Source organism: Opisthocomus hoazin, chromosome 5, assembly GCF_030867145.1.
Source record: "Opisthocomus hoazin isolate bOpiHoa1 chromosome 5, bOpiHoa1.hap1, whole genome shotgun sequence".
Classification (NCBI taxonomy): Eukaryota; Metazoa; Chordata; class Aves; order Opisthocomiformes; family Opisthocomidae; genus Opisthocomus; species Opisthocomus hoazin.
The window spans coordinates 70787451-71075808 of NC_134418.1; the positions used below are offsets into that span (position 1 = coordinate 70787451).

General features: G+C 38.8%; 1 protein-coding gene across 1 annotated transcript; it reads left to right on the forward strand.

The window, feature by feature from the left end:
• Positions 1-38788: 38788 nt before the first annotated feature.
• TLL1 (tolloid like 1) lies at positions 38789-180595 on the forward strand. Its single transcript, XM_075421672.1, has 22 exons — positions 38789-39730; positions 40404-40633; positions 102126-102236; positions 106282-106362; positions 108609-108761; positions 110812-110929; positions 121742-121920; positions 123729-123834; positions 126565-126689; positions 133787-133902; positions 141557-141659; positions 142977-143093; positions 144136-144281; positions 150263-150458; positions 151895-152020; positions 155075-155235; positions 158015-158195; positions 164812-164937; positions 166344-166471; positions 170907-171120; positions 176473-176723; positions 178618-180595. Exons 1-22 carry the CDS (start codon positions 39630-39632, stop codon positions 178750-178752), a joined length of 3204 nt encoding a protein of 1067 aa, XP_075277787.1. The 5' UTR covers positions 38789-39629; the 3' UTR covers positions 178753-180595.
• Positions 180596-288358: the final 107763 nt, after the last annotated feature.

Sequence of the window (288358 nt, forward strand, 5' to 3'; positions counted from 1 at the left end):
CGTTTGCACAATTGTTTAAATGGAAAATAGTAGGACAGGGACTTCTGTATTCCTACTTTGTCTGAGTGCAATGTAGCAGACGAAGTAAGAGTGTACTGGGTGACTACCTGACTCTCTGTGGAGACAAAAAGTAATCTCTGGACCAGTTACAGATTATAGGCCATGAACTACTGAGCAAAGGATGTGTTTGAGCAGTTCATTTCAGCTAAGATTTAAAATTTCTATCAACCCATTTCAGCTAACTGTTCACTGCCTAATATTTGTGGTCGGTGACCAGATGACTGAAGAAGGGAAATCAGAGGTTTGAGAAAGCCCTAATGAACATTCGTAGGCGTGAGCCTTTGTACAAGTACTCATGAGACTTCTTGTTTTCCACAAGCATTTTGGCTAAAAAAATATTCACATGTTTTCTGAAAATAAATATGAAAGGTCATAAATACCACTGAGGTGAATTCATGTTTTTTAGTGTAATACGTATCTCTGAGTACTTGCTTTGCAGTATTCACCCATGTCTGAAGAGTAACAAGGGAGCTCTTGGAATTCAAATGTTCTTTACCAGCAGGAAAACTAGCAACAAAATATATCTGTCGTAGAAGGGCCTCTAGATCTGAATCTGCCACGTATGCAAAAACACAGAAGACAGTAAAACCACTGAAGTACAATTTCACTGTGCCTGGGAAAGGTTGAAGTAAAACAACATTAAAAGTAAATCACATCTAAACTGCGCAAAAAACACTGTATATACTGCTAAATGCTACTGAGGGACTGGATGTGCTGCAGCTGCAGCTGTTGATTTGCGATACTAGGCCATGCAAATATTCTTCTAGGGATAAATACACTATAGTAACTAAAATATAACTGATCTTTGAAAAGTATGCTATAGTACAGCTATCATTTGTATGCAGCAGAAGTCTCGACCCTGCAAGGAAAATCATTAGAGAGGGATTCTACACCTGATGATGCTGATGTATGTGATCTTAGAAAATTATCTTCAAAAACATTAAGTTTAATGGAATTGTTGCTGCTGACAAGTTCCTACTTGTATTTTAAATGATTCATCACAGTGCTGTAAGCAGAGCAGACAAATAGGAGCTCTGGGGCCTTCCTGGACATCATTGATTGAACATCCAGTTTTTCTTCAGCCTGCAGGATATATTGTGCAGACTGCTGAGCTGCTTCTAGAAATTAAATTAAATGGGAATTTTAGAAACTCTTTAGTTTTCATAATCAACTTACATTTCAGAAGAAGCTGTTAATACATTTATGTATCATCATATAATGACTTCTGAGTCTTCTTTTTTCTCTTTTTCAAAGAAAAAATAAAATGTAGCAATTATTCAAAAGAACTGACTTGGTTTACGGTGGTGCAGAATGCCTGTAGCTCCTGTATCATTAATAAACGAAAAGTTCATAAGGTTCTTTATAAACCCTTGTTGTGAGAGCACAGTAAGTTAAAGTTTGTAGAAAAAATTTGACCCGATGTACAAAATTGGGAATTCCATAGCATTATGGGAGATTAAGGATGCTATGCACAGAAATTATTATTCTTAGAAAAAGTCAGTTGTTGAATTTTTCAGAAGCTGACATAATATGGCATTCTTTCAGCTGCAGTAATATACTGGCCATAGATGAATTTTCTGAATCTCTCCTTAAAATTTACATTGAGTTGGAAAAAGTGAAAATTAAAAGCATCAGGGTGACATGGAGAAAACGATTTACACCTTGTGTTGAGAGAAGAATAAAACAACAGTTTCTCTTTCACATTCTTACCAGTTTTTGTTACTCTACTCATGGCCTGGGACATGCTTATTTAAACAGCCTTTTAACACTACTTAGTGTGTCCTTCAACACATGCGCTATTGATGTAAAAAGCTCATAGTTTTAGAAAAATTTTATTAAGATTCATAGCCTTTGAACTTTGTATTGTTATCTGCCAAAACAAAATGACAATCAAATAATTCTCCCCCTCCTCTTTTTTTTCTGTCCTTCCACTTTTTTTTCAACTTCCTTGCTTTTTATTATTACTGTTAGTCTGAAATGACTTTATCACAGTGGAACATAAACAAGAGATTAGGTATCTCATCTGGATTAGCTTCACAGCCTCTCTCCTTTTCACCCCCAAAAGCTCAATGACCTGCTAAAATACCGTATCAGCTGAGTTTTCTTTGGCCAGCTTAGTTCACTTGACATGACACTAGCAAGATCAAACTACAGCAGACTGTCAGCATAAGGGATATCCTTTGAAAAACAGAAGTTTTTCTTCTTTACAGTCAGACTTTTTTCCTAACTCTTTTCTCCTTTGTATTTTGGATTCCTCTTCCCATCTTCACAGAAAGAAGAAAAGACTTTATGTATCTACAGTTGCCCTCACAGTGTCGCTCTATAATACAGCAGTTATATATTGAACACCTCAGCAGAAATGACAAAGCTATTTCAAAGATAAAAAGTAGGTAGTAGTTTTTGCTGTGTTTAAAAATTCAGATCTCAAAATTGAGAAAATCATGCTTTTCAGTTTGAAGCATGTTTAAGTAACTGAAAGTTAACTCCCCAAAATAATGCTAGTTTCAAATTCTGATATTAACATCGGCTTTCTCTTAATTTCATTATAGAAATGAGTAACCAATTAATTTTGCAATATTACAGTGCTAACAAAACTAGATAAAAATGTGTGCATGGAAAAGCTTTTCTCAGTGGAAGACAAGACTGCTCTTTACTGTGGGAAAGCCTGTAGTTATACAACATGTGTCTGTCTTTACAGGTACTTTCAGACAAAAGCATTTGCACGATTAATAATTGCATTTGTTGTGATAATGACAAGCACAGTAAAGTTCTGTCCCTCCATCGAGGACACCAGCTTTCCCCCTTATAAACATGTGTCTAAATATTCTGTTTAGTCCTGAGGGAATCATGAATTCTGAACAGAGTATGGCTTTCCAGTTAATTAATTTATTCTGCTGGTGCAACTGCACTGATATCAAAGGATTTTAAGGAAGAGCTTAGCTTATGGAACCTGAACTGTGATGAAGATTTGCAAATCTCTTCCACAAATCTTGAGAGGTATTCTATTATGACCTGGTTGTCTTTTATTTTTCTTTAATTAATCTGGAAATGGAACTGTGTTGTTACAAGCCATATGACTTGAGACTCCATGGTGGTAAGATATGAGACTTGCTGAAATGAAGATAGCGCTACAGTCCAGAAATTCAGGGTTAGAAGAATCAAAATCAGAAACAGAGGTTGAATGGCTTTTGCTGCTTTAGACAATACACATAGATTTCATGCAGCTGCATAGATTGGGTGGGAATTACTAAAAATGGAATTTTTTGATTTGAGCTTTCCTGGATGAACACAGAAACCCACTTCTGTTTAGTGCTATTTTCATTGTTATTCTGCAAGATACACTATCTTTTTCTGTACGCTTTGCAATATACAGGAGAATGAGTTGGATACAAAAGGAAGATCTATAAATAAACATGTACCCTGACAAGCTCAGCAGGGTGTCAAAGAATATGTTGACCCACTAATAAGCGAGGGGTATGAATTTTATAGTTGTGATATCTATGAAATCTCTTCAGTGAACTGTGTATGACACTATCATGTAACCGTCATAAAATATTCAAGTTCTAGCCTTTGGAAATGTTACAGTTTACTGAAAATTAGTTTAAAAATAGCTGTTATTTTGCATTAGCAGATAGCAAGATAGCTGGAAACAATATTGCTATAAAAGAAATTTTAATCATAGAAACACAATACAAAGAGCTGTAATATATAAATATAGGAAAATATGTCTATACTAGCTGAATATATGTCATATGTCTATGCAATTCCAAGGGCACTGCTATATGATCCCAATTTTTGCTTATAGGGGACTATTTTTTTGTTTGTGATGACATTTTCAACAGATATTATCAGCCCTTAAGCATGAGGATTGGTGACCATGGGTTTATATACCATGGCACATAAAATTTCAGCGAGTTGCATTCAGTGAACAATCTCCTACTTCTGCATGCTTTCTGCAACACTGTTGTAACAGGCACTTCACGACAAGTCCATATGCCAGTGAGGAAGAAAAAAACTGGGCAAAAGCTGATAGTTACCGAGCCTGCCAATAAACCAGTTAACGAAGGCTACTGCCTGAAGCCACAGCATCAACAGGCAGACAGCAGCAGTTGTCTTGCAATATGCCTTGGGCTCAGCCACTTGTTCTAGCTCCTGATCCTTCATCTGTAGCTCCACTTTTAGGGTGCATTATTTCCATCCAGCTCCTGTTGTGGACCACCTAGGCCGGCTTTGCCTCAGGCCCATGCATGCTTTCTCAGCGATTCCCGCTTCTGTGCCGATTTTCCCCCTTGCCCGCTGTGGGGATCATGCTCTTGGCTTGCTCCTCTGGGGCACATGGACTTCATCCCTTAACCTCTGACAGTACCCTTGTCTTACCTTCTCACTCTGGCACTCCACCTCGGATTTCTGTGAGTACAGTGCCCGACTCTTGAGTTACCTAGAATCCAGTCCACGCTTAGCTGCTAGGTCTACCTGCCTACAGGTTGCTGTAAAAAGCCCTGTCCTCTCAGCAGATGCCAAAACCAGTCTTGAGCTCACTCCTCAGTGGCTCACTCTCACAACAGAAGAAGCTTTTATACAGGAAATTAATGTACGATGGGAGCCACACAGACCTACTTAGCATTTATTTTTCTTAAATAAAACACAAAAATAAAATTGCTCTGTTCTTTTTTTTCATCAAAGTTGGTGCACAGCCTGACCACAGAAAGGAGCTGGAACTAGACGTTCCACTTTACTCAGCATAAAGGTTCCCAACGTTGCCCAGGCAGACAGAATATGTGCTTCTCTGCACAATATGTGTCTTTGTCAGCAGGAATTTCCAACATTTTAATAGCAATTTAAAATGCATTTTCATGTTCTATTTGTTGCCAAAACTTGTATTAGAGATGTTTGTTTTCTTTCATGCAGACTCCAGACACATCTTTCTCTGTTTGAGATAACCAATACTGGGTGTGAACTGCTAACGTATAATGATGAGTTGCATTTTGCTAGCACTATCATTATAGCTAATCCAATAAACACCAAAGTGGCTTGATTTGATAGCAATATGCTACATACACAGAAAACAACACTTTAAAGGAATAATATGTTTTAAAGTGATTCTGTCTATTCAGTGTATCCTCTGAAGAGGCAGCAGACTGAACCAACGGCAGTTACCATAACATACCTCTCAGTTTTAACTTCTTAACTTTTAACATTTTTTTTAATTTTTAACCTCTGTAAACTTACTGCAAAGCGCAGAGCAGCACGATCACCTGTGTACAACTTTCATAGCTTCGCAGACTGAGTGACTGGTAATAGGAATAGAAAATCTCCCTCTCATAGGCTACTCCTTCTTAATCTGATCCTGGAAATGAAGCTATTGCTTTAAGGCTGTTAACCTACCTTTCCTCAAGAAAAGAAGAAAAACTCTGCTATGAATCACCAGCTGTGATGTGATAGTCACATATATCTTTCAGCTAGACAAGAGGTGAAGAGGACAATTTTTTTACTTGTTCATCTCGGAAACTTCGTAGTAAGCCGAAAATAGAAGCGCACATTCTTTCCTCTTGCCCATATTACAGCATGAAGTCCTGGCATAAGGTGGCCAGCAGCTGTATCCTAGACCAACCCAATTAAAGTTATATTTTAGAGTCTTTAGGAAGAGAAATATAGAGTAGTTTAGATTTGGGGAGAATTTTTTCACTAAATTGCTCTTGGCTAGTAAAGGCTAAAGATTACACCATAGATAATCACAAAAACATACGTAAATTTCGCTTACATTTTTGATAAACCCTTAGATTTGGCCTAAGATCTAAGCGTTTCAAGACATTTTTGATTACAGATACTGCAGACAGGTGATCAGATACTCAACACGTTTGCCAAAGTGACAATGCATCCCATAAGCTGCATATGTTTTGAGATGGAAGCATCTATGGAAGAGTGATCCTCTTTCACAGAAATAAAAAGAATAAAATCTTCACTTCTGGGGAGAAATGTGAACAGTGAGAAAAACTAACAGAGGCATACACTTGGTTAGGGGCGTTGATCTAATAGGAGTTCTCAAATACCTGGAGCTGCAGCTACTCATGAGCATAAATGCAAAATACAATCTCTGTTGTGCACACACAATGCTCTGTTCTCAATTAAAACTTGAACAGAGCTGAGATTTCACCCTCACTTGACAGGAGAAGATAGTACAGCTTAAAATTTCTACAGCTTAAAACCCGCAGACACTCTCCAATAGTCAGGGAATAAACACAGTGTTACACATGAAAACAAAATATGGCAGAGAAAGAAAATCAAGTATTTTCTTTGTCTTTGACTTCTGTGGAACTGAGTGTTTAAAATAAGCTTCCTTACTGTCATTCTTAGAAGACAAGGAGGAGGAGCAGGAGTAAAGGAAGAGCATGTCACATGGTTACTAATGGCCTTCTACTTACAAATTACAGCCAGGGCCCCACGTGGTTTGTTGGCTAGGCTATCCACCGTGGTGCCTACAGGCGATCAGCTTATCTCCTTCTCCCTCTTTCAGCCCAGTCTGTTATGGTTACAGAAAACAATGCTGAAGACACATTTTCTAAAAATATAATTCAATTACAAAGGCAGATGGTTTCACGTGTTCTGCTCAGCCACTGCTATCTTGATACATTTTCTTTATTCCCTATTCAATGAATGGAACTAAACCAGACGTACAAAAGGAGTAGCTTCCTGGACTACAGTTTTCCCAGGCTCTGATGAAGCTTCTTATTTTCCAAAAATACCTCACAGATGAGCAGATTCTGAGGCCTTTTAATTAATAGTACATATCTAATAAAGTCTGATTTTATTGAATTCAGTAAGTTGATAAAGGAGAGGAAGATAATGCCTTTTGAAGCAAAAGTACTTATAATGAACACTGGAAAGTCTGGAAATATCATACTTATTGAACTTGAAATAGTCAGTATGACATGGAGATGTTTTGCATATTACTGATTTAATGCAGTTTTCTCTTATTTTAAAGTTCTCAAATTGAATATGCAAGTGGTGCTATATCTGTAAAAACTGTATAAGAAAGAGAAACATTTCTGGTGTAGAGTGACTTTTAAAATGACTATAGACCTTTTACTCATACAGTCATAAGGATAAGATCACAGTTTGTACAGTAATTTAACAATAGTTTTAATTACAGTCACTGGGTGGTGGAGAGCCTTCTGTCTGATCCATTTTTCCCTTGAGCATAGCATGGTGTCAGCTGTGCGACTGTTTAAAACTGGTTGCTTAAGCTGAATGCATTTCGCTTTTCTTCCTTGTAATTCTTGAACAGGCCTCTGAGAAAAACTTTCCAGTTACCAGAGGAATAATTTTACTTACACCATACTACCAGATCTAATCCTGAAGTAGTTCATTTGCCTATTCTGCCTTGAAGAAGCCGGTGGGGATAACAATGGGTTGTAAAAAGACAATTTCCTGCCCGCGGTGCCGCGGGCTGCCTGGCTCTGGTCTCCAACGCAGGGCTGTACCGTCGCAGCCCTAGCACATCCCCTCCCTAGGCAAGGCGGTGGAGATCATTATGTTAAAGAGCTGTAAGAATATTTACAGTTGTATTTACTAAACAGGTTTTCTAGTAAAATCTTTGCCGCGTTTAGAAAAGAAGGAAAGGGTAGTCAAGGTTCATTTATCTACAAGGAGTGCCCGAGGACTGGAGAAAGGCCAATGTCACTCCAATCTTCAAAAAGGGCAAGAAGGAGGACCCAGGGAACTACAGGCCGGTCAGCCTCACCTCCATCCCGGAAAAGGTGATGGAGCAGCTTATTCTGGAGGCCACCATCAAGCAAGTGGAAGAAAAGAAGGTTATCAGGAGTAGTCAGCATGGATTCACCAAGGGGAAATCATGCCTGACCAATCTAATAGCTTTCTACGATGACATGACTGGCTGGGTAGACGAAGGGAGAGCCGTGGATGTTGTCTACCCTGACTTCCGCAAGGCTTTCGGCACAGTCTCCCATGATATCCTCCTAGGGAAGCTCAGGAAGTGTGGGCTGGATGAGTGGTCAGTGAAGTGGATTGAGAACTGGCTGAATGGCAGAACTCAGAGGGTTGTCATCAGCAGCACTGAGTCTAGTTGAGGCTGGTAACTAGTGGTGTCCCTCAGGGGTCAGTACTGGGGCCAGTCTTGTTTAACTTCTTCATCAATGACCTGGATGAAGAGTTGGAATGTACCCTCAGCAAGTTTGCTGATGACACCAAACTGGGAGGTGTGGTAGACACACCGGAAGGCTGTGCTGCCATTCAGCGTGACCTGGATAGGCTGGAAAGCTGGGCAGAGAGGAACCTGATGAGGTTCAACAAAGGCAAATGCAGAGTCCTGCACCTGGGGAGGAACAACCCCATGCATCAGTACAGGCTTGGGGTGGATCTGCTGGAGAGCAGCTGTGCGGAGAGGGACCTGGGTGTCCTTGTGGACGACAGGTTAACCATGAGCCAGCAGTGTGCCCTGGCTGCCAAGAAAGCCAATGGGATCCTGGGGTGCATCAAGAAGAGTGTGGCCAGCAGGACGAGGGAGGTTCTCCTTCCCCTCTACACTGACCTAGTGAGGCCTCATCTGGAGTACTGTGTCCAGTTCTGGGCTCCCCAGTTCAAGAAAGATGAAGAGCTACTGGAGAGAGTCCAGCGGAGGGCTACAAGGATGGTGAGGGGACTGGAGCATCTCCCCTATGAGGAAAGGCTGAGGGAGCTGGGCTTGTTCAGCCTGAAGAAGAGAAGGCTGCCAGGGGACCTTATAAATGCTTATAAATATCTGAAGGGTGGGTGTCAGGAGGATGGGGCCAAGCTCTTTTCAGTGGTTCCCAGTGACAAGCCAAGGGGCAATGGGCACAAACTGAAGCACAGGAAGTTCCACCTGAACATGAGGAAGAATTTCTGCCCTCTGAGGGTGACGGAGCACTGGAACAGGCTGCCCAGGGAGGTTGTGGAGTCTCCTTCTCTGGAGATATTCAAGACCCGCCTGGACAAGGTCCTGTGCAGTCTGCTGTAGGTGACCCTGCTTCAGCAGGGGGGTTGGACTAGATGACCCACAGAGGTCTCTTCCAACCCCTACCATTCTGTGATTCTGTGATTCTGTGAGTGTATATTACCTGCAGACAGGATCCTGTGCTGGGTACATTTCTGATCGTAAGGGAAAAGCCAATGAGGACCAATACTGTAGTTGTGAGGGAGCTGAAGATTCACTCTTGCCTTCAGTTCTGCATCATTTTATGTGACCTTTTCCTCTGTATTACAGAGTCTTTATAATTAGAGACGATTTCTTAATGCTTAAGACAAGTGGGAAAATAATATTCAGAGGAAGAAACAAGTATGTCTTAAGGCTCTTCTCTGCGGGAAGTAGGAAAAGACAGAATCAGGATATGGACATGTCCAACAAGATCTGTGCATACAGGGCTAAAAATGAAGAAATATTACAAAATATTGGTATGGGATTATAATGAGCTGCCTGGCTGTTTTCAGACAACATATATATAAATTTTGAAAGGAGCGATTTTCTGCTTATGACTTACTTTCTTTTTTCTTCAATATCATGCCACCTAATAGATCTATAAGATATACCTCCGTGCATTGCCTTTTTAAAATTACACAAGGGGAAATGATCTTGCCAATATGTTTTCAGTCTGTAAGTATTAGTGCCCTCGCTGAAAGCATGGCTAGGCTCATTGTGGTCAGCCTTGTGGCCGGCCTTCTTTCTCTTTCTTCCCCCATTTCCTTTCTATTGTGGAAGAATACAATAGAAGCTTCACAAAGAGGAAAATACTTGTAGTACTTAGGGTGGACCAAGCACTAATTCAAGACCAAAGAGGACATTCATACAAATAGCAAGATATAAAAATTATGCTCTTAACTAAAAATATCTTTGCTTGCCCTAGATGTACCATGCAGCAATAGTCTATGCTAATTCTTTTTCCCAAGTTAAATTATTCATTATAAGTGATCACAGATATTCTAAAAAATATTTGAAAAAATAACGATGTGGCAGGCTGCTGTTTATACCATCTCATCATCTACCTTTCTCTCCCTTTTTTTTCACTCTAATCACAGGTTGCACCCAGACACCAAACAGTGGAAAGCGTTCACCCAGAAGCAACAATGGAAGATGGTGGGGTGAAAGCCTCATTTTCTCAGCAGATTTGTGAACTGTTTTTCAAATGCCTTTGCTCAATCTGATCAAGGTGTTTGGGTTATGTGGAAACACTGCAGTTGTCTAGAGGTAGATAACTGCAACAGCTGGCTAAGATATTTTGCTAAACTACTCGCTGTTTTCAAGGTATTTAATTTCAAATTATTCAGGGCATCTCTGTGCTCCACTGCAGAAAACAGCAGGTACAGAAACATACTAATCAACTAGAATTATTTTGCTGATTCTAAGGTATGCATGAGTATTGAACCCTTTGATAAGGGGGTCTTTCACAAACCTCTTCTGAGACAAGCTTTGGATTTTGGTACTAAGGTGACATACTCAGACTTTTTTCCTTACATATAAGTGTGTGTGTTAGCCTCTAATGAAGTGTGAAATCTCACTGACTGTATAAGAAAGTCATGAGGAATCCATCATATGTAACAAAGACAGGGCTCCTGGCTGCAAGAATATATCAGTACAACAGCAATATAGGAAGAAGATGCAGATGTGATTTGGTACAGAGTCAGGGTAGCTGCAGGGGACTTTGAGATATTTAGGTCATGAGAAGAACAAGAATTTTGCTGTAGGTAAACAGGACTTTAATCTCTTCCCAGCTAATGACAGAGTTACTTTGATGCACAGGCAATGCTTATATGGGGAAATTATACATTAGAATACTTCTTACCTGCTCGTGTACACTCCTACAAGTTTTGCTCATTCGTTTGTAAACAACTGAATGGTCCCACTGTAGTTGTCACTATGGGAAAGAACATGTGTGAGTTAATTAGAACAAGCTTTGTAAGCCTTAGCTCCTATTGCTGTTGCTGCTGTGATCCAAACAGCAAAAGTATTATTTTTAGGAGTATTAGTGAGTCAATATTTCAAGTGAATTTAATGACATACTCTTTCGTGTTTAGAACTTATTTTGTCTTTCTTCTTTTTCCTGGGTTCTAACGAGGATCATAGGAAAGACTAAGACTGTGTCAAATAAATATCCATCAAGAAAAACCTTAGGGAGCCAGCAACATATATCATCCAGCACCTCAGCAGCCATCAGATCACTACCACCATCAGTTAGTGATTCTCACTCCCTAATAGCTTAAAACATTTTCATTGATTTTTTCCTTTTGTTTAATATTAAAAGTCACACCAAACTTAATTTTGTTGCCTTTAAAAACATCTAAAATTAAAAAGCAATTTTAATAGGACCTTGAAACACACAATAATATGCAAAGCACCGTCAATTTTTAAGATTGTTGCATTAAAATAAAAGCTGAAACATTCAGGAATTGAAGTATTAATGAGTTAATATAACTTAGTTGAAAAGGAAAAGGACTCTACTTCAGGGTAACAGCTGCTTTCGCCCTGATGTCTACATATTTTTCATAGTTTGGGGGGAACATTTTATTGCTTTTTGCTGTAAGAATTTTGTAGGTGAAGTGGGCAGCTGACAATTTAATAGAGCAAAAGTAGCTGTTGGACTGGTGCAGTGTCAAAACTGAGCTGTTCTCGTCTGCTAATCCACAATGAGCTCATTCTATAGCACGAGCCAAGGCAATGCCAAAGCTATGGTATAATTTAGGAAAAAATGTTGAAAGAAGACATGAAATAGATAGAAAATGAACATTGAAATAATATTAAATAAATGCTGAAAATTAACTGTCTTTTAAATACGGAGAAAAAATGTGCCTGAGATTTGACAAAATGTACAGCTGGAAGACCACTAAAATGAAAGCAGTTTCTTTAGCATCTGAGGATTTATATATGCCATAGGTTATTCTGTAATTTAGTTTGTAAATGTCAAAGTTAAACTTGTAATTTAAATTTAAAAAGCATTTGTTTGGCGGATCTAAATATACTGAGAAGGGTCAAGAAACCTTTCTCTCAATGTGAGTGTATTATCAGACAAGTCTATATTGCCCCATGCTGTGATAGGAAAGCAGATAAGATCTTTGCCATCTGTTCTGAAGGTCCTGAGTTTAATTCTCCATGGGAGTTAGTACATGGTGCTGGTAGGGGGGGAGGAATTCATTTGGGAAACTGTTTATCTTTCCTTTGGAGGAAAAACATTTTCTACATAATATTATTTTAATCAGAAGAGATTTCCACTCATTTCTCTGCTTACCTGAGGTTTCCCAGTGAATTATAAACTAATGATTCTTGCAAGAAATAAATGACTGTAGGAGACAATTGTATTATTGTAAGGGCACTTTCATTTTATTTGGGCTTCAAAGCAATGTATAAATATCCTGTTTATATTACATTCATGTTCAAAAATTTTACATATGTAGTACTTTCTAGAACTTAATGATGTCATGATGATTAAGCTCCATTCACACAAAAATAATAATATTCTGATGTCTCAAAGGGAAAGAACAAATTGGTGATACACAGCAACTGGGATATTCTTTAAATTTTTTTTTTTTTTGCTTGTTTTACTTTGATCCCAAGTAGCAAACAATTTTTCAACCTGTTGGTCAGAAGAAAAGGTCTTTACTCCTGGTACTTCTCTTCCAAATAACAAACAAATGTAGGACACTATACTCACAAAGTCTTTTCTTTCTTATCTTTCCCTACCAAAGATATTTTAAACTGAGGATCATAGAGGTCAGTCATTGAGGGCTACCACCTGCTGACTTCTTCAATTGGGTCATGTGAGGATTCAGTTAAAGCTATGCCAAAGACCCTGTTTTCTTACTATATTTCTACCTTTATCATTGTGTGCACACACATATCTTTATCAAATACACGTATGTGATAAAAGTTTTGCACACAGGGGTAAGGGCTTGGCACTGCCTGGATGTTTTAAAGGCTTTTTTCTAACAGCATTCTTCTTTTTCAGCCAAAGTTAACATAACCAAAGAGCCTCATTAATATATAGTGAAGCTGAATTTTTAACAACTGATTTTCCCTACTCTTCATTCTCAGAGTTTCATGACTTTTGGCTATGGGATTGATTATGGAGGGAAGTGATAATGGTGTATGAGCTGGTAAGTTATTATATCTTGGGTACTGATCTTCTCTGATAAGACACCTTCGGAAAAGAGGCAGGAAAGCAATGTGGATGAGTTCTTGGAGGAATGGGAGATGCAGTTGCAGAGCCCTCCGAGACCAGAGTTACACAGCTGTTTCATTTAAGCTGGGAATATGGAGATCAAAGGAGATTTGCACCATTGAATGGGCTCTCTGGAGAAAGGGAGGAGACAGTGAGGACAGAGGGATGCAAGTAGGAATTATGAGTCTGCTGTTCACACTGACACGGACAGACGTGAGTCATGGACATAGATCCCAGAGGGTGTAATGTGAAGGTATTGGAGAGTTTCCTCAGCTTCTGGGGAATAGTAAACCACAGGGAATCATAGACAGTGAATAGGTGTTGGGCTGTTTTAGAGTTCTTTTTTCTTGTAGGTGCTTCTAATTGGGTGATGCTTTGATGCAAGGAGGCTGCTAGGTGCCAATGGCATAGCTCCTACGTGGACCAGGTACTAACCTTAAGCCACCGCTGCTGAGATAGCTGTCACTGGCAGCAGCAGTCTGCAGGTATGGCTTCATGTCTGGGTGGACTGACTGCACTATTGCACCCCGAGAGAAGTGACAGCTCTAGTTATGAGGCAGCTTGTAGGGAAAGTGAAATTACTTGGCTTTTGTTTCCACACAGCACTATAAAGCTTTTCTTTCAGAAGACAGTGAGAAAACATCCCAGAAGAAAGGAGACCTAAAATGAGAGATCTAAAATCTCAGGTTGTCTATACACAGCTATTAATTTGGTTTCCTAATACTACATGATCAATTCAGAAAAATCTATTTTATACAGTTCATGTGTGCAGAGCGGCTGAAAATTCATTACTTTAACAAGATATTAAAAAGCTCTTGGAATTACTTTTTAAGGTATGCTTTCAATTAAGTCACTTTTTAATATTATTTCTGTTGGTTTTGATCATAAATAAAGAATAATAGTTTGGTGATTGTAATAGTATTCAGGCTTCCAAATGGACACAAAGTTTTTGTTTACATTTAAAAAAAAAGTTCAGATCCTTACTGTTAAAAGATATAAATTGAAATAAAGGACCAATGACCTTGTAGTCCAACAGCAAGGTCTGTTCTTGTAATCAGGAATGACTTCGGATAGAAAGAGCTTCCAGAAGCCAAGAAAACTTAAATGTTTTGGTTCCCATCTGGGTTTAAAGTCATGGGATTTATGATTCTAACTTATTTGAGTGTTTATAAAAATGTTGCCCTTGTGTATTAAAAAATGTGTTCAAGGGCCAAATACACTCAAAGTTTAGATATGTCCCTATGTCTCTTTGATTTCAAGTCAAATTGAGGGCCTAGAGGCTTCTAGAGGCTTTTGAAAATTCATTTAAACACCCAGTTCAGCTCAAAAGCTGAAGCCCAAGTTTGAAACTTGTGCTGGAGTTGTATATAAAGAATTAACACAAGCATTATGGACCTGGACCTTTGGACAGTTTCGCATCTACAGCGTTAACTACTTGTCAAGGCTGAATACAGTTTCTTTTGAGACAACACAGGTATTAGTGCTAGTTGGACTTTTTTTTTTTTCTAAAAACATGTCTTTATTTCAGGATAACAAATTGATTTGTTTAAGGTAGCAGGATAAATAACATGATGGACTTACTTAAATATTCATTTTCAACGTAAAATAGGTTTTTAGCCAATATAATTTCTGTTATGTGCTCTGCCAGTATGGAACTTCATGAAATAAATAAATAGTAATAATTTAATTTGCAATAAATTTCAATGTAGTATTACTGTAACATGAGATTGAAAAGTTGTGATATAATTTGTGTAATGCAAGAAAAAAACCCAGTGATCTAAATTAGATTGTCAAGCACCTCTACTTACTTTGCTTTAATTTGTACAGTTACGGAAGGCAAAGGATAAGTAGCAGAGGGAAGCTGTGCTGGTGTGGACAGTGTACCTGTGTGTGCACATGTTTGCAGCTACACTCATAGATGGATTTATTTGTACTTTCTTTCATGGCTGATGAGTGTGGAAGCAGGACATGCTGTAGCTAGACAATACTACAGCTAGCTGAAGATGAGATAGGCAGACTGACTGCACAGTTTGGATGTGGAAGAGCTCAAAAATTTTCATATTAAAATTTTCTTATGAATTACTTTAAATAAGAAAGCAGATACTGATGGCAAGAATCTTTGGTGATCGGTTTTGGGGCTGGGTTTTCTGAAATAGTTATGATTCATAAATCCAAACAAACTCATAAACCGGATCAAATATGGCAAATAATTTCAGTTAAAACAAGCATTGCTGAAGCATCCAAATTGTTTTGTCTGCACACATAAGAAAGCTAGCTGGAGATGCTCAAGAAAGAGGTGATCTTCCACGCAAATCTGAGTGCTAGCACACGAGGGGAGGAATGATTCTATAGCTGTGTTATAGTATGAATAATACCTTACAAATTTGAAACATCTTATCTGTTTCAGTTCTGTGCCTCTGGACTGACGTCAGACCATTTGTCCTGTTCTCGAACTCATCTTGCATGACCTTTTGAATAACGGCAAAAGAATATTGGTACTGCTCCAGTTTTCTGACGTTGACTCAAGTTATTAAAAAGTTGCAGTCAGAAAATAAAAACAATCAGCTGAAATCCTCTCAGAAACTCTTCTGGGGACCTGTGTGGAATTGAAAAATATTTAATCCTGGTTAGCATATGGCTTTTTGACATATTCTGTAGTTACTGGTCCACTCTGAAGAAGTTCATTCTCCCTACAAGATGGAGTATCTCATCCTTCTTCCCAGATAGAAAACAGCAGTGCACTGAATAAGCCTTTTTATCCATCTGCACTATTTAACGTTTTCTTTCTGCTTTAGTCACTGCCAAATGCACATACTTTCTTGATCTTCTCAGTTTTCTTTATCAATTTTGCCTAGATTATTAATTTCAACTTGTGCAGACCGTCTGTTTATTTTGCTTTCTCCTGTTGTAAATGTACTTCTCTAAATCACAGTGGAGCAGCTTTGCGCAGAGGTACGGGAACTGCCTGATAACCTGATGGTTGCAATATCCTCCTGGCAGAGAGGGGCCCTTTTCCAAATCAGACTGACCAAGAATGTGAGGCGCAAGTAACCTTCAGCTATCAGACATAGCCACAGCATTTTCTGGACGCACTGGTTAGCCATCTCCCCAGGTAATCTCTGCCTAAGTCCCAGCATATAGAGCAGAAGGCCAAACAGCAGGGCTTTGGCTGGAGAATCACGGTGGTATTTGGACTGGAAACCTACCTAGAAGCTGCACCTTCCTTCCTGCTGACGGTCACTTGCAAGATCTTGCCTGACGCCAACACTCGCCCGTCTCGTTTTACAGAGTTAGGCCTTTGCCTTCCTGAATTCCCTCCCTCAGTCTGCTCTCGCCCTCAATCCATGTGCCCTTTCATGCAATGGCACCAGTACATTTACAGTTAACTTCCCTTGTGCTATTCTGTTTTATACAATGGGTCAATGAGGAATTTCAAATTTACTGGAAATAGTGCACATATTTCAGCACGCCATTTGCAGGAAAGGACGGTCAGCACATTTCAGTCTTCACCCATGCTCAAACCAAAGGGAGGAGACAATCTGTGACCCAGGCTTTCCTTGTGAGCTCTGCCTACTATTGATTACTGTGCAGATGAAATACGTCCTGGTATCAGCCTCTTTATCCAAATCACTTTACTGTTCTCTGGTTTATGGCAACAAAAGAACAACAAGGCAGGAAGTACCCAAAATAATAGTGGTACGAATGCATATCATACTAGACCCCAAAAAAGTCTTTGCTGCACATGCGGAACTAACAGTGATTTTGATGGTTTTCTAGAAACAGGCATCGATAATATATGATAAAGCTAGAGATAGTGTTTCATTTGGTGGGATCAGGAAGTGCTTTGAAAGTGGAAACATTTAGCATGGAAGAGAGGAGACATTAAAGGAATCTATTTTTATTGTACAGCTGGTTTTACAAAATGGCTTTGTAGTTTATTGGTTTGTGCCATGTGGCCCATTTCTGGCACTTTCTCTAGATGCTCCAGGGAGCTGTGTTCTCAAGTAACCTCACATCTTAATGACAGTTTGTATTGGTTTAGGGGGGAGTGGGTCGAGGAGAAGACCACAGCCAGGGCTTAAGACAGCCTGCATTACATAGAAGGAAAGAGTCCAGAAAAAGACATTTGTTGGATATGAAATAAAAGTCATCAGAAGAAACCTGATACTGTAAGTTTTACATATTCACAGTTAGAGACCTAAACAGACAAAAGCACAAAACACGGTATCTTGCCCTTTCAATCACAGAGCTGTATTATGGATGTTGTCTGAAAATATATTTCTGCCAGGAAAAAAATGAGCTCAAATCTCCTATGTATTGCTGAGCTGTTGTATTTTCAGGTTTTATGTTAGGATTTGGTTGCAAGTTTGGAATTTTATTGTTCTCTTTTTATTACTTGAGACAGTGAAGGGGGCGAGGTGTTTTCACTGAAAACTTCTGATGTGTACTTTCTAGGATACTACTTTTTTTTTTCCCTAAGTCTTTTATCAAGGAATATGGACTATAATACAGTTTATTTTTGATTCTATCATGGATCCTGCATTAAAACACAGTCATGTAAGCTGGTGAAGATTTCTTTAAGCAGAATCATAGAATCATTAAGGTTGGAAAAAACCTCTAAGATCATCAAGTCCAATCGTCAGAACTTCTCTGAGCAGTTCAAACTCAGCACCTGAACATAAAACAATGTCTATGTTTTAGCCAAAAATCAATTGTTTGTTGCTATTTATATTTGGCAGACTATATTTTTATATAATAATCTGATCTATTCTCTTTGTACTTTTTAGGACCTTCTGTAGGAACTTCTATAACTCAAATGTGCACTGTATAAATCCCAGACATGCGTTTCAAAATCTATACAACAATGTTCTAAGTATTGAATAACTTCAGGGGGTGGGGAGGCGCTTACAATTTGTGCACATTTAGCTGATATTTATTATATTACAATTATTATATTTGTAAATAAAATTGTTTCATGAATTTAAACGTAGAAGATGAGCTGAAGCCATGAATGCAATGTTTTTGTAAATGTCAAAATACATATGTAAATAAGCATGACCATAATATAAAATTTATTATGTTTCAAGACAAGCCAAGAGAGTATAATCACAGAATGGTGTGGTTTGAAAGGGACTTTCAAAGGCCATCTAGTTCCAACCCCCCTGCCATGAGCAGGCACACCTTCCACTGGACCAGGTTGCTCAGAGCTCCATCCAACCTGGCCTTGAACCCTTCCAGGGAGGGGACAGCCACAGCTTCTCTGGGCAGCCTGTTCCAGTGCCTCATCACTCTTATTGTAAAAAAATTATTCCTTATACCCAATCTAAATCTGCCCTTTTTCAGCTTAAAACTGTCGCCCCTTGTCACTACAGGCTCTGGTAAAAACTCTGTCCCCCTCCTTCTTGTAAGCTCACTTTTTACGTTGAAAGGCTGCAATAAGGTCTCTTTGGAGTCCTCTTCTCCAGGCTAAACAACTCCCTTTCAACCTTTCTTCACAGGAGGGGTGCTCCAGCCCTCTGATCATTTTCCTTTGAACCTGCTACTAATAAGGAAACTCTATTTTCTTCCAAAAAATCCCCCCCCCCCCATTTTATTCTGATTCATTCATCATTAAAATATCTGCTGTTCTTTATGCATAACTAGATCTTTGAACTGCTTCAATATTGTATTTCAGGTGAGTTTGTGTAAGTGCTTTTTAATTAGAATTACAGTTCAATTACTTGAAAATTCTCCCAAGAGCAGCCTCTGCACCAGAAGGAGGACCCGGAACACACCTATCCTTTACAGTTTTAGCCCTGTCTTGTAACATCAGAAAAAAGTTTTAGCAAAACCAGCGGTGATGAAGTTGATCATTCTTCTTGCTACAGGCCAAATCTTTGCATGAAAAGAGAGATTGCTCCCAATCTGCTACACCACATTAATGAACACACCTCACACGCTGAATGTTTTTGAAAAGTCTGTATAAAAGGTTCCATTTAGCACTGGCTGAATGATTTACTAAAGGCATGTTTATGAATTTTGGTCATTCTCTCACTTAGAGAAGTCCAGAGTGCTTTGCTATGTATCTTGTTTTTTAGTGAAAATATATAAAAATATGTTACTTTTTTGGAAACAGTCCACTGGAGTAATGAAGGGATATCTTACTTCTCCAGCCATCATAGTTTATTTTATATAAGCAGCCAAATCTTCCATCTTTAACAGCTTGTTTTAGCAACTTAATTAAGGTTGGATTTTCTAGCATTTTGATAGCTGTCCAAGTACAGTCACATAAGTCATGACACCACTTTGCTCACTCTGTGGTCTGAAAAGCATTCAGACCCTGTTAGCAGGGGACCATGTCTAAGCTTCTAAATCCTGCTTGGATGTGCTTCACAGAGAGGTTGAGAGGGTCAGCTTCTGAATCTCTGAACAACCTTGGGACAATAAAATCTTGTGCGATGCTAGGTCAGAGTGTGAGTGGATCTAGTTCATGACTGTCTGCATCTGACTGCGCGCACCTGGGAGAGTATGGCAAGTAACGTCGGGGGTGCAGTCAGCAGAGTACCCCAGGGCTGTACAACCATTAGCCCAAGATGGTGTGTATCAACTGCATTGCTGAATGCAATTTCTTGTTATAACAGGGAAACACAGAAGATTTTTGGCATAACTGTATTTGATTCTCACAATACATCCGTACTGCTCTGAGCACTCATCTGAAATCTAATGTCGCATGGCATCTATAAGCCCAGTGATATTCTTTCACATTGAGAGTTTTCTGGCTGATTTATGGACATTTTTGGTTCTTAAATAGAGAAAATGAGCCAAAACACAACTAGGAATATGACCTGCTACCTCTCCTATCAGATGTGATCCAAGACACGACCACACTTTCTGATGTGAAAGCTTGTATGGCAGTCTCTAAGAAAAGGTGTCCCGGCAAAATTCATGGAACAGCACCAATGGTACTGTATGCCCCAGGGTTCAGCTGATTCTGGAACCTTTTTCACAATCTGTGCCACACTGCTGTGTTGTGTTGCTGTGCTAGTCACCACCTGTGCTTCACCCTAGGTGTAACTGTGTAGAAGCTGATAAGTGTCTTCCCACTTTGCTTCACAAGAATGTGATGAGCTTTAGCTGGATAATGTTTGCAAGGTATTCTGTGGCTCTGGATAAAAAAAAGAACCTTTATAAATTCAAAACAGTAACATACATTTCTTCACTGAAACCTTCAGTTGCAACTGCTTCAAGTTGCAGTAGCTGCTTGCTATATGATTATATTGCCATATGATTATATCTGGATATTTAAAAAAGGCATTATTTTCAGTATTGCTGGACATTATTCTTAATTCAGTAAAGCACCACAACCGTGTATAATCTTCACGCTGACAGCCTCAGAGACATTTAAAGTAAGACTAACTGTTGAACCCCAGTGACATGTCTGTAAGATGCAAGGCAGAGCTCACTGCCTAATGAAAAGAGGAGTCTTGAGTTCTTTTTGGGTTCGTCCAGTTCAGAGGCTTTCAAACGACTGAAGGATGTGACTTAGAAATAGCTTTTGGAAGCAAAGTTCCAAGTACATATGATGGAAAAACCTCCAGGAGCTAGGAACAAAAGTTTTTACATCCTTTATGCTCTGTTGACTCTTGTTTCCCAACATTAATGAGTTCAACTAGAGTTGAGGAACTTGTTCAATGTTGCAGTCCCCAGAAGTTTACATTTCAACAAGCATAAAATATGAACAAAGGAGACAAACAAAAAGAACAGAGAAAGGAAGGATATGCCTTCAAACAAATTAAGCCAATATAAGTCATAATACAGCTAAAGAAACAGAGGAAGAGTAAATCCTTTAAATAAGCAATATTAGCCACAAAGCCCCAAATGAATATGGGAAAAAAAGAACAAATGAGATGTATACACAGACGCTCACACCCTCCTCTGGAGATTACAAACTCTTGAATGTACTGAGGCTCTACAGCCCCTGCTTTTCTTAATAGTAACCACAACCCCAAAACTAACCGTAACACATGTCATGCCCTGAGTACACCGATAGGCATTAACGGCCCTGAGTAGCCTCACCTGCGACCACTGCCCACACACCTTCTGCCCACAGGCCCTGAGGCTCCATTTAAGCTCAGACCTGAGCCCTTGGTCCCTTCCTAAGCTATGCTGGGTCTGCCTGTCTGTCTGTTTGTTTGTCCATCCCTGCCTCCTTTGCTTGGACCTTGGACTTGCATTGCAGGTAGTCTGTTGCTAGCCCTATCTCTTGGGTGGACCCTTCTGATTCGTGCTGTAGCCTTACCTCTAGTCTTACCTCCAGCTTCTCTCTGCTGGAGTGCCTGGGTGGATCCTGTTTCCAGCACCCTGCACCGCCCATGGTGTTCATGTGCTGTGGGACCATACCTCAGTCAGTCCCAAATGTGGGCAAGGCGTTTGCCAGGGTTGCCCTGAGCTCCTGGCTCTTCCCCACCTTGCAGAGCAGCACTGACAGTGCTGCTCCCTGAAAGCACTCAGTGCAAGAGGCCCGGCATGCGGAGACACAAAACACGAGGTATGATAGTCTGAAATCTGCTTCTCTGGAGCTTCAAAACAAAGTGCTTTCAGGGTCTAGAATTTCAGGGAGGAGGGGTGTTTTTTCAAAATGATCTCTCGTACTGTGGGATGGCTGTCCGGACTTGCAGAAGACCCAACTCTTGGGAAGAGTCAAAAGAATAATGAACACCCATTGTAATGCATTTAAATTAGAATTCATACAAAAAGTTACATTTCCTTCAGAATGGAATTACTATTCTGTGTCTGACTTGGCAGAGCACTCAGCAGAGAAATGGTACGGCTGGGAGCAGGGCCTATAGGATTGCTGTGTTTGTCAGGTAGGCTGTTGGCCTGAGCAATATGGATAGACTCCTCAGCATCCTTCTGGAGCGAGCAAGTATGTGAGCTGGTGGGAATCCGAAGGCAGGATTTGAAAACAGTTTAATCTGGCAGAACTTCATTAAAATTGAAATATCTCTGGGAAACATTTAAACATTAATGGATAGGCAAATTGAGAATAGAAAAATGTTCAATAAAAATAGCAGTGTTGTTTTCCCCTCCAGTTGGCTGTACTGGTAATTCTGCTTGCATGCCATATAGTACTAGTTGGTGTGGTTCCATGCGGCTGATTTTTTGGCTTGGGGTTTTTGGTTATTTTTAAATATCTTTCGTCAGAACTGTTGATGGTTATACTCAGAAAACAACATTAAAATAACTTGCAGTATCAATCAGTCAAGAGTTAAGGAATAGAATTAAGACTGCTGAGGCCATTATAGTTCAATCCCCATGTACATTATGAGATAGTCTTTAATTACGTGATCTCATTCTTTGTTTTCCTGTAGGACCCTACCTCATTCAGTGTGCGAGATGAACAGTGCTTGGAATGACTCAGCACAACACAGTGAAAGAGTCTGTTGTTTGCAAGGCTCATCTCAACTGTTGAGGAAGTTGGGATATGTATTTTGAATGAGTTGGGACATCAAGAAAAGAAAGGATGGTCCTGTAGCTGAGGAAAAAATGTTGCTCTGGAGAAAGAGTTTCTGTCACTGTCTTTGCCAAAAAGATCCTGTGACATACTCTTCTGGGGGAGAAAAAGCACAAAAATTTTCTCAGGTATCTGTTAACTGTGAACACTTAATTTTCCTAGAAACTTGAGGACATGGGTCCACATTCTACACTATCAATGTCGAGCAAAATGTTGAATTCGGTGAGCACTATTCATTCTCGCACTTTGGGGAAAATGTAGTATGCAATCATAATTGAGAGCTGTTTTGCGAGGGAGTTGTATAAACATGTCTTGTGCTTCCAGTACTTCATATTGTGCACTCCTATTACAGCTAGTTGACGTCTTAACAACAGTTATCTGTATACTCTGTCTGCACATATCTAACAGTTAACTGTTACATAAGAAAACTAGAAAAAGTGACTAATTGTAAATTAGTCTTTGGTATATACGGATATTAAATACTAGCGCAAACTACCTAACACCTTCATTATAGGTTTCCTAATTTATGATGGCAGTATTTATTTATCTTTGACACTCAGCTGTATATCCTGCTACAGTAGCTGCAAACTGTCTGTGAAGGACTTGTTTTCTTTTGCAATCTTTTGAAATAATCTAGTTTATTTTCAGTTGTAAGGAATTCTTTTAAGATCAGGGCTCAAATAAAACTGGTATATCAGCTTTCAAGCTCTCAGCTTGCACCTAGTCTGTTCTCCATGTAATTTACTGTGGTTGTCCTTTCCTTCTCCTTTTATCACCTACTTTTAGTCTGTTTAGCCAGTGCTACAGTGATATGGCCAGAATTAATTTTCCCTTATTCTAGAACAAAGTGGAAGTAATCCAGCTGTCCTCTGTTCCTGCATAACTAGGCCTTACTTCAGAAGGGCCTAATCAACTGAAGAGTAAGATCCATGCTTGTACTTGGAAGTTGGACTGTAAGTGCCAGTCTGCTCAGATGAATTATTGCTAAAATGTGAATATTTCTTCTCTAAATTATAGTATCATAACAACAAAAAAGGAATTTTTTTCTTACCTCTGACATCTTCAGTCTCTGTCACCTTCAGTAATACAAACAGGTTCTTTATGTCATAGCTCACAAGGAGTTTCTCAACTTTCCAAGATATTACTGGCTTCTAGACCTCAGGCTTTGAAGTAACTAAACTGAAAACCACTGTGCTATTTTATAGTGGAGAAAACAACCTGAGATACCCAAAATTTTACTCTTGTTTTCAAAGTTGTTGATCACTTAGCAAATACTCCCATTTTCTCTTCACCTATTACATGAAATGTAATGGCAATACATTAGTAGTCTAAAAATACTTCTTTGCATGTGAGCACTTCTCCAATCTGTCATTATTCTGCATTTTAGCAGTTTGTTTATAAGAATTTGAACATTAAAATATTTTTTTTCAGTGAGAGTTTGGATTTGATGTTTCTTACAGCAAACAGTAAAGGGAGAGGTAACAGAAAGGAAGGCCACTGATAGTTCTACTGGATTCTAATATATTTTTTGTAGTCATAAAAGGTTATCTTTTTAAGTAGTTATTCATGACTGAAGCTAGGTAAAATCATAAACTCATATTGGACGTCTTTACTTGAGTTTGTATTCACAGCAATCAACCATAGTCCAGGATAATAAAAACTGAGCTTTATGAGAATATTCCAGGGTTGATGAGGGTCCGGATGTGGCTGTGATTGTGAGCGTGGAAGTGTGTGTACTCAGCACAGATGGGAAGGGGAATATCGCTGCCACTGCAGCACAAGTATCCTGAGCCACAGAGGACTAAATCCAGCTGAGTAAGTGAGGCTTCCAGCCAGGGGTGCTCTCACAAAAGCACAGCCGTGCTGTGCACCACTTTGTGAGATGGAGCTTAAATCAGACTCTTCCACAGCAAGGATATGGGGTCTAGAGACTAGAGGATGGCTTTGAGAAGGCCAGTTAAGTCATAGAGCTTATTCTGTTGGGATTATGCCTTATAGTACGAGCAACTTCTAAGCTTCCAACAGTCTTCTGAATCTTACGTTAGAATTAAATTGTAGTCTGAAAAAAAATGTGTAATTTAGGGATTGTCTACCTCATCTCCAGCTTCTCTTATTTAGTAAGAGTAATAACTATGGGTCATTTCAAATGGTCGGAGTTGTCTGTTCCCATAAATCTTTGTTTGGATAGATTCTGAGAAGTGCTACTTTGATTTTTCCCTATTTCCTGTATCAACTACTGCAATCTGATGTAATTCAGGTGGAGGACGGTATTTCTAAATCTGTCATGACAACAAAACTGTGTTCAAATAAATGAATGCAAAAAATAATACTTAACCTTTTTGGCCCAGTGTTACCCAGAGATGTACAAAAGCAGAGACTGTGACAGATCAGGTGACATCAGCTTTTCCTTAACACTAATATTAGTAGCAAGCCTGGGGATACAGAAATTACTGTGCAATTCATTGCCTTCTTTTTGAATGATCAAATCTCTTTGTATGAGAAGGGCTATAAATACTCTCTTTGTTTATTCTGCAGCCCAAGGGCAAATCTATGATAGAGACAAGATTCTGCAGCCGCAGAGTTACAGAAAACTCAGCATTCTCCTGTGCCATTAATAGGATCTGCTAAGTACTTTTGAGATGACCTAAAAATAAATCAGTGCAGCTCTTCTGTTTTATAGGCAAATTTATTAGACTTGCGGTGGAAGGGAGTGAGAGAAGAGAAAAATTTATATATAAGCAAATCTTCAGAAGTAACATTTCCTGAAGAGTGTGTCTTTTGCAAATAGGCAGGTAAAACCTGCACTTAAGTGAATGCCCAATGTGAAATCCACAGGTAAATTAAAATGCAATAACTTGAAAAGGTTGGTTGTGAGCCAGCCAACACTGAGAAGTCTCTGTAGTCAAGGTGCTTGTCACTTGTAGTGAAGAAGGATGATTCTGAGGATACTACTGCCAAAAAAATCTCTCATCTGTTCCATTTCACTAATAGACCAGCGAAAACTGCCCACAATCAATGGCTGCAAGTAGCACTTGACTTTTTCAGTAGATAATAGCACCAACGACAAACCTTGGTTCAAACTTGTAATGCAAGTGAAAGACCGAGCTACTGGGACCTCCCTGGGACGGCAACTTCAGCATGCTCGTAGCGCAAGCAGACAGGTCACATGCTCTCTTCTGAGATCTCTTTGAAAATTAGATGGGATTTCTTCCTTCGTTGTTCCTCGTGAGTGCCTGTGTAAGGATCTCTCTCCTAATTTTAATGTCAGTCTTGAGCAGTTTGTAGCCATCTTTTCCTTGTGCCGATGGTATTTTTGTTATGTAGTTAATTTATTTCCTGCTACTTTTATAGGAAGCTAATGTATCCCTTCATGCGATTTGAAATGCTCTCTTAACAGCCTCCCGGAAGAGAGGCTCTCCAGTTCTTTGATCAGAAGAATGGCCAGGATCATATGCACTATTTCAAATAATGTTCATACATACCTGAGCTTGTAATAACGCCATCAATACTGCTCTTTTCCTACTGCAAGTATCTTGCCTCTTAGTTGCTTGGATTGTATTTCTCTTGCATGGGTATAGGAGGTTGATAATAATTCTATTTGACGATTTAATCCATATCTCTCTTCAGTCACTCTTTATGCCTGAGATCCCAGAAAGAATTCTTGTTGTTACCCTTTTTTTAGGACCTTGCACTCTGTACCATTGATTTTCATCCAATTACGGCTGCTTTGGCTTCCAAGGTCATTCACTTCTAGTATGATAGTACAGTTCCCTTCTGCATGGATAATTCATCTCAATAATGTATTATCGACAGGTCTCAGTGGCTTACTTTCATTTTGTATGGTAAGTTTATGAATGAAAGTATTAAATAATATTTGCCCTATGATGCATCTTTGAAGACTCCACCTATGAAATTATAAGAACTTCTTCTGGTCCAGTATTTCTCTACAGTCTGTGTAAAGCAGGTAGATTCACAGTTTACTTAGCATCACAGAATTGTTGCTCCTCGCAACATTTGAGAAATATTTGCAAATGTTACATGCAGCTTCTGTTTCCATCAATAAGGATAATATTTATATAGAAAATAACTGGAATGGAATAAAAAGTTTTTAAAACTGAAAACGGGTGCATAGGAAAACTATGCAGGCTTTTTCTGTGCATTTACTTTAGTTGCACCTACGCAGTATAGTATTAAATCTACTAGTCTGAAATGGGTAGTAAAAGCCAACTGTCAGTAAAATGACAGCAGACAAATTATCTTTCACTTGGAAAAGAGCAAGTCTGTGTGTGTTCTTTCTTTGAGAAGAAAAAAATACAGTTCTCTACAACAACATAAAGCAATGCTGACACCTACAGAGAATGTATGTAAATATCAACTTAGAATTTGCATTTTTTGTAGAATTTCCAGAATTATTTGGCAGAAGAACAAATGACTTAAAGCAAGCTATTATAACTGTTAAGAAAAAGAAATCTTTACCTTCTGCTTAGGTCAGTTCTTGGTAAATCAGATAAAACTTCAAACATAAACCATATGCTTTAAAAATATATATAATTTACTTTCAGTAATACATACTTTGAATTGCATAAAAATAATTTATTTTACAGGTTGATTCATACAGCTGTGGAGGACCCAATAGCCATGAACTAAGTCATCAACATGATGCACGTTGCTGCACAGAACCAGCTTTACTGCCTCTGACAGTTTCCCCTTTGCTCCCTCACTGTGACACAACAGGATTATATTGGTATTACTGGGGTTTGCAGCTTCTGTGCTCAGCCAAACAGGCCTATAAAAACTTCTGTGTAATAGACTGCCCATATGTGGAGCAAAGCTACAGAAAAATTAGCCTAACATATTGAGGAGAGATTACACAGGAGAGGCATAGCTCTTTTATTGGGTATATGTTCACCAACGTACTATTTATGTGTTATGCAAGATGTGATATTTACCACCCTGGTGCAGAAAAGTGGACTCCTTTGCTTCAAAGCATGTGGGAGACAGGTGTTTTAAATACAGGAAAAGTGTAACTAATGATGAATTCTCTGCACTAGTCATTCTCTCAGAGACAATTTCTAGGCTTGACAGTACCTTGCTTAAAATGGTGACTTAGCAAAGTGACCAAGGGATAGGAGGCACTAAGCCACTTAAAAGAAGCTTTGAAAAAATGGGAGATGGCGATTGTGGGCATGTCCAACATTCACGTTGTCCATGCTCCCATCATGCAAACATCTGGGAGATTTTCAACTCCCAAAGAAAGTTGTTTGAGAAAGTCCAAAGTAGTTTTCCAGATCTGAACTGCTGAAGATCTTTGAACTTTTTAGTTTTGGTTCTAAGTATGGCTTGAATGCAACTCAACTTGTGAGCAAATGGAAAGTAGGAAGACTGAATGACTAGAAAGCTTGCTCTTGAGTTTAGGGGGGTTTTAACCATAGAGAGCTACAAATCAGAGGACGACACTATTCACTAAAGGCAAGTCATAATTATTTCAGTGTAAAAGACTGAATAAAAAGCCCTCATCTAGGCCTCTACTGCTTCTTTGGAAATGAATATATCACAAGATATTAATAAGTGTCTTTGAAAACCAGGTACATTTCATATCCTGGAATCTTTTCCTCTGATAGATAACAGTGTTTACAGTCAGATTGTCAAGATGTTTCCATTGAAAAACTGAACTATTTGGACTGGTTAATGTGTATTTTCTTTTCTACTGGACAATCACAGTATTAAAGTTCTGGCATGTTTAGTTTTAGCATTAGGTAGGATTATGTGCATGTTTATTAATAAATTGTAGGAATGAGAACAGCAGACTTGCCCCTTTCATATTGTAACTGTGGCCCTAAAAGCGTGCGTACGCTATGTCTAAGTGCATAAAGCAGTTTGGGAATATTATGTGTATAAACAAAGCTCCCAATGCATGTGTACGAAAGTTGACCTTGGTTGAGGGAACTGAACCAAGTTCAGAAATACCCTTTCCTCTTCGGTGGCTGCATGTTTACATTTTCGGCTTTTAACTCACGTCTGTGTTTAGAGCAGAACCATTGTTCTGAACCCCACTGTTCCGGTGGATCTGAGCACGATGACAACAGCGAAAGGCTTAGCCCTCACCCCTGAATGCTGCGAGCTGGACAAGCTCCTTGCCAGCATGTTCCTAACACCGTCGGGCAAACAAATCTTGTCCCCATGCTGACGGGCGTTGTTTGCTCAGGCTCAGGCCTCACACCTGCACACTTAAGTAGCAAAGCTCACGGCAGCGTAGCCGGCAGCTTTACGTATTTATCTCCCTTTCTCGGTGCTCCGCAGCAGACGGACGCAGCCTCCCGCCTCTCCCTTCCCCCGCCGCGGGAGTCTCGGCGGGCGGCAGCGCCGTGTGGAGCCGCCGTCCCCTCCCCGCGCCGTCGCGAAGCCCCCGCGGGCGCCGCGCTGTCATGGCTGCGCGGCGGCGTCCCGGCCCGTCGGCGGGGGACGGGAAGCGCTGCGGGGTAGGCTCTGCCCGCCGCCGGGAAGCAGCCCGGGCCCGGCGGAGGCCCGACGGCGGCGGCCCGGCTCTCACTAGGGGTCGCAGGATGCCCGGCAATGCGGGCGGGGGCTGAGGAAGGTGCCGGGAAAAGGCGCGAAGGCCGCGATGGCGGGGCCCTCCCCGGTGGCCGCTCCGGTTGCTCGCTGAGGAGGAGCAGTGTTCGGGGCCGGGGGCTTGACTCTGGGAAGGAGCCGGCGGCGTCTGATTATTCTTAAACACGTGTCAGGTAATCCATACGGACGGCCCAACGCAGGTCCAGGTGAGATTATGTTTGTTGCAGAGCTTAATCTGGACATTAACTGGAGATTTAGCAAGGCAATGGCTTCTATATTATGCTCATTAAATGCTCGCTGTTGAGAATGAGTAACAAATTTCATTTATAAGTACCGGTCTCTGCTTCCACAGTGAAGTCATCGAGCTGCTACTGGTGTTTCAGCACTTCTCTGCCAAACCACCCGATTCACTCACTTATGTCTACACTATCTGAAAGACTATGTTAAAAATGTAGTCCACATCAACAATATTCCTTCAGAAAATTCCGGTACTAAAATATAATTAGAGGTGGGGTGTCAGAAGAGAGCTTCCGCATCTGGTTTGCCACTGCTTTTAGAACCAAACCTCAGGCATGTTTCTGTGCCTTTATTTTCCCAAGCAAACAAATATTCTGTTACTGTGGTGACAGTGAGAAGTTAGAGAAAGAAATGTAGGGAGCGATGGCAACAAAAGATCCAAATGTACTGATGGAGACAACTGGCAAACTGATCTGTTCATTAAAGTAAATAGAATTTGGGCAGGAGTAGGGAACTCATTACAAATATATCAGGCAGCCTTATTCTTAGTCAACTGTGATATGCAAATATCAAAAATTTTAGTCAATAAGTAGCTTGACATTTGACACCAATTGAAATAATTTCTTGTAAAGATAAGAATAAAAATGAATGGGCAGACTAAATTTCTAAAGAGAGATGAGTGAAAATGTAATGGCTTTCAGCATGTTTACCTACATATACAGAGAGAAGAAAATAGGCTTAGGAAGAAGAAGCAGTGTTAGAAGAGCTTTTCACAAATAAGACTACTTGAATCGTTTAGAAGTCACAAGCTATCACTTCAGTACAGTTAACTCTAAACCAGGAAGATTTCTGGTTGTTTTCACTGTTAGCATTTGGTGCAAAATTCGAAGGTTTATGTTACAAAATTTTCTAGTTACAAGGACTTTGATGATATGTCTTTTTGCATTCATCTGCAATGTCTGTCCTGCAAACTGCTACTGGTGATTCATGTCGCTTGTTGAAAAAGAGGATCCACACAGATACAAGTTGTCTTATGGTAGACGAACTTAGGGATTTTTTAGTTGTTGGAAATTAAGTACAGTTTTTCAACAAATAAAATGCACAAGTACACACATAAAAAAGTCTTACCTGGTGCAACAGTTCTACATAATAATAAACACAAAAGCAAACATATGCCTGGATTCTTGTGCTCCGCACTTGGAGATTGAGTTTTTTTGTATGTGCAGTGTTGGTTTAAGCCTGTACTCGTAAAGAAAAGGCTTCAGCTCCTAATCTGAAAAGGGCACTCCTGCCAGCACATGGGAAACACAAACCTAGATGCCTGGAGTGTGTATAGTCAATCTGCTTCTTCAGATCTGCAGCATATGCAGACAGTAAACCTATACTTCTTTTGCAGTGAGGCTGGACTCTGTATCGTATGTAACACAGAACCATACATGTGTAAATGATGCCTGAGACGTCCTTCAGCCTTTCCTTGGAAGGATGAAAATTTTATGCAAATGGTAGTTCCGTGTTCTGGTTCAATTTTGGGAGTGTTTTGATCTCAGACTTTATGTTGGGCCCTTTATACTGTGAATGTGTGTTTGTGTACACATATGTGTGCACACAATTGCCAGTTACTGTCTCGTCAGTCATCTGTGACTTCTTTCAAATTGCAAGTTGAATAGCTCTGAGGGATAAGGGCAAAAAATGAATTGCAAGGTCTTAGTGCTCTAACTGTGCTGAAGGAAAACTGCTGAAATGGCTGCAAGCTGAGCTCAAATTGTAATGCGTATTCTGTATATATGTGTAATTACTGTAAAATAGGTATTATTTACAGTAAATATTGATTGATGTTTGCACAAAACTATCACCTTGGTGAGTGAAAGACCATCCATACAATATAATCCCTGAATCTTCCACACCAAGGTTATTAATTATTGCTGCATGGTGCACCAGTGTCTTCTTTTAAAAGAAGCTTATGCTGCATAGTCTAGGAACATGTTCTGTTATAGCAAAGAAGAACAGGTAATAAGCACAGTACAAATAATTTTGGAGAGCTAGATAATCTGAATGAAATTAAATTAGTTTTGCCATAGACATTCATGATCTTATGCCCCTGGAGATTAGAAAAGGTACTAGCTAAGCCATCTTAGGTATATGAGGGTTTTTTTTTTTTTTGATAGCTGCACTGTAAGATGCAGTGGGTAAGATACTAGGATTAATGAAATATAGGTTAGACAATGTGAAAAGGGGTAAAAGTTCTCTGCCACGTAGAGAATTTATGTAAATATTACAGCAAATAAAACAAGGCTAATAACTACATGACAATATTGCTCTCATTGATAGTGCTTGTACAGTAGTTGCTTGCTGCTTTCTGTAAGACAACTGGCATTCTTCCTCCTGGGAGTTGGTGATGCGCCTTATTTATTTCCAGTGATCCGAAGTTAGAAGAATACATTGTGTCTATGTAGAAAACCCAGTCACGGCAGGGTTCCCCTATTTGCTTTGATTCCTTACCTCCAGTCTCAGTGTTAACATGTTTTCTGCTGTAAGTGCCAGAGAGGTTATCGTAAGTGATAAATTACAATGTAAACTAAAGCAGGGGTTTTCATCTGAGTGGTGTATGGCTCACAGCAGTGAATCCTGTTCTGCAAGGTGCTGAGCTGTTTCATCTTCTAGGAATGAACGGAAGATCAAAATACTCAGCAGTCACTCAAGCGGCTTGCTTCTGTCAAAAACCAGCTGCTGACTCCCAGCTATGTGACAGTATGCCGAATACTGGAGGGCAAGATTAACCCTGTACACCTAGTCAGTCTAATAACAAATGTCACTTCTCAGTATAACACCAACATTTTTTCACAGATGAAGGGTGAACAGGTCTAGAAGTAGTAATATCATTGTTTTAGTTTATTATTCTTACGTGATCATGTAATTGACAAAGGAACTACGTTCACCAGCTACCAGTGTGTAGAACGACGACTGGTGGGTGATCCCGTTCAGCTCCTATGCAAGTCAAACGCAAGTTTGCTGTCAACTTTGACAAAGAGCAGCCTCTTACAAAGTTGAGAATTGAATCCTGAATGCTTTACCAACTTGTAAAAATAAACTATAATCTTCAAGCCAAACAGCTTTTAACTGTTTTTTGCATGCTAGACAATAAAGTAAACAAAACAAAATCAAGTTGGCAAACATTTAGATGTCAGTTTTTCATCTGGCAGTCTCTATCTTCTGAAGAACTGCAAGCTAAGCTCTTCTAAGCTCAGAGCTCACAGACTTTGCTTTTTAATTAAGCAGAGGGCAGGATGCCTCCTCATACTTGGAATGCGGCTGGTTTCAGACAAGTGAATATTTAAGATGACCTCCTATACCAACCTCCTATACCTTCCAACTTTGAACATTGCTTTAACAATTAAGCTTTTCTGGCCCTGTGTTTAAATAGCTGTCTACAGCTACTGCAAATTGATTTATTGCTTGATGAGGATCAGGGATGCTGAGCAAACACAAAGCAGTTTCTAATTTAAGTAGTGCACCACTGATTTTGTTGTTGTTGCTCGATTGCTTGTTCTAACATCAGTATGTGTTCTCAATGCAGTTTTATGCTTTTCTGCAGTGTTTAGAGCATTAAAAATGGAGAAGGCATAACACACATGATGTTATAAACAGAATATGGTTGGGTATCAAATATTAAAATTCCCTGATGCTGTCTTCTGATAGATATTAAGTTGCTTATATACCTTTGCTTAATTTTAAGGATTCCATATGACATTTTCCATGCTAGATATCTGCTGCAAGCTCATTTCTAGTTTTAATTTCTTGTTCTTTTAACCTTTATTTTAGAATATTAGCTTAAATTATGCAGGTATTTGAAAATGAAACTTCTGAATATACATATTTGCTCCTAATTAGAAATCATAGCAGTATTTTTGGAAGGGCTTCGGTATGCTTAGCCTGTAGGAAACGTAGTTAAATCCTGAGTGGAACAGAAAGGAGGAGAGCATCACCCCTTGTGTCAAGAGATGTATCCCTTTTTTCCTTTAACATTGCTATGGACCTAAGCATCACCACAGTCTGCCCTAAATACATGCAGTTTTAGCAGCTCTCTTACCTGAGTGTCGCATCTGCAACAACATTTTATATAACTGTTTTGAGCTGTGCCTTGCTTGGATCTGGAATTAATTGAGAAGTGGTGATGATTTCACATGCTCAATGCACCTAAGTTGTACCTGTGGGATGAGGAGGTGGAAGGTGGCCTGACTTCTATAGACAGGGAAGAAGAACTGATCTTGCAGCATTGTAAAGTCGGCACAAAGCTCCTGAGAAAGAATGTGGGATGTGATTAGGAGAAATCATCAATGGGAATGGTGGACATATTTTGGGACAATGAAATTCTTTCAATAAGGAAACTGGGCCTGGGAAGTAACAGAGTGAAAGGAAAAAGGCAGATGGTGGGTTGCAGAGAAGCAAAACTGCCTGAACAGCAATGTAAGGGCTGGAGCTAGGACAACTCTGTAAATGGGAAATAAGGTCAAGGAGCCAGCCAACTTTGTGGCACCTACCTGGCATAAAGAACAGGCAAGGAAAGTGAATGTCAACATGACTAGAAGTTAAACCAGGTGAGAAGGCATAAGAAAAGGATGTGAAAAGGGAGTGAAAACAAAGCAACAAAAAAACAACCCTGCACAGCTGAAGATGAATCGGAGTGTGAGGAGTCCCAGAATAAGATTAAAGAAGAGTGCAACTAGGACAGCTGGAACTGGGATGAGAATCAAATACTAGCATTAACTAGATAAGAAAAACAAACCTGGGATGAACAGCCAAGAGAGAATGAAGATAGGTTAGAAATAACAAGCCAAGATAAGGCAAAACATGGACATGGGAAGCAAGCAGATGGGAGTGTGCTATTAAAAAACACCCTCTCCTAGAGCTTGGAAGGGATCCCAAGATTTGCTGTCCCTCTTCTGCTAGTAATAACTGTGAAATCCAGTGGTGAAGAGAGACACATCTTTCCAAATGCTGGGCCAAACAGAGGTCTACCAGCTCGTGGTAACAGGTACTGCATGGAGGAGCAGAAGATTCAAAGTGGTGGAGGAATTATATGAGTCCCATTAATGATGGGATGTTGCTGGCAGGAATCTGATCATGTTTATTCTAGAAGCTGAAGGAAGTATTGGAGAAAAGGAATTACGGGAGGATAAATGGTGTCTAAATTTTTCAGAGAGCTGAATGGCTTCAAATTTGAGTCTTAGCCCTTGCCTTTGCCACAGAGTTCCTTGATACAGCTGGTTCAAGGCTTTTAAATAACACTTCTTGCTAATAATTTGCTTCTCATTTTCAGATGCCTGAAAACTGCAGGGTTTGAGTCGAAGTAGTTCTGGATACTCATAGAAGCAGAGAAGAGTTTGGGTTAGAAAGGACCTTTAGAGGCCATCTAGTCCGACCCCCCTGCAGTGAGCAGGGACACCTTCAACTAGATCAGGTTGCTCAGAGCCCCGTCCAGCCTGGCCTTGAGTGTTTCCAGGGATGGGGCATCTACCACCTCTCTGGGAAACCTGTTGCAGTGTTTCAGCACCCTCACTGTAAAAAATTTCTTCCTTATATCCAGTCTAAATCTACCCTCTTTTAGTTTAAAACCATTACCCCTTGTCCTGTTGCAACAGGTCCTACTAAAAAGCCTGTCCCCATCTTGCTTATAAGCCGCCTCTAAGTACTGAAAGGTACTGATAAGGTCTCCCTGGAGCCTTCTTTTCTCCAGGCTGAACAACCCCAAGCCTCTCACACTTTCTTCATAGGAGAGGTGTTCCATTTACTCAGCAACTGAAACCAGTGGGAACTAGGCCTTGAAGAAATAAGGTTTTCTGTAGTGCCAGCTTCTGACAGGACTACAAGATATCAAACCTGGCAATCTGTAACTGTTTCCCGTGTATAATATTCATATCCTGTCACAATATCCCCTCATCTGAGGGTTGTATTATGAAACTAAACTAATTAATATTTTTGAAGCACATGAATATGGCAGCAACAAGCTCCACAAAAAACCCACGAGGAAATTAGTAACTCTGTATGCAGAGTACGATCTGAATAAGTGCGTAATGAATAAAGCATGGGGCATACTTTCAAAATCAAAACAGACAACATAACATTGAAGGGCTTCTTGTTAATTAAGCACAGAGATCTGTAGAAAAAAAAATGTATGTGAACATCAATGAACAACTTTCATAATACATGAGTAGATGTGGGAGACAATGGAGAAATAAGGTGTCACAGGTGAGCTCACTGCTGTTCGGATCACGAGTGCTTGATTTTTAACTTCTAAAGTTAAATTTTAGTTTGTATAGTCTACTCAGTATATATTTATGATTGTGTATGTCCCTGTTTGTTACTGTAGACAGTCTGTTTGCCACAATGCACTTTCAGCTTCAGTATTTCCCTGCAGAATAACAATCTGAGGAATCGGGAACTACTTGAACATAGTTTCAGCTGTTTCAGAAGTGCTCTAGGTACCTCGGAGACAAGGTACGAGTTTATCGGGAGATAAAAGCAGGAAGGTAACCAGCTCCCGCTGAACTTAACTGTGTTAGCCCCCTGAAAAATCCCACGAGCCCCAGTCCCAAGGAGCAGACCAGCCATGGTCTTCAGCCTTCAAAGCCTCAGGCATGTGCTGAGCTCGGTGTTTGTGAATAAGCCCATTGTGTCCACCCACCTAAAACTCCACACGAGATGGAGGCCTAAGCAGGAGACAGATAGCCGAAGAACGAGGAGGAGGTGTGAGCAACGATGTTTCAGATGTATTTTTTTAGTTCTGTGATTGTGTCTGTCTTTCTTACATATTTGTCCTTTTTTTAAAGTTCTTTTTTTTTGTGTGGGAAGAGCAGAAAAGCCTCCAGCTTACTGGATTAAAAAAAGAAGTAAAAATACCACCGCCGCTTTGAACATAACTGCATTTACCATTATCTGTGTCCCTGTAATATACTCCCAAAATGGGAAATTTAAAGGAAAAGGGCAAATGCTTGGAGTTTTGTGGTTGCTGTTGTTGTGTTCCTTTGGTTGGTTTCGTTCCAGCTTAAGCATTCTGTCTTCCTGGCTATGTGTTCGTTTCTTTGGAAACGGCTGTAGGATGGATTTTTGATTGACTGTGTTGTCAGATGGATTATCAGAGTTGTGAGCTTTTTGGAATGGTAGACATGAATGTGTGATAGGAAAGAAATATTTTTTTACTTAAAATGTTTCAAAATTTTGCATCGTGAAAGAAGCTAGATTGAATATGTAACAGGTTACTTAGGGAAAAAGTTTATTTTTTCTAAAAAAATGTCAACCGGTTTGGTTACTAGGAAAAAATTTCTCTTAATACGAGGAAAGGTTTTTACTAATATGACTGATGGGAATATCAATACCTAAACAATGTAGAATAGTTTCTGCAGAGCTGCAACACTTATTTTAAGTGGTGACTCCAATGTGTAGCTGCTCTGGGTTGCAAGCAGAAAGCAGCTTTCGCCTTGACCTGCACACATGTTTGTTCGTCGCAGCCCTTATGTGCTCAGATTTCCACATGGTTCCCATCTAGCATTTCGGAGTTTGCTTCCCGTCGTAGTCGGGGCTCTGCGACGCCAGCTGTCCTCATGGCTGCGCGCTGTTGGTGCTGCTCTGCCGGTGCCGGGGGTGCCGAGGTCGGGGGCAGATTGCTGGCTGGGGCTGACGTCAGTGCCTACCTTGCCGGGAGAGTTAATCTCCCGCTGGAGAGAGACTCTAATAACTGCCTCGCTGGGGAGGCTGGCGTGGTGAGGGCCACACGTTGTACAGTCCTCTTCTGGGGCTGCAAAGCATTCAGTACACCCAATGTTTCTAAACCTCTGTTGACAAACATGCATGCCTGTTAGACAGAGGCTGTTTCTTCTTGGAGTGCATAGGTGCAGGAGAGAAAATTAACTTTTTAAAGGTGTGCAAATATGAAACAAGACCGAGCAGAATAACAAAACCACGTTAGGGAGGTCCAGTATGCGAACGGAGCATGTAATTCATGACACTGTAAGGTAAACTATCTCATTTGTGGACATGCACAACAGAAACTGGATTTCTGGTTGGATCAAACTGGTTTCTTCAGCAAAACACAGCCCACCAAACCATGACACTGTGTGAGCAACGGTAGTCATCGACCCCTATGCTGCTCTGGTGGGCTGACAGGGAAGGGTCTCTGGTGGCTTTACAGGGAAGGATGTCTGGTAACTTCCTTGGAGTCCATTCCAAGTGTCTGGGGTGGCTGGTCACAGAAATTACCTTGAGGAAGAGGAGAAAGGAAGAGGCCACAAGTTTCTCGGGCTTTTCTGTGATCTGGTGCATGGTGATTTTTTCCGGGCCTCGCAAACTGGGCTGCTGGGACAGAGCACAGTTATTCCTCACCGAAGGCTTCAGCCCCTCAGCGGCAGCTGCTCGTTCCTGGGCTTTCAGTTTTGGAGCAACAAGACTGAGTTGGGAGTAATGTGGACACAACCTGGATGCCACAAACCTAAGCAAAGACAACACATGGACGCTTCAAAGACACTGACGTTACCCGATGCTGGAGTCCTGCAGCGCTCTGTTATTAAGCTGTTGTTAGCGCTGTCTTAACCGACCTTTCCCGTTCTAATGGTACCAGCTGCGGAGAGCGCCTGCCTAGAGCAACACCCACCCTCCGTGCGCGGGAAGGCGGGGGCAGAGGGACCGACTCCACACACACCCCCGTTTTTCGGGGCCAGCTCAGCCCCCATAGCAGGCTGCGCGATAGCGGCGATAGCGAGCTGTGCCTGCCCGCAGTTTGCGTAACCGCCGTTCACCGCGGCAGCCGGGGCGTTGCGCGGGCGTTGCGCGCCGGCGCAGGGCAGGGGCACGCAGGGCGGGCACCCGGGAGGCGCGGCGCCCCGAGGCAGCGGTGAGGCCCCGCCCGCGCTCCCGGCACGGCCCGGGGGAAGGGGCCGGCCCCGGGTTTCCAGCCCGGCGGCCGGGAAGCGCTCCCCTGCGCTGCGCTGTAGGGAGAGCCGGCCTGCGCGGGCGCCGGGGGAGGAGGACGCGGCAGCGCTTTCAAAAGTTCCTGTTAAATGTGACACCCCGGCGAAACGGGAGCGGGAGAAACGCCCCGCTACCCCCCCAGCGTGTGTTCCCCCCCCCCCCCCCCGCCCTTTTCCATGGAAACTCGTAAAAGGAGGAGGAGGAGGAGGAGAGTTCGCTACGGAAAAGTCTCACCTTGGTCTGAAACAGTTTCAGGCGTTTCTGCAGGATCGGAGCTGCCCGCCTCGGGGGAGGGGAGCAGGCAGGCAGCGAGGCAGGCAGATCTTTAGCTACCTACATATATATATATTTTTTTTTTTTCTTCCCCGCTTGATCTCATTTTATTCCAGCAGGACGTATCCCCACCCCTCCTCCCCCCGCCCTCTCCAGGTCGATCGGCTGAGATGAGGCTTTGCGCGCTGATCTCCTCTCGGGCTTTAAAGCGAAGCCCGGCCCCGCGCAGCCGGCGGCGGCTGCGGGCGCCTCGGCGCTGAACCCCGGAGAGGAGCGGGGCACCGGGACAGACACCGCGGCACACCGGGACACCGGCTCCCGAGGAAACTTCGCTTGGAAAACAAACCTCCGCCGCTTTCCTGGAGATCCACGTGAGAACAGGAAAGCCCGACTGCAAGACCGCAGCGCTGCCGCCTGCTGCGATTTTACTTTTTGTTTGCCTTGGCTATTTTTTTTTCCCCCTCTCTGTTTGTTTGTTTGTTCTTACTTTCATTTTGGAACCGGTTCCCAGCTGCTTGGCTGAACTTCTGGAGACCAGCGGACCTTCTTATTGCCTTCCTCTGTTTTAAACAAACTATGGACGCTTAAACTTTTCTCCTTCCCCCTCCCCCTCGCTCCTTAACCCCCACCCGTCAGCTAACGCTGCAAGGCGGCCGCAGCAGAGGGAGAAATACACAGCCGCTGGTTTATTCCCCCGTCTCCTAAATTGCAGTTAATTCCTCTCGTCGTCCCCCTCATCACCCATTCTCTCGAGCTTTTTCGGCTGCCGGGTGTCGATCTGGGCGTTGTTTTATCTGATCCTTTTGTTGTTGTTTGAATGCCGTGCACCGCTTATCTAGAGAGAAAGCTATATGGAGATAGAGGCATATAGCGAATGCGCGTGTGTTTCCATCAGATTATCAAGGGAGCAGATCAGAAGCAGCCCGGATCCTGACCCTGACTGTGTGAATAAGTAAGCAGCATGCTGACGACCGTGTGCTAGTTGCCTGTGAGGTTTTCGTAAGTTAAAGGGGGGACGGGGGGAGGAACGACAGACCAGAGACAGAGCTTGGAGTAAGTGTTTTGTGCGGAGGGGGGAGAAGCTCTGACACTTTGCTCTCTCCAGCAGAGCTGCTGCCTCCCATCAGCAGGGCTCCGCGGTTTGCTCCAGCGCACCCCCCCGCTCCCTTCGCTTGCTTTCCTTCTTTCTCTCTCCCCCCTCTCCCCGCCGTAGTTCGCTGATGTGCAGCCCGGATCCGTCTTCTGGCAGCAGCAGCGGGACCGGGGTCGGCGGGGCGCGGGCCGGGCGCGGAGCGGGACGCGGGCAGCGGCCGCTTCCTCCTCCTCCTCCTCCGCGGGAAGTTTGGCTGGGGTTTGACAGAGGCGAGGGGACGCCCTGACAGACAGGCTCTCCCGGCCGGAGTCCACCCCCTGCGCCCACCCACACGCCCAGAGACTTCTCCCCGGCGAGGGGCTGGGCTGGGGGCACGCTCCCCGCTCCCCTCGCCTGACTGGGGCTACCTAGCGAGCAGCGTCTCTCCGAGGAGCCTCCAGGCGGAGAAGGAAAAAGGAAAAAAACCCACAAACAAACCCCAAACCCAGCCCAAAACCTGTGGTTCCTTCACCCCTTACCCTCCTTCCCCAAGCCGGCGTGGACAGCCGAACCGGCCGCCTAAATTCGCGTGCGCCCTGGCCCGGCACCTCTCCGCCCGAGGGAGGATGAAGATGCTTTGCTGGAGGATGGCACTGTGGCTGGCCGGGTGGACCGTCTGCGGGAAGCCTTCCTCCTCCGCTGGCCTCGATTATGACTACCCTTACGATTTCACCGAAGAGGATAAAGCCGAGGCCATAGATTACAAGGATCCCTGCAAAGCCGGTGAGTGACTTCCATCCCCAGCCGGTGGCTTGGGGGGGGGGGGAGTCCCAGCCTCACCTGCTCCCTGGACCTCCTCCCCGCTCTCCCGGACCGGCCTCCTCCGGGCTCCGCGCCCCCCGCCCTCCGGGCTCCGCCGCCAGTCCCACGCCGCCGGGGACGCGGGAGTTTCGGCGGGGGCTCGAAGGTTTCGAGGCGGGACCGCGCCCCGCAAGCACAAACCGGGAGGCCGGAGCCTTCCTCCATCCCAACCTGCCGGCCCCGGGCCGGGCACCCGCCGCTCCGGGGAGGGGCCGGGGCGGGCCCTGGGAGCCGGTTGCGCCGGGGATAGGTGCTGGGTAAGCGCACGGTGCACAGACCGACCCCTTCCTAAACTGTGCGGGGAGAGTTGCAGCCCCTGCTCGCCTCGCAGAGCGAGTGGGTGCTTTTCTAGAAAGATCTAGATTTAGGGCTTCAGCCTCCTCAACGCCGGGCACAACTCTCCATCTGCTGAAGTCAGCGGCGACCTCGCTGGCCTCAGGAACTGGGCTCACCAGTCTCCCAGTAGACAAGTGTATCTCGACGATGCTTCCCCCCCCCCTAAAAAAGGTGTTACCAACAACAGTGGTGGTCCGCTCCCAACAGCTCTATTGTTAAAATAAGTGCTCAAATTTTCCAGCAGCTTCCTTTGCGTTAATTAGTTATTTTATATTCTGGAAACTAGTTCAGCCAAAGGTTGTGTTCACTGTGTCTGCGTGGTTTTGTTTAATTTATTGGGGAGAATGTGGTGAACATATATGCCAAATATGCAGACACTGGGTTTTTCTAATCGCAAAAATATTTTTGTTCCTAAGTGTGAATTGTTAGGTCTTACTTGCTTACAACTGAGAAACGCTCAAATTCAAAAAGAGCAGAAGCAACTGCAAACAAAATACTAGTTCTTCCCAATTAGCACTCCCAAATAAATGTATGTAAGTGAGCGGTCGTAGTTAACTTGAGCTCTTTTCTTCTGGTCCATTACTGTTTAGGAAGATTCATTTGTGTAATTTTATATAATAAGAAATAAGTGCACTTACTCTGTTTGCTGCGGGATTTTTTTAGTGGTTCTTGTTTCATAGTGGGAATAATTAAAAATCATAATTCATGACAGTAAGTGTTCTAAGGTTAAGCATGAGAGAAAGACAACAGTAAGTGACAAGTGCAGCATGACCAGCATTGACAGTTCTCTGCCATAATGTTGTTTTGCTTGGAGAAAGAAACATTTGCTTGGAAAGTTTGGCCCACTGAAGTATTTTATGGAGGTTCTTGCTACTGCTTCTTCACAAGGTGCTTAGGTACTCTGGTGGTGAGTGACAGGTGAATGCATGAAGAGTTAGTTGTGTGTAGTTCCTGTTAGCAGTCACTCTGAGGTTTGCTATTCAGTAAATAGCCCAGTAAATGGTAGTTCTTCAGAAATGAAAATGTATGTCACCACTGTGCACTGGGTTTGAAACACGTACCGATTGTTTTCAACAAAAATTAGAAAGTTCTGTGTGTGTCAATGAAACTGCTCCTCCAACAGTATTTCCCAAATACTTTTCCTTCTAAACCTTTCTTAAAAACTACATTAGTCTTAGCCTATGAAGTACCGATACGTGATCAAAGGTGATGGGGACGGCGTGTGCTCCGCCTCTTTTAGCAGCATAACCCAAATGTGTGTTCTTGCTAGGTCAGTCTTACCATCTGGGAGGGGTTTTGGACTCTGGTGAGTAATTTTACTGATATCTGCCATTAGGATGGCTTCCTCCACAGTGAGGCCCTAAAGAAGGACAAAGCCAGGCTTCACACTCAGGGGTGTGAGTTGTTCACACTCAAATTTGTGTGGTCGCTCTATGTGTGAGATAATAAGATAAAACAAGATAATCTTTGCTGAGATTGTTTAGTGTATGCAAACTTTGTCTCTTAGATATAATTAACACCTGCTTTTACTGAAGCTCAAGAACCTACAGTTGCGGCTGTAAAAGTGCTTTGTTTTTTTTGACTGTTCAGGCTGGTAACAGTTAGATCCCAGGTATTGTGAATTTCTGCATCTTGACCAAATGGGGGAATACCCAAAGTCAGTTTAGGGCTTTACCTAGGGACATGCTTCAAAAACTCTGAGTTCCATGCAGAGTTTACAGACTTCTAGAATAATATGACCTACCATAATTTCTAAGCAAATAAAATGCTTTGAAACCAGCCACAACTAAGATCCCCCAGAGATGCTGATGCAGGATGGATTCACCTGTGTTTTAAAAGTTATTTGCATCCTGCTTTTCTCCAGTGAGTAGTGCTTGCCGCTTAGGTTTTGTTCCGCAGACCACATGAGAAAGCGTTTGTGATCTTGTGACAGAAGGTGCAGTACTTGAGGTGCTAGATCTATAGTCAGATATACTTCTATATAGATAACTCTTTATAGATGTAATCCTAACTCTGCTGAATCAATCTTACTTCATTAGGTCCCTTTTTCCCTGTTTCTCCCTTTTGTGGAAGAGCTGGAGAAATTTACCAGAAACAGAACGAAACAGCCTCTGAAACATTGTTTCTAGGTATTGTGTGGGATTATTTTTTGGATATTCTGCGCTTATTTAAATTTTTCATAAGGAAGGGATCATTTTAGCAAGCGTACTTAGAATCATGGTGTTCCTTGAACTTGAAATTCCCAGAAGTATTGTAATGCAGGATGCTACAGAGGCTGAAATGTACATTTTCTTACAAAGTTTCCAGCTTTGTGAAAAATCTACAGCAAACAGGAGTCTGGCAGATGCACAGTAGGGTTAGGAGTTGTTTCTGGAACTGATGTTTCCAACTGCATCTAAAACAGCAGCTGTTTTGTGCAACAGCCCCAAAGTTCAGTCTGGTCAGTGAAGCCAGCACCTTGGGAGCCCTGGAGCAAGGGCTCCAGGGAAGAGAAGAGCCAGGGGAAATGTGGTGACGGTGCTGAGGAGACGAGTGGTGCTGAGGAAACTATTGATGTTGCGCAGATGAACTTGATGAGCTGTGTGGTTTCCTGTGTGTTTGTCTGCAGACCTTTAACCTACGTATGAATTTTGAGTCATGCTACTTCTTCTTGTAACAAGTATCCTGGCATGCTGTAACAGCGGGATGTGATGTAACGCAGTTTCTGTGCTTCTGATGTCTCCGATATTTCCCTGTGTGTCTCTGCAGGATATTGTTCTCAGTGTTTACCATTGTGAAGTTCAAGTGTAAGGCATTCTTAGTTCATCTTCAGGATCTACTTTGCCAGAAGATGTAAAACTGGGAATGCCATACTCATTGCAGTGTCAGGCTTTGAAGAATCTTAAGAACATAGATCAGCATTTCTATAAGTCAGGTATTAGTCCGAAAAAATAAAATGCCTAGTTAGATTTAAACAGACACTGTCAAGCTTTTCAGATGGCAGTGTGCATCTACATTTATGTGTGGTTTCCCAAAGGTGTGGGTGGGTGGTGGTTTTTTTTTTTTTTTTTTCTATTCTTGCCACAGCTTGTAATGTGTTAGGGATATCTATTGAAAAACATACAGAGTGAGATGGGTTGGAAAAGAATTTCCTATTCTTTAATACTTGTTCATAGTCTGCACTTATTTGGTATTAAAGGTTTTTTAAAGGCTTTTGTTTTGTTTCCTTAAAACAAAACAAAAAAACAGAAAGAGAGAGAGAGAGATACTCTGGTGTGTTCTTCCAATTCAAATACTGTGAACCATGGAAGAGTAGGCAACAAGTCTTAGTTTTGTTGCATGTCCACATCACTGAGGACTGTTCCAGCCTCTGGACAGCTGGCTGTCCTCAGGTAAGTCTCTTTTAGTATTTCTTCCTTGAGGTATTTTGCTTCCTAAAAAAAAAAAAAAAAAAAAGTTGAAGGTTGGGGGATAGGCTCAAAATTGAATTCCTTGATCTGTTGTTATTCTGTGTTGTGGGCCTTGGTCTTCTTTGCACCAGAAATTCTGTCTTGCACTGGGGAAACTTTTCCCAAGGAAAACTTCACAGAAACTTTTACATTCTCACAGTGGTTAGTTTGGATGACTTTTTTTTTTTTCTTTTTTTTTTTTTTACACAAAACGCTTAATAGGGATTTTTTTTTTTTCCTTTCAAATATGCATGAGTTGCTTGCCTTGGAACAGGAGATTTTAATATTTCTTTCCCAGTAAAGCTAGATGCAAATGTCACAACAATAATAATAAAGACAAACAATTAGATTTACAGCTTCATAACTTGGAAGTCGGTTAGCCTGTTGTTGTTTGACTAAGAACAAATTCTGCATGTATGTGTGCCTGCTTGAGAATAAGAGAAGAGTAAGAAAGATCCTCCTTATTGTGTCCATTTCTCAATCCTGTGAGAATCTAAGGAACTCATTCAGTTTCTTTGCACCTTTATAAATAATGATAAAAAAAAAATTTGGATTGTCCATAACTGGGATACTAGTATTTCCCACCTCACTCAGGTGTGAAATCTAGTTATGTATTTTATTTGTAAAGTATCTGAACATGAAAAGTTGAAGGTAAATGTGAAGTGTAGTTATAATACTGTGTCATCTGTAACTGCAGTCTAAATTTTGATTATTGATGTTGTAGCAGCAGCCTTCTATACTTCTAGGTTGATTTTATTTTTTTTTGTTTAGTTTGTGTCTTGTATTCTGGGACGTGTTTTCAGCTGTAAGCATGCTAATTGTACAGGCTGGTAACATGAAAATTCTTAAAACCTCTGATAATACATTTTGAATCTGTTGCATGATTTAAATAATTGAGATCTTTCATCTTTATATTTCAGTTGTGCAGTAAATTCAGAAAGATATATTGTGCAGTTTTTACTAATATATGGGTTGTACTGCTAATATCACTTGCCAAATTGACAGAACTGTGACTATCCACGTAGTAAATGTGTAGTGTAGGCAGCTGAAACAGAAACAAACTTTTCTGAATAGTCAGTCCCAAATGGCCTCCATCCTGCTGTGGATAAACTTACAGGCTGAATCAGACTATTGAAAAACTTAGTTTTTAAGTCATATTTCTTTTTCAGAATTCTTCACCGTTACTTTGTCTGTGGTGCCCTTTGCCGTGGTATCTCAACAACTTTGAAAGACGTTTGTGTGAACATAAAGTTCTTTTTCTCCTTGGCTTCGTTGAAAAGATTAATTCAATAGTGAAGCTCTGGGTAAACAATATTAAATGAATACATTTGACGTTCTACCTTTGTGAATACCCTTCCATAGCAAAGTCTCAGTTTCACGTCCAGACCACTTTCCATGGGGATCTGTTTCTGTATATATTTCCGGTGTGTCGAACGAGTGACCTGCAAGGAGCAGTATTACATCACTGCAAAACAAGCCTAATTGACAAATCTAATTGAGCTTGGAATCAGGTCCCTCAGGCAAGCTCAGAAACATTCACCACACCTGGATGTCTGCCTTATGTCATTCTTATTGCCCCTCTGGAAAACTGGGTTGATAGGCTTATGACATAATTCCAGTCACTTCTTTTTGGAGAGAAACGGTCACGTCTGTGGTGCATGGTATTGACAGAAGGGCTGTAAAATGGAGGAGTCAACTTCTGGTTTTCATAGGCACAGGGGACCTTGTGGAGGAAAACAGACGTTTTTTTTCTTCCTGGATGCAGAACAGTACTCTAAATCATATAACAGTGAATAAACTAAACAAGGGGAGAAATCTCTATTCTTTGTTTAGAAAATGTATGTTTATCATTAAACTGAAATAGGGTTTTATGATCTAGCTTTAGACTCACAAAAAATGTTATGGTTATACAACATTCCCTTTATTTTTTTTTTTTTTTTTTTTTTAAACATATCTGAAGGAAAGATGGTTCTAAGAGTATTCCAGAGCAAAACTAAGCTTTGGGCTTTCACAGCTTTTGGTGGGATGGACGGTCTTTCATAGTGTTTTTCAGACCTTTCTCAGCCTCCTTAGGGTCTATCTAATCTACTTTGTTCCAGTCATTATTGAATGCGATTCATTCCTCCCATTTTTGACCGCAAACAACCTCTGTCCACCTCCCTGCTACATCCCTTCAGAGCTATAGCAACAGAAAGTGTGACTAGAGAAGTCTTTGCCTAGTTTTAGTTGTCTCAGGATATTTTTCTTGGCTAAGAAAGAGCTAATAGCTAGTGTGCTAATGGGTTTTAATGCATGTTCGTTCTTTGTGTCTGGTGCTCATCCTCTGCTTCTTTCCCTGTCGCTTCTTTCGTTGTTCCTATGACAAGATTCCTTGCTTCTGGATTCCCTTTCCCAACTGAATGCATTTGTCTGTTTGCTTTTCAGCTTTTCCCTGTGCTGCCTGGCCAGTCACCTAGTCCTCTTCTCTCTATTTTAACCCTCGACATGTTCTTCTCTTGCTCACAATTAGCAGTTATTAACTCCAAATATAGCTTGTCATCAGGCTTTCTGTAAGATTGTCTTCTACTGCTTTGGTAGTTCTGTAGCAGAGAAACTGGGCACCTATGCCCGCATCTGGCAATGTGGAGAAGATGAACTTCTGTGAGTGACCAGCACGTTCTTGTAGGCCTTGCACTGGAGTGCTTAGTGGGCTGCCAGTGATTTGTTAAACACTGCACGTCAAACCCTGAAATACCCAACTGTAAATATTTACACAGAACACATACATGAACCTTCTGTCTCTGTTGGACTCGTGTACCTAAGTATCAAGATCTGATGTGAAGACTGTCCTTGCTGAACAATAGAAATAGGAGCACTAGAAGTACTTGAAGTGTAGAACTTGTATAAATAGTAACGCACCAGAACAGGTTGAGCTGGGGAGTGTGAAGGTGGAGGCTGTGCTGTGGATGTTTGTAGAGTGTCCGTGTGCAACCCATGTGAGCGGTTGTTCTTGCAGACTGCTTCGGAGGCAGTTCCTACTCATACAGATACTCTCAGATGACTTCTGTTGGGATTTTTGCCTGAGTGGTGGTCTGCAAGTGCAAATTCTGGGTGCCTATAAATCTGTGAGCCTCAAGTGCTTAAGAATATTTGAGCACAGTCAAATATCTCTTACAGAACAATAATGCTCCAAAATGTAGATTTGTGGGTTTTCCCTTCAATATTTAAAATCGGAGATTGTCTTTACCAAAATGCCTAAATATCAATTTTGTTCTAAAATAACTCCTTATTTTTTTCTTGAAGTGTGTGAAATATGATGCCTGATAGGATATGCAATGTGTATTTAACCTTCTTCTTTGCTATAGATACTTTATTGAGATAAAGTCTATCAATAATTGACTAGGAATTGATTTTTAAATTTTTTTAATTAATTTTGATGATTATAAATTATATCACATAACAGTATACCTGGTCTGAGATACCCTCTTAGTAATTTAAAACGTGAAAATTCTTAGCAGCAATTTCTGTTACATGAAATGCTTAAAATTATAATTTTGCTTAAATTACATAAGAGTGTTAATTTTAAAATAGCCATAAATCATGGCTTAAGTTGGTGCTACTCAGCAAAATAAATTCAGCTGTGACAGGACTGTCACTGTCAGTGTAATCGCACATCTTAACCAGTATTCAAACTTTCGGAGGTTTCTAGGTTGCTATTCTCATATGCTATTGATAAAATATCAGATTTTTGATATTATGTTAAAGAATGATATGTTGATTATTCCCTGATCAGATAAGAGTGAGTTAGAAGAGTGTGGCCAGCAGGACGAGGGAGGTTCTCCTTCCCCTCTACACTGCCCTGGTGAGGCCTCATCTGGAGTACTGTGTCCAGTTCTGGGCTCCCCAGTTCAAGAAAGATGAAGAGCTGCTGGAGAGAGTCCAGTGGAGGGCTACAAGGATGGTGAGGGGACTGGAGCATCTCCACTACGAGGAGAGGTTGAGGGAACTGGGCTTGTTCAGCCTGAAGAAGAGAAGGCTGCGAGGGGACCTTATAAATGCCTACAAATATCTGAAGGGTGGGTGTCAGGAGGACGGGGCCAAGCTCTTTTCAGTGGTGCCCAGTGACAGGACAAGGGGCAATGGGCACAAACTGAAGCACAGGAAGTTCCGTCTGAACATGAGGAAGAACTTCTTCCCTCTGAGGGTGACGGAGCACTGGAACAGGCTGCCCAGGGAGGTTGTGGAGTCTCCTTCTCTGGAGATATTCAAGACCCGCCTGGCCAAGGTCCTGTGCAGCCTGCTCTAGGTGACCCTGCTTCGGCAGGGGGGTTGGACTAGATGACCCACAGAGGTCCCTTCCAACCCCTACTATTCTGTGATATTCTGTGATATTCTGAGTTCCAGTAAAATCAGGACACAAAAATGCAAAGGAAAGATGTTTATTTTAAAACTGATTTTCAGTGCATTTAAATCTGGATTTAGAAATTATCTGTCTTGCTGTCCTGATGAATTTCATCCCTTTTCCTACAAAAATTGAACGGCAGAGATACATTGCTGCATTTGAAAGATGCCAGTACCTCTCCAGCCACATTCTGCTCCTTGGATATTGTAAACTGTATGGTGCAGTCTAAATATCAGCTCTTGGAAGAAGTGAGGGGGCATGGACATCAGCTGAGAAGCATGTATCTGAAGAGCTGTGCAGATGGGTTATGTTATTCGTGTGCTGATAGCAACAATTAAACATATTCCTAGTAATAACTCTAACTGTTATTAAATAAAAATCACTCAGTTTTATTGGTGTCTGACATTTGAGAAGAATCGTAGAATGCTTTGGGTTGGAAGGGACCTTTAGAGGCCATCTAGCCCACCCCCCCTGCAGTGAGCAGGGGCATCTTCAATCAGATCAGGTTGCTCAGAGCCCTGTTCAACCTGATCTTAAATGTTTCCAGGGATGAGGCATCTACCACCTCTCTGGGCAACCTGTGCCAGTGTTTCATCACCCTCATGGTAAAAAATTTCTTCCTTATACAACAGGCCTTGCTAAAAAGATTGTCCCCATCTTTCCTATAGGTTCCCTTTAAGTACTGAAAGGAAGCAATGAGGTCTCCTTGGAGCCTTCTCTTCTCCAGGCTGAACAGCCCCAGCTCTCTCAGCCTGTCCTCACAGGAGAGGTGTTCCGTCCCTCTGATCATTTTTGTGGCTCTCCTCTGGACCCGTTCCAACAGGTCCATGTCTTTCCTGTGCTGGGGGCTCCAGAGCTGACCACAGGATTCCAGGTGGGGTCTCACCAGAGAGGAGTACAGTAGCAGACTCACCTCCGTCGGTCTGCTGGCCACGCTGCTTGTGATACAGCCCGGGATATGGCTGGCCTTCCGGGCTGCAGGCGCACGTTGGTGGCTCATGTCCAGTTTTTCATCCACCGGTACCCTCAAGTCCTTCTCAGCAGGACTGCTCTCAATCCTTTCGTCCCTCAGCCTGTATTGACACTGGGAGTTGCCCTGACCCATGTGCAGGACCTTGTAGTTCTCCATGTTGAACCTCAGGAAGTTCACATGGGCCCACCTCTCCAGCTTGTTCAGGTCTCTTTGGATGACATCCCATCCTGGCATGTCAACTGCACCACTCAGCTTGCTGTCATCTGCAAACTTGCTGAGAGTGCACTTGATCTCTCTGTCTGTGTCACTGATGAGAATATTAAACAGCACTGGTCCCAGTACGGACCCATGAGGGACACCACTTGTCACTGCTAGTTAGATTCATTCCTGCTGTTGTGGGTATTGTATCACTAAAGAACTGCAATGTTTTTCCACTTCTCAAATAAAGTATAAAAAATTTTGAACAGGGCATAGCAATTCTAGAAAGAGTGGCCAAGAGGCAGAGCTTCTCTGTGTTTCCAGACGATGTACTCAGATAAGTAAAGAAAATAATTTCCGATGGTTCTTACATAATAGCAAGATTTGTTTAAACAGTTTACTTGCACAGCCAATTATATTTGCTTTCATGAAGTGTAGTTTTAGAACAACTCTGCGGGTGTGAGAACATGACGATGAACTGCCCAATTTCTCCATCTGGTAAAATGTCCTTATATTTATAACAAATTTGCATATATCTTCATTTTTACTTGTACTCGCTTTTTTCCCCTTACTCAACATTACTCTTACAATTGTGCTCTTCCTTCAGTTTTATATGCGGGTGGGTTAAGCTCCACTACTTGACAACTGTTTCCATACTTATAATTGTCTATTTCATCCCTTGTGAAGGTGTATATACCAATAGGCAAATGGGTAAATTAGGTATGTTGGGTTCAGGCAATTCGCTTACCCCTTTTCTGACAATGAGCATAGTGCGTTTCCACGCCAAACTGCCAGTGTCGTGGTGAAGGCATGTTACCCATCTTTTTGTGATCTGCTGCATTTTAATACCAGGATGTTTGATCTGTCCATCAGCCCATCATTTTTGCATCATAGGAACTGCTCAGTCTCTCTCTATCTAGGCAGCTTTTCAAGACAATTGATTTACTAAATCCTGGAATCCTTATTCTGTTGTTACTGATATCCTGTAATGGCATTATGTTCTGAAAACTGATGTGGAGTAATCTTTCAAGCCTGGAAAAGAAGTTATTAAAAACAACCCCACAAACCCTCAGACAAAAAAAAAACACCCAACAAAAATAACAAATCAAAACCATTAAGCCTGTAAATAACTAAGGAACCAGATTCACGTGAATAAGTGTTTTATTCCACAAAAGTTAGATTGTTGGAAAAACAATTTAATGAAAACAGGGTAAAAAGATGTTCAAGTTAGAAAAGAGAAAACAAAAGAGAAGGGATATGAGAAAAATGTACAGTTTAAGAAATTATTCAACAAGATAAAAAAAGAAGATTTTTGTTTCTACTCCTATTAGTTTGTTAAATTCTGAAGTGGCAAATTCAGAACAGAGACAAGGAAATATGTGGGGATTTTTATACAACTTTTTTTTAGATTGAAGTCTGCTAAAGGTTTCCACTGAGGCAGTATATGGATATATGATATGACATTTACATAGATAGCAGGAGTATCTGGAGCTATGATAATTAGTAATGATAGCATTTGCAGGGGGATATTATACCTCGGGCTTCAGAGTTCAAGCCAGTCTTTAGTAGCTGGAAACCAGGGTGAACCCTAACGTGTGGCAAGATTATCCTCATCTACCTACTGCAGATTCTTGTTTCTTTCTGTGAAGCAGCTGGTGGTGACTGCTGTCAGAGACAGGACCTTGGATATGATCCAGGGTTGCAGTTCCTTTGTTCCTCAGCCTTCCCCAAGTCCTATTTCAAAAATTCATGTCTTGTAGCATGCCTGAAAGATAAATGCAATTTGGCTATTTTGGGTAGTGAATGAATTTCAAAGTTCTGTATGACTGTAAATCTGTTGACCAACTGTATTTAATGAAAATGAATGTATGCAAGCACACAGGAAGAAAACTGCATTTACCTAATGTGTATATAGATTCTCATTATGGGTCCAGTGGAGCACTTGTATACATGCTTATCTTTAAAAACATGTGTGCACATGCTCACCTGATTACCTAAGGAAGCAGCATCGAAGCGTAGGTATCTCTATAGATCTTTAAAGTTGCGTGTACAGGTTGTTGTGGGTGCCTTTTTCCTTTTTGTTTTTTTTAATTTTCTTTACAGTGGGAAGTGCCACATTAATCTGTGTGTTAAACCTGATCTAGAGGCTATTGAACTCGGTGGGAAGGTTTCCAGTTACTTTAGAGATAATATTTATTGGTGAATAAGTAATAAAGTGCAGAGCTGACTAATATACTCCTGTATGGCTCACTTATGTTCATGTGCTCACATGCTTTGCAGGCACATTAATGAAGGCGGTTGGATTTTTGCCCCAGTTTCTGTAGTTGTCATCGCTAACACAAGGGTATCATGAAATCTTACATTCAGTGACCTTATGATTGCAGGTTCTTTCTTGCTGGACTGGGGTGTGAAAAAAATCCAGCAGCCTGCAAGAGCATCTGATTTTCCCCCCCCCCCCTCCCCCCGCGAAGCCTCAGGATAAGACTGGATTTAGATTACTGCAATAATTTCTCAGCCTTTAGAGATAGGTTTCTTCTTGTCATAGCAGAATACTTTATTAATTGTTCGATCTGATGAATGGCTAAAGATGCTGACAAACGTGATGATTGGAGTTGCATATACAGTTCCTTATCTGTGTAATTTCAAGAAATGTAAAGTCAAAGATAATAAGGCATTTGTTACAAAATAGAGCAGGCAGATTAAATTCATGTCAATGTAGTTTGCAAAAATATCAGCAAAATCATATACCATTAGCTAAAGTTTGACAAGCACCGAAAGTCTCTGCAGTATTTTACAATATCCCTAAATTAAAGCATTTCCTATCTCAGAGGCTGCTAGGAGCTAAAGAGGTCTTGGAAAACTAGGAGGAACAAGTGTACTAATATCCCCATTTGTTTAATAAGTTGAAAAATTGGTTAAATGGTAAAATAAAAACAGAGCAGAAAGTGTATTTTTTTTTTCCCAAAGTTGTACATAGTTTGAATGGATTGCAAAAACTCTAGATTGCAGTATAGACCCAAGTATCCTTATGACATCGCCTAACTCAGTGCAAATCTTGCGTATAACCACATAGTTTGTTACTTTTGTGTTTCACAAACTTCTGTTTTCTTTCTGATGTTGTTTATTTAGTGTGTTGAACTTTAATCGTGGTCTGAGTGAGAACTGCAGGTGATAAACAAGTCTAGATTTGATGGAGTATTCTTGTTTGAAGAAAGTCCTTTGCTTTAGTTACAGAGTTTTCAGGAGTTATTTGGCAGGGGAAGGAAGGAGAAAAATCTTTGTCCATTGTGAAAATCTTCGCTTTTACTGTTTGTAGATCCTTTAATCCCTGGATTGAAGGAGTGGTGGTGAGTTGAGAGCATAGGATAGGGGTTTCCTTTTGTTTCAGTCCTTTGTCTGCATTCTTGAGGATACATTCTTTCACACATGAAGTACAGGTGAAAATACAAAAACGCAGTTCAGGTGTTTTGGATGTTTTCATTGACAATACCTTTAAATTGGAAGATGGCCAATTGAGTATGAATTGTAGCACTGATGGATCACAGTCAGTGTGCCTACAGAAGTGAAACTTGGGTAAAGAGAACTTATAACATAGGCTTCCTTTTGCATTATGGAACAGAGCCAAATACGGAGATGCCTTCTTGATCAGTTAACTGTGTTTATGAAGATATGCAGATCTTGAGGGGGCTAAAACTAAAATGTTAGAGAGAAATGCAAGCTATTCTATGGTGATTTAAGTCAACAAAGTGTAGAGCCAACTGAAGTTACAACAATTTTTTCAGCTTGGAAAAAGTTAATTTTTCTTGGCTACTTTTTGAGATTTGTAAGAAGCACCTGTTAGATTTATTTGGAGTATGGTGCAGCATTCCATCACATACAATGTATTTTTTCTGACTGCTTGATTGATCGATCTAGTCATTCTAGGCCCAAGGTTGTACAGGTAGTCAAAGCTTTCCTGAATTATGTAGAAAGATTAGAAATGTAAACTTCTGTTTGTCTTCCCTGATGGTGAACAAGCTCAGACTAAAGAAAGACCCTAAGGAAAAAAGAATTAACGTAAATAGTAATACTCTGTTCTAACTACATAATTTTATAGCAGAAGAAAAATTATTTGACCCTTGGTTTCTGCTTGCATACTCTGGCTTCAATGACCTAAAAAGTCCTAGGTCTTATCAGTGGAGAAATTCACTCCTCTCCTTCCAACAAGCAGATGATGCATCACGGAAATCAGCAAAGATTTAGATAAGATTTTGAATCCACTTCCACACGCTAAAGAAACAAGGTAACATCCACATTCTTAACATGCTAATCAATTCTGATTCCTTTTAGTTCTTTATGGCTGTTCTGGTATCAAGATAAACCCTTTCTGCAGCTGCCTGTCCACTGGAAAGGAGCATGCACGAGACTTGTTCCTGCACTGATGGAGTTGCAGGGACTCCGAGCTCCCCAGGGCACTGCTGAACACACACTGCACCTTGCCTTCCTCACCTCTTCATAATCGATTTTGGATCTGGTGTTCCTTCCTGTTTGTTGTCTGAAGAGTTACAGGTATCTGTGTTTGAGGTTGGGTAGGTGCTTAGAGAAGTCATAGGGAGTAAACCGACATCACAAAGTGCTGCATGAGTTATCTACCAGGGGAAGCCAGATAACGAGGTAAAAACTGAGATACAAACGAGAGGTGGATTCTCCTGTGCTTAGCCCTCTGCAGCTGTAGATAGGCAATTTCTAGCAGAAACTTCTGTGAGTGCATTTTGACTGGAGATCAAACCGCTCTCTGTATTCAGCTGCTGCTAAGGTGGTAACTTTTAATTAAAACAATGATACACACATCAAAGTTCCTAGTGGTATTTTGTTCCAACGTGTCATTCGGTTAAATATGGATGAGTTGTCCTCTCATGGATCTTTGGGTTTTGCTTTTGCGCACTGCTGTGGATTGTTCAGTGCCTCTTCTGCCTGGTCAATGCTGCCGTTATAAAGACTGTGTGTCTGAAAGTTTGTCAGACTTTTTCTTTCCGTGAAGATAGTCTAAGAAAGGATAGTGACTTTCTCTGCAAACTTAGTGTTTCATCTCTTTGAACCATCATAGCTGCAGTAGTGCTGCCTCATATCTCCACTCCTGCCATGGGATGCAGCAGGTCCCGTAGGTGGGATGTGGAAGAGTCCCGGTATTAACGGTGTGTTACTGGCCCTCAGTTGCTTTAGGTGGGCCGTGCTGTGGACTCTACAGTGGGGAGCTATGCCCAGGGTAGGGACGCACAGCAGCCAATGAAGGTATTTTTTTGTTCCTTTATGATAAAGTAGTGTCTTCATTTTTTATCTGATTTGTGTTTCCTGGCACATTTATGCAGGAATATTGAAAGCATTATATTTATGTACTGCAGCTTCTAAGGCTGAATTCTTCACCCAGACTGCAGTCCCTCTCAGGATCTCTTGTTACTTCTAATGCGATGAAGGGCATGGTGACGTTCACCTTAATGAGGTTGGAATCTGAACCTGAGGAAAAATTGTATTTAGGGCTGCTTTACTGAGACTTACTGGAATTTTGTTTTTTCAACAGTCTATTATGCTGGAGGCAAGCAGTAACCAGGTAATTGGAGTGTAAATAGCTTTTTGGTGTTTTGTGAAGTTTTAGTATATATGTACATGTAGACATTGCAATGGAAGAATCTTTCCGAAGTGGCATTACACTAGACTAATTTCCAAGTGTAAATGGCTGTTTTTAAGAAACAACTAGTTGCTGTTCAGACACCATACAGAAACAGATAATCCATGCAATTTAACTGGGCCCTTTGCATTGGATACAAAGGAAAACTCATTTAAAATGCTTTTCATGTTGTTCCCCCTCTGCAGAGGGAAATCAGATAGCGAGAAGATGTTGTAGCAAGGGCGAGCGCAGAGGAACCGTTCTGCGCCGCGACCCAAAGGACACCATTAGGAGCCCTGCTATTATCTGGAAGCCTGACTTCCTGTCTCAGTTTCCTCGCGGGTCTCAATGAATGGCAGAAGAAATGGAACGCTTTCCTGCTTGGCCAAAAACTCTGCTAAATGACTCCTTTGGCTGCACGCCACGCCGCAGTCAGGAATAAATCCTGCAGCTCCCCCCTGAGTCTGGAGGGCACTGGCTGCAGTTCCTAGGGGCCAGTGGAGTGGATTTTAGAAAGCCTGTGGTAGCAAGAGAGACCCAACCTTCCTGCGAATGCCGTGATGCTTTAGGTGTCCTTTTGCACATCTTGAGATTTTTTTTGTGATAGAGAGCAGTAGACGCCTTAACATTTGTTAATGTAATCTTCCATGAGAATTAAGGAATGAGGTATGTTAGGATTTTCATACCGGGCAAACGATTCTACTGCAATGAAAATAGTTTAGTGTGCCTTACAAAAAGTACCAAAGGTATGTTTAAAATAAAAACACTTTTAGATATCCTTTCAGTCCAATAACTAACTTTCTGCTTTTACCACAAGAATTAGTATACGTGCTGAAGTTCTAAATATAGTTTTATTATAAAGTATAAAAACAGTGTAATAAAGATTTTTATATGCCTTTTAAGAAAGAACAAAACATAAGTTGCAGACATCCTGTTAAATGTTGTTTCCATATATGATGCATCCATCATCTTATGTGTACAGAAGAGGATTTTTGAAATAATTTTTGTCTCTTATTTGTTCGCTCTGGTACATTTTCTTTAACGTACATATTAAAAACCAAAACACTGAAAATCTTATCTTAGCTCTGATATAAATTAAAGCAACAGCACCAAACTTTTGGTTCAGTTATTCCTGTCAACTTCTCTACTTTCTATTGTAACTACATTTGGCATGTAAGAAAATCACAGCTGACTCAAAGGAAACTTGGCGAAATGTACACCATTTCCCAATAGCCTTTCCCTATAATAGAAGGGATACTGACAGTTTTTAAAAATTTTTGGCTTGTTTTGCCGTATGCATCCAGGAGGAAAAGTGTTCTTGATTCACTAGAGACGGGAAGCGCTCACTGCAGTTCGCGCTCTGTATGTGTCATCTTTCAAAGGGCTCATTCTCAAGCAGCTGTCCAGCTGGAAATTTTGGGGATACATGGAAACACTTAACAGCTTGTGGATTTTTTTTCCTGCTAGTTTGTCTCATAGTTTTTACTGGGTATCCCTCGTCCAGACTTTCTGGAATTTTAACGTGAACTTAATCGGTGTGACTTTTGTGGAGAACTATCAGAGAGGGTGATGAGAAGCAGCACTTTTCCCACTGTAAGAGCTGTCTGCTTTTTATCCTGCGTGGGTGCAACGGTGCCTTGCAGCCCTGATGTCAAGGTCATTCTTGCTTTCAGGGCAGCACTGGGTTATGCCCATCTTGTTGACTGGTCCTTTGGTCCATCTTCAGTCTGCTTGGTGGAGGGAGCTGAGCGCTGTGCAACAGGAGCTGCCCTTGGCTGGTAAGCAGTGCTCCCCGTGTTGAGAGCTGTGCGCTTTGAGGCTTGGCGCTAGGGGAGACAGAGGGGATGGCGTTTTCCAAGAGCTGGCTGCAGGAAGATGAGACTGCCATTGTTTGTGGCAGTTTTTTGATATTAGGGTCCCGATTCTGAAAGCTGAAAGTTGGGAGATCTCATTTGTTCTCATTGCTTTCTTCCCCCCAGCAATACCGCTTTGCCCTTTCTGTTGTCCCTAAGGGTCGGTTCTTTCCCAGCCATCCTTTTCCGTATTTCCTCTGGATTCAGAGAATGAGAGAATGCCTGTCAGCTACTCCCAGGGAACACTGATGAGATGCCGATGACTGTTCCTCATCCTTTGTGCAAGTGACACAAACTCGAAGATTTTTTAACTAGCATATTGGAGAATTGTTGATTTGTATTCTTAATGTGCCTGTGTTGTCAGTGTCTGCGGTTAAGAATTTCTGGTTATTGGAAAAAAGTGTCCTGTAGTTCCACATAATAGACGGGAAAAAAAAAATGCACCACCTTTATAAGACTTGTTTTGAGCTCCAAGGAGAGGGAATACTAAATGATGCAGAGGGCAGTGTGAATATGTGGTTGTATGTAACACAACGGTATGCATATGGTTTTAAAAATGTGTGTGAGAATGAGGTAGTGGTAACTGAATTTTAAGGATACTTGTATCATTGGACAGTATATTTGATCAGTAATTAAACATAACAAAATTGAATATTTAAGTTCAGTTCAATTTTCAAGTATCTGATAATCAATCACAACAAAATATTAAAAGCTAGTATATGGTATAGTTAAAACTTCTGCCCAAAGAATAATAAAATTACGCTTTTGGTAATAGACATGCATATATATTTATGCCAAATATTAAACAACAGATTGGATAGCACAAAAAATGTTGCCTTGAGGCAAGTACAGTACAAGTGTACAAAGTCAACACACCTGTGTTATTCATGCTTTGCTGCTTGCGGAAGCAAAACTAGCCGCTACAGGAAGAGTCAAAATCAGCTTCATTATAAGGCCAGGCAACCTCTGTTGTCTTCAGTTGAGACCTGCCCCAGTTTTACCCAAAGGACTGGGTTTGATCAACAGGCATAATATATTGTCAGTGGCTCTAATAATTTGTTATGTAGTCAATTTTTGTTTTAAATGGTAACTGGTAGGGAATTGTAAGTTTGATAATGTTTTCTTGTAGGAAGGACTATTTTGCTTCCATGTTGTAGCATTTCTTCCCCCTGCGGTACTTGTTTTTTTTTTTTTTTATGTGAGAGGGGCTATTGTCACGACTTGTGATCTAAATGAATTCCTGCAGTTAAATGTAGATCTTCTTTCTGGAAGAAAAATACAAGCTAACAAATTCTTCTGTTGTGTGAACAAGTAGGGCAAAATTGTCTCAAATATTTACATTATCTTTATCCTGACATGTGAAGCAAGGATTTAGGTCCATTGTTGGATGTTTAGATTTCAGCCAGGTAAGCAATCTCAGAGCTACTATATATTACCAATATTGCACATCATCATAGTGTTTAAGTGTTTAATATCTGTATTCAGTGTGTCATATTTACCATGCGATATCACATCTGTGGTTTACCTTAGAGGGTTTTGCTTTTCTGAGTTTTTGGGTTTTTTTCAGAGAAGTTGCTAATTCGCTGTGAAATAAAGCCTGCACAGAGAATCTTCACATCAGTTTTCTTACATTCAGGCAGGAAGAAGTAGGTCTTACGTAGACTCACAGTACTGCAAGTTTGTGAGAGGGAGTAGTGCATCGGTATGTAGACTGGCCTATGGATTGGTTGGTTTTGATTTTCTTGAGTGTAGCTAGTAATAAAACATGATGTTTGTTGGTGCACTCAGTGACATGTCTGCCAGGAAAGCTTGTCAGTGCATCACAGGCTGATAGAAGCGTAATTGAGATCAAAGTATTCCTAAGGAGGACTGCTTCAGGGAGACTGTTGAAGTTTTGTCCTGACTGGAGCAGTCAAGTTTCTGTTCAACAGTGAATTTAACAGAGTAGTAAGAAGCTGGGTAATTCTAAAATTATTATTGCAGTTGTTGCTTATATAAATTACGCTGCTTTTTAATTCTTATGTGTATGGGTAGCTGTTGCCACTTGGCTTTTTTTTTTTTTTTCCAGATCATCAGCTTAGACTTAGTATACTTATTGCCCTAAAACATTTGCAAGTTTTGGTTATGTCTGCTTCATTTATGCTATTGAAATGAACATACGTGGCTGCAAAATGAGACTTCACTCTCTCCCAGTGAGCTCCATTGAGGTTAATTAAAACTGAGGGTATATCGGGACATTTAGCTGTAGTATATGTTGACGCAGAGACAGTTTGATAGATCAGCTGTAACCTGAAGAAGTGTATGAACTGGAGTTTTAATTGTGAAGATTTTATGGAATTTGATAATATAAATGAAAAATGGGAAATTGCTGTCATTATTTCTTCTGGAGGAAATCTTGCAGAAGTGTTTGCCAGCCACTTTACTGGTTTACAAAACAGACTAATATTGAAATAAGAGTAGTAAAATCTGCCTGGGGGACACTTCTTGCATTTGAAGAAGGCTTACTTTAAAAGCTTACTATTCTACATAGTATGCGTATTTTTCCTGGAAACAAAGTATGTCTTTATTTCAATCTAGTTACTGTACTTGCAGAAATATGTTTGTGGTATAGGAGCTCATTTTATAACAAAACAAGCCATACCAAAGTGAACTGCAAGTACATAGAGAAAATGTTGTTAAAAGTAACTGGGACATTACATAAGTTGCTTGGTCTCCTTCATGCCTAATTCTCTTAGAGAGAAATTAAACTCTCTGTTCTCAGTAGCTGTACCAGTTAACATGTCTTCTGTTGCTTAAGGATGGAGTTTTGTCCTCAGTTAAGTCAGTGAGAATTGACTTAACATCTGCTGACAAATGTGTCTTGGAACACTGTTGCACTAATAGTTTGGATGAGATCGAGTTGACTGCGAGGGAAGAATGAGCTGTCAGCCGTATCTCGTCCAAACATAGAACACATTCATCCAGTAATAAAAAAAAAAAAAAAAGCCTGGTATTGAGCTAGTGCAGTGGTGGACTATTTTGTGGGAGAAGGAAGGCAAATTCTCCAATGAAGTGCAATATACAGCTGCCTTCAAAACCACATTTTTATTTATCAGTAGGAAAGTATCTGTGCCAAACTGTCTGCCCGAAATTGCAATCATCAGTTCAGAATTTGCAGGCGCTTGATGTGTATTCATTTTTTTTTTTTAATTTTTCCAACGCACACTGCTAAAGTTATGCACACATTACGAAGGACGGCCTCTTTAACAGTGTATGCAGTATTGCCCTCACTATACACATTTTTTGCTTCTGCTTTAAAGTGGCAGTCAACCGCATTGGCAAGGTCACTTTCAGCAAACACTTGTGTACACTCAAGTGTTGAGTCTTCACTCTGGGCTGCCCCAAAATCATCCTAACCAGTCAGCATTCGGTTTATGGCTAAAACCCGTTTCCAGTTGCCTTGTGTCATGCAATGTAGAACAATGAAGCAGCGGCTTGTTTCTGTGTCATGTCTGTCTTCTGCGGTCTTACTCTCAGATTGGGCTGTGCGGTTCTTCGCTTTCAGCAGCAGCGAGCAAAACGCCTGAGCTGCCGGTGCCCAGTGCAAACACTCGCATGCTGGGGACTCTCATTCCCTGATAAACAGTGGTTAAGATGGACTAAGAGGAAAGCACCGTAAAGCCGGGGCTTGCGGGGAGCTCTGAAGGTTTGGCACCATGGGAAGACGATTGCTTTGTTCAGCCTCTCCGTGCTTGGGCACGGGAAGAGCTGTGAGGACTGAGCAACAGGTTGGGACCAGCTGTGAGAAGGCGAGGAGCTGGATGGAAGAGGGGCGGAAAAGAAATGATGCCTTTGCTGTGTGGTTGTTGGGTAATTTCTAGAGCAGCTAAAATTCTTTACATCCCAATTAAATGGTCCCCCAGACAGCTGGTCATTCTTTTTGCATGTCAGGGACAGGTTTTGGTACAAATGCCATGTTCTAAAACATACAGGTCCCTCCTGACAGTTTGATTGCTTTTCCAGGTAGTTTTAGGAGGATAGTTTGAAAGGGAGTGTTGCAGTTCCTCACTTTCAAGGATGCAAATCTTGTCTTCCACACGGGTCCTTCTTGTTCCCACTCAGGACAATATGTAGGTGTTTTGTTTTTTGTTTTTTGATTTTTTTTTTAATGAGAATACCCCTTCGTGTACAGGTTTTTTTTTAGTTCTGCCTGTTAAAATACTCAGCAGTGGTCTTCAATGAATCCCAGGATTTCTGTCCCTTTCCCTCTTCGGGGGAGACTGGCAGAACTCCTTCTCTTGTTTTTGCATTTGGTGAATGGATATTTGGAGAGACCAGTATTTTTTTGGTCAGGCACGCTCTTTCCTGAAGAGTCCCTGAAAGCTTTTATTGCCCTCTCAGCCCATCAGAGACATCTTTCCCAGGAGTGCAGCTCATGGAGTCAGGCTGCTGTGCAGCAGTACCCTGGAACACGGCATCACCTTTCAGTTCACCCAAGACACAGGCTTGTTAATAGAAACGCCAGCAATAAAAACTTGAACCCTGCCTTCGGAATAATCAGCTAAAGTCTCTTTAGTGTAGGTCTGACCTTTGCCTTGCATCAGCACAACAAACACTCCATAAAACAGTAACAGATAAGTAACTTTCATCTTACAAGCCACACTTATCTCAGTGAAACAAAATTGCTGTGTAGCATCTCCCCATCTCCCCTTTATATCCAGCGTTGTTTTGTTTTTTTTTTTTCCAATGGACTTCCCTTCCAAAGCTTCTAAGTTACAAGGTTGTCACTGGTTTTGCTGGATATATTTAGAAAATGCCTATTGTGCTTTTCTTTTATTTTCTTGTTTATACTGGCTGGAAGAACAAAATTAAAATTTTCATCTCAGGTTAAAGCATAATTTGGTGTGATTGCTCAGCTTCTGAACTCACTACCAAGAACGTCTTATTTTAGGAGCTGATAAAAATATTTGGCTCTGTTTCACCTCAGTCACTCTTGGCAGTTCTTCATCTGCTCTTCTGGGGATTCCATCTGCTCTTTTATTCTGCAGTTTCTTCTTGAGGCCCCAGTTCAGCACCAACAATTGCAAGTAAGTGAAAACCTCACCGATTTTTCTGAGAGTATGGGGTTGGATGCAGGTGCTGTTCTGCCTCTTAGTCAGAATGTTCTAGTAGTTTATCTCATTGCTAAAATGGAGAATATGGCAATTCCCTGCGGCTTTGAGTATTCCTTTGTTCTTCCTCCCTCACAGGTGTCCAATGGTTTAACCTAGAGCTGTATGCATTACTAAAAAAACCCTCCACACCAAAAGATCTATAAAATATGTCACAAGTGCTAAAGAAAATATTTTTTTATCAGATAAACTTTTCAAATTAAAGTCTTTTCAGTTGCAGAATGAGGCTTATGAAGTGGTTATGAACACATGTGAAATTAAATTTATAAAAAAGCTTTTGTCAATTTTTTTCAGTAATTTCATACTTGTCCCGTTATTTAAGCACTTTTAATTTTTTTTTTTAATAACAACTCATAATAGGGGTTATTGATGCTGAATAATTATTTGGTCTCGGCTGATGAAGTTGTTAACCAGCACACTGAATTATATATAGAAAAGAATCACACATATACATGACTGTCTGCTTACTTATGTATTTCACTTTCAAATGTGCTTTTCATTTCACTTCTTTTTTATACCTCTTACCCATGGATTTTTTACAGAAAGCACAAGCAAAGTTTCCCGTATCTAGCTAGTGAAAATGTAAATGTACTGGTGTAGTGCTGGTGTGCTGAAGAGCATTATGTCATAGTGAAAGCCATATATTCATTACTCATAGGAGACAGCTTGTCTGACTAAATGTGAAGCTTAACTGGGAGGTTTAGAAGGTAAAGTAACAGAAGAAGGAAGAACTTGGTAATGAATAGATATATAATGAATTGATACATTCAGTGCTTTTCTCAGTTTTTTTTTTTTCACCTGCTCTTGTAATGTACATTTTGACATACTGAGAATTTACTTAATTGTAGGAAAAAAAAAAAAAGTAATAGTCCAGCAACTGCCTAGTGCTGACATTTATGACAGCCTCCCATTGAGCTAGCGGGTTTTTTGCCATATAAAATGCTGACAACTTCTCACATAAGTGCTTTTTAATAACTTTAATAGCAAAAAATATTATTGAACAAAAAAGTGACTTTATATGCTGAAAAATAAAAAACACCTTTAAGTTATCTGTTTAATGAAGCATGCCATCCAGAGAAGTTCTTGTTTTCTTTTCAAACAGCCATCTCACGTTCCGTTAGTACTCTGCTCTCTCCTATCTATTGTAGAAACTGGAGAGATTTACAGCAGTCATATGTGGAAGACTTGTTTTTAATTTTATCTCCCTTTCACTTTAAAAAATAACTATGAACACATAAGTGTTTTCCTTTGATCACTAAAAGCATTACAATGCAGTATTCGTCTGCCTCTACTGGAAGTCTCAAGACCCCAAAGAAAAATCTTTCATGATTTAAAAAAAATAAACTTTTAACGTGTATTAGCAAATCAGCTGTTCAGGGTGTTTCCAGGCAGAGGGATGTCATCACACCAGACAAAATCCAGGGAGAAGCGTTACCCCAGTTCATCTTTCATTCTTTACCCCCCCAAATCTGCCTGAGTGAGCTTTTACCCTTTCCCACCGACCTGGGGAGTTGCAGCAGCTGGTTATTGCTCTCCCGGGCAACTGTGCCCAGTGTGCCTGGGGCAGCTGCTGGGACGAGATTCTTACCCTGTAACTCCTGGCAGGCTGAGCGGGAGTGCAGGTGGGGGCACTACCTCGGCGCCCAGCAGAGTCTGCAAACCTGATGGCCACTGCCATGAGCCTCTCAGCCAGCGCAATCTTTTTCTCTCTCCCTCTCTCTGTCTCTATACCTTGCTGCCTAAATATACCTTCTTCCTCCTATCCATTTTAGAGTGTAAGAAGGTACTTGGTGTATGGAAGCTGTCTGGGGTGCTGCCTCTGTCCTATTTCCAAAAAAAAAAGGGGAAAATTGATTCTTCCTTTATCAGAGGGGAAACCTGTTCCCAGATTTAAACCCCGAGGGTTTAAATTAAACTTGGCAACACTTGATGAGCCCTTTGTCACGAGAGCCAATTGCATATCCCTACTGCATCCTCTTCTGTATTCAGAAGTGACCCAGTTTCCGCTCAACTGGTCATGCCATAAACAGAATATTGCAGACAGGTGCTTACCATCACTGCCACCGGCGGGTCCTGAAGGACTAGTGCCTGCCAGTGTCACGACCAGCAAAGGCTGGTGGATGGTCTGTTACCTGCCTTGCTGTAAGGAACCGCTAGCAGGTAGGGAAGGCAATGGGGTGAGAGCTTTCCCATGCTGCTGGCAGGGAAGAATAAGTGAAAGGAAAAGATTTGTTTCCTCTCTTGTTCTTGGAGAAAGTGTGGAAATGACAGATCTGGGGAGTTCCTGGGGACAGGAACTATTTCTGAGTAAGGAACGAGTTTTTTGAGGAAGGCACTCATGTGAAAACTGACTGGCTTGTGTTACAGATTAATGTGGTAAAACTATACAAGTAGCCCGGTGAAGCAGAAGCACTGGTCAGAGGTCCATTTACTACTTAACTTTTGCTCTTTGCTTAAAAGCTTGGAGAAATTTTGCTATTGGCTTCTATACAGCTAGAATTTGTCCTTTGACTCTTTTGTTTTACTTACAACTAAAGAATTGTTGTCCTAAGTACTTTTGTTCTGACTCAGTATAAAAATTAATGATGATAAGCATCAATGTTTGTCATGTACTGGGTGTCACTGGATTGCAGTGTAAATCATTATAGGCATACATATGTAATACTGCCTAAAAGATGTCGCTAGGCAGGTGGCAAAGTGTATCAGTGGAGCTGGTTTTTGTTGTGATTTTAACTAACTTTGCGGTTGGACAGCAGCTATTTATAACTTTGCAGTTGAGTCTGCCTTGAGTCCAAGAAATCCAGTATAGTGAGTAAAAGCATGGTATTGAGAACAAGGTGCTTGCTGGGATAAGATTTGAAGGCTCAAAGGGAGAAAAACAGCCTTCCCATGGCTCTGTTTTTGTTGTGTTGTACTTTGTGTATAATCTTATCCTAGTCTTTTATTCTACCTTATTCACCCCAATATAGGGATAAAAATAGGATCTCTTTAAAAATATTTTGTTTCTACAGTACCTGAGGGCTTCAAATGAAATGTGTCTTGCACTGTATCCAAAAAAAAAAGAGATCTCTTGCAAATTTTGCCCAGGCAAATTCTCTGTATGGATGGTTGTCTGGCCTGGGAGATCTGTGGTGACTCAGTGCACATGCTGGTACTTTGCTATTGACAAAAATAGAAATTTTGGTGCACACAAAATACTTCTTTCAGGGACTGCATTAGGAGCTGTTTTGGGAGATCTGGCCCGATAAGCGCAAAGGATTTCTGCAGTTCTTGTGGCAGTATTCCAGCACTGGTTCTAGGTGGGAAACCAAGCTTCTGTGGAAGATGTCGGTGTTGCTTTATACTTTATTCCAAAAATCTTCACTTCCACTGCTGTCTGAAGATACAGCATATAGTCTGATGTTCACCTGGATGCTCAGGTCTCTGATACAGGGCAGAGGTATGTTACCAGTTATGTTGTCTTATAGGCAGGTGTATTGGCTGTAATAAATAAAGGAGAAGACCAATAAGTTTCTCATAGGAAAATGATATGTTTCTGTAAAATTGACGTTAATAATAAATTTTCAGTTGGTTTCATGAAGTAAATGGAGCCCCATACAAATGCTGCATTTTTCTGCTTTTATAGGTTTGTCTCTTTCTAAAGATGCGTTATGCAAGTTATAAAGCAGGGTTTGGATTTTTTGGATTATTTATCTTTTTTTTTTTTTTTTGCTTTTAGTCCTTCCGTAAGTGTGATAATTATCCAATATTCCTGAAATTACTTCCTGAGTAGCTCAAAGCACCCTTGTTCTCCTCCTAGTTTCTCAGAACCCCCTCCTCCCAGTCTTCCTCAACTCTGAACTCTGCTTGAGAACGAGCTTTGTGCAACAAAAAAACCCCTTCTAACTACACACAGACACAAAATATTGTCGCAAAAGAACACATGCCACATGTGTGAAATCAAGTGTGAAAGCAAGAAAGTCTGTTCCTGCCTAGCCCCTTGGCCTACTTAGGGCACGATGTGCTTATCTGTGGAGTGCTTTGCCCATGTATGGCAAGAGATCAGGTCAAATAAATAAATAATAGTCCAAACTCTTGAGTTCTTTACTCTGGCAGTAAATTAAAGTAAATGAGAGTCTGCTTATGTAAAAAGCTAAATGAATATGTCAGAACAATAATAAGATGATGGAAAATACTTTATCCAAATACACTAGTACTGAAGAACTATAGAAGGTCGACGCCAAACCCTGGATCAAACTGAACGCCCACGACCACATCTGACACCAGAGGTGGGTGTGAAGTTCAGAGAGCGCCAAAAGTCAACCGGGATTTTTCCCTCTAGCAAAAGGACTTTATTTTGCATGTGTGCTTTGTAGATGAAATCATGCAGGAGGTAACGAAACTTCTACTGACTTTTCATCTTTTTGCAGAAGTTTGTTGATTGTCTCAGCTGTAAGGGATAGTCTGGAGACAGCAAGGAGAAGATTTCCCAGCCACAACAGGAAGATATTGGTAGCATGATGTCTCTGAGCTCTCCATGACAGAATCCACAGGGTTGGGTTGATGCAGGATAAGACAGCAAAACAGGAAAACTTGGGGAAAACTATGTCAAATCCTTTGGGAATCTCTTTGGCTGTGTCTGTGTGCCTAAAAATGTCCCTGAAGACTGAGGCCAGCTGCTGTATAGTGGCCAGTGTCAGTGCTCGTAAATTTTGTCTCTCTCCAACGTTTGTGGCCGTGTCTGAGCTGCCTGCTGGGCATGGGCTAAGGGTTGTTTCAGCTGCCTCGTCCTTCCTGGGGGCTGCTGAGGGATAGTGCTGATTGGAATGGGCTAATTTCACACCAGGGAACTTTCCAGCAGTTTACTGAGATACCCTCCATCACCTGGGACTCTTCCAGGCATTAATTTACAGATCTGTACATAATTTGCACATATTTGTAGATGTATTGAGTCTACGTAATCTGTAATTTCAGTAGATGTTGTCCATGTGTCCCAGCTAGCTTCATTTTCTAGTTGGCTATGTCTTCCCTTCTTCTGAGGAAGGTCAGTTTTAGGAACAGAGACAAGTGAGGCAGCTGTGACACACAGAAGACACTTTATATGTTTCATTAATTATTGGCTTAGAATGAAAACGAGGGTCTTCTGCCTAGTTGTTTTTAAGTATTCAATTTCCATGTAGAGCCAAGTAAGGTACTAGCGTATACTAGAGGAAATTGTGTCTTGCCTCTGAAAAATCTGTTGCAAAGTGAAAGAGAAGAGGCACATAAGGCAGGAATGTACTATTTGTTAATAAGTGGTGTAATCTAATACAGCAAAAAGAATTGGGATTTGTGCCCAAGTCTAACTTGTGCGGGTGCTCAACTGTATTTTATGCATCTCCTCATACTTCAACCACTGTCCCGTATTCTGGATGAAGAAAGGAGGTTCCCCTCTGCTGCTGGGGATTCTGGGTGGTTAATATTGATTACCAAGGAAAGAAGGTGAAGAGAAAGGGGAAAAATCAAAGGCAGCAGAGAAGAATCTGAGAGAGAACAGGCACAGGGCTGGGAAGTATAAAATTGGAAAAAAAAGAGAAAAAAGTCTGACTTTGATGCTTATTGATCTGGATGTGAAAATAAAAGTGAGGGGATAGAATAGCAAGAAGAAACCCATAGATTAATGAAGCCATCTCTGATATATTATGCAAATACAAAAATCTGAAGAAGCTGTACAAGGGACTGGAAAGGAGAGTGTAGAGCAGCCTGGAAGCAAACTGCAAGATTCAAAAGGCAAAGAAACTAGAGACCTCCCAAGAGACAAATGACATGGGAAGGAGGTGTATAGAGCTCTGTACAAGCCGTAAGGGTTGGCCAGTGGCTGGCAAGCACAGTGTTAACCCTCCCAGGAGGAGAGGGGAAGGCACAGCTGCATGCCCTGGGCACCAGGGCTGTCAGGCACCTGTCAGTGGTGGAGGTGAGGTGGGGCCCAGCCTCCTGGAATTGGGGTTTTCTCCCAAGGCGTTGTAAAAGGAGAGTGTCCACTGTCATCCGCATCGGCTTCTATTATATGGAAAAATGCAAGTGCTACTGGAGAAAAGCTCATTATGCAGATTTCTTGTACATGAAATTTGCTTTTGCAAGGATATTCTTTTGTTCGTTTTGCTTAGGCATAGACTGTGGCAAATGAAATCCCTTTGGCTAAGTGTAATTTTTTGGCTGAGCAATGCCTTTTTTTGTTTTTTCTCTCTATGTGAGTGTTTGTGCAGTTGCATGCAAAGATTTTGGAAAACATATTAGCCTATCCAGCCATGGCTTGCCTAGGTTATAATGGGCATCCATTTCTTCTCATCCTACAGACAGAATGGTTAAAAATCTCTTCTTCCTTGTCCTGCAATTGTCCTAACAGCTGTTAGTACAAGGCAAGCTGCTTAGGGAGGAGTAATGAAACAAAGCCTTGTGTACCTAAACTGCAGTTCATTTTAGGTGCGTGGTCCATCAAGCATTCTTCTCTCAGTGTTCTTGAAGCCTACACCTTTTCAAGAGGCTGCATAACACAAAGGCCTTGGGTACACAGAGCAGTGTAGTGATTAGATTAAGTAGGTTTAGAGATCAGTGTAGTTAAAGGAGGCAGTGCTTGCTTCAGTCTGAGAGCACCTTATGCTAATGTTTCAAAGTTACATCAACTTAAACTGTTCCTAAAACAAAAAAAACTTGAGTAAGCTTGGTGTGTAAACAGCACTGATTAGTCAAATCAGTTGTGAAAACAACCCTCTCAGATACAATTGAAGGTTCTTATATGAAGTTTCTTCTTAATGCTTTATTGTAGACACAGTAGAAAACTATAGATTAAGATAGTGTTGTTAGTTTTACGTTGATAGTACAACTGAGAATAGATTTGGCATAAAAAAAAGAGGTTGCTAGCCCATCTCCCCTTCACCTGTCAGTGGTGCTAGATGCTGAATCAGCCTTTGTGCATTTGCATTTCAGGGGGCTCTGTGTAGGATGATGGGAAGACAAAGCCTCTTAAAAGTTAATAGGAATGTTGGTAGTAAGCTGGTTACCACTTAACAGCTTCAGCTGAGAGATGAAGAAATACGTAATCAAATTTTATTTTAGCCTGTTTGGTTGGAATTTTATTACTTTGCACTCATGAAACACTAAGTCAGTGTAGTGAAATCACAGTGACATCATACATAGAATATTTTTTCAGGTAGGGAGGATTTTTCTGAAGTGGTATTTATGGAGAAATATGTTCATTTTTGCCCAGTTGAATTAAAAAGTACCTCTTACCAAGTATGTATGAATAATCACATTTATGTTTAATTTACCACAAGAACATATGAACAATAAAATCCATGTTGAACATCCATTGGTGTGATTTGTGAGATACAGTTCTTGGATGTGCTTTGAAATATTTGAGAGTATACCTACCTACCATTTAGCACAAACAGAGCTTTTTGGAGGATAAGGCAATAGAAAGGCTGAGTGAATGCTACCATTGAGGTGTCCTGATTTGGCAGACTAGGGAAAAGGCTAACACAGATAGTAGTTCTACTGAAATTTAAATTAGTTTTGTTTTAGATGGAACTAAAGTCTGCTTTGTAAAGAGTGCTTCTCAAGCTGGTGATATTTTGAAAACATGCTTACTAAACGCTTATTTGAGCTTCTGTCTAGGAGTCCGATTTCTATCGGCGGTGTTTCCATGTTTGGAATAAAAGGAAATCTGAATTAAGGTAGAGTGTGTGGAACGTTAACGAGGCTGAGTTGGTTATACAAATTCAGAGAAAGATTGCAAAAAGCAGATGAAATATTTAATTATGAAAGCATCTCACACTAGAAGAACTGTAAGCATGTGCTTTAAGTTAAATCTGTTATTCCGTAGGTATTAGAAACAAGTCTAACCCTTTAAATTACATATGTGCTCTCAGTAAGGCACTTAATTTTTACAGTGAAGACTCTTGTTTGTCAAACACATTTGATCCAGTTTAGCTGACAAAACTGGTCTTTTTGCTGTGTATAAGGGCCTGGCGAGAGAAGATGTTTCAAAAATTCCTGTTCCTAGCCACTTTGAATGAAGTTCATTCTTGCATGTTTGCTGAATTGGAAAGATAATAGCTTGCACTTGGGACTTGAACTGTTCTCCCACTTGCTCTGCAGCTGTAGTCAGATCATCTGAGTATCTAAGGTGGGCCTGGTGAGTGCAGTTGAATAAAGTGGTAGGCATGGTCCAGTTCCTCTGACTTGCTAAGCATGTTATCAATAAAGATAAGCGGATTTTTGTCTTTTGGGCACTTAGTTTAAGTCAATAAACAGAGCTTCTCTTTACATCCTTGGTCAGTTCCATTGGATGTTCTTGTAACTAAATACTTGCAGGATCAGAATTTATCTCGGTACGTAAGTTGGATTTGCAGTGTTTGACTCAAACAGAAATTACACACCCCTCTCTGCATTATGCTTCTGAGATCAAGTTTGAAGTTATCTTTGTTTCAGAACCTCTGATTATCAGCTTGTGGAATAAACTGCAGTTAGTGGAACTGTACAATAAATATTTATGTAAACAGATCTTTCATTTGTGCTTTGTAGGTGTATATAAAGATCACTCTTCTGTATAATTTGAGGATAAAAATACAGTGAATTTATTTTAATATGTGCAATTTTTGCCCTTCTAATCCTGTGGGATTTTGGTTTTGGTGGGTTTTTTTTTTGGGTTTTTTTTCTGAGACTAAACAGTGATTTGCAAAGTCAGGTGTCATGGGCTGTAAATAACTCCCAGGGCAGGTGTATTTACACAGTGACTGATTTATAAAATATAGGTTGTGATACTTAGAACAAATAGACAAAATTGCTATTATTAAAAGGATTGGAAGGTAGCCACTAAATTAAAATATGAGGCAACAAGTGGGTCTAAAATTGTACGTGCTTATCTTTCAAATTTCACTGAGGGTCCATCGCAGAAGAATTTGGCCCTTTCTGGGTGTCTGCTTATATCTTCTTGTATGCTACTCTGATTAGGTATTCACTGGGGGATAAACTTGGAAGGATTACTGGTGAACAGGATAGTGGATGAATTTTTTCTCTTGGATCCACATGATGGATTTTGGCACTGATAATCTGCACACGTGATTTCTAAGACTATTTTTCGGATTTAGAAATTGCTGATCAGCTGTGATACTGGGGTTTTTGCACGTCTAAGAGGAGAAATTGTTAATAATTTACAGTCAAGAAAATAAACGTATTTTACCTTTTGGTGAATTTGGATGAATGTGTTCTGTAAATTATGTTTTGTTTTTCTTCACATTAAATAGTCTCTTAAATACCAGCTGGCAAAGAAGTTGCCAGTTGCCTTTTGCAGAACAGATGATTTTTCACAGCAGTTACTTGATTCATTCCATAGCTGTCTTTTTTCAAAAAACAGATTACAGCAAACATTCCTGAAAGTATGGATTTTCCTCTTGACCCTTATCAATGCTGAGTTTGATATGACGGAAACTTGCTGAGCTTGTTGCCCGCTGTGGAAGAGTTTCTGATTTCCAATCCCTTTTGTTTATCGCTCATGATACTGTTTGGATTAGAGCCCATCTTATCCCCTCTGCTCCTTTCTGTTCCCCTTTAAAATGCATGATTAAATCCCAAAGACACGGCGAGATTTCCTTGTGCTTGAAACTGCCATTTCTCTCTGATATATGTACGATTATTTTCCCCGGCTCTTTTCTCTCTGGCAGCTGTTGGCTCCATCACAGTGTTGTGCGCTAATTGCCGGGCAATTGCCTTGGAGGACAACCTCCACCCCTCGCTACGCATGCCTTCCTCCCCTTGACGCTAATGGGACTTAATCACTCCTACCAAAAGGGAAAGCAGCCACGGAGGGCCTGGCCCGTCACTTCTTGAGGGTACTTCCTTGGCATGGGGTTTTGTAGCTTGCCCCGGCAGGCCTGCCTTTCTACACAGAAAGGGGGCTTGGTGTCAGTTTTGCTAATACTGGGAGGGAGGTTGATCCTTTTTATGCTGAGCTTTGTGAACACATCTTGTATTTCTTCACTGTCGACTAGCTACGATCTCATTTTGTAAATTCCGTGGGGTGGTGGTTTTTTCCACTGGTTAGTTTGTTGTTTTTTTTCTTGTTTGTGTTGGGTTTTGTTGTTTTTTGTTTTGTGTTGTTTTTTTGGTTGCTGTAAGTTTTTTCTTTATTGTAATTCTCTAACCCCTTCAGCAGTAAGGAAGCTTTGTTGCTTTAAGGTGCTAGAGCAGATACCTAGCTTTCCTGATTTTGGTGTTACCGGTCCTCTAAACGTTAGTCTGTTTGTCAATTATGCATTAGCCTATTTGCCTTTCATCTTGACTGTTTCTTTTCAGGGATTTACAATATTGTTGAGTTAAGGATTCTCACAGTAGATGGTAATGGAGAAATACTGTTAAGTAAGTTTGTTTAAGAGTGCTGATTAAGTAAATGTTTCTAAGTCTATTGCCTTAAGGCAGTGTTTAAAGGGGCTTCATTTTCCTTCTTGTAGTAGAAAATGTAGTTTGAATGAACGTCATTTTTATTTTTCAAGCGCTTGGTTTTTGCTACTTGATATGGCTAAGAAAAAAATGTGGTTATACCCTCATTGTTCTTAATAAAACATATTATTAAATTATGAGAGGATTAAGCGTTTTAGCTTCTGGCCTTTACACTTAACTTCAGAATACCCTTCTGGAGCCAAAAAGCCCTGATGTGTCAGTGTTTCATACTCTGCTTTGAAGTACTGCAATTCTGGAGATAGTTTCCAGGTAAACTAAGTGGTTCTCACCTACAAGAGTGTGTCATTTGAAAATGTGTCTTTCATTAATGGGAGAGTGAATGATTCTTCCTTGTTTTTAGGCAAATCAGTAATTTAGTGGATAGGTTAAGTTATTCTCTAAATTGAAGTCATTGATGTTTTGCCAATTAAGACTTTGTGTGATATCATAATTTACCTGAGATCTCGCTTTTCGTCCAAGGACCTTAAAACATTTTCCAAATGTTAATTAGGCTGTGCTGTGTTTCTCTGAAACATATAGCTCATTCTTCAGAGATATAGACTGGTACTCAGATGTCAAATGATGCTTTTAAGACTCATAAAGAATACTCTTGAATCTTAAACCCTGCTTAAACTTTGACATAATGCTGCTATTCAAACTCATTTTTATAAACTTTAACAACTGAGGAATACGTAACTTTCATCATCTTCCAGCTTCATAGTGAGTCCCAACACTGGGCTTTTAGGACAGATTGATGACTGCGATTGTGTGTTCTTGTTGGTTCACAGTATCTGCATAGCACAAGGGCAGTGCTGTGGCCCGCTGAAGTGGTGGTTTTTGTAGCAGGAGTTGAAAGGTATATATGGATATATGTTGCCTACCCTGCAGTGTGTCAGGAGAGGACAGGTGAGCCTCTCGGGAGCTGAGCTGGTGGGATCTGAACGCATGCAGTTTTGTTGGGAAGTGGTCCCTGGAGTGAACTGCATTTAAGACTGTGCTCAAATTTTGTCTTGGAAACAGTAAACTGGAACAGTTCAAAACAGAGTGAGGGAATGAACTAACAGCTAGGGATTATGGATGATCACATGCCCTGTGCTCAAATTTATTTGCTCTGGACCTCTTTTTATTTAGCAGTGTAAGACCAGGAAGTCCATATGAGAGCTATTTTTTTTAAATATCTCTGAACCTACTGGGGTAACTGATGAAACTTTTGATGACAGGACAAACTTATCTCATGTCAGAGACTTAGGTATGGCTTAATTAAATTACTTTTATTCTGTTTTCTGTAATCGCTTTTAAACAAAGTTCAGTGTAGTTTTTATTTTAGGCCCACATCATGATTCCCAATTTGAGTTAATTCTGAAATTAACTGTGCTTTTTTTAGATCAAGTATTTTTTCAAGTTTGTAATTGCTTGGTCTTTCACTTCTTAGGTAATTAGTCTAAGAACCTACAGGGAAGATTCTGTCCCATGTCCAATGTGGAACTTTGTTGCCAAAATTACTAATTACCACAGAAGTTATTTCAGGGGAATTTTTGACAAAGATTGAGACATAATGTTGGCAGGTACTTTTAGGTATTCAGGTTGCTGAGTAGTAATAGTAAATATTAAAGAACATACATATTATGTGAAAAAAAAGATGAAAAAAGAGAAAAGCCTGTGAAGCTATTGATTTGTATCCTCAGGTTTAGTTCACTGTTATGTTAACATTTCAAATCCTAGAAACATTGTCTGAACAGAGGTAACTATTGTGTCTTAAAGTGCCAAATTCTTTAATAGGATCTTAATACAGTGCTATTTTTTATCTCAAAAACATTATATCTGGGCATTTGTTCTTTTCTTTTTTAAATCATCTGCTCATGTATGTATAATCTTTCATTTTCTGAATTGCCCACATACCACACTTAACTGGTGCGTACAAGGTCAGTTACATTGCCACTACCTCTTCTGCCTTCCCTGAATAACGTAATGCTGAAATAAAGAAGACACAAAGTTGCATATCTGTTTTACGTATTGCATCTGAAAAATACTGGGAAGAAAATGCACCGAAGCATGAGAAACACTTAAGATAGCTTTTATCTCCCTTAAGGTTAGCCTTTGAAAAGACAGGTGTTTAGTTTAAGCTGATCATCTCTCATCCTGCTGTGATGAGTTGAAAGTGAGAGGTGGCATTATCAGTCACTAGATTTGCCTGGTTTAGGTACATGTGTTAGGCAGGGGGGCATGGCTGTGGCCTGAGATGCCTGTTTTTCTGTTACTTCTTGCTGGAAGGGTGCATATAGATGCCCAGGATCAAATGAGATGCACTTTGGGTGCTGTTGAGTTTAGAGGAAATATCTAGACTTCCCAAATAAGTAATCAGGTATTCTATTTCATTAAAACTGTCTGTGCAAATGTCTGTTTACCGTGTGAATTCACATAGCTGGTGTTTGATTCAACCCTACACAGACAGATACAATTTTTCTAGTAAAAATATTTTTTGTAAAGGACAATCCGGTTGGAAGCACAATTTCTGTGCACTGCACGGTTCTTCACCATTGAAGGGTTTTAATTTGTGACCCTTTTTTCTGATTTTCACTTTTCCCTGCTTCTGCATGTTTGGTAGGTCTTGATATTTTCACATTGAAGAGTGGGTTACAAGAAGAAAAAATGGCATTGAGGCACCCTTTCAAGAGTCTTCCTAGTGTGTAAAATGTCCCTTCTGAGCCTCAGTCCTTCATCAGTGACCGAGATAAACTGTTGCATAACTGGATAGATACTTTGAAGTTTGTCCAGTTACTGGGGTCCGTATAAACAGAGAAGAGATCTTCAAACAGAGCTACTGAGGCATACCTGACGGTGTTTCCTTTTCTTTCTCTACTCCCCTTTCAGTAACTCTTCACAGCTCTAGCGTTAGACCTAGAGATTTTTAAAAGATGTTCTTAACTCAGTGGAAGGAAGGCCTGGCTCTTGTTCTCTGTGGTTGCATTCACTTATGAAAAATAAATATATTCCTTTTTAGAAACAGGTAATACTGTTAAAAAAGAAAGCATTACAAATTTATTCCTCAATAATTCTTCTTCATATTAGGTGTTTCTTCTGGGACCTGGCACTAACTTTATCCTCTTAGCAAAAGTAAACATGCTATGGCAAGAGCTAAACTCTTCTTCTTTCTTCCAAAGAAAGGATGGCTGAAAAACAAGAACTTCTTTTTGTAAAAATAGTCAACGATTTATGCCAAAGAAGAGAAAACCCAACACTTTCCAAAAAAGTCATGCTACCTCCTCATCCTGAAAAGCAGATGGGAGGGAAAGAGCTCTTTGAAACAGCTGGTAACTTCTGTAGTCTGTAATGTGTTCGGTGATGTGGTTGGAGAGGTGGGACTGTAGGGTAGCCCTTGTTTTATTGAGTGGAGTGGAAGTGACGGATGGTATAAATCGCTATGGTAGTTCCAAAAACTGTCTTGCCTAAACTATAGAAAGCAAATAACAGGTAAAACTGTGTACTATGCTTTTTCGGTTGGTAAGTGCTCAGGTTTTGTATGTATAGACAAGAAGTTTTCATAAAAGTCTTCCTCAGTGCATGTATGAAAACCTTACATAACCGACATTATTTTTTTTCCTATGAACTTTGCTTTTCTATATTGTCATTGGGTACTTCCTGGAAGTTAGTTTTTGATCCACACTTTATACTGTTTTTATATCTCTTGTTTTCCTTTATTTAAAATTTATTTTGGATTCAAGAAAGATGTTTATTTTGATAGCTGATCAAATATGTAAATATATATGTATTTTCAAATCATTAAATAAACTTAGTGATCACTTCCAGAGGTCCAGAATAAAGAATGGATGGAAGAACAGAACTGAGGCATAAAATTAAAGTAGTGTAGAAAACCAAAACTGAGCTTATGCAAAACAAATGTTAGGACATAATGGCAATTTAGGAAAGTCTAAATGCAAATTGCAGTCCTAATTTGGCTTTGCATGCTATTGCTTTTGCTTTTCTCGGGGCATTTATAGCCACATGCCTATCAGTCTGCCTGTTCATTCATCCGCCATTTACTTGGAACACCAGAATCACTTTGGGCAGCAAAGACAAATCTGTAAACTCTGCATGAATCTACAAACACTCTGTAAAACACCAACTATACTTCATAGCATTTAGAAGAGAGCAAGCCAAGGACAGGAATTGTGTTTATATTGTAATATGTAGTGCAAGTAAAAGGCAAAGAATTGTGAGTTTGCTTACAAAGTTCTTCCTGCTATCAAGTACATATAATCAGTGAGTGAACCCACCCCATTTCCTCAGCATGTTTGTACAAAATTTCTCATTGGTAAAATATAAATTATGCTATTTTTCCAAGCTACATACACAAAGTATATAAACACAAAAAGATTTCTGACTGTACTTATGCTATATTTTTTTTATCATGGGTGATAGGAAGTGATGCACAGTATGAAGTGCCTTATGTGGCAATTTGAGGCTGTTGCAGTCATGTTGTGATGAGGGCTCTGACGAACCTGCCAATAAAAGCTGTCATGTATTTATGCTGGGTAGTGGACTGAGCTTCTCAAACACACTTCTCATAGGCTTCCTCATAGTTAAATTGTAATGTCTGCTGATCACGGCAGGTTCTAGACTGAATTTCAGCTGCTGGTTTCAGAACAAGATTAGGCTTTGCTGCTGAAGAGGTGTCCCTTGCACTGTCAGGTGCCCTACTCTTTGTCACAGAATTTGTCCATTTTGCCCTCTGTGCCTTATTGTGGAGTTAAAGAATAGGATTACAATCCTCAAATGGAAATTCCTGCAAATGCACTGTCTGTAATTTTACAGTTGGAGTGGATTACTACACCTGTCTGTAGACTGTCTATTGTGTTTCGGTATTTTAAAATTCCTTTGACTTTTAGGGGAGGGTGGGGTAGAGAAAAGCTATTACATTGCAAATCTTTGACATATGGGAGAGAAAAGGCCCTAGAGCTAGAAAAACACCTTTTCTTAATCCCATCCAATTTTGTACAGATTTAGTTGAGTTTAAACAATTCAGACACACCATTTCCCTTCTCTTGCTTGTTTTTCTCAGGAAAATAGTGTTAACCTGCCAAATTAATGCCTGAACGTGGCTGTTCCAGGGAGAGGGTCCCAGGCTGCCACCTAAGCATTAGATCACATTATGCTGGGAGCTGACAGAGCAGATGGAGCAATGTGAGTTGGAGGGAAGGAAAGTCCTACCTCCTGTCCTAAACTACATCCCCACAGCCTCTCGGAATACCTCTTGGGAGAAAAAGTTCTCACAATTCCTGGGAAACTTGGAGAGGCAGACAGCCTGGCCAGGCTTACTCCATAAAACCATAGTCTCAGCAACCCTTCTCCCTCCTTTGGGGGCACAAATATGTGGCACGGATCCCACCTCCAGGGTGGGAGAAAAGAGAGGGATAAACTAGGCCAGGGTTCCCCGATCGCCGCTGGAGTTAGCACTTAGCTCCAGGGGCCATTTCCCTCTCTGGGATAAAATCTTTCCTCTATCGTCAGTTAATGTCCTGCATCTCATCTGACAGAAGTTGGTGCTATAATTTCAGGCTGCAAACCCTGATGATGGATGTATGGTCCTTGTTGCTGTCCATGTAAGAAAATGACTATTCTTTTCACTTTTTAAAGCAAAAGCTAGGAAATTACTTTAAAAGAGCTTGTATATGTTTTGTAACAATAAGTAGTGGAAGCATGTTTTATGTTACAATGCTCAATAATGTAGCAAATTATTTTGCCTTTAAAAATGGTCCTATAACAGAAAAGATTTAAAGTGGCCATATATCTGTTATGTCTGAATTTAGATTCTTTTTATGCTTGTTTGCATCTAACTAACATAGAAAAATCTTTCTTTTTTCTAATCATACTGCATCATAGTACAAAGCCCCAAATAAACAGCAAGATGCAGTACTTTATTTTGAAAGAAATCTTACCTTTCTTTCTTTTCATACCTATCTTTTCTGATACCTTACCTTTCACATGGTATCAACTCGTGTGAATTACAATGGGAGGGACTGAAGAGGAGAGCTTACACCTGTGTGTAGGCTTCAACTCCTCCAAGGGGTTTGTTTCAAATGTACGCTACAAACTTAAAACAGTTTATGTAAATGGAAAACTAAACATTATCATGAACATTGCTGTATTTGCAAAACAACCTTACTGTTTTATCTGTTTCTTGAATTCGTTAGTGGGGGTCTGTTAGCAGACCTTATTCAGAAAATCATATGAGTTTTACTAGTGGCATAGTCTCACATTTTATAGCGATGAAACACCTAACAGTGGCCAGATCCTTATCATTTTACAGAAAAGTGTCTTAATGAATTGTGGTCTTTTTTTTTTCTTTTTCAGAAGGAGTATTTTTTGAATTCAGTTTCATCTAAATGAAAGGTCGTCTTAGCCTACAGTTCAGATTAGTTTTTCTTCCAAACAAAATACCATTAAATTTTAGTACTGTCAGGTATTCCTGTCTGTGTTATTGTGAGGAAAGACACGATGTGACTATTTGGCTGTTAGCTCACTTGATATCATCTTTTCTATTAAAGAGCAGAATGCACATTGCCAACCTTTTGTTATCTAGTTTCCCAACTCCCATACAGTATCAGGTTCTGCCAAACTGGCTTACGTTTTGCAAGCGCTCACCATTGACTTCAGTTATCTTTTCCTGGTAGTCTGCATCCTGCCACTTCGCTGTAAATGTCACACACTCTTCTTCATTCATACTTCCTACTAAGATTTTTATTGAAATTGTGTACAGAACTATGCAAGTGTGCAGGAGAAAAATAATTATATTTATTCTATATATAGTTACTGCTGAAAAGGCTTTCATAGGGAAAAAATGAAAATATCATTTTTGATGCTAATACACTGCCCGGTAAGTGGAAAAATGGGAAAAGATGCATAATTAATGTCAGGACCTAGAAGATTTAAAAAAATATTCTAATACCTAAAGCATGTTTCAGTGTGGACTAGGTTTTTTCCAGTTGTATTTGTGTAATGTGTGCCTAAACTCAGCTTTTATATTTTACCTGCAGGCGTTGAATTTTCAGATGTAATCTGCCCCTTTCTGCTTTAATTAAAAAGAGAGGACAGAAATAATAGAAATGGAACAGAAGTCAGTATGTGAGATGCCAAATATTGTTACAATTTAACTGGTTGCGGTATATGTGTCTTTTAAGCATCTGATAGGGTGATCTGCTGACAGATTAAAATTATCATGTGAAATGCACCGTGAAACTACCTCCTTGCTATTTCTGAATGATATTTTGTCATACATCTCCAATAGAGGTTTGCTTTTTAACACATTTCATTGCAAGAAAAATCTTGTTATATATCCTTGCAGAAGATATTTTGTAGATCAGAAAAAAAATGTTATTTTTTTCAAAACCAGCTGAAAAATGGCTTTTAAACTTCTTGCATTGCAGGGAAGAAATTCTATGCACTCAGAAGAAAAAAAAAATATTTTCTCAGGAAAGCACACTGCCTTTGCGTTATTCTAAAGAATGTCAAACCCATAATACCCAATAGCATATTGTACGTACATTCAATGACAGTGTACTGTTGACTGTTACAGAAGCAAGCATTGGAGAAGATACATGTGTAGCTGTACGCTATATGTGTACACTAGTGTATTCTAATACTTACTGGTAGGGAATTAATCATTTAACTTATGTAGCTGCTTATCACTAAATATTTGTTATGTGGTCATATATTTGGTCATATGAACTTGGTCAGCGTTTTTTCTTGTGTCTTGTGTGGTGACACAGTTTCTGGTAAGGGTGTTCTTTTTCTGTTCCTTTTCTTCTCCCAAACCCAAGCTACCTTGTCTTCCAAACACATCATACAGAAGACCCAGTCATGCTTTCTCTTTTTCCTGCTGAGTGCTGACATGGGATTTTTGCTTTGTTGTAGTATTTCTCTGCTGAAGATGAGGGTGCTTCTGGGGGCTGCATTTTCAGTAGATATCTGCTTCAGTGGTGCGTTATTAATACCATTTGTATAGTGCTCCATGTTAAATTTCACCTCATTGATTATAATAATACAGAATTACTTCAGAAATTTAGTTCTGCCCCAGTGGAAAATACCAAAGATGCCATTCCTGAAAGCTGCTTTTGCTTCACTGACAGATGACTTCGCCAGATCAAATAGGTTGACAGGAAAAACACAAGTGAGCAGATCAAAACTGTTCATTTATCTGTCCATCATGTATATTCAAGAGATTTTTCTTTTCAGATAACTTTACCACAAGTCAAATCTGGTTATGTGTGTCTTTTTTGTGACTACCCAAAACTCAAGGATCATGAGATTACTGTGAATTTTTGCTGTCATTTCCTGTACCATTCCAAAAAATAATGCATATTTCATTCAAGGTATCTGAACCAACTGAAACCAGGTGCAAAGAATTTGCCCTGTCTTTTCAATTCAGGATTTTTACAGGTTTTTTGGGGTCCAAAGTAGAAAGTGGTGGAAGGTATGTTGATCTTAACATGCAGAAGTCATTCCTGCTGGTACCAAACCTGGGCGGAAGTGGAATGGCCACATCTTGTGATGACAGGTTTTGTTGTCAGCTGCAGCATGCTCGCTGACTTGCTGATTGCCACTAACACCTTCACAAGTTTTTGGGTGAAGCTAAGTTCTTCTGCAAAATGTCAGGCATCAAGGACAGCCAACAGAAGCCAGGTCCGTGAAACGTAGGCTGTCTCCTTGATGTGTTTATCTTGACCTCTCACTAAGCAGTGAGAAGGAAAATGTTCTGTCAGTTTGTGCGTGCCGATTAAATCATCCTAGGAAACTGTCTTGTGTGACTGCTGGGATTTATTTGCTACATTTGTTAAACATCGTAGGATGTTTATAACAAGAGTTTTGCTTAAGTGCTGTCTATGGACAGTAAAGAGCAGATTTTCTGAAAGCACTGGAAGGTGTATATAAAAAAAAGTCTCTTGATGTGGTGAAATTTATGCTCTGAAAGAGATGAGAGAGGTTCCACATTGTCTTCACAGATGAAGATGATTAGACCGGTCTGTTATTCCAATTGCCCGTGCTAGGTACGTGTTTTATCTCCAGCTTTCTTGAAGTTGAGATGATTTGCTCCTCCAGAACATGATAATGTTACTATTTGCTTTGGTCAAGAAACTAACTACCTTTTACTGGCTGCTACTTCTGATAAACTCTATGTAAGAATCATTTTCTTTCTCATGATCTCTTTTCCAGATACTTGCCCCTTTGTACTGCCTCCAAGGAGAGGCTTTGCTCTTCTGTGTGTTCTGTAGATCAATAAGGGTTGTTTCTCTTCCCTTATATCTAGGGACTGAGCTCGTTTCAAATGCAGTGTTTTGGACTGGAGTTAACTAGGCTGTAAAGGGAGTATTTTCAGTTGGCAATTCCCTTTTGTGATTATCACATCAAGCACTTCTTTTTAACTGCCTGCTTCTGTCCACTTCCTTGCTTTCTGTTGTCTCAGGATGACACAGGGTCTACTTGCAACTCTTTACTAGAGTGCAGAGTACAGTCTCATTCTTGGTGAACTTTAGGAATCATATAGTTAGTATGTAAATTAATAAACCCAGTAATAATTCAGGATAGCTGTACCTTTTTTTTCTGACTGAAAATAAATAGTGACTTGGCAGAGTGCTTCCTTTCAAAAAAGCTTTTAAAGACAAAACATAACAAGAAGTATTTAACTTATGATCAATGGTGTTTTATCAACGCCTTCCTAGTGCCATTAGGCATTATTCCATAATGGTGCATCATGTCCAGTTTGAATTTTCTTGTTATCGGTTTCTCTGCTTTGTCTTTTGTCACTTGGACTAAGGAACGTCACACAGTGAATAAACTTTTTCTTGTGACAATATTTTATTGATAATCAAATCATTTAACATTGTTTCTGTTAGGTTATATATACTGAATTCCTCAGGTCTCTTGTCGTACTCATGAAAAATCATTTGCATAAATCCTTTCTGAACCTGTTCCAGTCTGTCAGCACTCTGTTAGAGAGGGCGTTATCTCAAAGCTGAACTAACTGTTCTGCCAGTGGCCTCTTAAATTTGTTTAGCAGGTAAAGTAATTACTGCAATTATACACCACCCCTCCGTTAAAACAGCTTACACGTTCTGGGCCACAATATTGCACTGAAATTCGTGTTTTCTTGGCTGTTCACCACCCTGCTAATTCCAACTCTGGTCAGTAAGTGGGTCGTTAGCAGTTTCTGTTATTTCTATCCAGCCGCATCCCCAGTGTACCCTGGGCTTTCCCCCATCTCCCTCCCACATTGTCCGCCATGGCTTGCCAGCTCGGTAAGAAAGCAGAGGTGTGTGCAGTCTGGCAAGGTGGCCAAGAACTGCCTCTCAGGTGCCAGTCAAGTCAAAGGTTGTGCACTGCTGCTTGGCTGCTGTCAGACCGAACCACTGGGATTGAGCTGCACATCACGCAGGCCCGAAGGCCATTTGGGGAGTTTGTTTTTTAGTATACTGTCTAGCTCCCTGTAATGTGACCTGTGTTCTCTTAGATGTGTGCAGCTGCGCACACACGTATTCTGAACTTTTGAGCTTGTTAGCATCCACCTGAGGTAACTGTTTTGGACTGTTGTGGGTTCAGTTTAGCGAGAAGTCTAGTTACTCTGGATTTATGACCTGTCTTTCTCGTTGCATATATTTACAATAGCCCCGTGCCATTTGCTGATTTTTCAGAAACATTCTATATATTCTTCTTGTTGAAAAATAGTTGTATAGCTTTAAGCTAAGACGTAATTCTTGCAAGAAAAGAGATGCAGCTGAACGATTATTCGTTGTACTTAATTATGCCTTTTTTTGACAAAAAGTCATTTAAATCCATTTAATGTCACTGATTTTGTCTAGTGCTAGTAGTATGGAGATAATTGCTTCAATTTGGTATGGAAGAAACATTTAGTCTCTGACATGAAAGTGTGACATAGCTACCAAATTAAAGACAAAGTCAGTTTATCAATCTTATATTAGCCTAGAGATTTAAAAGTCTTAAAGTAATTGTTTTTATCTCTGAGTGTAAAGTTTGTCTGATAAGTTAACTCCTGCTGTCATTATGCCTTTCTTTAAGAATCCACTTATCTTCATTACTTTGCTAGTAATTTTAAGCTATAGCTATCTGTATCTTGCTGTGTAGCAGGACTTCAATCATTTTGATTTAACATTATTATTGTTTGGTAACATGAAGTATGTTATCAGTTAAACACTCTCACAGAATTTTATTGCATGGGAGGAATTCCAGTGATACTGTCAGAAAATTCTACTCTCTGACTTGATATATTTTAAACTCATATAGAAGGAATGGCCTCTACATTTCCATTTGTGGTATTGGTTTATGAAAATTGAGTGGTAGTGTTAATAGGTTTTTACAAAAACAGAAGTCTAAAGCCAAGTAAGCAAGGCCAGCTTCAAATTGGAAGTATCACGGAAAAAGTTTTAAGTATGAATAGTGAACACAATGTTTTTAAAATGGTTCTCGATAAATTACGGCGAGTTGCATATGATAAAGTTGATGGTGCCAGCAGGGTTCCGAATTCAGCAACTTGCCCAGTTATGTATTTCTTTGTTAACGAAACTACAAAGCAAAATCTTTTTATTATGTTACTAAGTGCTGTGTTGTTAAAACAATGAACTTCTGGGTATTGCTTAAAAGTATTGATTAGATATATGATTGGATTTCTAATTCAGATACTGTTGGACAGAAAAACTCAAAACTAGCATGGAAAAAAATCACAGGTATATTAGTTCATCAGTTGTGTTATCATGGTTTGTAATTTCTGCTTTCGTCCACTATTTATGTTTTGGGAGTTAAAGAAAAGGAAAACCCAGTTAACCAAAACCAGTGACTTTAAATTTAGTTCTAATTTTGAGACATGGAGAGCAGGAAAAATCCATTTACCAAATGGAAAACCAAACATAATCATTAGGAAGAAAGGTTATTTTCATACTCCCATGCTGGAACTAATAATATTCGATTCCACACTTGAAGAAAACATATTTGCGGACAGTAGACCAGCATGTTAGTGTTTTCATGCTTGCACATGAGGCTGTGCTGAAGCTAGGGATGCTCTCCATAGGGCCAGGCTGCCTGAGGAATGCCCTGGGGCGGCTCTCTGGCAGGCAGCGTGTGAGACGCTGACTGATAACGGCATAGCTCAGTCCGGGGTCCTGGGAGACAGAGTATGGGCTGGTTATCACCATTAGTTAATCAGTAGTTAACACTACTCTTTGTGAAGTACAGCCTGTGGAATGAGAGCAACGGCAGCTGCGTTTTGCTTTTCAGGATTTTCATTAGTACAGAAAGCATCCCTGCGGAGTTAGCAGAGTATGTTATTTCCTCGAGAAGTTTGTCTCATTTTATCAAAATAATTTGCTTCAGTGCAAATCCAATAAATAACCTTTGAGGCATCACAAATTGCCACAGATTGGATCAGTCCAGTCACTCAGGCGTAGGACTGGGAATAGAAGTATGGGTTTGGATGACTCGGAAGCTTTTTGGTGTTTTCTTCCAAATGGATGGAGTTGTTGCGGGTAGTATAATACCGATGCTTGTTTTGCACGTTTTAGTTTTACTCTCTTAAAATTCACACTCTACAGATCTTTCATCCATTATTCTTTCTCAAGATTTGTAGGAACTTTGCAATCCTTTCCATCCAGTTTTGGACCCTAAGGTTCTACCTCACTTTCTCTAAGTCCCAGAAATATTTTGTACCCCTTTGCCAAAGCCAAACAAGCAAGCAGAAAAAAATCCAACCTACATATGCCTCCTGCTAATTTCAGCTCTAATGCCTTAAAAGCTCCAGAATCCTTTCCTGTCCTGCCAGATGTTCCTCCCATGTTTTCTGAAAACAAATGAAGTCATTTTAGCACATGAAGATGTCTTCTGTTCTCAAACTTTGGGTTAGGTCATTTAGTGCTCTCTGAAGTGTCCCTTGTGCATTCATGAATTTCTAAGACATTCATCAAAATTAAAGGAGTTTTTAGGATGCCACAAAGACAGTTTTCTGGTATATTCACAATCTAGAGCTAGGTTTCTTCCTTTTGTCTGCCATGAAAATCAAATAAAAATCTGAAGTCCTGTAGTACAGGATTTTCTTTTTGTTTTTCTTTCACATTGTGTCTTGTAGATTACAGGACAGTTTTCTGTCTCTCTGTTCTGCCTTCTACCTTTTCAGATATTTGTTAGTTCTAAGATTAGTATGTCAGTTCTGCAGCTGAAAATGAGTATGAAATATCTATAAGATTCTGATGATTAATTTCTACTGACTGTATTAAAAAGCTGAATAACTTTAAAATAGTTGGCTTATTTCCTTTTCAGGGATAGAAAGAAATGTACTTTCAGAACTAGACCAAGTGCGAGATTAATTTATAAACCACAAATGTCAGTGATTTTCACATCCATAAAGGTGCTTCTAATTCACACTTTTACAGATTAATTTTGTCCTGCATTTGAATGAATTCTCCACTTAGATGTATTTATATGAGTAATAGCAATGTTATGATAAAATTACTTTCTGTTTTAGGAGTCATGTTCTTGTGGAAGAACTCATAACTGAAGGACACTGACTTTCACAGTAGGAGTGTAATATTACAGCTTTCTAATACCTGAAGCAGTATTCATGCTACCAATCCACAATCTGAAATACTGTGTTATAATCCTTCCTAGCAGAGCTTCAAGCAGATAATTATCTATAAAATGACTATAGATATTTTAGTTGTGAACAGAAAGTTTATAGTTTGGCATTCATTTCCAAACCTTGGGAGTGGCGCAGGGTCATTCACTTGAAAGCTTATCTGTCCCAGAATATGCTGTATTAATTGAGCACTGTCATATCCAAAGACTAATGGGTTGGCTAGCTTAAACAACACTGCTGCAGAGCACTGGGCAGGTGAATCCTTCCATTTTGTCCTTTACTAGGATTTCTATTTTCAGGTACTTTTGTGTTAACTCAGTGAAACACTTTAAACAAGTGTGTGTACTGCCACAATTTTTGTGTGAGGAACGTGGACGTTTAGGATTATGATTTACAGACTAGGATTCATATGACAAGTGATAGTGGGCAGAAGAAAGTGTATGTTTTGTATATCTGGGGTTTTTTTTCCCTCCAACATGTAAAGCAGAAGTCTCTCAAATATTTACAAGAGTATGCCTTTTGATAATATAGGATTTTTAATTTAATTTTGGGCATCATACTGGAGACAATGTTTTATAAACACAGTAATAATACATACGATTTACTCAAGCAGTAAATAAGAGAGCAACCTGTTTCCCGAGTACTGAAGTTTTACTACGTCAAGTGCTTTTCCTGTGTCTTTTTACTTGTTGATGTCATTTATTAATATTTTACTTTGAAAGCATAAAAGAATAAATAAAGAATAAAGATTATCTAGGAGTTAAAGAGCCTATTAAAATTTTGTGTTTCCTAAAATCTTAATAGTCAAGGAATTTTGAAATGTTAGACCCTAAATGCTAAATAGCAGTCCTCTGAAAAGGGTAATATTTAATTTGGCATATTTGTTCTGAATGTTAGCTATATTAAATATTTGTATTTTTTCTGAGCTTGAAGGAAGCTTAGTATTTGCAATATCTCGTGTAACTCCTATTTCCAGAGAGATATTAAGAGGTTGTTTGAGGCCACCACTCTGTTGCTGTCAAGACACACCCCTCGTAGCCAGCAGACCATGCTAGCCCAGGGTGAGCTGGCTAGAAGCATCACGTTTGGCTCGTGTCCTTTGTTCCAGCTGCTGAATTGTGTTAAAAGACATCTAAAAATACTCTGAGACTAATTTAGGCAGTCGTGTCTTTATTAATTAAAAAGCAAAGATATTAAAAACCATTAAATACTTAGTATCTATCTTCTCTGTATTCATGCAAACAGCAGCTGTAATTAAGACTGTTGCAGTTGCAGTGGGAGAAGTGATGTCTGTGAGTGGGATGGCAAATGGACGGTGGTAGGTTGTTCCTGCTAACATATGGGCCTCTATTACAAAGCAGTTCAGGAAATCTGATAGTAAGCAGTACATAAGGAGCTGCAGTGGCTAATGAAGGCAAGAAAAGAAGAATAATAGATGTGGAGAGAAAGTCAAGATCTGTTGTTTGAATTGGCCCTGTAGTGTTTCTGTTTGACACACAAACTAAAATGCCTTATAAAATGAGGATCAGCATGAGACTGACTTTCTGGAAATGGGAAGCTTAACTAAGGTGAAATTATTTGCTTTCTTTTGAGATTTGTGAAATTCTTGAACTTTTGTGTGGCTACCTTTTACACCACAAGATTGTCTGTAATAAAATCCGTGGGACCCGGGTGCCTTTTGTTACTGGATTGCTTTTTTCTTAATTTGCTTTTGATACGTTAGTCTGATAATCATTTGCAAACAAGTAGCAAACTCTTAAGTCCTTCTGTGAAATACCACTGCAAATACACACAATTTAACCTAATCAATTTTGTGGCACCTCGCGGGTGGCAGTAGTGGTTGCAGCTTCACAGGTTTGGAGGTGAAGGCAGTCTTGCAAAAACACTGTAGCGATAGGAGAAAGTTGAAGCCCTGTATTTTGTTTATCACCCTCTTCCCTACCTCCCCCACTTCAGTTCTGTTGATGATACTTGAATTACCAACAGTGCCAAAACCTAGGAAATGAGTAAGTTTGGACTGCATGCAACATGTATAATTCTCTTCAGAACAGGGCGGAGATTCTACTGGCTTGGAGCAGGATACTCACAAAAGACTAATACTCTTTACTGTTTAAAAACAGGGATTTAAAAAAAACTTTCAGCAGCTGCGCAGCACTGGTTTTCTTTAGCATAGTGTTTTTTCAAAAGGGAAGGAATGCAAAACTGAGATGAGGTGTCATTGTATTAAGAGGTAAAATATTAGAAGGGTTGCATAAATTCTACATCAAGTACTGTCATGGTTAAAATTGCTCAGAATATTAAGCTGCATAAGATTCAGATGTATGGAGTGTTAAACTCTTAACTAATAATTTGGTATTAGGCATTAGGAAACATCAGCGATTTTCCACCATACTTTTACTGTCGCCTTGCTCACTCCGAGGATATTTTTTCAGTTTCTGTTTTACTTGCTGTGTCCAAAAAATAATCAGCAGCTGTGCAGAGTCTCCATGGGAAAAAAACCCAACCCCTTAAATTACAAATGCTTGGGGGAAAAAAAAATATCAGTATTCAGTAACAAGCAAGCAAAATAGTTGTGACGAGTGGGACTCATCATTTCTATTTTAAACCATGACGTGAATTGGATGATACAGAATAAACCAATCGTGCTCTAACTTTTAGCTGTATTGACTAGAATTTGTACTCTGGTAACAAAAAAATGTGGTAGAAGACATCTGCTGAATATGTGGACAGGAGCATAGAATTGCGTTGGTCCAGTACCAAGAACTTGCTGTATTAAGCACAGGAGCCAAAAAAAGCAGCATTAAGAGCTGTTTAGTCCCTTTCCTTGTCTCTTCCACAGAGCCAGGTCGCAAAATGATGTGCTAAAAACTGAGATGGAGTGACTTGAGTGGGGTTCATGACAAAAACGACTGAAACAGGAAGCTGCAGCTGATAATGGAAATCACTTCTGAAGCGTAAATAAGGGTTTATTTATATACAGTTTAATAGTCCTCCATGTTTAAATTTAAGACTGCAAAAGGAGCAACGCTTATTTCATATGGCATGAGGAGAACCTTGATCTCGAATGCCAGATAATCCTCAGATTTGCACTTTCCTTTCTGTGCCATTTGGCTTGCTGTATAAATCTTTGGTTGCATTTAATTATTATTCAGGTATTTTCTGTTTTAGAGGTACTGCTTTAGCCTACTTGGGATTTTGTGTCTGTGAGAAAATGAAATACACTTTTTTCATTTCCCAAAGATGTGGAAAAGGTACAGGAGAGGATTTCCAGGTAGAGCAGTGTTGCTACGCTGTAACGTCAGTGCAGTGTGTTGATTATATTCTAAAGCCAAGTTGTAAAGAAAGCATTACTGTATAAATATGTGGCCTCTTAGTGTCACAGCACAACAAAATTACTGAGGGAGTTGCCTCATTTATTAATGAGTTCCTTACCCACTTCTACTCCATAGTAACAACCCGTAGCACTAGAGGAAAGACATTACGGTTGTGAAATTTCTTGAAGGGTGGTATTTACAAAGGGAGATACCTTAGCTGAACAGTAATTCCCAATCTTCTTTTCTGAATTAGCTGCCTGCTGGGTTGCCCTCCAAACCCGTAGACAGCTGCTGCTGCTTCCCGCTCCAGGCTGCTGTGCAGTGCCAGTGCTCTGCTGCTCCGGCCATCCTCGTGATGAGCTCGGGCTCTCCACTTCTCACATCAGGACTCTTTCAGGAGCACCATTCATATCTGGTTTGCCAGAACATATTTGGAAGCAGCAACCCCCCAGGAAAACATGCTTGCAAAGGCTCAAGATCTGGGAACCACTCATCTAAAATACGCCTTCTCCTGTAATGTACAAATCTATTCCTTCAGCTTATCAGGAACAATATTTTTTGACCCTGTAACTTACTTTTTCACTGAAAGATTAGAATGTTAAATTGAAGTTCTGACCAAAACTGGTTTGCCCCACACACTCAGTAGTCTGTTTAGGAGAATTTTGAGTGTTTTATTATTTTTGTTCTTCATCCTTGAAAAGGAATTTATTCTCTGAAATCCTTACTATTCAACTTATTCAATAATTTTTCCATTCCACTGGATGAGTTGGAACTCTTTTTTTTTTTTTTCCCCTTTTGCTCCTTCAAGATCTGGAAAGTAGAAAACCATATAAAGGATTTTACCTCTATCCTCTGAAATACAAACATTTAGGCAAAGTCTGAAATTATTTTAGTCTTTCCAGCTCTTCTCTCTCACTAAAAATTGGCTCTCAAAAAAATAATTGTAGATGGCTAAAATTAAATACTCTGTAGCTCTTTGCCTTCTGCATGATTGTGATCTTCCTAGTAGCCATGTTCTTTCACCTCCTTTTCTCCACTTTGTAGCTCTTTTCCATTGTGCTTCTTGAACCTATGTGCCTTTTCTTAACGATGGGAGAGGAAGCATAGACTGTTTTTGTAGTCCTGATGGTCTTTGCTCAAAATGTGTATCTCACAACTTCCGCTTGTTGGTGGTTTGTTCCCCTGGTGCCCTTTCTGTATGACAGTCCTGTGGGGAAAGTTTCCATGCTTGTTGACTGGTCAGGGTGAAGATGCCCAAATCCAAACTCCTTCAACGTTTTTAATTTGCAGTTACCTAGCCTGTAAAGTGCTTCTGTCTTCACTGGGCTGTATGATTTTTTGCTTAAGAGAGCTTTAGCAGTAACATTGAAATCCCACTTGCTCTTCCTGAGTCACACTAATATGCGTTGGACTGAAGACCAGAAGAGCTGCGAAACTCTAGGAAGCAAAATGAACTTTAGTTCTGGTGTCTGAAGGTTTGTTTGATGACTATGCTGCCGTCTCCCATCTTCAGACAGTGCTGTTACCTTCCTCCTCTTCTGAGGCTTCAAGGTCGAAACGTCAAAGTCATCGAACTAGAAACTGATTTGTGTTTTGAACAGAGTGCTACACAATAACACTTCACCTGTCTTCAGATGCATTAATGTGGGTGAATATATACATGTAAGCTTCTACCTTTCTTTTTACCTTCTGCTTAGAAGGAAAATAACATTTCAAAACCACCAATTAAAACAAGAAAATTATTTGTCCTTTAATAACTTTCCTGAACTGATTTATTTCAATTTCTGAGACAAAGAAACTGGTACTGTGCTCCAGTGATGCACAGTTGTTTCATGATGATGAGAGTATATTATTTTAGTTTAAAAATACCTGAATGTGAGCAGAAAAATGTTGCTAATCATGTGGGAAAAGATATGAATGCTAGGATACTTCACTTACAAGATGTAATTTATTTTGTGAACCTAAAGAAGCCTAAAATTTAGACAGTATGAGGAAAACAAAAAGCTGTAAAACATCAGCTGTGTTATAAAAAATTCTGTACAAATTAGATACAGTTGATTCATATGGGTGTAAAGGCAAATAAAATAGTTTGTTTAATCCCTTGGCTTGTTCCATGCATTATCAGTTAGCTTGGTAATTCACTTTATTTGTTGGTGCTATTCTGTTTTCTTCCTGTTCAAATGAAAGTGTCTAAGGCTTGCATCTTTTGGGAGGCCTTGTAGCAGCTGCTGTGTCTGCCTCAGCCCCAACAGCTGTTTCATGTTGGTGGCATGCTCAGACTGACAACTTTTTATCAAACAAGAGTCTTTCTCCATTCGTCTGTAGGCAGCTTATTTTTAGTTATCCATTTTGTCATTCTATAAGAAATAGTAGTATTTCAATTGTGTTCTTAATTCATATTCTTAATTTTAAAACAAAGAGCTTTGTTCTTTCTAGTTTTATACGTTTATGTATTTTCTATATTTTTAAAAAGATTTCACTTTAAGAGTGATAATTTTGCCTCATGGAGCCTGTTGTTTCTACTGTAAGGAAGCTTACTTTGTAGATTTTGACCCTAGGGCTCTTCAGAGGAGAATGGAGTTTCACAGTAAAATAGAGATGAATATTGTAACATTGTAGTGGTCATATAGGGCTAATTGGGGTAGTTATGACTGTTATAGACCTGAATTTCCCCCACGGTGGTTTTTTTCTAGCCTCCTTAATAAAGCAGGCTGTAGCAGAAGAGGTCAGCATTTGCAGTTGACCAGGGACAGCAAAAAACCCCCATGACCCATCAACCCTCTTTTCCTGTGCCAGAAAGGACAGTCTGTTGTCACTAAAGGAAAGGTCAGCAGATTCCTGGGCACCGCCTTCTGCCAGGGGTGACCTGCACCCTTCACAGGAAGAGAGGGGGATACTTTCCTCGCTGCCTCTGTTAGCCCAGTGGCAGAAGGAGTGACAGACCCAGGAATCACAGAATCACAGAATATTTGGGGTTGGAAGGGACCTCTGTGGGTCACCTAGTCCAACACCCCTGCCGAAGCAGGGTCACTTACAGCAGGCTGCACAGGACCTTGTCCAGGCAGGTCTTGAAGATCTCCAGAGAAGAAGACTCCACAACCTCCCTGGGCAGCCTGTTCCAGGGCTCCATCACCCTCAGAAGGAAGAAGTTCTTCCTCAAAAGAACGATGGTACTCTTGTGTGTGGTTTCATATAAAGCAGGTCAGAATTTGTCGTGGTGCGAAAAATAAACTGTGATTGCCCTACATGTTTAGCAATCATTGATCTTTCTGAGAGCCGCTGGTTTCTTGGTGTGGCTTTCCTTTTGAAGTGGTTGATAACTGCTCTTAAGAAAGGCTCGTGTTTCAATTTTTTTTTTTCTTTTGACTCTTTCTGCAGTTTGAAAACTAGATATATTAGAAAATAATAATAAAGTTAGTAGCAGGATGGGTAAATGGATCTCCTTCAGAGTATTTGTAGGTTTGTTTTGCCAATACCTGGCCTGAGGCAGTGGCCAGTGATGAAGAAAGTTCTTAGTAGCTGCTTGCTTTGCAGCACAGTGTGCAGACACCTTTACTGTTTGCTCAGCAGTGTCCTCTGCATTCAGTTCAGCGGTTAACCCATTAGATGAGGAACAGATTTTTACCAGTTACAAAGTGTGTGTGGTGGTGATGATGATCTTGCGTAAAAAAATCAAATAGTTGCTGAAAGTCAGGCAGCCAGTTCAACCAAGAACCAAACCTTTCACAGAGGAGCTGTTGCACTGTTAAAAAGCCTATGCTCAAAATACTGTTCAATAAGTTTAGGATTGAAGCTTGTCCTTTTGCCTAAGATTGCAACTTCTGTCAAAGTAGTCTTTGCTTTCTTGAAGATTTTTCTGTTTTGTTTTGTACTAATTTTAAAGGAATATGAAAACTGTCCCTCAAGAGAGGAAACAGAAAAAAAAATGGAATTGAAAAAGTCGCTACTTTCGAATTATGAACACAATAAACGCTGTAGTTAGCTCAGAGACAATGGACATCCGTAAATCAAGATTTATGCTGTGTCATGGAGAAACATCTCTAGCAAAGTGGTATCCACTTTCATAAAGATCAGTCTCTACAAATGCCTCTTATGGTAAGTGAAGATTTTATCCTGATAAAGGGTGTCACAAATACTCCATTTCCCTTGAGAGCATTGCTTTGTATGGAGATGTGTTCTGCTTTGACAAACTTGGAACATGCCCCAGTGCTGCACACCACTTAACCCATAGCCCATCTGTGCTATGATCTGATTGCTGTGTGCCTGGAAGAGATGTCTGGAACCAGCTGGCTCCGTAGGATGGGGGGTGCCTCTCCAGCAGTTCTTTCTGTTCACCCGCCTTTGGCTCTACATCTGTCTTTGTGTCCACAGTCAGGTCATACCTGGTTGTTTTTGTGTCCTAGTTGAGTCAGTTTGGTAAGAACTTGTGCAGAGTTTGGAGAACAGTGTGAAGGAGCTGCAGCGAAATGCTACGTACCACGGATGGGGCTCCACGAGTATTATTTGGCCCAGCAGGGATGTTGCCTTGCCAGCACCCTACCCATAAATGCGAACACGTGGTGAAAGGAAGGAAGGAAGCTAAAAGCATTGTACGTGGGGAAGATAGGGGAAGTTTCTAAGAGTGGGAGACACGAAACAGTGGTGAGTTGCAGGTAATGATGTCAACAGGGAAACTGTGTCATTGAAGATTTGAGTAAATTGCACTAAAATTTGTGCTTCTAAGGCTACATTGCTGCCATACACAAGCTAGCTGATTGCGTGGTAATGTATGCCTATGCGAGCTATTGTCAGGAGAACGGAGGAATGTCTTTCTACCTGCTATACAGTCTGGAGATGTTTACAGTATTCTGACATCTTTATTTTCTTTTCTGATAGAGTGGAAATGATACATTCGTTAGGGAAAATGGTGGCTTTCTTGTTAGGAGTATGGAGCAGGAGTCCTGAAGAATTGTTATGAGTGATGATGAGGTTGCTATTTTACATATTTTACAATGAGTAGGAACATGGAAGAAGCCAGTCAGAGGTGTTATATACCTTTTCAGGTGTGTCTATGTGAGCTTTTTTCAAGTAAATCAGGAGGTTTCACTAATACTTGCTCAGAGTCATGCGCAGGTTTAAAAATGCTGCATGGTGAAATTAATGAAGTGGCTGCTTTCTTGTGTGTCTGTGAAAACAGGCTGCCTTCATATTCTATTTAATGTTGTTAAAGTTTTATTTCACTTTTTACTGTCATATTTTTGTTCAATAAAAAGTCAAACTGATTTGGATAATCACCAAACACTTGATTATATTAACTTCAATTTAAATTCATAAATTTCTTTTGAAAGTTCTGTAAGCTCTGTATGGTAACGTGGAAATTTATTAGATGGTTATGGTTGAAGGTAGCACTCATGATGAAGAATGACAGAAAGGGCTCAGGGTATGGCATGCAGTCTTATGCTTGTGGTTGCACGTAAGATCTTTTACCGTTTATTTGCCCTGTCTTGTTCTCATTTTAACAATTTCCAAGAAAAGTGTATTGCACCTGAAAATCTTGGAAAGACTGAACTGGTTTGAAGACAGTGGGAATACAAAACCAGGTTAATTATAGTAACATGTGTTGTCTTCCTTGTAATGGGATGAAATTGTTTTTGCTTATTTAGCTCTCCATTTTCCTTTTTCTGTGCAGTCAGAGGCAGTTATGTAAGCTGTGAATGGATTGTGTGGAGCGAAATGACTCACCGAGATAGGCTGTAATGCACATGGCTGTGTTGTTACAGGGAAGTACTCAATGACTCAGCTGTAGAAGCAGCTGCTAATTGGGACCGCTGCACACGTGGGTTTAGATGAATATCTACCTTGAACCTAGGCCAACGCGCTTTTTGGCACTTCTTGCTGCAGGAATTAGTGGTCAGACTTTGAAAAGTGCTGGGTGTCCCATCTTGCATCGAAGGACGTTTCAATTTTGCCTTGCAGTTAAGGCTCGTGTTTTTGTTGTCCATTCTTGGCAGCTTCTATGAAGGGGGTGAAGTGTGAATGTCCTGTGCTTTCCGCTCCCAGTAGCATACCAAAATCTGAGGCTTTTCTGGTGAAATGTCTGCTAGCATTGCCTCAGGCCTGTCGTTGGTGTCTCCTCGGGACAGCAGTAATCTCCCCGTCACAACTCTCTGTCTGCTCACAGAAGGGGGGAATACCCCCGTGGCTGATCACAGTCTACGGCTCGGTTTGAGAAAGTCCGGGAAAGAATTTCACCGATCTTATTTTCACGGGCTTTCCAAATGTGGGGGAGTTGTACCCGGGACGAACATCCTTCTGGCCTGCGCGGCCCTCGGAACGGACCGCGTTGTGCAGGCGGCTGCCGGGCCGCCGTGGGCCGCCCCATCTCCCCCCGGCCGGGGCCGGTCCCCCCTCTCCATGTCCCTTTCCCTCCCCGCCGGGGCCGGTCCCCCCTCTCCATGTCCCTTTCCCTCCCCGCCGGGGCCGGTCCCCCCTCTCCATGTCCCTTTCCCTCCCCGCCGGGGCCGGTCCCCCCTCTCCATGTCCCTTTCTCTCCCCACCGGGGCCGGTCCCTCCTCTCCATGTCCCTTTCCCTCCCCACTGGGGCCGGCCCCCCTCTCCATGTCGCTCTCCCCCCTCGCCGGGGCCGGTGCCCCCGCTCCCCCCCGCCGGGGCCGGTCCCCGCTCTGCCCCCCGCCCCGCCGTGCCGGTGCCGGCCCCCAGCGCTGTCCGTGGTAGCCGGTGGCGCGAGGCCGGTCCCGCCGTGCCGCTGCGCTGCCGGGGCCACCGCTGGCGAGCTCCGCTTGGCTGCGTTCCGCCTTGTCTGACTGGTACGAGTGCTATCAGGAACGCATTTTATTTAAAAACGGCAGTCTGTGATTTGAGCTTTAAACACTGATAGCTGTAGGACAAACTCCGAAGGAAGCTGGGCGTAGATGTGTCGTTATTGCAGCTCTAAGGAATGTGCTCCTGGATATGTTCTGCAGACTGACATGCCCACTGGTGTTTCAAATCCCAGTGAGCCATCCTACCGCATGTGGCAGCCCCGTGGATTTAACCACATGATTTCTTTCCTCTGCTATGGACTTCCAACCACCTTCCAGAAAGTCATGAAAGCCTTTTTTGTCCTAACGGTGTATGCTGATTGGTTCACACTGTGTGCGTACACCCATATACTTAAAATAGTTCTAATCTCTTTTTTAAAAAATATTTATTTATTTATATTTATTTCCTATCCTGAGTAGTATGTTTGATGCCTTTAGAATACTGGATATTTGATGCGGTGATGGTCTTGCTGAAAGAGAGTAGATTAGCAAAGAGAGCTTTGCAGATGAACCTTAATTATTTATGACAAAATAATAGTTCCTGTTAGAACTAGTAGAATGTAGCTGTAGTTCCTGTGCTTGATCTGTATTTTATAGATCATCTTATTTCTCCTTTGCAACCACATTTCTTGTGTGGTAATATTAAGGTGTGTTTCTCTGGATAGCAGATATCTTTTACAGCCTTAGCAGGCATGGTGGTGTTGGGTTGACGGTTGGACCTGACAATCTTAGAGGTCTTTTCCAACCTTAATGATGCTATGATTCTATGAACCTACTTATTTTTCTGTTCATTTTCATGCTTGTGAGCTGATTATTTACATGTAGCAAACTTAGCTACTTTACATGGCAGTGTTTTGTCTTTTCATAAAATAATACCTTTCTGAAGGTGATGTTCAGCTGAGGGCTTTGAACTGTGTGAAAGCAGAACTGCATCTGTGGGTGAAGAGTATTTTCTGTTTTAACAGCTCCGCATTAATCCTCCTCCACTTTTACAGACAAACACGCTTTTACTGCATATTCAGTTTGTGTACACCTTTCTGAAATTGATGCATGTGTTGTCTCTTAATTTGTGTAAATACATAAACTAGTGGCCGTATAAAACATAAAATCCCCCACAATAAAAAAAAGTTGCATGAAATTTGGTATAACAGGGTATATATCTCTTTATCAAGTATTGGACAAAAAGATAAATTTTCTTTTTTGTTAAGAATCTCTATGTAATAAAAGATACTTGAAATACTTTCCCCTGTAATTAATGCTGCCTCGCATTTTCAACAGATTTTTCTTAAGTTTATGATCAATGTTGCATTTTCAAATCAAGTGAAAAAGCTGCCTGTAAACACCAAATTTTCCTGATCACTGAGTAGATAGAGATGATAAGAGATAATATGAAGCAACCTGGAATAAGTATAGGTACCTTAAAGTTCTGTTTGGATCATTTCGAAAATTCTTCCACACTTTTTTCTTTTTTTTTTTTTTTTTCTTGGTAAATGAATTGATTATAAGATTCTTGTTAATTTTTGGGATGAAACTTATGAATTGAATATCTGTGAAAAACGAGGGAGGTGCAGAGCTGAACAGGTTGGTGCTGTCAGAAGTTCCTTAGAGGGAGCAAAGAAAGCTCTTAATCCTAACATGCCCTTAGCAAAGTCTTAAACACGATGTCTTGCATACCCAAACAATCCTTTGCTTGCTTTCTGTAAGGTTAAGATTGCTGTGTGACATGATGAGGTATACAGAGTGACTTCTTCAGATAGTTTCAGGCCATAAAAATTTTATGGCAGGAGATAAAAATACGGTCTTCTCTGGTTACAAAGTAGTTTGACACTTACACAGGCATTCCAAAAAATTACTTTTAATAGTTGTGGGAGATACCCACTGTGGTTTTATTATTTTGGATAATGCGAGTGGGGTTGTGCTTCAGGCTTTGAAGGGCAGAATTTGTATTCAATGCAGACCTTCCACTGAAAAAAAAAAAAGTGTATTTTTAAAAAAAACAGTTATCAGGTCCCTTTTTGTCTCAGTTGCTGATTGTTTGGACTATATTGAAATTTGATAGCATCTACTTAACTGTTGTTTCTTTGCTAGGTATATATCTTCTCAGCTGCACTGAAATTAATTCATAAAATCACAGGTTTATTTCAGTAAAAGTAAAGTGGAAATTATTAAATTGTTGCTAAAGACAAATGAGTTAATTCTGTCCAGGTTTCTGCCTTTCATCATGTTTGTCTTTATCTGTTTGTCTGTTTCTACAAAACAGAATTGCCTTTTGTCAGAAACACAGCTGCCTGAAAAAAGCTCCAAACTTTCCATTATACTTTTAAATAAAGAATCATATATATTTCTTTCTTCAGTGTTAACTCATATTTAATTAATCTGTTAGAGAGCCTAGCTCCTCTCTGTTGCACAGATTACTTGTTTACAATTACGTCAAACTTGCCTCAGCACTTATGGTTATATTACCATGGTTATATCATTGTTAAACTTAACCTTGTGCTGGGTTACTAATCAAAAACTAGCTAGCAGTCCAGATGCTTAATAAAAATAACATAGCTTTGTTTTCCTTTCTAGCCCAACAGACAAAGTTACTATACCTTGTCTGAACACTGAGGTATATTTTATAAATGTGCATGTCAATTCAATGCATTTATGTCAGGCACTCACGGGGTTTAGTCTTTGCTGTTTGTATTTTCATGGCAAAGTGAATGTTACCACACTGAAGTGATAAAGATGCAGCATCAAGACTAGGCAGGATATTTTCCACCATTTTTTTTTCTACTTTTTCTGCTTCTACTTTCCACCATTTTCTGAAGTTCAGCTTGCCTTGGGTTTTCATATTTGTACATCAGTATTACACACTGAAACCAAAATGATTTCTGCTAATGCATTTCTGTCAGTGAGTTATGTTTTGCATCATCTATTGCTAATTCAGAACCTTCCTTTTAAGCCTCAGTATTAAGAGGAAAGAAAAATGGGGTTGCTGTTAAGATTTAGCTCTTCCTTGAGTCTGGTGTAGACAACTTGTGTGACCTCTGCTGGGGCACATCCTTTCTTTGTAGACCGAAATGTTAGCAGTTTCTTCCTCTTATCATTTTCTGTTACGTTTATTAAAGTTTGCAGTCTTTCATAGTGCTTATACAATGGCCCCTGTTGTGAATGGCATCCAAGAGAAATCTCTGGAGGTCTCTATAATAGCAGTAATAAATAATATCTAACTTGAGTCAGATGGAGACTACTGACTTGTCCCCTCACTGTTCAAAACCCTGACAATTGGAGATCTTTTTCCTACAAGCTTAGGGGAAAAAACCACCTAGAGCTGCCGGTAGCTCTGTCTTCTGACCCAGTGGTAAAAAAACATTGCTGGTGAGAGCAGGCTAGCCAGAGGAAAGATGTCCCCAATGTGTTCAATGGGAACATAAGGAGATAGCGACCCTTGGAAGGAGACAGTTAAGAAACTTGTTAGAAGTGACTGAACAGTTTCGGAAATGGTCTCACATACTTGTGGTTTCTAAGAAACGTTATCTTTTTGTGTAAAAATTATGTGCGTGGAAGTATCCATATTTAGGCAAGACATGAGATGTTGGTTGTGATTTTAATTAAAAAGTTTCAGTTTCATTTTGGAGCTCTGCATGGGTGATCTATTTTTTTTTTTAAGGTATTTTACAAGGCAGACCAAAGACATTTTCAATGTGATTTCTCCTAGTTGCCTTGTGTTCAAGAAAAATGATGGAGATAGGAGGAAGTAATGTTATATTTGGGAGTTCTTCAGCAATACATATCTTTTTGCTTAAGTAACGACTATTTTTGGTATAGATGTGATTAAATACTAATGAATGTGAGAATCAATAAATAAGAAAAAATTTGCAGCAACATGAAACTACTGAGGATATTATCTGATGAATGGTTTCTACAACATGATATAAAGAACAGAGAGAAAAAGAGCACTAGTTAACAATAATGTTTAGCATCAGTCTGAATGGAAGTAGACCAGAGAGAATGATTTTGTACCAGCTGGACTTTGGATGAAGTTTTAGTTGTATAGAAACAAAGAAAGCAATTTGCTGTGGAACTGTATAACGAGCAACCAAGCAGAGTTAATGATGTCTTCTTGGATGGGGCAAAGAGGAGAAAGAGTTGAAGATGACACCAAGATTGAACCCAGGGGTTTTGTGACTTTGAGGGGACAAATACTAGAGCTATTGACAGAGGCAGTGAAGAGAGGGAAAATGAAAAATTTGGAAAAAGATAATAAACAACCACTTCAGCTCATGTTAATTGGTATATGCTCTGTTGACTTCACTCACAGCAGTTGAGGATATGGCCTGTTGAGTTCAGTGTTAATCATAAGTTTGAGTTGGCAGGGAGATCTCAGGATTCAATCTCAGCAAAAACAGGCAGAGATGAAAGACTGAGGTTAAAGATCCCGAATTCTTGCAAGTTGCCCTATATCTTGGTTCATTGAGTTGTGATGGCAGCTTAGGGAAGATGAGTTAGCTATACAAAAGTCAAATAGAAAAAACCTGGGAGAGCTGGAAAGAGAACAGGAAAAGAAAGAAGAAGAAATGCACCAAAAAGGCCAAAGAAAGGTTAAAAAGAAGAAAAAGCAACTGGAGCTTTGAAAAGCAAGGTATCTGAAAGAATTGTAATAGTGAGGTTAGTTGTAAAAGGAAAGCATACGAATAAACCAAGAGGAAAATGAAAAATAAAGGGTTTTTTTCACTCAGTTTAATGGAAAGCAGATAAACATATTACTTCTGAGGCAAATATAATGTATTATAGAAAGCAATTGGAATATAATAAAAATTACTTCAAATAATTCTCATTTTCAGGGAGATGTTAGGATATATAAAGGTTGTATTTTCTCAGTAATGTATGTTTTTGACTTCAGAGTTCAGAGGTTAACATGTTTCAGTGTCTTTTGTCCTTTGTTGTATTTACCTACAGAAAACACCACATATGCTGAAAATTTGTTAATAGATTGACTTTACATTTAAATGATTGCATTTAGGCAATGTGTAAAGAAATCAAAAAGGTTGCAAGAGTTTAGGAGAATATTGATTCAAATTATTTGCCTTTTGCTAGGTAGTTTTCTTTCTTTGTATGAAAATATAGATCAGTAAGCAAATATATGTGATATATATGTTTGTCATATATTTTCCCAAGGGTTGTAACATGGCATTATAGTCTTCAGATTGGTTTTAATGTCTAAATAAATTCTTTAATTAAATGGAGCTCTTTTTTATTTAAAGCTGTCTTTTGGGGAGATATTGCCTTAGATGATGAAGACTTAAAAATCTTTCAAATTGACAGGACGATTGACCTTACGCAGCACTCCAACGAAAGACTTGGCCATAACACAGGTATGGTATTTCAACCTTGTTTTAACTTATTTTTCGTGTTATATACTTCTGCATAGAAGGCAATCTCTGTTTTAGATGTAGAAAGTGAGTATAATGTTTTGGGTAATATTAGTTTACAGTTTAAAATGTTATTAAGCAGTGAGTATAAATTTGTTTTAGGGAAAGAAAGAGAAAACCCAAAATTTTTATTTTATTCTGGCATTTGTGATTAAAAATATCTTGTTGAACTGAAGAGCAGAAGCAAGTAGGAACCGTAAGTCCACTCTGCAGGTGGTTGTGTCGGAAACGAAATTGTACAAAGCTTTGATTTTGCCACTAAAAGTTCCAAATAGCAGAGCCCAAATGCCCTGTGGAGAACATATATGGAATCCTGGAGGTGAGACTGGGAATCCCTTTTTGCTCTGTTTTTCAGTTCCATCCAGATATGTATGCAGATCTAGAAGCAAGAACATGTCATCCTTGCTAGAATTTGCCTTGTCTAAAAAACAACCATTTATCTGATGTTATAATATATGTTTATTTGCTATTATTAACATACATTGCATTAGTGCCAGAAGCTGCAATCTGATTAACACAGGCAGTTGGACATTCAGACAGATAAAGAGGTTTGATTTATGTGTAAATATATGTGTGTGTGTGTGTGAGAGAGAGAGAGAAAACATAATCCATGTGTAAGTGGATATCCATCTAATGTCTAAAAATATCTACGCTTTCAAGCTCTGATTTGTAAATTCATAGCTGAGAATTTGTAAACTTTCTGGTTACGGTACCAAAAAAGCCAAGTTACTTAGGAGAAGTGTGAAATAAGCGCTATTAGAAAATGTGTGAATGCATAATTGAAATACATTTTCAATTAAGCATGCTCTGTATGTTCCTGAACAGAGCTGCTATTCACTTGATGATTCCTGATACATAGAAATTAGGATCACTTTGAGAAAAGATCAGAAATTTTTTTTCAGACCAAAGAAGCAGTTTTCAGTTTAATCTTTCAGTATTGATATACTTAAAATATTTTTACTCTTCCTAGTTAGATGTTGTGATTAGACTTTTTTGATAACAACTTGAAAGTGTATTTTATCTTCTTTTAAAGCCACTTGTTTTCTCAAGGCAGAAACACCTTTGATCATTTCTAGCTCAAGATTGGATTTTAAAATGTTTATAGAGTCAGCGATTTCCCTGCCCCCTTCCCCCTAACAAATAGTTTTAATTGGCTTTGAAGGTATTTCAGGTGCTAGTTTTGCTGACAAAACGTAGAGATCAAGGTCATTCATTTCCCCTTGAAGTGGATGCAGTCAAGTGATTTCTTTGACTGACTTTCCTTTTTCTTCTTGCTTTTCTTTTTTTTTCTTTTTAACTGCACAGTTGTTTTTTTTTTGTCAATTGCCACAGAAAGAATATACATTTCTAAGCTGTTTTTTAATAATTTTTAATGTTCTATTATTTAATTTTCTTTCCTCACCTGTCTTGAGATTTGTGCATTCTCTTTTCCTGTGGACAGTGTCCTATTCAGGATATTGAGTGATCCTGGTGAGGATTACTAATGCATTTGGATCAAATTTTTCTACCTTTATCACACAAGAGGAATCAATGCAAATGCAATGGTCAGTGGGGCTGGACTTTGGAAAACAAACTCTGCTGAAGTTAATAATCTTGTAACAGCTCTTGGTGAACCCACAACATTCTTGATTTTTATAAAAACAGAGTTGGAGAACTCAATTTTAATATTTACATATGTAATTATTTTTCTAAAGTTATGGCATTTTGATACATAAACTAGGAGTTTAACCTGGTTTTGCAAACTGCACAGCCTTGTGTACTTTTTTTCCTCTGACTTCCAGAAAAGTAAGTTGCCAACAACTAACTATTTGATATTAGGTAGCAACTGGAAAAGGAACATAGAATGTCTGTAAAATACAAAACACATGAATATTTTACCTTAGTTATTGATACAATGACAATAAAATACAAGCTTGATTTCTGAGCAGTTTCTGTTGTTGACCTTCACAAACTAAAGCTGATGTCAGGTAGAAGGGTTAGGTAGTTGGGTGTAAACCATCAAGAATTGCGGAGTCACATTTTTTCATTGCAGCTACTAATTAGATATCCTGAGGCTCACAGGCTCTGATTGACATTATGTGACTACTCCTTTTGGTGAGGATTATCTGCCTGGATTTGCTGGGTCAGATACTTAATCTGTGAGTTTCTCAGAGTGTGGCTCTGTCATTTTGTCCAAGCAATACGCATAATCATTGTAAACAGAAGAAATAGCAAAGCTGATAAAATTGTTATGTACACATTATTGTGAGTCCGAACTGCCAGAAGTATCCTCCTTCTGCTGCTCAAAGTATGAGAAGATGCAGCAAATATGATTTTTTTTTTTTTTTAAACTTTTTTGGAGTGTGGCTTGGCAAGGCTGTATGTTGTTCATATAAGACAAATTAGTTACGCGAGGTACTTTTTCTTCCGTTTTTCACTAGATGGAATACACAGGCTGTGTTAACACAGAAATGATAGCTCAATATTTTTTTCTAGAAATAGTTACAGTGCAATAGTTTCTTTAAGTAAATAATGGATTCTTTGGGTTTTCTGTTACGTCTGTGACAGTTGACGCTTTTAAGGATATTTTAATATTTGTTTGGAATCTTTAGCTATGTGCTTTTTTTATAAGATGAATGTGAACACGAGAGGCAATTACATTCATGATGATCAATACAAGGAATGGAATTGTTATGTTCTCTGTAGTGTATATTATAGTTACCATGTAACTTGTTGGGAAGGAATGTGTTAGATTATTACCTCATCTATCTAAAATGTTTTAAAAAATTTGGAAAATTTTTCTCAAGGGAGCTAGCAACTATGTAACAGTGTAATCCATATAATTAGGCACATTGTTATTCACTGAGCAGCCACACAAACTCACTTGCCTTATATGGAATTTTCTCATCTCTGTTATGATTTTGTTGCTATTTAATAAATATACTTTCCACATATATATTGAAAGGTTTTATGGGAAGTTGGGAAAGCCTTTTTAGTGGTGGTTGGAGGTTTCAGTGGTCCTTTTATTTCTATCTTTTTACTTTTGCTGTTGCGAAAGTCTTTTGAAAGCTCTCTTGTCCTGTAACAGATGTTGAATTTTAAAATACAACCTGATACAAACTTCTGAAGATCACAAAACTTTCTGAACAGTTGTGAGTGATTTATTGACTAGTACAGTACTATCAGAGCTCTTTCTTCTGATTTGCTGGTGTTTGCAAAGACACTTGCATTCACAAAAAGATTATATGTGAAGGGAGTATGTGGCTGATGTGCGGAGTAAGAATAAAAATGTTTTGTATTTCTGTTAAAGGCGCGGTAAATGTTAAAATCAGCTACTTAATAGCTTAGTTTTTCTTGCTTATTGATTGCTGAAATGACACAGATATATATATGCCTGCAAGGTCTTGCTGCAATGTACACTGGCATGTGATGTTTCAAAGCCTTTAGAGTGCATTGACATCTAGTTGACATCTAGTTGCATGCTGACAAAGAAAACAAAATCTTTTGTGGTAAAATCAGCCAGATTAAGTTTATATCAGTTTTGCTGTTTTTTCCAATAGAACTTTGGAGTGTTTTCTTTCCCTCTTTCCCCTCCCTTGAAATGAGAAGATTATGGCATGCATTCAGGAAATTTCTGAGAAAGTAAGGCTTTTAGCTGTCAATCAATATGGCTCTGAGGATGTCAAGGTCACCAGGAAGAAAAAAAGCTCCAAATAATAATTAGATGATGTAATTGTCATGACTTGTCTGAATAACAAAGACGTGTTGGCTTACATTCTGGAATGCATATTAGAAAAGTTTTCAGCTAAAAATGTGTTTTTACTTCATCATCAAGAATATTTGAAGAATTTGTATATAAGATATTGACGAATGCTAAACTAAGACGTTGCACTTATTATGGGGTATTTTCTAATCTCTCCAGGCTATATAGTTGCTGTAGGTGTAAGATTCTACGTTTTTAACTTTAGTAAAATTCCTTTTTTTTTCCCCCTCCCTTTTCTTTTTAAAGGTGGCTTTGGAGAGCATGGAATTTCAAAAAAACGAGGTGCCCTCTATCAGCTTATAGACAGGATAAGAAGATTTGGCTCTGGTATTTTCTCTGTTTAAATTAGCAGGTTGCCTGATGTAATAATGTGTCATGAACATTAATGATGGTATTACTTTAATGCTTTAAAGCCTTTCTGTATTACTGTTGGGATAAACAAACTATAAAATAAATAATGCAAGAATCGCAATGAAGAGATAGTTCTTTGTCACATTCTCTTACAGTTCTATTTTCAGCATCAAATCTAGAAGCTACAATTCGTAGTTTTAAATCTCATATTAATAATTCCTTAGTTTTTTTGTATGGCTGTGTTCACAGTTATCAGTTCAACTGATATCAGTACAATGTCTTTTCAGTACGGGTAGGCTATGCTGCCTAGCTGCTAATTTTATGGGTTTTTGTCTGGATCTGGTTGGGGCATTCTGATGATTCATACTGTGTTTGAGGCATTTATGGTGTGTCATACCGAACAACACATTTTTATATTAATCGTACTCTTGTCCAGTATGAACATAGTTGAATGCAGCAGTCTATATATTATGGAATCCCCATTAATACTGGCTCAGTTTACTCACCATATTTGATGCAAGGAGATGTCACGTTAATGTAATGAAACCTTAACCACAAAAATGAAAATACGTGAAACTCCATTGTAATCACACCACATTATATCTAAATGCATCATTGCATATCTTGTAACACTAACCAGAGCACAGTAACCACCTTTGCAGATGTGCTCTGCTATATAATCTTCATTCTTTATAGGAAAAATACAATTTTAGTATTGCATAAATGCTGTCATCCTTTGTATGTAATTTCTTACTTCTGGTTCAAGGAAAAGATGATAAAAATAATTTTGAATGGTAAAACATCTATATTAACATGTGCTGTGGTTCAGTAATGACTGCATATTAAGTGTAACAATAGGTTTTCTCCAAAGTTTCTACCTGTGTGTGGACTGTTGTGTAATTATCGTTTGCACCCTTATTTAATTACAGGAATGAGTTATTTGCTTTACCTGAGTGATTTTTTTAAATCTAGAAATTTCCTATATAATTCCTGGTATAATTTAGGTTATGTGTTAGTTATTATAAAGGCAGGCTTATCTTGCCTATCAAGAGCTTTCTCCCTGCCTTGTGCTGTAGTTTCTTCCCTTTGTTCCTTCTGCTGCGCTCCCAGCCCTGGGGCTATGCCAGGGTAAGGTACCATGATCCTGCCCTGGAGTCCTCCCTGATTCTGACCTAGCCATTAACACTTAGGTGGAACTGGTATCATGGGGGCTGCTCACAGAGGGAAGGTGTACTCTTCAATGAGGAATAAAACTTCAACCCCACTGAGCAGGATTTGTTGACTGCATTTCAAGTGATCCATTTTAATCAGCTGCCCTGATGTCCATACTAACTTACAATTGCTTTAGAAGAAGCACCTGTTAAGGTGTGCAAGTCCTTGTCTAACTATCTTTATCCTCTTCTGTTGTCACAGAAAGTGTTGGCTGGTTTGGGTAAGATTTGCCTCTAATGGTGGCAACACCTCTGAAAACAGTAGACATTTTTTGGTCTCGTAAAGACATTCCAGCCGTGAGTTATGCTTATCCATAGGGTTTCAAAAGCTCATTTATGAAAAATGTATATTTGCATTCTGAAGTGTTGTAGGATTATTATCAAAACTAAAGTCATATTTTCATCTGAAAATGTATCTACTGTTAATAGCTACAGGTAATGGAGATCGGACTTTTTTCACGTGTATACAACTTTGAAAATAATTTATCTATTTTTTTGCTTGTAATTCTTGATAATAAAAGCCAATCTAATACTTTAAGGACTTCTTTCTGTCCACTACTTTAATGGTGGTCATGCACTTGCTTTTTCCAGATGTTGCAATAAAAACGAAAGGGACAGTGAATGCCGTGATTACTTTGGGTCTGTCCAAAGCCTTTCTGTCTTTGCTGGAAAAATCTTGGTTTATTGAAAAAAATACATAGTGAGAGTGATTTTTTGTTATTATTATTATTATTATTATTGAGATAATTTAGATGAAAATATGCAATATGTCTTCAAGCTGATAAATATATGTGCAAATTGTTACAGTAGGTATGTTTGGAAAATGAAGATTTAGTCTCTTCATTTCAAGCTTTTCTCAGAAAACCAAGTAATGATAGACTGTTGCGTAACAGCAATGTCTTCGTTCTAAAGAGTGTAAAGAAATAATCTCACTTTGACCTGCTGGAAAATAATTATTCTCTTTTTTGTGTGTGTGCGTGATCTCATTCAGTGTTTTAATTACCATTACAGGCTTTGAGCAAAATAATACAACTAAAGGAAGAACTACTGTAAAATTCTCAGGGAAAAATGAGAAAAACCGATTTCCCAGAGCTGCTACATCACGAACAGAAAGAATATGGCCAGGGGGGGTCATTCCTTATGTAATAGGTGGAAATTTCACTGGTAAGCTTTGTGCTTTGAATGGGGAGAAGAAATATGATTTTTTTTAATTGCACCCTCTCTCCCCCCCTTTTTTTTAAAGTCAAGTCGTACTATGGAATTCAATAGAAGGGTTTCCTTTGGATCAGGCCTGAAGTACATCTGTTCTGAAAATAATAGTCATGCTTCAAAAAAATTGTTCCCAAAGGCAAGCTACAGTATAAAAATGTATAACTGTGTTTTAGAAATGGAAGGCTCTTTTTCTTTGCCTGATATTTCTTGTTACATGTTTGTTTTCAAGAGCCTAAGTAACAGAATGTCATGAAATCTGTTTTTTAAAAATTGCAGGATGTTTAGCACAAGAATAGAACTACTTTAACTGGTGTGACGTATTCTGCTGAACTGATTTCAATGAAAAAACTGACTCAAATGCATCTTGTAATTCCTCAGTTTGGTTTTCAGAAGGGTACACACAGACATTCTATATGACAAGAAGAAAGACTGACTTCAAAATATGTAGAATTCTTAGAAGAAAACTGTAGAAAAAGTTTAAAACATTTGTTATCCTGAAAAATGTAAATGGGTCAATTCAATATCAGTATGGATGCTGGAGATAATTTAAAAAAAAGAGGAGGGAGAAAAGCAAAGATGGATGGGAAAAGATATGTAATAGCATCTTATTTATTGCGCACAATAATACAGGGAACGAGAAGAAACATGCAAATGCTCACACATTGTATGTGTGTGGAGACATCAAAGCCATTCCTTTCAAACTGACAGCTACAGTCAAACTTTGAGTTTGTGTAATTACATAGTACTATACCGAATGTGACCTTTGCTTTAGGATTACCATCTTCTGAAATTATGGTAGTAAACTAAATGAAAGCATATCATGTTAAACATTTTACCTTTTTCATAATGAAAAATAAATTCTAAACCTTGGCAAACATTGCTTAAAGATAAAAGAAAAGGTCAAGATGGGATGAAATAACCTTTAATATTTAGGATCCTGACATGATTTGAACTTGCTGTTTTTATGAACTTTGAGGTTTTGTTGTTTTTAAGTTTAAACAAGTTTGTTTTGTTGTTTTTTAAAAATTATCCTGTGCTGTAACATGCATCTTTGCAAATATCTGCAAGTTGGATGCCTTTCTGTTAGCGAATTCATGGCAGATAGTAGTGTTCTTTGTGGATTTCTAGCTCAGAAGTAATACAGCTATATTCTTAGACACTGCCTCTAAATTAATAAGCCTTGTTTTTTGTCAGGCAATGAAATTATGTAGCTACGCTACCTGAAGTACTGTGTACTAGCTGGCTTTGTGTTCTGTGGTGAATGCTGGCCTTGCTGCTTCTGCATCCAGAGTATAGTTTTGATTGTTTCTGAATGCGTTTCTCATTTTTAAAAGAAGTGTGCAGGTATGCTTAGTATTGTACGAAACTAAGAATTTTCCCCTTTTGGTGGATCATTTGGTTTCTGAAAGGTTTTGATGCAAAGAAGTGGAGACTGGTCCCTGTTCAAGACCGAATTATTAAAATCAAATGCCTTGACTGGTGTGCCTGTTTACACGGCTTAGGTTAAATAGGTCTCCAGATTTGAAGGCTGTAGGAATTTCTTTTTTTTTTCTTCTGGGTAGATAGCTAGGATCCAGGGTTCCTCAATTTTCTTTCTTATTTTTTTCTTTTTCTTTCCTTTTTTTCCCCCCACTGTGGTCCACTTGAGAGTTTCATCTGGGAAAATCGCTTAGCAAATATTATGCTAATGCAGGCACATGAACAACACTAAATTTCTGTTGCTGTTTTCCTCTGGTGTAACCCAGCCGTGCTTTTTATTGGATGTTTTGTGTTTGCTAGAGTGTGTCGGGCAGTATTGGTGCCCTTGCAGGCAGATACACTGTGATGAGATGACGGCCTGAATATCCCTGAAATCTGGCAGTAGATGGGACTGCTGGGACACAGGAGTTCATGATCCAGTGACTGCTTACAGGCCTATATTCCTTGTATTGAAATCTCATTTTAAGGAACAAGACACAGTTAGAGAAGTCTCCTGTCTGATCTCATACAATTATTCTTTCAGGCACCCAGCGCGCCATGTTCAAACAGGCTATGCGGCACTGGGAAAAGTACACGTGTGTTACATTTATTGAACGAAGTGATGAAGAAAGTTATATTGTATTTACATACAGACCATGTGGGTAAGTGAGTATGCATGGTAACAGACACTTGTGCTTTCAGTGTTTGGCCGTGTTTGTCCACTTTGCAGTTATCGGTGAATATATACTTCACAGGAAAATGAATAGATCATTACTGCATTTAAATGATGCCTGTGTTCTGCTTGGCTTTGGGTTCATTGAAAGCAGTGTGTATAGTAACTTTTGGAAGTTATGCCTCTTGTCTATTTGTAGATAAAATGACCTTGCTATATATACATAAATATGAGACTTTTTTGTTTGGCGTTCTGTCATGCTTTTAATATATGTATAGTTCTAAAGGTATTTCAGGCTTATTGTTTGTTTATTCTTAGTTTTCTCCATGTTGCGTGTTTACTGTTGCATTATGGATGGACATCTATCCCATATTTATTTTTCAGCTTAATTACTGTTAATTGTAATTTTAATTCTCATATTGTTGGACTATCCTTGCTCAGATTTGTTTATGTTATGTCAATTCATGACTGTTTTGCAAACTCCTCCTTCCAGATCACTGATGTGTAAATGTGAACAAAAGAAGTTCGATTACTCTTCAGTGCAGCTTTCCATTAATCACCATGTTCTGTCTTCAGCTATTTCTGCTCACAAATGCCTCAGTCAGCTATGTTTCTTATTTATTCCACTCAGAATTCTTAATTTTATACAGTGGTCAGTGGCATTCCTGAGTGCACCATGTTCATTTTCTGCGTACGCTACCTGTGGAAATACTGTGCTTCTGATAGTCACCTTCTGTTTGGGCTGTAGCCTCCACAGTGAACAGCACATTGTCTTCCTGACTTTCTGATCATTGACCACTTTGCATGCCTACTTTTGCATTTTTGTGGGATAGGGTTGTGAAAAGAAGCTTTGGGATCTGCTTGTGTTGTAGGAATGATCCTGAATGTACTTAATTATAGCCCATAAAATTACATGTAGACTTATTTGCTTATATTACCCCGACGTTCTTCTTAAGGCATAGGACAACGTAATAAAACCCACTTAGGCTATTTTAAGAAAGGCATCACCTTTTCCTTGGAAAGTCTCTGAGCCACAGATGCTTGCAATCAGGGAACTTATTCTGTGGGAGCACCTGTGAACTTACCTGTCATGTTCTTGTGCTCCTGTAGGTCTGCTGTAGACCCCTGTGAGAAGCAGTGCCAAATGCAATGGACTTCTGTTCTGACCTAGCATGGCTATTACTTTAGTTAATGATGCAACCTGTAAGGTAGGATTCAGGGATACTGACATATAGCTGGAAGAGAAATGGGAAACAGAGGATAATCGTGACTGTTCCCTGCACTCACAGAGGTAGAAAGCAATGTGAATTTGAATGGAAGAGTGTGAAAGATATAAGTGGTCTCAGGCACTTTAGAAAGAAAAGTATGGGGATATCTACAGAGACCTTGGTTTTGTGAAAAGTGAATTCTACAAAGTGCCAAATGACACAAAATCTCTCCAGCCAAAGCACTGCTCCTTAGGCTGGTTGATGATTCAGGAGATCAAGTCACTTTAGGGTGAAGGCTGGATTATAACAAATTTGAACCAGAAGGTAGGAATATAGTCAGTATCTACCTTCAAAGTCACCATTATCCTTTACAGTTAATGTTATTTTATTGGTGGGTACTTTACAAATTACTAATAATTTACAAAGGCTGTAACAAGTTTAAAATAAAAACAAGGAAGAGTGTGGCTACAAACAGTCCACCAGTGACTGAAAAAAACAGGCTAAACATAAGGGGCAGTTGAATGGCTTTTTGGGGGGTCCTGGATCCACCAGCCATTTCAGGATGAGCCAGATGAAAGACAACATAGCTTCTCTGGGTGAATAGGAGCTACTGTGCGCTAACCATGTGCATACAGTGCTGATACAGAATTTTCCACGGGAAGGGCCCAGACAAAAGCGACACCAAACCATCTGCAAACACTTGCTGCTACATGGCCAGTCACATTGGAATTAATCTCGGTTCTTTCCCATAGCACCCTGCTGTGCTGGTTTGTTAGCACATTGTGTCATTATTGTCTGCAGTACCATGGCAGCTAACATTCACAGATGAGGGAGACTTTATTGTGCTTAGCACTGTTGAAATTAAAAACTAAGTGATAAACCCTGCCCCAAAGAGCATGCAGTCAAAACATAACACATTTAATGAAACAGAAAGAGGATACAGTCATATATGTGCAAATTCAGGTGGCAATATCTACAAATGCCTCAGATTACAACATTAGCACACTAGCAAGTCAAATGTTATAGAGCCTTTGTAAACATTAGGCTCTTTCAAAATATCCTTGATTCATTACTTCTTGCAGCAGTTCATGGGAAGCTCATCCCAGAAGGGGCAGTGATGAAAAAAGCAAATTTGAAATACAGCAGCTGGTTATCAAGAGGTACATGACCTTCCAAAAATTGAGAGTTTGTATACCGGCAATGAATGAGAGATGAGCTTTGATTATCATAGACCCATAGGACTGCAAGGAATCTCAGAAAGAGGTCTAATGTATTCTTAAGACAGAAACAGCTCTACCTAAGTCATTGCTGATACAAGGTTGTCTAACTCGTTTCTAAAAACCTGCAAAAATGGATGCTTCACAGCCTGCTAGGAAATGTATTGCTTCGGTATCCTCTATGTGAGAAATGTAGGAAGTCAGGGGCAGTATTTTTGGTCATAGCTAAACCAAATTTTTCTTGCTGTAATTAACGTACATTAACTTTTTTTCCTGCTCACCATGGCCATAGAAAATAGATTATTGCTCTTTCTATTTTGAAGGAAACTATTAGAGACTTTGAGACTGTTATTGTGTCCGCCCTCAGTTCTATTTTCTTTTAGGCTAGAAAATGCCTAATTCATTTAATCTTTGATGGTAAGTCATGTTTTCTAGGCCTTTGATCATCCTGTTTTTCTCTTTGAGATTCTTTTCAGCTAGTCCACATTTTTCTTGAAATTGAAATTGAGGACTCAAAACTAGGGCATGTTTGTCCAGATGAAACATTACTTCTGCTGATCCAGCACTAGGCCTAATTCATATATTACGTAGTCTCTCCTTCCACTTAAGTACCTAAGCATGGTGCCTCCCTGAGATCAGTTAATCACTGAAATATTGTTTCTTAGTACAGCTGAAGCACTAACTTAGTAGTTTAAAGTTTTGTAAGTATTGATAGTCATTTGTGCCCATTAGCTGCAGGTGTGAGAATCACTAGAAGATACTGGTGTTTATGATTCTTCTACCAAAGCAGTGCACATTGCATTGATATCTATTACAGCAAATATCTAGACAGCTAGTTGATGAGGGCAAGTAAAACTCTAATCCGTAAACAGGTTGAAAACACACTGTTCACTAGTGCTTTTCTATCCTTATGTTGCTTACGATCAGATAGGAAGTGTCTGAAGATGCAGTCAGTATACTTTTCTATGCAAAGCCAAAAAAGGGATCAGCAAACTGGGATGGCCTCTAGTCACATGCTCTTAATAAATATTCTGAGTACAAGATCAAGCTTCTTTTTATATAGTGAGACGAAAAAAGAACAATTAGTCATATTGTTCTGGCATCTCAGCATGCCTTTGATCTGACTTTGTGGCAATTTTGTTCTCCACCAGAAGACTTAAGTACTTTTTATGACAAACTTTGGATGACTTATTACAAGCACTGCTATATCCTCTTGTATGGGTATTTGACAAAGCTGTCTGAGATACAGGAAAATCAGATCTCTTTCATGTGCTTCTCCAAACATTGTAGACTGAACAGCTTCTGAATGTTTTAATGGTTTTTGAACTTACTAGTCTATTAAATAGGCATTACAGACAAGTTCTTAAAGTCAGTGAAACAGCTAAATTCATCGCCCGAGGTACACTTTTGTAGCATACTTTAGCTTTGAGAAGGATTACATGTTATAAAAGACCTCAATCACTTCTATGGAATGAGAAGAAATTTCGAGTTGTGCTAAATAACCTGTGGCATGAGTGCTGACTCATGCAGTCAGGTGGTAATTCACGCTAGCAGCTGCTGCTCTCCCTACCCACAACAGCTGACCCAGCTTCTCTGCGGGTCGTGGCATGGCCTGCAGGGTGGGTGCAACCAAGGAGCAGGGGACCAGCTGCCCTGGTCTAAAACACAGTGTAGTGACAGAAACTGAACGAGGGGTGATTTATGCTAATGCACCGGGATAGGCAGCTGTTACCTGAGGAATGGACTCAGTTGGCTGTTCTTCGTAATGTTGGGATGGTCATCTCCATTGAGAAGGTGAAGAAGCAGTAGCCACTTCTGCCATTGCAACAGGTCCTCTTAGGACAGTGAATCAGAACATTTGGTAGCTACAACTGTATTGATCCCTGACAATAAGCAAATTCATCAAGCCAGGTCATAGCCAATATCTCCTTTGTACAAAATGAGTTATATTTGTGATTGAAAGAGGTGTGTTTTCACGAAGAAAAAGCCCTCCTCTTCTCAAGTGAGTTTTTGTTCATTAATTTTCTGAACTTTTGCTTGCTTTGTGATGATACAAAGTCCTAGTATGCTTGTGAAGTTCTCCAGTTTTTCATCCACAACTTCATACGATCAATGCCATGGCAAGCTGATGTTGTGGTCTGTGAGGATATTTATATTATCACGTTCTGAAGAGTGCAGCTTTTTAAAAAACTGAAACATTGACCCACCCTGATTCTCTCTTGCTTGATATTAAGAGGAATTGTGACAGTAGCTGTATTACTTAAAAGAATGAGCATATTGTTCCAGTCTTTTAACTTTCTCTCTGTCATTTGTTTCTCTTTGCTCACCATCATTGATCAGCTAGACTGATTAAATGGAATTAGAGATTCATAAATAGTTACTGCCTCCAACTGCTGTCTGGTGCAATAAAGATTAAAGGGATGAGGAGCTTTAAAGGCTGCGTGTTGACTCAATTTAAGGGGTATGACAAGTGCTCATACAACACAGAGAGGTCTTGGCTTTTTGCCACACACACCTGGGGTCAAACCCATGATACTGCAAATTAATTTCTTTCATAGATTTATTTATTTATTTTAGTTTTCCTTACCCTTACCCTTTGGACTCAGTGCAATTGCTGAAGTGATCAGAGTCTTATAGCTTAATTGGATGAATCCGGTGTGCTTGACATGACATTCAACCTAGCAAATCCTAATGACCTCTATTAGTGTGCATTGCTGCTGTTACTTTAAGACTTGGTGAAAATTCTATTTTTCTTTGGCATTTAAAGAAACACTCAATAAATTTGTTTATAATTTCTGGGAAGTACTTGAAATCTCTCAAGTAAGCAGTGTAAGGGAATTGCCATAGTCATCTAGCTGCTTGTTTTTAGGAGCAGGCAAGCGTTAAAAAAATAATTATCAATGTGTTGGGTTTTTGTTGTTCAGTGTTAAAGGAATACTATGTAAAAGATTGCAGTTAATTTTTTTTCTTCTGTACAGAAAACCTCTTTCAAATGTGTCAGATGAGGTACCCAAAGTCACTACACACACAACTGATAATGCCCAACTACTCTCTTTTTTATGACTATAATAGTAAAATGCCAGGTGATTTCTGTGAACATCTATAAATCTATATGATTTATGAAATACTACTAAAAGCTTTCAGAGCTGATATTAAGCCCCTCTGTTTTTGAGAAGCAAGCAACTCTTTGCTATTGTTAATTGTATTTGGTAAATTGATTAAGTAGATATTGATTAGGTTTTTTTGCCGTATTTTCTTATAAAAACAAATTATCTGAATAACTTAATGTGTTATACTAGCCATTTTGTTGTTCTGCTATTATTGCCCAGCTATTTACTTGACCTTTTCCAAATTACAGTGCACAACCTTAAAAGGTTAAAACTTCTTTTCCTGTCCTTTTTATTTCATTTGGACCAAGAGAGAGACTGTAATTAAATTCTTGCTTTATTCTTTTGTTCTTGTTGTGAATGGTGTCAATAAAAGCAGAGCTGGAGAAACCATAGAGGGTACTATCTGGAATAATTATTGATTTTTTTTTTCACTTTTTACTTATTCTCTTTTTGCCTCCAAAGGATCACTGTGCAAAAATGATATTGAAAAATCTATGGAAATTTTGAAGCCACCAAATATATCTTTGCTAGTTGAAGCATGTGAAGTACACAAAGTCAGTAACAGAAGCTTGTTAGAACTATTGAAATTGTATTAAATGTTCTACAAGCTACAGTCTTAATAACTATTGATTTGCTTTGAGCTATAAATAAGGATTAATGTTCTTTAGTTCTGCATTGCAATTCTTCTCTGTAGTTTTCCACACCTGAACACTCAGCAGAAATGTTGAAAGTGTTTTAAACTAAAGGATCTGTTCTGCCTTTTCATGATTATGCGTGGTTATCCTAACTTTATTCTCATCAATCTCTTGTACTGTCATGGTGTGTTGTGGTCAGATCATAAAGGTTATAAATTTCAAAATAAATTTCAGGATTTAAACAAATGTATTTAAAGGTGTTGAGTCTCCAACATGTGTTTTGCAGAATTATAGATGAATGGAAAACCATATAGATTAAAACTGGTTGCATGGTTGGGCTTGGAGGGTTTTGGTTAGTGGCTTGGACTCAGACTGTGACTGAAACTGCTGCATCACAGGGACCTATGCTGGGACCTGTGCTTTTTAACATCTTTATGAATGACCCATGAAGAGGTAATGGTGCATGCTCTCATCAGGTTTGCAGGTGACACCAAGCTGGGAGAGACTAGATGATAGGCTCAGTGGTAGAGCTGCCACCCAGAAGGAGCCAGGCAGGCTGGAGGAACAGACGAACAGGAACCTTTTGAAGTTCAACATGGGCAAATGCAAGTCCCTGCACCTGGGAAGGAAGAGCAAGATAGGACAGGCACTTCTGGGTTGGGGAGTAGCTTTGTGGAGCAGGCCGTGGGGCAGCGAGCTGGGCAGAAGCTGGCCATGGACCCTAGCAGCAAAGGCAGCCAACAGCTTCCAGGGCTCAGTGAACAGAAGCGCAGCTGTTGACTCAGGGGAAGGGGTCATCCCTCTCTGCTCACCACTTGCTAGATCACAGATAGACCCTACATTGTGGACCCTCAGTACAGGAAAGATAATAACCTGGTAGGACTTAAGCACAGGGCTGCAAAGATGCTCGGGAGCTGGAACACTTGCCCTGTAAAGAGATGCGAAGGGTCCAGGATTTGCGCAATTAGAGAAGAGGGGGCTTCAGGGGGACCCAGCAGCAGCCCCCAGTTCCTACAGGGAGGGCAACAAGAAGAGGGAGCCAAGCTCCTCACTGTGGTGCTTGGTGGAAGAACACAAGGCAACAGGCATAAGCTGAAGAAAGAAAGAATCAGACTGTGTATAAGGAATAAACTTTTCACAGTGTGAACAGCCAAGCATTGGACCAGGTTTTTCAGAGGGGTGGTGCTGTCTCCATACTTGGATGTTTTCAAGACCTGACTGGTTGAAGACTTGAGCCACCCTTGTCTGACTTCATCTCTGACCCTGCTTTGAGCAGAAAGTTGAACTGTAGACCTCCAGAGTTCCCTGTCAACCCAAATTATGCAAGAATTAGTGGAATTTTATCCATATTTAGTAGTCTGTAATGTAAATTTTCACAGGTTGCATGCATTTTATGCTTTTCTACATTTGAAACAACCATCAGGCATTGTCAATGCATTTTATCTCTTTGCACAAGTTAAGGTCAGTATAGCATAATTACCATAATGATGTGCATGGCCTTAACATAGGTAGGAAGCTGTAACTCATTAAGTTAATCCAATATGGAAATGGTGCATACTTTCACAGAATGTGGATTACTTCATCTGATTGATTTTTATGTTTTCTACTATGGCTTCCTGTAGACTGCCAAGGCAAATGCTGTACTTCAAAGTGTTCAAAGACAAGGAACAATATTTTCCAAAAGATTTAAAATCTGGGACCTAGGAACTGTGTTTGACAAATTTATTCGGTGTAAGTAAAGCAGCTGCCTATGACAGTAAATTGGGAATTCTATACTGAGGACAGAAGTTCTTTAATAGCTTTTTAAATGAATGAACTTTTCTGAGAATGGAGAGTGACTGCAAATTTGACTACCTTTGGCTCACAGTATGAAATGTGTACTCCAGAATTTCCTCCCCAACTGGATGAGACAGTAAATAACTGTGTACGAGGTTAAAAAAGAAAACCAACCCAGAAAACAAAAAAAAAACAAACCTTCTAAAGAATCCGCACACTTTTCTCCCCAGGGTAAGCATGAGTGAATAACAGAGTGTGTGAACCATGGTAGTTTCCTTACTGCATAATAAAAACATAGTCGTTAAGTGACTAACGAAAGATAAAAACTCAGGTTAGAACGATATTGAAAATATCTGTCGGTCTTTAATTATGTTTACATATTCACTTGTAGCCATAATATTTATTCTGCAAACACGCAGTCTGAAAAATGTTAAGCAAAACCATGTCAGCGTGTCAGGTGCAAAGGTGAAATCCACTGTGGAATCATGAGATAAAAAGGTGCAAGTGCTCTAACTTTTTATTTTAATTGTATTTCTGCTATCTGTTGCTCCTTTTTTATCACCTATGCTCTTTTTAGGACACATCTTAAGGTATTTTTTTTTCCATTCCTATTATTTATATCAGTGTTAGTATTTCTACATCATAAATACCGTAAATAACAATTTTGTGTAAACACAGTTTATATAGAATGAAGGAAGTACACAGAGCAATACACAGGTTTTACTTATTTTCTTTTACTCTGGTGTGGAACAGTAGCCCATAAACCTGCAACACTGACAATGGCACAGAATTATAGCAGGGATTCTAAATTGCTGTTCTTTTTACTTACCTGCTTTGAAGAGAGACACCTTAAGAAATTAATTAAACATGATATTGCACAACTCTAGCTGAAGCACTGAGGCTAATTCAGTGCTTTGACCTAAAAAGGTGATTCACACCTATTCTTGGAACTATGTAAATCAGGAAGAAAAGAGTTAACTTACTTTGAGGGTAGGAATACTTCAGAATCAGTGAAGATAGCAAGGAATGATTGTAATGTGAACAACAAATTTTCCCAAGAGTATTTGCAAGATAGTTTCAAAATTCTTGACACAACCCTCCTAGGCTGTTTTAGTAATATTTTCCTCTATAACGTAACTTATGTGGCCTTTATAATTTTAAGATATAACTATCATTTTTTGGTGTATCTATCCTTGATTTTAACCTTTAGTGTAAAATCAATACATGCTTACTAAGAACAGGTAAAGTGAGCTGAAATATCATGGGTGTAATTCTCTTGCGTTCGTATTTTTAAATTCTAATTTTATTAGACACTAACAAAAATCAATGAAAATGACCGACCAAGATTGACTGACCAGCCAGCTAACCAAAGTGAGAAGTCTCTTTGCCACCACAAAACCTGAAAAGGAGAAAGCAGCAAATGTTTTCTGTAGAATTTAACCTGCTATTGGTATTGGTCCCATAGCTGCTCTTCCTTATTGCCCGCAGGGGCATGTGAAGGATAGGATCGTTCTCCACACTAGCATCGACCTCCTCAAGGACCAAATATATTCTGCTATGTAAATATTGCATCAGAAAACATGTTTTTTAAAAAAAAGGGGGAGGAGGGAGAGAGTGGAGGTGATCTGCTCGGTACAATTCCATTCCACCTGACAGATTGCAGAATTTACAAAGCAGCAATGGGAAATCAGGCTTTTATTAGGGAATGTAATGCTGGCTTGAAATATTTAAGGTCTTCAGGGGTGACAGAGAATCAGCTTATGAAACCCGAAATTATCTTCCATTTCGGTAGGATTTGCTTTACTCTCCTTTCTCTCCTTTTGCTAACATAGTCAGCAGACTTTTTTTTCCTAACCAAAAAGCAGACATCTCAAATAAATGCTGACAGTATGAATGCTGAAAAGGGCACCTCTGTTCCCTAAGTTTACACTGGAATCACGGAAGTGCAATGGAACACAAATGAAACATGAGAGCCGTTGTGATTAGGTTTTTTGGGGGTTGTTTGTGTTGGGTTTTTTCTTGTGAAAATATAATGTTCTGGGACTAAGGTTCCTATTACAAGAAGACAGGAGTGGGAGAAAAAAAATGGTTCGTGCAAATCCAGAGCCTTCATCCTCCTAATACACTGTTGTTGCAAATGACATTATATATCACCCATAGCTAGAGAAACAAAAAATGAAGAGAGATTCCGCAGTGGCATCACAGGATTCCACACCTCATTCAGGATATCTTCCTTCTGTATTTTCAGCTGCACTGTATGTAAATCTTTTAAAGGACTACTATTTCACTTGCATCATTTCTGCACCCTTTACAGATGGAACTAATGAAGTAGGATCACTTTTCAGAATAAAATAAAGCAGACTTCTTAGAACTGAGTGACCAAGAGTCTGGCGAGTGCTGTCAAGACACACAACAGAAGTATAGCACAGAAAACTCACCTTTGTTCTTTCCACTTCCCTCTGCATGCCTCTTGAGTGCGCACAGGCAAGGAAGCAGGGGTATGCGTGGGTGAGATGATACTTTGAGTAAACTTTATTGATTCTTTGGGTGAAAAGAAGTTCCTGTGTCATTCCAAGATACAAGGCCACAAGTGACAATTCTGTTGATCACAGCTAGCATCTTTGAAGATGACCCTGATTTGGAAAAAAAATTGTGCATGTGTCCTTTATTATGTATTCTGAATAATAAGTTGTTCTTGCACTAGATCTAGAGTTTCTGAGACTGCAGAAACTGCATAGTTCATTGTTCTGTTGATTTTTTTAATTTAATATTTTCTCATATTTTAACTGAATTTCCTGTATGTTTTGTAGAGATATGCATGAAAACTTTGAATGGTGTTTGTGTTTTAATTACAGGTGCTGTTCTTATGTGGGTCGAAGGGGAAATGGTCCTCAGGCTATATCTATTGGCAAGAACTGTGATAAATTTGGTATAGTTGTCCATGAGTTGGGTCATGTGATAGGTTTTTGGCATGAACATACACGACCAGACCGTGATGACCATGTCACCATCATTAGAGAGAACATCCAGCCTGGTGAGATACTCTGATAAGTATTTTGGGGAAGAAAAAAAAATCTGTTTATTTTTGGTGTTTCTTTCATCCGCTCAACTCTCTGAAAACTGAACGCTGAACAGCAGAAATGAACTAAATAGCAGAAATGAGTGTTTATGCCTGCTATTCCTCTTAGCTAGACTGATCTCAAGCTGATTCACAAATGAAATACTGCAACTAAGATATGATCTTTTCTAAAGATCTGGCCAAGTAGCAAGCCATTAAATAGTATTGGCCAGAAGGAGAGAAATAGTAATCGTGCTCAAAAACTTTGAAGGAAGCAGTTGCTCTTAAAGCCCTTTAAAAGTCATGTTTCTGTGCTTGAGAAAGGGCTTTTCTTTCCTCGTTTACTGAATGATAAGTAGAAACATGTCAGAAGCTTTTTATCTGCCTGAGATGTTTAGAGCTGTAAGGGAAGCTGAGGACTTTGAATCTGTGACAAAGATGGGGAATGTTCTCATGGTTTCCAGGCTGCTGATTCCCTCCAGAGCCTGCAGCTTTCCCCAGTGGTCTTGGTGTTGTTGAGACAAAGTATCTGAGGAACCTGAGAACTTTAAACGGTAACTGTCATCTCTTTGTCAGACTAGCTGTTGTACCCTTGTGTCGTGTGGGCAAGACTGGAGGGAACTAGGCATGTTTCATTTGCAAAGTTCATAAATGCTCATGGTCTCTGTGAAACACTGATTTTGACTTATGGGGATCCTCTGCTCAAGGAGGGGTAACATCAGAAATTGTCCAATGACAGCTTGGAGTATTTGTCTGTTGCTATAGAAAATGTTTTAAAACAAAATAGAATTGAGATGCAATAAATCTTTGCCACCTCAAGTATGACTTAGAAGACGACTGGCAGCTGATACGTACTCTCACAAGTCTCTGAAGTCCTGAAAGGGTCCGTGCATCCAAGCCTTCCTTCTGTTGTCTGTATGTCGTTGAAGTGTAGATGCCACAAGTGCTCTTCTCCTATGCTTTCTCTGCGACGGGGCAAATCAGTTGAAGTGCCATCCTCAGCCTCCTGCTCTCTCCTTTCAGTTGTCTCTCTAATTTCTGGCTGAAACCATTTCTTGTGGTGTGGCATGAGCTTGAGGATCACTAAATGGGTCAGGAAGTCTTGACCACCAAGACATATGGGTTTTGTTATATTATGCAAATTATGTTGGTTAATAATGTTAATGCCACTGCAGGTTTCTTTACAAGACACCAATGGGAATATGAAATGGAGAAAGGGCTGCTTTGCGTCTCTTAATACACTGATTAAGGCAAAGAATTTCTGGTCTGGAAAATGAATTAAATATAATTATTTTGTTCCTCTTCTGCTTTTATTAAGTTGCAACAGCTGACTCCAGAAAAAGTGACTTTGTAGTGTGTTTATTACATGGGGGCTTAGAGAGTAGCCTTTGCTGAAGCAAAATCTCTTTTAGTATCCAGTCTAATGAGTCTACAATGAGGAGGGTTCTTCCAGGGTCTTTGCTGTCAAAATGGTTTCTTTCTGGAATTAAGAACCTAGCCAGCAAATTTTGTGGATTCTACATGAAGCGCAACATAAAGTGTGGGGCCTTTATGTGGGTTAGGTGAATGAGAACAGTCTTTCTAAATGCCAAATACAGGAACTAGATGTGTGTTTCAGAAGACATATTTGCTCTCTGTGTTAAAAGCACACAGTTACTCCCAAATGGCTGATCTATGAATGTTAGTGAGTGACTAGGTGAGGATGTTTGGTTTTCTTTTCTTGTTTCTTTTTTATCTTCACAAAAAAAGATATTAAAGAAACTCTAATTATCAATCATTCGTAGGTCAGGAATACAACTTCTTGAAGATGGAGCCTGGAGAGGTGAACTCCCTTGGGGAACCATATGACTTTGACAGCATTATGCACTATGCCAGGAACACTTTCTCAAGGTTGGAGTCTCAGGTTATACCTTTTGACTTTTAATTCTATTCCTCTCTGTGAATGCTAAGAACTGTGCTTTTTTAAGTTTTCTGAAATCACTTAAAATATCCTTTGCGATATAGTATTCTTACAGCAGTCAAAGCACAGCTTGTTTATTTTAAGTCAGAATAATTTAATTACCTATTTAAACTCATTTTGGTTCTGTTCAGTTTCAAAGGAGCCTTTTGACCTTCCTTCAGTTCTTTAGATTTTAAGACAAGGTAGTCTGGAAACACCATTTCATATAATACTCACTTTGTTTTTGTCTCCACAAAAACTTGAATTTAGAAGAACCAAATGAGTGAAATGGTTAGGAATTTTATGTGTAACATGATCTGTTCTCTTAAAGAGAAATCTCCTTTGCATAATGTCTAACTATGGATTGTGCAGGCAGAAGACATGATGGTCTTAGGACACGCCTTTTATAACAAAGGCTTCAGCCTTTTTTCTATTGTTTGTACGGATTGTTACTGTCATCAGAACAGTACAATAAAGACTTGTGCTCGTTTTGCTCTGGCCTGTTGCAGGCTGATCCATTCGCAACTCCATAGTAGCTCATGTGGGGCTCACTCCAAAGCTCTGTGTTGTGGGGATCTGTACAATGAGCTGTTCCCCTAGGCTACTACTATAACTGCTACTAGTGCTCTGTAGAACAAGAGAAGCAGGAGGCTTTCACCTGGTGTCCTATTATATTTCATACCAAGTCACAGACTAGCTAATTGCTATCTAAACATACCAGAGTAATTTAAATTAAAAAAAAAAATTAAAACATCCAATAAAAATTGCTTGTTTGAAAAGTGATGTGGCAAAAATACTAGACAATCGGGGACTCTGAAATAAACAATACTGTATTCAACATACACATAATTGACCCTTGGAAGAGCGTGGGAATGAGCCACAAAGTAGATATTAGTCATATCGCTTAATCCAGTTACAGGTACATTACTTTAAGGAAGAGATTATAAGAACCTATATAAAATAGAGTAATTTAACAAGCCTGACCCTCCCCCCCTCCCCAAGTCCTAGGGCAATAACAACATCAAGATAATTTGATCTGTGGGCCCTGATCTCACCACTTTCCAAGCTGGCAATAACTGATAGTGCCATGAGTAGGCATGCCCTGCCCCAAGGTACAAGAGGTTGTTACTTCATACTGTTTAAAAAAAAACCCAGCAAACCCATGAGGTCATGTGTTGGTTTGCATTGCTTTATCTTCAAAGCATGAGTTGTGCTCAGTGTAGAATATTGCCAGCTGTTTGTTGTTAGACTTTACTCACCCGGATAAGTAGTAGAATTCACAAAGTTCTAGTCACGCACAGTAACGATGTTCATGCTGTATTAAAACTTTTATGGGTGGTTCCTTTAATAAAGTTCTAAAGCTTATAAGAGAGGATTGTTTTCAAATTTTTCAAAATATAAATAGCATCAGTTTCAGCTTTTACTAAAAATCAGTGGAAAATAAAATTATAATCTATTGATACAAACACTTTTTTGAAATACTAAAGTGTCTTATTTCTAAAAACTGAATAATGCCGTAAGTAGTGTATTTCACTGTTTAGATTAGGGTAACATCCGGAGATGATTATTTTTTTGCAAAATTTCTAGTGATGCCATAAGAAGTCTGACTGGGTAAAGAGAGCAGTATGTACCTGCAATACTCCTAACAGTTCATCCATTATAATTTAAAAACCAATCTGTATTTATAAACAGTATTCCTAACTATAAAGATCCTTACTGTTCATTCATTTTTGGACCTACATTATGCCTGAAAATACCGGTTTTACTCTTCAATAAAAGCCCTACAAGTGTAGAAGACAATATAAAAAGATTAAAGAACAAGAGAACACAGAGACATATTCATCTGTTAACTTCCATTTTATGGGGTTTCAGGGATTTTCAAATTCTGTAATGTGGTAATAGAACTTAGTTTTGTATCTTATTCTTTTAAAATTTATTTGAAACTACCAAAATATTTTGGAGCATATTTAAAATTTGGGAAATTTTGAATAAAACTGCACTTTTGGAACACATGTGCTGCTCTGTTACACGTAGTCATTCAGGGTAAATGTTACTGAAATCACATATGGTAAGTTCATCTATTTTATTGCAACACAAGCAGAGGCTGCCAAGTAAGCATTTATGTTTCAAAAGCAGCAGCGGCTAGAGAAGTTAGGTCTGTTACAACACTGGACAGAAGAATGGTTGGCAAGCGTGCCTGACATTACCTGCTCTTACATGCATAAATTAGACTTTAAGACTTCCCCTAAAACATTGTTAGAAATAGGAACTATGTGATTAATAATTGTGTGATAGGGCCTAATTTATCTGTTTTTATACAATTTTATAGTTAATTTTTTTCAATATAACAAGAACTTAACAGCAGTGCCTTTTTCCTGTGTAATTGGAATAGTAATAAGGGATTTACCTCCTGTTGTTTAACAGAAATACAAAAGCTGGTATGTTAATTGTTGTACTGAAAGAAGATTCTTTTTTGATAACTTTACATAAAGTTTGCCAACCTGAGGAATTTTTATGACATGCTTTCTGTATTTAAAGTTCTGCATTTTACCCTCTTATTTATGCCAAATGTAAATTCTAGATTCACAAAATAGCATTATACATTCATAACACTCAGACAGTTTTATCACAGAAACCTGATAGGGGTTTTTGGGGTCTATTTTTATTTTTATTTTTTTTAGGGGCATGTTTCTGGATACCATTCTCCCTTCCCGTGATGATAATGGTATACGACCTGCCATTGGCCAGCGTACTCGTCTAAGTAAAGGAGATATTGCACAGGCAAGAAAGCTGTATAGATGTCCAGGTATTGCACCACAAACAAACAAAACCCACATACTAGTAACTGTTTGACTTGTTGTTCAAGTGGAATGATACATTTTTTGAGTCAGCTGCTCACTGGTCTGCTTCCATGTTGGCAACTGACGTAGGCAGTTCAAGAACTGAATCAGAGAAAAACTTTATAGGTAAGGCCTCTGGAATGCAAAGTGCTAAAGGATAGATAAAGTGTATGAAACTACACTTAGTTTCATGACATTTCTGTTTTTGTTTTCCTTAGCTGTTCAATGACTAGGGAAAAAATGTTTAGTATCACTTCTGGTTTGCAGCTGGAGTCATTTTCATTTGAGTTCAAGTAGGGTGCAGAAGGAGCGCATTAAATTATTGCAAACGGCTCTGAACACATTGCATTTTTTGAAAATATGACAAATAAGCCATGATAACTGAGTTGTAAACTCTTTTACAGATGAATGGGTTAGGTCTTATTACAAACTTTATATAGTTGTAGCAGTTGCATTTAGCATTTAAATATCTTCTGTCTAATTCTAGCATCCTCTTATTTCAATGACTTTAATGTTTTATCTTGAAACAGTGTTGGGGTAGAGTTGCTGTCTCAGAGACATGAGTAGCAAGTCTGGAGTAACCTAGAGTCAACCCTGTGGTTGCTCCCTTGTGCTAGTTCTTCTCTAAGTGCTGCCGATCTCCAAGCAAAAGGTTTTACTTTGCTAGGTGTAGCTGAGACCAGTTTTAACCTTTGGTGTTAACCGAAGCAGTTCAGAAGTGCTGTCTCCCAGCCAGACTTTGCCAGCAAGGACCTTGTGGAAGACTAGACACACCAGCTCTGTGCCACATAGGTTTTACAGCCCTCATGCTCCTCATGGGAATTAATAAAGTATCAGTAAGTGTTTTAAGTCAAATATACGGCTACTTTTTACCACCTGATCGCTACAGAAGGACTAAAAGGAGAGAGCAGGGCTGAAGTGATGGAGCTGCTTCAGATTCGTATCAGCAGCAGTGGGACCTACTGAAGATCTGGGGCACCTAGTGTGCATGTGATGTACACTGTGGAGCTGAAATATGCTTTTCCTTTCTGCTGTAAGTACGTTGAATCATAATCTTCTATATAACGAGAACATGCACAGTGTTTCTGGGCCTAGCAGAGCAGAAACCACTTTAAAGTGTTTTCTTTAACAACTGTTCCTTTTGGAATAATTTTTGTTCTTTCCTTTTAGTACAGAAAATACTTGAATAACGGCATTCTTCTTGGCAGTGTTATTTCCAGTAAGAGTATGCAGAGAGCAACAATTTCATAAACACAGAGAATACATATATATTTTGATAAAAGACAAATTTTGGAGACAAAAATAATCTGTAGAATCAAAACCACTGTGCAAGTAGCTAGTATCTTATGATCACATTGAGGGAAGAAAGAAAGAAAAAAAAATTAAAAAATTTACAGCCTAGGCTATTTAGATAATACTCTAATAGGCACTTTCAGCCAACTGAAAATGTTGCAATGTGCTTTTTGAGCTGATGTTCAAACAGTTGTTCAGAGAAAATGTCCTTTTCATATAATTCATGAAAATGTGTGATGATGAGTTATCACTTCTTTCAATGTATTGAAAGTCTTGTCGAAAGTTAGTTTCACAGTGTTGTAAAACCATGGTTGTTCAACAGTGTGCACTGTAAAAGGAAGTTATTTTTTTACAGCACGAGTGAACACACTTCAGAAGGAAAATAAAAATGAGTTGTGGTTGCAGCACCATGCTCCTCTTCTGGCTCTTCACTTTGGCAAACTTTGGGATAAAAGACAATGGTTTTCTAGCCTTGCTTAGATGAGCCAGTCCATAAAAGAAAGTGAGTTTTGAGAGAGAGAAAAAGGCAGAAGGTTTTGCTACAAATTTTAAATAACATATTAATTAGTGTGGGCTTTTTTCAGTTGATATTTTGAATAGAAAGTGCATAACTGAATAATGCAACACAAACTTAAACATCCAATAAAGAAAGCAGCTCTCAAAGTTGCACGGTACTTGTGATCTAATAGATTTTTTCAGCAAATAGTGAGATTGAAAACTCAGATATTAAGCTTCTGATTTTATGAAAAGAATCGTGTGATCATCATAGTATATAGCAATAAAATCCTTGCCACGCTTGTTTTTGAAGGTGTGCTGTGTTTCCTATTTCAGACGAAAGATGTTAATCGTAGTGTTTGCTTATGATAAAACAGTAGTGGATATTTCAAACATTAATAACATCTGCATTGTTTTATGTGTTCATTTCTGTTGCCTTAAATGTAATACAATGAAAATACAGAAACCAGTAATTTAAATCAGTATTTTCCAGAGATACACACTTCTTTGATAAAGGATTTTGTGGTATTGTCTGTACAGTAACTTAAATAAATCAGTATTTTCTAGAGATACACACTTCTTTGATAAAGGATTTTGTGGTATTGTCTGTGCTTTGTTTGGTGTTCTAGTTATTCCTGCAAGCAGTTTCTGGTCCAAGAAGCCTGCTGCACTTTCTGGGGCCTGTGAACATGAAGCTGAGCTCAGGGCTGCTGGAGAATACAGCTGACCCTCACAGCAGTGAGGCAGCCGGGCCTCCTGGGTTGTTTTAGCTAGTCAGGGTATTTAGGGTCATTATTCAGGAAAGGGCTTAGTGACTAAGAAACAGTTTTGAGCTTGGTGAAGCCAAGGCATGAGATTTGATAAACTGTCTTTCATCAGCTGAGTAAGTGCCAGGATTCAACAACCTAGCAACAGCAATTTTGGTTTGTTTTTAACTTTTTCTTAGGATTTTTGACAAAGGAGAACATAATTGCTGATAGGGATCTGTTGCATTTTAATACTGGGTTACATTGTTATACGACAGAGTAATAAGGAGAAAGCAAGAAATGAAGTTGAGGGTCCTTCCTCTGCCAATCTTGTTTTGAACTTTGAGTGTCTTGGCATTTCAGAACAGAGCTTGAACTTCAAGGCTGGATATATTACAACAGTTTTCAGGCTGTGTGACAGAGTAATAGAATATGTATTCTTCTGGTGTAGCTACCAAAATTTCAGCATGGGTCTGCATTTATAGTTCTATATAGAATTTGTAGTTGATTTAAATTGATGGGAAATGATGGAGAAGGATATCTTGGGCAGAAAAAGAGAATGAGAAAGAAGTGGGTAGAGTGGGACTGAATAACAAATGTGAAAGGAGGCTCAGGCTGGCAGGAAGAGGCTGTTCAGAGGAAGAGAAGTAAATGGAAGAAGTTCAGCAATTTACTAATTGCCAGGGTCCGTGGCTGTATGCGAGGAAGAGGGCAGGTGAAGGAAGCCTAGCCTGGCTCATTTTTGTGCTGTTCTCACTGTTCCTCAGGTTTAGCTTGCTCCCATCTCTATTAAATTAGAAAAGAGGGTTCACCTTCAAAAGTCAGCCTTTATTCACTACAGAAGGAGAATTAAAATTTTTATTATTAAGGGAAATCAAGTCAACAGTAAGACCCTGAGTTGTGGTAAACTGGTTAAGTTTTTGGCTTAACAAGTACATTATCAGCAAGAAATATTTTTAGAACTCGGTGGCAGCTATATATGCCATATATGTATAGGTGTACAGACTTGGGTCCAGGTAAAAAGTATTAAAGACCTTAACTATTTTCAGAAAATGGTAACTTTAAATTAGCCTCATATGACAGTATGTATTTGCTAGTGCTGTGGACAAAGGAATGAGAGTTGGTTCCCTAAGTGTCTTGAAGAATCTGGGCTTTGTCATTTGCAGATTTCGCTATAATCCTTAATGGAACTTGACCGTGTGCGTAGGCCAGCCCACAGAGGTGTTATACACAGGCTGTGTAATTAAACACTGCTGCAGAGCTCACTGGTAGAAATTGCTTTGTATAAGCATATAATCTGTCTGCACCCATTGCTAATCTTTACAAGGAGAAGCAAAAATAGCTTCCCTTTCCTTACCACATAAAAGGCTTATCGGAAGACTAACCTTCTCAAGCTGTAAAACAGACAGGAGATTGTTTTTTTGGTTAGAATGTGTGTGTGAGCTGAAGTGGTGTAGCCTAGTAAAATTCTTTTAAGGCATGGCATTTGAGAGTGGGGGGAAAAGCATCAGAGAAAACATTGGCGATGTTAATGATTAACAACGGAATAAAAATGTACAAATGCTTTATAAAGCAGAAGAGTAGAAGATTGAAGATGTAATTAATTTCTTCTGACGTGAAATATACTAAGATCAGTCATTAGGAAATCTAAATAAGTGGCCCTTACCACTCATTTTACTTCTACATTTCTTTCCCACAGTTGACTCCATTACTAATGGACAGTCACACAGTAAAATGTTTACAAGATACCATTTTATAAGCCTATTCACAAACATTGTAGTTACCACCGTCAAATTACAGAGAAAAACTTTACATGCTCTAGTGAAAGAATTTTGACTGTTTCAATTGCAGAACAATGTGCTTTTAAACAAGAAATCCCCAAATATCACCCTGTCTGCAGTGGCTCTGGAAGCCAGGCCTGGAACTCAGATCCCATAGATAACGAATTCAGATGTTGGTTGGTATACGCTATTCTTGTTATAGTTCCCTTGAGTAACCAGGAATTTTAAATTAAATTATAAATATGGTGAAAAACGTAAAGCCTAAACATATTTTATAAATTCTAATTGTGTTATTTCTTAGTAGAATTTATCCAAATACAATTTTTCTTATGCTTCCCTTAAATTCAGAATTATTTATGAAGATTTTGATTTGATAGAGAGCTCCCAAGTATTTAATATGAATATAAGTGAAATTTTTGCATTAAACAGATTTATTCTATAATTCCCAGAAAAAGAAATTGTTCCGTGACACTTTTTGCAACTTAAAATCCATAGTTTTACAGCTATATACAACTTCTGTTTAGGGAGCATGGAATGTTATTAGTATTCTGGAGAAAATAATCCTGTACTCTGTACAGGAGAGAAAAATTCTGACATGTTCTCAAAAATGTAAAGCTACTATGCTTAATTCATTGATGTGTTAGTTTACTTTTATAACAGGCTAATTTAGGGATTTTAATAGAGGAAGGGGTAGTCACGGTCAGGGTCTTCCTCCTCTCCTCTTACTAATTGCATGGCTGCCTTTGAACCAACCTCTCATATGTCCCACTTACTTGATACCATTTAGTTTGCTGACATGCTTTAAGTTATGTGGATATCTGCATTGCACGACTTCATGACCAGTACTTGTGAGTCAAAGTTACAGTTAGTTGAAAAAATGCAATGTGAGCAGAAAAGACTGGCCAAACAGCATTCCCCATCTCTCATCCTGTCATTTGCTGAAGGCTTGCTTCGTAACTGTGGTGCTGGTGAAATAGTTACAGCTAAACCAAAGAGAAAATGTACTTCAAATACGGTTGTACGCCTCGTGAGAGTACACTGATGCAGTGTAGTCTCGATGAAGCTGTGCATGAGGAGAAGAACGAGGGCTCTAAAAGCAGTGAGAAGAATCCTTGGATCCTCGTGGATCTCCCAAGTAGTGCGTGCATCTGCTGTGCAGGGTATCTCCTCTTTGGGCTCTGCTTTCCTCTGCTCTTGTACAAGACTATGAATTTACTCTTGGTCTTCTCTGAAGTGCTTTACATATGCGTTACAAGCTATGATACAGTTCGCTAGCTCTTGGGGAACCCAGTGCAGTACTCTGCAATTTATTTAAGTTTGCATTCATTGCTGTGTTAAAAATAAATTGTGGTTAATTATGGATATGGCCTTTTCACTGAAAAGGCTTTGTACAGAAATAATTATTTAGCACTGAATACCTTTAGTGTATGTGTCATTTGCTGTGGCTGCCTGCAGTTTTTTAAAGATGAAATCACATTTTTTAAGTGAGGGGAGGAAAGTAATTTTTTTTTTCCTCTTTCATTCCTAAAGGACATGGTGATGGTGACTTTAACCATGAAATTTTTTGAGCCTTCCACCAATCTTTCTTTTCTCTCCTCATCACGAGAAGCATTTTAGTGTCAGAGAGCGTATTTAATGCCTTAAATGTAGCTTATGTATGATATTACAGTGTAGTTGTCAGATTACGTCTTGGACGCATTTTAAAAAGACAGCCTTCACAGCTGTGTTGTCTGTCTTTGTCATAAACAACCTCTTCCTTTGTCCCCTTTTATTTAAAGATTTTCCAGATCATTTATAATTCATTGAGATTTTGATGGTACAGTGGTTCACCTGCTGGCAGTGGTAGCGCTGTAATTTGAAAGCACTGCAGGTCTGATTACACTGTCAGTCATGGGATAATATTCTCAAATTCACATCCCTCGTATCACACCTGGAAATTTGGTGGGTGAAACAACTTGATTAAGGTCAAAAAAGATGATTGATTGAGGTATGACGCCCTACCAGAATGAGTTTTAGTGGTGGAGAATGGCAGCAGCTTCCAATGCTGTATTTTTGTATGAAGAGGAATTATTAACCAGTCTGCCAGCAGCTAGTAGCATGATTGACAGGTGAGATATGGGTGCTAAAAGCTTCAATAATAAAGAATATAAAAGCCTTTGGTATTTTTGGACTTTACAGTTGCTTTGCTTTATTACTCTTATCTCTAAAAATCACTGTTGCAAGAGATTTTGTTGAATATAGGATTTAGTTTTCTATACAACATAAATGAGTGACTTTAGATCAGATCAGTCTCTCATGTGGGCAAAGTACTAAATTAAATGAAACCACTGACAAAGTTCCAGTGTGGTGCTGATCACACTGTGCCAGATTTTGTTCTACTCTTCTTTTAATTCTTAAAAGATGTGTCTAAGGGTGTGGCTAACAATTTTTTCGTGAAAGTAAAGTTATATGTATAATTTTGCAGTTGGTTGACAGCAATGACATTTTTAAGACTGGTGTAATTTTAGTTATGTCAGCAGACAGCACACAAGTGAAATAGTTCCTGGAATAAAAACATCCTGTGTAAAATTGAATGAATGTCAGACTGGCTTAAAATAATTGTTCTGAATAAATCATAAAATAACTAGTCTGTTTTCCATTCTGCATCTGCAGTGAGTTAAATGTATTCTGAGTAGATATTGGAGAGATACATTTTTCTCTGTTAGGCACATTCAATTTTATATTTTTACTGTATTTTGTTTCTTTCAGCCTGTGGAGACACACTGCAGGAATCTACAGGCAACTTTTCTTCTCCAGGATTTCCAAATGGTTATCCTTCCTACACACACTGCATATGGAGAATCTCAGTGACCCCAGGGGAGAAGGTATTTTAACATTGGCTCAGCTAACTAGGTGCTATTTTTTAAAATGTTGTGTTTCTTTAGCTTTTCATTTAAGTTTAAAGTTTTCATAATACTCGAAAACAAAGATAGGCAATGAAAAATGGGACAATGAAGTATGTGCTATTGACTTGACTTTGTCTGTGGCATTAGAGCTACATCATCTCTTTGGTGGCTGTCCATGTGAAATGAGGCACAATTTCAATCCACTACGTGTTTGCATCATGAAATCCCTTCAAAACTGGCTTCCAATTCAGTTGGTAGTTTGGTGTAAAGGTGGAAGATGTGGTGCAGGCTCCTGGATGGTCTCTCCTCCAGCATGGGCTCAGGCAAGCTGACTGAGCTGTGTGGGGCTGATAGCTGGGCTCTGCCTAAGGAAGCTGTTAGTACGCAGGATGAGATGTATTTTCTGAAGTGAAACAGTAATAAAATGGGCTAAGGAAAGTGTTATTTGAAGTGTTCCCTGGTATCATTCTAGAGCATATACTTTTACTTTCTGGGCATCAATTTTATGGGAAAAAGTGGGAAAAAATATTGGCTCGGTGAGAGCAATTCAGGGAGAGCAGTATGCCATCCTAGTGAAAGCAAAACCTGTTCTTCTTGTGTACACTTTCAAAACCTGCTAGCTGAATCTTGTTTCAAGTTATTGGCTCACATATTAGCCTGCCTCTAAATAAATAAGGATAGAGGGTGCAATGGAAGTTTCAACTGAGACAAAATATGCAGGAACAAAAAAAATGATATAAGTTTCTTTACGAGACGTGGTGGGTGATTTTAAGCAAATACAGCCTAAAGACTGAAATATAGAACCTAGCACCAGCCTCAGTACTGGAGAGCCCAAAGAGGAAAACCCAGCATTTACCCCTAGATATTTCAGTCATTTTTGTCAGTGGTCTCCCATTCCCTAATGGATATAGTTTTCTCCCAATTGGATTACTTTATTCTGTGTTTCTTTCAGGTCGGGGTCCTGGTAGACACCAAGAATATATGTTCTTGATGTGCTAATAAATCTTGAGGAGCTGTAAGAACGTTTGCCACTGTGGGGGATGAAAGCAAAGTCTTTTAGAAAGCGTTCTCCCTCCTCTGGGCAAGAGCCAGAGGCAGGAGGAAAAATAAACACACTCTGTGCTCCGAGGGCGTGGGCGGCTCTGCAGGTTGGCAGGGAAAAACAAATGAAAACAGATGAATAAGAGAAGGTTTGCGCAAAAGATGCCAATTAATCTAGATAGGTAATTTTATGTCCCCACTATTTGTGTTGCCTCTTAGACACTACTGTGAAAGCAACAAAAATGGCTTAGATTTCTATTCCTCAGTTAAAAAAAATTTTAAAAATGAAGTGTTCATCTACAATTATTATTGGCTTTTGAAAACAATATAGAAGTTGGGAAGTGGTCATGCTGAAGTATTCATAGCATACTCCAACTGTGTGTAAGCCTATATGTGGAAGTTAGAGTAATTGTAATATATTTTTAATACCATTATGTGTTGAGATTGTAACCACCACTGGAGCTGTATTATACTGTAGAAATGCTTAAGGGGGGAAAGCCCCGTCCTAAAGTCAGCAATGTAAGAGGACCAACTCCTCTTCCATCTTATCCCCGCCCTAAATGGGGAAAAAGACTGAACAGAATTTCCAGTTGAAATTTGATATGACAAGTCGTGTCTGCAGGGCACTGTTCTGACCTCCAGCTCTAACAGTCTCCATGTAGTTCAGCAAGAATGAAATAAATAATATTTTTGCTAATGTCAAAAAGTCATTTCTGTCAATGCTGTTCCCATAGGATATTGTCTGTCTTGAGATAAAGGACCCTATCTGGAGCAAATACTTGATGTGAATAACAGATAGCAGAAATGAGGTCTAAATCTTAACTAATGCATAGGTCACAGTACCTTGGATACACATTATGCTTGATTCCAAATTTTCTCAGTAAACGACAATGATGACATATTCATGTTATGAAGGGAAAATCAAAATATATTTAAGTTTTTGTCCCTTTGCTGCTTTGACCCTGATAGATCTCAGCAACGTTGTGTGGAGGTTAGAGTACATATGAGTACATCACATCATGTTCTGAAACGTTAGTGAGCACTTCAGTCTCCTAAAAATAAACTGAAAAAGTAGATTGTCTAGCTCTTGTCTCTTATTTATTCAGAATTAACATTGTGCTGTTTGAGCATAGTTTAGAGGACTTCTCTCCTGCTGCTTTCTGCGAGTACAGACACTTCTGATCTGTGGTGGTAGGAAATTCAATGAAGGACGGGACTGCAGTGGTATGTGCTGCCTGCAGCATACCTTGTATTGATAGGCATCATGACTTGCCAGCCTAACCTAAAATGTGTGCATCCCTATTACTAAAACAAAGCAATTCATTCACCTTTACTTTCTCTCAAGCTTGAAGTCTATATTGTAAGCAGCTGTACACAGTGTATGATACACAAAGAAATCTCTGGGGGAGGATGGTGTTGGTAATAGTGCATGCCCTTCGCCAGGGTGCATCCCTCGTTCTGATGTGTAGAAATCTGTTGATGTAGGGAGTTGCAGCCATGCCAGTGGTTATTTTTTTTTTTTAATCCACCTTTTTGAACAAGTGACATTACTTTCCAATTTTGCTTAGTGTTTTACATGAATGATGAAATAGGACAGATAAATCCTTGGTTGATATGGGAAAAAAAGCTACCTGCAGAAACCTTCATTAGTACTACCTGGAGTTTGCTATATATTTTGTGTTCTCTTATCCTAGGCTATAGGAGGTATGATATGTTCTCTCTGAAGCTGCAGTAGCACAATTGAATCTGCTGTGTAATCGATAATTCCTTAATTGTGCTGACAAATGTGGATTGATTGTTTTGCCTGTGAAGACTTGCCATCCTGACCCCCTGAGCAAGCTCTGCCTTATCTGTAGCTCTACTTAATACTTTGCAGAACTGCAAATCAGAATCTTAAATGTATTTATTCTTGTTTAGTTCCTGGCCAGAAATCATGCTGTGACAGACTGGGGGTTCTGCCTATGTAGAGCTAATGAATTCTGGTCGATGTTAAGGAATTGCTGTATCATCAAATACCTTGGCATGTCAGAGTGAGAAACTGCTGTGAAGATTATTTCATATAGTTTCAAAGGCAGGGACCATTGAGGAGGCTCATTATATTTTAATAGTTTACATTTAGAAAGCAGCACTTTGAGACAATGACATGATCACACCCAAGTAAAGCTGTTCTTTTCCCAACTCTATCCTGGCAACCAAGGTATGGAAAAAGGCAAATTTCTGAAAAGAAAACAGAGAAATGTGATGTTTCAGCTGTGTCATTGAAAATGGAAAACTTGTGGCTAGGCTGTTGAGAGACCTCCAGGCTCTACACAGCTGAGCCGATGGAGGAGGTGAAGGATGTGGCTTCTGTAACTTGTTTCCAATAGAGCCAGCTGGGTTAGCTAATCAGCTGTGGAAGATAGCCTGACCTTAACCCAGCTGTCTGCATCTCACCTGGATAAGAGAAGAAGGCTTGCCCTTGTGAAGCCCTCTGCCTCCACAGCTGGGATGGAGTGGGCATGGATGGAAAATAACAAAGAGACTGTTGAAGGCAGCAGGGTTTTCAAATAATATGGCTAGGTGCAAATGGAGATACCTACCTACCGTTTGAGAAACTCCAGGAGAAAAAAAAAAAGGTAGGCGTTTAGAAGGAATCTGAGCTGCAACACTGATGAAGCTGAGGAGAAGAACAAAAATTTTGCAGTTAGTGAGGCCTCTGTATTTGAAATATGGGTTGAAGAAAAAACAGTCTGCAAAGAACAGACAAACTTGCTGTGTGAATAACAGAAGAATATAAAGAACCTCTCTGTCATTCTCAGAGGTAGATTCAAACAGCATTGGAAATTTAAGGAAAAAAAACAAAGCAGAGGAAAGCATATGAATGATTGTCCTTTTTCCAAATCTGCAGGTTTCTCATGCAGACGAACGTGATGAGTAGTGGGGGTTTGGGATCCTGATAGTATTTGTGCATTTATTTCTTTGGTATATGTCCCTGAAGGAGTGCCGTAATTGTAAAGGCAAAATACACTGTGGGTTAGACAACTGGGAGAAGGTGCGCATAAGGTAGGAGAAGTTTGAGGGGTGTAGCAGTAAGTAAAAGCAGAGGTGAGCTGCGAGTTGTGAGTTTCCATTCCGGGAAGGAATGGCATGGGAAGCCTGTATCCGGAGAGGAAGACAGGGATGAAACAAGAGGTGCTGCAGTTAAACAAAAAGAAACATGAGAGCATGTGGGTGGATACAACCACAGTAACCCGGGGAATGCCAGCTCAGAGCATCAACTAACGCTTTGATGCATGCCATTTTTTTAGGTAAAGAGTGAAATAATCTGAAAACTGAATAGTAGGGCATTGAAGGATTTCTGTCACTTTTCTCAGTAACACTGGGAAGAAAATATTCTTCCGACTTAGAAAAATAAATTAAAAAACCAATTCTCCACAAGGCCCTGGTGAAAAACTGGCAAGGGAAAAATGAGAGCCGTACAAAGAGAGATGCAGCTCAGAAGTTGGACTTCAGATAGAGGTTGTTAGGTAGAAATGCAGATTACAGTGCTTGTTCTGTTGACAGCGTGCCCAAAGTGTATGCTGTGGTTATCCGAATCATTCGAGTTGTCCTCCTGCTGTAGAAATTTGTTCTTCTTAACCTGATGAGCCATACCTGAAATGGGAAAGGAGTCTTAAAGTTTAGCTCACAGAACATACAGAGGTAGAGGAGATCTAGAATGAAATCTAGAGTGTCTCAAATGTGGAAGTTCAAATCCTTGGAGTTCAAAAATGGACTGTCTGGATGATTTCCTTACTGGCTTTCACAAAAAAAACCCACACAAAAGACACAAGGAACACTCCCTCCATCCCTCCATCATGTGTCCTGTCCCCACCCCCCAAATTCCCTACCTACTCTAGCTTTAAAAACACTGATTTGATGTATTTCCTATACAAAAACTCTTAATTGTTCTTGTTCACTGAATGATTAAATGGATAAGCATTTAATTATCTTTTTAAATTCCATGCTTATGAACGCATCTGCTATCTGCATAATACAAGATATTATTATTTGAAAGTTTTTCATTAGGACTTACTTTGCTTTGTTGTTCAAAATTCAGGGAAAAAGTATCTACACTGAAAAATAGTTCAAGATATTAGAATATTATTATAACAACCTTTTCAGTATAAGGAACATGTTTTCCTTAAATATGTTAATTTCTACTGTAATTTGTATTGCAATAAAGAGAAGGGATTGCACAGCAACTGTGTGTGATTTCAGATTAGTCCATTTTTGTCTCTGAGCTCAGGAAGGAAGCCTACAATATAATTTGATGACTATTCATTGTTGTAGGTCTTTATGATTTAGAGTGCCAATGGCAGCCTGGACTTGAGTTGGTATTATCTAAATACATTTCTAAAGTATCAGACTAACATTGAAGCAGACATTCTTTGCATATAGATCTGAGACTAAATTATTGCCTCCCTTGCTGGCCCTGAAGTGACAGAGGGAAGGGGCCAAAAAATAGAGAGGTCAGATTGTATTTGTTGCATCTGCTACAGTAAAAACATTTCAAAGCTACTTGCAGCATGTTCCCACGGAGAACACAGTGCTAGAGACAGCCTGCTGTTTAACCAACCCTTCTGCAGGTTTTGTGGATGTGGTAACAGCTTGTGGGTATAAATGTTTGGCCGTGCTCAAGCATCAGAACAGGTATCCTTTTATTCAGTGCTGTCCTGATGGTCCTTGGCGTGCTTCATGTCCCATACCTTCATCCCGCAAGGCGGTGGCTGCCAGCATAATGTGCCTTACTGTACAGGACTTCTGGCTGTTAGGTTTTATGTGTAGCCTTACAGATGTTTTCTATTTCCCGTGGCACCACGGTGGTAAAGGTGAAAGCTGAATAGAATCACCCGTGAGCTTGGTCTTGCACCCAAACAGTCAGCAGTTTGTCAGCACTAGGTGATAGGGGAAGATGTGACTTTTAACATGAAGTCATAAAGTTACCCAGTCTCCATGGAAAACAAAAGAGATTTCTGAGAATGTGATTGCTCATATGGGTGTACTTATTCATTTTTCATGAAAAGTAAGTGAAAGCAAAGCCCCTTCTAGCCTAATGTTAAGTAGTGTTTTGCGGTGCAAGACTGTCTCCATTTTGCATTGTTTGGAGAAGAGCATTACTGTCATGCTCTACTGTCTGACCTATGCACCCGAACCACTGAGCTCTGTGTTATCTTTAAATTATCTTCCTCCAATAGCTAACAGTTTTTATCTCCTTAAAAATTAAACAGTCTTAAAAAGTTCTGCCTTTCTGGTTTACTGTTGTACTACGTTGCCTTTGGAGACACGCATGTTGCATTCAGAAGAGATGGAAGTAAACTGTCCCGTCTGGCTATCTGGGCCCATTGCTGCAAGTTACGGTGTTGTGTTTCCTCCTTGCAGCTGGACCGAGGGTAAAATCTGCTCCTTTCATCTGGCGCTCGCAGCTGCTTCATAGCCTGTCATGGAGATATGTTTTTGCAGTGTGAGGTATTTGCTACTGTGCAGCAATTCACGTTTGCTTTATAACAGCAGGTTTCAGTTGTGAGTCCCTAGGATCAAAGCTAAAAATAAAACCACTTCTATGCTCGTATGTGAGTAAAGAAGATTTTTAGTTAGGCTGGAATATTTATTAATCTACAGTGAGGAACTGATCGGAAGAAGATGAATTCTTTTTCCAAAGACATCTAAATCCAATGAAAGGGTTCTATAATACAAAATATGAATGATTGTAAATCTTCTTTTTTGGACTTATCCCTCAAATTGCAGGACATGACGCTAAGACTGTCCCAGTCAGTCAGGGACCAGACTGTAGCTATCATGTCATCCTGTGATCCAGGATGAATCTTACTGCTGTGTTAAAAGTATAAGTTTTGGCAGTTTAGTATTTCTAATCCAAATTTGGGTAAAGTAATGGTCTAGGGTAGTCCTGATATTAATTATTGAAAACATACCTATTTACAGAAGTGCTCAGTAAAGTTGGGAATCCAAGTTCAGAAGTTCCAGAGATGCACAGAACTCAGATTTGTATATAAAAAGCTTTGTTACAGTTTCATTAAGAGTCATTAAGGCCTGTGTACCATTTGTTTTAGGGTTATTGCTTTTAGCATTACTGTCCACCAATAGTCAATATTTAGCTTGTCTGGAAGTTAATCATCCTGTCAAAACAGCAGTAGAAGGAAACAAACCAAAATAAAAAAACCCAAATTTTTTTTCAGCTGTCAGTGCTGATTATAGTCAGAACGGAAGAGTAATTGGTAGGAGAATTATCAAATGGCATACTTAAAATTACATTAGCACATTATTTTACCTTATTAGCATTCTCAAATTTCTATTTCTCAGTGAAAATCTCCTTGTAAGCAATTAAATGTGAATAGTCTGTCTTGAATCTGATCAAATATGTAAGATTAAACAATGTTCCCAAACATCTTTTACTTACTACAAGAAATAATTAAGGAGAGGTTAATGAAGTGCACCAGTAATTGTCATGCTGTTACTGGTGACCACTCTGGCTTCAGTTCTGCCCAAAGTTGTTGTGACAATTTTCTAGTATTAACCACACATGATGTAATTAGGTGTTCCTCTCTGATTACAGATTGTTTTAAACTTCACCACCATGGACCTTTACAAGAGCAGTCTCTGTTGGTACGACTATATTGAAGTAAGAGATGGCTACTGGAGAAAATCGCCTCTGCTTGGTATGCAGCACTTGAATGCTGTGCTGTCCATAGGTGCCACACTCATTCAGTTCAGTGGGCTTGATTGTTGTTGCACACACAACAAACCTCTCACTTTTTAGATGTCTAGAATGTATTTAAGCTTGGGGATGGGAAAAAAACACTAAATGGCCTCAAATAAGTAGTTTATTTGACTTCAGGCCTTCTTTTCATTGCAGCTAGTTGTTATTCAGCTTCGTGTGGGAAGTTATAGAGAAATCTGTAGGGAGTGTGATGGGAAATCCCTAGATTACATGATGAGCACACGCACTGTGGTTGAGAGCACCCACTGTAGAGTTGCACTGATCAGCTCTGTTCCTGTGCTTGTTGATTTATGAATAGAAAATTGCATCTATTTCTTTTTTACTTGTCCTTCCCTGCTCTTGCAGGGAAAAGACATGCAAAGCAATAAAGAATTCTTAGAGTTGCAACTTCTGTGCAGGAAGCTGCAGCCATCCTTTGCTTAATTCCAGGGGTTGGTGGGGAGATTTCACACCCTGTAATGCCACTCTCCAATCCAGAGGCTGGGTTTGACATCCCATGATCTTCTCTGATTGAAACGGGGATTTCATACCATAGGAAACACGAACGTCTCCAACTTCTTGGGTCAGTTTTGTTGTTGTTTTTAGAATGAAGACTAAAACTATTTGTTAGCATCCTCACAGCCACAATTTAAAAGCAGTAAAAAAAGGCAGAAAAGGAAACAGATACAGAGGCAGCTTTTTAACAGTAGTGCCTATTTTCTTGGTCTTAAAAATAAACGAAGAAACAATGAAGACCAGATGGAAATTACCCTTTTCTCTTGTACCCTTCTCTAGCACCTAGACAAACAGAAATTTTACCTACCTAGGCTGAATTTAAGAGGATAATATAGCCTAGGCTCATTTGGATGTTAGTTTTTAAATCTCTCTGGTCCTTAGACACAGTGAGTGGTATTACTGTGACCTACATTACATTCCTCTTTTAAGGTTAGTACTCACTTTCGCCTTCCAAAATACCTGGGGTTGTATGTATAGAAACAATCTTAAACAATAGATTTTCTACTTAATTGCCCTAAGTTTCGTATCTAGACTAGTGAGCCTGACTGCAATGAAAAGAAGTACTGAAAGCTTTAGAACAAAATCTTTGTGTATTAGGTCCTGATCTGCAGAAACACATGTTCTTAACCATAAGCAAGTGAATAGTTCCACTGAGTTGGTTATGCCCCTCCTGTTTATAATGTTCAACACTTGTATAAATGTTTGCAGCTTTTGGCTTCAGAAGTGGCAGAAAATGCAGTTACTGGTTGCATGTTTTTAGGCAGGTTTTGTGGTGACAAACTGCCAGAAGTCCTTGCATCTTCCGACAGCAGGATGTGGATCGAGTTCCGCAGCAGCAGCAACTGGGTTGGGAAAGGTTTTGCAGCAATTTATGAAGGTAAGCCTCTTACAGCTTAGAAATTACTTGATTATGGAGGAAATGTATTAACCGGATACCTTTGGATATTTAAAAAAAAAAAGTCAGAAATAACCAAATATGATATCATTATTTTATTACTAAGAGAGAGAGTAGGTGTAAACTTACTGGACAGGACATTTTGAAACTCTTCCTGTGATTAGATTTCAGATGACCTCTTTTCTAGGGACACCACTAATAATATTCATAAGCATTTGTTACCAGTCTCTTAATTAACTGAATGTGCATGTTCTTGTGCTCGGTGTGTGAAACGATTTCTTTGAGTACTTTCTGTTTACTCTTCAGTAAAATCTGACTCAAGTTTTCCATATGCTCTGGGATTACTTAATAGAGACACTCCCTCACACTGAGTGTATTAGCAAGTCAAGATTCACCTGTTTAAAATAGATCCTATTTAATTAAATATTGAATCCATGGTAGTAAACTGTATGAATTAGTTGATATTGACAAATATTTACATGATTATCAGTATGGACCTTGAAAAGTGCATTTACTTTTCAAGAAAATATTGTTTATTTCTATTAACTGTTTCTTCAAATTCAGTGTAAGCTTGAAGTGATAAACTGTAGGTTGAAATGTATAAATCATTACAAAATATGAGATTTCTGTCTCATTTGTCTCTTTTTAAAGGTTAGTAAATATCAATGAAGAATGTTTATTAAATATATTTCAAAGGTAAACAAAAAGTAAAATCTAATTATTTTGACCTTTTAAATATATTCTGTAAAACATATAGATTCAGATTATCCGTGATTCCAAAGTCTTCCTGAACATTGTAGACATATTTAGAGCTATTAGAAATCCTGAATTGTATTCGCTAACTGAAATATGCATAGTGGTTTAAATGGATTGTGTTTTCAAGAATTTGTCCTTGGTAGACTTTTTAAGTCTTCTCCAGAATAATCTTCTCATTAGCTTTAAAAAGTGGAGCATAAAATATCAGTCTGGGCATGGGGAACAGAAAATGTCATTACTGACAATAAGAATTTTATGCTTTTATCAGCTATCTGTGGAGGTGAAATCCACAAAAATGAAGGCCAGATCCAGTCTCCCAATTATCCTGATGACTACAGACCAATGAAGGAATGTGTGTGGAGGATAACAGTGTCAGAAAACTACAATGTGGGATTAACCTTTCAAGCATTTGAGGTAAAGTCTTATAACTGATCGCAGCGAAATGTCCAGTGGATAAGTGACATTTAAGGGAATCCTCATTAAAACTGTGAATGAATTTAAGAATTCTCTATGAAAAATAAGCTCCAGAATCTATTTCTACTCGCCATGAAACCTTCCTTTCTGTAGAACTTTTCAAGGTTAAAGGTTTTTCATGTTTTCTATGCTGTTTGAATTGGAATGTTTAAAGCACTGACAATAGTTGCAGTTTAGCAAACACATAATCCAAGTCAGCAAGGCTGCTTTAATATTCTGTTAAATAATAGGGATTTTTTTATCTTTGCTAAATCTTATTGTTAAAAAGGAATGTCTATCTGGAAAGAAACCACTGTGATTTTTGGCTTCTGTTTTGAGAAGAAAAAGCCTACTTAAAATCAGTTTACAAACCTATATTTAGGGAGGGAAGAAAAAAGCCATGGTGAGTCATGCGTGTCTTTAGTGTACATATCTCTGTGTGTAACATTGCTAAACAGTGGTAAACTCTTGTATAACAAAGAAAAGGAATATTTCATATGTCATTTTTATGCGTATGTGATACATTTACTTGACATTTATAGATAAATTTAGTAACATACTTTGAGTTCACCTGTTTTATTTTAATATGCTTCAGCAGTAATGACATGAAGAACAGTCCTTTTTTAAATCTAAACTTTTTGGCTTTAAATTTACTAAATAAATTTAGTAACATACTTTGAGTTCACCTGTTTTATTTTAATATGCTTCAGCAGTAATGACATGAAGAACAGTCCTTTTTTAAATCTAAACTTTTTTGCTTTATGGTGCACATAGATATAAACACAGGTATCGTAAATTTAGACATAATTTCCAACCTGTAATTTTAGTCTTACAGACAGACTTCAGGGGTATGGCACGTTTTTGCTATGACTGATGAAAAGTCTGAGCATGAGATAGCAAGGGTTTGGGACTTTATCAGCAATTATGAATATAAACAAGGGAAATGTTAGTAATTTCACGAATTCTACTTAATTTTCCTTTTTTCATATCCTGAATTCACGTTGGGTCTATGCAGACAAGATCAGGTCTCCTTGCCTGAAGGGTTTTGCAGACGCCATTCTGCATGGCCTGGATCAAGATTATTTAACATAGTATGTCAGTCTGCTCTTGGTGCTCAGTATATTTTGGTGTGGTCCCAAGAGAAATGACACTATGCTTCTGCATAGAAAAATTGCCGCAGTATTTGATCTCCATGCAGATGCTCAGCGTGGGTCTGCATGTATAGTACATTATCGCTTGAACTGACCCCAGTTCAGTATCACCTCTGGCAGCATCAAACTTCCATCTGGCAGGACCTTTGTCTAATCAGCAAATTATGGACTATTTGCAAGTGTGAAGACAGCATGTTCATGCTTACCATATAGAAAATAATTAGAAGCAGAAGACCAGCAAATGGAGCACAATTTAGTAGGCTAGTGGTTACGACTGGAAAAGGAAGTGTCCAGTTTTTCCCCCAGACTATTTGGTATTATGGCACTCTCTAGAGGTGAAACGTGGACTGACGCCTCCCAAGCAGGAAGGGAATTGAGCAGAGTATAGTTAAGTGGTAGTCTCAAATTGGTGCCTCTGCTAGATGTGTTTTGAAAGACAAAAAAAAAAAATAAATCCAGCAGTAGGGACTTGAAAGGTACATACTTTTCCAGGGAGAGTCTGAGCTGTGATTCCAGAGTGGCAAGATGCCCTTGAGCACCAATTGAGGTGCCCCAGAAAGGCACAAGACTTCTGTTACATCTGTCCTCGCGGCATTTCTTACTGGCTCGTCCACAGGGCTCCCCGCTGAGAGTGAGAGTTGCTTTGGAAACTGCTCTGAAGTGCCTTGCTTAAGACATTCACCATTGGGTCTGATTTCCGTTTTGGGTCCAAGCGCCTAAACGTAGGTGTTCTGGTTTTTTGGTACTTAGTCCCTCTCTGGACTGAATCCTTGGTGCACTGCCCAGTAAAACAAAAAGTTGTTTAAAAATCACAGTTCTTCATGCCAGCTGAGATCAAAAAAAGTAAATGTCAGGCCAAAGAGTTATTGCAGCGTGTTTGTGAGAAAATTACTTCTCTGTCCTTTGAAAGGTACAGTTAAGTAAGAGGAATTCTCATTATCCGTATGTAATGTTAGAAAAAATTACTGTATAAATAACCTTCACTCCAAAATGAAAGCACTAGGGAAGCTGGGAATTTCAAACTGTATCAATGAGTCATCTTGTTTTGCCTGCTGTGGGCAACGCATTTTCCACTGAGTGTGGGATTACCCTTGCTTATTTGGCGGCCTGATGGGCAGCTGTACTTTCCAGTATCTAGATGAGAGCAGAGATGTTGGGACTGATAACTCCCATCTTTTTGCTTCACTGTTAGTCACCTTTATTATATTCTTCTTTGAAAATTAGCTGTGCTTCTATTTTTTTTTTTTAAAGAACTTTTGTTAGCACACAGTTTCACTGGCTTCACTGGCTAAGGCAATCCAGAACATTTCTAGAGCTGAGCACATTAATCTTCCTCATTTGAGTGGCCCTGTTAATCTTTCTGCAGATAGTGCTCATTTAAATTATTTTTACATAAGTCAGGGAATAAAATTTGTCTGACCTTCTGATTCTACTAGGCATATATCCCACCTTTTATGACTAAAGTCTACGACCTGAGTCAGATATGTTTACCTGTACTGGAATTTGACTCTATCAACAAATAAATTAAGAATGACAAAAAGTAATTGGAAGTTTTCTCCTGAAGTATGATTGCTCCCAGATTTGCTCTGCAAATGTTATTCTCTTGTGTTTTGGTTTTTTTGGGTCTTTTTTTTTAAATACATTTATTTTTTCCGTTGGGGGAGTGCTACCAAACAAAGGTAGTCTGGAATTTTTAGCCAAATATATTTTAGTCTAAAGTCATTGTTTTTTTAATAACTGGGACTATATTTTATTTTCATTTGAGAATGAATATTGAGTATGTATCTGGCTTTCCATTTCACCAGATTTCTTAGTGTTTTCTTGCGCTTATGCTCCTGTCTTAAGAATTTTTATGGCATTTTCACAACTTAGTTCTCTAATGCCATTCAAATTCTGGGTTTCCTCTAAGGCCTTCAGGAGCCAATGGCATCTTTCATTTTCCTGTAAGCAATGCATTTTTCTGTAAAATCTGTTTGTTTATGCTTTTTAGCATTCGCTAACATTTTGCATATTTCTTCTCACCTGCATGTAGTATCAATCTTGTGAAATTTTAATGCTCCAGTAAATGAGGTTTACAGGATCAGTCCAGTTACAATGAAACTCACTGGGAGTCCTTTTATTAACTTGAGGAGATTTTCTGCCCTTGTAGTAGGAAGAATAAGAGACTGTTGCAAGTGTAATAGATCTTTGTAGGGCAGTGTTCCCCAGTGACCATACCACGACATCTGAGGTACAGATAAACAGAGCGCATTTTATACTGGTTCTTTTTCATTGGTCACTGAATCCTTAACACCAGTTGTCATTTCTCAAAAACACAATACTTATCTGTTAGTTTATATATAGGAGTAACAATTTAATCCCTTAATATAACAATATTGACAGTAATAATGGCATCACTTGCAGCAGCAGTACACTAAAAATAAATGAATACAGTAGAATGGCTACCTTTTGAATTGTTTTATTGCTTTTAGCGCTTTGTAAGTTAGCTGATTTTTATAGTCTTAGGAAGTTTAGTAACTGACTGCTGTACAAAATATATATTTTAGCTGTTGTCTTCTGTCAAAAATAGAGTGATTCTCGGGAAAGAAACTAACCTCAACATTCACCTGAATGGGAAATTGATACATGCAACTTGGAGCCACACTTGGCACGTGAATAATCAGATTTTCCATATTGCCCCATAGAACATGGAAAACACGGAAACATGGAAAAAGACAGATGTTAATTAAAAGTCTTGAGTGGTGAAATGACCACAGACACGTGTGAGGAATATACATAATTTCTTCATTGATATTAGTGGGCTTTGGACCAGGTCACTTCTTTCTACGTCGGAGTGCAATATGATTTTTACTGAGATAGCAAGGCAGACTTTGTTTCAAATTGGAATATGATGTTATGTATTTAAAATCTGTTACTTAATGAAAATTTGGAATTGGTATTACAGTGTCAAAATCTTATCAGTGCTCAGGTAGACACGTGCCTGACCACATTAGCTGCAAACATACAGTTGCCACTGAAGTCAGCAACGGGTGGTTGCATCCCAGATCATCTTGACTTTTCTCACTCATTTCCCAAGCTCTGGCCCAAAGCAGTTCGTGAGCAAACAGCTAAGGAATCAGAGTAAATGGCGATATGGATCGTACCAGAGAAGTGAGTGAATTACATATGTAAATGTTTGAAGAATTGGAAAGTTGGAAAGAAGATAGACAAATTTTGTGTCCAAGTGCCATATTTTGATGCCATTAAAATGAAATGAAATCAAACAGCCCTTTACCCCAGCTTTCCCTCTTACCTAAAAAAAGCAGAAATCCTAATGTGCTAAATGAAAGCTCCTTAGTCTGTGGTGGTTCCTGAGCTTAGTGTTTGTCATAATGCACAATCAAAGCAGAGTATCAGCAGCCACTTGTACTAACTGAGCAGCTTACGTGTGAGAAAAACTCTGTCCAGAGATAAGATGTGAATTTTTCTGGATTTGGTTTGATTTTGACTTCTTTGTCATTTTAACAGAATTTAGGTGTGCTGAATTAAATTTGAGGCTTCTCCAACCTGTCCTGTCCTGTCCCCCTCACCCCTAAGCCTAGCTCACAGTTCAGCCACTTAGTTGAACAATAGTTTTCTTAGAGGATTTTTGAATGCTTGGATTTAGTTAATTCTTTTATAGCTAAAATGCTATAATACTTGAGTAATGTGAAGTAATTCTGCAGTAAAATGACCCACATCAAGAGGACTTTTAATTCTATTGGGAAAGATACTCTCTCAGTAAAGGCAGCCATCATATATTATCTAGTCTCTGGATAGGATAATATTCTGGCTTCAACCGCTTTCTTCTTTGGCGCAATCTCCACTCTGACTGACTCTGTAAATACTGTTATGTAAAGAGCACAAGACTTGCTACTCAAGTAGAAGTGCACGCGTGTCCACTCACATGTTAGTCTATGTTTGAATGTCATCTGACAGGACACTTAAACGAGAGGCGCATTTTCAATTGTTCTGGTTTCAGTAGGTTTCCCATCAGTGTGGCAAAGATTAACTCATTGACCCAGAAAGTCACAAGAAGGCACCTGAAATCAGGTATTGTGCAACAGAAATCAGACACATCAGCTGCAGAAAAATAAGGAGGATTTTTTTTTTCATCTGTTCTATTAGCTACTTAATAGCTGATAATTATAGAAGCGTGTTTGAATCTAATTCTACAGCTGCCCCAAACTCTTCATGCACTGTAATTTTTTACAGTTACCCTGCAACATCAATGGGTAGTGACAAATGCAAAATTTTGCCTTGTATTGAAGAAGAAGGAAGAAAATAAGATATTGATCGTCACCTGAAATAGCACAGGTTGATAATGTCTAAAAAAAATCTTATGCGTGTTAATAAAAAATGAGGGGTTTGTATTTTAAAACCAATTAATATTTCTGACCCAGTTAGTTGTTGAACCACTGATCTTGTGTACTTGAGTATACATGAGAAAAGAGGACTTTACTTGAATTCAGAGTAGGAATTTGGCAGAACATTGGGAAGCTTAGAGGTGAGCATGGCTTTTCTTAGTTACTTTTTTCCAGTTAGACTGTTGTCTCCTGTGTAACAATCTCAGAATTATTTCTTTTCATAGAAAACAAGTATAGTTAAAAACAGTCCAGTGATTTTTCTTCTACTCATCTTCCTGGTGTTTGAACCCTAAACAGAGAACCCTAACCTTACTTTTGAAAAATTTCTGTTCTGTTTATTAGCTGATTGATACTGAGTATTTATGGTCAAGTTCAAATATGTCTCTTTAAAAATATTTTTTTACAGATTGAAAGACACGATAACTGTGCGTATGACTACTTGGAAATACGAGATGGAATGAATGAGAACAGTCCTTTAATTGGTCACTTTTGTGGCTATGACAAGCCAGAAGACATTAGATCTACCTCTAATACCCTGTGGATGAAGTTTGTTTCTGATGGAACTGTTAACAAAGCAGGGTTTGCAGCTAACTTTTTCAAAGGTAAATGTTAAAGCATATTTTGGGAGGTGCGAACTGCTTATCACTTGTTTTTGTACTAGAAAAATTATAATAGGCTATGAAAAATACTTTTCAACTTCTTTTTTCTAAAATTAGTTCTCTGCTATCTCCAGTGTATTATTTATCTTGGGCAAGTAATTCTATCAAACCAAAACAGCTGAGGTATTTGCATCTCCTTGTAACATATGTCCAAAGAATGAAGGAGTATATTGAATGCAACTTCCTACTCTCTTCAGGTTCAAATAATCAGCTTAGTTTTGGAACACCTTTGAAACATATCTAATCTTCTAAAAATTTTTTTTTTCACGTATTGTGTTATCAAATATAAAGTTAGGTAGTATAATCACGATAGAGACAATTGACTATTTTCTGTTAAGGTTTTTTCTTTTCTCTAAATGTTGTGTTTCCTAAGCCCTTTGCTGCATTAAGCTGCTTTATCAATTTATTGGTGAGCAAGAAAAAAAGAAATGCAGCTGAGAAAGCAGTGACCATTGGCTTCACCATCTTCCTGCAGTTGGTTGTGGGTTTTTTTTGGGGAGGGGGGTGCGTCATACAGCTGTGCCTGCAGCAGTTGGTGCATGGGGAGTGTGTAATTCCTATCCTGTGCTGCCCATGGCATGGTGAAAGCCCCTAGCAGTGGTGTGGCCACGGTGACACCCGGAATACAGGGCACAGCACCGGGAGAACCTGTTTGCTCTTTGGAAGAGCCACAAGCTGGGGCTTTTGTCACCCTAACTTGTAGTTTTCACCGCAGACAATTAGAACCTTGAAGGCTGTAGGCATAAGTGTGGGAGCTCTGTTTTATTTTGAAGAAACTTCTTGTCCTAGTGTACAGAAACCGTATTTCAACATCTGAGGAATATTTAACAATGAATCTCATGGGTATTCTTCCGAGCTAGCAGAGGTAATACGTTATTCCTTTCCCTCCCCCATCCCTGATGCATCTTGTTCCCTTTAATATCAGTAGAATGAAAACCTGGGATTTAAGGATTCTGTTAATCTGGTTTTGAGTATGAATTCGGGATAATGCACAAATTGATTCTGTGGGAGATAAAGTGCCCTTCAAGTGACCCTGCTGTGGATTTTCAATCTTTCTTTCAATACTTTATACAACCTTTAGATTATGGCTGCCTGAATTATTGTATGCTGCCCACAAAGTGCTTATAAATTAGATCTGCAGCTGTCAGGAGGTATTGTTGTAAAAAAACCCACCCCAACCCCACAAAGGACAAATTTTTATTTTCTCCATTGCAGGTCTTCTTAGCATTTGAAAATGCTCTAGTCAGCAACCACAGTGTGTTATGTAGTGCACCATATAATGGCATGCATACAGCTTTCTGGGTTAATATTGATCCAGCAATTACAGCTGAGGAAGGTAATTATTTAACACATTTTTGCATTCTTCCCTGTCTTGGCAGAGGAAGATGAATGTGCCAAACCTGACAATGGTGGCTGTGAGCAGCGCTGTGTAAATACTCTGGGCAGCTACCAGTGCGCCTGTGATCCTGGCTATGAACTTGGTCCTGACAAAAAGAGTTGTGAAGGTACAGTGCGTTGCTGCGTTATGGGCTCCTAAAGCTCACAGAGTGCCGTCGCTGGAATGAGACGCTACCCCTTTCGCATGCTCGGCACTAGCAATGTGGGATCTGTGGAACCCAGCCTGGAAAACCAGTGCTCCCTTTTAAGTAGTGGTGCCAGAGTAATGTCTGTCTACAGCGGTCGTCTTCATCTGAGCTCTGTCACTAATTTAGCTTTACAGGTTTTGCTGTGAGTCGTTAGGCTACAGCGCAAAGCAGGACGTTGTACCTCCCCAAACCACTTATTGCATTATACATACTCATTAAAGTGTCCCACCACGCATAAGGAGACAATTCTCAGCAGAGCAATGTGCCACTGTCTCAGAATCAGAATATTTAACGATCCTTCTGACCGCTTCTGACTGGGGTGTGACTGGGAAGGTGGCAGGTTTGAAGAGGAGGATCCTTTACTCTAGCTCAAAGCTCAGAGAAATCCTCCCTGCTCACAGTCAGATTGTGGACTTTTCTTGATGGAAACAAATTCGCGTTTCAGGGTGAGCAAAGCATGTTCAAATCATAATCTAGAGAAATAAAAACCTGTTAAGTGGAAGTCTGTGTAAACAGGATTGGACTGAGATAAGCTTTTGTGTTCTATACATATTTCATATCAAAAGAAAGAAGCAAAAGCTCTTGATTGTTACTCACCAATTGTTGTTTGATTTTTATTCATAAACACCAATAAATTCAGGGATAGCACAAATTATTCTTATCTCAGTTCATCTGTTTTTTTGCATTGTGAGTGGACTTTGAAAATTGGAATGCTTGGAGTTACAGTTTTCTTCTGATGCAATTTTCTGGTCTCTTCCTTTTTTTTCTCCCGATTTCCTGGCTTTAGTTCCTGATTTGTCTCAATTTGGGGCAGTTTTGCTTAGTTTCTTTGCCCTTTTTGTTCTTTTTGCTGTGTGGGGTTGGGTTGTTTTCTTTTGTTTGTTTGTTTGGGGGGTGTGTGTGTTTGTGTGAGGTGGTGATAGTTCCAGACTACAGGTATGTTAGATTGTGGCTCTCCTCAGGCTGGCTGGTTTTTCAGTTGGTTCCCCTGTCCCCCAATTTTAATAGTGACCACATTGGAAAAACAATTTATTTAGATGTCTGCATGTTAGGCAGTGTGCAGAAAGTAATCTAAGGGAGGGGCCATGAAGACAGAGGTTTAATCTCTGGGCCTTTGATCATCAGCCTAAATTTATGTAAGGAATTCGGTTTAGTCTGCCTGCTGACCTTAGTCAGAATATTAGGGAATATTACCAGTCTTTCAGAAAACTCTTCCCTCTGCCCCCCCAAAATAAAGAAGGAATATCTCCTTGGTACACCCCAATGGAAAACCAACTCTGGCAAAATGAGAAGTCACTCAAAGTAGTGCAGTGCAGTGTGGAGCAAAAACCTGAGCTATCCCTAAAATTGTAAGAGCATTTGTTCCACGTGACGTAGCACTCACCGTACAATAAAAAAGTGTCTGTTCCTGTCTAGCTGATGGTCTCACACACTATATCTCCTTCAGCTAACACATAACACTTGTGACCACTGAATTAAAATCAACGTATACTCACAGTGAGCATTACATCCTAGTTGTAGTTTGGGATTTGAGGGGTGACCTAGCTCTGTTAATTCACACAAGATACTAGAGCAGAAGATTCTAACTCAGAACCTCTGCCCAGTGCTTCACTGCAGTGTTGACATGCACAGAAAATTGCTTCATGCTGGTCTAATCCAAATCTCTTCTGCTGGCAGCATATTAGAAAGCTTTAAGACTTTTTTTTCAGTATTTCCATGTTTCCCACCATTGCCTCAAGGAACAGCGGAGTGACATTGAAAAGCAGAAACTGAAAACTAGCGGTCAGTTTTCCTGACCCAGACTGGATCATGTGGGGGTACAGCTTGTGTCATCTGAGTATTGTCTCTAAGTCTGTGCTTGGTCTTTTTTGATACACTGAGGTGTGACCTGGGGTCTTAGTCCCCTGACTCCGGTCAGATTACCTCTTCGTGTATACCAAGGAGTCTGCTGCATGGAAAGCCAGGTGCAAAGAGGGAGAATGGTGTGTGTCTGGGTTGGCCAAGCGTGCCCTGACATGGAAACTGGAGAGTTCTCCTAGGTGTGTTAACTGAAGGAGATGTAGTGTGTGAGACCATCAGCTAGACAGGCATAGACACTTTTTTAAAGCATTCAGCATTAGCACAGAGCAGTTGGAAGAACGTGGATCTTCCCCCCACCAGCTCTTTCGAAAGAGATTTGTGGACGATTTCCAGTGCTGTCACAGTGCTGTAATGGTATGAATGGAGCAGAGTGTGACAGAGAACCCCTGCAAATCCCATTACTCTCCTTTTTTTTTTTTAACAAAAAAAAATTACACAGATGGAAAAGATTAACGTGTTTGGTCTTTGCTATCTGAACTGCATTCACTAACATAGTATAGTACTGTTCTGTTGTGTGGAGGTGACAGTTTCCAAATATATGCTGAATAGGTGTGTTCTCTGTTACTTGAACATCCATACTTCAGCAGAAGTGACTGTGACTGAGTAGTACGTGACTGCTATCCCAAAGCAGTGACCCTATCTAGTAGGTGATGGGAGGCATATAGAGCTACATGAGCTGAGACAGGTAGGGCTGATTCTAGATCAATAATCAGGAAGAGAAGCTGGGGAAATGTGAAGCACATCTTAAGTAGTCCGTCTGCCAGAAGAGGGGTGGTCAAGGTCCTGGGGAGGGCGGTGAGGTCAGAGGACTTGCATGGGAAAGGCTGTGAGAGAATAACCAGAGTCTCTGGAGAGAAGGAAAAAGAATGAATATGATAACGCCTTGTGTAGTCCTCAGACTTATCTCTGCCCGCAAACCTGCAAGCTGTTCAAGATAGGGGCTGTCTCTTTCTTTTTGTTTGCACCAAGCATGATAAAGCAAGATTCTGATTAGTCTGTCTGGGCATTACAGCAGTATAAGTAATGAGAGGACTGAACCTTCTCAGCTTGCTTCTGTTTATAGTAAAATATGGCTTCAGTCAAGAAATGATGCTCTCCCTTTTAATTTTACAGCTGCTTGCGGAGGACTCCTGACAAAGCTGAATGGGACTATAACCACACCAGGGTGGCCCAAAGAGTATCCTCCAAACAAAAACTGTGTGTGGCAGGTGGTTGCCCCGACGCAATACCGAATTTCAATGAAGTTTGAGTTTTTTGAGTTAGAAGGGAACGAAGTAAGTAACTGTGAACAAAGAGCTGCACAATCTGTTACACGCTAAATGGCTTCGTGAGTGTTCGAAAATAGATATTGTCTTCTAAAACCCTTGCTAACTGTTCATATGCTGAAAATAACCACAGATACTCTTGTTTTCATTTTGGGACTGTTTCTGGAGTTAATCAAAACAAACACGGAGAGCATAGCTCTTTTACGTATCATCTAAATGTATACGTATTACAAGAAATTTAAAAGATATGTTCTCTGCTGAGTCTCAGCTGACTTTTTTTTTATCAACAAAGTAAAACAGAGCAAATGGCTGAGGCATATTGGAAAGAATTCAAGAGCAGAAAATCTGGAGAAACCAAATCATCTTTACAGACTATGACTACAAAGAATACACTTAAGCTCTGGTCAGAGTGAGGGACTGTTCAAATCACTTAAAGTATCTCATGGTGGGAATATTTTAAAGAGCAGTACCAGAAATAAGGCACAACGGATCAGCAGCAGTGTTTGAGCTGGGCAGCCCTTGGAGGTGGGGTGTCTTGTCCCCAGGTAGAGGAGAGGGGCAGGGCAGAGCCCTCCGAGTGGTAAGGGCTGCTCCCTGTGACTTTAAACAAAGTGATGGGTCGTGGTGTGTTGTTTGGGTGTGAATAAGTAAAATACGGGTTTCAACCTCAACTTTTCGGCCTCTGTTCTGCTTCCTAGGTCCTGCTCTGTCATAGCATAGAATTCCACAGCTACGCTGTAGCCATGATGTGCTGTAGCCATCAAGTTTATCTGAATATCCTTCACATGGTGTTAAGAACGTAAATCCCAGCACATTATTTCTGACTAACCAAATTTGCAGCAACTTTCTGTTGTTGTTGTTTTGGAGACGTAGGGTGTTCTGGGCATGAGATGTGAAGTGGCAAAAGCTGGAGTTGAATTTATAACTAAGAAACAACTCAGCCATGGATTCTCCAAAATAAATCAAAATTGTTTGCAGAGGCAACAAAGTGAAATTTATATTTTAAAATCATTTGGGGTGGGTTCTGAAGTCTGTGAAATTCCAGCTTACTTTTAATGATTTCTAGTACGTTACATTCACATCCTGTTATCATTACAAGAATGGCAAAAGGTGTAATAAAATCTTACAAATCAAATGTTTTTCAACATTCAGAACTTTGGTTTGATCCTCTCCTGTGTTACTAAATCAGCTGCAGCTTTATATTATTAAGTAGTAGTACTAAGAATGGTACCTGTGAAAGTCGGGGGGGGGGCAGGGGGGGAATGTATTTGGAACACTGTAATATGTTGTCTGAGTGCAGGCTTAAAATATATACATTTAGAAAATGCTCTAATTTTAATGTTTGTTTAATATGTATTTTCCAATATTGCAATTTTAATATTTTACATTTACCATTTACAGTCTTAGTTTTATATTTAACTTGTAATTATTTGTTTTTAAAATAGTGTTTTATGAAGGAAGTTGGACCTATCTGGAATTACACTGAATTTCTAATGTAAAGCCATGAAACCATGAAAACTCGCCACTAATGTGTTGCTGAAATTGCTGGCATTTATTAATGTTGTGAATTATATTTGAAAATCGCATGCATTGATATGAATTTGTCTTAGAATTAATATAAATCAGCATGTGGCAGTAACTCAAGTTTTATAAATCTTTGTTTTCTTCATATTGTGCAAAAGTAGTTTCAACTGAATTAATCACTTTCCACTTGTAATATATGAAAATTGTTCCAGTAACAATGAAAATCTAATCTACATCTAGAATGTATTATTTAAAAAAAAATTGGAAATATTGACAATCATTTAGTATTTCATACGGAGAAAGAGCAAAAAAGGCCAAAACATCCTTTTTTATAGTTCTCCTCCAGCTCCCCTGACATTTCTTTTTTGACTAGAAATTGTGATTTATGAAATATAACTTGGATTTAATGGACAATCTAAGCTCTGTATGAATCCTCCTGGCCACTGTTTTCTCTTAAGCTATTGATTGCAGACAACTGGGACATTTTTGATTAAATGATTGATAGTTGAGCCTAAGAAGCTTAGAAGTTTTTGGGTGGAAGGCTTTAGGTTGACCAAAGGATTATGCATTGAAGGTATTATCATGAGTAGTAGGCCTTGCATAAGACTTTTTTTATTACATTATTTTACTCTATTTTATTTTTAACCTTTTAATGAAAATGACATTTATCAGACCTCCGAATTATAGCTATGCTACTGTTGAAGAAAGATGTACAGTTTTAATAGTACAGATTTATAAATTTGTAAATAAAAGAATGTCTTAAATATATTATGGTAAAAACCTATCATGTAAGTTTCTAAGTAAAAATTATTATTTTTTTTAAAATCTGTGGGATGCAAGCAGTAGAAGGTTTGTAGGTTCTGGATATGTGGTTTCCAGCAAAAAGATAGGTATCATTTTTAGGGTGAATATTTCTAGATTTTTAGTCTAATGTCACTGGAATTTTCACTTTTTATATTAAATGGAAACAGTACTAAGCATTTTGAAATTTAGATACTAAACATGCATTAGTATCTATCACAATACAGTTTTGAATGTAATACATAGTATAGCTATGCCTTAGTGACCTTAAAATATTCTTACACAAAATCAGTGAACATTTGCAAGCATTTACAAATGTTTTCAGAGTCAGGGAAAAGTGAAAAAAGACATTATTACCCTATTAAAGAGCAGCATATACCAACCAGTGTTCTTGGATTTGTAGATAACTTCATGCTTTTCTTTTGGCCAGCCAAAAAAAAAATTAATTTCTTTCTTTTCTCAGGTTTGTAAATACGATTATGTGGAGATTCGCAGTGGCCTTTCTTCTGATTCTAAACTACACGGTAAATTCTGTGGTACAGAAGTGCCTGAAGTTATCACCTCTCAGTACAACAACATGCGAATTGAGTTCAGATCTGACAACACTGTGTCAAAAAAAGGCTTCAAGGCACACTTCTTCTCAGGTATAGAAAATCACTCTTGTGTACCTGTGAGTGCCTCTGAGCAAGCACTGACTAGGTGGAGTGAGTACTATATTTTGGTATAAAAGTGGCTGGCCTTTTCCCTTACAGTTTTCCTGTTAGCTTTGACTTTATTTTATTTATATAAGCATAAACCTCTCTCCTGTCTTAAAATAGTGTTCTGAATTGTGATATCTGTAGAAAATATATGGAACATATAGATGTATTTTTATAACAGCAGAGGCAAATAAACTTTGTGAGATATGGAGGAAAAAAGTGAATTTACTAAGTGTTCCAAAATTTCAATTAGATTTCTTTTATCACAACTTTTGTTGCTGTTTTTGCAAATTCCAGTTGTAATGTAATACAAATTACATACTGTGTACATTTGTACTTTTTTCACTCAGATCTCTTAACATAATGCCTGAGTTATGAAATTACCACTGTGTGCTACAACATTTGTTTAACATTATGTGTTCTTTCTGGCCAAACTTTGCACTACTTAATGTTTTACAGAAGAACAGAGTTTAAGACTTTGCTCTGGCAAAAATGTGCCTCTTTTTAGTTGAGTGTGATTTTACTGAAGCAGATCAGAGCGACGGAATTTTGTATCATCTGAGGACATGTATTGTTGAATACAGTTAGAAGTGAGTGAAGCTGAAGATGTGTGGAAATATTTGCACAACAGTGGTCTCTGCAGTTACCCATTATGATCAGGCTATAATCATCTGGCTGTGGCAGGATACGACCTGGTGTTAGTAGTGGAATTTGCTTAGTGTTTTTCTTGTGTGTTTACACACACACATATGCATAGGTACATTATCTTGTGTAAAACAACACAATAGAACAGTCCCATCCACCCACCTCCCCAAACTGGAAGTCATCCAGAAGCGTTTGGGATTTCAATTTTGCCCGAAGTTTTTTGGTGGCTGTTAAAAATCTGAATCGGGAGAATCCTGATTAGCATGTAGAAAAATGTATTACCAGGCACTGTTATTAGCAGTTGTTTGCTAAACTATTTTATAAAAGCTGAAATTAAAATGGTTATATTTCATTGGTTAGCTTTAATAACTGATAACTATGACCAAGTAGTAAGAATCATCATATTATATAAGTGATGTGACCTGGAAAGTGAGGAAAATAATTGTCAAGACAAACAGTTTAGACTTCCAATGTTTTCCCATTATGACTACTTTGATGTTTTTCTTAAGCAATTATGAAAGATGAAAAGAAGTGTTTCATCTCATACAAAGAAATTAACAAATGTTTTACCTCCTCTAAACTGTGTTATTTTTTCTAGTAATCACATTTCTCTGGTCATAGTCTTTCAGATCCATCTTTACATATAGGAACACTTTTTACTTTTACATTTTGCATTAGCAGGAAGCTTTCAAGATTTACTCATTATTTGTAGTAAATGCATATATACATACACCAGAGCTTCCTCCTAGAAACACTTCCACAACTAGTCATCTCATGCAGGCCTAGGAGACCTGGCAGGAATTGTCACATATTTTGACTTTTTACAAGAAGAAGTATTGACATGCTCCAGTTCTAAAAATGGCCTGCAAATTAATTTTGTTACATATTTTCAGGATCTATAGCTATGGTAGATAAGATTGGCAATGATAGCTTTGTAAATAGGGTAAGCTCTGCAGTTCAGAAGTTGTGTTTTGTGGATATGATGAACATTTATACATATGCAGTCAGTTAAATTTTGGTTTTCTTTAAACTGATAGTTCATTTTCACAGCTGTATCTTTTTTCTTGATTGTTTAAATGATCTATTAATATTATGAGTGGGTTCTAGGAAGAAATCAGGCCAATGCTATACACTGGGGAAAGACTAGACTATAATTCATGGAGTTCAAAGCATCAGATTGTAATCCTTCAGAACCATTATTTACCTTGTTTTTTTCACTTCTGAATGAAATGTTCTTCCCTTTCCTCCCACGGTGAAAACAGGTTTTTCCTGGTAATTTAAAAAAAATAAGCATTAAATGTTGCCATTGATCACTAGAATAAATTTGTTAGCCAGGGATAAGTCTGAACTAATGTGTTTTTTAGTGAATAAAAATGTGTGATGACTCTTAGATACAGTATATCTTCAAAGAAAGATAGTTCGATATAAACAGTCTTTGAGCCTGTAAGTATATAAATTTACTGAGTGCTTCATAATGCGTTTCTGCCATAATCTCTTCTCTCATTTGAGTTCGGATAATTCATATTTTGTTTTTATTCTTTCTCAATTCTCTTCCAGTTGTTATCATTTCTAGCAGATTCTACCATTATCTGGCTTTCACTTTTTGACAATATTTTCTGATTAAAACAGAAGCATTGTAATGCTTGAGACAAATTAAACCTCTGAACTTAAAGTATCTAAAAAGAGGTTGTCATCTCTGAAGAATTCACCAGAAAAAACTCTCGTGGCTGTCAGAAAACACTAACATTCTTACCCCTGAATTCCTTAATATGGACTTAGTATGCTATTGGTCTGTCAATGAAGAACGGACTTGAGACTTCAACTATTTTGACTTTTGGGAGTTGATAGCTGACCACTGTTCAGCTGTTGAAGTGGCTTTTTTTGCCTATTTATATACTTGTCTTTAGAATCCCATACTTTTAGAATTATGTCTGTGGAGAAATACTTAGTGTCTAAGATACTTGCTGAAAGGCACTTAACAGTTTTATTTGTTAAATCACAATAGAAATATGTGTAAGCATATGGTTATAAAAAAAATCAGTAATGGGTTAAACACTGCATCTTGCAGTCTGTTCACCAGTAAAGGGCAGACACAGTGCTCAGCAAGAGAGACAGGTAGAGAAGTCAGATTAGTCTGAAGAGTAGAAACTGTAATATGTTTCTCAAGCACAGCCAAAGAACTTTATTTTTGCAACTCTCTTGCTGGTGAATTCTTCAGCCACAGCTATGGTTGAGAAAGCATGGCCCAGCTCCAGCTCAGACGACAGAAAGCAGTTTTTGGGTGGTTGGAACCTGCTGTGATAAACTGTGAAAGCAAACAGTGACACAGGGCAACAGATGACCTGCATTAGGAAGGTATTTGTGTTGATATAAGACGACATGTAATTACATTTTTGGCTCTAAAATAGTGTTAACAGCCAGACAGGTGCTACTGAAAAGTGAGAAAAACGTTTTTTTCAACATTCTGTAAAATTTACATTTGATGGGACAGTTCTGAAGAAAGCTCAGTTGGGAGCAGTTGCAGGGATCTAACTAATCTCCAGAGACACTCTGCTGTATTTATAATCAAGTATCTTCGATAAAGAGAAGAAATTAGGGAGTCATGAGATAGTAATTTTTTAAAACCCTTATTAAAACTTTTTGGAGTTGGATATTAGGCTTCTAAACCAGAAGCTTTCAGTAATTAGGTTTTTATTCTTTCTCTCTCTCTCTCTCTCTCTCTCCTGCCCTCCTCTCACTCTCTTCTGCTCTTGTTACAAGGCAGTAATCTATTGCGGTCTCCTGGGCCCATAAGACTAGAGGAGTGTAAAATAACTCCATGAATATACTCTAGGGAGGAAAAAAGGTAGCTATAATGTATACATATATGTAAAATTCTGTGATGATTCTGAGAAGATAGCGTAATGATTTCTTTAAATCAGGCTTTGTGTAGTGGTGTGATTAATACCCTGTGATAATATGTCACCCAACTGCTTCCATTTATCATAAGTTTTAGAGTTACTTCAGTGTTTTAAATAAACATGACTCTTTGCATGATCATACAAAACATATGTAGTCTTTGATGGAATACAGAAATGAGGTTTGTGGGGACTTTTTTTCCTTGGGTCATATTTCATTGAGCAGTTAAAAAAGAGAAAGCTAGACTGTTTCTAGCCTTGAGCAAATTTGTTTTGGAGCACAAACTCATCTCTGGTGCCATCCTGGTACATTTTTTTCCACAGACAAGAAAGCTGCCTGCAAAGAGAAAATTTTTGTTTTTGAATCTTGCAAGGACTTGATACAGGTGCCTGCAGGCCGAGTACGTATTATTCACAGACTGGTGGCCTCTGAGGGTCTCAGAGGTACGATCATTTGTCCTCTGGATGATTCTATCTAACACGTTGTTGAGAATGGATCTTTCCCTGTTCTGAGGACTGAAATGAGAAAAGAAGGAAAGTATCCATTCAAAACTGGGAGACTCATTTCCATCTGCCAGCATAACAAATGGCTTTGTTTTTACATGGCAAAACATTTGTTCCTATAACTAATAGACTAATTGTTTTTTCATAAATTTTGAAACTGGGCAATCAATTTGACAGAAAGTCTGTTCCGCATTACAAAGTGTGAGGAAGGCTCGTTCAACAGTTGCATCCTTGATTAACCATGTACAAGTAACTATTGTAGTTCAAAGTGTTCCAAAGCTGCCTCTTTCTACCTTCTGTCCGTTGTTTTACCTCTGAGGAGGTCCAGCATGGGACTGTTTGCTTATGAACTTGTCTCTCAAGAGATTATTTTACAGAAAATAAGCTTATGTAATGTTAAAATACTTTGCAGTATTTTCACACAGTTTGGTGGAAGATGAAAATGGCCAGGGCTTTTATTTATATTTTGTGTACCTAGTCTGTACTTGAAAGCCTAACCTGAATGCATTTGGAGCTTGCCTTCCATTTATTTGGTTATTTTGGTAGAAAGCTACAAACGAATGCTTAGTAAGGGAAATATTGAAGAGTTTTGTTCATATTATATCTAATTTCTCATTTGCTTGTTACTATTCTTCACTTGCAATGTGGAATTAATTTATAATAATTACAATAATGCTTGCTTTTGCAAAGATGAAAGATTATATCTTTTGTTTGAAATTAAATAGATTCACTGCTTCAGTTTGGGACTTGCATTGCAAGGTGTATAAACAGTGTATTCTGGACCCTTTATGCTTCTTTCATTATCAAAATGACAGCTAGTATAAGCCTTTGGATGTGTGATTCTGGGAGCTACCTATGTTTTCGACTGCTACGTAACCTTCAAACCTGTTCACATCTGCAGAAAGCTTCCAAAAACTTTTGGTGTAAACAGATTTGAGATTTACAGTGGATGCTTGGGTTTGACTTGCAGAATTTATCGATAAGTGTACATTATCATCATGTATTATAAGTAGAACCTGATTTTCACAGGAAGCTCTGCAAGTCAACGTGTCAAGTGTTGCATACATTTCGGCAGATAAAGCTAATGTGTATGCAATTATAATGCAAATTTCCTTTGTTTTGTTACTGAGTATGAGCATCAGTAAAAGCAGGGGAAAAAAAATGCATGAGTAAGACAATGAAGAGAGACTTAAATTATCCATAATGCCTTGTAATCTATAGAAATTCTTACTGTGCTCACTAAAGGCTGAAACATTGCATGTTACCTTGTTTGGCGATAACGCTCACCACTGCTTTTGCAAGGAACATGAGGCTGAAGGGAGTGAATGCTCTGCATTCCAGCCCTGCACAACTGAATCTCCGGGATGACCACAATTTCTTTGCTCTTTTTCCTCCTCTCTTTTGCATGTTGAAACCACTTATTTTGTAAGATATTGTTTTTTAATGTGTGTGTTTATATGTGTATATATATTTATATAGTCATATATTTTTGTACCTCAGGATTTGTATATATGTGTCTTTACATGTATATATACGTGTGCATACGTATATACATGTATGTGTATATATATGTATATGCCAGGAGCAGTCTGCCTCTTTTAAACGAACCAGCCTCACCTAAAATGACAACAGCTGAATGACATAGAAGGGTGGCAGCTGAGGCCTCTTGCTAGAATGACAGCCTGTTAATCTAGTTTGGCTTTTGTCCATGCAATGAATTTGTAGCTATTTAATGCAGGTCATATTTCCTCCCCTACTCTCTGTGTTACTTCTAACACACTAAAAGCTCTTTTGAAGGATTGTATGTTAATAAACAGAACTGCATGCTACATTGTAGATCTCCTTGAAATAACTAATGTCAATTTCTTTTGTACATTTTTCAATGAAATGTTTTTCTTTTCGTGATGTTCTGTAGTGTCCAGATTTGTTAAAAGTAAAGCACACTGTCACTCTGCTGGGGAAAAAAACAACCCAACTTACTTTAAAGTTTATGTTAAATCCTTCTTTTCTTACACATTTAGTGTGCAGAGATTGAAACCTTGTTTGGCCTACATGATCCTTTCTACATACCACCATTAAATTGTGGAATTTGCATAAAGTTGGAATACTTTATGTGCTGTCCACAAATTACACTCCCATTATTTACTGAAGTAAAAAGCTTTGGATGAGATATTTATGAAATTTTTACCAGTGAGACCACTTGAAAGAGTAAATGCTGGTAACTGTCCCATCTCCTTTGATTTAGCTTGTTTGTTTTACCAGGGGTCCTCTCTCCTAGGAGCTACCCGTCATTTCCTAAAAAGATGAGACAGACTGTTTGTGCCATGGTGCAAGGTTGCAGGCTGAGCAATGAGTGGCTAGAACAAAGGTACCACAAAAGTGCTGTACCAACAAGAGTGACTGTGCCTTAGCTTATCCTTTTCTGGACTCAAACACTCTGCTAAACCTTTGTCTTTTTGGTAATGAGGGCTACTGCTAGCTGTGATGCTCACCCGACCTTATTGTGAATTTCTTAGACAAGGATGAGTGTTCGAAGGATAATGGTGGCTGCCAGCACGAGTGCATCAACACGGTAGGAAGCTACGTTTGCCAGTGCCGAAATGGATTTGTGCTACACGAAAACAAACATGACTGCAAGGAGGGTAGGTAGTAATGTATATAAATGGTTGATTATACAACTGGCTTACAGAAAGATCTCTGCAGCTCTCCTTCCAAGGAAAAGAAAGCAAAGAGAAAAATCTTGGTAATAGGGGCTTAGACATTCGGGCTTAAACACTCCCGCATCTCTCCTTGCTCGCCCCCTCCATCCCCAGCATTTGTGTGTGGCTGAGTTTGAGGTCCACAGGAATGCAGTTTGGAAAACTTGAGATCATTGGCAGGGAGCGCTTTTAATAGTGCTGTGAAGTGTAGAACATTTAAAGCTGTGATAGAGCATTTATCTAATGCTGTATTAAACACAGGGATAGAGTTTTTGGAGAGAAGCCTGGTAAAGTTGTCATTTACCCCTATCAGTAGCAGTTAGTTTCCTTGCAGTCAGGTTGAAACTGTGTCTGCCCTTGCTGGGTTTATATTAGGGGACAAATTCAGACAAGCTAAATTCCAGTCAAATCCTTATGCATCTTTTTTCCTAGTCGCTGTCTCAAGGTGCGGCTACCTCCAAGAAAACAGTAGGCTTTGGGGCTTAAGTAGGATTTAGATTATCTGCAAATGAACCTCAAGTGTGCAATATCATGTGAGCTACTGTAATTTCTCAAGGCTGTATTCTAGCGTGGATTTAGCTTGTGAGTAAAGAAGATGTGCCCTTCATGAATCACTTGCGTTATCACTGGTGTTGGAATGATACTTGCCTACTCTGAAAGATTGCTGGTGAATAATCCTCTGATGTTTATAAAGCAATTTGTTAAAAAACTAAATAGAAAAATGAAACTGGTTTCATTCTTGCTTTCTTTTAAGTTTTAGTTCTTTGTATTTATTCAGAAATGTGCTGCTGTTGATTCAGTTACAGTGTGAATGACTAAGCTGTTCTTGTTATATACTCACAGTTTAGTCTCAGCTCTTCTCTAGTTGTATATATGTCCCTAGAAACTGTGATTTAGAAATCAAAATGATTTCTCTGTAGCTGCAGTATGAAAATCAGCAAGAGGAGAGAAAAGTATTGTTCGAGAAATGTCATTTGAGGTTGGAGTAGCAAGATTTCTCATATGGGTTTTCGTAATTATTAGTACATAGATTGGGGGGAATAGCAAAATATTTGATTAAATTTTAATACTTATGTATATACCTTTATAATATTTTTTTTCCAAAAAAAGCCATCCATTGTGAACAACAATGTATGTTTCACAACAATCAATAATTAAGCATGCTGCTTTAATTGCCATAAATTGTTTGCCAAAGGGGAAGAACATGTTCGTGCACACTGAAGAGCATACTTAGCTGTCTTCCTAACGATCCTTTCCATTCAGTGGGTCCCCTGACAAAAGAGAGTGCTTTTCTGGCTACCTCTGAATGCAGACCCCCAGACTAACTGATGCTATCCCTGTTGGCACAGCTGAGTGTGAACAGAAGATCCACAGTCCCAACGGCATCATCACGAGTCCCAACTGGCCCGACAAGTATCCCAGCAGAAAGGAGTGCACATGGGAAATCAGTGCCACCCCTGGGCAGAGAGTCAAATTGGTGAGTTTCTGCCTACCCTTTCTTTTTTCTCTTTTCTTCCACCAAACCTGCTTCTCAAATGGCTACTCAACTATATGAAACAGTTACTAAAATTTACTATCAGTTTACAGTCCACAGGTAAACTGTTTTAAAAATCTGCTGAGTCCTGTCCATTCCTGGCCAACTGGGGCTACTCAATATCATAAAGCTGTGATTTTAAGTTTATGGTGATTGTAAATACTCTGGACAGCAAAGGGCAGGAGGAATACTTTTCTGCTGTCAGACTTTACGATATCATTGCTGCAATTCATAAAATGTGCACAAAGTTTTGACAAATACGGCAGAGGCCATTTACTCAAACTCCAATATTCAGAACAAGAAAATTAGAAGTTATGAACAGTCCTCTCCACACAACTTTTGCATTTCTGTTCTGAAGTTTTTGAGGAGGAAAAGAGGATGCAAAAACCAAGAATCTGGATTTCTTATTTAAAAGTGACTCAAAATTTTAACATAAGTAGAAGAGCAACCTAAGTAGAGTTAAATGACCTTTATGTCTAGCTGGCTGAGGACAGTGCTGGTGGCTAAAGACATTCGAGCAGAGCTTAGGGAGCTCTGCAGACCTGCTGAGGTTACACAGCCTCTCTATGAAGCCAAAGGCACGGACCTGCCCAAGAGGCTTTTCTGCTTTGAGATCAGCCCCAGTGTTCCCTCACGCAGAGTATTCAGGAGACAGCCATAACAAAAGCTGGCCTTACATATTTTAAAATCTGATAAATTCATTTAACAAGAGTTTTGGAGCAAGTAAACTTCAGAAGAGCGATGTATGTGCTTCAGAGATGTAGAAGCAATAGACAATGTGGATGCAGGGATGAACAGGATATTGTCATCTCATAACTCCTGACCTTAGCCAACACCATAACCCCTGTTACTGGTGCTGATGTGGGACCGTGTGTTGATGGCTGTTCACCAGAAGTAAAATGGTAAAACTATTCTGGGGGATGTGGGGACTGCAGAAAAAGAGTGGTGTGTATGCTCTGTCCATTCAAAGGGTGAAAAGCAGGCTTTTGATTCAGGCAGCCTTCCTGCTGCCGCTTCTGAGCAAGCCTTCTTCATCCTGGCTGAATAAACCAGAGCCAGCCAGGCATGGGCATGTTACTCTGAAAGCTTTTTCGGTACTTTTAACCTCAGCAGGCAAAATTCCAGCATTTGGATTTCTTCAGTGAAACATCACATGGTCTGTTTTAAAAGTATTTTAAATTGGCTTTTGCCAAGGAAATTGGAAAAATTAGACAGAATTTCACTAGATTGGATTTTCAAAAATGCGTCCATGATTTAGAATCTGAAATCCACTTTTCTGTGCAAGCCAGTAGGGTCAGTCTACTAAATTCTGTGTGTATAATATCTTTAAAGTCTTTCTAGTACAGGAAGATGCCATATCAATAATATTAGTAATATTAATACCATACTTCCACTATTGATAAATATTTTCTCTTGGACTTGCACACAGTATTTAAGTTTACTATTCACAGTTTACTAAATTTAACAAGGAGAGAACTGATTTCTTCTTCATGGTAACAAACCGCATAAATTGTGAGGCTGTGCTTCATTTTTTATGAGGAGCATATGTACAGAAACTAATCTTCTGCTGTGATTGCTCTCACTCTGATAATCATTGAGAAGTATCTTCCTGAAAAGGCTAAAGTTGAGCATTTGGTATAATTAAGAAGCCTGTGAAAAAATGGATATGCACTTCAGAATTTTTAAATGAAATGTGTAGATAACGATGGCTTTGAAAATGTATGTAACAGAGAGAGAGATTTTCATAAGCTAATCAGCCGGATGTTTATAAGAGACAGACTTAAGTGTCCCATTCAGGCAGCTATCCGTAAGTGCCACCAACGTATCTACTCAGTTGAGTGCTATAGATAGAAAGGGCTGGATGTTCCGAAGCTATATGTAACATTTCTGAATACCATCCTACTAATGAGACAATCAAATGGGGACTAAAGGCATGGTGGGGTAGGTATTCAAAAGTATTTGTCCTAAAAAGACGGAGTGTGATTTAATTATACTGATATTTTTATTAAATTGTCTGTGAACTCTGTTGGCACTAAATAACAGAGGGAAAATTAGCAGCAGCTATTCAGTCATGTTCAGCTTTAAGGAAAATTTGTGTCAGTTCCTCTGTTTCAAGCCTGCTCTTAGTCCATTGCTGGGAAGTGACCACTTTTAAAAAGATGGTGATCGTCTGTGGGTGTTTTGAAATGTTAGGCATTATGAGCTTTTAAAAGACTTAAGATTTGCTTTTCCTTTAAAAAGCAAATTCCTTTTATTCTCTCTGTAATTGCTAGAATCAATTGCTAGACTCACAACAGATTCAGGACTTCTTTTCTCTTATTTCTTTTTTCTTTGTGGGACTCAGTATAACATGTACTGTCCCCCTGCAGGCTTAGGAATACCATAATAACTCAAATATTAAAAATAATAGGTGTGTCTTACAGTTCGTGATAAGAAGTGCTTTCTAGAGAGTGATCTTTTTGTACTGATGAGAAGTGAACAAAACTGAGAATTTTCCTCTAAAAGAAAATGAAGTTTTGCAGGCTGCTCTTGGATCACATCTACTGCTCCCGTTCATTCCAAGTTGGCTTGACTCAATTCTATATTTAAGTAACTCCCTTACAGTTAATCTCTCAGCTTTGTGGGGTTTTTTTAATCTGTCAGATTTTATTTGAGTATAAATGACAACACGTACTTGGCATCCTAAAAGTAGGATGGCTGACTACAATTTAAGAGCAGCAGGAGGGACTGCTGTACAGCTGTTTTCACTGCCTCTGCAGTTTCATTCCCTTAATAAAACCCCCAGACTTTGCTATGAAATGAACCAACGTCCATGGCATCACGCAGCTCTTCACTTTTCACTAAACCAAAGTGTTGTTCTGAATATTCCGGTTCTTTGGGCAAAAGGCTTTGTGTTAGCTCTTTATATTTCCTTTAGGTCAGCTGTTAATACAAATTGCCATCACATTTCACACTGGCTGGATTCCACAAGGGATTTGGTAGGTCAGATTTGCTTTGGTGTACCAGATAGAATGTGTAATTATGATATTTGCTCAGTGTTTGATAGTTCAGTTTTATTCCTTTTAATTATTGCTTCTTAATCCTTCAGTGTTTGGGTTTTTTCATAAACAGCCAGCTATGTGACTACTCATGGGAGCATTTATACTTCGTGCTTTTATACTATTTTGTTGAACAAAACAGATTTTTAATTTCACCTTTAATTGTAGGTTATTTCTGAAAATTCAGGTAGATGTGTATGTATATTGCCTCGTCAGTGTTTACATAACAGGAAGTTACTGATTTTAAGCTTTAGGTTTCTGGTTGGAATTTGGCCCTGGTCAAAAAGTCTTTTCTGAAATCTCTTAGCTATCCCATTGAAATTCCATATGTGTAAGGCAGGTATTAGTTGTGTGTATTTTAGCAGTTTCTGTAGGATATAGCATATGCCTTTGGGAAATGCCTTTGACTGGACACTCTGAGAAATCTAAATTCTGGAAGTTTTTAAAAGTTGCTCTGAAGGGTTTGCAATTTACAATTTTTAATAGACCCAAATTTGTCCTTACAAGCTGCCATGAACACTAAGAGAGACTGCGAATCCCTAGGAGCTCAGAAACCAAGATAAATGTTTTGAAGTGTAGAAGAAACACCACAGATTTTAAATGAAGAAAAGTTTGCAATCACTGTGTTCGAACTATGGCAGCAATTTGAATCTCCTTAGGAGAGCTGGGGGCAGCAAAAGAGTCTGCTGAACTTTTTAAATAAACAATCAAAAAAATTTTGCTATTTTTCACAGTGATTTCGCTAGCAAATATGTGATATTAACATGAAGGGTGCAGCCTGAAATATCGTTAATATTGTGGTAATACAAAATAGCTCTCTAGATAATGGATTAGAAAATATAACTTTCATGCATAACTATTCATGCAGAAAGATCTTTCTCAAAGGCTTTAGTTGTGGTGAGAGGTAAAAAAATAAAAAGGGGGGGAGGCAGCAGATGTTTCAGTCAGTCCTCAACTGTCTGAATAACCAATAGATTTCCTGCTTTTTGCTGTTTTGAATGTTCTGTGAAATCTGGAATTATCCTACAAATGGTACAAATTCAACAGAAAAGTCACAGTAATCTAGATTCAATATTCTGTTGTGGATATTCATTGGCTATAAAGATTCTAATCCCTTTTTATGCGAAGGATGTTGCCCTCTTAAAATTCACTGTCTTAATTATCATTCCACTTTCTCAACATCAGTATGTTATTCAAAGCTACAGACTTGTAGGGGCAGTAATGCTAAAATCTGTCAACTACATCTACCTTGTGTTCTGAAACATACTAACAGCACATACTTATTGTATAGGAACAGTAAATGCAGTACTACATTGAGTCATTTTGCTTTTCCCCCCCAGACCTTCAATGAATTTGAGATAGAGCAACATCAAGAATGTGCTTACGACCACTTGGAAGTGTTTGATGGTGAAAGTGAAAAATCACCAATTCTGGGACGCTTATGCGGCAATAAGATACCAGATCCTCTTATTGCTACTGGAAACAAAATGTTTCTCCGCTTTATTTCTGATGCATCAGTTCAAAGAAAAGGCTTCCAAGCAACGCACTCTACAGGTCAGAAAATCAGGATGTGCTTTACTAATAACTTCCCCTTTATTCTTTAGTGGAAGATATTCAGGCATTTCTTTTATAGGAATGGGAGGAGTTAACAGATAAGAACATTACGACTAAATGTAATGAAACCTGAAGAACAGCAGGAGAAGTCTGAGATTGCAGAAAGTATTCTCTAATCTTGTAGACACGTCTTTCTCCTTCTCGCTCTTTCTCTTTGTGTCTTTCTCAATTTTATAGGTAAATGATTAAAAGATTTTGCAACAAAATCTTGTAGAAAGAAGATATTGGCATAGACAATCTAGGAGATATTTATTAAGATTCATGCCATTAGTTTGTGAAAGATGCAGTAGCTTTTCATTGTATTTGTAATGGCAATACTTTGCTGGGGCATGTGATGCACCTCCATTACCTTCCTGTTCTAACTTAAACAAAAGTCTGGCCTTTGTGTAAACAGCTATTACTTTCCTGTAGAGCTAAAAAGGAAAGACAAGCCAAAGAAAAATAAAAAAATGATACAGAAGACTTGCTTAAGACCGTAAGAACATGATCTCCTTCACATTTACCATTTAATTTTGTTCTTCGGCAGAAATCGCTGAAATTAAGAAGTGTTTTGCAATTGCACTGGTTTATTTCGTGGGACGTTTCCGGGTGCGAGCAGGCTTTCCCCGACGTTGCTTGGCTTACAGTGGCCCCTAGTGCTGAAGCTCTGAACTTCCAGGGGCTGCTGGAAGATGGGGGGTCTTGGGGGTTTTTTTGTTTTCTTCTTCAGCCATAATGTCTGTCTTTACTTTCCAAAGTTCATTCTTATTCTTCCATATTTGGCAATAAATATTAATGCAGAAAATAATTATAAATATCTGTGCTAGTACTGACAAGTAGCCATTATTAATAGTAGATATTAATCAGAGTGATTAGTTGCTGCTAATACCATTTGATATTACCCAGAGTATTCATCAAGTTGGTGGTTAGTGCTCGACTAAGAAATTCTCATTTATCGATATTAGCATTTGCTCTTTTTTTGCTTCTGCTTTGTTAAGAATAATTGTAAAACTTTATTAATTTAATTTACCTTTCAGAGAAAGACAGAAAGGAATAGTATATGAAATATCTGCTCTACACGATCTGGGCCTGGAAAGTGAAAAGTTTAGCTCCCTGTAATTCAATTTTGTTTTCTTGTGGAAAATCCTCTTTTGCAAGCATGCCATTGTTTGCCTTCCCTTAGATCGAAAATAAGATAGAAATGGTAATAATTACTCATTTTTAAATTACCTCGGGGTAAATAGTTAAAGGTCAGAACTCTTGTTAGAAACAGGTGTTTTAAAACTACACTTTCAATTTACAGAATTGGAGCAGTCATTATGTTGCAAGAAGTTCAAATTTATATTCCCTAACTTCTGAAGATTGCTAGTTACTTAATGACTTGCTGGAATTTCCCTCATATATATATATATCTGCTGAGTTTTATGTGCCTTAACCATAAAAACTTTCTTAGCATGCATAAAGAGTGCTTTCCTGGGAAAGTCTGGAGAATAAAAACTGCCCAGTTTTTAAGAATGTTGTAAAAATTATACAGTTTGCCTCCTTAAGAGAGGCCACGTGTTTCTGTCGACCGCTGTTGCCCAAGCTGCTCGCTGAGCTGAACAGCGCGTCGCCAGCCGGTGCTCTGAGGCAGCCTTTGGGTGAGAGACGGCGCCGAGCTTGCAGCCTTTTCCTGCCGTCTTGAGCCAAACACAGGTGCTCCGTGGGAATTTTACCTCCGTGCGTTGGACACAAATGTGAATGAGTAGATATCCAACAAGTGCACAGACAGTGGGTTGTAATTCCTTATTTTATTTTTTCTAGCAAATAATAATTGACGGTATGCAAGGGAAGTAGGCGAGGTTGTCCTCAACCCTGCATAGCTGTGCAGACAGACAGGGAGACCTGAGCAAGTTGCTCCCTTCACTTCTGACCTCTGGGCAGAACTCACTTGGTAGAAGGACCTGTGTAATAGAACAGCAGAGAAAGGACAACTGGATCCTATGCCCAAAGGTGTCTGTGCTGCTGTATTCCTGGCATCTTCATGATTTAATGGCCTCTTATTCTAGTAGATCCTGGTGGTGTTGTTGATTTCTCTTCTGTGACACTGTTTGTATTGAAATACTATGCAAATTCTGAATTTCTATCGAATATTTCAGAAAACAGGAGAAATCTGTAGGTAGCAGAGGCAGTAAAGTTTCAAAAAATAGATTGGATAGAAAGGCTTCCCCGGGTGGAGGAAAACTTATAAAATGCTGCTTTTAAAGCGCAACACAGTTTTAGAAAGAGATTCAGTTATACTTTCCCCTCTCAGAAAAGGGATAACCTATCCAGAAGGAATTTATAAAAATGCTCTTGCCAGAACATTTAGCGTCATTGCTCAGGGAGTGATTCGGTTGCCCTAATGCAGGCATCTAGTTCCCTTCTGGATGGCCTCATTTATGGTGCCTGGCCTCCAGCCACTGCTGCAGGAGGTTGCAGGTCAGCTGCAGGCCCTGTTCCTATCTGTTAACCCTGGGAGGTTGTCTCTGACAAATTTGGGCATTTCAGCTGTCACTCAATTTAGGCTCCTGTGTCGCTTCCAAAATAACTATAATAATTCAGGATGGCAATGCTGAATCAGATTTCTAATCCTGTTTCACTAGATCAGGTAGTGTGGATCTAAGCTGTTCCCATCTGTCCAGCTTGTTAAACAGTCAAGAGACTGCTACATGGTTTGTTCTTCTGTTTGTAGGCAGCCTAAAAGCCCCTAGAAAGGTCAGGAAACAGGAAAGGGGTTTTGTTCCATAGCTGATTTAGAAAAAAGTCTTTAACCTAAAGCGGCATTTTACAGATCAGAAGTATTTCTTTGCAGTCAGATGTGTATGTCGTATCTGTGGCAGAGCAGACGGACCTGCACAGTGACGGTCAGTGCAGCTAGGTTAGTTCTGACACCAGGGCTAAGCAAGTGCTGCTGCGTGGCCCTGCTCTGTTCTCTGTGGACCCACCACTGCCTGTCCCACACATCCCAATGCAGTGCCGCATTGCACAGGCTGGGTGCAGGCTTTTGAAACTACAACTTAGTCCATAAGAAATTGAAATTTTGACTTGTAATTTCTAAAATCAATACTTTATCCTAAAATGTGAGTCTATAATCCATGGGAGAAGGGCAGAGGAAAGGGAATTGCCATTTTCTGCCATAGCTAGAATGGCTACAACTTTCCTTTAAGCTCCTGTCCACTGTAGAAGGAAACCATGCAGACAGTTCATTAAACATTTTCTCCTCAGCAGCTGTGCTGTGTCTGAAGCAGGGAGACGCTTTTGCTGTTGGCAACAGTCCAGTCAAAAAAACAAGGAAGTAAATGAAATAAAGAATAGGAAAAAAGGGGAAAAAAAAATCAGTAAATTAGAATACCAAAGAGAAATGTGTTTGAACTCTCTCATTTGACTAATTTTCTTTATCATGTGCTCTTGTCTGTTCTTTAAAAGCAAAAAAAATTTTGAAATTTCAGATTGAACAACAGATCATGCATGATGGACTACACTTATGTAATTTATATTTCCTGCTTTGATTCCTTCTCCTTCATGATCTTGTTAAGAGGAAGCACCATGTTTTTAAAAAAATAAGGATGCTGTCATTACTGTCATTACTTCCCAGCTGAAGTTTGACTCCCCAGAATATAATAGTGCAATTGGCTATATTGAGTGTGGGTGGAGTGCATGACACTGAAGTCAAATACAAGTTATCAATTCACCAATGTTTAGAAATGTTTAAATCTTCTAATTTGATTCAGGTTATTATAAAATGATTGATTTCTAATAGCTAAATTTTGTTTAAAAGCAGATAGAATTGTCTCTTCAGTTATTCATTAAAATTGAATCTAAACTTTTGAGTCTCAGGTTTTGAATCAAGCTCATTTGCATTTGGTGTTTTTATGGGTGCTATAAGGGATGGATTATTCTTGAGAAACCAGAACAAAATTATGCTGTTTTCACTCAAATCTTTGTAGCTCTGAAGAAAAAAAGCCTCCACCCTTCTCTTGGAAACATAATAAACAACGCATTTTTTCTTTTAAGTACAATTTTCCATCTGTTGTTGGTTGCATTGTAATAGAACTTTTAATTGACAAATGCATGACACATATATGTTAAGTTACTGTAGAAGCTGAATTCACAGGCTATTTAAGATAGAATACTAGCTGTAATTACATCTGCTGAGAATTTTTAGGATGGACGAAGTACTAACTGCTGGTTTGTTCAGCACCTTTTCAGCAATTGCTGTTCTCCTTGAACAAATTGGCTGAAGAACAGCTTATTGGACTATACAGTAAACTTCATTCATATTTAAATTATGAACTTTTTGAGCAGTTATAAACAAGCTCTAAAGAAACACATACATTTTACTACTGTGTACAAATAGAGATCTAGACAGAAAATACTTCTTTGGCATAGGGCGAGGATCTCCAGCCCAGGACTTGCTTCAAGAGCAGGCTTTCAGCTACGAGACTTTCATAGAATCGTAGAATGCTTTGGGTTGGAAGGGACCTTTAGAGGTCGTCTAGCCCAACACTCTGCAGTGAGCAGGGACATCTTCCACTAGACCAGGTTGCTCAGAGCCCCGTCCAACCTGGACTTGAAGGTTTCCAGGGATGAGGCCTCCACTACCTATCTGGGCAACCTGTGCCATTGTTTCGCCATCCTCATGGTAAAAACCTTTCTCAGCTAGCAGCAGCTTTCTCCTGGCCATGATCTCTTGCAGAGAAAGTTCTATCCATAAACTATGCAGCAAGCAAGCTAGTGACCTTGGCAGTGGCACTTAAAGTATTGAGCTGGTTTTCCACGCACCACATGATGGTTAAGGTTGACACTCGTATGAAACACAAGACTTTTGCACTTGATTGCTGACTGTGTGTGCTAGAGCTGATCCTCCCCTGCCTCTTGCAAATAGTGTTGTTAAGCTGTGTGGAAAGGCTGTCACCACTGAAATGTGGATGCCCCACTTGTCAGCACTTGCTTTGCTGGCCACAGGCACCTCTCAAATGCCTACCTGAAGCACACCCTACCTCTTCAACTGTGTTCCTTACAACTTTGGTGTTCCCTGTCTTTTTGTCTTTCACTTGAAAATTATGAGATATGCTCAAATTTCTGTAGTTATGAAACAATTTATATAGGGAAAACTCAGAATGATGGATTTGTATTCATACTGGGTAGTACTTCACTCTACACCTTGTTTGGTTGACCTGCTTGTGGCATAAAAATGCACTCAGCCTCAATAAGACTGGGCATCTATGAAAAGAAAATGCTAATTTGCACTGAATAAGCTTCTTCGTCCTTATTTTTTTTCCCTCTGTTTAGAGTGTGGTGGTCGGCTGAAAGCTGAAACCAAGCTGAAAGACTTATACTCGCATGCTCAGTTTGGGGATAACAACTATCCGGTTCAGACAGACTGCGACTGGCTCCTGGTGACAGAGCGTGGCTATCGCGTCGAGTTAATGTTTCAGACTTTTGAGGTTGAAGAAGAGGCAGACTGCGGTTACGATTACGTGGAGCTCTTTGATGGTCATGATAAGACAGCTGTGAGACTTGGTCGATTTTGTGGATCTGGGGTAAGTAACCAGGAGCTAAAGTTTTTATTTTCACAACAAAAAGAAATAGAAAGACAGGGCATGGGAAGGAAAGGGGCGAGAAGAGATGAGGATCAGTTACAACACCTTATAATGAAGATACTAGATTATCTGTGCTAGATTTTATTTTAAATATAAATTTGCAGACTTGTAGTACAACCATTCCCTTGAAATATTTTCAGCAATAAATATTCTTATGTAGTTTTTGACCAAAGTATTTTAATGTTATGTTAAGCTTCAGGTAGCTGGCAGTGGAGCGTTTAGCTGCACCCCAAAAAAAGTTAACAGGATTTTTCCTTAGAGAGAAATGCACTGGTGTTGAAAAGTATCACATTAAAATTATTTCAGTTTGAAAGAAGATGACACATTTTTCAGGGGTAGGGGAGCTTTGCAAGCATTTATGATATAGCATCATAGAATACTTTGAATTGGAAGAGACCTTTAGATGCCATCTAGCCCAACTCCCCTGCAAAGAGCAGGGACATCTTCAACTAGATCAGGTCGCTCAGAGCCCCATCCAACCTGACCTTGAATGTTTCCAGGGATGGGGCATCTACCACCTCTCTGGGCAACCAGTTCCAGTGTTTCACCACCCTTATTGTAAAAAATTTCTTCCTTATATCTAGTCTAAATCTACCCTTTTTTAGTTTAAAACCATTATGCTCATCTACTACTTAAATCTGATTTTAGGAAAATGGTGTGATTAATACAGGCCATAAGAAAGCCCTGTCATCCCAAATGCATCTCTGACATTTTAACTGTGAGACGTGGAGGAAATTGGCCAGGTGACATCCTGAAAAAGATGTATCCCATTTCTCCTTTTAGACTCGCATTGTTATGTTGGTTGCCTGCCTTGAGAAAGCTGGTGCAATGATCCCACAAGTCCTCATCAATTCTTTATATGTCTGCAAATGCAAGCACACTTTCATATATAGACTTTTTGCCTGAATAAAAGGTGTGAAAGGCTCTACATGAGATAGTAGGAGCTCTTAATTAACCGCGTGACACCTTTTGGATTCAGCCATGGTGCTGGATCAGACGTCTCAGTCATTCAGATGACTTACCTGTAAGATGGCTTAAATCCTTTTAGGGCATTTTTTTGAGCACTTAAAGATTTGGAGATATTGCCAGTGAACTGTAGGCAATATGTTGCAAGGGAAAAGCTACAGCTGAGCCCAGCGGCTACTAATTTACACAAAAATTTTCTCTGCAAGTTGCCCTATTTTACAAGTAGGAGGGCAGCAAACTGGAGAAAGACACAACCTTGGGCTGTGTTGGTTTGGTTTTTTTTGTGAGGGGTGAGGTGAGGGGATGGGAGGTGGGGATAGTTGGGTTTTTTGTTGTTATTTTGTTATGGTTCTGGTAAGAGATGGATGAATGGCTTTAGAGGCCACTCAAAAGCAAACACATAGGAAAAAAAGGAATTAAATAGAAAAAATATTGAAAGCAAAATAATCCAAGCTGAAGCAGGAAAAGGGCACTGTTAGCATATATGACCACCTTCTCAGCTTCAGAAAAAGGACTTGGTAGTTCAGCTGGTACTTCTGATCAACGTGCTTCAGTAACTGAACTGGCCGTCATAGGGCTATGAAGAATAAGATCAAAAAGTGATACTGGAGTCATTTTTTGAATGTAAGTTTAGAATATTGTGTGTGGTCCTGCCCGGTCTCTTACATGACTCCGGAAGAACTATTACATCTGGGAATGACAACAGAACAAGGGGTTTTGTTCTCTTTGTCTTGCAAGAAATTATTTTAGAGATATTGAATACAAATTGGATAGAAAAGAGGAATATCCATAAGAAAAAAAAAAGTGAATGAAAGATATAAATACACAGACTGCGCAGATAATTTGTTTGTTTGTTCATTTATTTTAGCCACCAGAAGAAATTTATTCAGCAGGGGAAGCTCTTTTACTTCACTTTCACACTGATGATACAATCAACAAGAAAGGATTTCATATACGATACAGAAGCATAAAATATCCAGATAGTGTGCACACCAAAAAATAACACAAGAACCTCTATGCCAGAAAAGGAGAATGAGAAATAAAGAATGCACAGCAGAAAGGAAGGAAGGCGTGTCTTTTTTTAAAAATTGAAGTTATTAGCACAAATGTTTTATATGAGTTCTGTTGAAATGATGACTTATAAGACCAGAGACTGAAATAAAATAAAAAAGATATCACCTACCCTAGTGGAATAGACAAGAAGGTGATGTGCGGGCTCCATACTTGACTGTCTCTGCAAAGTGAAATATGAAAGGACTTTGGATGCAGGGAGAATATAAAAGCTTTTGTTCATGGTTTGACATTTGTCATAGATGCGTGCGGATTCCATCAGTTGCATTCAGGAGAAGTGACCCTGCAGACCGTTCTTCCTTCTGACAATTGTATGGTGTCCAAGAGGAAAAAAAGTTCTTTCAGGTCACACTCAAAATGCTGCCCTTATATCTAGTTGCTTTGACTTTGTATCCTGCATAAGGTGTGTACAAGGGCTTGAAAGAAGATATGAAATGGGAAGGTCTTCCTGCATCCTTCTGTATTTTTTACGAATTCATCTGTCATATCAGGTTATCAGTGTTTTGAAACTGGAAAATCCTACTCCTGAATTGTAACTGATCTTTAGAGTATTTTGTTTTACTAATGACTGAGAAGTCTGAACTCTGACATTGGTCATCACTAGTTGACCAGTCACTAACTGACTGAATTTGAACAGTGTAAGCATCTGAAAATGTTTGGTTTACTGGTTAAGTAAGCTATCTCTGATGATGTGCTCTTATTTTGCACTGAACATAGAAAGAGACTGAGATGAAAACCTGTCCCAAATCAAAACCTGTGTCCATGAGAAACAGAAATAGTCAAGGATCATCTGAAACACCTCCTACTGAATTTGGTTTTAGCAGCACATTTGGAACAACTACTAAGCTTTATTTCTTCGGACCTCTTTGTGAATGAGCTAATTGTGTGGTTTAGCTAATCAGGAATGAAGCTGCAGTAGTATCCAAGAGGGAGGTTTTCCAAAGGGGTTTTTTTCTGGGAGTAAGAGTACCTGTGATGGCAAAAAAAACAAAACAAAAACAACAGTCCCAGGATTTGTTTGTTATCAAGAGTGAATTCCTATGGTGCTATTCCATGAACATTAAAAACAAAAACAAACCAAGAAGTTTTAGACTTTTGAGCCAACAGCTTGTAGATCATGAATGTCTCACTACGCCTGGCTGCATCTAGAGAAGGAAGGCTTTACTGCTCCAAGGGAGAGTGGGTCGCAACGGCAGCACTAGTCCTGTGGAACAACTACTACTATTGCCTTAGAATCCTCGCACATGGTCAGACAGATCTTCCTGTAGATACACCTCTAATTTGATTAATAATTTGATGACTTGGACATCTTAGCATACGCTAACAAAAGGATCTTCAAGCGAAAGTCCCATCTGCAGAGCGAGATCATCTGCTGTAAATACAGTGACCTGCTTTTGATGTAGAGATATGTTACGTTTAAAACTGAGATATTGTATGTGCTTTAGGCCATACATGGCTTTAGTCATAATGTATATGCATTATGTAAGTATTGTATGAGTGAGTGCTCCAGGGGAGTGAGAGGTATTGTATGGGTGAAAACTGAATTGTTTCTTTATGTGCCAAGTTCTATCAGGACCCTGTTTGACTGTAGCAACTTCTCTTTGAAGGCTTCATAGACAGATAACAAAGACTTCTAGTTGGCAAGAGTCAAGTTTAAACAAAGTATTATGTTTCACTTACAAGAAATATTATTTTGATATCCTTTGATGTAAGTTGCTACTCAGATTAGCTTAGTTTCTGTTACCTTACTATGAACATACATTGGCACTAATAAATCTGACCTTTTTTTACAAAAATAAAAATCAAATGTCTATATAGGTGTCTTTGGTTGTTTTAATACCACTATTACTGTTCATATATTACTGTTTTCCTTTCCAGAGAGCTTGTGCATGTGAAGTTCAAACACTGAAGAATTTCTGTATTTTTATAATGCTGCTCTACTGTCTTTTGGCTCATTTTTCAGGGTGTTTGCACAAGAAGTTAACTGCAAACCATCTTCTCCAAGGTCTTTCACTACAAAATTCAGGCAGAAATATTACTATACTTAAAGAAAAAAAAATTTTCTTAACTTTGATACATAATTTATCAGCCGAGTGGAACATCAGTGCTCAAATTTCTGAGAGGAAAAGTAAACAGCAGCAACAGCAGTGTATCCCTGGCATGGGTAGTCCAAAGGGGTTGGGAAAGGCTGAGGCTGGGAGCAAGAGCAAGTTTCCATGTTGGGTTTTTTTTTTTCCATTTTTGTTTTCCAGTCTACACTTAATATTATCTCCCTTCCATTTGCTAAACAAAATATTTTAAGTCTTCCTTTTCTATAAATTTGGCTTTTTTATTCCCCTCAGGGTTACTTTAACAACGACAGAGTTGAGTCAAGTTTATTATTTTTTGGAAGGGTTTTTTTTGTTGTTGTTATTGATGCATACAGGCCCCTTTGTGTGTAGATCCTACTGTCCTATGCTATACACTGCAACTGGAGTAGTTGGGGAGGAAGGTTGGACTGGGCAAGCTGAAGGCGAGAACACTGCATAGTGTATTTCCAAGACCCCGTGCAAGGTGATTCTTCGTGGTCATATCAAGGTATTGCTTTTGAGTACAGTATGTCTGGAATTATTTCACATGGCATATGTAGAAGACAGAAAAGAGTTGCCGTAACTTGAATACAAAGGTTAATTTTATTTCTCTAATTGCTTATTCCTCTGTAGATCCCATATGCTTAAGAGTGGTGAAAATGAGGAAGGTGTTCTTAATGATTATCTCGATGCTAAATGAACCATATGGATCATATCTTCGCATTGGCCGTGATCCTAGTCAATGCCTCATGGTGCTATCAGAGGCTATTAAAAATGTAGTTATTTCCGAGTCCTAGGAGGTTTTTCCTGAAGTAATGAAAATCACATATTCAGTGAACTTCTCATTTAATGGGAGTGTGCCTTATAAATAGCCTAACAGTAAGAAAATAATGAAAAAAACCATTATTCTCATGAAATTGTGAAAAGCAATGTGCATTATCCAAAAAAAATCTTTGAAATGGAGAAATTTGTTCACAACAACATCTTGCCTGTCGAGCAGTCAAATAAACAGGATACAAAATCCAGTGGTCTGGAGATCCACCTTTGAGACCTAGTTACAAGGCATTTAGTGGCAGCGCTCCCAGCAGGGTGAAGAAGATACTTACTTTGCTTCCTATTTGACACAAACTTTCTTGACTATGGGTAAGCTGCTGAATTTAAATGATTTTTCTTGTAACATGATGTAAAGTTTTCTTCACAGCTACATAAAAAGCTTCTGACGTGTGCTGAGTATTATCCTTTAATGTTGTTAAATTCAGCAGAGAGTGTTGTGGTGATGGAATGTGCTGGATCTCTGTGGCTGACTGGCTCTTGAAGAATTTAAATCTGTAGCAGACCGAATTCTGCGATCAATACCGTGCTCAGATAAGAGGGAATGTATGTTTGTGAAAGGCTTTCCTTCTATCCTTAAAACCGAAAAAGAAAAAAAAGAATAAAAATAATCAGTGAAAGTCAATTAGAAGAGCTACCTTACATAAGAGCTTTGAAGGTGTAGCTGAAGTGAATACAGCAAGGTAGGTGTGCACACAGAAGATATTCTGTTCTTTGCTGGCTCTTTGTTATAATCTGCAACTTATTTGAGTCATCTTGCCTTGCTCTGAGACCCATGAAACAGCGAGTTGACCTAAACACGGGTGAGAGCCAAATCAGGTCCTTAACATAGTATTGCAGCATTACTTTTTCATTTAAAACAGATTGCTTTTGAACCACTGTAAAAAATAAGGTTAATTGGGTGGAGACTTTATCCACCTGGGAATCAGTTTTGCAGTTTCATTGTGTTGCCAGGGGTGCAAGTGGCACACCTGATTTTTTTATAATGGAGGAAATTGCTGTTGACCTCACAGGTTGTGTGCTGGACTTACTCTGGCTGTGCGCTGCACCACCATAGAGCGTGGACACTGCTCAGGCACACTGGAACTTTCTTTTATAATTAAATGGTTCTGTTCTGCCAAAATTTACAGATCTCAGACTTTAGGGACCTGGTATGGGTGAGTAATTTCAGGAAAGTATTCAGTCTTAAAATAGACCTGACCAGTAACCAGAGGGGAATTTTCTTTTGACTTCAGGTCTTAAATTGGGTTCAGATGAGTAATAGGAGGGGATGGGTTTTATCGCAGTAACACATGTGATCATACGGATTGGCACAACCTTCCCTAAGGACTTGCTGTTATTTTGATTTTATCGTTGATTATTATGATTTGTTTATTAATTGATCAGTCAAAAAAAGAAAGAAAAGCAAGAATAAACAAAATGCCTGGAAAAGTAAAATATAAAGATACCACAGATACACCTATACTACATACTACAAAAGAAGTAGTCTTCAAAGTCAACACCGTTGCTGATATATTAATTTTTCAATGCATCCTTCATATTCATTCAACATGCTTTATGCTATATTGTGTTCACTTACCTGAAGGAAGAGTTAGATGATTAATTACATTGGTTAGTGAATTTTTCAAGCAAAGAACTGAAGACAACCTAAGGAAGGACTTGTTCCTGATTCCTGATGATTCATATGTTGAGTAACTACCTGTTTGTGAGAGGAAGTAACACTGGACTACAAGTCTTACAGGCTGCAGTTTTTTGACTTCTAGCACTCAAGTTTTACTGCTGTAAGCTGAATACTTGGGGCAATATTATATGTTATTCCTTGTGATCTAATTCAACTTCTGAAAATAATAGGCAGCTGCTTAATACCATTGTTTCATGGAGTCGGGCTGAATGAAGTCCAATTAAAAGCAAAAGAACAAAGAAAAATGCATTTTGCAAGTTATTCCTTGTTATCAAAGGTCCTCATTTCTCCTGGATTCTCATTCTAAGTTCACAAAGGAAGCAAGCTGTAGCAGTTACAAGAAATATTAGGGGTATTGTGGTGTTGGGTGAACAGTGAAAGGAAAAGTTAGCAAGGCTTGGGGTTTCCCTGTTTTGATCCCACCTCTGCAATTGTTTTCTGTCATGTTTTTTACTTGTAACCTATCAAATCCCACCCTAATCGAAGATTAAAAGATATCATATGTAAGATTTTTTTTTTCCCCTTCAGTGACCTTCAGATGTAATAATCCTTCCTGTGTTGTTGAGACTCCTGGAAAGGATCATTGACTCCATGCATGTATGTTAGTGTTTACCATGTGACAGCAACTTCTGAAATACAAGTAATGCTAGTAATCATTAGGAATGTAAAGTCTTTTAGAGCATGCTCAATGACCTTTTTCTCCCTCCATGGTAATGCTAGAATTGGTGCTTTCTAGGTACATGTCAGGTAAGTGGTCACACAGTGAAATGAAGGGAAGTTATGATGGAAAAGGACATTTTGGCGCTCACAGCATGCGATTCCTTCAGAGGAGAGTGAAATTGTTCAGAGCACATTACAAGAGTATATGTAGGAGTAAAAGAATGAATTTTAACAGTATGATATTTAAGCTGAGTGTCAGGAGACCTTTTCAGTGTTAGAGATGGAACAGTTTCCCAGGGATGATAGTCCTATCTCTCAAATATCAGGAGCTATATTGTATGGAATGTTACCTAATGGAGCAGGAACAATACCCAAAGGTGCCTTTCAGTTACAAAAACTCTGCGCTCAAATCTGTGCAAAACAGTTGCTATCTGATCAATGAATTTAATAGTAATAACAATACATTATTGTAATTAAAAGAAATGAAGCTAGTGGAGACAAAAGCACTTCTGTTACAATAGATAGAAAACAATAGTGCCCTGCATCTACAATCCGGATATTTCTAGTCAAAATTCTAAAGTAAAATATTAATATATAGCTGGTGCTGACAGTTGTTGAGATGCTTTTACTAAGCTGATGTTCTGAAGAGCTTCATGGCCAAAAGATGATTTCTTTGACGCATTTCAGGATATTAATATGCTTGTTGTTGCTATCTGTTTGGATGATCACAGTACAATTTTCATCAGTAAAATCCTTAGCCTTGGCTATGCTATATAGGACGACCATATGGACGTGACAGTATTATCCACTGACATAATTAGTTACGTAAAAATTCTCTTTGATATGATGTCAGCAAAGGCAGTGATACAGTGAAGGCACTGAATAAAATGTCTTTGGAATATTTATAGATAATCACAGTAGTAAGTCAATATTTGACCTTTCAATGTAAATCTTCCTTGAGATTGCTTCATCATTGACACAGTATTTTTTAAAATGTGTATTTTAGAATAGACAACTAAATACTGAATTTTATTGGTCAATTTGATTTGGAGGAGCATAAAAATATTTTAGCGATGATCTGAGGTTACAGCTGTTTAAAGAATGGGCTCTTCAGTTACATTGTTGAAAGAATTCTTTTTTTTCTTTTTTGGTGCTAAGAAGGAGGATCTTACCAACCGGGAAATGTAGTCCGTGCTAAATGAACATAGTGTGTGGTAACCTACCATAATGCATATTAATGGTGAAGGAGGCAAGCAGGCAGGGAGGGGCAGCTCTCAATGTTGTTACAGAAAATCTAGCACTTAAAATCTCTATTGCAAAGGGCATGTTTGTATCATGTTTGTGTATAGGCACAATGAAAGTCTTTCTAAGAATGTCTCACTGTAGTTTTATCCTCCCATGAATTTTTCTGTGAAAAATGTAGTTCAACTCGATGAAATCTTTGGGTTGGATGATACAAATTAAATGTCATAAGGTATCAAATACTTTTATCTAGTCACAGTTCAAAATGTCCATTAAGAATATGCTATTCTACAATTGAACACAAAATTTTCAACACCAGTTTTATCTTAACAGACACTTAAAAACTCTTGATGCCTTTCTCTTTCAATTGTTTTATTTATATTTTTACTGTGTCATTAAATTTATCTTTTGCTAATTTTGCTGTCTATAGAATCTTGCACTTAGATATTGCAAACTTTTCTAAACAACCACCAATATTTCACATCTGGGCACATTTGGGGTGCTTTAATTTAGTAAAACAGATGGTGAAGACGTCAAGGCATACATGATATCAGCCATTAAACAAAACAGTTTCAAGCTGCAAGCCTTTATTGAGATCTGTTGCTGTTGGGAAGTAAAGGAAACTTTCCATACTTGTTATTAGGGTTATCTTTAATTAGTATGAAGAATATGTATGACAATTGCAAATAGAACTGAAGGAGTGCTAGATTCTAGGGTATGGGGATTTATGTTAAATGTCAGGTCTCTAAGCACTTTTCAGGTAAGATGGTTTTTTGGTACACAGTAATACCTACAGGAACGTTTCAGAAAACCTAGTGAAAATATTTATTCTGATGAGAAGACCGTTATGAATAAAAACCAGACTGACTGACTTTGATTTTGTTTTATTTTAGGAGAAGCATTATTTGTGCTTTAAATAGTTATGGAAAGGCAAGCTCAACAGCCTCTCATTCCTAGTTCTACCAAATTAATACCAAGAAAGACTTGAAATCACGTCATTATTGACAGAAGTAAACACATTATTAGCAAAATGAATGTCATGGTAAGTGCAGAATGCTAAATATATGTTTGCAAATATAATTGGATAGTACATCAGGGAAGATACAAGGACTTCCTACTTCCTGTTTGTAGATTTTGCACAAAATGGCAATTAAGAGGTTGAACAGCTAAGCAATAACTTGTCCATGGCCTGATTTTACTCTGGAATTCATCTATGTTACTGCTGTTCAGAATTCACAAAACAACAAACACATAGTATGTATCAATTAGTGTTACAAGTGTCCATTTTCTCAAGTTAACAGGAAAAGAGAAGAGAATACTCCTTTGAAATACTATTGAGAGTTTATTAGGGCTGTTTGTTTATAAAAATTCCAGGCTATACTTGTCCAGACCATGAGTGTGTGGCCCTAAAGAGACTCCGGATAAAAATAATATAGTAAGAATAGCAGAGTAAGAACACAGGTCTGTGCTCTGCCTGATGGGTGCTGTGGTCCACGCTGTAACCATGGTGCCTACATGCTGTAGGGATGAGGACAGAAGGAGGATGGGCCAGATGCACCTTGGCAGGCAGCTGCAACGCCCTCTGGGAGCCTGAACCTCCTGGGGCCAGATGGATGTGCAGTGGACCTTGGACGTACACCACGCGTTAAGCCATCAAAGCACCTCCTCCTCCCTGCTTTGTGTTGGAAGGTCCTAGGGCTTAGGGTCTCCCTTCCTCCTTCCTGAATAGACTGTTAGACAGGTAATGTAATTAGTCCTCCCCTTGAAAAGACGGTTGGCAATCTCTGCTTAAGCTGTTTTTTGCCCAAGGAACTTGGATTGGTTGGTGTATTTGGTGGGTATCACTGAAAACAGTAAAGAAAATATTTAGAAATATAAGTTGGATTAAATTTTTTTACTTTATACTGAGGGCTACTGAACTAAAGTCAACTGGTAACAAAGATTTTATCAGAAGTAAGATTATATATGTGAAATTGCCTCTCTTCCTTTTCTTGAGCACAGCATATTTTCCGTCAACTATGGGAAGCCACATATTCACTGCTTTTATCTAAAATTTGAAAAAAAATAACCTTGCAAAAGAGAGTTGGAGAAAAATAAGTTTTGAATCTCTAGCCTTCCACTACTAAAAATTATTTGGAACTATCGTGATGCATCTTTATAAGAAACTACTGAGTCTGAAAATATCTAAATAGGATTTGAAACTATGGAGTAGAACTGCTGAGGGAGAACAGAAAAATGGAATGGTTGTGATTAAATATGGTGGAGTTATTTCTTCTGCAGACAAGAGAAAACCTTTATTTTTTTGTTTTTATTTTTGGTCGTGATCTTTGTGGCTATGAGATTGCAGAATATATCCCAAATGTGTCTTTTAAAATCCCTACTTCTGGGTGAAGCTGTTGAATGAAGAACAGCTGTTTGCATCCCAAGTGAGATGGATTGTTTTAAGCAAAAAATTAGTCTCTGGAAATAGTGCTCAAATGAAAAATGTACACTGTTGCAAATATCCTCAGTGCTTGATGTCTCTCCAAAAAGGAGGGCTATAGTTGCCTGTTATGGCACTTCATTAAATACTTTGTTCTGATACAAGTCACCTGAGGGATACTTCAGAATGTGTTGTTCAGTTTCCTACTTCATTTATTCAAATATGTAAGAAATACAGTGGAAATCAGACAAGAATTCCTAGCAAAATTTATGGTAAAATAACATCAGGAGTGCATAATGAAACGGATCCCTGGCATGAATAGAAGAGTACTGAAAGAGAGATGCAGTTATCCCAGTCTAGGTTCACATCTTGCTTGCTTTGTATTTTGTCGTATTTCTTCACTGAATTAAATGCCTACACAGGAAATCATTTATCAAAACACTTTTTATATTCTGTTTCATCTTTCGCACTGGAAATTTGTTTTGAGTGAAATGAGCTCTTCTAGACAGTTGTAGTTAACTGCTTTTGAGTAGGCATGAGGAACAGAGATTTTGTTTATACTCATTTCTGCTACATTTTAATGGATAGCATGGCATGGGTTTTGACATTGTTTCGTTTGATAATTCCCTTACGGACTTTGAAAGAAACTGTGAGTGCCTTGAAGAGGACATGTTGGATTGACTGAATACAAGTGACTTAAATGCTTGGTTAGCTGACTTCTATTATTTATTTATGAAGTCTGCAGACTGCTGCAGTCTTCTCATGGTCTGTGCCAGGACCATTGATGAGCGTGGGATTTCTACTGTATACCGTAGCAGGGCCTAATGTCCATATCCACAGTCAATCTCTGTTTTTCCAAGGTCATTTTTCATCCTGAAGTCCTATACATGTAGAAGTTTCCATTCTATTCCTACATGTCTGAAATTTGTTTCAGTGCAAAGGTAGCTCACCAACTCGTATTTCATCCTCTAGTATGGCCCTGCCCTTGCAAATGCAGCAGTACAGGTTGCAAGAGGGCAATCCCCTGAGCTTGTTTGTAGAACAAAGGCTCCGACAGAAGATATAGAATGCCATTGTGTGATCTGTCTCAATGTACTTTCAATGATTTCTTCCTCATTTTCATCACACCCTGCCTTGAGGATCAAGATTAATTGACCTTGTTGTTTTTCTTTGAGATGGAGAGGACAATTTTTAGTAGACTTTTCAGTTCAAGAGCTCAAACTTTAGTTTTAGATCATAACACAAAACCTGTCTACTTAGCTTAATTTTTTGAATAGTTGATATTAGCAAGAGGAAGTTTCTTACGGGGATATGTTTTATTATAAATGATAAAATAGTTTAAGTGATATTAACCATTATTTTAAATCCACTTAAATGTAATAGGTATACAAAAAGAAATAATATTCTTTTAAACTCATTCAACAAATACAACATTAATTGATTAGGTATTTTAACCTGGCTCAAGTTGTATTAATATAATTAGACACACACTTTCAATATTCACTTGTGCCTAGCTCAGAATTGTTTTTTTGAAAGAATGAAATATTTCTAGGGCAACTTTGGACTTTGTCAGTGGTTTACTTCAGTTTAATTCTGAGAACTCTTTAATGTTGCTGCCAATGTAGACTGTATTTTGAACATGGAGACTGTCCACTTTCCTGAGTTCTGCCTTCATGCTCTTTGGTCAGGAGGAGTTCCTGCTCCAGACTAGTGATAGAAAATGGGTATATATCGAACATTATTCATTTAAATAGAGCACACTTAGGCCAAAGGGTGTCCCTACCGAGACAAATATTTTTCTGGGAAAACTGATGAATCAAGCAATCAATCTTGATGTGCATAGTCTTTGATTGCCAGAGAATGACTAGACAGAAGCGAAAATTAAATAAAGAACAGGATTAAAAAATTGAATCTTTCACATGGTTTCTGTAAGAAAAAGATAAATCAGACCAAACCTAGAAACAGAAAATTAGCTACAGAAGTGGGAGAAATTTAGCGATTCCAGAAGGAAACAGAAGATAAAGGACTTATGGTATCTTAATACAGCACTCTTGAGGTGTAATGAACATGTGAATGAGGGGATAACTGAGGCTGAGAAATGCATGAAGGTGTTTGATTGCTTGATCTACATGCAACCAAAGAACCAGAACAGTGAAACAGTGGCCAGAAAGATGGCAGAGTACATCATCTTCAAATGCTGTGTATCTCTATGACTTTGTAGAAGAGCCTGACTTTTGCCACAACCTGGAAGGAACAGCTCCAGTGCCAGAGGATTGATGAAGTCAGGTCATGAGGAAGTCAGTTCATGAGGAACAATTACAAAATTCTGCACCAAGGGAGTGTTCCAGGGAAACTGGAGACGGAAATGGTGGTTGTGGCTAGGCACTCTACAAAAGATACAGTGACATTTATACAGGGAAAATCGTTTCACTGAGACTCCTTTAAATGATAGAAATGCTGTTCTTTTCCCTGTTTTTCTGACGAGACAATCATTGTATATCACCTTTCTCTAACTGCTTTTGGCCCAGATGGGTGGATGAGTGGCAAAGCCTGACAGATTTAAAAAGAGTTTACCACCACATTTTTGTTCTGTTCAGAATGGATTTAGTTCTTTCTACCTTATTTATGAAGTCTGCAGACTGCTGCAGTCTTCTCATGGTGTGTGCCAGGACCATGTGTCACTCATTTGGGAGCACATGATCAACATGGGTAAGTTCGAGTTTGATTTATAGAGCTGATGACTGCTATTGATGAGTGTGGGATTTCTACTGTATACCGTAGCAGGGCCTAATGCCCATATCCACAGTCAATCTCTGTTTTTCCAAGGTCATTTTTCATCCTGAAGTCCTATCCAAAATATCTGTAATGTGACAAAAACTCAAAAAAAGGGATAATATTAAGCCATTAATTAAAACTAGAAAACAAATGTTCCCACAAACGAAGTCAATGTTATTTTAAATAGCTTGTTATTGTACGCTGGAAACATGTAAATAACAAAGATACAACATTTTGTGCTGAAACTTCTTTATGCGATGGAATTAACCCAAAGATCATGTGGAATTTTGAATTTTTTTTCCATTCCTTCAGAAGATAAATCTTGTCTAGAAATAGACAGACATGCATACAAAAGTGACAGTGCAATCATTGGGAAATCTGCGTCAGTAAGAAATGCAACAATACCTTCTATTGGATTTCTATATTTGTCATATCTACCATAAAAGAAATCAACAGTAGCTTTCATTTGGGATTTACTTTGAGAAATACCTAACAAGAAACTGTTTTATGTGCTTTCTTACTAGTCCATATTGTCTTTAAAGCTGCTATAAGAAGGAGAAAATAATTATTTATATGTATGTAGAGAGATCTGAATCAATAAACGAGTATCCATGTGGGTTTTGGGTTTGGGGTTTTTAGAATTTTGTTTCCTAGCAAGCAAAATTTCAGGAATATATTTCCTTTAATTTTCTATGTTTAAGCCTATTGGTTCACTTTTCTTTTCCCTGAAACACAGTTTATCCATTAGTATCATCAGAAGCAAAAATGAAATATTTCTTTTAGTAGCAGTCAATCTATCTTTTCTCCAATTTTACTTAAATTCAGTTTTCAAGGAAGACATACTTCTATCAGGAAAGCAGTCTTTTCTAATCTGATTTTGGCACACATTTTGATTGAGTAATTTACTTTTCTCCTGTCTTAAATATTTATTTAATTTGGAAATTTATTACTATTATTCCTTCTATTCTTAAGCTTGGACTGCAAAAGGCCCTTCTGTTTTTCTCATTTCCTCTAAACTCAAAGATAGCCCATATTTCTTAGAACTCAAGTTCCTTATTTATCTCCCTGTCAATCATTGTGTCTCTTGGAACCACTAGGAAATCAGGTCTTTTTAGCTCTCTGTACAGCTGAAGTAATGAAGTTCTGCTCAGGGGTTGTGCAGGTCAGAATTTGACCCTTGCAGTTTATCACCCAACATCCTTCTGGAATTAAAGTTCTTCAGCACCATTTATCTACTTATTTTTAACACCTAGATCAAAGCCAATATAAGACGTCTCTGAAATTTAGAATAATCTTGAAGTCCTAAAGGAAAAAGATGGCATGTCATTTGTAGGAAGCACTTCTAAATACTTTGGTAGACTCAAAGTAAAATATATTCTTAACTGAGGCAATAATCTTCTTTCCTTTGTTTAAAGGAACTGTTCTTCTCCTCTATGCCATTCCCTCACAATTCCTTAAATAAGGGTTTAAATGAGTGCTATTGGCTACATGTCAGCAGTGTGCTGAAGTAGTCTTGAGGCATTGGGGATGTGGAAGAATAAAACGGAAAGGGTAGGGTTGTTTAAAGTCCTCCATCATTAATGGGGAAGTGAGAAGCTGTCATTACACAGTTGCAGTGGGTTGGACTTCTTTCATGTTCAAATGTCACCTTTGTTTACTGGTTATCCTGCTATAATTATTTTTCTGAGAGAAGCAGAGTGGTGCCTGTATTATGCTGGATGCAAGAAGTGAATAGGGTTGATGCAGCCTTGAGCTCACCTTCTCTTTCTGCTGTGTTGGGATGGGGCCATACAAAGCTGAAAATTGAGAGATTTCATGTGGTTTGGCTACTGAGCATTGCTTCAGTTTCTTGCTGCCTTTCTGCATCTGGCATATATACAAATCATGTACTCGTATGTTATAGCCATCCTCGAGTCTCAGCAACGTGTCAGGGAAGGGAGTAGCAGGTGCAAACCCCTACCCTTTCTCTAACTCAGCACCTACAGCAATGCATTTGGAAGCAAGGAGGAGAAAGTCACGTCCCAGAGATGGAAGGGATTTGAGTGGCCATACGGTAAGGACCCAAAGGGTTGTTTCTCACAAGTGAAAACTGTTTGAGGGAGATTGTGTCCATTCTCCACCTGGGTTAGCAGCAGTGCAGCTTAATCCATGTAGGGAATTAGCAACTTCTCAAAAACCTTTAACAAAAGAAAGAAAAAGCCAACAACATTGCTTTTGTGGTCCAGGCCATTAACCTGGGCGTTATGCTCCGAGGTAAAGAATTTTAATGTCTAGAGGGATTTATGATTGTATCTTACCTATATTTGCTTTAATGCGCTGGGATAATGAATTTGTACCAGTGAATTGCAATTTTATATCATATAAAGTAGTAGGTGGAGTGACTTGTCTGCTGCATTCCGGGTGTTGTTAGTCCAGTGTGAAAATACACTCTTTTCTCTTTAGGATTATATTGTGTGGTTGGTGTCCAGTATTAAAATAGGAATTTTCATCCCCATATTCCTGCTTGAGCAAAAAGGCTCCCTTTTCCTCTGATGAGGAAGATGGGGAAACCTCAGATGTATTAACCTTAATTTTAATGTCATTTCCATCTTGTCCTTTGGGCTCTAATGCCTGCAGGAAGGGGGTCTTCAACTCTGCTGGCCAGTGGCCTATGAGGCTGCTTCTGCTCTGATGCATTTGGATGAATATGAAAGGAAGAGAGAGAGGCTGTCATGAATCACATTCCCACAGGAAGAAGCAAATCAATTACACGGCTCAAGGACACCAGTTACTGAGTTAAACATCTGTTTACACCTACACACAAAGCAGCAACCTTGGCTCATGTTCGTACAGGGTCAGGGTGGGAAGAGAGTTGATGGCTTTCTCCTGGAGCATGAGATGAACAAACAAACACAACTAGTGTTCTGGCTAGATGTTCTGTGTGGAAGCAGGGAGAGAGAGGGGAAAATTCTTGCCAGGAAAAAACAGTGATATAAAGCAAGGATTAAGCTGTTCAAGAGTGTTGCTCTTTGTGAACAAAATCAAGAAATTCAGTGCAGAGGAACCTTTCTGTACTGTTGTTGTCTCCTTAGGCAAATTACTCTTGCCATCCAAGTAAAGCACTCTCCAACTCTTTCTAGTATCTTCCCTCCTTTGATGCCTCAAAGCATTCCACACTAGCACACGTTAAAGGGAAATCCCTTTCAGAATCTGCTTTTGTTTTTTGGCCTTACTTCCAGGCAAGGTGAAAATGAGGAAGAGAGATCTTTTACTGATCAGATTGATAAACATGATCATTAAAATCTAATTAAGATTATTTTCCTCTGGGTGGGGTTGAAGATGGCAATTGCCGATCTGCCATAAAAAGCAAATATTAATACACCAATAGCTGTTTCTCCTGTGTCAGCTGCAGATTGCTATCAAACTACAAAAACTCTTTGCCTTTACAAAGCAGCCAATTAACTTCTGTAACGACAGATGGCGCAAACCTTATCCCTACCAGTGCACTCTGCTAATAAGAATTGCTCCTTTGACATGCCGCCCCTGAAAGCAAATACAAGTGTTCATATCACCTTCACAGTTTACAACACGGTAAGAGGCAGTATCATTGTGTGCTTCTTGACCAGGTCATCTAAAAGCCAGCCAGCAACACTGATGGCATCTGGACAGTGTCATCTAATGAGCCCTAATTCCAGTACAATGCTTCAAAAGAGGTGACCAGCCTGCTATACTTGTGTCTGTAAGTTCCTGCATCCCCCCCCAGATTAAATTCAGGGACCTACAAATAAGCTGGGTCATCCTGAAATCCCCAAATTTCTGCTTTAGATTTTTCATTCTCATCTTCTCTCGTGCTTCATGAAACCATCCTTTAAGAGGTAACATTTTCTGGAATTGGTTGGGTTCCTTCGGTTACAGGACAGCAGTGCTGTGTATCAGCCCTTCCACAAGAGCCCCTCTTCTTGGGGCTGCACTGTCCATGCAGTACCTTGGCAATCAGACAACGTTTATTGTGTTCCCCACACTGATCATCAGCGAGCAGGTATTTAATAAAAAAGAAGTGTATATTTTGAAGCTTTTTGAAGTAAGACACAGGAGACATCTTTTCTATGTAAATGCCACACGTACCTTGAAAACCCTGTTCTTAAAACAGTAATTTACAATTTGTTGTATGTGGACTATGCCAAAGGAATTAGTGAAGGCAACTAAGTAAAATGAGTTCATATGTGCTAGTTAGCAGACTATATATATGAAATTATCAGGATTGAATCTCCACTGAAATTGTTTTTAGGAAGCATATTCGAGGAAAATGTTCAGGTTACCTACATATGGCAAAGAAACTGAGAACCACTGTGCAAAAGACTTTCGCCTAGGACATCTTCACAGAATATGGCCATGAACACAGCATGGCTACAACCCAGATTGGTCAACAGCTACCGAAAGAGCAAAGCCACTATGAAGCCGTGATCTAATATGCTCCTTACTCCTGTTCAGATGGCCACAAGTCTTGGCGCTTTTTTATAGCTAGAGGTGACCATCAGTCAGGACCCAGACTCCATCATAATCACAGATAATTTGCATTTATCATGCCTATGAGGTAGAAAGCAAACTGCCTGGGAGAGAGAAAGCTTGAGGAGGACAGTGGGTCTTCTTGATTTGTTGCTCTGAACTTTGCATAAAATTTTCTTCTTGAAAACAGGCTATGTTTCTGTTAGGCCTGCAGTACTGCAGTTAGATACCTGAGCAGTAAAGGAACCTCATGACCGACACTCTTACTGTGACTCCAGGCATATTTTCTTGCCCATCATTGATGCGATTGTAAAGTCAACCAGCAAGAAAAGACATCCTTGCAAACTGGGGGCTGCAGTGTCTCTGAATTGTTAGTGTTAATCTGGATTTTCCACCTATGGATTAATAGCTCATCCAGAAAACAGCACATCACTGAGCCTTCTGCTTTTGTAATTTCACCTGAGCCTATATGTATATATATATATATATATATAAATAGCCTCAAGAAAGAGGCTATTAATGCAGAAATACCGCAATCCTTACCGAGCTACACACTTTTTAAAACTGTGTATCTCAAAAGTAATTTGTTTGCTTTTTCCTTAGCACACTTATTTTTGAGAGGTTATCTGTTAGATTTTCATCCATACTATTTATATGAAGATAATAAAGAAATACCAATAAAAATATACAGATTTAGGCCCCTCCATGATAGTAGTACTGGCCTTGCTCTTGTTCTCAGTGGAAGCAATAGGAATGTTGCCATTGAATCAGTGTAAAAGAGTTAACTAAAGGTGTTGAATTAACGCAAGTGAGAACACTGACTTGCAGGCAGTCTTCAGATAAGGGCAGTCCCCTAGTATTTACCTCGTGTGTCTTGTAAACAGTGTAGTAGATTGAAGTGCAAGTTTATAAACCTTGGCCTGAGGTACGCAAGTGACTCTTTAGCTATTGAAGAAGGAATAACCTAAGTATTATTAATAAAAGGATTTAGAAATTTATGTCCCTGCATCTGTTAACCACTTAATTCATAATCTTATGTGTAATGTTATTACAAATACATAAATAATCACTTGAGCCTTGAGCTGCATGCACTGCTTAAAAAACTTAGGAAGGTGTTACTGCTTAAATAACTTAGGAATGTGTTACTTCCCTAGCAGTGACTATGACTTACAAAACACACAAAGAACTGCAGCTTCCTAGTTCTCTTCGTTACATGTGCTGACAGCTTTCAGATAATAAGTATTTTGTTGTCATCTCTGAAGTAGCAAGCATTAAAACAAATATAGTGACTTCCTACTTCTACACGTGAGGCTGTATTGGATGAGCTCCAAATGACCTGGTTCATGTCTAATTGTTTTCTGTGTTCATGTCTAATTGTTTTCTGTGGAAAAGGCAGTTTGCTGAGGGCGTTTCAGGAAAGGGGAGCCAGTAGCCAGGCCAGTGGCTCAATGAGTTTTACACTAAATGGCATGTAGATGAGCTAGCAGTGTTGGCAGGATCAAGAATTACTAAACACTGCAATCAGCTGCTGCAGGCATGCCAGGGATAGCAGGGATGTTGAGAAAAAGATAAAAAGAGTATCTCTGGCTCTCATGCATTCTTCTAGGGTCTTTTTGACTTTTAAAATCTGACATTGATGGATTAGAAATAAAACAGTGAGTATCTCTACTGAAAGGAGTTGATATGCATCAACTATTTCAGTCGTGATTTCAATCGTGCTTTGTCTTCCTGTCATAGTTTTTAGAAAGCAATGAGTGTCACTTTTTTAAAGCTTATTTTTGTTATTTCACTTGAGACTACATTTGGACAGGATTTAAAAGTGAGATGAAAGCGTTCACGAGTTAGATGTTGTTTTTGTTAGTCATTTAAATCTAGGTTAAACATGCCTGATACTTGAGAAGAATTTATAATGTATATAAAATACAGTGCTATCTTCAATTAATGAACTGGGATGGTTATTTCTGATTAGCACATACCCAATATTTCAGAAGAAGGAGACCTTACCATGTATCCTTTAATTTTTATTCTACTGATTGTATGAAAAAAACAACCCTTGCTCTTTTTTCACATCTCAATTGGTTTTTCAACTTTGATCAAATGAGTTACTGAATGGAAATAACCAATTAGCAGAAGGAAATACTGGGGGTAGAACCTAGTTTAATACTTCAACAAATTCTGCTTTAGGACTATTAGTCAGTGTCTTCCTCCAGCTGAGTGGCTTTGCTTCCCTCAAAGCAGTAGCAATGCATTGTCGTGCACATAGATATATTTTAATACATGATAGCCAACTTGGAAATTTACAAGATTTTTTTCTGTTTGTTTTTTTTAATGTTGTCTTTTATATGGAAAATAAATGCATGAAAGGTCTATCTTTTTTCTCTTTTGTTTTATAGCTTGTTTGCTTTTAAGCATTGTAATAGCTGTTGCCGTCCATTGTTGGCAGTATTTTTTTGTCACTGCTGTATGGTCTGACAGGACCTCAGGGCTAGCGTGTTCTTAGCCAGGAGGCTTCAGTCTTGCTCTTCTCATATAAGGAACGACCACAACTTTGACTAAGGCTTGGCAGGGTTTATCATCATAAGGATGGTCCATGTGTGATTCTTCTGCCAAGGTGCTAGTGTTTGTATGTCTGGCAGAAAGTAGTGCTCTTTTGGTTGGTACCGAATTGTGTGATTTCTTTCTTCTGTGTTAAGAAGGGTGTATGCTGACCCAAACCTGTGCAGAAGACTCCACCTGCACTGCAGCCCTGCCCAAGCATTGTGCCTGACCTGTTCTCTGATCTGCGTGTTCGCACGCCTCCCTTGTCATTGGCCATGCACCACTGTGCTTAATAAATTTATCTCAGTTACTGACTTTTCACAGGACTCTCTGTCTCGCAACATTCTCCTGACCTTGTTAGCACTTTCATCTTGTGTAAACAGTTTATCTATTGATCACAGCTCCTGACCCTTTTGGTTGACACTGAAGGCAACGCTTGTATTTGAGCCGTGTATGGTCTGAGCTATGCTCCAGTGAAACTGATTGCAGTGATACAGAAGTGTACTCCAAAATGGCTGTTGTAGTAACTTAGCATAATTTCAATTTAAACTGTAGTCATATAATAATGGTACTCACAAAGTAATTGGAATACTTACTTTTTCTTAAATAGAGAAAGAAACTGGTATTCTTATGGTTCTTTATTCAATATAAAGGAAGCGTCTCTGTTTTTTACGCATATTGCCATGACAAATCATATATGGCAGGATTAAAAAGAGGTGCTATCAGCTCAGTTTTCAAGAAACATTTAATAGCCATTTGACAGCTCTGTGTAGAGCAATGGCTCACACCACTGTAAACAGAAGTTTTTTTAGATGTACTTTTTACACCATAAATGTTCATCCAAGCATATGCAAGTATTTAATATGTAAATCATATACAAGCCTATTAAAAGATTCCTCCATATACTTCCAAATCTCAGCTGAAAAGACAGAAGTGATAGTATACATTCATCGAAAAATTCTGTAATTGGGCAAAAATTAAAGCAGCTCCCACACTGATAACTCATTAATTTTATTGGTGGTTGGCTATATGGTTGACTAAATATCTGTGACAATATCTGAAACTGATTTTTGAGATAGAAAGGTAATTAAAAAATATAACAGTTTTCTAAAATGTCCAGATAATTCTAAATATTTATAGATACCCTCTTCATGTATATAACATACATATGTTCAAGTGCATACATCAGAAGAATGCTATTAAGATTGTAGTGGGAAAGTGTAATGGAAAGTTAGAAATCATCAGACTTGACATTTGATTCAATAATATTGAATTGCCACTTTCCCCCCTCCACTTGCATGTGCTTGGTGTTAAAGTCTGTAATTATCATGATTATAGACCCCTTCCTGTTCAGTGCAAAGAACAGAAAGTGCTCACACCACGTGTGTGACTATTTTGTTTCCCCTGTGCAGCCCAACGCTTACTTGCTGTTCAGTTTTTCTCTGCAAAGATGTGATCTTTTATTTTTCTGCTCAATCATTTTTTGTGTTTGGAAGGGCTTGTGTAAGGATGACGTTATTTTTGGGCACATCTGCCTTAGTGCATTCTCCTTTGAGAGGAACCAAAATTTAGCTACAGAAGGGAAGTGAGAAAAAGGAGGGGGTGTGTGTGTGTCACACACTCTCATCTTGAAGAATTGCTCTGCTATTAGTGATTAAAGGTAACCAGCAGTCCTTCGGCAGGTCTAAACAGGCAGGGGCAGCAATTACACTCTCTTTCTGTTCTTCCTGGCCAGATGAGAAGGGGTAGGTGGTTGTGATGAGAAGCAGGAAAAACTAAAAGAGGTATTTTACTTTTCAAGGGGTGGAAGAGGCCATCAGGTCATTTCATGGTTTTGGCAGCCTGCACCGGGTGCAGCTGAGACCCTCCATTTCGGCCCTTGCAACACCTGTAACTTGTGGTGCCATGTAGGACTTGGGGCTGAATTCCTGGCTGCGTTTAAGACAACTGTTCCCTTCTATTTTGTCTTTAGCGGAGCGAAACACTGATACCATGTTTCCAGCTCAAAACAAATCCATAGTTTTGAGATATATGTGTTTTTCTCATTCCCAGGGCTACTTCAGATCATTTTACAATAAAATCCATTAAACACAGAGTATTTAATGAAACAAAAACACAACTTTTACAAGCGTTGCTTCTGTGAATACTGAACTAAATAACATATTAGAATGTTGATGCAAATTTTGATTCTTTCTGTTTTTTGTTGCTTGTTACTTGTTTGTTTGGTAAGTAAGGGTTTGTTCATATTTCTCACGTTGATAGTGACCTTCCTGATTTGAGTTAAAAACAAACAGAGCAGAGCAAATTACTAAGGCACCCAGGCTTGTTCTTAGCTTTGCCACACTGAAACATTTATTTATTCTGTAGGGCTTTGGGAAGGCAGCCCAAAGGCTGTGTGAGACTGAGAGCCATAAAAGATGGAACAGGTGGGAATGCCTGATCTTTCTCTGAAGTAGCTCTTAACATGCCAATGCTACATCTTTGGGGCATTTTTGTAAAATACATGCATGCCAAATAAAATAGAACTGACGCAGACTGTATGTCAATGAGACAGCAATGCAATTACTTGTTGTAGACGATGCTCAACAGTACTGCATCCTTCTGCTCCGATTAAGTGAACTGAGATGTATTCCAGTTTCTTATAGTTAGATGACAACAGAACACATAACCACGAGTGTCAGAATTATTAGTTACCAGAGACGTTATTCAGATTGTTCCACCTTCTTTATTGATCCCCACCTTCATTCTTTCCAGCTTTGCTGTGTACTCATCATAACTCCTGAACGCTGCAACCATGAACCTATCATTTGAAATAGCCCTGAGATAAATGCCTGTGGGCTTTTAGCAGCTGTTTAGAAAGATGAGTTTTTTTAAATAAAAAAAACCCCAAACCTTTAAAAACCCCCATTCTTTGATATCATTTCAAACGTGACAGCTGAACCATGAAGAAAGAAAAATAATTTCACAAAGCTTCCAAAATTATTTGCTATGTAAGGCAAATCAGCATAAATCTAACATAATAAAATTACTAATGTGTATGTTTGGTACCTCTGTCCTCTGTTGAATAAGCTTGCTCAACTCTGTGCCATACAGTATTTATTACTTGTAACTACTGTTAGGTATCTGATCACAGAAACTTTAGTTGTTGGGGCAGAAAGTTTAAATTTATAGCCCTACCATCAGTGTAAAGTTACAAATGAATGTAGACTGAAAATTGGAGTATGTGTAGTTTGTTATTGATGTGGTACAGGTACACTTTCAATGCATTTTTCAGATAAATCCACCTTTAAACTGTGTTCTTAAATTTTTCATAATTGCATATTGTCGTATTTCACAGCATTGGTTGGTGCTTTGTACATACAGCACAATGTTAAGAAGTAGTACAGGTATGAAAAGGTATGCAAAATTGTTCATGAAGAATTGTTTTATTTGTTTTTCTCCATCTCCCCATGTTTTTTCAGTGTTGTGCTGTTTGTGAAACAGCAGCAGATTTTTTTTTATGTGACAGAGTGGGATTGCCTTAAATGAGCAAAAGCCTTCCAATGGCCTGTGAAGTGCCATAGAGATGGGGGTGAAAGCACAAAGTCCAAACAGTCACCTCACCTCCCTTCACTCTGCAGAGAAGTAATGGGGATGCTTCTTCTCTGCACTTGGTGTGAACACTTCTGCAGGGGGTGAATCTATTTTATTTCTGCAGCTTTTGTACTGGAAGAGAGAATACAGTTTTCAAACTTCAAAGAGCACCCGAATGCAAGTTGTCTGGAATATATTCCCAAATTAAACATCTCCCATGGGCCTTTCTGGTTAAAATCCCTATAAAAATTAAAATCTAAAATGACAGAGTGAAAACTTAAGCACACCAGCTATGTATGGCAAAGTGACCTCATTTAACCTGTTCTGAGCAATGTAAATTGACTTCCATACTATCAGACTGCTGTTGTTGACTACCCATTATGTAAAGCTAGTTCCTTCATTGCAACCCCAGAAATCACTAAATATCTGTACATAATAACCTTGAATTTTATGAGACTGTGCCTCTAAAGTCATGACGGTGCAGATATGCTGAAGAAATTTCTTAGAACCAGAAGCATTAGAAGATCAGTGACAAGAAAACTAAATAGTCTAGGTTTATTAGTTATGGTGCAGCAATGTCACGAATGCAAACCTACCTACCTACATACCTATCTACCGCTTTTAGGTCCAAGCTGTATGCACAGAGTTCAGTTTTATCATTTACACATACCAGCTGTGTTTACTACAAACTCCTGTGTCTGTATTCACTCTTCCATTGGGTAGTATCAATTGTAAATCTACAGTGCCTGTGACTTCCATATGCTGAGAGGCTGGAGAAAGTGACTATGGTATGCTGCATATCCCACGTACTCGTGTGCTGCAAATCAAATTATTCCGTATTCTAAGTTAATGAAAAGCCATGAAAAAATGACACTCTCTTTCAGAAACAGACTGCAGATGGAAGAACCAGGTGTCTGAAGCATCCGAAGACATGTAACCCTTGTGTAAGGATAGAGAAGCCAACACAATCTCTCTGAGACTTGGTACAGTGTTTTAGTCCCAGCCAGTAACTGTAGGCCAAGATCAAACATGGAACATGAACCATAAAACACAGTTGCCCCTCCACATCCAAGGAATATTTTTCCCTACAAAACCAGCTCCAGGCCAGCCAGAGTAAGGACACTGCTGCCTCACGCGCAAAGCACCTTTCACATTGCCCTTGACTACTATACATAAAGCCTGTTGCAGATTGCCCAGTGTCATGCAGGAAAACCACGGGCAAAATTGGACTTTTAGGAAAAATATTTAATGCCTTAGACAAGCAAAAATCGCGCTGGCAACTCACCTAGGCCTGGTGCTGTTATCCACTCCTCAACTTCTTGACTGAGAGCAGAGCTCACGTAGGAGTTACTTGGAGGTGGAGCTGCTGTGGCAGCAAATCCCATGCAAAGAGCTACAGCCTTCTATTAAGAACCAGTTCCCACAAAAGCCTCTCTTTCTTGGCTGGCTCAGAAATGTGGCAAAAACTCGATCAAGCGGGCTCAGATACCCTCAATCTTGCCAGCTGTTCTTCTATTGCAAGCGCAGGGACCCTCAGTGAAGCCTGGTCTGGTTTCTGGGCCCAGAAAGCCATGGGGAGTGCATTTTCCACAGGCCTGTGGAGATGTAGAGAAACAAGTATGTTTCATAAGAAAAGACTGGATGGGAGGAGGGAGGTCAGTGGGTATCGAAGAAGATGAAGACTATTCAACGATGGCAGATCACTTTAAAGAGTATGTGAGGATGAGATGTCTACAAGAATTAAAGAAAACATGTCTGTAAGTGGATTTAAAGGTAAAAGCAGATCTTCAGGGATTTGCAGAGAACGTTTCATTTGAATTAGCAGGTGAGCAGTCCATGGAGATCCTGGCAATACCAGGGTGAGTAGTCTGAAGGAGAAGAAGGAGTCTGAATATAGTTACTTGCCCCTGAGTCCAACATGGGTTGAGGACAGGACTTGAGGAGTCTGTAACTGCGGCAGGAGGTGAGGAAGATGCAGGGCATAGACTTGTGCCAGGCAGTGAAATCTCGCACAGCTGGCTGAAAAAATCAGACTATATGTAATAAGATTGTAGAATTGGTACAAAGAGATTGTGTCTGCATTGTAGGACCACATTACAGACTAGAAAAGGATGGTGAGAAGAGCAGCTTTTTCTGTTTTTAAGGTAGTCAAGTATATAGCCTTAACTGTTAACAAACCATAGTTGATGGAAAAGTCTTAATTTTTAAAAATCATAAGAATTTCAGGCACAGCAGGACTCCAGAGTGAAAGCTTCAATTATAAAAGCAAAAGAAGTGAAAGTTTCAGACACAGTAAAAATTGAGGGGCCCATGCAAGGCTTCTTGCTTCCTGCTGAGTGCAGCTTTAATGAGTCACGAGCAGGGAAAGGCAGCCATGGTGGTGAATTCAGGGAGAGGACACTCGGGCTTTAATTTCAAATTTCTTCTGAGGGGGAAGGTTCTGGCTGGGGCAATAGGTTCCTGCCCAGCTGGCAACCATGTGTGGGCAGGACCTGCCATCCCTTCTGCCGGAGTGAACACGTGTTGCAGGCTGCTTGTAACTGCCCTGTGATTTACTACTTCTTGCTTCACTGAAAACGTGAGGTCTGGTTTTGGTTTGGCTCACGACACAGGATTTTAATAACTAGAGTGGCAAACTTGTCAGCCTATAATATGATCCTTTCAGACAAAATATCTGCTTGATTGTATTTAGCTGGGATTTTTTAAGGCTGCTCTTGTTAATAAGCCCTTGCATTTTTTATTAGCCCTTCTGTACTCTGAGATGGTGAATTGAAGTATCTGCTTCCTCTTTGCTTGTGTTATTGATACACTTCTCTAATCTCCCCTTATTAATTTCCTCTCTAAATTAAGCATTTCTAATCTTTTTCATCTAGAAAGCTCCCTGAATGTCTCTGAATAATTTTTTCTTTGTCCTTTGGGCTCTTCTGGTTTTGCTGCATTTGCCTGGCATTGGTCGATCTCTGGAAGTAGAGTGTTGAATCCTGGCTTGTGACTACGTCAGGAGGAGGAAGCCTGTTGCCTTTGCTCCTCAGAAAATCCTTGTGGTTTACATACAGGTCTTACAGGCTACTTTGCTTTAAATTATAAAGTGATCAAAAAGACAGTGGCAAATCAAATTCTCCTGTCTTGCTTACCAGGTTTGAAGGATTTTACCCCAGAACTGAATAACACAACAGAATTCAATCCCTTGACCGGGATACCTGGCCACCATTCAGCCCTGTCAGACTTACTATACAGTAGCTCTGACAAAGCAACTCTGAGTCTGGAAAGCCTAGAAATTTCCATAGCACACATGCACAGAGATTGAGTCCCATACATCTGGAAAATGTTCGGTTTACTGTGCACACATTGCACAGTGTATTGACTCATGCAATGTATCCTGAAGGCTTTGGATTTACTGCACATATGCAATGCAGCAGATATTCGTATTTTTCCATTTGGGGATTCCTTCAAAGAAATAGAGCAACTTTAACTTTTTTTCTGTAAATGGATAGGCTGTCTTCTCCTTCCTTGAACTCTAAGGATCCAAAAGGATCCTCAGCAATAAGACCTAACAGTTGAAGACAACGTGGGAGACTGCAAGCAAATGCAAATCTCTCCAGCACACTTAAGGGTACAACTATCTTCCCTGACAAACTGGCCACAGTGTGAAGTGTCTAAGACAATGTAAAATCAAAAGTGAGAAAAGGCAGCGGTAATATCTATTTCTGGGTAACATGGCAAGATCTGTTTTACACCTTCACCCATGGTTCATCTCAAGTAAAACTGAATTGCCTTGTCTCTGACACCAAGATAGAAAACACGTGGATTATTTTGTCAGAAATTTCAGTGGAAATTTTGCTATGTGCAGGTAATATTCTAGTACTGTTGGAACTGGCCAGAAGTTTAATGGCTTAAGGGTTCAGCTTTTTTCTTTCTTTTTTTTTTTAAAGATATTTAGTGAATAGGAATTGAACAAATGTAATCAAAACATTTCATCCTTTGCTCCAGAGGATTACAATGTCTCAACTATGCAGCTCCACTCTCCCCTCTTCCATGCCATCTTCACAGCAATTAACAAGAAAATTGTGTTATTCTCTGCTTTCCTCATCCTAACAGAATGGCTAAATACGTCCAAGCAAATCCTTCTTATTTACCTATTTAGGCTCGGAATCCAGCAGCACAGTTTTATTTTTTTATTATTTATTTTTTATTTTTATTTTTTTGCAGTGCTTGCTGGGATTTCCATCTGAAATCTCTGCCAGACCTGGCATTTAGATACACCTAACATTCCCCCAGCCCTTGTAAACAGCATTAAGTGGTCATGAACAATAAAAAGTGTGAATTTTGAACATTTTGAGGTTGCATTTTTGGTATGAAACAACTGGAATTAGCACAATTTATTTATCTTTGTCCCTCATATTTTTTAATTTTTAATTTTTCCTTCAAGTTATTAGATTTGGTCTATATTTCGGTGCAGGGTTTTTTCCCCTGTCAGATTATATATATTATCATTCTCTCATTTTTCTTATCATCTTCAGATGTCTTGTATATTTTCCCTCCTTTTCTCTTCTAGTTTTCTGGTTTTGTTTTTCCTTTTTGCTGAGCCATTCTCCAAATTACCTCTTTTTCATTTCTAGGCACAATATTTTAACTGCCTCCTTCATCTACACAGATTTCCACTTAACTTCCTGTGCTGGTTTTGGCTGGGGTAGAGTTCATTTTCTTCATAGTATCTAGTATGGGGCTATGTTTTGGATTTCTGCTGGGAACAGTGTTGATTGATAGCACAGTGATGTTTTAGTTATTGCTGAGCTGTGCTTACACAGTGCCAAGGCCTTTTCTGCTTCTCTCACCGCCTCACCAGTGAGTGGGCTGGGGGTACACAAGAAGCTGGGAGGGGACACAGCCAGGACAGCTGACCCCAAATGACCAAAGGGATATTCCATGCCATGTGACATCATGCTCAGCGTACAAAGCTGGGAGAAGAAGAAGGAAGTGGGGGACGTTCAGAGTTATGGCTTTTGTCTTCTCAGGTAACCTTTATGCATGATGGAGCCCAGCTTTCTCGGAAATGGATGAACACCTGCCTGATGGTGATGGGAAGCAGTGAATTAATTCCTTCTTTTGCTTTGCTTGTGCATATGGCTTTTGCTTTACCTATTAAACTGTCCCTATCTCAGCCCACGAGTTTTCTCAGTTTTACCCTTCTGATTGTCTTCCCCCTTTCCATCTAGAGGGAGTGAGCAAGCAGCTGCGTGGTGCTCAGCTGCCAGCTGGGATTAAACCACAACACTTCCTCCATTTCCTTTCCGTAAGAGGTCTAAGATGCACCTGAACTCAGTGACACAACTGGCAATATGAAAATGCCTGCCACGACAGTGTGGCAGATCTCTCTCTCGTTAAGAGCAGACCAGAACCAAACAAAAGCTGTATTTCTTCCTGTGCTGTTTATTCCTCTCCCACATTATAAATGTTTATCTTGTCTGACCAAGACTTAAGAAATTAGTGATAAAATTTAACATAAAAAATCATTTAGTAAATTTGGTTTGCGGAAACTTGCTGGCAACAGCTTTTACCTCAGTAATTAAGGAAGCGAAAATAGGCTACCAAAGACATTTATGAGCCCTGCCATGAAATTTTGTTGCACTAGATGTCACTGTTATACTTCTTAAAATATGGTGGTCCTCTTCCTGCAATAGGACTTCGTGCTTTAAGACACTTGAGACTGTTGTGTGTGAGAAGGTGCAACCGGGAGGGTGGTTTAATATCGCAGTGCTGCCTGAAAGTATTTTTTTGTTTGTTTTGGTTTGTGTCTAAGCCATTGCTCCTGTATAGAGCATGGAAAATATTTCTTCTTTTCAGACCCAAGGACACCCTAATCACTGTGAATGTGAAAAGTCTTCAAACAATTTCAGTGCAAATGATTTTTAGTCTTGAAAAGAAGATTTGTAGTGGTGAATGATACTGAGAAATGGTACAGTAACTGCCAAGTTGGCTAATGAAAAGTAGATGCTCAGCTTCATCTCTGTGCTTGTTAAATGCACAGAGATAAGCCAAAAGAAATGCAAAGCCATTATATTGATAGAAAGTACTAGTACACAAGCAGGTGAATCTTCGTACCTCACTTTCTCTTTGACTAATCTTCTACCTAAAGGTGTAAAAACCTGGTAGATGTCAATCCTGGATGAACGTTGCTTCCACTATCTAAGGAATAATATTTGATTCATATGATATACAGTAATTCCTAAGATGTATTTTTCTTAAGGTTGAAGATTTGTTCCAAGAAAGAGAAAATTTCAAGGACATGAAGAAATCTGCCTTTTGCTGATGTGTTCTGTCTTTGGGTTCTCCTCAGCTGGAGGTGAATGCCAGAGTTATGACTGATGCAAATACATTTGCTTAGGCTTACCTGCTTCTCTAGTCTAGCTTTCCCCTTTTTCCACACACACCTGATACCATCGCAAACTGTTCATCCCTCAGAAGTCAAAATAGATTTATTTGCCACTGAAATAATCCTGTATTTTCATCTACCCTCTGTTTCTTCTCTGGTCGGTGGTGTATCTCTTGTTTTTACCTCTTGCTCTTTCCAAGCATTCTTTATTTATCTGCTCATGTGGCTTCCATCACTCACCACTTGTGAGTATTCAAAACCAATACAAACGTCCTTCTCTCTTTCTTTCCAGCCTGTTGGATAAGTAGTTCAAATAGTATGTCAGTTCTGTGTGGAATATGCTGAACCATCTCGGTACTTCTCAACAGGTAGACATCAATGAATTTTGCCATGCCAATGGAGATAAGCTAGGACTAGCTAGGTGTTGCTATGGAAAGGGCTTGCAGACTAAATTTTGGAGCTACAAGTGGAGCTACATCAGACAGCATTTGCTGTCTCAAAATTTCTGGCACTGGCAGTGTATAAGTAAAGCCGTAGCCACTCTACCACCTCTGAGGGTAAGCTTCCAGAAAACAAGCCTACCTTGCCTATACCTAGAGAAAGCTGGGTATCTCTGTGTGTGTATTATGTTACATGTGAGAGAGAAAGGATACAATCAAACTAAGATGTGAATTTTTTCAACAAGATCTGAAACAGTATTTCAGGTCATCCTGCATTTTCTGTTTATGCTCTATGCTGACAGAGGATCAGGAAGAACAAGTAGTTCACATCTCACTTGGAGAAATGTTCACCCCAAAGTGCTTTTTAGATTTCTTTTATGCTTGAGATTAAACATACAAAAATTGTCATTGTCTTTGTATATGTGCCTTGCATGAGGATCTCTGATGATCTTTTCTGTCTGCCTTCAAATTTACCTGAAGCCGTTGCATCTGCTGCTTCATTAGCTTTCATTCGTGAACTGTATTATTAAACATCACGAGGTTTTTCCTTTGAAATTCCTTTTTCCTTCACAATTCAGCAGTTCTCACACAGATAAGTAGCTATCCAAATTTAACACTTTAAAAGAGGACATAATCCCAGTATATTATTTCACATTCACTTAGTTGTTGTTGCATTTGAAAGAAAAGAAAGCAGTTTGCAGTGCTTATAGAGCAGTTTGTACATAGAAGAAATTAATAATGCAAGAAACATCTATTTGTTTGTCTAAATGTTAGGGGAGATATGCCTTGCTTTCAGCTGAACAAAAGCAGTGACATTTTTGGCTTTGATCTCTCCCTGCAACCAAAAAGCACAGGAAAATGTAAAGACACTGTCTGTTCCACCTGTTGGATAACTGAATTTGTAATATCCTTGACCATTATCACCAGGCAAAGTAGGCTCTTTTTCAGCTAAAAAAGCCCACCTAGTATTATTATAAAAAATGTCTTGATCAAAATTATAGAATGGATTATGCTTAATTACGCTTGACTTTCCTCTAAATTGGAATGACTTTTACTGTTAAGGTTTCACGATATGGTCTTTTAATAGCACTTTCCATCTTTATGTGCAGTGTACACTGAAGTAACTACATTTCTAGAGAGAAATAGTCACTTCTCCCACAGGTATTATGCCATCGTAGCAATTATCCTGTACAATAATGAGCTACAGAGAATTAAACTCCACTTCCTCTGTATGCGGACTCAAAGCTGCACGTCTGAACCATTAAAAAAAGGCAAATCCTTCCAGGCAGGCAGTCTATTGCTCGGTTAGCTGAGTGCACAGGCCAGAGCCGGAGGGCAAACTTTCACCTGACTAGGTCGCTTCTTTCCTCTTTACCATATACAGTGTTTACAGAAGGAGGAGGATTTTTAAAATTACTCACAAGTTTCCTAGCTCGGTATGTAAGAGATTTCAATCCAAGCTACTCCAGCAGTATTAAAATCCATAATTAACTGCAGTAAGTTTGTAGCTCCAATGCTTTTCTGTAAGAGAGGGAACATTTTTGGTTCTTGGCTTTGCCTCTGTGTTCAGACATATAATTTTCTCACTTAACAATTTCGTTTTTATAGACTTTTAAATGTATATTGCAAATGGTGTAAAGTTACGCAGATTTGAAGGTGTGTTTTCACCCCAAATATCATACATACTATATGTCCTTCTTAATTAAGTCCCGTCTTGCCCCATCTCTGGCTGTCACTGAAAATTGTGCATGCTGCTGTAGGCTGCATATGTCCCTGTGTGTGTTTGTTCTTTCGTTATGGCCAGATACCAGATGGCTCGTGCAACAAGCAGCTGAAGGAGTTCAGTAATCTTGGTCATATTTAAAACAGACCGAAGAAGATGGCAAATGCTGCTGAATGCTGCTGCTGAAGGCAAGTAAATGCATTGCATGTTATGGTAAAATTATTTCCAGATTGTGGTACAAAGCTCTCTGCCTCACAAAATGTAAAATATAAAACGTAAGTTGCCAAAACCCTAACTGAAATTCCTCTATAGGAGGTGATAGTAATATCTCTCTGTCAGCATACACTATACTTTTAAAGTAGTACAGGGTTGCTTTTACATAATGTTTAAAATAACTCTTAGGAAACTGTTGGGAAAAATGATGTCTGCTAAGAACAGATGCTGGCTAAACTAAATACAGACAAACATAAATAAACCCATAATACTAGTATTTTTGCCTTCAAGTAAATTTAAACTTCTGTGAGAAATAAAAGAACTTCTTTGTTCTCATCTTAGAAGCCTCCTTACTGGGATCTTAGATTGGATGTTTTCAGATATGAGAGTACAGCAGTCATTCAAATTTATTAAAGGTTACGTCTGCATTGTATCAGAGGTGCATAAACATTATAGAAAAGATGTTCTCTGTAACACTGATAAAATAGTGGTGTCTCTACATGGAGAGAGATAACAGGGGCATAGAGGGAGTTTGTGGAGTTAAGATTAATTGCAGTGATCTTGTATTTTTTCTCTATAGGTTAATGCACACATACCATTTGAATTTTCTTTCTTAAATAGAAAGTAGCCACTGAGGAATCCAGTGAAACTTTGACATGTCGTTAAACCCATGCACGTAGGTAAGCACCTTGCCAAGCAGTCATTGTTAAGGCATACAAGCCCTGACACGGGGTTTGGATAGCTGAGCAGACCACGAGAGACTGCTGGACACAAGTGAGAAACCGATGAACATAAATAATGGAGCAGGAGGCTCACAAAGTTACATACAGCACCTTGAGGAAGGACCAGATTTCACAACTTGTTAAGTGGAAATTATGTGAGAGACAGTCACATTTCACACACAATTTTAGGGCAACACTGGTGACATTTTGGGGAGCGCAATCTTGCAAGGCCAACAGCCAGTAGGTATAACCTTGTCAGTAACACCGCGTGAGGTGGAGGTGACCTAGAGAGGGACTAAGGTTGACAGGGGAGGAAGGAGCATGGAGAAATGGAGAGAAGTGGGGATAAAAAAGGCCAGTCACTTGCAAGCAGCAAGGTGATGGTCAGAACGCTCATCAGGCTGAGCCCGGGCCTGATCACTGTGGGTTTTTCTTCTTACTACTGAGTCCTATTATTAAATATTTTCTCTGTGATTTCACTGTCTATACGGTGTGTGTGCATGCACATGTAAGATGTCCAAGTGCCAGCAACTGGAAAAGGGTCCACAAGTGCCTGTAGGTCTGGGTGCCAGCAACCAGAAAGGCTGGAGATGTGTGTGTGTTTCCCCAGTGAACTTCAGCCCTCTGTGTATGTGTGTATGTGTTTGTGTTTCATGTGCTAGTGAGCTCCAGCCTGCTCTGGCAGCTGAGTAGGAGGCAACCTGCACCTGGAGAGACCCAAGGTCCTAGCTGGTAACAAGCTAAGGGGCCCAGGATTTAGGCAGGGATGTTAGAGGGAATTAAAGCTTGTGCTATCCATAAAAACGTGGCATACTTGTGAATCTAAAGAGTGGGGAGGAATGTGTCTGTTTTCACGAGTGAACTCCAAACCTTGATCAGCTGGAGATCAGGAACAAGCCTTGGCTATCCATGCTTACATTTCTGTGAGTAGGACTGGGGTTTTACATGGAAAAGGCACTGCTCTGCCTATGTTAGTCCATGTGAGAGGCAAAGTTAGTATCGTGTATCTGTACCTTGCTGCTGGCCGGATGTGCAGACAGGAAGAGCAGCAGCTGCATCTATTGGGCTGTGATGGGAGAAAACTTCTGGGTCTGAGGATGCACAGGCTTTAGCTCCAGCAGGTTGGGGAGGATGCCCCAGGTCCTGAAGTGCCCTCGATTCAGCCACTGCTGAACAGTCATGAAGTTAAACTTTAGTTTCATGTTAAATGCAACCTTAGCAGGATTAGTTGCAAGAGAAATGTATCAAGAACCACATGTCACATTGCTGAGGACTGAGTAGATGTGCCTGGAAAGATAGAGTTCTCCTCCTGAATGCATAATATTTTGGGGTTAGCTTTATGAGACTTTACCAACCCTGAGAAAGTCTGGTTTTTGTGTCTGGACAATTCCAACCTATTCCGGAGGGAAGAGCTGTTTGCCTAAACTCTCAGTATACCAGAAAGCATTTAGAAATGAGAGAAGTACAACAACAGATGTTTCTGTTTCTTATTATTTGAGCAGCTTCTTTGACACTTAATGATTTATGGGGTTTTGTCTTGTTCTTTGTTATCGGGGTAACAGATGTTTATTGCCTCTAGTGGGATTCATATGCATAGAGAAGGAAACAGGAACAAGAAATGGTAAGAAAGAAGTCTACAGCTTTTAGTCAGATTTTGTTGGTGATCCAAAACTGCCTTCAAAGAAAAGCAAAATGGGACCCAGAAAAATGACAATACCCATTTTTCTCTTTAGTAATCTTTTTTACGTTCTTCCATTATGTTCCACATTTTTCATATGGGAATATGTTACGAAGTCATGCCTGTGGCAGAAGACTGAGGAGAAGAAAGGGGCGTTGAGTTACAGAATACATGCACAGTGTATGAAAAATTGAAATGACAAGGTTATGCAGTAGGACATTTCTGGTTTGTAGCTTAAGTAGGTAGCTGTGGAGATAGCGGAGACAGCAGAGCCAACAGCGAATTTGTCCTTTCTTCTTTTTTAATTGAGTTACCCTTTGTTTCCATTTCACATAGGCCATCTGCTGCTTCAGGGTTTACATTACAGGACAAAGATGGAAGGTTACTTGATATGAACAATTGTGGTTTCCTGAATGAAACACATATTTTGTAGAAGAGTTGAGGCCGTGTAAGAAGAGATGTATGAATTCACTATTAATCAGCTGTATTGTAGTGATGCTAGGATGCACAACTGTTAATGGGACAATTCACATAAGAATAACTGAAGACAGTCTCTTTTCCCAATGTCATACAGATTACACAGACAAAGAAAACAAGATAACGATGGAAGAAACATCTAAATTTCACAAATATGTGTAAGAGCTGCAGGGATGGTGACTAGCTCTAGATTTATATAAGGAGGTTAAGACAAACTTAGACTGTATTACTTCAGTCTTACCTCAGTGTATAATCTAAGCCTAATATTATCTCTTTTGGGAAAAAAATGCCACTGCAAATATCTACGTGAGAAAAATAAATTTAGGACATACAAAAAAGGCATATCCCTACTTTTGGCCTTTTCCTCTCTTCTCCAGCTCCTTAACAGTAACCATGGCAGAGGAACAAATGTCTTGGTAGGTACAAAATTGTTCTTGAGGTTGAAAATTGAGACCCATTCCACACTGAAGGTGTCAGTGGCTGATCGTGAGCTTACAGATGGTAGGAAATACATTGTCATGTTTACATCTGTGAAAATCATAATAGCACAGTGACCCTAGGTATTTCGAGTCATGGAGAGGGTAATGAAGTAAAAATATCTAACAGTTGTTCTTTTTTTTTTTTCTCCAGAACACTAAATTATTTCCTTTCATTACTGTATTTACTAAATGCAAGGTTCTGCACCCGGTCCGGGCAACCTCCAGTATAAATACAGGCTGGGGGATGAAGGCATTGAGATCAGCCCTGCAGAGAAGGACTTGGGGGTACTAATGAATGGAAAGCTGGACATAGGATAAAGCCCTGGGAGGAAAAGGGGCCCAAGAAAGCTGGTTCAAGGATCACCTCCTCCACTCTCAGGAGCGATGAATCCCAACAAAGAGGAAGTCAGGCAAAAGTGCCAGAAGGCCTGCATGGATGAACAAGTCGCTCCTGAACAAAGTCAAACACAAAAAGGAAGCCTACAGACAGTGGAGACAAGGACAGGCAGCCTGGGAGGAATGCAGAGAAATTGTCCAAGCAATCAAGGATCAGGTTAGGAAACCTAAAGCCCTCATAGAATGAAGTCTGGCCAGGGTCAGTAAGGGCAACAAGAAAAGCTTTTATATATACATCAATGCAAAGGAGGACTAGGGAAAATGTGGGCCCTCCTGGCTACCCAGGATATGGGAAAGGCTGAGGAGGTACTCAACAAATTTTTTGCCTCAGTCTTCACCAGCAAGTGCTCCAGCCACACCGCCCAAGTCGCAAATGGTAAAGGCAGGGACTGGGAGAATGAAGAAGCACCCACTGTAGGAGATCAGGTTCGAGACCATCTAAGGAATCTGAAAGTGCACAAGTCCATGGGACCTGATGAGATGCATCTGTGGGTCCTGAGGAAACTGTCGCTTCTCAAATGTGCTTCTTGCCTTCAAAACCTGTCTTTAAATGAGACTTTAAGCAGCACATTGGTGCTTTTTCTGCTTCTCCATCCAGCAGTTCTGCCTTTCTTAGGTGCAGATGCAGTGCAATGGTTGCCAGCAGTGCCAGGAGAGATGCCATGACAAAAGGACTGAAATCAGATGTGTCCTGGTAAGACTGACTATTTCTATGTAGCTTTTCCTTTGGGACTCCCCCAGCCTCTTATCCGTAAGAAGAGAAGTTGTTGTGTGAATTCCCCATAGGGCGCACAAACTGGTTAACATCTGAAAGTTACGGTTCACTATTGCCCCTTTCCCAAATAATCATTGATGTCCTACAGGTAAAACTGCAAAAATCTTGATAGCTCACAAGGTTTTGAAGGTTCAAGGATCAAAGCTGGCTCTACCTCAATTACTCCTGAAAGTATTTTGTCCCTATTTGGCCATTAGAGAGAAAAAGTCATTTCTATATTCACAAAAATAATAACAAAGGTGGGACTTAAACTCTTGCTACGGTTTAAAGTAGGGTGTCAATAAACTTAGTGACAGATGCTCTCTAATAACCCCCACCTTCCCACCAGAGGAAGGGAAAAGGAGGAAAAGTGAGAGAGACTGACAAATTGATTATGTACCTGTAGGACATAAATGAGGTTGTGGTAAAGAGGGCTCAGAGCAAGAGCTGTGTTCTAAATCAGAAAAATCAGCGCCTTCTTTGAGTACGTATGTACACCTAATCATGCAGGAATTCATGAGCTACATGAAAGCTCTGAAAGAGGAGCTATGAGACTTTGTGAGGCAAATGTGTGAATAAGATTCAATGTATTGTAGTCTGATGAAGGCTATCTACACCTTAATGTTGTCTTACAAGATATAAGGCTGTATATAAACCTCTTTCACTGTTTGCCTAAAGTTTTCAGTTCTGCTTTTATTACTACAGCTAATCCATATCTACTTTTCTATCAGCCTGCCACCAGCGTTCCCAAAGTGTATTATTAATTCAGCGTTGAGCTGTGGGAAATAGAAAGATGTAATTGAAAGTTCTGCATCACCTGCTGCAGGAGGCCCAGGTCCTGTGCTTGGCTAATTGTCGAAGTGCTAATTGATAATGGCAATATTGTCTAAGCACAATTCAGTCCTTATGGCGGGGCTCAAAAGAGGCACTGCGTACTTATGTGTATTAAACCGCATTCTCGGGAGAAATATGTTATTTGTTAAGCTTGTGCATGGGGTAGAAAAGGAGGAGTCTCATAGAAGAGAGACATAGAAGAGAGCCAGCATTTTCATTAATAGGTAACAGAAACAGGGAACTAAAAATGTGAAAACAGTAAAATCCTGGCTGTATGCTTTATACTGAAAAAAGATTCTGCTCTCTAAAAATGACTTACATTGAAGATGGGCATAGTTTTTGATGAATTGGTAACATGAAGTAGATGCTGTTATGAACATATAATCTTGTAACAGGAACATTTAACTGGGTTAAGAAATGTTCTTGTTTATTTGTGGAAATAGGAATGACACACAGCACGCAGATAGATTTTCTCAGGCGGAAACTTTCTGTTTTGCGACATAAAATAGACTCCCAAAGATAATCATATTTTCCTTGTAGAAGAAGCATTTAGAGCAAACAAGAGGCTTCGCTTTCATCAGTGTCAACCATATCACGGCAACAGCCTTCACTGCCCACTTGTTAAGCTTTTGAAAGGCACCCTTATGCCTTGACCAACGATGCCTGTTCTACACTGGAGAATTGTGTCATAAACAGCCACAAAGGTGCTTCATTATCTTCCTTAAAATTCGCCTCTACTATGTTACTCACAGAAAAACTTGAACAAAATATGTTACTGATACAGAAGGACCATTGCTGTTAATCCTGATCAGTAGAATTCCATTTCTGTCTCCTCCAGGCATCATTTCTACATGTATCTGGGAAACTAAAAGTTCAATTTTATGAAATGTCCATTCTTTTTCACTGCCAGTATCCACCTATTGTGTCTTCTCTTGTATGTAGGTTGTGGGGTCTTTGTGCCAGAAGCTGTTTTTCTAGATTGTGTTTGCAAAGCATCTAGCACGTTAGTGAGTTGGTTCTTGACAGAGTTGTGTTAATAAAGACAATATAAGTGGTAAATAAGAAAATATTGATGTTTCTTTATTCTGGCAGCTCTTGTTTTTATTTATTGAGACACTTAGACAGTCTTTAAGTACTTTCTGCAGTGCCTTTCATAAAGCTCCCAAAGGCTTTCTAATCCTGAAAGTATTTTGTCCCTATTTGGCCATTAGAGAGAAAAAGTCATTTCTATATTCACAAAAATAATAACAAAGGTGGGACTTAAACTCTTGCTACGGTTTAAAGTAGGGTGTCAATAAACTTAGTGACAGATGCTCTCTAATAACCCCCACCTTCCCACCAGAGGAAGAGAAAAGGAAGAAAAGTGAGAGAGACTGACAAATTGAATATAACAAGTTTTACTAATACTACTACTACTAATAATAATATTAATAATAAGAGAAATAATACAAAAATATATAAAACCGATACTGAGTTTCCTGGAGTTGGGTGCCAGGCACTGGCATCCCGCCAGCAGCTGCCGGGCAGCACCAGGAAGTCCCAGTGTGGCCTCAGCAGCAGACAGGAACTGGAGTCAGGGGTGCACGGTTCAGAATCTGGATCAGGATCGCAGGCAGAACAGCGAGCAGGGTCCTCTACAGAAGGCGGCCATGAATGAACAGAGCAAGACCCTCGTGATCTCCCAGCTTTAAACCGAGCATGACTTGCATGGCATGGAATAGCGCGTTGGTCGGATTTGGGTCACCTGTCCTGTCCGTCCCTCCCTGCAAGTGCGACCCTTTACAACTCCTCACTTGAGGGCCCTAAGAGATCTGTGGGTGACGTTGGTTGCTATAGTGATAATTAGAAACTGGGGCCTTTTTCTGCATTTCTTTTCCACCGTTACCTCAGTGTAACTATAAACATTAGATGTCATCATATTTGGAGCGGACAGTGTCTGTAAAATATGCAGCCTGCTTTAGAAAAATGCAGTTACTTAGAAGAACTTCACTGTAAGGAAGATTCACTAAAAGGGAATCAGTTCTGTTTTAACCAAAACCAGGACAACTCTGTTTCTCTAGCTTTTTTCATTAACATTTCTACCACAGTGATGCTCTAACACGCAGTACAAACTCACACAGACTAATTTCACTGTTCACACAGCTAAATCTTAGTGATTTTAATGCCTACAGAATTATCAAAAAATCTTTCAGTAAATGTGACTGAGGTAAAGGAGATGCCTGTTGTTGAAAATCAAACACAGACTCTAAAGATGTTATCTAAACCCACAACAAAGAGAAACTCCAACAGGGTAGGAGCTGAAAATGGAAAATGGCAAACAAAAAAAGGTCCTGGCACGAAAGTAGTCACAGAAGAAACGTATAAACACATGAAGCCTTCAGCTTCTTCAGTCAAGTAATCTTCTCTGTTAAGATGAAATTGAAATAGATATAGAGTTTGATATGTGGTCCTGCTTTAAACTTGAAGTTTTAGTGGAAAATCTAAACAGAAGAAATCCATTGTGCAACATTCTGTACTTTTTTTACAGACATTACCATGAGGATTTGAATAAAGTACCTAGACTTGCCTAGAAAAGTAGAGAAGGTAAGTACTGGGGAGACTATACTGTCTTGCTGATTTTCCCAACATACTCATGCTGTGTCAGAGGTGAGAAAGATGCCAGTTGAAGGACCCCTTATCTTACTAAGGTTTTATGGTTTGCACCATAAATGACAACTTGTTTGGAAAATCCACTCAAGTCCTGAATCAACTCATTCCTGAAGAGGGAAAGTATTAAATTTTTTTTCAAAAACATATTTTTGAAATATTCCTGCATTGCCAGGAATGGGAGCTGAGCATTCAGGCTGCTTGATGCCGGTTGCCTGTCTACCATGAGCAGTTACTGAGTAAAATGTTAAACCAGCAAGAGACGATGTGCGACATTGATGTAGCCCTACAATTTCCATTGCATTGCTCTGAAGCAATGGCTAGTCCTGAATGGGAAGAAATGGCAAAATAAGAGAAGAGACACTACGGTTGGGCTAGCAAAAGAGTGGAAAACTGGTATTACAGAGCTGCCGTGTTAAAGATGATTCAGTTGAGCTCTGAGTGCAACGTCTTTATTCATCTGTGTCAGGAGGAGCACGTGCAGTAACATGAAAGTTCTGAAGTGTCAGCCTTTGATGTTCAGGAGACAGACTCACCTTTCAAGTTGAACTACAGAGCATAGACTTGGTGGTAGAACATGGAAAACTAGCAGCCTGAGGGTGGCGATGATAGGTATTAAGCAGCGTCAACCTTGTTGAACAGTGAAGGATCGCTTAAACACTTTGGCATAAAGAAGTCTTATAATGCAGAGTTGGTATGGCATTGATAGTTTTATTTATATTTTTCAGAAGGAAGTCTGTCCTGAAGATTATCTACAGTTAAACCAGGACTTCAACAATGTCTCAGTATTATAAACCTGGCTGCAAATTTTAATGAAATTTGCTATTTTACATAAGCTGTGCATAGTAAGGATATTTTTCATAAGAAATTGCTTTTCTATTCCTAAAGATTTTTTTCAGATATGCATAAGTGTGAAGTAATTCCGTGGTAATTCCAGGCCATTGAAGGTTTAATCTATAATACAGGCTCCAGATAGATTATATGTGCTATTTTGTCAGGGTCACTCTGGAATCTTGAATTGTTATATTAGCTTGGCTTTAAATGTAATTTCCCACTAGCCGCTAGGATTAGTTTGAAAGATTCAGTCTTGTTTCTGTGTCGTATTATTTTATGAGCAGCTGAATGTCAAGCGTCTCCCGGTGTCACTAACAGGAGCTGCTCCCTTAACTTAGTGAGAGAAGTAATGACCCTGCAAATCAATTTATGGCTGAGTATGTACTGCTGTGTATTCATGCTGCTACCTGATTGATTCTGGTTGTGAAAGTCACTGTAGAAAATACTTAGCTGCCATTATGCATTGACAGGAACAATTGCCATAAACACAAATACCCCCAAAGCCTCCAGACAGTTTTCAGAAAGCTGTCCTCATCCTTTAAAGTTAAGGCTTAACATTTTTAATACCGGAATAAATGAAAGCTACGATGTTTCCAAACTAACATGAAAGCAAGCATAGAGGTAATTTAATATCTGTAAAGATATTTACAGTTAAAAGGTATCAGAAGAGCACGTCAGCATTTTTCGGCAACACTCAGCAACATCATTCGTGGGGCATGGGATTTTATTCTTTTTCATGAATTCAACATCCCTGATGTTAACAACAGCAGACAAGGCATTCAGCAGATGGCTGTTTTGGTATCGGCTGCCGCCGGCAACAAAAGCACCACGCGGCCGCCCTTCCCCCTGCCGCGGTGCGGAGGAGAATGGAAAGAAAGAGGCAGAAACTGGTGGGTCGGGATAAGGGCAGTTTAACAGAACAGCAAACAGAGGGAAACCGGAACAACAACGATACAGGTAAGGAGAAAACACGACAAAAACAGACCCGCTCTCTCGGACCGCACCGGCGCCGCACGCTCCCGAGCTGTGAGAGAGTTCCCGCCGCACCGCCCCCCCCTCCCCCGGAACCCCGCGTGACGTCACATGGTATGGAATACCGGGTTCTGTTTGGCCAGGTGGGGTCAGCCCCCACCCCCCAGCTGTGCCCCTTCCTGGAGTCCGGTGAAAATTAACCCTGTCCCGGCCAAACCCAGGACAATGGCAAAGGGATGGAAAGTCTGCAGAACATTTTCCTGAAGCAATAATAGCATACGTCACAGAGAGGGCTGATAGGAGTCTGAACAGCATGGTATAGGTCCCGTTGATGGCTGGAAGCCCTGGCACAAATTACCTTGGTTCAGAGATCATCAAGGGCTTCATAAGGGAGATAAAGAAGAGGAAAATGCTTGTGATATTCTTACGATTCTCACCTGTCTGTGGTGCCAGAAGACTGTGGAAAAATAGATCTTAACCTAGGAAAGAGGAAGAAAGCTTTTATGTCAAGCTATGGTTATGCCCTTTCGTGATGAGGAGGTGAAGAAAAGCATGTGATGGATGGACCTTTCTTCTGGGTGATGCACTAGGTCAGATATTCCCAGAGACTTGCTTAGCAAAGGACGAAATGCCTCGAAGGAGAGGACAGGCCAGCACAAGCTGCCCTCCATTTAAGGATATGATGATTCTGGAATGGACAGAAATACTTCTGTTTCTGTGTGCATCTGTGGGACCACCCAGGGAAGCCAGCAGGACCTGGAGCTGCTTGTTGCACATCTCTATGGGTAGAAGTTATGTGCTCCAGAGGGTTGATAGCTCTGGTCATCTCAGTTCCTGAACACTTACCCTCCACTCCCCTGGTGCTGGAGGACACCTTTTGCCAACAAAGCCTCCACAAGCTGTGGATTCTCTTGAGAGCTATCACAGTGGAACAGTCTCATTATGGGACACATATAGAAAGATTCTGAGCTGTTGTTGGGTATTTCTGGAGTGTGAGTAATAGGAGTTCTGAAAGAGAATCTGTGGGGTGTCCTGTAGCTAGCTCAAAACATACTTGAATGGAAAGAATTAAAACACTAAGGGAGATGGTAAAAACATTTGCTGCTGTTTAGTTGCCAGTTGTAGAAATGGAGAAAAAAGAAGAATGAGAAACACTTTTTTTGGAAAATAAATTTGTAGACCATTTTTTGCTAAGACCTTGTGTGATAATTCTCATGCCTGGTATTTTGAAATAAGTATTTTCAAATATGTAGGTGTATTTAAGTAGGTGTATATTTTATAAGACAAAAGACGGTGAGGAAAAGAAGAGGCTAACACTAATCATCTAACTGCCTGTTACCACTGAGTTACTACTGATTGGTAGAACAGAACCATCAAGGATCATGCATGGCACTGGTCTCAGCTGCTGTAGTTCTGTGTCTGCTTCCTTGGATTCTTCCCACACCACCCAATGCAGTGAGCATACAAACAACAGTTTATTTTCCTCAGGAGCAGCAACCTATAAGTGTACTCTGGACCTTCCAGGCTTTTGTTACATGAGGATCAAAGAGCAGGCCATGTTCAGTGCTGAACATGACTCAAACCTGCTGACACAAGAAGATGACCCTTCCTTCTCCTCACAGCAGGATCTTCCTACACAGTTCTACTACTGCGGGTAAGACCAAGAATTGTTCAGATTCCTCAGTGACAGATGTCAATTGTTGTTCTAATAACCATTGTCTCCTGAAAAATTGCAATATAGGACAGTCTCGGAAACACAATGTAAATTGAGGACTCTATTTGACTGTGTCACAATTATCTGCATATAGAACAGTTATCCTTTTTAATGATATCTCTTATAATCCCAGAAGATGTTGTAATAGAACCATAGAGAATTAAAGCAACTCATATTAAATGGATCAAAAGCTGGTTAAACAATACATCTCAGAAAATAATTGTGGTAGAAGGCATTGAAATGTTAAGACTAAAGCATAAAGAATAACAAACATAAGATTACTGTGTCCCAAAGAATACTCTTACGGATGCAGATTTACTCATTGGATTGGAAGGAGGTTTTGAAAAGCCATAATCCCAGTAAGAGTTTAGGCGACAAAGAAATGTTGATAAGTGCTGGAGATAGTCCATACATTTGGATCTCTTCATATAAGGACCTCATTTGATGAACATTAAAGAGGCAAAATGCAATTTAATGTATCTAGGAATTAAGACTGTAACATGCAGAGGAGTGGCAGATGCACCAAAAGTGTATTCTGTCATTCAGTGAGACCTGGACAGGCTGGAGAGTTGGGTGCAGAGGAACCTGATGAAGTTCAACAACACCAAGTGCAGGGTCCTGCACCTGCAGAGGAACAACTCAATACACCAATACAGGCTCGGGGCTGACCTGCTGGTAAGCAGCTCTGTGGAAAGAGATCTGGGTGTCCTGGTAGATGACAAGTTGACCATGAGCCAGCAGTGTGCCCTGGTTACCAAGAAGGCCAATGGCATTCTGGGGTGCACTAGGAGGAGTGTGGCCAGTAGGTCGAGGGAGGATCTCCTCCCCCTCTACTCTGCCCTAGTGAGGCCTCATCTGGAGTACTGTGTCCAGTTCTGGGCTCCCCAGTTCAAGAATGATGAGCAGCTACTGGAGAGAGGGCTATGAGGATGATGAGGGGACTGGAGCATCTCTCCTACAAGGAAAGGCTGAGGGAGCTGGGCTTGTCTAGCCTGAAGAAGAGAAGATTGAGAGGAAACCTTATAAATTCCTATAAATATCTGAAGGGTGGGTGTCAGGAGGATGGGGCCAGACTCTTTTCAGTGGTGTCCAGAGACAGGACAAGGGGCAACGGGCACAAACTGAAGCACACGAAGTTCCAGCTGAATATAAGGAAGAACTTCTTCCCTCTGAGGGTGACAGAGCCCTGGAACAGGCTGCCCAGGGAGGTTGTGGATTCTCCTTCTCTGGAGATATTCAAGACCCGCCTGGACAAGGTCCTGTGCAGCCTGCTGTAGGTGACCCTGCTTCGGCAGGAGGGTTGGACTAGATGACCCACAGAGGTCCCTTCCAACCTCTACAATTCTGTGATACTATGCCCTTGCAACATGAATTACAGTATCTTGCAAGCTTTAAAGATTATGTGAATAGAATTTCTAGTGCACTGATGTTACTAAAATACTTTTGCAACAGCCCTAAAAAAAAGGCAGGAGACATAAAGTAAGGAGATGACATTTTCTTTGATTATAGCAATATAAATCCCAGCTGTGTTCAGAATGAAAGTTGAAAATTTTCTTTGTTTCATTAAAATGGCTTTCATAGCATCCTGAAATGCTTTGAAATTTGAAAGATACTTGCCTTTCGAAGCTAAAAATTCAGTGGAGTTGATCATGGCATGCACTACCTACCTGAAGAAGAGATCTCTGATGATGTTTGGCTGTTAATAGCAAATCATCTAGATGAAAGCTGCGGTTAAAGAAATTCAGCCTCAAAATAAGGTGCAGGTTATCAATAGTAACACTATATTATTTATCAACTTACTTATGAAAGTACTGTTCTGTCAATATTATCTTGGCTCAATAAGAGTAGAAAAGCACAACATAGGAGTGCTGTAGCTCAAAACAGCATTGTAGAATGTATTTGATTATTGTATTGTATGGTGTGTGAAATGCAGGGGGTTTGATGAGATGGTTTTCATGCTCCTCTCTATCTTTGAAATTTCTGACTTTATAAAAAGTGGCTAGACTGGAAGCCCTGGAGCATGAACATTTGCCTTTATCTGCACAGCAGGTACTGCATGATAAGCACCAGTGCAAACATCCTCCCTAATAAGCCTGAATCCTTCCTGTAGGACCCAATTCTGTGCAAAAGAGGATGATTTCTAGAGAGGTGGCCATCCTGCAGAGGCACAAAAAGATGGAGACATACCTAACAAAATCTGGAATACTGACTTTATCTGTGAAAGGGATTAATTTTACTAGGATTTAGACAGAGGACCAATTCATATAACCACTATTAATCAACAGATGGTAATTACTACCGGCTACTAAAAGCTAGGTCAGATTTAAACCCAATGACCCAGAACTAAAATGCTCCATATGCCATCACTATGCTGTCTGGTATGCTCACTAGTTGTGACCCTCCTGCTGAAATAAGGATTTTCCCCCCAAGCAGGAAGCTTTAATATTCGCAGTTAGATGAAACAACTACTTTGACATTTCTGCTCTGCCATTGGTTTTAGCTCTTGCTACATGCTGTTTATCACACTTTAGTTTTAACCTTGGGGTGACAAGGGAAAACAAGACACTTTGTGAAGGAGAGCAAGTAATGGAAATAGCAAAGATTCTGTTCAAAGAGAAGCTCTTCCTAAGTCCCAGTCAACCCAGAAGTTAGGTTAGGCTTTTCTTTTCCTTTTCACAGTGCCCTTCAAGGTCTTTTCGAAGGCCTCGGGTGTTAAACAATTGCTCGGTGACATCTATGTTCTTGGGTGGTACATTTAATTACAAATCTTTTGGCTAGTTTAGTGTGAAACTGTCTGGATTTCATCAGTTAGGTAGAATCTGATAAAAATCTAGCTGGAAGACGTTCATTAGCCACATAGTGACCAATACATACAGCTTGCTGTGTCTTGAAAAATATGAGGACTGCTTACTATTAGGACTTGCAGGACATACAGCAAATTTATATACCTAGTCATTTATATGCTCTTCATCACTGTAGCATCTTGTGTTTTATAAGCATACATAAAAATACACAGCTTTCTCAGGTATTAATTTTCTGCAAATAAAGAGTTCAGAAAAGTTACTGTGTAGTAAGGAATAAAACATTGCTCATTCAGGTCATAATTAATAGGGAGGGAAGTTTTCTCTGTGTAGGAGGTAAACCATGCCTGTGCTGTTCTTCAGTTTCCCGACTAAGAAAAGGCAGTCTCTGCTGCGTAATGTCACACCACAAGCTTGTTAGAAGTCCTGACCTGGGCAGAACAGTCACTATTGAGTATACCACAGTACCAGAGCCAGAAAGTTATTAGTGCTTTTTATTTTTTTTTTCAGTCTTCTTAGGAAACTGCTCTGAACTGTTGCCATATTTATCATACGCCATAGATATGATTAAGAATATCCCTGGAAGGAAACCGCGTATCTTTTACTATGACTACAGATACAAGATTTACTTGGAATCAGATTTGCTGAATGCTGACTTTCTGACAAGTGGTATGTCTTGAATCTTTTATATAATTGTGTTTCCTCTAGCTATTATTGCTAAGGAAATACTTGAAAATGCATTAAGTCTCTTCAGGACATTGCTCCTTTCTATGACTGCTGCAGGGTAAGCACTTTCATTTTCATTGCTATGGCCGCTTCCTTTATTCTGTAGCACAAACCTCAAAAAATTGGAAAAAGCTTGTTAGCAAGTATTTTACAAGAATGATGCTGTATGTTTTAATTTTACTACATGTAAAGTGCTGCAGCCATGTGTTAATGCTTCCCTGTATCTGTGTGGCAGCTGAATAGATAATGTGAAACTTCTTTTTTTCTCTTATGAAGCTCATAAATTATCATCTAGAAGGTAAATATATGCATTTAGTAGTGTAACAACATAATGCTTCACCAGCAGGTCTTATTTAAAAAATTAAAACAAAGGAAACAATCAAAACAAAACTCTCCTAATACCCAATCAGTTTCAGATAATGCTAACACATGAGAAAGAGCAAGCAAACTGCAAAATCTGCAGCTTTATGTTTGAGGAAGTCAGCAGTAGGATAATAAGCCACAGCAGTCTCAAAATAAAAAAAAAAAACAAACAGGAAAAAAACAGAAAAAATATTTTCACAGGTAGTTATCTCTAGACTGCAAGAAGGTGCATAAGGACTTAGTGTCCAGTAAAGTATCATAAAGATATATTTGCTAATACATAAAGCAGAAAACTCAAAGATATTTGTGACCGTCTTCCTCACTAGAAGAGTGAAAAACAGTCTTCGCCACAAGGTCTATGCTATTTGAACTTTTCTTTAGTTGCTTTCTCCACACAAGAAAACATTATTTACCCATACTAAACACCAACCAAATCAGAATAGCTGGTAAAACATGTATGATTAAATATTGCTTGGCTGAACAGTTTATTTTTTCAAGCAGCCTTTATGGCTTTTAGTTAATATCTCTTATTATGGAGAAGATGTATGCTGTCACACTACTGTGACATATTGTCCACCTGCTCAGTGGTAAAAAATCTAGCATAAAACCCTCACCCCACTGACATCAATTAAATACAATTTTTTGGAGGATAGGACTAAGGTTTACTCCTCTTTTCTTTTGACAGTTCCTTTTGTTTCATAATGCTCAGGACTTAGGAATCAACAGCAGTCTGTACTTAGCATGAAAAGGTCTTGCCAGGGATCCTTTTGTTGAAGAAAAGAAACTCCTGAATAAGACTGATCTGTGTGTCTGGTTATAATTCTTCACGAGGACTTACCACAAGTAGTCTGAATGCGCCATCCTAATAACAGCTCAGACAATGTAATAATTATGTATGATACTGTGTTTTTGTGTAAGGTTGGAGGCTGTTGAAATGAAGCACAGTTTTTTAGCGGAGCTGTTTACACCTTTCTTCGGTGAGAATAGTTAAGTATGATTCCCATCCATCACTAATCAGCTTCAATTTTCAGAGCAGCAAGCACTCCTCCTGCTATCTGTGGCATCACTTAGCATATTGTTATGTCATGTCTTGGGGCTAATGTCTCAAGGGAGGCAATTGTCAACAGCGACTACAAGCCAGAAAGACTTAAGAGCAGTGAAATAAAGGGCTTAATTCTTTGAAGGAAGTTTAAACATGCAGTCACTCAGGAAAGAACAGAGTAATTGGAAAAAGTAAAAAAAAACAACCACCCAGCACCCTACATATGTCACTTCGAATGACATGCAAAAGATTTTACAACACACAGGAGACTTTTCTGCCTCTTCTGCCTTTTTCCTTCCTTTCTTTCTTTCTTTTATTTTTTACAAACTAACATTTTAACTGAAGTTAAATCAATTAATAGGAACGTCAAAGTAATTGTTATCTGTCTGTGAGTACCCAAACACCAACTCATGCACAAAAGACCTGGCTGTCAATCAGCACAACTAAAACACTAATGGATATCATGTCTAATCTTCATGCGCTACAGCTAGGTCAAGTGCATGGGCACAAATTGATGGTTAGGCTAGTGCTGGATTTCTAGTCTTCAACTGATGTCTTCATTCCTCATGCAGACTGTGTCTGAAAGATAATTACTCTTTTGCATGTCAGCTCATTCCAAAGCTGCCCTGAATTCTGGGTCTGGAGAAAGCAGACAGAGAAAAGGGAGGGGGAATTCAGGGGTGCCACGGCTGCTCTGAAAATGCAAAGGTGCTGAGCTGAAATTGGGCATCCACAATGGAAAAAATATGAACGGAGAATAATTAAAGATGGCATTTTGGGGTTACAACTGTGGAGTGTCTCTTCTAACCAAAATAAAATTAAATTAAAGCTGAAAGAAACAGCTGCACATTAAGCCTTATTTAATATTGATGCTAGCTGAAGTATGGATTTGAGTGAGCTTCTTCCTCAAGGTCTTTGCCTTGTATCACTGCCTTATTGTATAATAAAAAGAATTTCTACTTAGAAAAGTACAGTACTCACTCCTGTATCCTTCTTCAGTGTATTCTGAGAAGGAAAAAAATTTTTTGTTCTCTTATAAACCTCTTCCAATGATGCCAAAACAGTCAGACAGATTCTGCCAAAAATGAAAGTATAATCTGCAAGAGGGAAAAATCCCCAATGTTTAAGTGGGAGAATCTCTACAGTTTACCCACACTTGATACTTTAAAAGTGAAGAATTATGTTAAGAATGCTTTTAACACAAGCTGTTTTCTCAGACATATTGATTTACTCCACATACGTTAGCTTGTTTATAAAGACACTGTTCTCTTTCATTTAGTTAGTTGTTAATACAGTTAGATGGTGAAGAATCCCATTCTAACAGCTTTTCTTATTGGAAATTTGATATCCAGGTTGTTAACAAGAAGCATCTTCTCCAGTAGTTACTGGGGTATGGAGTGGTGTATATTTGAACTAGATATCATGGTTTCTCACTGATCTGCACATCATCCCTAAAAGAAACTAAGCAGAAAACACCTTGTACTGAACACAGTAGAGAAGCCTCCTCGTTACTGCCGCAATAGGAGAGGAAACACTGTTCCCACTTCACGCACTTCCAGGCTTCCTGGAACGTCGCCTTGCCTGGTGCTACGGTCTGATCACCACCTAATCATCCTGAACCCTTTTTGTAATTTGTCTTTCAAGCTTCACAAATAAACTCTGAGAGCTGCCTGCATACAAGACTGGTAACATTTGATCAGTTGAAGCAAAGATACCAGATTCTTCATTTTCATTTAATTTCACTAAGGCTAAACTCTTACCGGACTGCCAGAGTGAATAAGGAGTCGAAGACTTGATTGAGTTTTCTTTCCAGGATATAGGTGCTTTTAAATCAATCTAGAATATTAAGCAATAGAAAGGATATAGTTTATGAGTGTATTCATTGCAATTCAAAGTAAGGCTGTATAAGCTTACGTATCTGTGTACTAGAAAATCCAGGAATGGGCTTAAGAAATACGGACTCATGAGTCCCTTCTTTGACGCCTAGAAAGCTGTTATTTTTCTTTTTTTTTAATTATTCTTGTGTCTAGTGAAAACATTTTACAGCAATTTTTCCAGCTGAAATATAGGCAATTTTTCTGTTGAAATTGTTAGTCTGCATAACAGTTTAACTTCTCATTGAAAAGACATGTATTCACTTGAGGCTACAATGAAAATTTGGTATTTTCTATGGAAAGTTTTAGTTAGATTTATTGATACTGGGTTTTTTATTTGATATTTACTATGGCTTTCCCATTGTCACCATGTTAGTCCTCTGGTAGGACAGTACTGACTGTAGCACAGTTTTATGTCTGACTTAGATTACTCTTTTGCTAGATCAATTGCCTTTGTAATGATGATGAAGAAATACTTGATAGTATTTGCTGTAGCAGCTGTACTTAGATTAGGGTTACATTTTTATAATTAGTCTCCTGATCAGCCCCATAACCCACGTGTCGTTCACGGTTACACAACGGAGAGGTAGGGGACTGCACAAATTTGATGCCTTTCAGAGGAAAACATGCTGGAAATGCTCTGAAAGCTCTGAAAAGCTAAAGAGGGTTCAGTCCATAGTACCAGCCAGAACCCAAATGTGCGTAGCTGAAATGATCATAAGCACCATCTCTCTCACTCTTCAGATCCAATCCTGATGAGTTCCTGTTAATGTGGTGTGGTTATTGCTGGCATGTCAGCAGCTTATGCAATCGAGATAGAGTTGCCAAGTGAGAGACAGAAAGATGCCCTAGATTAGCGAAGTGCTGGTGATCCATCAGACATCAAAAGGTAGGTGAAAAAACCATCACAACACACATGTCTATTTCCATGCTAGCAAAATGAACAATAAAAAACAATTATTTCAAATTTAGCCTAAACATTATTCGGTTAAAATAGTGGAAATAATCATGACAATGCTTTAGGTTTTAATGAATAACAGAGTATGCTATGTGGATTTTTTCAGGAAAGTCAGGTAGACTTTGGACTAAAAAAGGTTAAGAAATACTGTCCTTGAAAGTGCTTCTCAACAAATGTCCCATCCTTGCCAGTTTAACATGACTGTGAAATAACTATGATGATTATTAAGGATGACAATGGCTGAATTTACTGGAGGAGTGAGACAGTATCTGGATGGGAATAAACTCTGAGTGAGGGCTAACTGCCTGAGGATCTACGCACAGTACCTTTCAATAAACTTAGTACATTGAAAAAAAAAAGAATCAGAAGAGATCAAAGTGTTTTTATTAGCTGTTGTGATTAAAAAAATGAACACGCTGCCGTGGGAGAGGTTCAGAGCACACATGTCACCACTTGCCATGCTAGACTAGCATGTGAGTATACTTTGTCATTCACAGCAGGTGAAAACAGTGCAAGTCTCCTTCACAAATAAGTTTCTCGTACAAATTAGCTTTGCTAATTTGTAACTTCACAGAATAATATTCCTACGGAATCTTTCTGCCTCCTTCCTTCTCCTTGTACAGTGCTGGCACACTAACAATTAATGATACTTTGGTTTACATCATTAATGGATGTTAAAAGATTTGGTGTTTGTTATCAAACATGTTATTTTAACAATTTGTTTAACAGTGTTCTGGCTTTGAGGGAAACTGCCTCCTGATTTGTGTTTTGTTTTCCAAGGTATCTAGCTTTGGATGTATATAAAGACCTACTGAAGCTAAGAAAGAGGTGAGTTGATGCAAAGTATTATTTTCTCTGCTTTTGCCTTTTACTGCCTTTGAACTCCATTATTCCGTTTTCTTGCACTGGTTGCAGATTTTCGAACATTGCTGTTATGGGTTTGCTTGGCAAAGTTTTGATAGTGGGGGCCTGTAGGGGTGGCTTCTGTGAGAAGCTACGAGAAGCTTCCTCTATGTCTGATAAAGCCAGTGCCAGCCAGCTCTAAAACGGACCCGCTGCCAGCCAAGGCCAAGCCCATCAGCAACAGTGGTGGCGCCTCTGTGATAACATATTTAAGAAGGGGAAGAAAAAAAACTGCTGTGAGATGACAGTTGAGAGAGAGGAGTGAGACGATGTGAGAGAAACAACTCTGCAGACACCGAGGTCAGTGAAGAAGGAGTGGGAGGAGGCAATCAAGATGCAGAGCAGAAAGTCTTCCCTTGCAGCTCGTGATAAAAGACCATGGTGAGACAGGCTGTCTCCTTGCAGTCCATGGAGGTCCACGGTGGAGCAGATATCCACCTGCAGCCCGTGGAAAGGACCCCACTCTGGAGCAGGTAGATGCGTGAAGGAAGCTGTGACCCCATGGGGAGCCTGCGATGGAGTAGGTTCCTGCCAGGACCTGCAGACCCATGGAGAGAGGAGCCCACACTGGAGCAGGTTTGTTGGCAGGGCTTGTGATCCTGTGGGGGACCAACGCTGGAGCAGCCTGTTCCTGAAGGATGGCACCCTGTGGGAGGGACCCACACTGGGGCAGTTCATGAAGAGCTGCAGCCCATGGGAAGGACTCACGTTGGAGAAGTTTGTGGAGAACTGTCTCCTGTGAGAGGGACCTCATGCTGGAGCGGGAGAAGAGTGTGAGGAGTCCTCCCCCTGAGAAGGAAGGAGTGGCAGAGACAACGTGTGATGAACTGACCATAACCCCCATTCCCCCCCCATTTCCTCTCCCCTGTCCAGCTGAGGAGAGGGAGTGATAGACTGGTTTTGGTGGGCACCTGGCATTTATCAAGGCCAAACCAAACCAATCCCTATAAAAATTTTATAAACAAAATATATAACCCAATGAAAGAATGAGAATTCTCACTTAGATTTGGAACTAAGATAGGGTAGTCTCCTGGTAATAGAGGTTGATAGGCTATCACCTATATGACAACGCTATTTGAGCTGTGCCAAATCCTTTTATTTTAGATAATTGATGGGATCCTGCTCCTTTCTGTCTGCCTGTTAAATTGACTGTGTCCACATATTGATATGTAGTGGAGTGTTTGTAAGCATTTCCTTAATCAATTGAGGGCAAATAATCTGGGATAGTATAAAACACTTATTTAAATTGTGAAGAATAACTTAGCTGATTTTGGCTGAAGAAATCCAGAAGTACTCAAACGTAGGGACATAATCTTCAACCGCATGCTGGTAGAAAACAGCTAGAGAGGTATGACAATAATTTATACACTGGACATAATGTTTTTTATAGAAAGCAAAAAATTCAATCTTAGAATGAAATTTTTGGTATGGGCTTTGTCTGGTTTGTGCAATCCCACTATTTCTTTTATTATTTGTAGTGAAAATGTTTTCTAATTATACTCTGAGGATGATTAAACTTAGGGGATCTTTGCTTTACTCTTTTTAGCTGAAGGCAATAGCAATGTCCCTATCCTCCTGTTTCCTTTTCTGTCATCTGCCATTAAAACAGTACTTTTTTGAAGTCTCTGCTTTGTTGTTTTTAAAGGCAGTTAGAATCCTTCAGGGTTCTGATGTTTTACACAGTTCTCCACCCACATATATCTTAGAAGAAGTGCTTTGGTTTAGGCATAGCTTCCACTCATGGGATACACAGAAGGAACGCGTCATTGAATGGAATGGGAGTAGATAGCTGTACTTCAAAGAGGCAAACAAAGCTTTGCTATATAGGACATTTAGAACCCCCGGAAATTTGTTAGAAGTCATTTCTGCCTCCTCTGCCTCAAATCACCATTTTACAGGTAAATGCACTTGAGAAGGACAATGAGGTCAAAAAAGTGCCAGAAGCTAAAAATCCCTCAGTTGTGATTCTGCCACTACTTGCAATTTGCTACATGAAATTCAGTGAGTTATTCATCTGTGCTTGAAATTACTTGTCCTTAGCAGAGAGATAAGAAAACATACAACATCCAGCTAATGGAAATATTCTGATATTTAATTAATTGTGCAGTTCTTTCATGAGAAAAATTGCTTTTGTATAAAACTCTGAGACCCTATCCCCACCTAGAATTATTCAGAGACACTCACAGGCATACTTCCAGGGTAAATAAAACTAAAATATGCATAAGATTCTTCTCTTCCAAATGACTTTAATTTTTTGGCTATTTTTATGTATAGACAAGCTCTACAAACTTTAATGTCCCATGTTCTCTTATTTTAAAATGAGTTGTAATTAGCTATTTGTATTCAGAAATATACCATTAGAAAAAGGGCCTTGAACTTTGTGAAATCATACTAACGGCATTCAATGAGCTTTCTGGAATTAGACATGTGTAAGCTAAACAGATTTTAGTCCTTTTTCAAAACATGACTAAATAGCAACTAAAGAGTCCTCTGGACATTCCTTTGTGTGACATACTTGCATACACTATGCTATGACTCCTAAATATTTTAAGCAAAAACCTGTTAATCTGTCTTTACATATCTTTTTCAAAGTCCTTTCCAGAGAAAGAGGAGTCAGCAGGCTTACTAGAACATCATCCTCATTAAATAATCCAAAACAATGTCAGTAGTTACATAGGATTCAGATTTCCTTCATCTCCCTGTTTTAGAACTGTAACAAGTTTGGGTGCGGAAACCAGTGGCTTATACCTCTCAAGTTCAGGTGCAGAATGAAGATGGTTTAGTTCTGCCTGTTAAACCTGCCAAGTATTCAGGAAAACAGAAGCCTTGAGCAGCTCTCTGACCCAGGGTCTTCCGCAGTTTAGTAGCAGCAGTTTCTTCAGAAGCTGGTGACGATCTGGGTAGTCGCTACAGCTTAATGTCACAAACAGTGGTGGTATTAGAGCACCAAGCCGAAAATTCAACCTTCCACATTCAACTGCCAAGGCAGAAAGCTGATAGACATTCTGTAGGTGCCCTTGTGTCATAATGCAGAAGTGAGTAGATTACTATGATTTGGGATATTCAAAAAGTAGAAATCAAGCTAAATATTGACGAAGAAGTAGTTAAGAACTTACCTGAGTGCTCAAGAATATGTGCTCTGGAGATATTAAGAAATTCAGGGTTAGTTTTTGTGCAATCAGAGAGAAGAATTACTCTGTCTTCTACAGGCCTATGTCTGTGTCAGTCTTCCTCTTCTGTTTCATTCTTACTTAGTCCTTCTACATTTTGGTAATCTCTAAAGTAGGTTTTGCACAGTAGTTTGTTGATTAAAATGTTAAATCTTGATTGCTGTGTTTTAGAGGACTACATATTTACCTGTATGGCTTTATTTTCAGTGGTGCTGTGAAATATCAGCACTACCTACTAAAAATTAGTTTAATGATTTTGAAAGAGAAAATTTGAAATTTAAGAGAGTGGCTTTAGGCAAAAATTCCTTGGGCACCTACTCCTTGAAGCATCTTCCAGAATCTTGTGTTCAGTATGAAGATATGTTGCAGTGCAGCATGTGGAGGACCGGGCCTCTTGGGAAGCGATTCCCACACTGCCATCATGTTGAGCACTGAGCCATCAGGGGTGTGAGGACAGGGAATGCTGCTGTCATTCATGACTTCTTTGAAATAACGCTTTAACATTTATCAATTTAAAAAAATGGATTTATCTGCCATGCCTACATGTAACATGTATGAAAACATCTGACATTCCATCTAGCAGGGGGCAGTGATAAACAAATATATTAACCAGTCATTATACCAAATACCGTGATTCACTGAGCCGTGAATCACTTTCCACATGGCTCGTTTTTCATATACATAATAATTCATTTAGAAACCTAAACCATATATAGTCAGAACTTACATGTGTTTTGGAAAGCTCTGTTAGAAAGTGCTCTATACTTTCAGGAACATTGATCTCTGCTCATAAACTTCAGTTCCTTCTGTTTCTGGTTATTGTCCAGCAAGAACTGTACTATGTCAGAAGGAGGAGATAACTTCTGAATTATTGTCAATAAATTCTTGTGGAACTGATTGCACTGTCTTGGCTGTATAATATTAACTATGTCTGGTTGCATTTTGCTACATCTATCACTGATTTACGTTAATATAATTCATTTTCTTGCACAGCCGAGTATTTTGAGATATTCCCTTAAGGTAAGTGTTACAATATATAAGGCACGTCCTGCCACTGTTGGTCTCTCAAAGCCTTTTCTGTGATAAACTGAACATTATATCATATCTCAGTATAGCTAATCTCAGTTTCACAATAAGCAATGTTTCAGTTTATCATTTGTGTACTTTTTACCATGGTGATTTAGGTCTTAGGATATTCTCCTATTCTTTGTTAACACTTGTAAAGAGTATAAAGAGCATTAATTCAGCTGAAGTGTCTCCTACATGCTTATTTAAAGATATTATAATGTCAAACTGGGAAGTTCCCAGGGTATGGTGCACTTTTTCTGCTCCTGCCTTCTCCAGCTTATACTGCTTTTAGAAAACAGCCCTTTACCTGGAGTTTCAAATACACGTAAAAATACTTTTAATGCTTTTTTGCTACCTACAGGGTTAAATTTAATTAAAATCTGGTATTGTTCTGGGAAAACAGTCCGAAACAATATGGGAATGGGGACTAATACATTTTTTTCCTGACTGATTTGAACCCTGTGCTTTGAAATGCAAATCTGATTTTATATTTTAGGTGGTAGGGGTGAACTTTTGTGGTTTATACTTGTTCATTGCATTAGGAACACTTTCATGATGAGCCAGCATATTGACTGCATTTGAACGTAGTAGCACAGCATGGATGACAATGGGCTCTGGGGCTAGGAACAAAATGTGGTACCCTGTTCAGCAGTGCTTGATGCTGATTTTTCTGCCATCATCATAGTTTGGCAGCTGGCGCTGGCCTGCAATCCCTCAGAGAGGAGTTGTGCTGCGTATGAGGGTGTCCACTTCTGTAGGTTTGTGCGAAGGGGAGGGAAAGGTATAAGGTGCATTTGAGTGTTTTTCCCGCTAAAAGAATCTCCTTGAAATTTAGGAGGAGAAGAAAGGAAATCATTAAGTGACATGAATTGTTGTGACTAGAAGGACTGTTATCTGTTCATCTCTTGGAAGATTTTTGTGGTTGCAGCAGCACTGGATTGCCACAGAGCAAAGGACAGGAGTGGTGCAAGAGCACAAATGGCAGGAAAAAACATAAAATGCTTCTCAGAAAATCTCTGCATCTTCCTTTGTAACACAATGTATATACTCAGATGAATCTTATGTTAGTGTATTTTTGAGTCACTTATCACAGAATCACAGAATGTTCGGGGTTGGAAGGGACCTCTGTGGGTCACCTAGTCCAACCCTCCTGCCGAAGCAGGGTCACCTACAGTAGGCTGTAGAGGACCTTGTCCAGGCGGTTCTTGAATATCTCCAGAGAAGGAGAATCCACAACCTCCCTGGGCAGCCTGTTCCAGGGCTCCGTCACCCTCAGAGGGAAGAAATTCTTCCTCACGTTCAGACAGAACTTCCTGTGCTTCAGTTTGTGCCCATTGCCCCTTGTCCTGTCGCTGGGCACCACTGAAAAGAGTTTGGCCCCATCCTCCTGACACCCACCCTTCAGATATTTGTAAGTATATACTAGGTCCCCTTGAAGCCTTCTCTTCCTCAGGCTGAACAAGCCCAGCTCCCTCAGCCTTACCTCATAGGAGAGATGTTCCAGTCCCCTCACCATCCTTTCAGCCCTCCGCTGGACTCTCTCCAGTAGCTCTTCACCTTTCTTGAACTGGGGAGCCCAGAACTGGACAGAGTACTCCAGATGAGGCCTCACTAGGGCAGTGTAGAGGGGAAGGAGAACCTCCCTCGACCTGCTGGCCACACTCCTCCTAATGCACCCCAGGATCCCATTGGCCTTCTTGGCAGCCAGGGCACACTGCTGGCTCATGGTTAATCCGTCGTCCACCAGGACGCCCAGGTCCCTCTCCGCAGAGCTGCTCTCCAGCAGGTCCACCCCAAGCCTGTACTGGTGCATGAGGTTGTTCCTCCCCAGGTGCAGGACCCTGCACTTGCCCTTGTTGAACCTCATCAGGTTCCTCTGTGCCCAGCTTTCCAGCCTGTCCAGGTCATGCTGAATGGCAGCACAGCCTTCTGGTGTATCTACCACACCTCCCAGTTTGGTGTCATCAGCAAACTTGCTGAGGGTGCATTCTAACTCTTCATCCAGGTCATTGATGAAGAAGTTAAACAAGGCTGGGCCCAGTACTGACCCCTGGGGGACATCTCTAGTTACCAGCCTCCAACTAGACTCAGAGCCGCTGATGACAACCCTCTGAGTTCTGCCATTCGGCCAGTTCTCAATCCACCTCACCGACCACTCATCCAGCCCACGCTTCCTGAGCTTCCCTAGGAGGATATTATTTTTTTCATGGGTCTGAACTTAGAATCAACCCCTTGTTTACGGGTACTGTGTTATTGCTTATGGTTTCTCTTACAGCAACAACCACAACTCCCAATGTTCATCAAACTAAATATGAGCATTCGCTTCCTGAGAGAGTTTATATTTCCTTTTGATGTCAGCACAAAGACTGTCACTGACCCATTAGGTCTATACAAAGACTCTGGCAGAGACAGTGTCAGTATTCTACAGTGGGTGGGACAAGAAATAGTGTGCAACACAGAGGCTTTGTTGCTTTAATTAATCTGAGGATGCTTTCATTAATCTAAGGACGAACAGATAATAATATATTGTAGCTTCCTTCCCTGCTACCGTTGCTATGAAGAAAAGGTAGAACTCATTCTCTCCTACCTACAAAAAAATACATTGAAGTTGCGTCTAATCAACAAAGTTGAATTGTCCAATTTCAGCATTTGCAAATGTAGGTGTCTTCTGTGTATTGAAAAGAGGACCGTCCTTTAGGGTATGTGAGCAGAAACCAGAAGCTCTGATGATTCTATTCACTAGCATTTGCCTGTGGGTAGTGATCAAAAGTGACCAACAAGCCAGAATGAATATTTTCAGCAACAATTTTTTGATTTTTAACACTTCGGGTATTTTGGAATATTTCTTCAAATGTCCTGAAAACTGGATTTTCTGTTGCAATGAAGTGAACTCCATAGCGCAGATGCCGAGGGGGAAAATACATATACTTCATGCTTGCTCTGAAGCTGATGATAACATGCTCTAAAGCTGGTGATAACAGATATTTCTGAAGGAATGTCTATCGGCCTTGAATAAGCAGAACAAGATGTACCCCAATCTCCTTACCTTCTGGCTGACGCTTCTGCAGTTAAGAACTTCCCTATGGTAGAAACTGCTTTCTGAGAAAATCTGATCTAGGAGGTGTCTCCTTCTGCATCAGGGAAAGGAAATAAAATAAAAGACCCTCCATTATGTCTTCTCCTCCTCTCTCTACCCCAGAAAACACAAACAAAGGTCAAAGAGAAGAAAGAAAGCAAGAGAAAGAGAATTTTCACTCATTTCTTATGTTTTCTTTGGATTGCTTCTTTCCCTGCCCTCTAGTTAAGATGTATAGTATTTATTATATTAAAGATGTGTAAGATGTATAGTAATTATTATATTAAAAAACATAGAGGTGTAATGAAAATTAGGTTAGGAGTCCCTATCCTGAATTTCATCATTATAGGGCTCAGACTAATTTCTCATTTCCGTGTCACAGAGATGCTGCCTGCTCAGCTGATGTGGTGATAGTGCTATTCTCTTCTATTTGGCTCTAGAGACCTTGCTGCAGAAAGCAGGCCATATAAAGTACACTTCAGGATGGTAAAATCCTCTGCCTCTTTGTGTCAGTACAGCATATGGAAAGATAACTACATTGTCTGTTTTAGAAATAACTTTTCCCTCCTAACAAATTCCAGCTGTAGTTGTCATCGTTTTGACAAAAAGGGTGAAATATTTATCAGATGGCAATTCACCATTGGTGCTAATTAAAGGATACTGAGAATATAATTGCAAATATTCGCATTAGTGGATTGTCTTTTATTATAACAGCAGATCTTTACATCAAGCAACCTAGAGCAATTCTTTCAAAGGAAATATAACTTATTGAAATGCAGGCATAATAATGCTAGAGTACTTACTGTCATTCAGGAAGGCAATTATGTAGACTAAAGCAGCACAACATATCAGTAGAAGATAAGCTTTTCTCTCATCATTCCACTGGACCACTGCACCTGTAACTGATCTTCAGTCCAGCTCTTCCAGAAGATTGATTAGAAGGAGCTAGTTCTCAGTTTTACGCTGAAAATTAGTTTGATTTATTGGGCACTCTTCAGTCAGGAAAGAAATGTCTTCAACCCAGGATGATGAAATGAAACTTAGGGCATTTTGCTGTTCTTTTCTATTATGATACATAAGCTGTCCTCATTTTGCCCAGCTTTATTTTCTTTTTAAGCAGTCTGTTTTCTTAATTTTTCCTACTCCTTTCAGATAGTTTCAAAAACTGCTTTTACACCTAGGATATGAAGAATCATAGGAACATCTTTACAAAGGTACTTCTCTCTGTTCTCCTCTTTTATTTTTACCTCAGGTAGGCTGCTACTTCTTCACTTAAAATTTGTTCATGTGCTTGTCGACACTTTTAAAGTTAAGATATGCAGAGTGTGTTAAAGGGATGTTTGTAAAACTTTGAAGGTTACTGCTAAAATGTGCTAGACCTTTCTAATTTTTAACTGAATGAAGAGAACACTGCAAACGAAAAGCTGCATTTTTTGTTTTTTTCTCTAGAGGTAGAAACAAAATTCTTGCTGCATTCTTATTTATGGAATTGTATGCAGGAGTTAAAAATGTAGATGGAATTATCTGTTTGGGAAATTGGACAAACTGTGAAGAGTTTTAAGCATGAGTAACATTAATACTAGCGCTGGATTTTTTTGGTTTTTCATAGAAAATAGAAATACTTGTTTGGCTAGCCAGTCATGTTATGCTAGTCACAGACAGCAAGTGTGCAGTTGGCTTCTCTTCTGCATTCTCATTGATATCCAGGACCATGGTTACGTGAGTTCTAATGGATGGAGGATTTTTTTTACACCTGCCATGACTTCTTGGGAGACACTTAGAGTCACAGAATATAAGATCAAGTTTATCAATGTAAAATAATTGAGTTCCCAATGAATATTTTATAATGCTCATAATTTACCAACTTTGACCATCTGGCCAGTTCTAATTTTTTCTTTTCAATGTCAGTTCCTCCTGTTTATCCTTGGCCAATGAGTTCCTTTAGTCTGATGTTTTTTCAGCTCTATTATGGATTGGTAACCATGACCTACAACTGAATGTACATCCTAATTACATTTACTATTTGGTAAATAAAGAGTTTTGTGGGTAGAACTTTTTAAAATTGGTTAGCTGGGGTGAAAGTATTCATTGATGACACAACTGTGTTCACAAAATGAAACCCAGCATAACAGTTGGTTCATGACCAACGCAGATTCTATTAGGAAGGTCTACTGAGAATAGTATTGTTATTGTGAGTCAGAACTAATAAGCATAAACTATTTGTTTGCCGAAAGAAGGGAAGTAGTCTTTTCAGAAGGTTTCCTCTCTCCATTTCAGTGGAAAACTTGGTAAATCACATCACCAGAGAACAGCAGTTCCAGCCCATGAGTCTTCTGCAGAGAATCTGTAACCATGACGGACTATTTTAGCCTAGACATAGGGAGATTCTTAGTGAGAAATCATTACCATAATTATACTGGATATTAGATACCAATACTCTATTATTAGGACAGAAATTATATGTCTGTCTTAACATTTCATTTCTGTATCAGTTTTCAGATATAAATACACGCAAGAGTCTTATGAAAGTAATGTATCTGTGACACAAATCTTCCCTGAAAACTGTTTCAAAGATCTGTTATAGGTTATATTATTCTGGAATTTTTGTTGAGCATTTAATCACATCTCATCTCTCTGGAACAAAGACTTTTATTTTCAATCTGTAACAGTAAACCAACCAGTAAGCAACAAAAAATAGAAATGGAAGAAACATTTTGATGATGAAAGGGTTGTTGAAGGGTTAATTTGTTTTCAGTTAAAATTTGCTGTCCTGTGAAAAGGGAAGGGAAGCTTTCTGCACTGCTTTTGCAACATTCTTCCTGTGCTCTGATTTTCCTGATTATCTCTAGGAGGCAAATCTGAGTGAGGTGATGAAAGATGCACAATTACTTATTGACCTGAGCTGTTACGTTCCACACACTTTATACTGACACTATTTAAAAACCTTCTATCCCCAGGTTTCTCTACCTTTCTGATGGACTTTCAGGTCCTACTGTTGTCTCCACTGTTATTAATGAATGTATAGCACCAAGCCTCAGATGTTTAGCAAGCTGATTTGTAAAAGTTAGTCCGGGTACATCTAGAGGTAAAGACAAACCAGTGTTACAGTCATGAAATAAGCTACCATAATAAAATCAATGAGTGACGGTCCACTACATCTCACTATAATGTTAAACACGTTAGTTGCGATAATTTATGGTACAGCTGTACTAATATTTGGCATAAATTGCCATCTAAAGCCATTATCAAATAGCATGGTAACCACCATAACTAGGAGTATTCTTCAGCCTTTCCCCGGTGATCAGATATAAATCTGCAGTTTTACATCCGCATCAATATTTGTTTCTATCTACAGTCTTATTATTTGAAACATTTTTCTTGCACATTTTTCTATTACTATCTTACACAAGGGTAGGTTAAAAAACCACCACTCATTCAGTTTCTTAAAGTATTCATAATTATTCTGGCTGAAATGTCATGAAGACATTGAATTCTGACATTTGTGTAGTTAACTATGTGAACAATAAAAATGCAGTTCCTGACATAGAAGATAAATTATGAACCTTTATTTCAGTATTTGTGCCAGATCATTGCATCCTACTGTAAAATAGACAAACTGTAAAAGCTGGTGAATCGTATAATTATAGTTGAAATACAGTAGGGGAAAAAGGAACATATTTAAATGCCCTTTTTCAGATTAATAGCTCAGCAATGCACACTATGTAGGTAGTAATTGTGCTGAATGCAGCAAGTTCTGAGTTCTGTGTAGTGCTAAAACAAGTTATGCAAGAAACAATAGAGGTGAAAAGTCTTTCAGAAGTAGATTACAAAATCAGCTTAATCCAGATACAGTAGACTTAAATACCAGCACATCTTAATTTCAAATTGGACTTAAATTCTATATTATGTTACACAGAAAATAAGGTTAGAGTTGTACTTAATATTTCATTCTAAAATATCTGGCTTTGTAGTGAAGCTAGACATGTATTTTTCAACATAGTATTTCCTTTCTTTCTTCTTTTTTTAAATTAGAAAAAAATACCAAGCAGTCAAGAGACTTAATCCTTTCTGAGTTTTAGAAAGCTAAGACAAAAGACAAGACCCTAGTGACCAAAATCTACTGACCATGAAAGCAATGGTGTTAGAAACAGTTAGACAATTATTTTCATTTGTTTCAGAATTTACTATAACCTGGGAAATCTTCTAGGAGCCAACTGACTTCTTTCAGCTTCTATTATAGCTGATAAATTAGAGTAAACACATCCCCAGTGATTCCTTGCAAACTGGATCATGTCCCTTCTGTGTTCCTGCAAATAACAGTAGGTTTTTAGAGTAGTTCTGTCAAGACTGGGAGGGGCACTCCAATAATGTATCTGATTTATTATTTTGTGTTGGCCATTATCCAGAGTATAGGGGGGGAGGAAAAAAGTAATTTACTAAATGTGTATTGATGCTGCTACAGGAAAGGGATAGTAAATTGGGAATGGTACGTTGACATGTAATGCAGAGGAGAAACAAGTAAGTAATTAAGATAAGGAAGTTTAAGTGTATACACATTTAGAAGTCAAACCTAACAGAAATATCAGAAAAGATGAGAGTTGTCTTTAAGACACTGGCTTCTAATGACTTCACTTTGCAGTCACATGGTCCTTATAAAATAATTACAATGGTTGCATCAATTCTTAGCTGCTGGAACTAAGTTGCAGTCAACATTCTGAATGTCTTTTTTGTGTAACCTAGTACTTTATACCAAAAAAATTTTAATTTATAACGGAGAACACTGAATAGTGTAAACCAAAGTAAAAGTTTATACATCGACTTGTGTACTTTATGTACTTGACGTGGAATAGACTTTCTGGTTTGCATGCTAATGTTTGATGTTTATTTAATGAAATATTTATTTTGCTGAAGCATAAGATCTCTCTTTGAAGCTTGAAAAATCATTTAGAGTGCAAGTTGGCAAAATATATTCCTCTCTAGTTTTTTAGTAGTCATCATGACCTGTATGATCAAATGGAACTACTTGAAAGTCAAGATATACAATGGAGTAAAGGTGAGGCTAATATTTAATGTAATCTGACTGATTTTTTGAAGAGTATGCATGAGTTATCAAGCTGTTGAAGCACAGAAAGAGGCAGTAATATTTTCATCATGAACAGTCAGTCTTTCATTTCCAATTTTATGAAGCAGTTTTCCATTACTGACATTAAAGATATTAAATCATTATATCGAGAACTAGTTTAATTATACACTCAGAAAGAACTTGAGAAACTGTACTTCACATGTTCACTTTATCTGTATGGCAAGTTAATTTCTATAGTTGTGTGTTTTTCAGAAAACCAAGTTGTTTTGGAAGGATAGTTCTTTAAATAGAGAAAATTATCAGATAAACCTACTAACAAAACAGTTGGACTTTGATAGGAAATCCATTGAAGATTTAGTACTATGCCTCTTAACAGTGGTACTCAGGTACTTTGAGGCTTAGATGCAACAGTGAATAGGCTTCCCAAAAATACCTGTGACAGAGGCCAAATTCTGATTTTAGTGATATTGACATAAGCCATGATAATATTATGGCCAGAGAAATATCCACATCAGAATTCTCCATAACAGCTTCTGTAAAACTAACTAGACATGGAAATGAGCTGCAACTATTGACTATCTTTTTTTTCACTTAATGTACATTTCCTAAAATATTATTTTTTCTGTTTTAGGAAATTGCCTTCAATGCACTCTGTTTGATTACCTCATCTGGATCTAGACAGATAAAATGAAAAAAACTTAGTAGATCTGTTCTCATTATTGCTTGATAACAGATTGACATTTAATGAACAGCACCAGTGCTCATTCTTTGCTCATTTTTGACAAGTTCTGATGCTTGCATTTAACACCTTTGTTTTTCAGTGAAGCCCTGTAGCAACCATCAAGCAAGGTAGGCTTCTGACGTGTATCTTTCTGGACTTCACATAGTTAGTTCAAGATGTGATTCATGTGCTGTAAAAAATGCAGAGAGGTTATTTGTTGAGCTATTTCTGATCAGTCTTGAAAGAGTTGCCATAAAAAGAAATATGCTGGCGGAAGTCACTGTCATATATACTGTGTATGACATTTACAGTCTCTGATCAGCATATGAAACCATATACGTATCCATGCGTATGTATTTCATCACACAAAAGAATGCAGATAATTCTGAAATTAGTCTTTTTATAATCTTTTTATAATCTTCCTTTACAGAACATATTCAATGTAAATGGCCTACTAGATAAGGAAGTTCAATGACGTAAGGCCAGACCAGGATCTTTCAGAATACTAACTAAGCACCTTGAAACACACGGGTCTGTTCACCACACAGGACAGGCAGACTCAGGATATATGTCCTTAAACATATTTATTATTTGTATGCACGTACTGTTGTGATTTATATTTTATCTTGTACATAAAACATAAATTGACAGTAAACAGGACGTCACTGTGGTAGCAATATTTGTGTCAAAGGTATCACATCTTCATTGGAAGCCTAGCAGGAAGATTCAGGAGAGTAAACAACATTGCGTATCTGTTCTAACCATTTCTAGTATTTTTTCTTTTCCCTTAAATCTGCGTTGTAATTTACATTCACTTTCAACTCAGTAAAGTGTTTCCTTTTCCTTTTGAATGGGTATTACTAAAAGGCAATAAAGAATATGTAAATCATCTGTACTCCGCTGTCCGAGGTTCTTGGAGTGTAGAATAAAGCCAATTTTTATTACTCGGATAGTAGTACTGGAAACATTTACAGTATTTATTTTAGCTGAGGAAAGTTGACATGACTTACGGAAATTAGTTAAGAGGAAGTATATTATGTATATCTCCCCCATAACATCTGTATTTGCTAGGTCCCCTTCTAGACCTCATTTAACATGTATGAAATTTAATCAAAATTCTATGGATTAAGAATTAGGCACAGATGAAACTGGTCCAAATATAAGATTTTACAAGTTTTTTTGAAGTGTGAATTAAGCCAAAAATTCTTTTTTCCTTTTCTCAGCTTTTGCGCTAGAATTTTATTTTTTTCATTCCCCATTACACTGTCTTAATCACCTTTAAATTATCTTGCCTTCATCACAAGCCTCTAAAATCACTGGGTAAAATGTCTAAGTCCATAAATTCTGCTCTATCCTCAGTTTTTGTGATGCCACTACTGCATGGTTTAGTAACTGTTGTGGTAAAGCTTCTAACAGGGATGTAGTTCTGATGCTAAAAAGATGTTCATCTCAATGCAACTCATTAAGATGAGTTCTAATAAAGACCAACTTTGAAGGTAAATTGAGAAGGGGACCTGGCTTTTAACTGGATCTCTGCAGGTTTGCTTCTACCTTTCAGTTATTTCTGACAGTAGTATAATCTCCATGATGTCTAAGTCTAATATTCAGATTCTGTTTCAGTGCTTAGGTTTCCATCAGTAGACTCCTTCACGCCTTCTTCAAGTAGTGCATTACACATGCACACATGCCTGGAACCATTTACCTTTAGATGCTGTTGGGAATGTAGAACTACATCAAATTAGAGTTTTAGGAGCCTTGGTTTTTGGATCCCGGATAGGAATCCAGAAATCTGGTGCTATGTTTGCCCAGATGCTTGAATTGACATTTTTTTCTGCTGCTTTGAATTGCCCCAAACGGATTTCTGCTCAGGATTGGCAAGCTAAAGGCAACGTAGTATGTCTTTAAACAAAGAATGCACCATCGGCAGGCTAGTCTGTGTGATCCCTATTGCAGATTCTCTTCGCAGTCCTCGGCACTAAAAGAAAAGGGTGTGTTACAATGCTAATTTCTGTTCCCCCTTCCTTTTCCTTCCCTTTCCCCTTCTTGCTCCTGGAGGGTTACAGTACTCAAGCAAACTAGTTTATCTATCTACAACGAAATCGTTTGCAAAAGAGTAGTGAATCCTTCCTTATCTCAAAATATAGATATGGAAATGCAGCCATGAAGACACTAACTAGCAAACTTTGGTCACACCACTGTGCTAGAAAACAGACAGGACCATACTGCAGTAGCTTTCTATTCTATAACAAGTTTTGTCTCAAGGCATTTAAACAAGTAAAGGAAGCAGCTTTATGCTGAACGGGGGACATAATGAACATTCTGCAGAAATATACCATAAGAGTGGAAAGCTGATGTAATCTATTTTTCTTTCTGTTTTCTTTTCTAACTATTTTTCTTTTCTAATTTTCCTTTGCTCTTTTCCATCTGAAGTACACTAGTTACTATGGAAACAACAATGTCATCAGCATGAGTCTATGCATACTGATGCCCACTAACACAGTAGCAAGCCAATTTCTTTATTGATTTAGAACATACAATGTGGTTTGGGAAACTCAGAATATTAGTTGGTAGAACACAATGAAAATATGGCAAGGGTCATAATTTTCACTTTGCAAAGAAAGAAAAGTCATGATCATTCCATATTATAGAAGTTTTGCCCGAAATCAAACATCAGTTGGAAATAAACATTTGGATATTCTCCTATTTCCACATAAATAGTGGCTGTAACTAATTTAGCCTGAATTCTAATTTTCATACTTCCCATTGTTATAACTTGGTGCAATAGTTTCCATTGTGGATGTTTGCTCTGGGAAGAAGGCATTTTATTTTCGTGATCGAGTGTCAAGATGCTTTGCTCTTGACAGTCTCTTATTTGCATGTTTTTCCCAAGAGCTTGCTTTAGGGTTTCAAAAATACTTTAACAGCCAGCACTATGCTGGCCTATTGCTTTGAGTTGGAGGTGGCCTTTGTATATTCTAAATGCTGTGTGGAAAAATAAATGGTAGAAAAGAAAAAAGTTACTTCCCAAATCACCTGTACAAGGATTCCATTGGGTTTGTAATGACACTGCATCATTTGTTGACATAAGAATTTTCCTTTCTTTCATAAATGGTAAAATTCTGTCTGTTGATAAACACACACAAATCCCAATAAAATACAAAGAATCACTGACCAGAATGTCATGACTGGTCTCAAAATAACCCTACCAGATATGCTGTGGCCCAGTTTCCGTTAGATATTTCAACTAAATTTTATGTGTATGTAAGCAAGCTGTCTCGTTTATCTTACGCATGTTTTTGCATATAACCCCTTTATTTAAAGACTTTGACTTTTTAGGTTTATTTCTGAGTATTGTCCCCATTGTTTTGTTTCTACCAACTTTTAATAAAAAAAGTTCTGATGAATCCTGAGTTGTGTAATAGGACACGTACAGAAAAGATGGTTATGATATAATTTCCAGCTTGCTAAATTGACAATAATTTCCATAAAGAAGAACAATACATTCTTACTACAACAAAACATATACAGTTTTAAAATTTGTGAGCTAGTCATTCAATATAAAGATACATAGTAGTGTGTAGTACAAAGTTCCCCTGAAAAGTTGACTTTTGGAGGAATTATTGTAGATTAATCAGAAGTAAAATACTAGACACAGAAAGAGAATGAGTTTTCTATTCCTGGAGGCACATCCAGATGTAAACTCATTATGTCTTGTTAAAGAAAAATTGCAGCACTTGTCATTTATATGATGAACTTTGGCTTCATAAATGTTTCCAGGATTTGAGCAATTAACACTGTAAACTTTAATCTTTGCTTCATTTGTATAAAATGCATTGAAATTACATTTTATTTGCATTTAATTTGAAAGGTTACCATTTGATGTCCTGGTAAGTGGCACAGTTCTGTTTTCCAAACTGTTGATTCCTTTCAAGTACATTAGCTTCAGATGTTCATCTGTCTGTAGATTGTATTCAGATTATTTACATCTGTTTTTATGTGAGGTGGGGTAAGGAGATATGCAGTGCAACTCCCTCAAACTTTGGAGTACAGATTTTCGTTGGTTGTATACAATGCTATATGAATCAGAGAGAAAGTTAAAATAAAAAATGTTTTGAAAGAATTATTAAGCTTGATAACACAATGGAACATTAAAAGCAATATAAACCCATTGACTACATTTTAGGCTACTGATTTAATACAACAAATATTCTGCATACTTTAATCTGAAGTTACCTCCAGCTATTGATCTCATTCAGTCCTCCTTCATTTAGAGTTCCGTAAGCCCTTTGTCTCTAAGCACGATTATTCAAAAAGTTGTTCTTCACTTTACCGGCGACATCTCTGTCAGTTTTTGTTGTCTCCATCTGAGCTACTACAGTTTCCTCTCTCACCTCCCAATATCTCATCTCTTCCATTTACCTTAAATCATATTTCCAATATCTTGTTTCCATCGTGCCTTATTCTATTCTGTATTGTTACAAATCAGTGAAGCTGAAGGCTGTTAGTCCTTTCTCTGTGGAAGAATACATTTATGCAGAAAGGCCAGTGCCAACTCTAAATTTCTGATTAGATTGCCTATAAATAAATACATATTTTGTAGAATACCTAAGGTTCATTGAACAGTTGGAGGTCCCTACCAGGCTGTTGTATTATTTACAGAGTAATTCTGTATTGGAACTGCATTAACAATTTTAGACTGAAATATCTTTACATTAGGGCAGTTTTCATTTACGTCTTCAGTAGCACTGACCAGGTGGTCATTTCGGTAAAGAGTAAGGATACACAAGAAAACAACAAATGTTTGTTGTAACCCAAGCTGAGTATAACTTCGTGCAAAGAGTAGCTACTGCAACTGCTATTAGGAAAAGAACATAAGCCCTTGTGTGGTCAAAGATCAACTGGAAAAATTACTTCAAACCTTAGCACTAGAAGTCCAGGTAAGCAAATTTCAAGAAGCAGAAAACTTTCCCTCCTAGCTTCTGCTGTGAGATTTTTATATTTTTTTCCCCAGGCAGGGTAAATTAATATTTTTCTCTTGTCCAGATAAGGGTATTGTGTGACAAAACCTTCAGTTCAGACTGAATGGAAGGATTCTGTAACATGTTTAACCAGTCAATAGGCATTTGAGATAAATCATTTTATATGGGTACTTACTTGGAATATTAAATTATTTTCTTTTCTACTCAGTTTTCCAAATTCCTTAGATGTGTGTCAATTTATTAATGGGTGCTGTAATGTTATTTAAAACTACTACTCTCTTCTTTCACAGTAACTACTTTTATTGTTGAAAAATTCTGCTTATTACATTGGAGCTTTCAAAAAAATAACTCTCATGGTAGACATTAAAATCTTGATTTATTTTATTGGAGCTTTCATTTTATTACATTTTCATGTCCATCTCAAAAAACAGAAGTAATCTAGTAAAGTCTGTTTTAAAAGTGAAAATTTTTGGCTTTAACTTGGAATCCTTATCTAGAGACACAAATGATTAAAGCCAACTCTTAAAAATTCCCCTAAATAAGCAGGATTCCTAATTGTAAAATCAGCAGTAACCAGTTCATATTTTTGCCATTTGCTGGACACAGAAAACACAATGATTTCTGGAGTACTGGAAGAGTAACATCAATATACTTTTAGGGAAATTTGTTCTTTCACAGAATGCACATAGATCTTGGTCACTTAATGAGACGTAGTAGCCTACTATGACCTTCTGCTCTGCTTACGTATTGCCCTGCGTAATAAATGCACATCTCTCCTCTATTCTGTCACTGACTCTATTATTCCTTTTTTGCCAGTGCAGCAGCTTTTAATGAAGAAAATTCCACACATAGGATTATTTCTTTCAGACATTGTTGGTCTCAAAGCTCTGCTGTAAATTGCTCTGCTCTTATGCAGCGATCTAAACAAAGCAACAAAATAATTTGATCATTGGTAAGAACAGGAGACTACTCTGATGCACGGTAGGATGGCATCATCAGTTGATGTGGCAAATAATTCTTTCAGTGGTATCATTCTGTATACGTCCTGGCAAGCTCTTTAGCTCTACATTTTAACAAACCATGACAGAACCTGGATTAGTTTAGGAGTGAGGAGAGTCAGGGTGTTGTTGAAAGGCCTGGACTTCATTATTACTGAATAGTGATTTGTATAGTAGAAGTTTTTTCTTGTTCTGCTGTTTTCAGTATTTTGCATTTTTATTTTATTGTACTAGATATTCTGCTACTATATTTGTCAAGTTTTCAGTTTGCAGCTCCTACAAGAGATCTGCTAAGCGTTACAAAACCATTAAAAATCTGAGAGTTGATCAGAACAGCTGTTAAAACCAACTATTCTGCTGTTTGCTGTGCTATATTGATATCAGCCAGAACCTGGTATTTTCAGACTAGGAAACTGTTAGGTAAGAAAGTCTTTGATTAATTTGTTAATACTAATTTCTTCACATCTGCTACAGAATATTGCACTATCCATAGAACACATTCTTGGAACCACTAACAGTAATAAACACTACAATGTTCCTTGTGTGGCAGGTCTGTCACAGATAACAGGACTTGTAATTCACATTTAATATGTGGCTTAACAGTGGATTGCTACAATTTTCTATGTTCTTCATCAGAGCTTGATTTTTTTAAGTTTCAAGCATAGGGCAAATAAGTGTAGGGGTTTGAAAAACTTAAATCTTTGACTCTTGATTTCTTGTTTATAGTAAATTCAGATTCTGTGTAAAAGTACTGAGATTGAATATTAACTATGGCATATTCGCTCATAGCTGTCAATGTTTTTCTGTGTTAATTCCTTATTCTCACTTCAGCAAGAGAAGGCAAACTCTTCTCAGCTGTAAAAACTGTGCTCTACCAGTGACTCCCCGTAGGATGCTTTCCTGTGTAATGTTTTGACAGAGAATAATCTGCTGCAAAACACAAAAATTTGCAGTCTACTAGCAATGCCACAGCATTTAACTTGCATGTCCTTTCTTTCCTAGATCATGATTTTCTGCAGAGATTATGGGATCCATTCTCAAGGTAAACTCTTGACTCCATATGTAATCACCTCCCTCTATGGTCTGATATTTCAAGGCAATAGGCATCAGCAACTTTTACAGAAATAAAGTGTTGATGTAGATATCTAACCTGAGGGGCAGCTTCTTTGGGTCTTAGGTTATTCCTATAGTTTCTCCAACTTCATCTGAAGCAAGAATCTTTCTGTTTCAAAGAGGATTATACACTACTTTTAAGGCCTTGATGTCTGTCTGCATTTTATATGACTGGATAAAGATATATCAAAACAGCCAATGCCTATAAGCCCAGAACAGGAACTGGAGGTGGTTATAGAGTGATGGATGAGCACTAGGGCTTTCCTCCAACTGTACTGCAGATGTTCTGTTGTTTCCAGGCATTCATACTTGTAGTATGTTGGCTGAGCTCTGGCACTAGCATGAGGCCAGCCCCTTAAAATAGTCATGGGCATGCTTTATTTTGACTGGTTACTAAAGCATTCCTGATAAATCCAGATGTGAAAGAGCAAGGACAGCAGAAGTATGAACAAAATGTGAATACAGGCAGAGCATTCGCTTAGTCTGAACATTTTTGTTTGCTTGGATTCAAAATCCTGTTGTAAAGAATGGTAGTGTTATTCAGTTGCCCTCTGGAAAGTTAAAAAAGAGAACATCGTATATAATAAAAGTTTTAAGTAGGGTCAATGAGTACCGGTAAGCGCTAAATTAGTAAGAGTCATATACTTATGCCACAGTGCTGGAATGACCAAAATTGGAAAGATCACTAATAGATTGCTAAAATACGTCTTTATTCAAAAGAGAAAAATTTATTTTAGCAATATGTTGATGATCTTTCTTTTGAATGAAGAATTTTTTTCTATGTTTATGTATAAACTGGCTTTAAACGTAAAAGAAACAGGGATTGTTACAAAAACAGTTTAGAGGCTCAGACTTGTATATTCCATTTAATATTCAATTCTAAACTTTCAAAGATATTTGTACCTCAGAGATAGTTATCTCCTCCTGCTTCACCCTTTGCTCCTATCAAAAGTAATAAAAATGTAAATAAGTGTACAGTGCTATCAACGTTTTGAGTTAGACGCTTTGTAAGTCAAGATAATCAACACTAGATTGAATAACTAGTTGAAATCTTTGAATCTTTCTATCTCCACCATAAGAAGAAAACAAAAATATCAAGGTAATTCCAGTTTGTTTTCATAGTGCTCATGACTTTTTCCTCTGTAATATAAAATGAGAACGTAAAATAAAATGCATTCTTCCACTCAACATTTATTTGCTATAAAAAGCTTCAGCAATAATGCAGTTTCCTCTTTCATTCTACTTGAGCTGATTGAAAAGTTTTATGTATTTACCAAGCTCACACTTTGCCTGAGTTCATGAATTATGCAACTAACCATGAATGCAATTTCCTGCATTTTACAGTAATAGCTTTAATTGTGCAATGCAATGCTATATAGAGAGCTCATTCATAAACTACAGAACACATTAGAACGATTTCTTACATGGGTGAGTATTCTTGAGCAAACAGATGAATATGGTAATTTGTTTAATAAGCTATTTCTGGACAGATTTTGTGCAGGGGCAATATTCCTTAGCTACAATATTTTCAGGAGCATTTTCATCAGGTTAAGTATGAGAAGGAGACCAATGGTATTTTTGTATGTATACTGAAAAGATTCTAGTAACTTCATTTTTCCTTACTTACAGTAGGTTTATAAATACACACAGGCATGAAGAAAATGTTGTAGAATTCAACATCAGTAGGTGGTTAGCTTTTGTAATTCTACTGTGGCTCATTTAATGTGGTTATCCTCAATGAAGTCTAGATTATTATACTGGCACCACTTTATGCCGTATGTTCTAAGCTATGAACTTAATGAGGAGGAAGTCAAAGAATTGTTTATTTTGTTACTGATCAATCCTAATGCAGAAATACAATTAGAGATCATTAGTATTTTACTTCACACTACATTTAGTTTGAAACAAATTGTGATCCCCGAAAAATAGCTCTGAGCACACTGTTTGCACCAAGTAAACAGTAAGACTCACACAGAATTCAGGAAAGTAGAGAGCTGGGCTTTCATGCAGCCCTGTGGAAAAACTTTCATTTTTCTTTTTAATTCATTTGCAGCCTTTGAAAGAAAATGTTCCCGTGCTACTTTTGGCCAGCCAACTTTATTTACCTTTATCTGGCTTCCAATTACTCCGAGTCAGTACGTAATTTGTACCTTAAACTTCAAGAACTTACCTAATTCGCAAAATTGCACTGGAGACTTATCTACAACAGGCTTCCCTGTGTATCAAAGTGCTCATACATTCAGGTCTTCAGTTGTATTTTGACTGATCTAGCAGGTCTTTGTATGTTTTCTATGATTAAGAATATTCGGAGTGGTTAAAAGAAATTTAGAAACACGCTGTGCTTGGAATGGTCAAACAGCCATTTCAGGAGTGCTCCTGAGATCGCCTGTAATATGGGGAACCGTCATCCCAAAGCACCTTGTTTTTCATCACCTGGTGCCAGTACAGTTCAGACTGCTTTTCAGCTACCTGGCTGGCTGATTTGCTTTTGGGGCCTCTCGCCTCACTGAGCAACTGAGGATCAGACACCTTGGGCAGGGTTCAGAGGCCTAAACAGAGACATTTTGTGTCTGGGCATTTTGAAGATGCTCAGGACAGCCAAGAAATCTGCAAGGACAGGCAGGCAGAGGAGTAGTGGACACCTGCACCTTTGCGGGTGCCTAGCAGAGCACACCCCTGTGCCTCAGATGGCTCTGCTCACTGATCTGGGGTGGCGGAGTCCCATACAACATCTCTTCCTGAAATGCACAGTGAGAGAGTTTGTGGCATAGCGAGTAAATGGGCAGCTGCAGGGACAAATGGGAAAGAGACTCTGTCAGGTGGTACTTAGCTGAAACCTAGCAACAGTGGACCTCCATTTGGAGGCTGCCCGCTGTATGCTTTGTCCACACTGTAATCCCTGATTTATTTAGAAAGCTGGTTCCAACCGACGTTTCTTTTCATGACACTGCAAACCTCGCCTTAATATTGCCCATTATGTTTTAGGTTATTTTGCCTTTATAGCGCTTGAATTAAGTTACAAGCCCAAAATTTGCATTGGAAAGAAATCAGCTTTTGTTTATTTTTTATGAGAAGTAATTTCTGCAATTTCCACCTTTTTCTTTTTTCTTTTAACCATATCCTGCCTTAATAATGAAGCAATGGTTCCCAAGGAATTTTCTGGTAATTATTGGTTTATTATTTAGTGGCCTGAGGGAAGACTAAGAGTAGAGAACATTCTTCTAAAGCAAGGAGGAACTGCAGTAATGGTAAATCTCTCTGGTATTATTGCTGTTATGAACCATTATCAAAAGATTATGATGCAGACGTGCAGGCTTGAAAGCACTCAGATTCACATTAAAGAATTCAGACATTTTAGTTTCAACAGCCTTTTCTGAAAACCTAATCCTTTCCAGCCTACATTTCAAAATGATTGCTGAACTATTTCATATTCTTTCTAGCTCTGAGCAACCTGGTCTAGTGGAAGATGTCCCTGCTCATGACAGGGGGGTTGGAACCAGATGATCTTTAAGGTCCCTTCCAACCCAAACCATTCTATGATTCTATGATTCTATGATTCTAACCTGATGTGGCTAATGTTCTGTATGACTGTTCTCTTTCCTTCTGTTACGGGAAAGTGGGCGCGTAGTAGTAACTAGATAAAAACTCCTTCACTCATTTTCTAATGTCTGCCTATCTTGGCTTGGAAATCCAGACAGGTTCTAAGGAGATGACTGTCAAGCAAAAATCTGGGAAGTTCTATTACTTCCCGTTAATGGGGAAGTTTATGCTGGTGTATCTCTTGGTGGGTGCTATGGCTCCTGATCGTCCGTAATGAATTTATACTAGTGTATATTCTGGGGTGAACTAAGTAGGTCATTAGCCAAGGGAAATCTAGGCATGGACTAAGTGCCAAAGCACACGCTCTCACCCCTGCTTACAGTATAAATAAGGCTTATGCTATACCTGGGTTTTCTGGCCCAAGTAGTCCACACAGAGGATGTTTGACAAAGTCTCATGGCTTTGCATATTCTTCCCTGACCCAAAGCTCTCAGTCCACTGTGTCTGGGCATCGCACTATGGTATGTTGCTATATGATCCATTTCATTTGCATGTGTCCTTATGAAGTTAGAATACTTGCTCAGAAAAGTAGACTCTGCTGTGGTCATCACTTGCAAGGACTATGTCTTAATGTGAATTTACATGTTGGCAGTGACAGCAGGGGAGGTGAAGCAGGAAGACAAGTTGGCTGTAGAGTATGTGAGCTGATACCATGGCCGGGAGCTAGGTGGGACACAGTGCCTTGAGTCAGGGGAAGCTTTCCTGAACATTCCACTCCTCGCTGTTCCTTTCCCTTCCTCAGGGATTTTTATCAAATCTAAAGACTTATAAAGCCTAATAAAGGCATGCTGATAGGATCACATGTTATGTGTTAGGTAAATGAGATAGACGGATTCATGTATGTTATTGACGGGACACAAAAGTGCTCCAACCGTGGAGAAATTTGCTGCAGACAGTGCCTATGTCTACAGGCTTGGAGACTTGAACAGAGTAGACATGAGTCAGCCAGCACTCTGGCCAGGAAAATAGAGTCCATTTTCCAATTTTCTGCTAATGGATCTGGAAATGAATGGTAACCCATTTGGGAGGGCCATTTCAGGAACCTGCTTCTCTTCCTTGAACATTAGACATTTCTCAGGCAGCAAGAAGACTTTAGCAGAAGCCATTTTATTACTTTACCCTTTTGCCTGAGGATGATAGGCACGTATTACACACCTGTCTCTGTTCTGTAACCATTACCAGTGCTTTCTCCTTCCTTTGAAGTCTGCATGGAATTGCTGAAAATTTTCTGTTACAGAAGCTGTGTTAAATCTAGATTTGTCAAAGATTTTTTTGGACACAGGAAAAAAGCCTGTTGAAACAAAAGAAAAATTCTGTGCAGCCTATCTCATCTTTAAACTCTGAATAAACTAACTTACATAGGTCCAGCCAGAATAATTTGTTGGGAGAAATGTTCTGTTTAGTTTTGGAGAGTTTCTTCTTGTCTTTCAGAGAAGTGCATATCCACTCGTGTATCTGTGAGAAGCATTTCCTGTGGTCCACTGATGAAAACGTAACTCATTATGCCAGCTCTACAATCCTTTATTTTCAAAGGTTCTAGCTGTACCATATAAAAATACTTTAGAGAAAATCACATTTATATATTATTTTTTATGGATTCTTTCAGTGTCAAAACCATTCCTTGGTGAAAACAGCATGTTAGTTGCTAGACTTAAACTATAATCAGAACATATTTAAGCTTCATTTCTTACAATAGTAAGACAATGGTTAGCACATGTGAAATACTGTGAATCTTAAGATATAAAAAGAAGTTTTACTGAAACAACATCACGTTTTCTTAGAAGTGGGAAGACTGGTTCGAACTGGTCTGATATTTAGACCCTCAGCCTCAAGAAGTACAGAAAAGTTATTTTTAAATTTTTCATTCTTCTACTCCCAAATGCAACCTGTTTTTTATATCAGGCACATTTTTGAGTTTTCTTCCTACTTCCTTTTTGTTATTTACAATTATATTAACTATGCCTGTGCAGCATTTGTGTCTCAATCCATGTTCACATCTTCTCATTTCAAAACGCATTTTATTTTTGCTCAACCTTAATGGCACTGCTAAGTCATTCCAAACCCAGCTTGCTATAGAATTCTCCTCTATTTTTGATCCAAAGCAAATTTAAACTATTTTGGATTAAAGTACCTTTTTGTCCCTAGGATCTCTGAGAAATCTTTTAGCAGCAGGATTGCGTTTACTGAACTCAGTAACTAAGAATTTGTTCTGAGCTGAGGAATTCTGTAAGAAGGCTGCATTTGACTGTAGAGTTGTGTTTTCATTCAATTGTCTGTATCCCTGTGTCTAATTCCTATGTCCAGCTGGTTCATTTTAGTTTGTAACTTTAGTGCATGCCTGATTGACTACGCATTGATTTCTAAAATGGTCAGACTTCCAGAGCACATAATCTAAAAATATCACTTTGTAGTGTGAAGATCATTCTTAGACATGTCGTTTTTCTTGTCTTTGCAAATTCTCTCCTCCATGCTTATCTAATATTGCTTTCAGAAATGTATTAGAAACTATTAGAGAAAAAAACAGTACAGCTAAAACTGAAATTAATTGCTGAAGACTGTAATGCTTTTAACATAGCTGATACCAATGTAAACTGTATTCATCCCTCATTGCATTGTGATGTGACACAATCTCCTAATACTAGCAGGTGTGAGCCTCGGGAGTATTCAGTCAGCCTGAGGCTATGCCTAATTTAGATTTAGACGACAGATTACTGAGGAAAACAGGCTGCTGCTGGAAGTGATTTCAACATGGGGAGGAACTTAAACTAGAGTGTTTGGTTGATTACCCGTCCCTCAGTGTTATAATCAGACTCTTGGTAGTCTAAAATTTCCCTGTAATTATCAGACTCCCAACAAGCTTCCAACAAAGTATTGCAGGGAACAACCTACATTTGATGATACACCTTCATGCAACTGACTTTTATGATCACGTATGACAGCTGAGATACTGTTCCCAGCACAGAGACTGTTTTATAAGTCATTAAAGTAATATTTTTAACAGTTGATTAACAGCATGTTGGTGTTTAATATTCTCTGGGTAGGAAGGAATGTACAGAATTAGTTTTGTTATAATGCTTTTAGCAGTCATATTTACTACAAGTGGTAATATACTAAAAATTATTTTTTCAGGAACATTGTAAGGCATGTATTTTAAGAAGCCCCCCCCATCTGCTACAGTGCAATGTTGATATTAGCTATCTAGAGTGGGGAAATAAAACACTTGCTAAAGAGCAAATATAATCAAAAGAAGGAGTCAAAGAAACAGTCAAACTTTTAACATAGGGAGAAAGATCAGTCAGGTTTGAACAAAGAGATCAGTTGCGGAAATTATGGCCCCCTTACACAAATTCTGTTGTTAACTATGTTATAATTTGTGAAACATCTTCCTAAGCAGGCTTCACTGAGGCAGGGTGACAGCACAGAGCAAAGGATATGCGAAGATCAATTAGAAGAATGAATGTGCCCAAGAACTGGATGCTCGAGAGTGGTGGGAGTTTTAAAATCTTGATAGCCAAGACACTTTATCCATTAGATAGAAACATTGGCAGTTAGACTTGCATGCTGTGGGCAAAAAATTCAGTATGCTCAAACGAACCAACCAGATATTAAAACAGCTGATAGAAGAAATGTTAGAAAGATGTTCAGAAAATCCTTATCAGAGTCCTGCATTCTCAGGGTCAAGAGACAGAAGCAATCTCATATGGAAGAACTGAGAAATCAAGGGTTGTTAAAAGTAGGTCATTGAAAAGCAGAGCTACTCCTTATTGTGGTCTGACCCACACTTCAGTTTAGTGCACAGGATAGATCATGGCTCTAGAATTCTAGAGGCTTGGCGAAATGCTAGTGAAGGGCTTTACAACAGGTAATTATGACATGAATACCATCTATGAGATAGTTTGGTAGCTTGAAAGCACGTAAATCATCCACTTTGAATAAGACTCTACACAGAAGATAGGGAATTACATATGAATGACATAAAACTGTGAATCTGGTTGGCAAAGCAGCCCAGCAGAAGTGTGAGGAATACTTACCTGTTAGAAAAAAAAGACCAAAACAAACAAGTTAGTGTGTTTCTATGTGGATTTTCACAGTGATCTTACTGGTTAAAAGTTTTTGGTTGGATGTAGTAAGGGTATGCAGAGATTTGACATCATGACACCTGGCTTGGGATTTGAATGACAGACAGAAATTCAAGTCCTTGCTCTTTTTTTAATATATCACGGAAAGCAATCCTGGGAATGAGATGGGGAAGAGATTTGGCCTTTAGATTGCAGTGTCCTAAAGAAGGCTACTCAACCCTGCTTTCCATCTCCCTTTAATGGAAAAAACTGAATTTTGGTATTAATTTTATTAAAATCATGGAATTGGATTTGTTCCAAAACAAAAAGAAAACAAATTTCAAATTTCCACAAGCTGTCAGGAAATAGATTAATCATTTTGATTATTCTTATTATGACAGTCATACACTTGAAGAGTCAAAGCACCGAAACTTGCAGTCTGCGGCTGGAAGGAGTCAGTTGTGGTTGGCCTCTGTGTAACTCACTTGTCTCTGCGGTGGCTTGGGTGTGAACTGTGGCTGCTGAAACAGTTCTGTTTCCTTCTAAAGCTATAATCACTGTACCCTGCTCTCAGAAAGAGGAATGTTAATTATGATGTACAGAAAAGGAGTGTCCATGCAGCTGCAGAGGTAAAAAGAAAAGTGGACTGTAGGAGGAAGAGAAGACACAACTAGTTTTGTATCCTGGAAGGTAAGAAAGCTAAAATACTAGAAACTGGTATAGGAACAAGCACTGTAGATTCTGTATAAGTGGTCTGTGAAACAGACTGGCAACAGTTAACAGTGAGGAAAGCACTTCTGAATGAAAATACAACCTAACAAACTGCTGAGAACTGTGTAGTAGTAGGATGAAGAGAATAGTAGCACCTTAATCAGTACACGGGCTTTTCATTAAAAGGGTCAGCGAAGAGTTAGTAGAATAGTAGTACTGCCGTGCTAAAATGTTAACACTTTAGCCATGATTTCTCCATTAGACTAATTCTCAGAAATAGGCCATGCATCAAATAGTGCCATTTCCTTAAGCTTATAATTTCAATATTTATGAGTCAATTTGAATCCCAAATCAAAAAAGAAGTTAAGTTCTGCAGCTGTAGAAAACAACTTACCTGATGCATAACAAATTGCCTGGAAAGGCTCAACTGATTTCCTTGCCTCTCTGTTCCCCTCCTCTTCGTTCCCTATGCATACAAATTGGTAGCAAAGTTTCTAAAAAATAAGCAAGCCTCATAAATACTGGTAAATACCCACGAACGAGTTTCATTTTTAAGAAAGACTGAGATATAGAAAAAAACAAAACCAGTGTGAGGTAAGTGCTTTAAAGTTCTTTTCTCATTCCAAGAACCACGACTTTTTTGTGGTAGGCTCCATTTACTTTTTTTGTTTTGTTTTGTTTTGTTTTGTTTTGTTTTTGCTTTTGCCTGTTGTGTAGCTTTAGCTGGTCCTTCTACCTTTAAAATATTACACTGTTTCTTCTTGTGTTCTTGTCATCTCCCTGGGTATAACTCGCAACTTTTTAAAAACACATTTACATCCCTGTGCAAAACATACCTTCTGTTGTTGGTTGGTAAATGGAAACAGTTCTGTTGGAGATGTTGAGGGGGAGAAAAAACGACAGCTCTAAATCTCTCAGGAATTTTTGATTTTGGCCCATAGGAGAATAACATAAAATCAGTATTACAGGTGAAAATACACAATAGTAAAAGAACACAGACACAGGAATAATGATTTCAATTTTGCATAGTTCTTCAGAAGTAAGGTTTAATATGAATGGACCTGAATCAGATTTTATTCTTGGATATATGGTTTTAATTTTACCTAAGGTGCTATTCTTCTAGCACACTGTAAATTTTTATCTAGGTGATTAAATAAGTTGATGATAGATTAATTTTTTGACCATGTGGCAAATACAGACAAATTTTACTTCCCTTCTTTTACTGCCTTTTTTCCCCTCCTCTTTCATGGACTTGCAGTACATTGCATTAACTGTTTGTCTAGCCTACTTATTCTTAACTAATAACATTACTGTTCAAGTAGAGTCGCTAATTCAGGTGGTTTGAATCTGAAGTTACAGGTAGCATTACTTCCCTCTGCCAGGTATTCTTACTAGTGATTCTTGAGAGAAAAAAAGTCACTGCGGTGATTTTCCATTGACCAGGAAAGTTATGTTCCACCATGGAATGGAAGACATGGAAAGGTTTTACAGGGGTATTGGCACTGAATCAGTGCCATTTCTCTCTTCTTCCCCACTGAGAAAAATAATTTGTTGAAGATAATTTAACTGATAACTATATTTAATATTTCTCTCCATAAAATTTGTGTAGACAAAATTCCTGAGATGTATTTTTTTAATTTTAAGGATTCAGATGAACTTATGTCTGTTTCAGTCATATCTGGGAAGGTGGCACTAACGAAATAACAAGGAAAAAGGAAACATTTATCATATATTTCAATTTCTACCTCTTAGAGACTTTGAATTTCAGAGGGAAATGATGTTGCTGACCTTGAAAGGGAAGAAGACAGAAAGGTTATGGTCCTGCCACCACATACCCAGACCTAACCTGTCAGAATAGCGAATGAGTGCCACCAAAGCAGACACGCTCAATAACAGTGCCAAAGAGTTCTTAAAGGATATTCAAAGTTTTGTGTAGGGTAGATCTGGCTGTGGGAGAAAAATATTATGATTGCCTGAGAAGAGCACGTCTCTGGACTTTGATTCCTCTGGGACTCTCCTGCATTGCTTCACTGTGCAGGTAGTTCACCCTTTCTGCTGGAGCAATTTCAGTTCGTGCTTACAGGCTCACGCCAGTTGGAAGATTATTGCTAGGTTTTTTTGTTACCTTAGCACTTTTTGTTCAGGCCTGTTTTCTTTCACAAAAACAGACTTTCCAGACCTGGAATTCTGTGCAAAGTTAAAGGACCTGCTCTGCTACCCATCCAGCTGACCTATTGCACCGCCCTGCAAGCTCTGTTGTGTTTTTGCTATGAAAGTTTGTTTTTTAGAGCTGGATAATACTTATTCCTAAACTCCTGCTGACTCTGTGAGAAAGATTCAGCTTCTTGATTTTTGCCTTAACTTTTCAGTCAAAACGCACCTTCTTACACGATAAAAGAAGTCTTTTTGATTCACTCATCTAGGGTTAAACTTTTCTATTAATTCCTTTAAATCTTGGCAACTTGTATAGTAATGGAATTTTTTTAACTCTGAGTAGCTATTTATCTCTGGAGGGAAATCTCCACTATACTTGAGTTTCTGACAAAGTAATTATTTCTATGACATCAGATTCTGGTGCTTGAGGTTTTACCTAGTGTGAGTAAGCTGGGTAGCCTGGGGATAAATTTGTGTTTGAGCATTAGTAAGAAACTATTCTCATGACAGAAGAACCTCATGTCCACATGCATTGTGAACATGAAAAAAATCCAGTTTTGAACTGTTATTTAACATTGTAAACTTGTCTGTAGCTAACACCTAAGCCCAAACAAGTTACCTAGCAGATTTTAGATTTGAAAGCCTTCTTTGACATTTGTTCACAGAAATTTTCTTGGAAGAAAATAGCTCTGTACTGCCATGGATGCCTGGATTTCTGATGAATGTTGGCCAATACTGTATGTTCATAGTGTTGGCCAAAATAGCCAGACAATAAATTCCTTCTGTAATAATGCGATCAAACACTTAATTTTAGTTGGTTTTCAGATTATCTTCAGAAAGACTATATTTAAAGGAACATGTATTTCAAAATCAGATTTATTCCAGTTTTGTGGAAAAGAATGGGGTTTCAGGTTTTGGTGGGATTTTTTGTTTGTTTGTTTGTTTTTTTAATAGTAGATTATTTTCACGTGTATTGATCTAAGACAGAAGAAGTCCTTTCCTAAAATAATACTGCTTTGCAGGTTGGATTCCTTTTGTTTTCTTATTTTTATGTAACATTCTGAACTGACAAGAATGTAAGGGCATGTCAACCGTTTCGGTTTTTCTGTTGTTAGATTTCTGTTATGTGAGGTATCGGAATTCTTTGGAATGCTGTATTCCAAACAATCAGATTAACAAAGATAACACTCATCATGCAGAATTGATATGTTTTAGACCAGTAGATTTATGAACTAAAGCCTTTACCACCAAAAGGTCAGAAAAAAATTGCTTTTTTTTTGGTATTAGTATTTAAATAGAACTACTAAATTTCAAAGTTGCATTTCTGTTAGCTTGGCAGTGAGTAGGCAAAGGACTCTGGGACAGGCTTGGTGTGCCGCAGAGTCTACAAAGTGTTCCCAGCTTCTTTTTTCCAACAACATCTTCCTAACCTTTTTTTCACCCTTATGCTCTTGCCAGATCTCTTGCATCAGCATGTAAAATCTCATGTTTTAAGATCTCTGCTTCTCTGTAACTCGGGGGGGCTCATTATTTGTGTCTGTAGTCTTTTGAAATTAATTTGTATGTTTAAGAGTCATTGGAAACCATATTTCACTGGAGTTCCTCTTCCAGAAACAGGTGAATGTAAATGTTTTGAATATGGTTCCAGGAAAAAACATTGTTTTTTCAAATGACTTCATTCTTCTCTGAATATAAAACAGCCCTTTAATGTTAGCTCTTTTGCATTTCTCTTGAGTAAACCTGATTTAATTTATGCTAAACATAATGGAACACCTGTGTGTGCTGGATGAAAACAAGAGTATATAATATTAGATGGAGAAATGTCACATCCTAAGTACAGAAAACAAGCAGCAAAGCTCTGGAGTGTCTTTTAACCTTTTTGTTGTCATTTTGGAATTAAGAAATCTCTGAAAACAAAAATCTGTATGACGGCTTTAGCAGATAATGAATGACCAGTAAAAAACCGGAAGTATAAAGAAAGAATTTTCTATGCTGTTTTGCCAAAGAATGAGATAAATTTTTAACCAGTTTCTCATGTGTATGAAAGTCCAGTCATAGAATCATAGAACAGTTTGGGTTGGAAAGAACCTTAAAGATCATCTAGTTCCAACCCCCCTGCCATGGGCAGGGACACCTTCCACTGGACCGGGTTGCTCAAAGCCCATTCTAACCTGGCCTTGAACACTTCCAGGGAGGGAGTAGTCACAACTTCTCTGGGCAACCTGTTCCAGTGCCTCACCACCCTCATAGTAAAGACTTTCTTCCTGATATCAAGTCTAAATGTACCCTCTTTTAGTTTAAAACCTTTACACCTTGTCCTTTTGCTACATGCCCTTGTAAAAAGTCCCTCTCCAACATTCTTCTAGGCCCCTTCAGATACTGGAAGGCTGCTATAAGGTCTCTCCAGAGCCACCTTTTCTCCAGGATGAACAACCCCAACACTCACCTTTTCTTCATAGGAGAGGTGCTCCATCCATGAAATGAGATTTAATAGGTAGACTGAAAGATTAATAATTAAAGTAATAGGTTTCTGATTACTTCGTCAATCTGAGAAGTAGTAAATTGGAAATGTTGTAAACTGTTGCACTGCCCACGTATCAAAGAAAGATTATATCAGAACCATCTGATAGTTTTTGACTTTTCAACCAAGAAAATTATGTAAGGCTTTTTTAAGAGTACAATACTTGATACAATTCCATTTGAGAAATTCTTAATTCAGCTGGAAGACGAAAGGGTGAGTGTAAGATCTACTGCTAAGGAACCAGCTACAAGTTGTACTAATAGTGCAATTGTTTGAAGAAAGGCCCCAGTTTTAACTCCCTTTGTTTTTTTTTAACGCCTCCTCTTTTTTTTCCTTGATGTTGTATGCTGTACGTACTTATATTCTCATATTATTTATACAGGGGTATCAGAATGTACTGTAGGAGAACTATGTGAAAAAGAATGTTGATGGGATAAAATTTCACAGCTTAAATATAAGATAAAGTATGAGAATTTATTTAACAGGGGACACCTCATTAACAAGCAAAGAGGCCTGACTTTCCTAATGTGACCACGAGTCAGCAATTTGATACAGTGTAAGAAAAATCATCTATGACACGAGGACATACCACTTGTGAAGTATCTCCATTGAAGAGTGGGAACTACTACCTCTACTAAATATAGAAGTAATAATTTCCCTGTACTGTTCATTTCTGATGGTGTGATTCATATCTGCTGTTATGGCGAGTAAGCAGACAATTGTGTGTGTGAAATTAAAATTGAGTTTCACACAGGGAAAGGCTGTAATTGCATCTTTCCTTACCCTCTCATCCAGAGCAAAGTTTTATTGTCATCTTCAATGAGATGCAGGTGGATACCAAGCTCATTAGAAACGGGGCTGCATACAGCTGGTTTGGAAAGGAAATAGAGGAAAGAAAACAGAATGGTGTTATAAACAACAAGCTGAAATATGATTTGAGGGCAATCAATACATGAGGCTGCTGGATCCAGCAATGCTAAGGAGAACCACTGAGATTTCACTTTATAATTTTTAGTAGTTTCTAATTCATTTTTACCTCCAAGTAGTAGTAATAGGCTAACTGAATGCACTTGGAAAGGTGGACAGAAGTGAGCTGGTTTGCCCCAACTGCAGCTGTAGGTGGTTACAGCAATGAGAATGGGAATCTACTCAAAGGTCCAGCGTCTCTCACCATCTGGCCCTTTGGCTCCCTAATGTGCTGACACTGCAGCATCTTTGTGAACCAGCTGGAAGACATTGCTTTGGCTTCCACCTTCCTCCCAGGAGCAGAGTCTGCCAGTTCACAACAATGACAGGCAAATACATAACTAAGTTCTAAAGTCATTAAGATGTGTTAGGAAAATTCAGTTCCTAACATACCTCCCAGAGCTCTTGAATGGGACCTGCTTACTTGTATAGTTCAGCATATATTATCAGCAGATTTATTAAAACAGTCCTGCAATGCAAAGCTGAAGTGTAAAGAAAGGGTAAGTTTTCAAGTTAAAACGCAGAGCTGAGGATGAACCTGGGGTGTGTGGACTTTTGCTGGGTGGTTGGTTGTTTGTGGGTTTGGGGGTTTTTTTATTTGATTGGTTGTGGGTTTTTTCGTTTCTGCCAGTAACTCAGTGTATAACTCAAAGATAGATACTAAGGCCAAAATCCTCATGGCTGCTTCGGGCTTCAAAAGACACAGTCTTATTTTCAAGGTTCAGAGCATCTATGGCTCCAGTTAACATTAAGATGAGCAGCATGCTTCCAGCTCCACAGTAATAAAATAGAAATACCTCATGGAGATATAAAACTTAATTTATGACGAGTCAAATTTCCTTCTGTGCTCCCCTTTACTTCTTCAAAGTGATTTTACAATTTGTTGAGAGATTCATAGATGGAAAATATATATTACTGATAAAAATACACTATCTGAACCAAGGATTCTGATGAGGTCCCTCACAGTAAATGCTTGCTCCATCCTGTCTATGAACAGGATCATTAGATAACGAACGTGTTGTGTCTCACATGGGACTAGTCTTTGAGATGCAGATGGGCTTGCCTATGGCACACACAGCATCATTCTCTAGTACTTCAAGCTCAGTGAGGACTCTGTAATACTCAAGTATTGTAGTTCTCATTTTACCATTGTGAAACAAATTAACTGAATTGTCCAAATCAGACAAGTATTTTATGTCAGACTAAAGGACAATTATCTTCAGCCCCATCCATGGTTGTGCTGGTTTTGGTTAAAACAGAACTGATTCTCTTCTAGTGAATCTTCTGTAGAGTTAAGCTCCTCTAAGTAACTGCATTTTTCCGAAGCTGGGTGCGTATTTACAGAAATTGTCCCCTCCAAAGCTGATAATGGCTAATGTTTATAGTTTTACTGAACTAAAGGTAGGAATGGAATGCAGAAAAAGGCCCCTGTTTATCACTATAGCAGCCAAGGTCACCTTTTAGGTCCCACAAGTGAGGAGTCGTAAAGGGTTGCACTTGCAGGGAGGGGCGGACAGGACATGTAACCCTATAGTGACCAATGCGCTATTCCATGCCGTGTAAGTCATGCTCAGGTCAAAGCTGGGGGATCACGAGGGTCTCGCTCTCTTCGTCCATGGCCACCTGCTGAGGAGGACCTGGCTCGTTCTCCCTGTGATCCTGATCCAGATTCCAATCTGTGCATTCCTAAGCCCAGCTCCTGTCTACTGCTGAGTCCAGTCCAGGACTTCCCAGTGCCTGTCTGGCAGCACCCGTGGCACCCAGTGCTGGGAAACTCGGTATCGGGTTTGTATATTTTACTTTATTTCTCTTATTATTAGTATTACTAGTGTTATCAGTAAAGCTGTTTTAATTTTAAATTTGCAAGGTTGTGTCCCTTTTCCTCTTTTTCCTGCCCTGTGTTGGGAGGGTGGGAGTTAACAGAGAGCATCTGCCACTCTGTTTATCCCCACTCTGCTTTAAATGGCAACAGCGGTCCATATAGAAATCTTCCTAATCAAGAGTAGTTCTGGTTGTAAATGGTTTTTCAAGCCAAGACCAGTGTTTAATTTTCGGAAAGTGTCTTCTGATGATTCTTTATTGCGGTCAGTTTACACTGACCATCGTGAACAATATGTCGTTCATGCAGTATCTTCTTTGAAGATACTGTCTATCATTACAAAAGTTATTTTTCTGTTTGATATTAAATAAGTACACAATGTAAACAAAAAGTGGTCTTAGCTGTTAAGCTAAACCATAAATCAAATTATCCTGAAGTCTTGGAACGTGTTAAAGTGGTTGCTCAAAAGTAACAAGCACTTGAAGAGGCTGGCGTCATTCAGTGGCATGCAGAAGAAAGGACAGTATTAGAACTGATTAAAGCTTCATTATGTCAAAATACCTATGTCTGTAATTCCCACATATTAGCAACGTAATATTTCTGTTGACCTTAGTAAATCAACCCTCTATCCAGTTTTCATGTTTGTGCTGATAAGGAATCTTATAGGCCCCCCAACTCTTGTGCTCTTGCGGCTTATACACACTCAGTAATTCGTGCTGTGCTACACTGGGGAAATACTCTCCTGGAAAAAACCCACACCCTCATGTTCTGTAGAATGAGCAAAAGGACAAATGCAACGTACTGGTATGCTGTGTTGGTCTCAGAAAGAGGTGCTGTCTTAATTGATGTGTGGTATGCAAGGGGGATGTTGGGAAAAGAGCCCAAACAAGTAGCAGTTCTCCATAATTCAGGTAATTTGGCAGGCACAGCAGGAGTCTGAATGCATTTCATGGGAGATCGATGTGACTTTCTGCACACCTGCTTAAATGGGCAGTGGCATGTTTAACAGAGGCCCATTCAGACAACTAAATGGGCTTGATTGATTACATTAGAACAAATTAAAGGAAGAGAAGAGAGATTTCCTTGTGACTTCTAGATAGATAATCTATTTGTTATGTTGCAATGATTAAATACAGTGACATCAACAAATACGAAATGTGCTAAATTTCATCTGCATCCAGACGTGGTTAGCTACAAAACAAGGCTCTGGAAGCGCTGGAGAAAGCAATGCAGAAACACATTGGAAAAATAACTCATTCATAATGTCTGCTCTCACTAATGACTAAGTAAACGTGTTGTTACAGGGGCAAGTATTGTGGACTATATAGGATGGAGACAGTAACCCGCAACCACAGCAGGACATAAAGTTATTTATTATTGACTAAAGCCACCCCTAAACAGAGCACTTATTTGATAACTTTTTTTTTAATTGACGAACTGTTCTCCTCAAGCCTACTACCCTCCACTTTTTTATTTCTCCCACAGAGTAGCAACTCTGACTTCTTGTAGAATATTCTTACCATAAAGACTTTAAAAAACTTCATCCACATTTTATAAAAATCAATGATTGTAGTATCTTCAGTTCACTTTTCTTTCCAATTTCTTCAGTTATTCCAGAGATAAATGCTTCATGATAGCCTCTATTTCTTGAGTTCTGTTTTCTGTATTTACAGGATAACTGAGGCGGTTGTGATGCTGTTTCTGTAGAAGACACCTTTGGAGTTATCTATCTCTCTCTGTGTAGTTTATGTATTGCCCTTTTCATTGCTGCTGCCGAGTCTCCTAAATGGGGCTAATCTATGTTTAATGGAATCATGTACATTATACGAGAAAATTCAGGCATTTTCAAGAGTATAAGTTTTTAAATCTGTTTCAGTCCACATTTTGCTTATAACTTTCTGCACATTGTTTACAAATTGTACTCCCTAAACCCAAAACATTCTCTAGATTTGCTTAAATGTAAAATAGTTTTGAAGTCCTAGAAAACAAGGAGATTTTTTACAGATCTGTGCTTAGATTTTTATGCAGTATGCCAAGCAAGGACGTTAGCTGGAGCTTGTCTATTTTTACTAAGACCAAAACAGAGAAAAAAAAAAGGCGGGGGAGAAAGGTGAAATCCGTGGTGCTTTCCCAGACTATTCATAAAAGAACAATGCATGGCAACACATCCCACCAGAATCAAATGTATATCTTGGAATCTCCTATTGCTGGAGACTCCATGAGGAATGTATGTGGCTTGAGGGGCTCATGCTAATAAATTACAGATGGACTGAGGACAGAGTAAGAGCAGTGGATATTACTTCAAGATACTGGTTTTGCTCACGGTGTCTAGAGGTTGGCAGTGGGGTGTTATCTCTTGCTTGATTGGAGGGGACTGTTTAGAATAGCCATGCACTTTCGATAAATTTCCTGTAATGGACCACCCCTCTCACCTTTTCATCTGGTGTAATTATCAGATAGAAGTACGAAAAGGTAAGCAGCATTGTATATTACAGGAAATTTCTAGACAGTGTGTGTCGATGTAGAAAGTGGAGGGTACTTTTAGGTGGAATAGAATAAGCATACGAAAATAAACAATTTTAGAAGTGAAAGGATAGGAAGGAAGTATAGATGGCCCTCAGACTCCAGCATACTCTGCATCCTGCGCAGGACATGCTGAGAAATTTAACTGGAGGGAGTCAAAGGGGTTGCATTCATACAGACTAAATCCTTGCATTAAGAAACGAGCCCCTGTAGGGTTCCTACATGGGGAGAGAGAGAAGCAGGAACAGAGAGAGAAAGCAAGCAATCTTTCTCCAAAGCACAATTTGGAGCAGGAGGATAGTATATTCCCTGCTGCAGTGTAACTTGGAGTATAAACTAATCAGGGAATAAGTAACGTGTTTATTTTAATGTGGTGTTTTTGAAATAAGAATTGATCTAAAAGTTTTAAAGTGAGCTAAAATTAATTACTTTTCTCTTGGAAAGTTCTTCCTTCCCTTCACCTGTATATTTAATCACACGTGCATAACATGATACATATAATTTGATTATCGGTATATTTACCATAATGTTTAGTCAGTTTTAGTACAAATAGATACAGTTACAGCTAGTAAACGTTTGTCTACCAAAAAAAGAATTTTTAAAATAAGCATATTTATTAGCGTATCCCTTCATTACAGAGAAGATAAAAAATGAGTACAATAAAAACAGCCACAAAGTATGTAGAAAAGAGAGATAAACAAGCACACATCTTGTCATAAACATATCTTGTATATCACATATCTTGTCATAAACAAGCACACATCTCTGGGGAAATGAGTCCTAATACTTCATTTCATAATAGAGGATTTTCATCAAACTCTAAGTACTTGAGGTTAAATGGCAGCAGATCGCTTTGCATGTTTTCACTATGCTTAGATATTTGCACCTCTCTGAAGCATCTAATCCTGCTCACTGCTTGGTCACTATAAACTGATTTGTACTGCTTTCAATAGTAATTAACTTTGCCGGAGAATGTATCAAACTTTTGTAGTTTCAAGAAGGTGAAGCAACTGCTATGTTTACTAGAAAGCTTCCTGTAATATTGTTTAAGCTACACCCTTGTAAGCGTAAAAAGTTTGGTGCTACTACAGAAAGTGGAAGAGTGAGCCCAAATTTCAGACTGCCTGATGGATAGATTGTTCGGTGAAAGATGCGTACCCTGTTCATTTCTCAAGTAAGATATGTTCTGAAAGTCATTCCAGTTGCTCCAACAGCTTGCTATGTTCAGGCAACTAACAGAAGTTTTAAATAATGCTTTTCCTGAGATGACAAACTTGTTGAGCTAATACAATATAAAAAAAAAAAAAAAAAGAAAGTAATAAAGATACCAATTGCAAAGTTCTTTTCAAGTTTTCTAGAGAAAAAGGGTTGCATAACTTTCTTTTAGGATGTTATGTTATATATAAACACAGGGGAATTAATAACCATGTTGACATTAGTAAGATTACAAACAAATATAGATGTAGAATACCATTCCTCAATTCTCTCTCTCTTCCCACCCCCCAGATTCTGTATCTGTAATTTCTATCAGCAAAGACTCTACTGTTGGCTTGTAGCTTGTCAACCTCTCTCTCTGCTTTCTTGGTACCTATCTTTCCTTTAAATGGAAACTTATCCAAAGCTTTTTAAGACTGTCTGAAGTTATAGTTTTAGAAAGAAAATGTGCAACAAGATACCATCATCAAATTAAATGGTCTAGAGATGCCTCGGATGAACTGAGTTCTCCCTCTAGGTAGCAAAAATTATAACAGAATCATACCACATTCTGAACAAATCTTCAGAACTAATGCAGTATGATTTTAGGAGACTAAACATAGTTATTAGTGTATCCCTTCAATAAAGAGAAGATAAGAATTGAGTACAATAGTAGTAGTAAATTTACAGTAGTAAAATGGTGTGTCTGTTCTCCAGGTGGGTACCCTCTGACTGGCGGGAAAGTTGATGACATAACTTGACAAAGACCACTGAGAAAGTTTGTCGTGAGTCATGCAGTCTGCCGGTCGCTCATGCTGGAGGTGCATGCAGACACACTCACCTGAAATGGAATGCTGCGGTCCACTTCTGCTTTCTTTTTACCTTTTAGAGAGGTACCTCTGTATTTAAATATAAAGAAAAAGGACTCATCTTGGAAGTGTTTATATAGTTTAATAATATTTCTAATTTCACATGAAAGTTCACCTTGAAATATCTGACTGATTCGTAGGCAACGCTGCGCAATGGCAGTACGCAAATAGCCCTTTGCTTTAACAAGACCGGAGAAAAGGCACTTTACAGCAAAGAGAATAGAGAAAGGACGTCTGAGAAAGAATCCTGTAGAGTTTTTGGAAAAAACCATGTTAATGATCTGGCCCAATTGCTGGTATTGTTTATTCGTAACACTGAAATATTTCACATATCTTTTGCTAGTTTTGCACCGCAATTTCACGTGGTTTCTGCAATGCAATAGCTGTGAGAGCTAGTAAGAAACCCTTAGGAGGGTGTCCGACCTCTTTCTAGTTTATCCTTTAGAGATCTTCAGAAGGGCCCAGCTTGCCTCTCAGGTGAAGTTTGGAGACCAAAGGGAAGTTCAGAGCATATGAATATGGATCATCATGCTGTTCCACCTGTGGTAAGTTACCACTGACAAATCACGTATATTTTACACTGTCTGTGATGAGCTTATGGAATTATTAAAACAGTAAGTTAAACACAATTTTCAAACTGCTTTTGGTATGTTTTCCACTCTAAATGAAAAAGAAAATGGGCTTATGTTCTCTTCAGCGTCTGGGAGAAATAAACACATATGTTTAGTGTACCTGAAAAAGCCATGCTACTGCTGCTATTAAAAGAAAAATAGGAAGAAGATGTCATGTGCACATTTCCCTTGTACAGGTACTGCCAAAACTTATTTCTCTGTTTATATTTGAGTCTCATTTAGCTGTATAGTATAGTCTTCTGTTCAAAATTAATGCTTTTTTTTATAAAGTGATCTTTAGGCTGCAATCTGAAGTACTGACTGGAAACCCCAATAAAAGTAATAGAAATAATTTGGCAATCACACCATATTTTAATCTTTTTTATAAATTTACCATTTACCAAGTAACATCTTGACAAGTTAACAGAGTGATTTAAAGACATATGGTAGCCCTGCCATGTTTAATACGCTCATCTGTCATCACACTCTGCTATCATTTTATACATTATATAATGTTTGTGAAGTCAGTACAAATTTTCTATAAAAACATATATTTCTCTATTAATTAAATTTTTTCAAGCCTCTTAATCAGTCAGAATACATTGCCCTTATATTACGTTTTTGTTTCCTAAGTGTTGCACATTCTGTTACCAATAAAGAAGTCAGCATCTAATTATTGGAAGTTCATGTTGTGTTTAATTTATGTTCCACCAGGAACTTGTATGTTGTGACAAAAAATGGTAACACTGAGTTTATTAACTGATTGTTAAAGTTAGCTATGTTAGCCTCATAAAATAAGCCTGTGAGGCAGCTGTGTTTCTTAATACATAGCCCTTTTCCACCAGTGGAAAAAGAAGTCTACTAATGTTATTGACATAAAAATTAAGGTAAATTGAATTCTTATTTATGGACGTATTGACATAAAAAAATCAAACTAAGCCAATCAAGTACTTCATTCTACTCAGGCCTGACTAAAAAATTATTTCAATAATAAAGAAGAATTCAAGATTTTAAACTCTTATTTTCAAAAAATATTTTACCGTTTACTTTCCTTCTCTTTAAACTTTTATTCAGTCCAGCCATTAAAACATTTTAGTGCAAGAGAACTGAATAACTGTCATAGCAACAAAAAAAATTGTTAGCAATAATTTACAGAAGTAAAGGTTTAATTTTGTGCTCTCATCTGATATATTTTATTGCATATTTGAGCATTTATTTTTATGGAATACATAATGGTATTTCAGGTTTGGCACTTCAGAAATTCACTCATTTTTAGTACTGACAGCATATTCCTAATAAGATTTTCAGCTGCGGTTTACATTTTTCCAGAAAAATTCTGTCATCACAGAGACAATTCAAACTTTAAACTTCTTAGGGGATGGTCCAGTGATTCCTTGAATAGCATGACATACATTATTTCAAAATTTTGATTGTACCACTATTCTAAAATGTTATTAAACATTCCTGTACCAGAATTTGACACAAGTTGCAGAATGAATTATGGTGTACAGCATTTGTGGATCTATCTATAACAGATGTATTGATACTTGTGTATGACATTTATACCATGAAGGAGAGAGATTTAATAAGGCTATTATTACATAACGACATAAACTGTGATTATCAGTATTTAGCTATAGAGACAGGTCCTTTTAAGAGAAACCACATTTTCATTAGAATACAGATGTATTTTCAAAACTTCCTATCTCAATTTTTCAAGTTTTGGGAATTAGAAGAGCACTTCAGTAAGTCCTTTTAGACTTCTGATTCCAGATGAAGGGATTATTGACAAAATAATAAATGAGTTAATAAGGATACATTTAAAATCAGTGCATCATTGTTCTTTTTTTTAAAAAAAGACAACTTCGCCTTCTGAGCTTCTGATGTTCAGCCCATTTTCCAATGCTGTCACGAAACTCCTTATTTACTTAGTTCTTGTACTTTAGCTAGTACAATTCCTTATGATTATGTTTCTTAGAGTTCATAAGTGCTTTCTGGCAATAGACCATGTCATTGTAGCTAACACTGAAGACTAAATTTCTCTATTAATTTTTTTCTATATATTGGAGATAATATACAGGCAATGCAATTTTTTTCTGTGTCACAGTAGATAATTCAGTTCCAACGTTGATTCCGCTTGTCCTTTCCGGTGAAACTGCCAAACATGATACCTGTTGGCAATGGAAGCAATTGTTTTCTAATCATGAAAATCTCATGAACGCAACAGAGAGTTAATTCATTTTAATTTACCGCTTCAAAGCACTGAGCAGGTGAAATATATAAGAAATACGAGTTTTCCAAGACCCCAGAGATTCATGATATGTCTCAGTAGGGTCCCTGGAAAAATTTATATTTTATGCATTTTAAAAGTTTTTCCCCATCTCTGTGGTATTTAGTACCAACAGTTTAAAATAAGTACAGAAAAAAGCAAAGGAAGCTACAATCGTAGAGAGTGATGCAAGGTACTTTGACGTTCTTGCACTGCTAAGAGCACTAGACTATCAGTGCTATGTTCCTTTAGTTCTACATTATACTGAAGCACATTCTTAACCAATCCTAGTTAAGATTTAACAAACAATACTTTTCTCCAAGATAAAGCGCAACTTACCAACATTACTTTTTATGTCAAAACCACACAAAACTTGGTTTTAACTTGTGAGTGATAATATATCATTATACACATTTGGAAGGTTAAACAAAGACTTCATGACCCTGCCTTCAAAAGATGAGATCCGATACCAAGCATAATAGTGAAGATCACTTTGTCTTTTTCATGTAAATTTTTTGCTGATGAGGTTCCTGATAACTGACCCACAGTCTTAAGAAAATGTTTTAAGGCTTGTCCTTAAATTCTGTAAGACCATTATGTTTTCAGACAAAAAAATCAAGTATATTGTGGTTGTACAGACAGAATCATAAAGACTTTAGGACTGTCAGTCATAAAGACTGACAAAGTGATTCCTTAAGTTTTCCACTTCCCATTATTCTTCAGTCTGGACTCAATTATGTAGATGATATTGTTTACAAAAAAACAAAACAGATATGCTGTAACTCTGCCAGTTTTCTGGCAGAAAAAGGTGCTGGAGCATGTCTGAAGAGCAATGAGGCTGGTGAAGGGTCTATAGCACAAGTCTTCTGAGGAGCGGCTGAGGGAGCTGGGGCTGTTTAGTCCAGAGCAGAGGAGGCCAAGGGGAGTCCTTATCGCTCTCTACAACTGCCTAAAAGCAGGTTGTAGTGAGGTGGGTGGTCTCTTCTCCCAAGTAACAGGCAACAGGACAAAGGGAAACAGCCTCAAGTTGCATCAGGGGAGGTTTAGACTGGATATTAGGAAAAATTTCTGCACTGAAAGGGCTGTCCAGCATTGGAATGGGCTTCTCAGTGAAGTGGTTGAGCCACCATCCCTGGAGGCATTTTAAAAGACATAAAGGTGTGCTTAGGGATGTGGTTTAGAGGTGGACTTGGCGGTGTTAGGTCTACGGTTGGACTCGATGATCTTAAAGGTCTTTTCCAACCTAAATGATTCTATGATTATATACAGTCTAATTGATTCAGCACTGAAAGGCAGGAACAGAAACAAAATTACTTTTTTATTTCTCACTGAAAAATAGGTGGAAGTCATTTTAGTCTCATGGTATAAAATAATTGTAAAAAATCGTATTAAATCTTCACATGTAAAAGATTTAAATCTTCAGATTTAGAAGATTTAAAACTTCAGAGCAACAACACTTCAGACCTCTTGCTCTGTAGTTGTGTTTATCAGATGGTATGACTTCCATGTGAATGCTTGCCAACTTGTACATTTCTGCTAACATAGCAAAGATAAAAATTAAAAAGCACTCTCTGTACCTCATCAGAGAAGGATGACCATGCTTTCGTAGTCCACAGGAATCAGGCCATTACTGTCAGGAGGAGTCACATGTTTACCCAAGGCCAAACTCACTTTGAAGAACCACTGACACATGAAATAAATTAGCAACCATCTGTAAGTAAACAAAATCATAAGAACTACATGAAGTTTCTTGTTCTGTGCTGGCTGCACAAGCTCCTTTTAATACTGAATGTTCAGGCATCTTTCTTGTACATAGTTTAAAAAAATGTAAGAGTAGTGCAACTTATTCCACAAGGTGTATTTCAGTTATCCAAACTTCCTCCATGAATTTGACTGGAATTCTCCTCTAAAATCCTACCATTCACTGCATCTTATTCTAAGCAACTGCCCAACCAATTGTACATGTTTAATATATGCCCATATGTATGTACACATGTACACACACCTATTTATGTGTATATATATATTGTATATAACTATGTATAACTCCTTTTAGAAACAAGTATGACTTATTTCGGGTTTTCTCCTCATATTATCATTTCTTCTTTATCCATTTTGCCAAAAAGCAAGCTACTCTGTTTCATTACTTCTCTTAGACACAAATCTACGCTGGTTTGATATGAAAAAAGAGAGTTACAGATCTGTTCCCTCAGTTCTGTCCTCCAGGCTGTTTCTGTCAGAGAACCGGACAGCAATGCAGATATATATGTGAGGCATCAGGTAGGGAAGAAAGAGTTCCTGTGCAGTTACGCAGAGTCACATGAGGGAGTCTGACTGGTATCTTTTTATCTATTTCAGCATAAATCATACATTCTTATTCAACAGCATTTAAATAATGTAGAATACATTTTCTCTTCCTGTACTTGCCAGAAAAATTTCCATTTAGCATCTATTGTTTAAATCATACGTAATGATCCACACAGAAACCAGGACACTGTATGAACACCTTTTTACAGGTTTTCTCCAAATTTTAGGGATAACAGAGGGTGAAAGGGAAGCGTGGTCGCTATCTTTTGTCAACCATTCCTTCCACCTTCAAGACAGAGAAGAAAAAGCACCTATCATCCCTCTTGCTGACTAACATTCTATCTTGAACACCACACCTCAAGTATTTTTCTTTCACAAATATAATAAAGTGATTTGATGTTTATTATAAACTTGATAATAGATGTGCATGTAAATGGTCTGGATCCTGCAAACACTGTGATTTGCAGTATTTTCCACACTGCTTGGGGACCAGAAGTGTCTCAGCATCATAGATAATGTGTGTAGAAAAATAATTTTAACAAGTTTCACTAGTAGTTGGGATCTCCACAATTCCCACAGTAATTGGGATCTCCGGGCTGGTAATGCATTCGTAGATAGGAAATAAGTAGGGCATAACTGAAAAAGACTGTGAAAATTAATACAAGGCAGTAAAATGAAAAGATATGCATAGATCCCCTCCCTTCAATTCTGCTCACTTTGAAGTTGTCAGAAGAATTTATTGCTCCTTCCTCTGATCTTGTCATTCCCTCCCTTTGTATTCCCTTTGCTACACCATACACCATCTTTTCTCCTTGCCTTGCAATCTCAGTTGTCCCAAAGTTCACTAAGTTGCTACTAACAACATAGTTCTTAATTTAATTGTCCACTAGACACTTTTTCTCCCAAGCTGTCCTTTGCAGCTGGGAGACCAGCTTGATTATAAAATCTAAAGCCACTTGCTGTCTTTCTGCAAAACTGTTTTACAATTCCTCTTAATTGTAATATATCCAATAAGCAACTAACAAGTAGCAAGGGGGTGAACAAAAACATTTACCGTTATGTATTTAATAAAGAAGTGGGGAAATGTATCCAAGGGGGAAGAGAAACACTTAGTATACTGGAAAAGCTCCAGGTATTCCCATGTGAGAATCTTCTCACATTTCGCTACTTCATTTCCTCCACGTTGATAGAAGGTAATCGAGATGATGTTCACTTTGTTCATCGATTCTCTCAAAGAGCAGACACCCAGTAGTAAGTCCTCAACCTTAAATAGCTGTATTTATCATGCACGTTTTGCAGAAGGTACCGTTTGCTCACCTGCCTTGCAAGTGCGTCGGACCCTGCATGACCCTGCCCACCACAGGCCATGTGGCAACACATCCTTCCTTGGTTTCTGAGAATGCAATAGCAGGCTGTAGAGTCACTGCCTGATGACTACCTGTGTCGTACAACAGGCTTTCTCCTGACCTGCTTGCGAAGCCAAACAGGCTGCTTTCTGACCAGGGCAAAAAAAATGGTGTCTTCCTTTTCCTGGTTTGCCCATTTGCTTTTCTTTTTCTTTCCGCCACAGGTAGACTACTTTCTTTTCTTGAAACAGCCCACTAGTGAGGACACAGAAAAAAATATTCAAAGTGAATATCACTGGAAAAAAGTCTGTTCTTATATTTTTAACCACACAGACCTATGCTTGATCCACTGTGGTGAGGTCTGTCTGCTCTCAGGAAATAGTCAAAATAGTCAAAATCACATCTCTGGAATAAATTTCTGGTAGTAAAATGATCTTTTCACTAAATCTTTTTTATTCCCCCTGTATGACAATTTCAGTTTTAAAAAGCCTATTTTCTGCTGCCATAGTCAAATTTCAGTCATATTATGTGTTCTCCCATGGGAGAATATTTTCTCATGTAGGAACAGAACTCATCTGATAGATGCTTTTCAGAATGACAGTGGGAACCTTGGCTGAGATTTGGGATGAAAGAGCTCTCCCCCAGGCTGGCACAAACAGACTTTGTAGGTCAGTTGCCTCTAGGCTTGCAGAAGAAGGTCTCAGCCCTACTGAGAAATGTGAAGGGGGTGAAATTGTCTGATTTGGGGGTAACTGATGACTGAAACTCTTCATTTCTGCAGACGTTTCCAAGCCTGGCAGTGGGCCTAACAGGGAAGCGAGGAAACTGAGCATTCAGCTCACAACAGCCTCACCAGAAGTGAAGATGGTTGTATGTTCATCTTTTTCTCAAGAAGGAAGGAATAATAGCGTATCTCAAAAATAGCCTGTGAGTCACTATGCTTCAGCTCCTTATCCCCAAAAGAAAATTTTCTGGAGATATGTGTTTGTTTTGTTATTGTACATTACTCTGTCAGAGAAGAATTTGACTATCCTTGCCTGGTGCACAACAGATATTTTATTCTGTTCTCTACTTTTAGAGTTACTTATAGCTAGTTGTCTACTGTAAGAGTTAATTATAAATGTCTTGAATTCCATATACTGTGATTTAAAAATACAGTCTTTTTTTGTGGCACCCATTCCACTAACAAGACAGAAAATATTTACTGTATGAGCAGCTTCCAGTTGCTTTCTTGGCTTTAAAATCATGTCTTTAGTTTGTAAGTGGAACAAAACAAGTGCAAGCAAAGATGAAGTTTTTTTTAAAAAAAAAAAAGTCAAGCAAGACATAGGAGGATCCTAATAAGATTACTCTCACATTTTCTGCCTCATAATCTAGTATCACCTTCTCTTGGGTGCTCATTCACCTCTTGCCACTTGAAAGGGTCCCTGGGATCTGTATCTTTATCTAGATGCCAGTCTGCCAATTCTGTGTTCTTTAAAGTGAAAAAGTCTGTTTTTCATGTATGCCAAGAGTTGAGCTGCATGGGGAGTAGAAGTCAGGAAAAAAGAGGACTTGAAAGGATATGAAAGAATAGAATTGTTTTTGATTCGACACTAAAAATTTAGGACTTCAGCTTTGTATGATCTGGGATCCATGGTAGGGGTATTGTCCGTGGGATTCAGGATAGAAGAATAATAATAAGCTTTTTATTCCTAAGAAAATTAGGTAGTAGAAAAAGAAAATACATATCGGGATTGCTTTCGGCTTTCTGAGGAGCTCAATCCTGAACGAGCAACTAAAAGGAACTACAGGACCAGGAGCAGAGAGGCACAAAACAGAGAGGTATGGCTGTGGGCTCCTGCAGACCTCCTGCAGCCTGGGTGTGAGAAGGGGTTCTGTGAAACTGGGAAGGGACTACAAAGGCTTTATTTGTTCTTATTCACTCCCTGTCAATCTACCTTTCGAAACAACCGCTTTCCTCACGTAGCCTGACTTAACTGAAAAATTCAATAGAGCTCAGAGAAGTTACAAATTACAAACTTAGATTTATCAACCCATATACAGCCTGATTAATAAAATTATATTACTCTTACAGATACTATTTCTTGGGGCCACACTTGGGACTGGTATCCAGGAAATAGAGTGGAATACTTCTATAGAGGCTGTTTGCAGATTGACATTTACAGTATCATTCTGATATTCTGACCATTAGAACGGCCAGCAGTGACTTTGAAGTTACTGATAGACACACTGAAATTCAGTGCTTACCTCCCCACCTTCCTTAAAAGCTTATCTTCATCTTGATAAGGGTGTGTTTAAGGTGTTTTCTGTCTTACAAGCTTATTGCAAAAGCCTGCTTATTGTCATCTGACATATACAGAAAGATCAGCCAATGTTCGTAATGAAGAAAGATAAGCATTTATCAAAGTAGATTACTTGCACCTTATGTACATTTGGAAGGTAAAAGCAGTTTCCAGAAGGACAAAAATATATCCCACCCAAAACCAAATGATCACTCCCCCTCCAAATAACCACCAGAAGACTAGATTTTAAAATGTTTCTCTTTCCCACAGTAGTCATCTACCAGTTATAAAGAAAATTGACATGGGCATCTACTTACACTCAAGCAGTACCTGGAACACAGGGCAGCTTTCTTAGACATTACTGAACTTAGAGGAGCCTGGTACAGAGTTAAATAAATGAAAAGGGTCACATATTTTTCTCCTTCAAATTCCTTAGCAGTCTGTATTTCATTTAAATACCCTTCCAAAATGGCTTGCTTTGCTGTACCTAAACTGCTGACTCATTTTTCCTATTCAGCAGTAATACAGGTAAAGTTTGCATTAAAGTTTTACACATTCAAACACCTGCACACTCCCTATCAACACGTGACTAAAGAATGTGTTTCTGTACACCATAACATTTTCCGAAATCAGGGAACATTCAGATAACCTTGACTAGTGCTGTCACGTCCCAGTGATCTAGATTTTTTTCTGTTGCCTTTGATTCTTGTACCCTGCTGAGTTGTTTTACCCTTCCTAGAGCACTACAAATCAATAAATATTGATTAAGCAGTTGATCATTTTGCAAATACCATTTGTGAGCAGACAGAGTTAGACCTTCAAATCTGCCAGGGTAACAGGGAGCAATTCACTCAGAGTACCCAAAGGGCTGATGCTAGGACTATTTCTTCGCTCTTTCCTACTCTGGTTGCCAAAGTCTTTATTTTCTGATTGACCTCACTGAACTGCCACAGTTATTTCCTCCCTTAATTAAGGCAGGTTGAAATGGCCCTCTGTAGACCAGATCTTCACTAGCTGAGAGTTGACATGATAGATCTGTCTTGATCCCAATGGAGGTTCATCCATTACATCAACTGAGGATCTGATGGCTTCAAGTTAGACATTGTCATACTGCTCCTGTAAGTGCTACTGAGAAAAGAGGACCATTTACGTGAGTAAAGGATGCAGGATATGTATCCTTGATTAAAAGCCCCATGGTAGAGGTAACCTCTGTGGATCTGTTGTTATTTTGTCCAAAAAGGATTATACACTTGCTGCTGTGCAGATTAACCACATATATGTCAGCATATAAACGAATCTTATCTAGTGCTAATAATGCTTCCTTTCTCCCTCAAGTAAAACTGAAAACTTGCATAATCACTGTGGCTAAAGCAAAAAAAGATTCAGTTACTTAAACTTTTTACTAGTCAAAAGTAAGGGATAGTTTACATTCCTATCTCTAAACCAGAGAAGACTTAAGATCTTTTATAGGAGCACAGAATAACTACAAGCTATTTTTAAGATATGTCAGATTATAACATAAATATTTATACACCCACAGGCTCTTATTTCCTGTAAGAGTTTCCAGGGGTCACGATAAAAAGCTAACAGAAGGACAACTGTGGGAAGCCCTTTGACTTTACTTCTACTAGGTCTGGTGTGACCATTGGGGTGCAAAAAAGGTGAAACCTGAGCTAAGCCTACTTGGAAGCTTCTGAGCTCAGTGAGCAAGTGCCTGGGCCAGCATGCTGCAGCGTCATGCACCATAAATTAGTGAAGGCAGAGGCAGCCTGATGGGGTGCCAGAAAGTCTGCTGGGAGTCGAAGAGAAGGGTGTGACAGAATAAGAGCAACTTGCTGAACAGGGGAATCTTATGCTCACTAGAGAGAGGTTGGTCTCCACTTCTTGAGGTGTGGCTGTTGGAGAAGTGCAGTCAATGCTGGAATTCCACCGTCAATAGAGCCAGGAGCAGGGGAGAGGAGAAGGTCCATACTGGTAGATTTTGGGAAGACCAAGCTGAGACTCCAGGGGTGTGTCAGGCCAGGGAAACAAGAAAAAGACCAGAGCGGGTGTTGGTTTAAGGTAGCAAACATCACAGAGATCTCAGGGAATGCAGTGTCATTTGCACTAGTCTAGCACAACAGACCTGAAGTCACATCATCTTCATCCTATGGGAGTGCCTTTACCGCTTAGTTCAGGTGTAACTGAGGTGTAAGTCTTAACTTTTTATACTTGAATTTAATAAGGACATATTCACTAAGTTGTAGTGACAGTTTGACCCTCCCTAAAAGAGAAGATTTGGGTATTTGCTGTTCTGTTGTAAATTTTAGTGTGCTATACATAGCATGGATGTTCTTGAGGACAGTCCAACAACAGAGACTGGATCAAGCTTCAGAAATAGCAAGGACTGTGCCTTATATCTTGGTATCTCTGTTGACTTCCCAACCATTTTGCTATTATGTGGACAAGACAATTCATATTTTTTCTTTTTCTAATAGAAAGTAGCCTTGGTTGAGGTGCACAACTTCGAAAAGTAGTAGAATATGAGCTGTGGTTGTGGTTATGAATCAGAAGCAGAGCTAAACAGATATTTTCTCAGATACATCTTCTAAGTGAGGCAGAGGAAACACCGTCATCCTCTACACTTCCTAAACATCCCATTTAGGTTGTTCTACATCTGTGTGGACTTCATATTTCAGTGCCCGTATTTCCCTGTGCAGAGAAGTGGGTGTTTCATTTATATGTAGTCTTTCCATGCCTGGAGGTATTTTCTTGTCCACTAAACAAGATTGGAACGAGAAATAAATATTGGGTAATGAAGGGAGAAATCATAGGAGAAAAAAAATGCTTCTCTTGGACCTAGTAATAGATTAAGAAATCAAGATTTTCACAGCTCAGGAATGATAGTCTATAGTACTTATGTATCAGACAAGGCTTTGGTGTCAATTTCTTTGTAGATTTTTCTTTTCCTGCATTTTGTTTAAAAGGGGATTTCTGTCTTGTATTAGCTTTCATTACTACAGAAAAATGTTGGATCTGATAAATTGAACTAGAAAGGTGAGAGTTAATCTGATACAGAGTAACTCAGTCCTACAGAAAAGAGACTCCCTTTAAGAGATAAATTTTTTTTATTACAGGGGAACAAAGACACATAGAGGTTTCTTTTGGAAATCTCTGCTTTTCCAAAGAAAGGCAAATAAGCTACAGAGACAATATCTGTGGGCAGAGGTTTCTTCTAAACATCCAGAAAAGGCAAGTCAGACAGGATTTGTCTGAAATGACTATGGCAATTGTGATTAAACAGAATACTCCCAAATAGTAAGCAAGTTTGATTTTTGGTAGAAAAACATCAAAAGTACTACACCAGAACTGCTATGAATGTCTTCAAGCATCTAGAGACAGAGGGGTTTAAACTTCTCTTCATTTCAGTCCTTTTCTGTGGCCATGGCTTTGCTGCTGAGGATACTAATGGGGTGAAAAACACTTCAACTGTCTTTAAAAGATTCATCTGGACAGATCTTATCCTCTCCAAAATCAATTACTACATTCCCTATTGTCTGTTGAATAATACATAAGTGCACCAAATGTAATTCCATTGAGGTCTGTTGATTTCTTCATTCCTGTGAAGGAGATTATATTTTTTACTTTAACAGCTCATGATTTATATTAGTGAATAGATTGTTTCTTAGTTCCCAAAGAGTCTTTATAAACAACTCTGGCCTCTCCGACCACACACTTCTATCTTTATCTGTTGCTACAGCAGCACATTAACATGCTCAAACAATGGTTCATAGACACCAGTGTCACACAGAAATGCTTTTACGTGGTTTAGTTGAAAGGTTTTCTCTGAGAGATAATCATATTCCTAGCCATTAAGAAGAAAGAAAAAGAAAATTTCATTGCAGCTGCATTGAGATACAAATGAAAAAATTGAAGAGGGTGGCTGTTTAATTTTAGTAGGTGTTTGTCTCTATGTAAATTGTGTTTCGGTAGAGCCCACATTTTCCATACATTACTGCCCTGTCCCGTGGCAGAAGTAGATTCTTCAAGCTTTTTCTGGTTCCTCGTTAACCCATTCTGTCTCGTGGGAATTTCTATGGATATTGAGTCTCTTTCTTTTTTCTGATGAAGAGAAGCTCTGAAAAATCACAATCTATGCACCCAACACTGTACAAAAGTTTAATGATTAGTCGGTTTTCAGACTAATCTGGAAATGGGAATCAGCTGTCACCATGCTGGTGACATGGTGTTAGAACCAGGTCCCAGAAGATTTCACAATATCCAAGTTAGACACCTTACTAACTATGCAGCAATACCAGAGAGCATAAAAATCATGCTCTAAACATCACACCAGTCAGGAAGGTAAGCTAGCTAAAGAAAAACAGTGAAGACAGGGGAGTGCCTCATATCCCACCTTGTCCCAGAATTTGACACCTAACTGTAGCCTGTGGGAGAGCTATACTCACTTTACTCCTCTGTCTGAGATGATCTGAATACACATTCTCTTCCCAAGAGGTTGCCTTGGATTCATTTCTGTTGGTGGCACAGAGATGTGTGCCACCCATGCAGCTCCCTTTCTCCAGCACACACTATCTCACCTGCACTCCAGACAACTGCTATATGCATTGATTTTAGACACCTGTGAGAGTTTCATATTTTCCCTCTGTTCTTTCTTTTTAAGTGAGCAGTTGCTCAGGTTTGGGTACTGTAGGATTTTATCTATTCCAATCTACACCTTTTCTTTGAAAACTCAATTTAAATGTTTGGAGCTTTTTCTGGTATGAAAGAAGAAAAAAATATGGAAGAGTACTTTTGACTACATGATTCAATTGAAAAAAAGTAAAGAAAAGATAGCTCTGTTTGTTCCTATAGTTGGTCCACTTGACTGACTAAGTTATTTTTGACAAATGATTTACAAAAGTTCTTCTCCTGTGTTCATTCTGTGCAAAGTGTCCATGGCCTGATACCAAGTTTCTGTTGGGAATAATTTTGCACCTGTGTGGAATGTGAATTTAAAAATTATCCTGCTCTTGTAGAGTTTTACATCTACTCAGTAAAGGTGTAAATAATGTAAAGAGTCAGGGAATGTAATTTTAGTTATGTATGCTATATAAAAGGGAAGACATTAGTTCATTTGTGTGTTGGATGTTTCCTTTTCTAACAGAACTATTTACAAATATTTTGACTTTTAGAAGTGAGTATTTTATAGCTGGATTTAAAACTGCAGCAGAAGACTTTTTAAATTAATTTTTATTATTATTATTTCAGTGTATAGATGTGTACAGAAAGACGTTTTGAAGAGTTCTGAGTCCAGTTTAACAGAGTTATGTCCTGTAGATGCACTTGTCAAATCCTGGTAAAATTTACATTTTGCATTATAACTCACTTATAACTTCTGACTGATAAGTCACTTAGGTTAGATCTTCAGGGGTTTTGTGAGCTTCATGTGCAAATAATTGAACAGGTGTGTGGTTAACACATAAAAAATTATAGAGGCATGCATATAGACAATGAATGTTTTCCATATTTTCTTCCTTTTGTTATGTAAAAGTTTAATCCATGGCTAGATGTTTAAATTGAGGTTTTCAGAATCTGAAAAACACAGCTTGGTTTGTCTTTTTTCAATCATATTTCAGTACACTTTTTCTTTGTACAGCATTGAGGGGAAAAAAAACCTCAAATAATGAGAAATTAATCACTCCTTTCAAGAAATCATTATTTGGTCTCCTTTTCCCCTATTAATAAGCTTCCAGTCAAAATTGTTAAACACTATTTGGCTATTGTTTCAGCGAAGTGATAATAATTGTTAATAAAATTTATTTTGTAACAAGATTTGAACTGAAATAGATATGGAACATAAAATAATCATAAATGCAGATTGAAGGAGAATAGTTGGTTGTCAATAAAAGCAGCAAGAAATATTTAAGAAATATTTTTAAATAAGATTTTAAGCATTTTACTAGAATTTAATGTTCTTTTATTTCACAGCCATTAGTACTTTTTCTTGTAATAAGTTACACTTCATTGCAAATCTTATAAACGCAATAAATTTAGATCAGCATTTTTTAAAATAGCATAAAGAGTCAAGCATCTAAAAGAGTCAGCCAGAGTTGTTCATGACTTTAGAAAAGCAAGCAATCTGAAGGCAACCACTGCTTATTTTTGAAAGCATTGTATCACCAGCAGCGTCATGTCTTGTTTTTGAAAACACCATCCAACTCTCAAATGGCCAAATAAGAGTTAATTCAAAGGTCTACAGCATCCAAAAAAGTGGCTTACAGATGGATCTCAGTTCTGTTTCACAAGTGATAATCAGTCCCTGTGCTCCCTTTTCGACTGAAGGAACTGGTTTCCTCCAGGGCAAAATCCAGACATTGGTCTAGTGACAGTTCACTAGAGATCCTTCACAAAATGGGAGATGACAAACAGCCTGTGGCAGGGGCTCTTTCCTTCTGGCCTTCACAGGTCTCCAAAGATAGTCCAACAGGCTTTTGACGCATACATGTGCCCACAATTGTACCTTGTGTCACTCCCGTGGCATGAAATGGAGTAAACCCTTGAGTTCGTGCTATATGCAACTACAACACACAATTCTATTATGAATTAAACAGAAAAAAAAATGCAAAGAAAAAGAATTACAACTTCAGAGGGCCACAGCCACCCAGAAGAGGTCTGGACCAGCACTGGATTCACCCGAGGTCTTCAAAGCTTCTGGAAAGCAGAGAGAAGCCAGGCTGTGCTGTTCCAGAGGAAGGCAGGGACTGTGCCTTGGGGAAGGTGCATATCTCAGTGCGTAGGGATGTACAAGTGTCAGGCTGGCATGGCTGAAGTCCATTTGCATGTCTTAGTAGCACAGGACAAAATCTGCTTTTGCTGATGAGAGAAAGAGAGGAGGTACAGTAGTTGAAATTACCTTCGTAATAGTTCTAACCCCAATTTGCTCTGTGTCTGAGATATATAAATGTGTCCCAAGAGCCTGTCTAAATTAAAGTCCCCCTGGCCTGCCCTTCCTTTCTGTTGATTTAAATGCGTTATACAATTCAAATGGGCAGGAGAATAGGTGAAGCTCTCATCCCACACCTTCACATAATAATTATGACCTATTCTACAGGCAGCACTTGCTTAAACTAGAAGAGTGGGAAGTCCAGTGAGGAAACAGTCAGACTGCCATCTCAAGGCGCCTGGACTGCAAACTAACCACAGGAACTGCAACAACTAAAGGTCTAAATCTGACATCTTCTTTCTCCACATGCGTTACTGACACAACCCTCTCATGGCTGCAGCAAGGGCCACGGGGATTTTCTCTCTTTGCATAATTTTTCTTTATTAAGACTTAACGATATTTATCAGATGTATAGAAATGATAACTATTAAGAGCTTGTTAATAGCTCACTAGAATGATATTCTGTAAGAATTTAGGAGAATTATTATTTGTTGTAGTGGTGAAAAATCCTTGATAAAGCAATTTATAAAATAGTCAAAGCATTTTCTCTGAGTGGTGGGTAAAAGGCAGTGTCAATAATTAAATCCGAAAGATGGCTATTGGAAAACTTAACAAGTTGGATAATTTGCGGCTTCTTATTAAGTGAAACCCTTGATTAACGTTTCTCAGTTAGCTGCCAAGAACATTTATAAGGTTCATTAAGAGAAGCCATTCAGAATAAGAAGACACTGATGAGCAAAATGGAGAGAGGACCATAGAAAAAACTATTGTTTAGTATTTGTCTTGATAACAGATACTAACAACAATGCAGTACATTTCTGAAAAGTTATAGCAGATATGGAATAACTCCTTCCATCAATGCATATACGTGAACATACACATAGGAGATTATCTAGCTGCCATGTCTTTGTTCAGTATCAGCAAGATGTTGTTATAAAATATGCAAAGTTTCAGAATTGGTTCACCAGCAAAAGATTATGCCAATGCAGTTACAGCCCCAGCAACACAAGAAAAGTAGTCTAACGTCTTGTGATTAGACTTAGAAAGCTGACATCCAATCTGATATGCAATCCATGTGTTATGTTTATAATTTATCTGTCAATGAATGAGAGAACTGCTCTGTTTTTGAAATAAACGTTCATGAAAGCACTGAGAGTAAATTTCCATTACTTCAACTCTCCCATTGCTGATGTTAATAATTTCACCTCTAACCAGATTTCTATTGATTTCAGGATGAAAAATCAACATTACATCCTTCCTCTACATTTAGATAAAAGAAAAGGATATAACTTCTTTTTCCTTGTACTCAAACTCCAAAAAGCAATTGTCAGATACTCTATCTGTAGATAAACCAAAGCACACTTCTAAATGTCCTGTCAATTGCACTGTCTCATTCACCTGTACTAAAAATTTGATTTTAATGAAACTATCTTCATTAATTGCAACAAGCATGCTAGTAGTTTTAGGATTTTTCTTTGAAAACTGGAAGTCATAACCTTTTTGCTCTGCAGATGAATGCACAGTCATACAGTGAATTGCTCATGCAATACAGAAATGGTTTTAGTCCAGAGCCTGCCTGAAACGAGACCAAATCAAACAACTTTTTATTCCAGAGCAAAAATTTATGCAAACCTGTAAGAGGAAGAGCTGCTTTGCTGTAGTTCTATTGTATTTCTTTAATGTACCAACATAATTACTATAGAAAATATCTATAGCATAAAATAGCCTTTTGAGAGGGTGTTTTGCCATTCACCACTATGCATATTGAGGGAGTGGAACACGAACTCAAGTTTTTCCACTACATGCAACTGCTTTATCTATGGATTTTCTGAATGAGTGCAGGGATTTGCTCTCATGAAACATCCATAGAGGCTGGGCCTAACTGATCAGAATGACACTGATGCTGTCACGTTAAAAATTTTATTTAACTGGCCCAAGTATAAGAGAGAACCAAATATGAAGCCTGCCCATTTTCAT

What these genes read in the sequence shown, in the direction of transcription:
- TLL1 (XM_075421672.1), top strand. Translation starts at nt 39,630, where the DNA reads ATGGAGATAGAGGCATATAGCGAATGCGCGTGTGTTTCCATCAGATTA. An exon ending in GACCCTGACTGTGTGAATAA is followed by an intron (nt 39,731 to 40,403) that starts GTAAGCAGCATG and finishes TCCTTCCCCAAG; the next exon opens with CCGGCGTGGACAGCCGAACC. An exon ending in AAAGCTGTATAGATGTCCAG is followed by an intron (nt 126,690 to 133,786) that starts GTATTGCACCAC and finishes TGTTTCTTTCAG; the next exon opens with CCTGTGGAGACACACTGCAG.